General features: G+C 40.6%; 7 protein-coding genes across 15 annotated transcripts in view; 4 read left to right on the top strand and 3 right to left on the bottom strand.

Moving 5' to 3' along the window:
- sf3a3 (splicing factor 3a, subunit 3) overlaps positions 1-12419 on the bottom strand; it is a 13597-nt gene extending 1178 nt beyond the window's left edge. The window contains exons 1-13 of the mRNA XM_030740806.1: positions 12164-12419; positions 12017-12064; positions 11483-11535; positions 7856-7961; positions 7695-7767; positions 4020-4111; positions 3827-3909; positions 3521-3659; positions 3350-3418; positions 3191-3258; positions 1572-1679; positions 1415-1484; positions 1128-1292 (exon numbers count right to left, since the gene is read on the bottom strand). Of these exons, the coding sequence (XP_030596666.1) occupies positions 1128-1292; positions 1415-1484; positions 1572-1679; positions 3191-3258; positions 3350-3418; positions 3521-3659; positions 3827-3909; positions 4020-4111; positions 7695-7767; positions 7856-7961; positions 11483-11535; positions 12017-12064; positions 12164-12259 (1170 nt within the window). The 5' untranslated portion in view covers positions 12260-12419. The remainder of the gene's footprint in view (positions 1-1127; positions 1293-1414; positions 1485-1571; positions 1680-3190; positions 3259-3349; positions 3419-3520; positions 3660-3826; positions 3910-4019; positions 4112-7694; positions 7768-7855; positions 7962-11482; positions 11536-12016; positions 12065-12163) is intronic.
- An 878-nt stretch (positions 12420-13297) lies between these two features.
- On the top strand, positions 13298-79246 carry LOC115788371 (ubiquitin-conjugating enzyme E2 E2-like). Its single transcript, XM_030741359.1, has 6 exons — positions 13298-13456; positions 19872-20069; positions 32097-32147; positions 62421-62553; positions 74646-74793; positions 78506-79246. Exons 2-6 carry the CDS (start codon positions 19879-19881, stop codon positions 78601-78603), a joined length of 621 nt encoding a protein of 206 aa, XP_030597219.1. The 5' UTR covers positions 13298-13456; positions 19872-19878; the 3' UTR covers positions 78604-79246.
- A 6018-nt stretch (positions 79247-85264) lies between these two features.
- On the top strand, positions 85265-105006 carry ube2e1 (ubiquitin-conjugating enzyme E2E 1). 2 transcript variants are annotated; one of them, XM_030741362.1, is made up of 6 exons: positions 85265-85304; positions 86527-86685; positions 87041-87091; positions 100611-100743; positions 101805-101952; positions 104057-105006. In XM_030741362.1, exons 2-6 carry the CDS (start codon positions 86534-86536, stop codon positions 104152-104154), a joined length of 582 nt encoding a protein of 193 aa, XP_030597222.1. In that variant the 5' UTR covers positions 85265-85304; positions 86527-86533; the 3' UTR covers positions 104155-105006. The 2 variants fall into 2 exon arrangements, with proteins under 2 accessions (XP_030597222.1, XP_030597220.1); XM_030741360.1 differs by lacking the exon at positions 85265-85304 and adding an exon at positions 85311-85363.
- A 38-nt stretch (positions 105007-105044) lies between these two features.
- Positions 105045-113355, bottom strand: nkiras1 (NFKB inhibitor interacting Ras-like 1). The gene is made up of 4 exons (XM_030741363.1): positions 113187-113355; positions 112852-112952; positions 110945-111186; positions 105045-107885 (listed from the first exon to the last, which is right to left on the bottom strand). Exons 2-4 carry the CDS (start codon positions 112943-112945, stop codon positions 107643-107645), a joined length of 579 nt encoding a protein of 192 aa, XP_030597223.1. The 5' UTR covers positions 112946-112952; positions 113187-113355; the 3' UTR covers positions 105045-107642.
- A 643-nt stretch (positions 113356-113998) lies between these two features.
- On the top strand, positions 113999-119042 carry rpl15 (ribosomal protein L15). Its single transcript, XM_030741282.1, has 4 exons — positions 113999-114082; positions 114907-115088; positions 115183-115319; positions 118676-119042. Exons 2-4 carry the CDS (start codon positions 114917-114919, stop codon positions 118979-118981), a joined length of 615 nt encoding a protein of 204 aa, XP_030597142.1. The 5' UTR covers positions 113999-114082; positions 114907-114916; the 3' UTR covers positions 118982-119042.
- A 16598-nt stretch (positions 119043-135640) lies between these two features.
- On the top strand, positions 135641-145171 carry nr1d2b (nuclear receptor subfamily 1, group D, member 2b). 3 transcript variants are annotated; one of them, XM_030740626.1, is made up of 8 exons: positions 135641-136071; positions 137864-138094; positions 140982-141070; positions 141483-141627; positions 141955-142661; positions 142874-143059; positions 143157-143367; positions 144072-145171. In XM_030740626.1, the coding sequence occupies exons 1-8, from the start codon at positions 136053-136055 to the stop codon at positions 144266-144268; spliced, it is 1785 nt and encodes a 594-aa protein (XP_030596486.1). In that variant the 5' UTR covers positions 135641-136052; the 3' UTR covers positions 144269-145171. The 3 variants fall into 3 exon arrangements, with proteins under 3 accessions (XP_030596486.1, XP_030596487.1, XP_030596485.1); XM_030740627.1 differs by lacking the exon at positions 135641-136071 and having other exon boundaries at positions 137694-138094; positions 143157-143308; positions 144109-145171; XM_030740625.1 differs by lacking the exon at positions 135641-136071 and having other exon boundaries at positions 137694-138094.
- Positions 145172-151680: 6509 nt separating this feature from the next.
- thrb (thyroid hormone receptor beta) lies at positions 151681-275537 on the bottom strand. Of its 6 annotated transcripts, none has more exons than XM_030740630.1 (11): positions 275130-275537; positions 199382-199445; positions 178959-179032; positions 176340-176390; positions 159981-160081; positions 159735-159882; positions 158727-158932; positions 157576-157662; positions 157172-157318; positions 156281-156539; positions 151681-155435 (listed from the first exon to the last, which is right to left on the bottom strand). In XM_030740630.1, the coding sequence occupies exons 3-11, from the start codon at positions 178963-178965 to the stop codon at positions 155194-155196; spliced, it is 1248 nt and encodes a 415-aa protein (XP_030596490.1). In that variant the 5' UTR covers positions 178966-179032; positions 199382-199445; positions 275130-275537; the 3' UTR covers positions 151681-155193. The 6 variants fall into 6 exon arrangements, with proteins under 6 accessions (XP_030596490.1, XP_030596494.1, XP_030596491.1 ...); XM_030740634.1 differs by having other exon boundaries at positions 157576-157602; XM_030740631.1 differs by having other exon boundaries at positions 178959-179028.
- Positions 275538-288358: the final 12821 nt, after the last annotated feature.

Here is a 288358-nt window from a genome sequence, read left to right as displayed (position 1 = left end):
TGTGCATTTTGAGTGCTGGCTCAAGCTAGTCCTCAGAAGTTACTGCTAAGTGTACACGAGCTAGCACAACAGGAGCAGTGTAGGGATGTGACAGGTCTCTAGCACAGAAGGCGAACAGGTATGTTGACTATATTAATGTAATAAGCAGCAACAAAAATGTCCAAAGATTTTGAATGGTAAATGTAAATGGACTGGTTCTTATATAACACTTCTCTACACACAAAGCTTGATGACAAACGTATTGACCAAGTTTGGAGCTTCTTGTACGCATCACTGCTGCTGCTCAGGGACAAATAGGTTTGTCTCAATAGCTGACATGACTCAAAAGCAAATAAATACAAAATAACAGTCCACACAGAAACCTGCAAACATAAATGGAATCACATCCAAGACTGTTACATCATGTGTACTGGGAAATTCAGGAGTCACCAGATAAGCTTTGTCAGCTGATGGTCAGTAGAGAGTTTGCACCACTGCATTAGAACCCTGGATCCCGCTGGGCCTAAGCTGACCCCCCTGTGAGGCCTAAGCACTTGGGATTTCGATTAGCACCTCCGCAACTCAACTCAACTTTTAGGGTTTGACATTAGGTGCTAGTACGTGGTACTTTTTTAGTACCTACTCAGCTGTGGTTCTAAGCGACACGTCAACTGAATGCATGCCACCGATTGGCCAGGCAGTGATGTCACTAGATGAGTCATGAAAGTGACTCCATCACGAGAATCAAACCTGTTGTTTTTGAAAGCCAGCAGAGAGGGAAATGGCTACACGCTAACCAACACAGACGTTTTGGAAGCTGGACGGAGCGACCGTTTGTTTGTGTCTCACACAAATGATGTCACTGTACTTGCTGAGGCAGCAATCAATTGTAATAGAAAACAAACAAAACTGAGTTGAGTCGAGCTGAGAAGCTACCTGTGGAAAAGAGGGAATAGGCTTCACCTCTGCTAATTACTAATACTAAACTGCTGTTGGTACTTTCTGGATTTTTTAATGTGATAAATAACATGGCTTGTTGAGTGGTTAACTGTACAAAGAACTCATCCAAGAAGTCTGTGCTTCACTTTGGTGAGTAAAATTCTAGCATCTTAAGGGTCACTTGGTTGCTATTGTGTTTATAGCCTCACCTTGCCATCCCAACCCAACGGCAGGTTCTTGGGGTTGTAGATAATCTCGTTGTCTTCGTCTTCGCTCTCACTCTCGCTGACCTGCTCTTCCTCCTCCTCTTCACGCTCCTCTCCGGTCCTGGCCTGCTTCCTCTGTACGTTCTCATGAGTGAGCTGCCTCTGTTCCTGTAGTCATGCACAATATCCGCAGCGGTCATTAAGACTGTCAAACCCTAACCCCAGCCCTAACCACAACAGGCTAGGAAACACTCCTTAAAATACCGCCGCAAAGCTCCTGTGTGACTCACCCCAAGGATCTCCACATATTCATAGACTTGAGCTTCCAGGAAGGCAATTTCCTTGTTACGCTCTGTGTCTCTGTTGGAGTGATGGCAGGAAATTAAAAACTACATAACTTTCACAAGACACTGTCAACATTAAAGTGAAAATTTTACACCCACATACTTTTTAGGGCCCTTTGCTTTGGGATTCTTGGCAAACAGTGATGGATCCAGTGATTCCAGGGACTTGCCTTTAGTGCTGAAGAGCCTCTGTGCCCTCTCCTCCAGAGTCCTGGACGCACAGAGACATTAAAGCATGAACAGCTGGCCAGCTGCCATAATATTTCCTTCTTTTTACTCTATTTACAAGGCCCTAACTAGATTTTTGTACAATGTTTTCAAACATGCCTCAACAGAGAAACTTGGCAAACACTATAAACAGAGTTTAATCTGGCATCAACTGTTTGCCGCTGTCAATGTGGCGTTTTCCAGGTGTGCAGCTGCCCAAAGTTATGTGTGCCTGAATACAGCACAGAGGGATCAGCTGCTGTAAATGGTTAAAACAAATGCTGATATTTGAGGTAAATCAATGTCAGTGCTTAAAATTCCACAGCCATTACCATCCATCCAACATATCGGCTGAAATTTTCATTTTTCACACACTGTGTATACTAAAGTAAATGATCGGTGCCCTGACAACCCCTCTGCAATTTAAGTCAAAAAAAGTTAAAGGGAAAATCACCAGCATGTTTTAAAAACTATCCATCCGTCCGTCTCCATTTATCCAGGTTGCAGTTGAGGGGGCAACAGTCTAAGCAAAGCTATCCAAACCGTCCTCTCCCAGGCCACTTCCTCCAGCTCTGCTGGACGGACACGGAGGCAGAAGAGACCAAACCAGAAGAGAGACATTATCTCTCCCAGGATCTCCTAGTTTTGCCAATAGGCATTTCCTTTCCAAAATACACATTTTGAAATATCCAAAAATAATAAAAATGCATAATTCTGTTTGCTTCTGCATGCACACCGACTCAAATTATCCCCAAAGGCTCATTCTGAGCCAGGAAAAACAATGGTACATGGAGCATATTTTGTTTTGGGGTTTTTTTGTAATGTTCTGTAAACTTCTTTCATAAATATTTCCTACTGTGTGTACTGTAGTGCGTGCGTGTTGTGTCCCAACACTGGTTTTGCTGTAGTTCATGGCAGATCTGTCTGTTCAATGACAGCATGTTTAGCTGGTAGCCCTCTACAGCTTTTTTTTTTCTCTTTCAGCTGCTTCCTTATTCACTGCGCACATTTGATTTAGCAGATTTTTTTATGCCCCTCCTAGTCTCGAACTGGGGATCTTTTGCGTTATGTGAATGTGTAAACCACTACACTATAGAGCCACGGCGTGTAGATCTTATATTGATGATTTTATGTTGAATAGAGAGATATTGCTGTCCATATACTGCTGTTCTTCAGGTAGAATTTTGCTCAAAATATGAAAATGTTTGGGTCATCAAATATATGCAAATAAAAGTAACAAAAGGCCCAATTTCTTCCTGTCAGGGATTCCCCTAATTGCCAATTTTGTGACTTTAAGCAAAAACAAACTGAGCTAAGCCAGGCTCTCCTGCTGTCTTTTGTCCACAAGTCAACGAAGTCTAAAACAAAGTACCTCAAAGCACCTGGGGGAAAAAAAGCAGCTTGTAGTGTTGTAGAAAAGCTAAATGATAATAACTCAGTTGGCCAAATAGAGAAACAGAAGACCGCTTTCAAAGTTACAGATATTACTGTGTCCTTGTCATTCTGGATGCTCACCCTCCACACTTCAGTCCCAAAGCCATGAGTGCTGACTTCAATCTGTCCAGACCCAAAGAGGCCAACTCCTATGTCAAAGAACAAGAGGAAAACAGATGAGGAAAAGCATAAATACAAAACCAATATTTAGGAAAAATACTTTCATATCAGTTGTTTTACCTCCCAAGAAGAAAATGCAGAGAGGTCCAGATGAGCACCTGCATGTGTCAAAGCGCTGCTCGCCTCTTTCTACAGTCAGATTTGAAATAAACAAAACAAACAAAAAAGTCAGAAGAAAAGTTACCAAAACCCAAACCATCAGCACACGCTGGTCCCACCAGAAGAACTTACAGGCCAGCCTGGAAAGGTCCCGTTCTCCCATTTTTTCTCAAACTCTGACAGCACTTTACCGTAGAGCTCATTCTGGTCAAGCAGCGGTTTGACGCGGTCTGTATAGTCCTGCAGGTACTCCAGCAGCATCTCCAAATACCTGCAAAACAAACAGCACGCACAACTTATCCAAATCCTGGTTTCTGTATGTAACATTTACATATGATTAAAGCAGCCCTTCAGTTTCTAGGCTTTATAGTTAGATATGCTTTCAAGCTGACATTTTACACCATCACCTCTGACGCTGAATACGCAGGCTGGACTTACTTTTTGTATTCAGCATTTTTCCTGTCCTTGGGGATATCAAACAGCTGGTCAAATGAAGACAGGTAAGTGATATATTCCAGTTTCTATAAAAACAGATGGCAAAGAGAGCAGTTAGACAAAAATGGATCCAGTTAGAAGGTTCATTCTTTTTATAAAATCAGAACGAATTAGGCAGACTTTTAAGGATCATAACCTCAGCTCCCTTCAAGTTGATGTACTTCAGGTAGCAGTCATGAAGATCGAGGTATCGGCCGTACCCCTCCTCATCAGTGAAGTCCACCATATCTGCAACACATAAACATCAATAATGAATTTTAAGCCATGTGTTAAGAAGGTAATATGCGTTACTTGTAGTAAATGTTAAGGTGTATTGTATAAACATTTCAATCAGATGTGCAGCTGCAGAGCAAATGTAGTGGGTGGGGGCACAACACAATAAAATGTTTGGTAATCAAAAGGCAAGCAGTGCTTTGCCAGGTTTAATGTGTCCACATTTTGTCTGGTGTGCAAAACAACTGCCACCTACATCATATTTTTTGCTGTTTTAAATTAAGCAGCAGCTTTGACGCTTCCATGTGTTTAGTTAACACACCTATGAGAGCGTATCAGAGACCTAAAGCCTGTCTGACATCTTATTGCTGTTTGAGACATCCTCAAACAGCCTGTGTTAATTTGGCCGCATGGATTCATACGTGCCCTGTGTTAAAATTCAGAGTGGGTGATACAGCCTCAAAATGATATCAAAATATTTGAAGAAAAATGGCAACAGCAACTTTTCTATTATTAAAAATGTCCCTGAACATTTATTGATGCTTGCAGCAGCATTTAACCAAATGAAGGGCATTTTGCATCCTTCTTTTCCACCAAGCGGCTGTCACTGATCACACACTACCTAATCTGCAGTGTGAATCTACTGAGACAAGGTGCCAGCAGCAGAAGTAGCATTATAGTCCAATAGTAGTTACACAGCATAAGTCATATGCAAGTACAAAAGTAGGTTTTTTCTCTGGAAATATTATGTATAAAATGACAGCTCTATACTTTAGTTTATCAATAAGTAAATTAACCCTGTAACTCATCAGGAGCCTGAACAATATTGTTATATAATAAAACTTTAGTGACATCCCATTCCTAATCCATAGGGTTTAATATAATGTCAGCCCACCCTTTGCAGCTAGAACAACTTCTTGGGGAGGCTTTCCACAAGGTTTAAAAGTGTGTTTATAGGAATTTTCATGTTGGAAGAGGAAGAGGCCGCCCCCAAACTGTTCCCACGAAGCTGGGAGCATGAAATTATGCAAAATATAAGAGTTCCTTTCACTGGAACTAAGGGGCTGAGCCCAACTCCTGAAAAACAACCCCACACCATAATCCCCCCCTCCACCAAACTTTACACTTGGCACAATGCAGTCAGACAGGTACCATTCTCCTGGCAACTGCCAAACTCTGACTCATCCATCAGATTGCCAGATGGAGAAGTGTGATTCATCACTCCAGAGAACACGTCTCCACTGCTCTCGAGTCCAGTGGCAGCGTGCTTTACACCACTGCAGCTGAAGCTTTGCATTGCGCTTGGTGATCTAACGCATAGATGCAGCTGCTCAGCCATGGAAACCCATTCCATGAAGCTCTCTGTGCACTGTTCCTGAGCTAACCTGAAGGCCACATGAAGTTTGGAGGTCCGAAGCGAATGACTGTAGAAAGTTGCCGATCACCGCACACTGTTTGCCTCAGCATCCGCTGACCACAGCTCTGTGATTTTACGTGGCCTACCACTTCATGGCTGAGTTGCTGTCACTCCCAATCACTTCCACGTTGTTATAATCCCACTTACAATATAAGATACTACAATATTTAGTAGGGAGGAAATTTCATGACTGGACTTGTTGCACAGGTCCCATCCTATCACGGTACCACACTGGAATTCACTGAGCTCCTGAGGGCGACCCATTCTTTCACAAATGCTGGTAGAAGCAGTCTGCATGCCTAGGTGCTTGATTTATACACCTGAGGCCATGAAAGTGATTGGAACACCTGAATTCAACGATCTAGATGGGTGAGTGAATACATCTGGCAATATAGTGGATGTAATTTAGTAATTTAATGTAAATAAGCTCAGAACTTCTGAGACATCACCAGCAGCACCATCTCCTCCTTTGTAGCCCTGCTGTACTCGACAGTGTGTTTTTGCCTCAAGTGGTGAAACAAATTTATTGTTTCCATCTTTAGCAAGAACCGTTTTCTTACATATTTTGCAAAGTACTGCACTTTGTTGGAGGTTGGTAAAGCAGCTTCATTGTCACCGGAAGCTCTCAGACATGCCAAGGTTTGTCTCGTTGTGTACAAGGGAAGGTAAACGCCTAGCGTTGCTATAGCAATTATATCACAATATATCATGGATGATATACTACTTCAAAGTGATGCACAAATTTGGTGGAATGCATGTTTATAAGGGGGTCCTGATTTCTCAGTTTAGCTGTGTGGCAAGATCCAAGAAGACTACGGGTGGTTTCCATTTATGAACGTAGCCATGCTCTTCAGCACTTCCAGCGCTGCAGAAATATTCCATTATGCTTTTCCATGATACAATTCTATTGTGCAGGTTTATGGACATTTCTCTCAACCTGAATTCTTTTCATTCTGACACAGTTAATCAACTGTGGGACCTTAAATACACAAGTGGAGACTTTCCTTTTTATTTCAAGCGTTAAGGCACAGGTGGACGATAAAGTTGCCTATCAAGGGTTTTACTGATAAAGGAGGCACCACTGCTCCATCAACTAAGGTCTGAATATTTACCTACATTGGATATTTTACCTGATACCTCAGAAACATATTCTCACAAACAGATATTTGTACTTATAGTTACTTCAGTCAGCACAGTGTTCCCACCAAGTCAAGAAAGAGTGAATGACAAAAGCCAGCAGATGAAACTGATCCTCACATTAAAGCAGTGGCAGCATCTCAGTACCATTTCCTAATAGACAGAACATATTGTAACTTAACAACAAGGACACTTTGGCGTGCAGACTGGAGCAGTCAGGGATCAAACCACCAACCCTCTCATTAGCAGATGACCTGCTCTACCTCATAAACCACAGCCACCCAAAATCAAGCAGAAAGATGACAGTCTGTGTTCAAGACTCTAAATATTGGAGTACTAATCCTAATTTTGAACCATCTCCTGATTGTAGCTCAATTGTCATAATAATGAAATGGAACTTCATAACTTGTTGCTTACTGTGCGGGTCTTAATGAACTGTAAAATTAAAGCATTAATTTAAAAAAATTTAAATTTCATTTTGTGAGATTTCATTCACTCATTATACATCATTAGGCACAAAAAGGGAAATTTCAAAAATGGGATAGACATCAAACCGCACAAATGTTAGCCATTTACCACAATTATCAATGAAACAGAAAATGCACTGCTACTAATGAACTGCTCTGAATGTCTTAAGAGATATTTGGGCTGTGATTTTTTTCAGACTGCTCTGTTTTTATTCCAACTGCTGAAAACAAAACAAACAAATCCAATAACACTGATCTGCACATCTCCTTCAGTAACTGTCTTTGGTGTCTTAACACAGTGTAGCTTTGTGATTACTTTGTTTATTCAATACATCAAATCATTTTTGTTGCTAAAACAAATTAAATAGGTAGGAAGCAATTTCTGGTCCTTTAACCCCTGTTCTGTATAATCTTTACGTTGTGTTTGCATAGTTACATTGTGTGTTGTTAACACTCATTTCTTTACATTATCTTGATTCAGGACAAGCGAGGCTTCCTATACCAGTAACTGGGCCAGAATACTTTTTTGGAGACAGACCTGCGATGAATTAATGACCGATGTTTGAACGACACTTACTCTGAGCCTCCTCGCTGGGGTTATCTCTGGCTTTCATCAGCTCCTCAAACTCTGCAGACATGGGAATGGAAATCTACAGGGAATACAACAATATTAAAATTCAGTGTCACAGACCTTATATACAGTCTAAATTGGCCATCAAGAATCAAATGAATAAATACCTCATTTGGGTGCTTTCGGTGGAACTCCTTTATCTGTTTCAGTCTATTGTAGAACTCCGCAAACTCATTTGGTCCTGAGATGGCTGCGAGTTCATCCCTCCTCATTCTGTCAGAGAAACAGAGCAGGAATACACAAAATTAAGTTAACAGTACCGTTATTTTTTTAAGCAGTTTTCACTGCTGAGATTTTCAAGACATGAGCCAATGGCAGTGCATCTGAGAACACACTTGACATTTAATAATCTTTAACCTGGCAGCTCTCTATTACAAAGTCTATGAGATGTCCTATTGTGCCCACATGAGAACAGAGCAGGTAACTGTCCAGTGAGTTCACAGCGTGTGTGAGAGCCTCTTGTCCTGTAGCCCGCATGCCCAAAGTTCATATTCAAAAACGGCTAAAGTGCAAGGCATCCATGAGGGATCAAAATACTGGTTTATGAATAAGATCTGTTCTCCAGAATGAACCTCTGAACATAAAAGTAATATTTCCTGCAGATCAGATGCATTTTCCAGAGAAAGCCCTATTAGACATATAAGCTGCACGATTTGCTTATTTGTTAAGCAAAAACATCTGGACTCTTCAGTTTGCATGCAGACCAAATCTGGGCGTGAATGATGCAATCGTCCAAGTGCTGCAGAGATCATAGTTCCATCTAGATTTTAAGAGCCGCACGGTGAGGATCACCCATCATTTTTCAAGTGCATTTAACACAATTCAACCACTGCTACTAAGAAAAAAAAACTGTGGAAAATGTCATTAAAACACGTCCACCATCTGGAAGGATTACTGACTACCTGAAAAACAAGCTGCAGTATGTGAGACTGGGCACTGCCCTGTCTGATTTGGTGCTGCCTGTGCACCTTGTGCATCTCGGACATCCAGTACAACTCCAGGTCATGCCACTTAAGGAAAACAGATTGTGCAATGGTTTGAGCTGGTGACATCAGACTGATTAGGAATGCTGGCTCTGTGACTGGCTGCAAACTGGACAGTTGACACTGCTGAAGAAGAGGTGACTGAACAAACTTATCCATCGTGGACAGTCATAATCACCCTCTGCAAACCTGTGGCAGGAGCAGCAGGTCTAACAATGTATTTGTGTCAAATAACATTTTTGGGTTTATTCTGCTGTTAAAATCAACAGAGAAACAAGCAGCTCTTGCATCTTTCACCATGTTGTTAAAAGAGAAGTTCCTTTAAGTGAAGGAGGTGAACTTGGAGCTTTGTTTTCCATAAATGCTCCACTTTCCGACAGGTTAATTTTAAGCAGCGAATAATGTCGTTCATCCGGGGGGAGGAATTGTTAAAAGTACCCTCTATCATTTTTAAAGGAGCTACTCTGTCTAAAATAGACAAACACTGATGATCAAAAGACTATTAAAATATTCACATCATTTGAAGTCAAAACCTCCTTATGATTAGAAGCAGCAGTAAATTTATTTGCAGAGAGGTGATTAAAAATGAGCGAGCGACTCACACATGGAACAGACGATCCAAATTAAGAGACAAATTAAAAAGAACACAAACATGATCAGAAATAAAAAAATCCTCAGAATAAAGAGAATCAAATTTTAAACTGAGAGTAGAAACAAGACCTAAAACATGTCTTTTGTTATGTGTGTGTGTGGTGGGGGGAGTGGTGCAGACACATGTTGGGTCAGATTAAAAGATTCCATCAGTTTGATGAACTTTGCAGCATATTTATGTGACGTGTCATCTGTGTGAAAATTTAAATCTCTAATAAGGAGTCTTGACATCTTGGTACAATGAGCAGGTGGATGGCAAATTAAAACTCAGCAAAATGGATTATTTCTTCCAGCTCTTTTGCTCGACTTGACCACAAATCTGATGTGGTAGTGAAGCACGACACAACTATTCAATCATCCTTCTACAGTGTGTACAGCTGGGAAAGTGCCGTCTGAGAGTAATGTTTATGGCCCGGGAGCTGGTTACAAGGGTCAGTTACTTTAATCAGCCACATAAACCTGACATTTCTGACTGTTTACATGGCATCAGCATCATCATCATCATCATCATCATTGGGGCTGCAACGATTCATCGACGTAATCCATGACGTCGACTACAAAAATTTGTCGACGTAGAATTTCATCGTCGAAGCGTCGTACTTTTAAACCCATCCATCTATTTTGTTCCGCTTATCGTGTGATTTTGTAATTGCAATACACTACAGGAAGATATGAGGGCAGTATTGCCTCCATTGTCTGCCAGCAACAACAATACCAACGAAGAAGAAAGTAACAGAACGGTGCAACGCTAGTGGAACAGAGAGGAGGGTAGAGAAAATGAAAGAAAATGGAGACAGACTGTCAAAGGTGTGGGAGCATTTGACAGAAAACAAAAATAAAGCTGAATGCAGACTGTGCAGAGCAGAGCTTTCCATCCACGGCAGCATCACTGCAGTGCTGAGCGTTTAAAACGCCGGCACCCTGGAGCTGTGACGTCAGCCTTGGATGGGTACTTTAGTGCGTCGCTGATACCTGTTAATGTTTGTACAGTAATGTTTCTGTTAGTTTACCTGTCGGAAACAAGCTTTCATGGATAATGTTTGCTAAGCACCGCCGTTTCAGTGATGTTAGCTAACGAGTGAAGGACAATAAGAGCAGCTACACTGGCTCCTATTTTTTTTCCTTCATATTAATATCAGCGTTCATTCTGAATAGTAAACCTCTGTATGAACTGAATCATCTGTTAACTTTTCAGCTGTTTTGGACGGAAAAAACTTTTTGATTTAATTTGAAGCCTTATTTGAACTTTTGGACAGAGGCCATTTTTATTTATTTGCACATTATATTTTCATTTAAAAATAAAAATTGCATTTACTTTAATATGCATTTTTTTTTATGTTTATTGTGATGGTTACATTAATGTTAAAAATACATTTGATTAGTTTCAAACTTGTACTTTTATGGGTCATTATTTTAATTGTGAGAAGAGAACAAGGTGATGTTAACAGGTAAGTTAAGATTGAAATAATCATTGACTAATCGACTAATCGATAACAAAAATGACAGATTATTCGACTACCAAAATAATCTTTAGTTGCAGCCCTAATCATCATCATCACCAATATATCTACCTGCCAGAGAAGCATCTGTCAGATTTTTTCACCGTCATTTCAACTGCTGTGAGAAAATAATTTCCAAACTATGGGATAAATAAAGTATTTCTCCTCATCATTGGCATTATCATCTTCTAGCTGTCCTATTTCAGTGTGATTAGCTGCTAGAACGATGACTAAACCCATCCTATTGTGTCCTCTGAGTTAGAGAGCAACAAAGATGTAACAACGGAGCAGGTGATAGTCTTGTGGATTCAAAGCATTTCTATCAGTGGTGACAATGCAGCTGACATTAACTGTCTCCTACCACTTGCTACATGTAAGAAAGTACAAACTTAGACCTGATTTTCCCCCAAATCTTTCAGACTTCACATGTGAAGATGTCTTTAGCTGATTTAGAAAAATATATAAAAGCATGTGTTTGTTTAAAAGTCTGGTACTGTGCTTAACAGCTCACATCTGTAACTGCACAAAGGTCCACCCAGCATATCCACACATGACAGAAAATGGGTACAGGCACTTTACTGTCCACTAAGAAAACACTCACCCATCTTTGTCTTCATATAAGTCTCTGAGATTTGCGCTCACTTCCATATACCTCTGCAAGAAGACACACACAGCGTCAGAACATACTTTTCCACCAAAGTTAACCATCAACAATAAAAAGTTGACAATCCGAGAAAATAGTTTGCAAGAAGGTTCTGTGTTTGAAAATTCCTTGTCTCAAATGTGAATTTTTTTTCAGAAGCCTAGCTTCTATTCTCCTTTTTTTTTTTTTTACTTTACACCTAGTTTTAGTTCACTCTAATAAACTTGGTCTCCACACGACCTAAGGAACACATTTTGGAGGGCCGTTTAGTAGTGACACTGCCTCCTCCAGTACATCTGCTGTTCTTTATCTGAGCTCTTTCCCGTAGTTTATGCAACAAAATGCATAAAAGCCAACTTATAAACTATGCTTTACACCTTGACATAATGTTAACTGGGGCTTTCTGAAAGAATATTTATTCATTTAATTACCCAGCAGTAACATTAGCCACCTGGTGTGAGCACTTTGCAATTAATCCAAACTCTTACTTACATCCAACATCGCTCTTGTTCGATGGTCAGAATTTATTTGCTCCCGCAGCTGAAACGGGATGAAAAACACACATACGTTAATTTCAGTGTTTCTTGTACTCATAACCAAGCGTAGCAATGCTAATGCTATCCAAGTGGCACAGCTTACCGTCGACTTCTTGTGTAACATTTCTTTGGTCTTAGCATCCATGAGCCTCTCTTTCTCTTCGTGATAGCGGCGCTGTTGTTCTAAAATAGTCTCCATCGTCCACAAGAATGTCGAAACTTTACTAAAGACAAGTTAAGCGTTCTAACAGGGTAGCATCAAAATGAAAGAAAACGACAATCCCCGCCGTATCTGATACGTTTATTTTCAATGGCGCATGTCGAAGAGCTAACATCCTACGTTCTACTCGCCGTAAGAGAAACATCAACCGGTGGAAAGGTTCCGGGTGGTCATGTCTGTATACAATACTTAGATATCTTTATATCTACAGCACAAGTGGCCTATCGACATTTAATAATAACAGTGGGCTTAAGATGCTTTTTAAACAATTACCGTGAAACTTTTGCCATAGGCGACACAATTTGTTGACAATAATGGTTTCATTTAGATTTGTGACTTATTTAAGATGCGATGATGGGGATAACAGCAATTTCTTGCAACTGAATCTCTGGTCTTTTACGTTACTGAAACGTAGAAATTGCTTCTGAAATTTTAAAGTACACTTTTCAGATAAGATGGGCTGGCAGCGTACCATTACCAGCCTATGCAGCGTACTCAGTATTCTCCTCTTTGGCACTTCCTTTGTAGTCTGCGCTGCCATCTAAGCTGCCATAACGCTCCACGAGCCCTCGCGTGGGCGCGCGCACGGAGGCGGTCAGATTTGTCAAGTGTCGCGTGGGTTAAAGAGATACCGGAAGTGTGAACTCTATCTTAAAATAAAAGCCTCAGACGTCCGTCCATCCATCCATCTTTGACATGTCCAGTTCAGGGTCGCAGGAGGCTGGAGCACGCACAGAAGTTTCCACTGGCATCAAAACATACAAATCACGTGCCCATCCTTATGATGACATGGCAAGAATTTATGGATGAAAGGGGCGGAAATATCATGTTAAACCAGTGGTTTTAATTAAAGCAATTTATAAAAAGCAAGACTATAATAACTGATTCTGAATATGTAAAAGTGACTCGCAGTATATGGTGAAATCTTAGCTTTTCATGTGCAGTCTTTTGGAGAAAGTGAGCCAAAGGCTTTTATTTTGTCAGATATAATCGGAAGTTGTGCTGTTAACTGTCGCTAACGTGACGGTCGCGGTTTCAGCACATTCTCCAGCAGTCAGTCAAAGCTACGGACAGTAAAAAGAAGCGGACGAGCAGCGTTGCGGATTTACAGAATAAACAGTGGATCTTATAGCGCGTTTCTCTTCTGCCGCCGTACGTCCTGCCTGCTTTATAAAGGTGAGCTGCTCGTATTCGTCTCTAATGAAATCAACACTGCGAAGAGAACGAAGATTTATTAGGTTATTTTCTGAAGAAGGGGGCGGGGGTGGTGTTGGTGGTGGGGGGAGGAGGAGGAGGAGGAGGAGGAGGAGAGGGGGGGCATCCATTCTGTCTTTTGTGCTGGAGCAGATTTGGCAGCGGTCACTGAGGTCCAGCACTGAATAGGCTAGCTGTCGAACAAGTGTGGCGTTCAGCTTGATCTTCTTCAGTCTGTATAAAGATGTCTCATTGCGAGGCTGTCTAGCTGTTCACTCTTCATACAACAGCCGACAAACCAACCAGGGAACCGGGGCGGCGGGAGCTCGCTGGCTTCTCGTGCAGCTTTATGAGCTGTTTGATGTTGACTCAAGAAGGTCTCCCCGAACTTCGTGTAAAATATGAGCACATTTAAACTAACGTATCTTTAAACGTGTGTGTGTACTGTATAAATACACCACACGAGACCTTTACAGTCGTAGGCAGACGCACGTGAATTTGGCATACACTCGTGCCCCTAACTGAACTTAATAAAATGTAAACTTTGATAATTGTTCGTCTGGTCGTCACTCAACCTTGAACACCGAAATAGTCTTGCTAACGACGCGAACCAAACGTAAAAGTGGGAATCCCCTTTTTAAAGAGCTGGGTTGTTTACTACAAAACTCTTGAGTATAGAAAACGTTCGGCCGTGTTAGCCGAAGGGAAAAACAAAACTCTTTACTATTTTATTTGAATGTTAGCCTCACACAAAAGAATATAATGTATGTTTGGGGACTGTAGGTTCCCTGCTGGGTGTGATTTATCTGTAGGTTTGCTCAATAACCGGTTACCGGTTGAGGTGTTGTGACAGTTTCACACTCGAGGGGGATAAAAAAAAAAAAGAAAACATCTGCTGAATCTCTTGTGTAAAGCGCCTAAGGTGAACCACTGCTCTGTTTTGAACTTTTGGTTTCAGCGCGTTTGCTCTCACCTGACAACTGGAAGCACGCAATTCTCTGCAATATGAGCCGCTTACCCTGATGGGATTCCCTCGCGATGTACCTTTTGAAATTTTGTCCGTCTGTATCACCATAACCAACAGAAGCCCCCCCCCCCCCGCCCTACAGATTATCTGTGGTATCAGCTCACCACCACATGCAGTTAATTGCATAGTCTGTGTGCTGCAGCTGTTTATCAAATGTCAGATGTGGAGTCAGCTCGGCAAAGCCGCTGTCCTGTGTGCTGAACAATCTGTCCTTACTTGTGTCCAATTCCATATTCATTTAGAGCAGCAAAAATGCCCTCACAGCCATTCGTCTCAGTCATGCATTTTTCATAGCACACCGGGGAATGTAAATAGAGGCATTCACCTTGAGCCCCTCTCTCACACACACACACAGTAATGGGGGAAATTGATTTAGCAAACGCGACCTTGTAGGTGTCTTTTATTGAGGCTCGTAGGTTGTGACTGACAGACGTTCAACCAGGCTGATTCTGAGACTGTGAGGGAACTGTACCCGAGGTCATTCTTTAACCCATGAAGCTTTGCATCTGCAGGTGTATCTTTGGATGGGGACACAGAATAACCCCGCTAGTGGGGAAGTTGTTTGTATTATCGCTCAATTGACTGATCATTTCCGCAGCCCAACGGGCAGCTACCAGCTGTCAGCGGGGCTGTGGAAAGGCTTCTGCAGTCTGCTGGATGCAGCTAATCACCCCTCACCTCTGCGGAAAAGCCTTTTTTTTCCTGCTTTATCAGACATCCAAAAAAAAAAAAAAAAAAAGCTTATGACAGCTGCTTTTCAAAATTTTGGACTCATCTTTCATTCAGCCATACTTCACACAAATCCCAGGAGGTTTTGAGTAGAGCAGAATAAGATAGTTCATGGTTAGATAATATTTGAGTCATTTTTGTATCATTGCATTTATAACTATTAAATACATTTCCTCTGATTAATGTTGTTAGCTTCTGTTCCAGCATGACTGTGACCAGTGCACAAAGCTGGGGCATAGATGCATGAATTTGGTGTGGAAGAGCTTCACTGGGCCACACAGAGCCCTCACCTTAACCCCATCAAACACCTTTGGGATGAACTAGAGCATGAAGGGGGGGCAAAATCTTGTAGAAAGCTTTCCCAGAGCAGTGGGTACTGTTACAGCTGCCAAAGGGGAGCAGTTTAGAAAGGCTGTTTCATAAAAGCTCAGGTGAGTGTAATGCATAGGTGGGCCAGTATTTTTCTCCCTATAGTGCAGCAGAAAGAGCTCAGGAAATCGCGGCACCCTCTTGTTCACCGAAACGACAGATGCCAACAAGTAATGAGGAGGAGAGAATGCTAATGAATGCTGAAAAAAAACATCTAAATGACCCGCAAGAAGATCAGCAGCACCATACGGCACAGAGAGAAGCTGAAGGAGGCAAAAGAGTGTTATTAAGAGGGGTTGATCCATATAAACACACAAAATAACACAACGAATGGTCACTTTATTTTTAGAGGCTACCAATGCTTGGGTTTCCTGACATTTTCTCAAATCCTGACATTTTGTGGTGAGCGCCTACACATCAAACAAGTTAAGAATTATAAATGGCTTCACGCTCGTGTTCATGCGTGGGGGGGGGGGGGGGGGGGGTGCTCAGGCACTCTCAGTCACTGACCAGTACTATGCAGTACATGCAGCCAAGCATTTTTGCATCTCTCGCTCTGCAGATACTTTGTATATAGTTTATTTTACTTAATATTTAATGCTGGTCTTTAATATTTTCTGTCTTTTTCAATATTGTATTTTAGTTTATACTTTTACATCACATAGCACTGCATGCACACTTATAAAGCCTGCAGTTTTACTTGGTATTTATTATTGCACTCTAATAATACTCTTACTTGTTCTACTCTGTAGTTGCACCAAACTGTACCGTGAGTCTTAAAAATAAAAGTCATTCAGATGTGAAATACTTTTATGTAATTTGTAATGGTCCAATATTTCATGCAGGTGCAGGAGCTTGTAGTTTTTTTTTCACGGTCAGAGGTAGCCACGACTTCTGTGTGTCCGAGGTGTAACGATGGTACCCAGTCAGGATCACACTGTCACATTTCATAAGCTGGTTTGCCTAAAACAAAAGCATCAAGATTTTGTTAGTGTTAGCTGTGCTTCATCAGCCCTGCAGCCTGTAACCGTGTAACAGATGTGTAACAGATGTGTAACAGATGTGTAACTGAGGTGTAACTGAGGTGTAACAGTTGCATCCAGTCAGGATCACGCTGTCGCATTTCAAAAGCTGATTTTTAAAGAACTAAAGCATAAAGATTTTCTTTGATTCTAGCTATGCTGTCATGTAGCTATAGATAATATAACTGACACATCCAGTGCTTGTTTTATGCCTGAGCAGGGGTAGGGCAAAGTCAGTCTGATGGTTGATGGATACGTGATACATATGTGATACAGTCGCTCTGTGGGCTGCTCTTTCTTCTGCTGTTGTTGGTCCATCAGCCAGCCGGGGAGGAGAGCGGAGTTATAACATACGAAGAGCTGAAGTAAAACCGGGTGCTAAAAACAGTGAAGTGTCCACTACAGCCACTGTCTGCACGTTTCATGCTGTAGTTTTTTTGTTTGTTTGCTTTTTTGATGATTTTTAATTACGCGTCTCCCATTCTTGGTGAACTCTGCTGTCGCTCTCTTCCCTATTCTGACCCACTTGGCAACCAATCAGCATTCGTCTGACACAATGGTTATCCGCGGCCAGCGACGTGCAGTTGGGATTTTAGACAGGACTGCACGGGAGCATGTTTTCAGCGTATATCCATATATTCATGTTCAACAATACATTTAATCACATTCAACTTCTGACAGAAAATAAATTATATTTAAATCAAAATGCATCTTATCTTAAATAAGGACTGAAAAGGAACCTTTAAGCCTGACAGAAATAGTGTTTTGATTTATATTGTGATATATCAATATCAGCTGATTGGAAAAAACTTTTTTTTTTTTATATTGCCCAGCCCTTCTTTGCGGCACCTGTTGCACAGATTTAACACAAACTATAAATCTCCTTTAAATCAGGACGTAAGTAGAAGGCTTATCTGATCAGCATTCCCCTAACAGTAGAAGTATATTTACAGCTTAAAACTATCCAGCAATCAAGAAGTGTTACGTTTAGAAGGAAATTGGCATTAACTGAAGTGTTTTCATAGGTATTCTTGGGATTGGCTGGTAAGGGTGCTTATAAAAGAGGTAGCACGGATGTCTTTGGAAAGAATACCGTTAGCGGCTTGATGAATCTCCTTCACCTCAGCTGTTTCTAAATAAATTTACAATCTTGAGTTGTGAGGAAAGCTAATCGCACCACTTTAATGTGAAGACTGAGCTGAAGCCCTGTACTGGGGTGACAGGGTGAGGTTAGCTTTCAAAAAGAGCAGGAGAAAAAAGAAAAATCTTCACATTTAAGCAGCTCAAGCTAATGCTTTTTCCTGAAAGCAAATCAACACTATTGATTAGTTTTCAGTGGATCAGCTACTCAGTCAGTCAACATCCTTGGATGCACTCCTAATCCTTCCTATTCAATAAGAGTAGGATCGGGGTAATGTTGGCCTTTTGTTAAAATGAGAGCTACTTGATTTTTATTAGGTTAAGCATCATCATAGTTCAATGTCAGTATAACTCAAGATGTAGAAAATGATCCAATTAATTTGAAATACTGTGATAAAGGTAAACTACAGAAGAATAATAATCTTGGGGAAAAACACACAAACACACTTGGACCCAGATAAAAAAGTGATTTTTCATACTCTGATCAGTCTCAATATTAAAATCACCTGTGTGTGTGTCCCGTGCTGCCAGAACAGGTCAGGACCCATTGAGGTCATGAAGACAGGTCTTCTGGGGGGTCTCCTGAGATGCTGGCAGTGGCTCTTTTGGATTTTGTGTTGCTGGGTGGGGCTTCAGTGGAATGGGTTTATTCCTTCACAGCCTGGGATAGATCAGAATCTGTGGCAGCGTGTGGGATGCTGGTCGTGTGGGGGAATACAAGGAAGAAGTGAGTGTGGATGTGCCTGGGGTGTATCAAGAAGGCAGCATGGAATGGCTGTTGTTCTTGCCCTTCAGTTATCTTCTGCTGTATTACATTGTAGAAGTTGTATGAAATGAGGAGGTAGTGGAATTATGACAGGTTAGTCTTTTTGTTGACACATCAAGTTTCTGTTCACAGCCAAAAACAAAACAAAAACCCACATGTGATGAAACCATCAGTAGTGATGCTGGAAATCTGCCTTAGTGCCTCATATATTTCAGGATATTATTGTTAGATATTTTTCACTATTTCAGATCTTTTACAAACAATCAGTTAAGTAAGTTTTTTTTTTTTTTATCAGTTAATCTAGAAAAGAGGCTGAATTTCTGGTGAAATAATCAGTAATTGTGGCCTTAAATTTAATGAATGCATTTTCAATTTTTAATTCATTCATGGAAAAAGGTCCTAACTATCCAAAGAATGATCATTATGGGCATGATCTTAATGAGGATCTAACAAATGGAGCTGTTAGTAATCTATATTTAATTGTACATCATACAAAAATGAGTCCTAGAATTTGCCTGAACCAAATGTTCTCTGGTAATACCTTCTCCTGTGTCCCGGTGCTGTTGGCCAGCAGAGTGCTGGTGGAAACTGTGCTACTTTAGGCTGAAGACAGGAGGGTGGGAGCGTGTTTGGAGGCAGCGAGAGAGAGAGCGAAAACTAGGACAAAGGATGTTGTAGATGGAACTGCCAGACAGAAGGAAAAGCAGAAGAGAACAGAAAAGGTTTATGGATGTCATGAAGGAGGTGTGACGGGCTGCTGGGGATAGGGTGAGGTGGTGGCAGATGATCTGCTGTGGTAAACACTAAAAGGAACAGCCAAAAGAAGAAGAAGAAGAAAAAAGGGTAAAGCAAGACGTGACTATTTCATCTTGAATGAAGCACTAAAGTTCATTTGCGAGCCCAGAAACAGGCCCATTCAAGGTCCTCTAGCCTTTTGTTGATCGGTAAACCACCAAACACAGTCTTCATCATTGGATTAAGTTTGGGTAATTATAATGGATTTACACTAATTGTTATAACTTCATCCATGAACCTTTTAGGATTTCTTGTCTGTGTTGGACTAAAAGTCAGCCAGAGATTAATATTGGCCATATTAACTGATTCATATCATTCTTAATGCAGTGGATGTAAGTGATATAATGTTCTATTATAGCAACTCAAAATGGCAGTAATTATCCTCACAAACCCATATTGATGCATCCAGATGACAGACCTGCAGTGAAGGTTGTGTAAACCCCTTAAGGTGTGCATTTCTGTTTATATATTACTTACCTTTAATACCCGTGTGTGTGTGTGTGTGTGTGTGCGCGTGTGTGTGTGTGTGCGCGCGCAACCGTCCCACAGTGTCAGCATGTCCAGTGAGGTGCAGCCGAGGCCGGACGACAGCCCCAACACCAGTGGGGGAAGCTCAGATGCTGAGCAGAGGGAGGCGGCTCCTCCAGAGCAGCCGGGCCCCGAGCAGCGGGACCAGGCCCAGCCTAAAAAGAAGGAGGCCAAAATCTCCAGCAAGACCGCTGCCAAGCTCTCCACCAGCGCCAAGAGGTATAGCTCAGCGCACTCAGTCTGTTTTACTTGGGGTACTCTGCTGGGTGTGTGTGCGTTCTGCCTGGATGGCTCCCTTTAGCTGCTCAAGTAGTCATCTGTCACTTACTTGTTCTGTGGTTTTCTCTGTGGTGCTACTCTTTAAACTGGTGCTTCACTTTTACAGTAAAAAGGCAGCCTCTTCCAATCAACACTACTGCATGTACACTGTTAATGAGATGCAGTGCTCAAACAGCTGTTATAAAAGTCACTGTGAAATAAATGCTAAAAAAAAAGAGAAGCAATACGGTGGCGCGGTGGTTATCACTGTTGCCTCACAGCAAGAAAGCACTAGGTTCAAATCCACCATCTGGACCGGGGGCCTTCTGTGTGGAGTTTGCATGTTGTCACCGTGTCTCTGGGTACTTCGGCCTCCTCCCACAGTCCAAAGACATGCAGTTAGTGGGGTTAGCTTAACTGGGGCTTCTAAATTGCCCCATAAGCGTGAATGTGAGTGTGAATGCTTGTCTGTCTCTCTCTGTTGGCCTTATGACAGGCTGGCGACCTGTCCAGGGTGCAACTCACCACTGCAGCCATGAATTAGATAAGAGGAAGTGAATGGATGGAGATGCAAACACATTTGATAACTGATTAATTCAAAAGTATCCAAGCTATGAAATAATGAAAATACAAGTTATTGTGCCACTGACTTGTATTTAAGGGCTGTAGAGTGGTGCCATGTTAGCAATCCATTAGGGCTGCAGCTATTGATTATTTTAGTAATCGATTATTCCATCGATTATCGGTTATTACATCACCTGTCTTATTAATGAGTAATTTATTAGAGAGAGACAGGAAAGTGGGGAGAGCGAGATAGGGGAAGGCACGCAGCAAAGGGCCACGGGTCGGACGCCAACTCAGGCCGCCTGCATCACAGCCATGTGGGGTTCATGGTGGCCTGCTTACCCAGCCCCTCCCTAGTGTTTTTAATAGTTTAACCCCATAAATATGTTAACAGAACTAAACCATTTCAATGTATTTACATGCCATATTAAAATCATATATTTTTTAAAGAAATCATTTCCTTAAATTTAAAAAAAAAAAAAAGGAAAAAAATCAAAAGTAGACTAGTGTCACATACAATAACGTATACATTCAACCTAAACTAAGACATGAATTAGCCTTTACTCTGTCTACTTGGAAGGCTTTCTTACATTGGTAGGAAGCTCAGCAAGAGTTCTGTCAGTACTGCATCTCTTGGATGAGGTAAATTTGGTGTTTATTCGTGTGTGTTGTGTGTGTGTGTGTGTGTGTGTGTGTGTGTGTGTGTGTGTGTGTGTGTGTGTGTGCATGTTTTAAGTGTGCAAGTGAATGAGTCACTATGTGCGTCTGTAAGCCTTTAAAGGAGCATGAAGAAACATTCTCAGAGCTGAGGCTTGTCCTGTTTTTTAATGCAACGTTTCCTGCTGCAGAAAACAGATGTTCTGATGGTGTACGTGCTAAAAATTAATGTTAATAATTAATCCATCCATCTATCCACGTTCTTTCGCTCATCTGGGGGTGAGCTGGGGGCTGCAGCATAAGTAGACAAATAGACTCTCTTCCCAGCCACCTCTTCCAGCTCATGCAGAGGAAACACAGAGGCATTCCCAGGCCAGCCATGAGATATACTCTCTCCAGCATGTCCTGGGTCTGCCACGGGGCCTCCTCCTGGTAGGACATGCCCAGAACACCTCACCCAGGGTTAATATATATTAATAATAATTCACTGTCCAACCCAACAGACCCAGGTCAGTGGCTTATATTTTTACTGGCCTATGGGAAAAAATAGCTCTTATTGCCATATAGTATTTATATTTTATTTATATTTTATATGAATCTAAATCTGGAAAATAATGTTTCTAAAGCCGTGAAATACATATGGTTTTGTACACCCCTGCTTGTTGCAGGTATCACTGCCATATAAAGCAGGACGGCTGCCAGCAGTTAAAATGCAAGATTAAAACATGATTTTAAACATTGTGTTGTGTTAAGTTAACAGTTCGTCTGCGTATTTTATTTTGACTACAAATTTAGCTTTTCTTCACGCTGGCACTTGTTGATCATGTGTTTTGATTTTCCCTAGTAAAGGTTTTAATGGTGATTACAGGAACAAGCGCTGCTGTTTTGGTAGCTAGAAAAATGTATTCTTTCACTCCACCTGAGCTCACATCTCGTTAACACTCCGCCTCGTTGCGCTTCGCTGTGGGACAACATCATCTTCACTGCTGCTGTTGTGTTGTGCAATATAATATTGCAGATCTATATTTAGTTGCAAATGTGAGTGACATAGTTACATGGTGACAATTGAGCGCTGCAGATTTGTGGATTAAGCAATCAGGTTATTCGAGTTACTCGATGAATCCTTGCAGCCCTACAGTCCATTCAAGGTCTTCAAGATCAACGTACTGATTTATTGGTCAAAAATTGATAAAAGCTTTATAACTCAGAAACTATAATTAATACAAGTGTGTTGTGTATTGTCAACATACAAATTAGAAAGTACTGTATAAAAATTTTAAATGTTGTGTCACATTTGACCTCTGACCTCAAGGTCAATATATTAATCTGAAGGTCAAAGTGATAATATTGCCATATAGAGCTATTTTAAACTACTACATAACATCTGTGCAATCAAAGTAAACATCTTTCATGCTGCCCTTCTCTGAGTTTTACTGCATTACAACCTTCTTAAAGTACACTTAAAAAGAACCAAGAAAACAAAGTAAATATCTACAAAATAAAACACTGTTCCCTTAAAAGTAAATACTGACCACAGGGTGAGCTGCCTTGGTGGAGTTTGCACTCTCAGAGCTTCTTTTTATATATGAACCGTCACCAGTTCCCGAGTACAAGCTCTGTGCAACGTGCATCAATGTGCATTTGCACCCATGTGAGAATAGTACAGGTGATGGTGATGGTCCTGTGAACTCACAGGACCCGGGCAGCTGTGTCACCCCGAAACCAAATGAAGTATTTTCATTAGTGAGAACTTGCTATTGCTTGTTGTGTGCTACATGTGAGAAAGGGCCGCTCACAAACGTTCCAGCCTGCCTGTGAAAATAGCTGAAGTGCAGTGTAGTCACGCCGTGGGAGAATATCAGCTGTAGAAACAACAAAAGAGCCACTGAACATAAAAACATCACTTATTGTGCATTAGAGGAAGCAGAGAAAACTCTATTAGTAATTTTGCAATTGATAGTTGATTTTTATATGTGTGTGTGTATTTTTTTTAATGAATTTTTTTTACACTGCAGCTCAGTGAAGCGTCGGCTCATTAATACACCACACTGCTATTACTAGACTGCAGTTCTTTGAAAAGGCCTGCACTACAATGATGCTTTATTTAATATCTCATCGTCACAATCATTTGAAATGATTAGTTAATTGAATATTACTAATTGATTATTAATACAGATTATTACTGCAGTAATTTATTGTCTTTTAACACTTTCCGTATTAGTTTGTAGCATTAATATTATTAACATTGTGCTACTTTATGCATATTGCATTTGCATATTGTACATACTGATATTTATTTATTTTTGTTATCGGCATCTTGTTTTATTAGTAGTTTATTCTGTTGTTTTTAAGTTTATTTTGCTGTTCTAGCGGTCTGACTTTGCACACAGTGTTACTGTTTCTGCTCCTGTTTCTATTTTTATTGCCCTCAGCCTGTAAAAGGCGCAAGAATTTCCCTTGGGATTATTTTATCTTATCTTATCTTAGCTATCTTATCTTAATTGTTTGACATCAGCAGGCTGTTTAGAGGCCAGCAGAGGAACAAGCATTTAAAAGTTTGAAAAAAGTCTTTTTTTTTTTTGGTCACATGTGACAGAGCACTCATTCTGTTTCTAACCAGTTCCTGGCAGATTGAAACTGGATATATTGGTGTGATGACCCTGAGTAGCAGCAGTTGTTATCTGATTGGGCAAAAATCAGATAACGGCCAGCAGCATAGTGAGATCTGCTTCTGTGTTGATGTTGATACCAGAACTGCTGAGAAATCCGTTGTTATTCTCTACACTGTCACTTATTGGCAGCTGCAGTGCTTATGAACAATGTGCTGGAAGTGCAAGAAACAGTTTCACCCAAATAAAGGTACATTATTCCACCTAACTGGTCCCAGATTTATTCTGCAGCAACTCCAAAAATACAGCCAGAGTCATCTGCAGGCACAAGTGTTCCTGTTCCAACTAGCCAGTCAGAGGTGATGCCAATTTTAAGTTTCTTAGGTGATTATTTTATTTTTAAGGACTAAATTTAATAGCATAAACCATTATTTCTATAGCTTTACTTTTATGGGATTTTTTTTTTTTTAATATCTTCTTTTTTTTTCTTCAAAACTATAATAGGTTAGAGGCCTTTGTAGCACTCCCACCAAAAACAACTCTAAATAAATTGGTCCTGGTTACTGGACAGGGCTTTTTGTTTGTTTAACACACAGCTTAGCTGGGGAACCAGCAGGAATCCGGCTGAAAACAAATTGCTGTGTATCCCACTTAATGTAACTTGTTTCACATTTTTGTGCTGGTCTGTAATTACACCTCCAAAACTTTAGTCGCTGTGGGGTTTCTTTGTGTACAAAAAGACAAACTACTTACCCATTAGAGCTTCATCTTTTGGGCCTTGTGCTCATTAAAAGCACTGATGAGCTACTCTATGTAGATGCTTGATGAAAAACAATTTCTTGGATAGTTGACGTTCACAGGTTCGTACACATTTTCTATAACTGATGGAGCGCAAGGTCAAGAAGTGCTATCGTCACCCTCTTAAAATAATGGGCTGAGTCATTTTTTTTTTCAGGTTTTCAGAAAACCTTAAAAAATGATTTAGGCAAAAGTAAAACTTTTGTTAAAAAATGACTTCCCAACATGCCCCTCTGCCATCAAAACTTTTCAAAACTTTTTGGTGCAGAACCCTCTTTGCAGGACCTACAGCAACCACTCAGCAACTGGTCAAGGAATACGCCAGCTGGTCTCTAGGCCTGCGTGATTGAGGCCTTAGCTCTGCTACCTGAATTTGGTGATTTTGTTTGTAGCATTAGCAGATAAATCTTTTAAAAACTGCAAGCTAATTTACTAATAACACCAGCCCTGTGAGCTGACCTTATCAACTCAAGATACTGTGCTGTTATGTCACATAGCTTGCAATTGTTCTGTGTTGGAACAAAACAGCTCTGGTTCAGTTTTAATCCTTGGCACTAAATGGAGGTCCCTCCATGAGTTGCCTGCCCTGCTGATGTCGCTGAAGGCCTGGACTTCAGTCGCCATTGGCTTCTCTAAAACTCTTTCTTATGGCTAATGTTAGCTTGCCTGCTCACCCCGATGATTTCCTACCCGAAGCAGCAATACCAGGCTAACCTTAGGTTGCTTACTTGCCTAATGTTATGAATAGCAAAATATGATCTTACCCCTAGGATTGGATAATATGAAAACAAACAAAAAATATTTTCGCAATAATTTTTTTCATATCAGTCAATATCGATATACATCACCATATGAATCAAATCACTACTTGTCAGCAGATTAGACATTTGACCCTCCCGTCTCCGAACAGCTGATAATGAGCTGGCCAAACAACAACACCAACAACAACAACAGGTTATTATTTAACATTATACTAGCTAATTTTAGGCTCGAGTATCCTGAAATCACACTTTCCCTCCAATAAACAATCCAACAATATTAGATCCACTTCAAAGAAAGTTTCACTAACAGAAGCTAACAGTGTCAAAAACAGCAGTGCTTACCAACAGCATCGCTGCCATCAGACAGAAGTGAGCTTCACTGACTCATTGACGTGTATCAGACTCCTTTCACAACGTTTTAAAGCCTCTTCCAGAGTAAATAGACATAAAGACCAGGTATATCTACAGCTGAGGTAAACAGCTGCCTGTAAGCTGCACTCACTACAGATGAACAGCAGCCAGAGTTGTTTGTGCTACAGTGGCTACTGTAGATAGGATTATGGGAGGGGTAAGAAAACAGAATTCAGTAGACTGCAATCTGCAGTCTACTTACATCCAGCAGTGAGATTTTACACACTGTAACTTTGATTATGTCTTTCAAAGCTTTAAGTGTTACAGGAGAACACAAGCAAATACAAAAATTAAATTCTTTGGTCAGTTTCAATTAAATAAATTAGGCATTAATATAAAATAGAATCTGAAAAATAACCGCTATATTGTATAATTTCTTTTGTATAGATTTGAAAAGTTTTAAATTGTTGGGAAACAATCTCACAAATAGACAAAAAAACAAATAAGAAACATTCTGTATATCCTCAGTACAAATTCAAGAAGCCTTCAAATGAAAACAAAGGATAACGTAAGCAAAACTGACATATTCAGTTAAATGTAGTCAATTTATGCTCCAAGGGGGATTAAAGGGCACAAGAAGTGCTGTACTGTCTCAATGAAGTGGACAGTGAGGCTCACATATGGATCAGATGTGCAACTTGACCATAAATCCGAGGTGGTGGCAAAGTATGGCTGTCTGTTCAAGTGTCTCTCTACACTCTGTGTGCAGCTGGGAAAGTGCTGTCTGAGAGAAATGCTTGTAGCCAGGGAGTTCATAACAAGGGTCAGTTACTTTAATCAGCCTCTTAAATCCGCATGTTTGGCTGTGCTTACTGGCATCATGTCTTTTATATAAATTAAGCCGTTACATTTGCGATATCACTGAATCTCTTCATTTTGTTGTTGTGAGGAGTGGCACAGGACAGAGTTTCTGGGACTGTAAAGACTTGTGTGTGCTCTAAAGGCTGGCACTGCTTCAGAAAACAATGGTAAAAACAATTTGCGGTATTGCCGCCTTTATGCTTTAATCACAGTTTGCAGTGTATGCTTCTCTGCTTCTTTGCCAGACTTTAAATTAGACAAAATATCTCCACTACCAATTTCCTCCGACCCTTCTTTTCACCAGTGTCTTGGGTTGTGTCTATTGCTTGAGTATTGTTAACATTTTCTATCATTTTGTCTTTTATCTCACTGGGCTTTGGTAGCATTAGCTCATGTGCTGCTTCAGGCTGTTACTCCTACATTCTGTGCATCAATCTAACTTAAGGTGACTCTAACTCTATTCCAGCCATATGATTGGTTTAGCACGGTGCTATTCTCACTGTCATTGGTTTTTCATTCTTACAAAACACAGATGAAATGGGTTCTGTTGATTTTATATTGACCATTTGTCATATTTCTATCAAAAAAAAGTTGTTTTGTGGTAATGTAATGAGCTCTACTTGAGCCATGTTAGTTTGTGTTTTTGGCATCATGTATGTAGTGCATGTTTGTGTGAAATGTCACATCCTTTTGTCACAACTTTTTTTGGTGCACTATGACTTTCATTCATAGTGCACCTTTGAATGAGTCTCTGTCTCTGGATTTGCTCTGGATTTGATAGTGTGAAATAAATACAGAGACGAGTCACCAGTTTTGGCCATGTCATAAAAAAATAAGGACCTCAAGGGTAACCACTTTACAGGAAGGCTGACAAGCACAGCTTTATTTTTGTAGCTTTTTAGTGGTAACATCTGTAATGTAAGTGTTTTTCATCATTAAAACTACACCCAGATGAAACTGACTTATCTGCATTGGTCTGGGCATGCAGAATGTAAGTGTTTAGTTCATGCACTCAAGGGATTATTAGAATCAATGAGCCGTGGAACATTAGAAACAGCAAGTGTTTGGTTAAAGAGCTCATGCACAAGCATGAAGAACTTGGAATATAATAAGAAAGTCTTTTCCTTTCAGATTCCCCCGGCCTTGTTCATTGCATCACTCTCTCTACAGGTTCCCAGCATCCATAGTCAAAATTTGCCACCTCAGAAATGACTGAAGCTGAGCATGACTCCATAACTGTGGCGTACAGCCTCCTTTGCAAATATATAGCATGACTGCTCTCATGCTATATATTGTCAGTCTATGATGTACACACCACTCCAGAATTTATTTTGTTTTTATGTAAGAAGTTAAATCGACTTCTTGGCATATCTACAGTCCTTGAGCTGGTACTGTATTCTTTAGTTAGAGATTTCTTTTCCCACAGCCCAACAAAAGCGTAGGTTTGTTTTTGTTTTATGTGCACAAGACCATTAGACTAAGTGAACTTTTATGACATGACCATCCTCCCACTCATCAGGAGTGGCTTTTAACAGTCGTTTTTTTCAATTTCCCCTTTATTCGATAGAAAGTAGAGATAGAGGCTACAAATTCAGACAGAGCAAATTAGAATGACATGCACTGAAGCTGTAATGGTATCCATCACAGAACAATCAAGTGCTTTGCTGCTGTCAATCTAGACTGGATGTCTTTCTCAAACAACTTTTACTGGTGCATTTTTCCAAAAATGTTTAGACAGGATCAACCACTTGCTTTGCAAATTTGACATAAGTCCATCTAAAAACAAGGTTGTAAAGAAAACTGTAATGCAGTATAATCTGCAATACAATTGAGTACAAATCTTTGGGGATACTTGCCTGTGTAGATTTTGTTTTGAATTTTGCACAAAACATTTGGATGAAAGGATAATCAATGAAAAATGATGAATATTAGAATATCTTCTGCAGCTGCACGGACTGCATGATATTTTATTCAAACCTGATATCCATGTTATCCCAAAGAGCTGCTTGTGATGTCAGGGATGTTTGGCTTTCTCCCATGAGTGGGATTCAGGTCAGGTGACTATGAAGCAAGTCCATGATAATTAGCACTCCTCCGTAGTCTTCTTTGGTCTTCGGGTAGTTCTTCAAAGGTTTGAGGTGTGTTTAGGCTGCAGTATCAAACCTTCTCCAGAACGATGCGAACCAGTGGGCAGAGCAGGTTTCTGTAGAGTGGTGTGTGACTTGTCCTTGGTCAGGGTTGAGTGAGTTCATTACAGGATTGTGTTCAGTCCCAACTAGACACAGGGCTGCTTGTGACACAACCTACCAAAGAAAATCAAACACACTTTAAAGCCCGTTGCACACCATTGAACTCTCTGTCAAGGAAACGTGTTATTTGAACCTAAAACTGTTGCAAAATGTTGCACACCTGAGCGGTGTAACTCCAGAGCAGTAGATCTTTAGAATAATAATCTGAATTCTAACACTTTCCTTTAATTCTAATGGCATATTTCCTACTAGAATTTAAGGAAAATCATGCACTGTCAATATAGCGAAATCTGACCTTAGGTATAAAGGAGTTAATGGTCAGTGCAACTAATCTGTCAGTCTGATCATTTCTAGACCTACATGATACTAAATTTTCATGCTTATCATTACTAAACCAATATGTCATGATGGCATTAACTGCAGTGTGAACAGACTGCACAATCAGTGAGTGGTCAAGAATTTGTTTTGTATTGAATATTTTGAGCGTTATTGCAGGGGAGCTGGTGGACGCAGATGTAAGAGGAATGCATTTCCATAACAACAGTGCAAACCACATCTGATGGGGTAGTATTATAAGCTTCTGAATAACTATTGGAGGGATGTGGGGGTGAGATGAGTTTCTGAGCTGATTAATTTCTTTCCTGGGAAAAAAAAAAAAATCCAGAAAAAAAAGGAATGACACAAAATGTTACATTTTCATTGAGCTTCTCTCCACAATTCTTTCCTATAAAGACTGGATTACAAACACTGTGTGTTACTTTTTATGTTTTGACTGCATTGGTTTTCAACTATTCTTTATTTTTTGCCTGTATTGGAGAGTGAACATTGAAGAGAAAGAGGAAGGTGGGTGGAGAAGGAGATGGGGAAGACACGTAGGAAAGTGCCTCAGGTCAGATGCGAAGTTGAGCTCCCTGCACCACAGTCGTTTGGCATATACATGGTCACCTGCTTCATCCACTGAGCCACCCCGGCGCCCCTCACCAATGCTTTCAAAGAGATTACTTTTGCTAGAAAAAAGTCTGTGAGCCCTTTGGAATTTTCTATATTTCCATATAAAACCTTGTCCATTTTTTTAAAAATCATCCTAAAAATTGAAAAAGGTAACACAGTTGGGCAAATGAAATAAAAAGAATTAGTTCATTATTTATTCAGAAAATTATCCAGCATTTTCTGTGAGGGTAAAAGGTATTTGAACCTTTGCTTTGCTGCTCTTTATCAGTCAACACATTCTGTGGGCAGTTGGTGGGTTTCTTTGCATGAACAACTCATTTCAGGCATTTCATAATATTTCTGATCAAAACCTTCACTGAGCCAGTTCTAAATGGTATCTTTATTCTTCTTCAGACTACTAATAATGCATTAGTCCAATTAAACCATAACAATAAGTCACTGTGTGAAAAGCCTTTATTTAGCTTAGAAATTATTCTGGGCTATTACATGCTCTGATGTTGTTGCTCTTTATTGGTCTAAAGTGGTCTTTAATTGCCTTCATTTGTTCAGTATCTCCCAGATTGGTTCTCAAATTCTTTGTATATAGTTTTAAAATCTTAGAGATGGTTTTGCAGCATAACACAACTTAAATTAACCACAGAGTTTAAATTAAATTTTAGTTCAAACTGCAGATCCCTGGACATAGGGCACAGGAGAAACTCCACATTGCTTCACACAAAACTCAATGTCCTGGCAACACCTCACAACAAAATGGCCACAAACAGATCCAACGTAGTCCCGGACGAGCCCCCACTTTTCACGAACCGGGCCACACGGACATGACAAAAAAGGGAGCTGCACACAAATGCCAATTAAAAGGTTGTTTATTTTAAATTAAAGGAACAGAGGCAGAACTTAAACTAACCATGATATGTGTAGTCAGTCAGTCAGTGAGTGGATGAGTAAAGAAATAGTAGAGGAGCGCCTCACATCAACTGATCTGTGAGAATTTATATAGAGCATTGGCACACATTGGGCCCAGGTGTTGCCAGTGTCACTGATTAGCAAATAAGCCACACCAACCCTCTAATGCTTGCAGGAGTCCTGCTACACAAGCAGGCCAAAAGGAAGGCAGGGCAGAGTGGGTCCTCACATGAGCACCAGTGGCTGTGTTTTTTTGTTTTTTTTTTAAAGACCTCAGAAATCTAATTTGGTTATGTCGTGATTTATTCCCTCAAACATGCAGTGTGACGATCAGACTTCGATAGATTCCTGTTCTTTGAATAAAAACAGGGTGCCCACTCATGTTTGATTGTCACCCAGTTGGTTAATTTTTCTCACTAAATAAATGATCAAGTGTATTTTTTATTTTCATTAGTTTGATTGGATTGTCTTTTTCTGCTCCTAGCACTATTGTAAATATAAGGTTGTGTTTATACAGAAATATCCAAAATTCCACTGTAAAAAATGAAGCTACACCTTCGGCTGTCAGAGTGAGCTAATGCTGACTGAACAGAATCATCTGAGCTACTATTTCCAGTCCAGTTATAAAGCCATGCAGTTCAGCAAGTTTTCTTAAGGAAACCCTTATAATACATCTCAGTCTTTTTGTATGGATCACAAAATTTCATATGGATCATTATTTTTTTTTGAGCTGATATGAGGCCAAAGCAGCCCTCTGTGCACAGGAGAGAATAACAGCAGCCTTTACAGCTGACTGAGTGATTGCAAAGTAGCTCCGGGCTTCTGCATCCATGTAGGCAGATAACTGGCATGTAATGAATACTTAGCCGGGGAGAAATCTGACCCCTCTGCAGTCTGTTCATTAAAGCTTTTTTTATGTGCCCTGTGTGGAAATGCTCCCAACAGATTCCTGAAAGTGTAAGGTTTAAGACAGATCAGCATTTATCAGCAGCAAAATTAATTCACCTTGATATAGCAGATATTGTTTCTTTATTTATCAGGGCCTTTTAACAGTAACATCAGTTTAAACATGCATGCTTAATAATAATTTTAAAAAAGGCAAATAGTCCCTGTGTTGATCCTGCATGACAGGACTTATTCCTGTGCTCAATCACAGTGCTCAGGAGCTCATTAGAAAATCAATGAGGTGTTCAGCGTGTACACTTCCAGATTGATTTTACAGGCAGGATTTATATAACTGTCTGTGAGTGTGTGATTGTAACAGAGAACCTCCTTTCATTTCAGAATCCAGAAGGAGCTTGCAGAGATAACCTTGGACCCGCCGCCAAATTGCAGGTAGGAGCCTGTTGATTGTGCGCGCGTGTGTGTGTGTATGTGTAAGTGTGCGTTTGTTTTTAAAGAGCTGTTTGCTCTGAAACCGCAGGCACTTTTGTGTGTGTGTGTGTGTGTGTGTGTGTGTGTGTGTGTGTGTGTGTGTGCAGAGCGTGTGTGAGCCATCTGCATGGATTGTGCCGGCTCAGCAACCCACATGAATAGCACGAGTAGATTACAGTGCTGCATTTGCATGCACTGCTGTTTGCTGCGGCTGAAGCGTAATGAATGGACCTTGTAATGAGTCTGAGGCATGAACCAGACTCAGGAGAAGAAATGTAAAAATAAATATCAGTGCAAGTGACCTCACTGGCAGTTTACTATTAGGATCACTGTAGCAACAGTGTTGTGTTTGTTGTTGTCTAAGGGTGAGAAAGGCACTCTGCTGTGGTTCAGCTTGTTGGCGCGGCTTCTTTTCCTCCCAGGTCAGAGCCAATGAAAGGCCCGTGTGCTGCTTGCTTCGGACAATCACGTGCTTTCATTGTTTGTTTTGTTTGTTTGATTCAACAGTTTTTGTTTTTCACAAACTGATAACTTTCAGGAACAGTGTCAGAGGATTTGGTAGCGTGTCAGTGTTAGGTAGAGGTGTGACTTTAAAGCTTCTCGCTAGGAGCAGAGCAAGTCGGTGAAGTCCAGGCATCTCCTGGAGGCCTGAAAAAGCAGAGAAATTCAGTGATGCATGTTAACTCTCATGCTGGTAGACAGAGAAGCTGGGTTTATACACTCTGAGCACATTCATGTGCCCAGGATGCACTAATGTCATTCCTGATACCTCAGCTCGGTGCTTTTTCTCCCCTCATTTCAAGTCTCTGAGCTTGAAACTACAAATACTCTTGCGTATGGTAACAAGAGGTGGCAAGTTCACTCAGCATTTTAAATGTAAGTGGAGCTATTAATGCAGTGTTCTTTTTAAAAGGCTTTTTTCCACAACCCAAAATCTGCTAGTGTAGTTGCTCTGTAAGGTTTTAATTATATATTCATAGTTCCAAAATACTCCGTTTTTTCATTATGATTACACCTGGGGAGGGGGGAGTACACCCCTGGATGGAGCTCTTATGCACATTAACCTAAACCCATGCATGTTTTTAACCTACACATACATGGGAAAGGCCACACAGACAGGCCCCAGACTGGATTTGAACCTGGAGGTGACAGTGCTAACCACCACACCTCTGTGGTTAGGGAAGGTGAAGTGAACAGGAGTTAACTGGCTTTCTAAGACGAAAGCCACAAGGGGGAAAGAACAGAAAGTGGTATGAAATAAATAGAGCTAATTAATGGACATGTTATTCAAATTGATTAATAGTGATAAAAGCACACATACACCCGATTTCCACAGCTATAGTGATGTATTGTTGTTTTCCAGAGTGTTGTGGATCTACATCATCATCATGAGCAACATATTGTGGTAGTATCATATCATAAGTTACTTTGGGATTCCTAGGACAAACAAAAAGTTAATATCATATAACAATGTCACTATGACACAAAAAAGGATTTTTGCAATCAATGCCGTGCTGGTTTTAAAATGAGTCAGCATCAAAGACGGATGTGCCATAAACCGGCATTATTTTATGACCAGCAGGGGGCGACCCTCATGGTTGGAAAAAGTCTTCTGGTCCTACAGAAACCTGTGGGGAAAATGCCCTCAGCTCCCGGTGTCTGTGACCTCAGGAAACATTTCCCTGATCAGTTTATGAACTCAGTTACTAGTTTTGGCTCATATTTCGTAAAACATTAAGTCCAGGTTGTAAATTTTGGTCATTCTAAGAGTCAGATAGGAAGTTATCGGGGATATTGGCTAACAGCTTGTCATTCACAAGTTGTTAGTCAGCGAGTGTGTGGTTTCACAGTCAGATTCACCCCTCACTCGTTACATGCGGTTGAGTGAAGCCTTTTTTTCTTTTATACTGTAGTTTTTTTTTACATGCTGCACGTTCAGATTTTCCAGTGAACTCATTTTCAGTGGCATTGAAATAATAACTTGGAAGGAAAAACCTGAGCGGACATTTACATTTTTATTTTATTTTATTGTTTTTTTTTTTTGTTTTTTTGTGGTAGGAAGGCTTCCTTTAAGAATGTCTGTGCTGAGAGACACCCTCGTGTCGAATGGATTAAGCTCGACTGCAGTTGGGGGTCCTCAGTCATAAGTGAAAAATTAGGCTCAGACCGCTCGAGCATATTTTGTGGCAGTCAAAGATACAAGCTAGTGGAGGCGCTGCACTTCTTGAAATGTACATTAGATTTCTGTATTCATGTGCCCCTTGGGGTATTTGCCACACTCTTAACAGCTCCCGATTCCCTCAGAAGTGCTGTCACATCCCCAGCATTTGATTTAGCGTGTTTCAGTGCGACAAATTCAATTCGGCCCGTTCTTTTTGGATGATAAACGAAGCATATTGTAAACATTTAAAACCTTTTGCTGGGATAAATTCTCTTAAACCGTGCTGCACCTCCTCACACAGTCTCTGTGTGAACCAAAGGCACCGTGTCTCCCCAGCCCTTTCTTCACCTACTAATTGATCTGACAGTGTTAAATAGGCTGCGCTCGCTGAAAGACATCAAATGTGAGGGGTTATGAACGGACACTGTGATGCAGCTCATTACCCCACAGGCTTCAGTTCTTTCTTCCCTCCGCCTGAATAAAGCACAGCTCATGATCACAGCCACTCCTACGAGCATCATCTCTGGCTCATTTTCTGGATTCCCTCCCTCAGTTGAAGGAAAAAAAATACCATAATACCTCTTGGGAAATAAAAAAAAAAAAAGAAAGAAAGAAAAGCACCGGTAATTTTTACTGAGACACCTTGTTTTGAAGATCATTCGGCTTCATTTTAAAAGGACTTAGCGGATTTTATGGAGCCATATGAGGAAATATTTTTCATCATTCTTTTTAATCATCTCTGTCACCCTTCCAGAGAGTAATTAATTGAATGTGACAAGTGCTCTGGAAGGGTATGTAAATAGCCCCCACACCAGACACATTGTATTAGTGCAGTGCTCAGTTGGCCTTTCTTACTCTGTGTGTGTGTGTGTGTGTGTGTGTGTTTTCTGTAATTACCATATCCTTTCATGATAGTCCTGGAAGCGTTTTGATAAGAATCCCCAACGGCTGAGAGAAAACAACGTGTGTATTCTGAGGGTGAGTTTGCCACGTTTTCTCTCACGATCATTCACGCTCGTTGTCTCTGTCCCCGCCGTAATCCCACTAAGACTTTGAGTGTTCCAGAGGAATAATGTCCCACTGAATATCAGCTAAGATCTTAAGAACTGAAAGCAGTAAGGCAGATCAGAGTATCAGTGCAGAATGAGGTGAATGAGAGAAATGTAAATTCATCCATGACTATCAGGCTGTTGATATGATTGAGTCAGAATACAACTCAGCTTTCATTATTTTTATGCCAGAAAGCTCAGGTTCCCAGTTTCAGAGCAGGAGCTCAGCTGTACTGTGACAGCTATAGATTTTCACCTGGCTGTCAAAATGTGGCAAACACTAAAGGTGAGTTCGGACTAAATGCTAGTTTAATGTAAGCCAGCGTGCTTTTTAGTTGTGCTGAGCCAAAAATTTATTACCGGGCGGGCATGCTAAGTAAGCTAGCTGAAAATTACTATATTTTCACTGACACCACCATCACAATTAACCTGTAATCCCAGCTTGCTGGACTGGTGGTGGCGGCGGGTTAAAAAGTTTTCTGATTTTTCTCTCTTGAATAATCTGCTAACTTGTTTTTTGATTAACTGATTTAAGTACAGGCTGATGCCTTTGTATGTCCTGTGGCCTGACCAGCATATGTCTGCTTTGTGAGTTTTTCAGCAGCCCTCAGTTTTATCAAAACTATAATACATCAAAGTCATAAACATGATTCCTGCATTGGTAACACTGCATTGCCAAAAGTATTCACTCACCCATCCAAATCATTCAATCCAGATGTTCCAATCACTTCCACGGCCACAGAAGACCAAGAACCTAGGCATGCAGACGGTTTCTACAAAGATCTTGCCCAAGGACACTTTGGCATGCAGACTGGAGCAGCCAGGGATCAAATCACTAACCTTACGATTAGTAGGTGACCTGCTCTACCTGCTGAGCTACTCTCACCCACACCAGGGTTGTTTTTCAGGAGCTGGGCTCATCTCCTTAGTTCCAGTGAATGGAACTCTAAATGCTTCGGCATACCAAGATATCTTGGACAATTTGATGCTCCGAACTTTGTGGGAACAGTTTGAGGATGACCCCTTCCTGTTCCAACGTAACTGCGCACCAGGGCACAAAGCAGGTCCGTAAAGACATGGATGAGCGAGTTTGGTGATTCTTGATTTTCCTGTGTGTCCTGTACATATAAGCGAATGGACAATAAAATAAATCCTGAATATTGAATGAGCTTAACATTTCTCACATTATTGTACCCACATTCCCATAAAAAAAAACCAATAAAAACACAGGTTGGTGTGGAGCTAACACAGAGATCCTCTGCAGCCCTGAATCTTTCTAGACATTACCACATGGAGGTTCGTCTGACACTACAAATGTCTGACACAGTAAGATTACATTAAAATATCTTTAACTTGCCAGCTCCCCCAGACAAAGTCCAATAACAGAAGAAGAATATTTTTCAAGAGCTACTTTGTTGTGTACTTGACAGAGCACACAAGAAAGTATGTTCAGGTGGCTGTGTGAAGTGGGCTGGTGTAGCAGTGTAGCTCAGCTCAGCTCAGCTCAGTCCAGCCCTGCTGCCTTGCAGTAAGTTGCTGTAGTCATCGCCGTGGTCTTGTTAGATAAATGGAAGGAGGTCCAGTGTGTTATTAGGAAATGTCCCACAGTGAAACAGCTGGCTAGTGGGTGCCCCAGCTGTTCAGCCTGCAACTCACTTTTTAGGCTAAAAGCTAAAAAGAATTTGCTCATACAAGAGCAGACGCTGAGAGGAGGGATGACAGAGTCAACGGGAGCCTGACTACAAATAATGTGTATGTGTAGATGAAATCATTTCCAGGTAGCATGTGTCAGAGTCACTGCAGCATCCTGATTACTTGTCACTTGTCACCCATACCTGTTTATTATAAGCAGTAATGCTGTGGTTAGTGTTTACTCTGAAACCACACAGAGTATTTGTTTGTGCTGGAAAAACTATATTTGACTGAGTAGTTTCAAGGAAAATTTTCATTGATTTATTTAAGTGAAGGGCATAATCTAAGTTGCGCTCCATTGCCAAAAGTATGTGGCCCCTCCTTGTTTCTTTTGGCCTTTGAGAAATCATAATTTTGAGATCAGTCTGGAATTGTACAGTGATGCCTGTAAAATCTCAAAGGATTTTAGGCTAGAAAGACAGTTTGAGGACAAAAAAATCAGGGGATAAAATGAGAAATTAAGCTGCAAGTGACAGAAAGAGAAGGATGTACCCATCTGCTTCACAGAGGAATAAGAGGAAGAAGCTGAAAATGTCTGCATCCTCCCTGCAGGGAGCAGATGCCGTGGAAGTACTAATCATTCACCAGCTCTTTAACCAACCCTGCTTTAAATTTATTTTGGTTTCACACTTTTTGCATGTCTGCCTCAGCTCTCAAGGGGAAATACTTTATCTGTGCTGTGTTTTCTCGTTGTCTATTTAACCACATTGATTTTGATCTTTTTGAGCCTCGGAGGTCAAAGTGACGCAACGATGTCGAGTGTGATGTGATGTATTTGAACTCCGCAGGGAGCCCCTGCAGTGTTTTATGTGGATGCCGGCTTACAAATTCATCACTGCATGTGCATCATTTTCTCAAAAGAAAGTGCTGAATGCCTGAAACAAATCTAATTCTGCTATAGTTACTAGAAATTATACGCAGACATTTTAGGCATCACTTAGCAAGTTATACACAAGAAGTTAATATAACCCTGCAGCAAATGCCTGTTGGAAACAGCTTTCTGTACTGAATGCAGCACATTTTCATCCGGAATTACTTCATATTGAGTGGAATCCATGTTTTCGTCTGTCACTGCTATGTTTCCACTGTCTCCCACTCAGGCCCAAGCAGAATACCTCTGTTAGCATCTTCAGTGTTTTCAAAATCATTGCTACTTTACAAAATGTGTTTTAAGTCCACATTCTTTGGTACAGTCAGTGTACTTGGCATCAGATAGAGCAGTAGGAGATTGTGCAAAGGGCCCATCTGTGACCTCACCAGCTGGTGTGAAATATAACTGCAGTGTGTTTTGCAGTCTGTGATCAAACACAAAGGAGGGTGCCCCTGTGCTTTGTCTGTGAGCTCAGTTATAAGGATGGGGAGCATTGTGTAAGGTTATCAAAGTATGCAATAGAAGTTATTTTTGCAACCTGTCTTTAGAGCTTAATCTGTGACCTGAAAAAAAAAAAAAAAAAAAAAAAAGAAAACGTGATGTGCAAACAGTCATAGGAAATATGTGATAAGTGATTCTACACCTCTCTCTCTCTCTTTGCCTATTTTTGCTCCTCCATCCTCATTCATTTCCTCCTTTCTCTTGTCTGCAGTTTGCTACAGCTGACTAAGCCTGTCTCTGCAGTGGTGTGTGTGTGTGTGTGTGTGTGTGTGTGTGTGTGTGTGTGTGTGTGTGTGTGTGTGTGTGTGTGTGTGTGTGTGTGTGTGTGTGTGTGTGTGTGTGAGTGAGTGAGAGTGAGGGAGAATGAGGTCATTGGTGTGCATATATCAGCAATGCACATCGTGTCTCTGTGTTGGATGAATGATTAGCCTCTCATTAGATATGCTGTCCTATTCTGTAGAGGACAGTACTGCAGTATCCTCCTCCTGCTGACTCTCTTAGAGAAACAAATACAGGCAATTGCATATTATCTCTCTCTCTCTCTCTCTCTCTCTCACATGCACGCACACACACGCAAACACATCATGTTTCTATCACTTGAGATTAGAATGACTTAACTTCATACCCTAGATACGCAACCTAACCCTAACTTTACTATAACCTTTAACAATGATTCAATTTGTCTCACAACATTAGTAACACAAGTTCATGTGCATGTACACACACTACTCAAGCCTAACCACAGTTGTCTCACATTTACTGTATGTTTAGCACTTCCTCTGCTGCACTTAAAGAGGAAACCTCATTCACGTCGGATACACACACACACACACAAACGCAAAAAAAACCCCACTTTGACTTCCTTAGTATTACCTGTTATGACTAGACTGATAAACGCAGCCATAACTGGGCTTTTATTCAATAGTGTCTTGCAGGGATGTTGTCTGTTTCTGATTGGATGGTGTCTCTCTGCCTGCAGTTACATGTGTGTTGTCTGTAAGATGTGATTAAATGTCAATGTGACTGTACAGTACCCCTTTTTGGAATAAACTGTAGGGTTGAAAAGATGGTGTTAGTGCCAGTGAGGGTATCAGGCTGCTTCAGGATGATGTAAATGCTTCCCATTTTAAAAATGATGTTTCGTGGCGCAAACAAGACTCAGATGGAAAGCCACACTGGTTTGACCGTGGCACCATTGTGGGCTACCACACACTACAAACAGACATCATGCTGTACATGTTTGTGTGACTATAGTGCATGTTCATATCTCTTACAAGGACTTGGTCAGTAAGACTAGAAATACTGGTGAGTGCTTTTTCTTTTTCTTTTCTTTTTTACTTTTCTAAAGGAATTTAAAGGATAAATCTTAATTTTTTTTAGTGTCCAAAACTGTGTCTGGTTTCAAAAGGCTCGCCATGTGTTAGTCTGTCTCAGTTCTTCCTGACATCTGTTTCATTCAGCCTCAAGCCCATTATTCTCAGTGAAAATACAGAGAAGAATCCCAAATCATGAACTTTTCCTAGTTTTTTGTTCCCAACCCTCTCTCTTTCAGATTGTTGACAGTCCCGCTAGACCTAGTTTGGAATGTCCAGAACAATCATCTCTAATTGATCTAATTATCACAAATGCTCCACATAAATGCACAGCTGCTTCAGTGTTTGTAAATTACATTAGCGGCCGCTGTGATGTTGCAACAGTCCGAGACATCCAAATTCTCTAAACCAAGCCACGGATCCTTCACAAACAAGATATGACACTTGTGAATGGAAATGAATTATCTCATACCTGATATGGAATCTACCTGGAAATTATTTTATGATGCTTTTAATAGATTCATCAGCAAGTATGCACCCCTAAAAAGAAATGAATAGAATCAAAGGTTGAGATAATGCATGGTTTTCTTCTGATCTATCTAACCTACTCTGTGCCCGCAATGTGACATGGGCCAAAGCCTAAAACTAACCTCCATACTGATTGACTGCTTCTCAGGCAGCTGCACAACGTGTGCACAGTTGCCATTAGAAAAACCAAAGCTGATCATTTTCTTATGGAGACTTCAAACAATCTCAATAACTCAATAAGACGGTAAAATTCTTATCTGATTATAAAATTGGCATAGAGCTTCCTACATACACCGTCAAAGACTCGCATCACATTTATGACGAGGCTGACACACTTGGTTGCTTTAATGAGCATTTCATAATATTTGATACCAGGGCTGCAGCAGTAATTGAGTATTCTATCAATTATTTTATTGATTAATCGAGTAATTGGATAAGAAATACTTTTCTTATTAATGAACAGTAATAAATATTCTAAAGGGAAAAAAACACAGGTCTTTTAAAACAAGTTGCTCATTGGTTACCATTTTTGAAATTGCAGTATTTATAACATAACTGCATACATCTATCAAAAAAAACTAAACCCTTTCATTGTATTTACGTGCCATATTAAAATCACATTATTTAAAGAAAACATTTTCTTAAATGCAAAAATAAATCAATAATCACAAGTACAGTAATGTCAAATTCAGTATACATACAACTCGAATGAAGGCATAAAAAATTGCCTTTACGCTGTCCTCTTGGAAGGCTTTCTTACATCAGTTCTGACACTGTTGTATCTCATGGATGAGGTAGATTTGGTGTGTGTTGATGTGCATGTGTTTTTGTGTGTGTGTGTGTCCGCATGTTTAAGTGTTGCAAGCCTTCAAAGGAGCATGTGGTGGCTGCAATGAAGAAAAGTGAGCGTATCACTGTTCTCAGAGCTGAGGTTTGTCCTGTGCTTTGATGCAACGTTTCCTACTGCAGAAAACAGATGTTAATAGATGGATGTTAATAATTAATGTTAACAATAATTCAGTGTGCAACCCAACATCCCCAGGTCAGTGGCTCAGAATTTTACTGGCCTGTGTATATTTTGATCATAAAAACTTAAAGCAAAGACTTATCAGTGCAGGGTGGTCAGAAGAAACCTGTTGGATGGTTTCAGAATTGTTTATCTCAATGTGTACAGGCAGACAGGATCAGAAGGAATCACTTCTAGCTTGCTTAATGTAACAAAAGCAGTGCCCCAGTGGTCCGTTCTAGGGCCGCTGTTATTATCTTTATATAAAAACAATCTTGGCTCTAATATCACTACAGCAAGCTTTCATTTTTATGCTGATCATATGGTGATGCACTCTTCTGCACCCACTCCTAACCAGGCTCTCTGTCAATCAGCTATCAGTGCAGTACAGTATAATCTGTGTGATTTAAAACTTGTTTTAAATGCTGACAAAACTAAACTGATGTTGTTGTCAAATTTAGACTCTAAACCACTGAACCTTTCATGTAATACTACAGTTCAAGGCTCGAAGATAGAGTTAGTGTCGCAATATAAGTACTTAGGAATTACAATTATAGACTCATTTCCGCTTTTATGTCTGCTTGATTATGGTGATGTAATTTATATGCACGCGTCCTCACAGTCCTGGATTCTGTCTATCGTGGAGCACTGAGCTCCTACTCATCCCTGTATGTTGTATGCACAGGTTGGGTGGTCTCCTTTGTCGTGTTGTAGAGTCAATCACTGGTATATTCTTATTTATAAGGCTATACTTGGTTTGCTCCTATCTTACTTACTGACTTACATTCATCAAGAAGTGTGTGTGTGTGTGTGTGTGTGTGTGTGTGTGTGTGTGTGTGTGTGTGTTACTAGTTTGAGCAACTCCGTTGATTGTACTGCTGTCTTTCTCGGCCAGGACACACTTGTAAGAGAGTTTTAAACTCTAGACTCTTTTTTTTTTCTTGCAGATGAAAACCAAATTTAAATGGTCCCATGAGGATCAAAGGTCACGTGCCTCCAAATCCTGACTTAGTCACTCTGTTAATCTGGTAGGACCTGCTATATGTTGTTTCAGGAATGCATTGATGGGTTGTTTCAGACAGAAAACAAGAAATGATTCAGCAAATGACCAGCATCATCTGTAAGATGAAAAACTTGTTGAGTAAACCTCAAACTAGAGAATTTGCGCCTATCAGTAGCTGAAACCACAATAGCCCTTTTGATATGGGGTATGGCCTATGGGCTTTAATTGCTTTACATCAATTAAAGGTTTACATCGGTATTAGAGCCAGACCACTAATTCACTCAGCCAGTATATTGTTATTGTCCTGTATGTTTCCTGTATAGAGCTTTTAAATAAATAAGGTTTTTCTTGTATGACTGAAAGCTGAATGGTTTAATTTCCGATGATTCCACCTTTTATTTGTGCCAAAAACGTCCACAAAGCTCTACAAAACACTGGGGCGAACTCTTATTGAACATAAGAGCTCTAACTGCACGAAGTCCAAATAGGGACTTGAAAAGCCGAAATGTATTTTATTTTATTTTTACTTATTTTATTTTTTAAAACTTCAGTAACCTGTGCCCTAGGAAGTCACATCACTGTCCAGTAGCAAGCCATGTTGCTGCTGAACTTGGGGGGATATAGAGCTGGGCGGTTTGTGTTATTTTGGCTGCAAGAATGTTCATTTAGTGTCCTCTGTCTTGAGTAAAATCTGTTCCACCTAATAGTTCACAGGTCTTTTGGACACTGTGATTTTTATTTTCATGTTTTGGTGACACAGTGGAAAACCTGTTAAGTCATTTTACAAGCCAAACCTGCTGTTTTGGTTGCTGCTATTTTGTTATAAGTATTATTTCAAGTAAGCAACTGGATTTTGAACTTTGAGCCAGTAAAACAAATTAAAAGGTCACTCAGTGTTCACAAAAGTTTTGATGAACATATATTTTTTTGTTTTTGGATTTTGCACAGCAGCCTTTTTAATCCAAAAAAGTTGGTATAATAATGAAAATGAATGTTAGGCAGATATAAAACATTATACAACACAGAACAAAAAGCCAGGGGGAAGTAAACAGAACAGCAGAGTTAAACAGCTGTGGAAACTTTTCAGGTGTGACCAGGCTGTCAGATTTTAAGATCTACCTTTAAAGGACACCGAAAAACAAGCCTGTTTATGAAATAGATCACCCATTGCAGTGATTTGTTGGTTCATATGTGGCTGTGGACCTCAGCTGCTCAAAACTAGAGGAGGTGTGAATGTGTGCAGCTGTAAACATAAAGTGTGATGCTGCTGCCAAGCTGAGCCATCTCTTGGAAAGCACAAGGGAAACACATTTCTAATGGCCTCTAGACTTCTAGCCCCCACCCCCACTCTAAAACATGCAGCTGCAACAGTAATTCTGAATGCAAGTTCGTGTGAGTGCAACTGATGTGCAGAGGACATGTCATGTGTGGTTATGGTTGGGTAGTTGTCAGCGTTCTCCTGTCATCACAGAGAAAATAGACAGCTGTAAAGGATGAGTATGAGTATGTGAGAACTAGAATGCTATTAAAACTGAGGGGACAGTTGTAAACACCCAACTACTGGTCAGGAATGCTCACCAACACCTTCCCCCAAAACCCTCAATGTCTAAGGTGCAGATAAAATTGGGGGGGTAGACAGCAGTGAAGAGGTGAATGGGGCCACCTCAGCAGTCTCACCCACCTACCTCTGGGTGACACACCTGCCCCCCCAAGGCTTATGTGTGTAGTGATATATCATAAGCAATTATGTAATTAAAAAGGAGGGGTGGTTAGCCACCAGGCACAGCGAACAAAGCCATGCGGATGGCCAACAGCCCCTTTATCTGTGTTGTTACGGCTTAACTGTAGCAGTCAGTTTGAGGAGAGGGAAGATAAGGTAAAGCTGTGCTTCACTGACAACAGTCCTCATGCATACCTGAGGCTGTAGTGCCACAGAAATGCGTTGCCTGAGGAAAGCCTGGCAGATAAACATCACGGTCTATAGTGTGGTAGACTAGCCTGCTTTTCTTTCTGTTTAGGTCAAGGGTGAGTCATTGATGCCCGAAGGATATTCATACAATGAGAAATGACAGACATCTATCTGGGTAATTATTATTATTGTTATCATTGCTTTAATAGATGGTTTTATGTTTCTCTGTATTTTCTAGCTCTTACTTTCACAGACATTAGATTCAGTCACTGATATGTGACAGCTTTCGTCTATAATATTTTCCATTGTTTCATGTTTATATTCCTTTTGTAATGGACAAAAGATTTCTCCTTTTGCATTTTGGTACCTCTTAAAACTGGATGCTACATCTAAAGTCAGTTGCTAATGCCACATAACTATTAATCTGCTTGTTTAAAATGTGCTATAGTTATCAACAAGTACAGACAGATGTACACAAGTACACAATGTGTATTCATCATTTAGTTTTGTGCTGTACACTGTGGAGGGAGGCAGTTTACATTGTGGACAGCAGTGGATGGAATTTGGCTCTATCCCAGGCCCTTTGGGCTTTCTATTATTTATGACTGTCACCATGTCAGATTTGAATTATTCGCATTGATGATGTTATTGGATGCCTAACCTAGAACATAAAAAAACCATGATTGTGCTATCAGTAAATTGTGTTTTGTTTCTTTTTACTTCCTTCCATCCCTCCACTTTCGATTTTTCTGACTTTTGCAAGCGAATTAACAGATCTGACCAATCAGACCACTGCATTTGGCAACATGTGAGCTCATAGCTCAAAACGTGCACCGATATACCGAATATACAGTGATATTGAAATAGTAAATAATACTGATTTTCCTCAGACACACAGCTAGACGCTGCTCCGGGTCAATCGGCTCTATGAAGTTATTTCTCTGCCTCCTCAGATGTGATCCCAACTCTGCCAACAACAGCTCAAACTGCCCCGCTGACATCCTGAAATATGTATGGAAGCAGTTGTGATGCAGCTTCAACTCCTGGATCAAACCATGAAATTTCCCCCGCTGCTGCTTTTCTATGAGAATTGGATGAATCCAAAATGCCAGTTTCTTCCTTTTCGTGTTTAGAAATATCAGAACCGGGTGCCCGAGTGGTTCAGTGGTGGAGCAGGCGACTACATATATATATGCCGCGTGGTGGCGCTGGTTCGAGTCCCATCCTGTCGCCAGTTTGCCCGCGTGTCTTGCCCTGTATCCTTCCCCCCGTTTCCTGTCTCCCTCCACCATTGATGAAAGCCGCTGTGGCCAAAAATGCAAAAAAACAGATATCAGGACCTCATCACATCATGTCATAACTTGTTGTCGACTTCATTTTTTTCACAGTGCGTTTTTAAAGAACAAAATATTTGCAAAACTGCAGCACATTCAGTGTGTATACAGGTCACACGACAAGTTCATATATGAATACATTGGAATTTAGTGTCATTTTTTTGCAACACGCTCGGTGTGTAAAGGTCTTAAGGCTGAACCCAGCTGTCCTTTAGCGGAAGCTCATTTCCACTGCTTGTATCCACAATTTCATTCTTTTGGTCACTACCCAGAGCTTGTGGCCCTGGGTGAGGGTCAGAACATAGATCGACTGGATAATCAACAGCTTTGCTTTCAAACTCAGCTGTTTCTTAACCACAATAGATCAGTACAGCATCTTTATCACTGCTGACACTACACCAATCAGTCTTTCAGCCTCCTGTTTCGTGCTCCCCTCATTGATGAACAACACCCCGAGATACTTAAACGCATCCACTTGGGGCATAAGGCACAGACAAGATCCTGAGGTTACTGAAGGAGTTCACTTGGCTATGCTTAGAATGTCTGTCCAAAATTATGAGCAGAATCAGTCTCACTATTGGAGAAAATGAAGACCAAGCTTTTACTGTTGTTGTACAGGGTCCAAATAGCCCATAGCAGCGAGCCACATGCCCTATACTCAAATACCAACTCCTAGTTTACAAAACACATGAAGACTAATTTGGCAAACTCACACACATCCTCAAAAGAATGAAGAGTTAGTCCAGTGCTCTACAACCAGGAGGAAAACTGCGTTGTTCCCTCTGAATCTGAGGTTTGACTAACAGATGGGCACTTCTCTCCAGTACCCTGGCAGAGACCTTCCCAGGGAGGCTGAGGACTGTGTTCCTTGGGTAATTGAAGCTAGGGGTGGGCAGTGTAGCTTTAAAATTCTATCACAATATTTCAGGAAAATTTGTGATAATGATATTTCTGATGATATTAAAAAAATAGTGAACGTTTTATTGATTCTTGCAGCTTGCAGGCAGCAGCATTTGTAAGTGTAAGTAATTGAAGGGCATTTTCCATTCTTCTTTTCCAGTGAGCTACTGTCACATTTTCTAATTTAAAGTGTGAATATGTTGAAACAAGGTGCCAGCAGCAGCATTATAGTTCAATAGTAGTGGCACAGCATTATATCCAGTGACACAGAATAAATCAAGTGTAAGCACAAAAGGATACTAGGTGCTTATCACTTTAGTTTAACAAAAACTAAAGTAACTTATGTTACTTCCCCAAACCCCCAAACACTTAACCTTGTAACTTGCCAGGAGCTTGTGTAATATTGTCAAAGAATAAAACTAAAAAGTATTTCCTATCTGGATGTTGTAGCTTGTGCTTTTTTTTTTTACCTGGTAACTGTGAAAACTTGTTAAAGGAGGCAAAACAGACAATTAGGTGAATGTGATGGAGACCAACAGTAAAACTAGTGCATTCAGTCAAATGAGAGAGCTCTGTGACTTGAGAGTTCAAAAACAGTACCTAGCTTCTCACTAATGCAGCAGCTCAAAAACCTTTACCTTAACTTCAGAAGCAACACAGAGTTTTTAGCAATCATTAAAAATCAAGAAGGCAAGTTTCCATAACACAGGCACATAAAACTGAGCAAATGAAAAGCTTTATTTTGACACCCACCAAACACTGGACTTTTGTCTTGAACCCTCACAATGATTGTTAATTAAGGATCCTACAAAATAACTTTTAAAATCTATCAGTGACGGCAGAGAACAACACTGGTTCAGCTTGCATGTCAAGTGCCAAACGTTGTGCTAGCTCTCCATAATGGTCCTAGGGAACATTTGCATAACAGAAAGCTATTAGTATTACAGATGCATTCCTGAGAAGTACTGCTAATTTATTTTAGTGTTGGATATTTACCCCAAAACATGGTGTTTTTTTTTTTTTTTGCTTACACTGAATATATCTATGCAGGCTTGTGAGAGAGATCAGGAGGACAAAGGCACAGGGAATTCCAGATAGACTCAATGTTTCTGGCTGTAAGTCTGTGGGAGCCCATCTCAATAGATGAGTGACATAAAATCAATGTGGAGTGCAACCTAATAAAAGCTGCCATGATTACTGTGGGGAATGTGCTGAGAGATTGTTTTATTTGGGTAGTCTAGAGGGTCACCCTGTGTTTCTTTTGATATGCCAGCACCTTCCCTTTTCACAATAAGCCAGGCGCAGTGCATATTATAATACTAATATAACAGTGCTACAGTTTTGACAGTTCTTTATTTGTTCACCCACTCTGCTCAGCATGTTTCTCTTCCACTGTAACTTGGCAGTTATCCTCAGTCATTCAATTTTGCCACACAGAGAATGTGTTTGGTAGAGCGTGGCCTGCTATCAGCTCTGTATACGATAGTGAGAAAACCATTAACGAGGAGCTCAGGACATCCACTCACAATAGCAGGCCTCTGTGACTTTAGTGTGTGTGTGTGTGTGTGTGTGTGTGTGTGTGTGTGTGTGTGTGTGTGTGTGTGCCATGTTAAAGCCAGGTCAGATATTATTGAAACATCATCTTGTATAGACAGTTATAGCTACAGCTAATTTGATGCTGTGCTTACAAGGCATTGGAGGTTTATTACATTGTGAGCAGGTGGAAGCTTTATGGTGATGAACAACGTCTGAGCAGGTATAAAGCACAGATAAAAAGTGGAGTTGGGATGGATGATGTACTTTTTCAAAAGTCTCTGGGGTTACTCCAGCTACTTTAACTGTCATAGTTCAATAAATTCAGCTCTTCAGCTTTAAAGCCCCTTTATATTGCTTCACACTGTAGAGACAATTAATGCCTCAGAACCTGGTTGCACAGTTTTAAAAATGCAAAAACTGATCTTATTGAATTTAGACTTTCAAAGCAGTAAGAGGGCCAATCACCACTGCTATAAATTTGTCCTTTAAAATTGTAAGCGCTGTCATGGCTTAAACTTCAACAGACGTTCACACTGCCCTTTCTCAACTGACACCTGACATTTCAGCTGCTTAGAGTGCACACACGTTTTACTACATCCACCACATAATGTGCACTCAAACATTACATTTGCATGTATTGCAGGGTTTCCATCAGCATATTGCAGTGCTAAATGAAATGCTTTCTCAGACAATGATATTTCAGGTGGTCAAAGGTCAAGGGTCACAATAAAGATCATGTTATGCCCCGACCTAGAATTGAAACAATAATAAAGTATAGCAAAATTTCATATAAATATTTGATAGATAAAAATATTAAGTGAGTTATTTAGTACCATAACTCAGAACAAAATGAGGGATTTTGATCATACTTCACACTTGGATTTACTACACAACTCATATGAGTCTGGACTGACAAATATAAACTCAAACTTGTGGATAATTCTGGGTTTTTTTTTTTTTTCTTTTAAAAAATTAATTAATAAAACAAGCAAACCCCCCACAAAAATAACCCTCATGACAGAAAGATTAAGGGAACTCTGCGCGGCATAGGGTTACCAGGGCCCCATCCTGGAGCCAGGCCAGGGGAGGGTGCTCAAGGGAGAGCTCCTGGTGATCGGGCCTTAGCTTATGGGGTCAAGCCGGGCGCAGCCCTCTGGTTGTCCCACCACCCGCAGGAGGCATCGTAAGGTTCGGGTATCGAGGTTAGCTATTGGGACATGGAACGTCACTTCTCTGGTGCCAGTCTCGGTTGGCACACCTCTGCAACATCGTGTGCAGATCTGGAGCAGTGCCACTGGATTGGTAGACTGGGGTGGTGGTTCCCATCTTCAAGAAGGGGTATCGGGGTGGATACTCCAACTATCGGGGATCACACTTGTTGGCCTCCTTGGGCAGGTCAATGCCAGGGTGCTGGAAAGGAGAGTTTGTCTGTTAGTCGAACTCTGGAGTAGACCCAGGACATGCTGGAGAGATTATATCTCTCAGCTGGCCTGGGAATGCTGTGATAAGCTGGAGGAGGTGGCCGGGGAGAGGGAGGTCTATGTTTCTGTGCTTAGGCTGCTGCCCCAGTGACCTGGCCCTGAATAAGTTGAAGAAAATGGATGGAAACCTAAAAAAAAAAAAGTAAAAACATTAAGTAACAATAGGCCATCCTTCTCAAACTTGGCTCTGGCATAAAAATCAACGTTTATTTGAGCCACACCAACAGGTTGGATGCACTAGTTGTCAATCACTATGATGTGTTGTCGTAGGCAGATCATGTGACCACATGTCAGTTGTTTCAAACAGCAAATACAGTGTTCTTGTGAGACAGGAGCAACTAAAGTTCATATTAATATTTTTGCGGCTGATTACAGAACGATTTTACTTTGTTACAGCCAGTCACACCCATCTTAGCCAAGAAAAGTTTCCCCATCTATGTCATGTATGTCCTGTCTGTCTACAAGGGAATAAAAATAATGTTTTTGAAATTGACTTCACACCCAAGGTCAATTTAGTTGCCTCATCTATAGCTGTCAGCTGTATTACAGCAGATGATTTGGTGACTGAATTGTTCAAACATTTTGCCTTTAAGACATCTTTTCCATTATTAAAATAAATAAATAAATACTGATAAAGATGGTCAAAAGCTCCAGAACAAGCCTGTGAGCAAACATGACTGAAGATTGTTTTGTTAACAAAATCTGACTAAGATCTAAAATAAACTATTGGCTTGGTGGATTTCCCATCATTCCTCGACTTATCCAGAGCTACTAGAAATCTCAGAGCTTTCACCTCCGGCGCTGTCTCAACACTTTTGGAGGAAGTGTTTATTGCTTGTAGCTTGAAGCTTGAAAGGTGGAGGTAACGCTAGAGGCATTGCCGACTTAATTCTAAAAAGAAGCTCCACCTCTCAACAGAGCTCACCTTTGTGATAATTCTGCTGGATTTTGTTATCTATCAGCCAGATGAGGCACTGCTGACCGTACACACACACACACACACACACACACACACACACACACACACACACACACACACGGGCAGACCAGCTGTAAATCTCCAGCCAGTGTTGAATTTTATACCCTCGTATTTTGTCCCTTTTTTTTTGAAGAGGATGAAAGAATTCTGACTTAAGATACTTTACAAAAGATGAAAGAGGCCTTTTAGATAAAAGAGTTTTTCCTGGGAAAGGAAAATCACACTGACATCGGTTTGATCTTCTGAACATCACAACAGAGGCCACGAGGAATGACCAGAAATTCTCATAGAACCAGCTTCCTTTCACGGCCTGTTATGTTAGAAGATTTCAGTGTGAGTTTGCACAGGAGAAAGGGTTCTGTGACACTTCATATGGACTCAAAAGCCAGAGTATGGTGTGCTTGATTGAATGGACCCCTGAAAAATGTATCTAGTTCTCTGACACTATACAACATCAGCTGCCCTGAAGAGTTGCTAAGGCTTTTCAAGCTTAAAATGTGGTTTAAGTCCTTCCAGAGTTTCGTTTCTTGGTGGTAAACCACTTAATTTTATGCAGTACTTTGTTTACACAGGCTATGCTGATGTGGAGGAGAGATGTTAAAGAGTCAGCTGTTGAAGGTTTGGATCAGTGACATAATATTTGTAAGTTTGCCTCTGTGCACCACCGCATTGGATTTTAAATCAAACAATCAAGATGTGATTAAAGTGCAGACTATTCAACGAAGGGTCTCAAACTCAAATGAGCTGGGGTCCTCTGTTGGCACTGTCATCTCCCTGGAGGGCCACTTTAGCATTTGAGTAGTACAAAAATAACCACAAATATTTCTGAAAAGTGTACAACAACAAATAAATAAATAAACAGAACAAATAAACAAATCGGTACTGTTTTTCTTGCCAGAAACATGACAGCACTTCTGCTATTATCTTCATATTTAACAAAATAAAAATTAGTATACGCATTAGTTTTTGACTGCTAGTGTGAAGGTTCACCACTATTCTGAGTTAAGAAGTCTTTGTTTTGTAACCCTTTCCAGACGGATAGATGTCACTGATTTTCAGTTGTCGGTTGTTTCTCATCTGTTGTTGAGTTTCTTTAGATTGTGGCCCGATGTGTTGCTTTTTGAGATTGTTTAGCCTGCTTCACTTTGTCAGACAGGTTCTATTTAAGTGATTTCCTGATCCAACAGGTCTGGCAGTAATCAGGCCTGGGTGTGGCTAGGGAAATTGAACTCAGCTCACTAAAAAATGTGGTTAATCACAGTTAACTCATGATTTAACAGGGATGGGCAATTACTTTTTCACTCTGGGCCAGGTAGGTTTGGATAGTCTTTTTTAAGTATGACAAATATGCAAAATGAATAAGAAATCAGGAAGGGGGCAAATACTTTTTCCCCAGCACTGCATGCATCAGTCTGAAAATGTTTCTATGCTGAGGAAGCTTTGTGTCTGCAGAGAAAGCTCTCGTTGCATTGGTACAATTTATCACTCCAAGGCCAAACACACCTGTGAAAACCCCTAAAGGCTGTTCACATTTCCACCCCACTTTAATCTCTTACTGCAGTGACTCAGAACTCGTGAACACCGTCAGATAGATAAGTAGCCACTCAGAGAAAGAGTCTAATTGATCTGTTTGATCTCATTGTTTCACGGTTGTCACTGTAGACCTAGCTTTTTGATGCACTAGGATTAAATATATACTGAGGGTTATTACTAATCCCAACATCTACTCTTTGAAAAGAAAAGTTTTACTTTGTCTTCATACATTCATTGCATTTATTATTCCAACTTTATTATTCCACCTTGGGTAACAAAAAGCATCAGCAAACCTACTCTGCTCTCTTCTTATTTTGGTGGTCCCCGTTATCTCACTCTCTGTGGTATTTTATTAGATGTGGTTCCTCACAGCTAGTGGAGGAAAGTTAATGAATTACCCTTCCTGCACCATAATGGGAGACATTACAGGCGACAGCAACAGTACAGTAAAGATTATCATAAACACATCTGTTTCCATTTAGTGAGTCGATATGTGAGAAGAGGAGGGAGAAATGAGTCACAGCCAATCTTATCATTTTCCTAACTGATCACGGTGGACACGACAAAATAAGTTGTAGGAGGCACAAAGATTGACACAAGTATGCCAGCTAGTTACAGCCAATCCTTAAGGAAGTTATTCATGTTTGTGTAGCAGTGTCATTTTTTAGCAAGAGCAGTGTGAGACTATGTACCTCCAACAAACCTAAAAAGTCCCTCTGCGCCATATTGTTTTTCAATAAATGAGCAATATAGTTTTCTTAGATTTATAGTGTACATATTATTTATTAATGCAGTTGCAATACTCTCTTTCACAGTCTGTCTTACTTAACCTCATTTTTATTTATTTTTTTATTTTATTGATCACTGTTGTATCTCTCTCTCTCATATATCTAGCTATATAATCAGCTGCCTTTCAAGCGAGTGCCTAATCCACCAGATGAACTTCAACTTGAACTTTGTCTAAGTGTGTGTGTGTGTGTGTGTGTGTGTGTGTGTGTTAGTTAAGAAAGCTCCTAAAATGCATAGGCTTAAGTGCATTTGAATGGATGAACCTGGCTTGTAATGTAGAACTGCTTTGAGTGCAGTGTCTAAGTGTTTTTGTTAAAAATCAACCAAGCTGTACCAAGTAAGGTTTAACCAAACTGTGTCCCGTATGAAAGAGCCATCAGACTGTCAGTGCTTTATAAAGATACAATGTGAGGTAACTGAGTTGTGGGATGATTGCTGCTTTTCCCATGACTGGGTTGTCAGTGCTTACTAACAAAACAAATTGTGCATGAAGCCTGATTTCATTTAAATCTGCTCTATATTGATGCAAGCCTCACATCTTATTTGATTTATCATTAGAACAAGTGTGCAGGGAGTGGATTAGATTTGATTTGACTTACCATTAACATTTAGGACACGATCTGTGTCTCGATTTCTTTCATATGAACTTGTTGGCTAATTTAATAGCTTAATGTCTGTTGATTTGTTTCTGAAGGACCTATATAGACATTATGATCCATAAAGACAGACAGTGTGTGTGTGTGTGTGTGTGTGTGTGTGTGTGTGTGTGTGTGTGTGTGTGTGTGTGTGTGTGTGTGTGTCGGTTCATTCTCCTGCTATCCCTTATGCTTTATCTGTCGGACAAACAATTTTCAGGTGAGTCGAGCGGTGCTGTTGTGTCTGCCTGTACTGCTGTTGTTGTTTCCATGGAAATCCCTCTTGCAGCACAAAATCAACACACACACGCACATGCACGGAGTCACTGCAGGGATATAATGTTGCTAGGCAACGTGTTCAAGACAGTGGCGAAATCAAATTGGTTTGGTGTGATTCAAAGGTTAGATGGTGTTAGAGTTACACCAACTTTGTCCTTCCTCTGTTAGACTCGTCTGCTCTTGTTACCTTTGCTCCCAGTGAACTCGTGCATTGTTGAACCACGTGAAGAGGGACAAAGGCCTGTGCAAGCTAACGCTTTGCTCTTTCAGCTAAGGCAACAATGGAATCCAAAGAGCGTTTATCTGAGGGGTATTTACACATTGCACTTCTTTCTCAAGACAGTGGATCATTACCAGAGACCTTGAGACTACCCTTCCTAAAAAGAACTGCTGTCACAGTACAGTCAGTATTAAATAATGAGGCTTTAAAATCTTGGTGAACATAAAGAACAGCCTGCAGAAATTTGTGGTGATAACTAGTTGATAGTTGTTAATCAAGTACTAGCAACCTACTGAGTTCATTGTAATAAGATTTACTCTTAAGAGTTTCAAATGAATGTGTAAATGCAGCTGTAATAATCTGTTAAATGATCAAACAAGACCATTTAACAGATTTAACTGACGTTTACCAAGACCCTCTACACATGACCAGCAACCTGTGCATTGCAGGTTAGCATAACCAACAAATGCAGGCTAAACCAAGACCGATCTTAATTTGTGTATTTCGGTTTAGTGTAAGAGAAGAAGCTGCCGATAATAGTCATTTAGAGAAGAATAATACCAAGATTCTGCTGAGCTGGTTTTAGGTGATTGTGGTTCAGCGTTTGAACGGCAACCTGTTGTGTTTACGACACAAAATTTGTGTTCACAAAAAATTCACAGAATTTCTTTTAGTGTGACCAGCCAGTACCAGTTTCTGCAGATTCTTCTTTCTAAGAACTCTAATTGACAGCAATATATAAAAATAAAAATAAACTTTTCCCTCAATGCAAAATGTTATTTTCATAATAAAACAAATTATTAAACTTTACAATTTTCCCCAAACTGCATTAAGTTACTGGATCTCTCAAATTAAACAACTGTGAAAATAAAGTGCTCTGCTACTGGAACGAGGTAGAGATAATTTAGTGAAAATGAGTTGTACACTTTACCTTATCAAACCAAAGCAGGTGCAAGAGAGAATTACATCATATTATCTTCATAAATTCACCTTTTCTCTTTTTTGCTCGTCTCCATAATTTTCCTTGTGACCTCGTGGGTCATTTCACCGCCGCTTGTACCGAGGTGCTGCTGGCGCTGAGCTCTGGCTGGATTTAACTTTAGCTGCTTTTCATTTCTTAGCTTCTTCACACTGAGCGTGTTCAGCTAGGCGACGGCGAATTAAGTGTCTCATTAGGTCTGCTGTGTGAATGTTTTTGTGGTGGCTCCGGTATGGTTTACTTTGGTGAACTTTATCACACACGGTCAAGAACTCACTTACAGCCACGCTAACATGTCAGCGTGTGGCTGTGAGTGTGTGAGCAACCTGTGTCCCTGTGTGCGTGTTGCACATGCATGACACAGACCGGCTTGAACATATGTGAGAGTGCAGAGTTAGTGCACTTTAAGATAATATAGAGCAGTGCATTTTAATTCAGTTTGTAATCTCTAATAGAAAGGGGACCTGGTTATACAGGTAGGGATGTTGTTAGATGGTTTTGTCCTCTGCTGTCCTCTATTTGACTGCAGCAGCAGGAGGTAAGGCTGACAACCTCCTGCTTATCTTTTTGAATGACCGCATGCATGGATATCTGTCCATCTTTATGAATCACTTATGCCCTGCTTATCAAGGGTGTTATGTGAACACAATCTAATCACTCAGTTGTTGGAGACACAAAACTGTTTGTCCTGTAGGGGAGGCTAAGTTAAGGGGAAAAGATCTTGTTTAATTTACCAGAGTAAATGATTATTATTATTATTTATTTATTTATTTTAGTTTAACAGCTTATTAGCTACTGTTTTTTTTTTCTTTCAGTTAAAGTTTTTAAACTAACAAACACTTGGAATAGGACCAAAACTTTGCTGCATAGCTGAGTTCAAATGAAATTGTTTGCACATGCTGTCACCACACAGCTGAAACTCATTAACTTCAGCTGTGCAACCACATGATTGGCTCCTGTGTTTCCCAGTTTGGTTGCTGATTGATTCTTTGGCAACTAGGGTGGGACACGCACCATCTTAAGCATTTCACAGGCATTTATTTGAATGCCATGCCTCCTTATAAATGCCCTTTCTCAGCATTTGACCTTGTAGAAACATAGTTGATATCAAAATTTAGTTCATGATTTTTCTAGTCTGTTCACAAATTAAACAAGGAAAAGGCAAAAGACTGGGTGTTTAGTGGGGCACACGAGCTAGAGCTCTTTGGAGATTTACAGCAGTCTGAAGCATGCAGTGTGGTTGGGCACTTCTCTGTTAGGGTTGTCTGTGATCTCTAATTTTAAATGTAAATATAGTCAGTGTCACAAGAGGTAGGGATCAGAAATGAATGGCTTTATCTGCAGCACCAGAAAAACTATTTAAATTTGAAAAACTATGTGATTAATTCAGTTGTATTAGAACAAGTAAGATAGAAAGTAAACCTGAACTCTTCCTTAATCCTTAACCTACATGCCATCCACTCACTGACCCGGTCATCTATTCCCACGAGCCTGACAAGTCTTCGTGTTGAGCTTGGTGAGTAGAAAGCCAGTATAGAACAGATCAGTCATTCAAGCTTGACTGAATACATCTTTCCAGATGGGCATGATTTTTAAACCTTGCTATCATAAATTTTATGCAAATTAAACCTGATATTTAAACTTTGAGGTTGTAAGTAGCAAGCCATTTTCAGGTACAGTGATCAGTCACTATAAGCAGAGGGGGGTTAGGAGGGTGGGGGAGAAACACAGTGTCCATAGATGGTTGAGGATATTTTAAAGATCAGTGCCCAGTTCACTTGTGTTTCATACGTGTGACCTTTAGTCCAGGTTCAGAGTCTGGTCTACTGATCTCATCACCCAAATCAGAGAGAAGATGATGAGGAGCAACGATGAAGCCGAGCACACTTATCAGTTTGTCCTTCATCTCTGTGTGTTTGAGCACTCGGTTTAAACTCGAGACGTCTTGTTTGTGTTGTCTCCTCCGTGCTGTAAGCATCACTGAATGTGGGTGTGTGTCTGTCGAGCAGTGGAATGTGGCTCCGCTGGTTTCGTTTTATAACTGTTTTGGCGTTAGACAGAAGCATTAGATTAGCCAATCTGAATTCAGTCTTCCAAGATCATTGCACACATTTGTCAATCTACATTTGGAAACTCTGGAGTGAAGTGTTATGTTTGGATAACATGGTATTGTCTTTAAGATATGATGGAGCCTGATCATTCAAGACTTTGTATGAGAGGAGAAGGATGTTTTCTAGTCCTTGTTAGTACCATTAATGCACCAATCATAACAGGTTCTTCCTGCAAGAGCAGCACTGGGTTCACATAAAATTGTCAACAGTTTGATCTGGCCTTGGTGTAGCCCCTCAGTTCATCGACTGTCTGAAACAAGTCAGCTCTTGCCCCTTGAAGGACAGCGTAAAGTTAGCAATCTTCTGATTGGCTGTCCCAATTTTACTTCCACAAACAGGTGGTGCCCACCTCCTCCAGCTGCCAGTGCAAAAAAAAAAAAAACAAAAAGGCACACAATTTCTCATTCTTGAGTGGAAATGGAACAAAACAACAACAATTTACAGCAATGTGTTTCTGTTCCCTAAATATTTGTCCCATTACCAATTTATTGTTGGACATAATGATGCAAGTAGTAAAAGATACTGTATCCACTGGCTATGTCTTGTCTTTTCTTTTTAGGAAAAATGTAATTCCAGCAACTAATGTACAGGAAGGTTCTTTTAGCTTTTTGTCACGTTTCCACACCAGCCTCAAACTCCGTGAAGATTATGGAACCTCCAATGGTGATTAGATCACCAAGGCCTTGATTTGTTTGCGTTTCTGAGAAAATGTTTGGGAGGACTCCAGAGTTACTGTTCCTTTCTGCCAGCCCACATCTCAGATGTTCTTAATAGAGGAGCAGAGTTTCTCTAAAGGTTCCTTGTCCTTTTTGAAAGTGTCTGCTGCAGAAGGAGTAGACTGTTTCAGGGCTTAGCACTTAGCTCAAACAGTGTAACCTCTGGAATGATCCTAAGCCAGGAGGACACACTCACAGTCCATGAATATGCTTTTTGGGCATAAATGTGTGATGTGTGATGAGTGGTTTTAGAACTTTTTGACCTTCCCAGTCAGTCATCATAGAGAAACAGTTATTTTTGCTTAAGAAAAAAAGCAAAAGTAGAATATTTGTGAGTCATGTGCAACAGTAATAAAATTATATTCTAACATATTTAACTATTGGACTGGTTTTCTCAGACATTTAAATAATTCTTATCACAAGTTAAGTGCCAGAAATGGCCAGATAGTCATTTTGTATTATTAAGTAAAGGATCAGCAGTAGCCTTGGGGTTACAAAAGTGGAAAGTCAACATTTCAGATCACCAAAGAGTTCTTCAAATCCCCAAACAAGCTGGGAAAATGTGTGAGGAAAAGAGAGTGAGTTCTGCTCTAAGCAAGCTCTGTGCAGGTGCCCTTGAGTGCTACGCCGAGCTCCCAGCTGCTGTTGCAGCACTACAAGACTGTGGTTGTACTGAACTGCTGCTTGTCTGAATGTGTCTGCCTCTGTGTGTCTGAGTGTGTGTGACAGAGAGCTGCTGGAAAAGAGCACAGAGCCCTCCAGACTGCATCTATATAAATAAAGGTTTAAAAAGGTAATCTGACATATTCACAACCCCAGGTGAGTTAGTAATCTGCTATTTTCTGCATGATCTCTTAACAAGCTGTCACAAGAGTTTATGACTGCCATCTAACAAGCCACAGCTGATAAACACAGATTCAGTCTAAATATTAGTCACATTCATTTCTGTCCTGAAGACTGCAGAACTATTTGTTCTGTTAGCTGAGGTCTTCCCTGTGACGAGGAGCAAGGAAACACAGCAGTTCTAGTCTGTAACCCCTAACGAGAGCTCCTCATTGTATGGCTATCTCTGCTACCAGCTTTTGAGATGAGTGAATAAATAAAAACTGTGCGGACTTCCTAGAAGATTTCTAAAGTTCCTTTTTGTTTCTGGAGAAAGCTGTCCTTCTTCAGCTCCAGACCTTTTTAGATCAAAAGTATTTCAGTCTGGATTTAAAGCACTTCACACCACTGACCCTGCACTTTTAAAAGTTTTAAATGACATTTTAACTATTACCGACTTGGGAGATTCTGTCATTTTAATACTATTAAACCTCAACGCTGCCTTTGATACTGTAGATCAAGGTATCCTTATATCTCAGCTGGAGCACTTTGTGGGAATAAAACGGACTATGCTGGAATAGTTTAAACTATTTAACCAACAGAAGTTTTACAGTTAGGCTGAGGCACACATCTTCCTCAAAAACCCTGCTTTCACATGGGGTCCCCCAGGGGTCCATTCATGGCCCAGTCCTTTTTTGGGCTCAATTTAATAAAAAAAACAAAAACAAAATAACATCCAGCAAGAACCTGACACGGAGCTCCATCTTCAGTTAATCTGTCTACTGTTCACCGAAGCCTCATCAGAAATGGTCTCAGTGGAAGGGTTGCTGTAAAGAAGGAAGGAAAGGCTGAGGTAGGGCAGCACAATTGATCAAATATTAATCTAAATCAAAATTTTGGCTTCCTGCAATTAAATGAAAATAATCACCTGATATTGAAAATGTGTTCCTCCCATAGAGAGCAAAATCCCTAAATCAGCACCTGCCATTGTACCTATGTAATGTTATCCTGAGTAGACCTGTGATCATGTTGCTTATGCATAATAAAGTATGAGCTGAACTGTAGCCCAGAATGAGTCCCTGAATGAACAATAACTTAGATTCATGATTCAAATATATGATGAACTCCTGAATTTTGTCTCATTAACTGCTTGCAAAAGATGTCTCTTTTGTAGTTGTAAAGTCAGTGAAGCAAATCCATGCTAAAGTGGGTTGTGCATTAAAAATACCTAAATATCAGTTCTGAATGGATAGCCTAATATTTGGACTTTTTTCTAGTGGTGAGTTCAGCTATGAAGAGAGCAGCTGGGCATGAAAGCTAAAATATGCAGGAAGAATCTCTTCTTAATTATAGTATCCCTCTCATGGGGCAAGCTTAGTGCTCCAGACTCATTATTAATGGCTTACAGTGTGGACATTGACACACTGGGAAATAGCTGGCTCCATCACTGTCATTTAGCCTTCATTATAAACAGGACTTTTCTCCAGCTCAAGTAATTCTACATTTTAAAGCAGATCTGAGGTTTTTTTTTTGTTGGGTTTTTTTTTGTTTGTTTGTTTGTTTTTTTAAAAAGACACGACAGTAAAGTTGCCTTGCATAAATAAGAGCGCAAACCCTTAGGTGAATTTTCAAGATCCGTGCCTGCCATCATTCTGACAGGTATAGGAAGGTGATAAAGAATATAAACTCTTTTCTACTGGATCTGAAATCTGTCAGAGTAAGTTGTATCACGTTGCAGGAACAGGAAAAGAAGGCTGTGTTGTGACAGAGAACAGCCTTCTGAATTTTTCCAGATGCTGTAAACTGTAACTGCGGGAATTCATTGGAGAGAAAAATAAACAACTGGCCAACCTTAAGGGGAACAGAGGACAATATGAGGCATCTACCTTGTAATAGGATTTAATTAACAATGGATTTTTTGAATGCCAAGGTGCTCTTGTTTGTGTATTGAGCCAACTAATATTTGCTTGTATGTGCTGATGTTAATTAAATAATTGTTAATTAAGCAGTGAAATATACCAAAAATGATTAGGTGGGCTGTTACAGAGAGCATATAAATGAGAAAACTACAGCAGTAACCACTAATTTAAAAGCTATACGCTTCACTTGGAGTTCTGTACTATAGTATTAAGAAAGGTTTTTGTAAGAGATCTGAGCTCAACAGTTTTCATTCATATATCACTGTTCATGTAACATACAGGATTTTCACTCAGGAGACTTGGACATGCGTCTTTTGTAGTAATATATATTTTTATTTTCTTTTTTAGACTTTGAATATTTAGTTTCACATATGCTTGCTGTGAAGTACAATTGTGTTTTTTTCATATGTTACAATCCCATACTTTTATACTTGCATTGGTTTAAAAAACAAAAGTCTTGACTGTATTCAAATAGGATACATTAAGAGGAAAGAAAAACTAGTGTGTGAGAAAAAGGCTAAATTTCAAAACAGCAGACCCTTAATTAAGTGCTGATATTAATAGTTGTTTGGATGATTTTGCAGTGGGCCTTACTGTAAGCCAGCCATCCAGACATCCTTCTCCCCACCCACACTTTCCAGTTCCTTTTGGGGGGTCCTGAGGCATTCCTAGGCCAGACGAGATATTAAATCTCTCCAGCAGGTTCTGAGTCTACCTCGGGGTCTCTTCCCAGTTGGACATGCCTGGAATGCCTTGAAGGTGAGGCGCCCAGGAGGTATCCTAACCAGATGCCCAATCCTACCTCGACTGGCTCTTTCAGACACGCAGGAGTTGCGGCTCCACCACGAGATGACTCCCATGATCCCTTCAGAAGTCCTGCAAGGGTGAAGATCTGGTTCACTGTTTCACAGCCAGTATCTTCACCATATTATAGCTTAACCAAATCAAACAGTGCTTTTCTGCAACCACTGGCAGGAAAAAAAAAAATACTCTTTGACATACAAGCATAGCTAGTCACATCAGGCTAAAGCCTCATGCAGAGTGGAGAGCTGTATCGGCCCTCAGGTCCCCCGCCAGCCCCCGGGACACTGTCACAGGCCAGACTATTTTTATCCATCCAGAGGAACATGTCGGCATCCTTTCTCCAGCCTGTTTCCATAATTTCTCTCTGTGTCCAAACACACGCTGACAAGAACTAGGTCTGCAGTGGCCGGGTGCTGTTTCACACGAACAGCTCCACTCACTTTCTCATCTTACGTTTATGTGCTTTACACGTGCTCTTTCTCTCTGTCTTTCTTTCAGTGTGTAAATGATGAAAGTAAAAGTAATACATGAAACTGACAGGGGCATCTGGCCTAATTCCAATAGAAAATGGAATTGGATTAGTGCATCTCTTCTTGCAGCTCTGTGTGTGTGTGTGTGTGTGTGTGTGTGTGTGTGTGTGTGTGTGTGTGTGTGTGTGTGTGTGTGTGTGTGTGTGTGTGTGTGTGTGTGCGCGCGTGTGTGTGTGTGTGTGCGCACACACGTGGTGACAATCAAGGCAACAATGGAGCTCAGCAGCAGCCAGCTGCCCAGCAGTGAACCGCTGATGAACAGTAAGGAAGCATAGCGGCTGCTGCTGATTCTCAGCACTTTCCTGTTTATATCTGTGTGTAGGTTTGTTGCTGTGTGTTTCATGCTTGCATTCACATGCCAGAGACATCAGCCATCCACATGCTATTAATCATACTCTGTATTTCACCCAGGTTAGAAATCCAGTCTTGCCTGATCTTCTATTGGATAAGAGCTTTAAATGGATGTTTTATGCAGCTGATTTAACAGCTGATAATTATGCGCTTAAATCATTTCCTGGCTTGTTGTGTCACAGTGAACGAAATTACACAAATAGAGCATCTTTTTTGTCTCATAACACCTGCTGGTAGATTAAACTTCTCTTCTTTTCTTCCTCTTTTATTTTCATAACTGCAGCGCGGGTCCTAAAGGCGACAACATCTATGAGTGGAGGTCGACCATATTGGGCCCACCAGGCTCCGTGTACGAGGGGGGAGTGTTCTTCCTGGACATCGCCTTCACACCAGACTACCCCTTTAAACCACCCAAGGTGAGTGATGCCCTGCAGCTACTCTCCTCTCCTTAATCCAGAGCTTTGAACAATGCCACCAATTTCCTAGCTGGCTGTCAGCTTTTTCACCCTGTTGTCCAACAGCAGTGACTCATTTAAGGCTTGTTAACCTGCAGCATGTTCTCAAAACAACATGTGACAGCAGCCCAGAGAATTGAAGTAGGCCCCAAGACAAATTATGGTCCTACTGAACAAGCACAAAGCTGGTTTTTCTGTTTGTTTTTATTTGTTTGTTTGTTTCTTTCTTTGTTTTTCTTTATCAGTCTTCAATTCTCAAAAGACCAAAAGAAAGATGTCAGTATATTAATTCCCTGGCTTTCAGTAGTAGTCAGGCAGGATTTCACTGTTTAGTGTTTAGTGTTAGAATTACAGTAAGAAGGATTCTTTGACAGCCTTCTTTTCAGGAAAAAAAACTGTGGGAATCACCAAACAGTCAATTTTTGTGCTTTTTAGCACTTAGCAATATGCTGAGTATTGCTGTAACATATTTAATTATCTAGTGATTTATTACCTTTTCCCCCCTTACATTTAAACTTTGTCATATCTGCTTTATCCAATAAGATAAAGTTATCTCACTTGCTGCAAAATGAGATTGTCAAGCATACCAACACTGTTACTAAAAACTGCTATAAATGTCAGCATGAGACAGTCAGTCTGCTATCAGCCTGCAATTGAATGGGGTCAAGTATGCAATCTCTCTGATAATACAACAATTAACTGATAAATTGTTGAAAATCACATAACTGTTGCTGTCTACATAGACAGAAATTCACATTTAACTGTTACATTTGCGCTCAGCAACCTTCCCTTTCACAGGAATATAACCAGAATACAACCAGCTGGCAGCCAGCTGAGTTGAGTCCCGTCGAGTTGTGCTTATTGACAAAGACGCATTCTGACTGCTGGCAACATGTTGGCAATCGGTCGGCATTTATAAATTAGACAGCAATTATTTGCAGATCTTCAACAGTCTCTTTGACAGTGATATCGGTCAGTCCAAGCCAGTCAGAAACCTTTCTGTGTGCAGCAAGGTTGCCTGCTCTCAGGAGACCCGTGCAGTCGCCTTGCGATCAAAAGTAGCCGTGAGTGTGCAGCGCCCTCAAGTTCTGAGCAACCATTTGCTCACCACAAGTTGCAGTCAATTGTAGAATGTGTAAATCAATACAATCATCAGGCAGCAGCTGTTTTGATTTTTGAGTAGATGCAAGGAGGTTGCTGTCTGATTTTTGCTTGTGTGACTGAGCCATTAGCTTGCTTTGTGTTAGCAGGTATTTTTGTCAAGCTAAGCAGCTGAGCTGATTTGATGTAAGTTTGCTCAGCTACGTTACCTCAGGATGGTGGTGCATGAGATGAGCCTTCTCTTAAATAGTATCCCCAGCATATTTAAATTTATTTAATAAGATATCAATAATTGGTGTGTTTGGCGATACAATATCGCCACGCAAAATTTGCAGTACTATGCTGTATCGAGTCCCCCCCACCCCTGCTGAAAGCTAACCCAAACAAAAATCTAAAATTGATGTGAAAGGTTAATAAATATGCAAATTAGTTGTTTTATTATCTGCCTTAATGTAGTTTTATTCACCAAACTACATCCACCTGTGGGAGCTCACATTTTATGTTCTTGCTTTCTCGAACAGTGCAGTCCAAAATATCTATTCTTTAGCTGTTGATTTACCTGCTTACTAATAAGTAGAAATGCTTCATCTAGTATTCTAAGTTAATAATATTGTAAGTCCCATCTATACGAGTACGATTAGAGTGAAGAAGCCTTATTGTTTCCATAGGAATTAACAGGGTAAGTAGTAGCTGGGTGCTGCTAATCAAATGCACTAGATTAGCTGATCATCAGCAAGTGTGACCAGCTCTGTAAAAGCAGAGATTTTGGCAGTTTGCTGGTCTGCAGCATTCAGGTGTGTGTTAACACAATGCCACAGTCTCCTCAGGAGTGGATGTCCAAATGAATTCACCCTAAGTTCAGACCGTGCAGTCCTCAGACTGAACAAGCATGGCTGGTTTGGAAGGGTTGCCAGGAGAAAGCCTCTCTTTAAAAAGAAAATGGCGGTGCAGCTTAGGTTTGCAAGGTTGCATATAGCTTCTGGACCACAAGCCTTATGAAACCATGTCCTTTGGACCAACAAGACCAAAGAGAAGATGCCATAATGCACAGTGCCACATCTGGCAAAAACCAGACATAGTGAAAGGGTGGTGATTTGGGGTTGGTTTGCAGCCATGTTATCTTGACACCCTGCAGCCATTAAGTCAACCATATATTCCTCTGTGTATCAAAGTATTATGAAGTCAAAAGTGAGGACATCTATTTGACAACTAAAGCTTGACCTAAATTGGGTCACACAACACAACAATGATCCCAAGCACACCCGCAACTCGACAACAGAATGGCTGAAAAAGAAAATAATCAAGGTTTTGCAATGGCCCAGACAGTCCAGACTTCAACCCTGTTTGAAATTCTGTGGCAGGACCGTAAAGCGTGGATTATGCTTTCTGCATCTGGGAGTCCGCTTGGGTCCCGGTGACATAAAATTTGCCATCAGACTGTTAGTACGAGGGTCCATCCGGATGTCCATGTGCCTGCCTGGTTTTTGTGACTGTGCAAACTCATCCGCAGAGAATTTTACATTACAACGCACCAACTATGCATACTCCCCAGGCGGCGGACTTCAAGTGGACATCAAAGAAGTGTAACAGGAATGACTACTCAGCCGTCAGATCTCCTGCTGTCCGTGCCCATGTCTGCAACAGGAGTATAAGGCTCAAGAGAGCTGTGGATAAACGAATGTCTGCAACCCTCAATGAACTGAAGCAATGCTATAAAGAATAGTGGGCCAAAATTCCTCCACAACAGTGTGAGAAATTGATAAAGTCATACAGAAAGTGATTACTTCAAGTTATTGCTTCAACAAGCTGTTGAATCATGGGGTGTATTTAGTTTGTCACAGGACTGCATAGAGTCCTGTGACAAACTTTCTTTTTCACATGACTGTAGAATTCAGTGCCCTGAGTGAGTTTGCTTTGAAAATCATAAAATAATTATTTTGTCACATGAAGTGGAGGGGGGGGGGGGGGGGGGGGATCAACCCATCAGGGACCAATAATACATGAAGCTTTTCTCACTAGCCTAGTCGTTACTGTTATTGTCATCTGCTGCATCTGAAGCATTCCCAAACAGGACTCTAATGTAACTCACTCTCTCTAGAGCTAAACTGGGTCGTGAACTGGCTGCCATGATTATCACTGGGGTGTTGTTGAATTATTTCCGTCCTCAATTTGAACCCCTGCCAGGCCTAACACTTGAGTTCACACTACCAGTGTGGAAGCGACTGGCTAAAAGTTATTTTTTCACCGCGCTGCCGTGACATACGACAAAAGTTGAACTGGCTTCAAGATTTTTTTAAGAGCTCCAATGAACAAATGAAGCGTCAACGTGTTCTCAACAAGCACCAGAGCAACAGTTCAACGTAACCTTTTTAATAACCTTTAAGCGGGTTTCCACATGTTCAGTGTGATGACAAAATTTATTTAACTCGAACCCACTTCTCACGCTCACTCTTCCCTCACACCATCAGGAGAGAGTGCTGCACAGTCTTCCTTTAAACGCTGCAGCAGGGCTGGGCCTTTTCCACCACAAAGCAACTTTTTGTGGTGGAAACCCGGCTTGGCAATTTGTGCCGCCTGGGAGACAGCCACAAGCAGTGGTGCTTTTTCCACCATTGTGTGTTTATTTTTCACTCCTGAATGATTCAGATTTTTCAATTCAGTGGTTGAATTTCTAATATTCACTGACAGCCCTAAAACATCTTCATGAAGACCCTGTCTGAATCAAAATCAGGTTCCAAAATTACCTCTGCTCAAGTGAACACAACATGGCTCACAAATTTTTGGCACTGTAGGTTTTAAAACTGCAGGAGGGAATTGTGCATTTATTGGGTCTGAGGAGTTAGATAAGATAAATCTATATTTATGCACACAGCTGGTGAGTAGCTATTTGGGAAGATGATAGAACCCCCCCACCCCCACCACCACCTCACCGATACAACCTCAGAAAGCCTTCAAAAGCTTAGGCAGAACCTTCAAAACCTTAATGCCCACAGCTTTTTTGCAGTATTTCCCCATTCAAATCAAATATTGACATTTTCAAGGTATTGTATCAAAGCTAAAAGTTCTCGTATCAGTATACTGTGTGGGACAGTGACAAAAATTATCTGCAGTGTGTATCTGTTCTTAGTTTTCAGGCAGCAATGGAGCTCAATGCCACATAGACATATCGGAGTTCGGCTCACTCTTAGTTTGAGTCTTTTCATGAAATATTCTGACAGTGAAAGAAGGAATGTCACCAAACTTTTCCTTGAGGTGCTTTTTATTGTCTTTTCTTGTCCTGATATACACGCTAGTAACATTCAGCAGCATTTGGCCACCCTCCAGTAGAGCTTGCGTGTGATGCTATTTGATGTCAGTATTTACACAGCAGGTTGGCTGACAGCAGCTGCCACCTGGTTTGGTTGGTTTGGTTTCAGTCTTGCTTGTTTTTTGCTCCATTATGGTTATAAGCTTAGATATACTCACTAAGTAATCTCCATCAGCTATTTACAGGCAAAAATGTAAACAAGAAACTAGTTCAGAATATCTGTCATATGTGCCCAATGAATGATAATTAATAAGTTAACAAGGCCATTGACAGGAGCAACAACAACAATCAGAATGAGCTATCCTTTAGGGATGCTGTATATTCAAAGGAAGGTTCAATAATCGATTTAGTAATTGTGGAGACATTTTGCTCTGGAACGTACATTTTCACAAAAATTTGAAAGATGTGTGTGTTGTCATTTTGTCACTCACACTGGATGTTCTGTTGACTTTATATTGACTATGTCTCATATACTTTTGTGAAACTAAATATTTGTTGAAAAAGAATTATCAGTGTAAGGTGCACTGTAAGGGTAGTGAAGTTAAGGCCAGAATTTAAGCATTACATTGGCACTAGCATAGAAATCATTCAGCCGTAGCTAACAGAATGCAAAATGTGAAGAACTGTTTCACAGTCTTATAAAGAAATCAAGTGAATATGGCCTCACCTTTTGTGGTTTTGACATTCACAACGACTTGAAGTTATTGGGAATTATGTTGCGATAGGTAGGTATTTGGTCTCCTGTCCAGTGTCAGTCATGACTCCTGGCAGTCCACACAAAAGTGGGAAATGTTTAATCTAAACTCCTCCTGTCACCTTGTTTTTCCAGTTTGGTTGTGATCCTTTCCATCCAGCAGCTGACACACACACACAGCAACCAGTCTGACAGCTGCAGCTGCTCACTACACTGGATCACTCAGTAATGTTAGGATGGAAAGGCTGACACTGATACTTGGAGGGATTGAGCATAGCATTGATCCTGCCTCAGTATTTGCATTTTGGTCCAACTTCTGTTTAGCACAGCCACCCAGTGATGGGCTGAGAGATTAGACACTGTGTGCCTCCAGTAACTCAACTCACTTTGACCTAAATTTCTCTGCATGCTATGAAACCTTAACCAGTCACCATTAATCACCTTGCCTCCTGCCTATCCGCCTTTCCTTGTCATATCTCTGGAAATCCTTTTATGTAATTGAGTGAAAGCTTTTCAGTGTTGAGAGCAAATCTGTCCCTGCCCTGTAAAGCGAGAGGGCAATAATATGTTTATAGTCATGATTTTCTGCTGGATAACAGAAAGCACTGCAGGAACAGCCGACTATCTGAGGCAGTTTAGTCAACTCAGCCTGCTACTTCAACACTGCAAGGCAGCGACCCTAGACTGACCTGGAGTCACCGCAGTGAGGAGGCACCATTGCAGACGCTGCGACAGGACACATAAATGAAGGAAGCAAGGATGCATGAACGCCAGGTTAAGGGCTGACCCCAGCAGACTGGCTGTTCCCTCTGTCCTGTTGGCAAGTCTGTTTTACCTAATTTCCTCCAGCATGTTACATGCACAACAACAGGGAATAACACACTGAATCATGTATATTCAAACATCAAAAATGCATACACTGCAGCCCCCTTACCTTACATTGGCAGCTCTGATCATTTCACTATCCTGCTGAAGCCAGCTTACAGGCTCAGAGTTAGACAAGAGCCACCAATAGTCAAGGACATTAGAGTGTGGCTACAGAAGGCTATTCCCGCTCTACAGGGCTGCTGTGAGTGCACACAGTGGAGCATTTTCAAAGAGGCGTCAAAAACTGGGGACCATGTAGATCTAGAGGAATATACTGAGGCTGTGATGGGATTTATAAGCAAATACACTGATGTGGCTGTTACTAAATCTGTCAAGCTGCATTCTACCGTTAAGCCTTAGTGAACTAGAGAGGGCCGCTCATTGCTGAGGCTTTGTGATGCTGCATTCAGAGCTGATGACACTGAAGCATATAATAAAACAAGGAACAATCTAAAAATCTGAATCAGAGACGCTAAAAGGCCGTATGGGGGAAAAGTTGCCCAATCATTTCACCAACACCAAGGACATGACAGCAGAGATTACAGGCTGCCGTTTTTGCGTATAGAGCGAACCAGTCTGCAGAGGATGCCATCTCCACGCTGCTTTACTTTACTTTACTCCGACTCATGTAGAAAACAAGAACACTTATGCCACAATCCTGCTTATTGATTTCCACTTAGTATTCAATATGATACTGCCTCAACAGCGCAGTGAAAAGTCATTGCTGTCATGGTCCTGGGCCGTGTGCCCGGTATTTTGTGTTTAGTTCTTTTGGTTTCTGTTTTCATTGAGCTCCTGTTATGTTTTCCAGTTTGGCTCTCCTCCTGCGGTCATCAGACAATTATTCAGTCCGTCCGTCCGTCCATCAGTCAGTTTAAGTTTGCTCCCTTTGTGTTTCTGCCACCCTGTTTCCAGCAATAAAGCTGCGTTTTGAGTTTACCCCCATGTCTCTGGTGTTCTGCTTAGAGGTCCTCACTCCTGCCAGCCGCAGCAGTTCATGACACTTGGAGCCTGGCATGTGCAGTTGGATCTCAGACTTTTTTTAAAGAGAGGCGGCAGACAGTCAGAATAGGTATGAAAAATGTAAAACAATCACAATGAGCTCAGGTGTACCACCAGGGTGTGTACTCAGCCCCTTACTGACATGTGACGTTTCTGCTACTTTGAACACCAATCGCATCATAAACTTTGCTGATGATGCCACAGTTTTTGGCCTTATAGTCAACAACGATAAGTCAATTATAGTAAAGAGGTTGAGCAGCTGAAAGCCTGGTGCACAATACACAACCTGACTCTCAACACCAGCAAGACCAAGGAGATGATAATCGACTCCAGGAGGACTCGCTACCAGCAACATCTCCTATTAACCAGCTGCGGCTCTCAAGTGGAGAGGTTTCTCAGCACCAAGTTCTTCATCTGATAGACAAGCTAACCACAAGTGACAACACCATAGCCGTGATCAAGAAGGCCCAACAACACCTTCACTCCCTCCATAGGCTAAGAAGGTGGACCTCCACATCCCAGCCATGACCATATTTTATAGCAGCACCACTGAAAGCCTTCTCACTTCCTGTATCTCCTCCTGGCTTGGAAACAGCACAGCAGAGGAAAGACACAAACTGGACAAGATGGCGAGAACTGCTGAGAAAATCATTGGGGCCTCTGGCACATCTTCAGGACATCTGACTTGAGTGCTGCAGGCACAGAGCAGTCGGCATTATAAAGGACTCCACTCACCCCTCAAATAGCTCGTTCACACTCACGCAGATTGGGAGGAGATGGAGAAGAATCAAATCAAGGACCACTCGGATGCTAAATAGCTTTTTTCTCCACAGCAATTAGACTGCTTAATCAGAGTATGTGAACAGCTCATAAGAAACTTATTATATTTTAGCTTTCAATTATATCTATCATTTTTTACATTCCTACTATTTATTTCATCTTAATATCTATTTCAAGTCTATTAAGTGCTCTTATTTATTGCTTTACTGTTTACAACATTTTATCTGGCACTGCACTACTACTGACTGGTGGATGTGTGAAACACAATTTTGTTTTTATGTGAAACATAAAAATGACAAATAAAGGAATCTGGATCTATTTATTGCTCTGCCTGTCACAAGTCAGCTGGCATTCCATTCATAATAGCAGCGTGGGATGGGGGGAAGGGAGGGTTTGGATGACAGGTGAGGGTTGTTTGTTTCTCATAAACAGGAGATGTGAAGGGAGGAATGGAGAGCTAATGAGAGGATAAAGGATGGAGGAAATAAGGGCAGGCTACAGTCACAAAGCAAACAGGAAAGGCCTTACCTTGCCTGGACTGCATGTCCAGTTCAGCAGCCTTGTTTCTACTGAAGCAGAGAAGTCAAAGGTCACTCCTTAATGATGTAGTGCTCTTTGTGCTGACTTTCGGCTCTCTTCACTTCAGTGTTGATTAAGGCAGATCCACAGAGACTGGCAGCTTCACCTTCATAGAGAAGCAGCTGTAGCTCATCTGTGTCAGCTGTCTTTTACGGTGACCTTCCAACATTGGTGCTCTTCAACCCCTCAACCGCCACCTCAAAGGGCCACAGGCTGACATGCAAATATTAAATAATCAACTTCTTGTAGCTCTTTCTTTGTGTGTGTGTGTGTGTGTGTGTTTTTATGAGGTCAGCACAGTCAATAAATACTGTTTAACTTGTCTGAATAAAAAATAAGCTCGTTCTTGTTTCGTGCCATATTGTCGGCCTCTTACAGCCACTTGTTGCACAGAGCATCAGAAATCTACTTCCTGCTAAGTGTTAGGTAGAAACAATTGTGCTCAAGATTTAAAACATGGTGGTGAAACATTGTTTGTTTGTCTCCAAAAAGTGTAGTGAGAAGCAGGAGGAAGAGAATTCAGTATAATTTCAGCCTCTACCATTGTTAACCCAGAGTCTTACTCCTGTGTCACTGTCAAGTAGTAATAACGCATACACGGCTGCTAATTTTGTCCTTTCCCCATCAGCAACACCATGCAAATTAACACTTGACTGGCATACAAGGAGACCTTCCCGTGTGTGCCAGAAGGCAGGTACCTGCAGCCATGTGCTCAGAGAGGCGAATATAAATATTTCAAAAGGGCACGCTCATCTTTAGACAGACATGTATGGATTAATTAGAGTTGCTGCTGCTTGCTTAGCTTGGTCAGAGACCTTTGGTGACAAGGCATTAAAACAATTGATCCGTTCCTGTGGACGTGTTGTATGGAAGCTAAAGAGAGGTCTAGGTGGACATTCAGAGCCTTCATCGGTCATCCTGCCCATAACAAATGCACCACAAAAGACTTTCAACTCTCAGCTGGGATCATCAGAAGTAAGCTAACTCACCTCTGAGGATGTATTAGATTTTATGATTAAACTGTGGTGCATTTAGATGAGGATAGTTATAATGCCCTGTTGTGGTTAACATATGAGTTTCAGAACCTAGACAAGGTATTATCTGATTTTTTTCTCTGCCCACTCATCTTTTTACAGAAGTAGAGGCCTACATTTTGTCTTCAAACAGGCCCTCATATGCTTAAGGCTGCCACTGTCCTCCAGTGGACTGACCTGTTGTTTTTTTGCTGTATTAGTCAGTATATGTTCAGTCATCTGTTATGGCCCTGTTTGGACAGAATGAATGAATACTTCAATACTTAATGTGTTGGTGTAGGCAGCCTGGAGGGGATTCTTGTATACAGGCCAGTCATGCTGTTGTAAGGTTGCTTATAACCTTTAGCCATACTGGACTGTTCAAAACGTCAGCTTACAGAGGTAGAAAGAAAATGCTTTTTAAATATAATATCACATTCAAAATTTTATACTACATGTCCATAACCAAGGCTCTAGAAACTGCCAAACAAAGGCTCACAGCTCCGGCCATTAGGCTGAAAAGATACACCAGCAAAGCAGAGGCCAAGAGAATGAATAACCTGTTCTCCAAAGATCCATCCAGGGTGTACTCTCAGCTGCAAGGGAACAATAGCACAAGGGTAAGACCCACCCAGAGCTGAGACTGCAGAACATCTGGGAGAAGGAGACTTCACACAGTATCGCAGTCAAAGTCACCATCAGACCACAGCAACTTACCAGAACAAGAGCCACTCAACATCACAAAGGCAGACATCTAACATATCTCAGGATTTAAGAACTGAACAACAGGACCTACCATGGACATCTGGCAGCACAAATAAGGGGGCTGCTAATAGCTAGCACTCATTCATACTGGCTAACACAGGGCAGATCAATCCTGATCATGAAAGATTCCCACAACGGTGCTGTCAAGTTCTTTAACAAATTTCCCTTTTTCAGTGCCAGCCGTAACTCAAACCAGCTTGGATTCCACAGAGGACGCTGGCCAACTCAGCTCCATTAGATTTCTTTATTTGTGCATCTCAACATTTAAAGGAAGTTAATGGGGTAGGTTGCAAACCTAAAGAAGGGAAACACAAATTCACATTAAATTTATCTCCTGATAAACCACAAAGCAGTATCATCACCAGTATCCCTAAATTTATTAAACACATTTTTATACTTTTAAATAATACTTAAACAGTTTTTAGGCAAGAATACTTGATTTTATCCTTACAGTTTTTAAATATTTTAGAGCGCAGTCATAAATGTAGTTATTCTAAAGTTTTAAACTAATGGATTTCATATTAAAGCAAGTATGTATGTCATGTTATTTTAACTAGACCAGAACACAATCAATTCAAGTTGAGCAATTATTCATTCAAGGGAAATTGTATAAATTAAACTAAAACCTGCCACACTTGAAACCATATTTACCAGAGTTCAGCACTGAAAATCAAACAAATTCACACCTTCCAGTAACATCTGGCTGGCAGTGGCGCAGTGGGCAGGTGATCACCAGAAGGTTGCTGGTTTGAGTCCCCGTCTGAGCACATGCTGTCATTGTGTCCCTGGGCAAGACACTTAACCCACATTGGCCAAGTGTGAATGTGGTTGTGTTTTTGGTGGAGGTCAGAGGGGCCGTAGGTGCCCTGGGGCAGCCATGCCTCTGTCAGACTGCCCCAGGGCAGCTGTGGCTACATTAGTAGCTTACCACCACCAAGTGTGAATGAATAGTGCATGAAATTGTAAAGCGTCTTTGGGTGTCTAGAAAAGTGCTATATAAGACTAATGCATTATTATTATTATTATCATCTGGGTCTCCTAGAACACTGAAACACAGCTCTCTCCTCTCTGCTGCTGCATTCTGCCATGATGGCTAGACAAAGAAACTTACGCATTTCATTCAGGAGGGTTAAATCCCTTCCTTCCTCATCTGCCTAGGCCGGTGGTGGGCCTGGTATTCTATGGCAACTGCCCACAGGGCTCCAGGGTGCCGGGCAGTGAGCACAGGGCCAACTACAGGATGTCGGGCCTTCAGGCCATCCTTGTGAAGTCTGTTTCTGATTGTTTGGTCAGAGACATTCACACCACTTGCCTGCTGGAGGTTATTTTGTAGGACTCTGGTGGTGCTCGTCCTGTTCCTCCTTGCACAAAAGAGCAGATCGGCTAAGCACCGTCTACGGCCCTGTCCAGCTCTCCTAGAGGAACTGCCTGTGTCCTGGAATGTCCTCCACACTCTTGAGACTGTGCTGGGAGACACAGCTAATCTTCAGGGAATGTGCTATCCTGGAGGAGTTGGACTACCTGTGCACCTGTGTATCGCCTCATGCTACCAGTAGTTCCACTGACCCAAGTCAAATGCAAAAACTGTGAAAAAACAGTCAGCGAAGATGAGGAGGGGAAAATGTCAGCGGCCTCCACCCGTAAAACCATTCCTGTTTTGGGGTTGTCGCATTGTTGCCCCTCTAGTGCATCTGCTGAATGTACTGCAGTCCCAGAATGTAAAAAAAAGCAAACCATGTTTATAAACATAAAGATGTGATGCAGTTGTTCGAGTCTCCTGAAACATATTACCCTAAAGTCAGTGGAAAACTTGATCAAATTACATATTGCTGAAAACCTAGACATAAACCTTTCTTCAAATGTTAACTCAGTGGCTCAGAAGTCAGGATGAAATAACAGAATTATTCAACATAAAATTAAATTGTGTCTGACGTTGTTATCCCAGGTGACGTTCCGTACAAGGATCTACCACTGCAACATCAACAGTCAGGGGGTGATCTGTCTGGACATCCTCAAGGACAACTGGAGTCCTGCCCTCACCATCTCCAAGGTCCTACTGTCCATCTGCTCCCTGCTCACTGACTGCAACCCAGGTGAGAAACATACACACACAAATGCTGTCATATATCATATATCTCTCTCATTTTAGCTGTGACAGGTTGAGTGACATGCATTCTGCATAAATCATGTACATTGACGTGTATTACTATGAAGCTTGTGTCATGCTCTTTGCAGTACACCACCACCAGTACCCTGAGAGGACAGATAGGCAGCTGTAGTGATGGAAACAATGATGGGATGATTGTGTGTGTGTGTGTGTGTGTGTGTGTGTGTGTGTGTGTGTGTGTGTGTGTGTGTGTGTGTGTGTGTGTGTGTGTGTGTGTGTGTGTGTGTGTGTGTAAAACACTGGATACCTTGTGGCTTTTGGGCTTTCAGAAAAGGGTCTTTGTTTATATAAATGTTCTGGTCTGGCTGCATCACAGCGGGATTAGTACAGAGGTTCTCCCCACAACATTAAAAAAAAAAAAATGTTATTTTTTGCATTTCTCTGCATATTAATATGGCATGCTGCAGTAGCCTTTGTGAGGCTGCCTGCAATTCATCTGTCTGTCAGTTTGGCTGTGTTATAGGAATCCAGCTTAGGACAAGTTAGAAAAATCACACCCTTTATAGATTTTTATGGACGTTTTCTTTCACGGGTACTTGTGCAGCATGATCAAGTAAGATGATAACATTTATTAATGTTTATGCCTGGTTCAAATTTGGCATCATAAGTATTTATTGCCATTGCTTTAATCTGTTCAAAATTGACCATAACCTACCTTTTTCCTACCTTCTCCTTGAATATCACTTTAATCAGTACTGCTCATTTGACACTATTGTACCACTTCTGTTGCTGCTATTGTTAGTTGTTGATAATGGAATGTTAAATGCAATAAGAAGCTACTTTGAGCTGCTTCCTTAATAAACTGGGAGCCTGGAATGCAATTCAATCCACATTCAACCGAGACTGTCTGGCTGGAAACAGCTGACAGCGTAAAGATAATTAGCACCAATCTGACCGTGTTTACCAGCACTGTAAAGAGAATAGGGACTTTATTCTCCCTTTAATGGACCAGTTAAAACTAGTTCCACTGGTCTTCAACTATGCAGTCGGTGTCTGTTGGTATCAAATAGAGTAAAAAGTGATGATAAAAGCAGCTGTTTTTAAAATCTGTCCATTATGAGCACATTGAGGTTTCAAGTGAGGACACTCAGAAATGTGCTGGAGCATGAAAGACGGGTCAGGCCGAGGGAATTATCAGTGATTTGAGATGTGAACAGCGGGAAATGAAATGGTTACAGAAAAGAAAGAGTGGAAGGGGAGCTGGGAAGGGATAATGCTGATTGTCGAGACCTCCAGTGATAGCTTGGGTCGCCTCTGCAGGGATTGCTCTTTGATAAATACAGCAGCGGAGATTCGTCCTCCACAGCCGGAAACGAGAGCCTTTTCTCTCCTCCTCGACGTGCTGAGATGCTGGTGAGATGAAATGAAACGATTCCTTTAAAGTGTGATTTAAGAAAAGAGGTTTGATAGAGACAAAGTCCCCACCCTAAAAGGGGAAAAAAACTCCTCCCGATTACCCACTTTCTCGTCCTCTTTCTGCCTCTTGCCTCATTAGCACCGGCCTCGCTCACCACATTTCTCACCAACCAGCATCATGTTGGCCTTGGATCATAATTGTTTTAATAATATGTCTTCATTCCTCCTGTCTGAATATTTTCTTTACCATAGAGGTGAACATCATTGGCATGCAGCTCATTAATGGAGGAGAAGATTTTGGTAACTTGTTGGGGTTAAGCCACATGCCGTGTCAGAGTTAGTATTCACAAAGAATTTTGGGATCCACATTCAGAGGAGCCTTATTAGGACAGCCTTTATTGATGTAACGAAGGATGCAGCGCCTGAACTGGGACACAGCTCATGCGTACCAACAAATTATAAAGGTCTGGTCTTAGATATTTGAAATGTGTTTTTAAAATACTAAAAATACTACCGCTACTAGTAACAATAATATTTTTTTCCTCCTTTAAGTCAGTATTTACAGTTTTCCCTCACACAGTGAGGAGAAAATAAGCTCAAATTGCGATTAAATAAATATAAGAAATTAATATGAATGGATGAAAACAAAATACAAAATGTAAAGGTGCAGGCTTTAATTTTTTTTATTTCAATATATTCCAGTAGAAAAAACAAAGAAACAGCTGGTCCACTGCAGAACGTTCGTGCCTAGAAGGACAAAAATAGAAAGTGGTTAAAAAAAACATGTGCTTGCATTATTAGATGCAATTAATGTGATGAATGTTAACTCAGCCACAGCTTAAAGCATAACACATAACACAAGCCCAAATTTATCTGGCGTAGGACTACAAAGGAATCCTAAAAAAGGATGAATATCTGTTTCTTCATTAAGCCCTTTAGGAGCCAAGTGTCTCCTCCTCCTCCTCTTCCTCTTCAGCTCACACAGGATACATTGGGATTCATATGCATGAAGTGGTTAGCAACTGGACTTTTCTGCTCATGATTTTCTCACGGCACATCTGTGTTCAGAGATTCTCTTTTTCAGAGGTCTGGAAGTTTTGCCAGTGTATGCCAGCCCCACAGCAGTTTAAGCATATATATCACGTTGCTGATATATATGCTGATATTCCCCTTTAATGGGAAAAGCTTTGCCTGTGTGTGTGGATGATAGAAGATCTTTGTTTTATGAGTAAAATTACGCTGCTCACAGTTGTCACATTTGTAATTCCCGGATTCCACAGCATTCAGCCACATAGAAGAGGATGAGAGGGTTTTTTTTAACATAATCTGGGTTGCATGTATAGTTCTGGCAGTGATTTTAAAGAGCAAATAGTAGATTTAGAACGAAGGTTTTTAAAAAGAGGACACAAACATGAGCGGATAAAATTTTGAGAAGGAAACAATTAGAATGTTTAAGCAGCACTCAGAGGGGAAGAAATATGGATATTCAGATTACATGTGCATTCAGTATTCACCTCTGGCTATAGATATGGCCAGTATTATTCACAAATATTGGCACATTGTAACTCCTGACCCTACACTCAAGGAACATTTGATCAACCCACTACAATTGTGTACAAAAGACCCCCCCAATCTCAAAAACATGCTAGTAAAAGTGAGTGGGTTTTTCTGCTCCGTGGCTGAATGCTGTGAACTCTGGGATATTGTAGCGCTGTTCTGATTACGTGGTCGGGTTTTGGTCAAAATTGATACGGTCCAGAAACATTTTGATTTAACTGACCCCCAGAGACTTTTCACAATCGTTCACATACCTCATCTGGATGGACCCTATCACACGTAGCGCACTAACTGTGTCACAGAAAGAAGTGTTGCCTAAAAGGTTAGGGTTTAATTCCACTGAGAAGAGAGGAATTTTAGCTGGGACCTGGTCCCAGAGAGCTTCCCTCCCATCAAATAGAGGCGCAGATACAAAGGCAGCTCACTAACAGCTAACTTCCTGGATTGTCACACATACTTTTGCTCTTTGATAATGGTCTTAGCCTGCCTGGCTAAAGCTGTTATGAACAGTAATGTTAATGGTCAACCTCCTGTAACTTTAATGCCTTTTATATCGTGTCTGGAAAGAGCTTCAGAGAATTCCTTTAGATCGCAGTAAATATCAGACTGCATCATACCTGCCAAACCAGAGCTGCTGTCAACAACACGTGCTTAAACCTGACCGTCACTGCTCCTTCTTTGTGTCTGCTTTACAGCCTTATGAGTTCTGTGTTCTTGTATTTCAGCTGACCCTCTGGTTGGAAGCATTGCCACGCAGTACCTGACCAACAGAGCTGAGCACGACAGGATAGCCAAACAGTGGACCAAACGCTATGCTACATAGACCAGCTCCAGTTCTCCAGGACCCCACAACCCACCCCAACCAACACACACACACACACACACACACACACGCCTCCAACACCTCTTCTCTTCTGGAATCTATGGAAGCACACCCACCCCCGTCATCCACCCTCCCCCACCCCCTGAGATACGAACTGTTATTTGTTCCATGCTGACTTGAAAAGCTTCTTTTTTATACAAAGAGTCTATTGGGATTGTATTTTCCAATACACTGAATGTTGATATGGTCATGAAAAGCTTTAATACTGTTATTGTTCTTGTTGATGTTGTTGTTCTTATTGTTGTTGCATTGTTTATAACATTGTTGCCACCCGTGTCATCCTCTTTATCTACAAGCGTGCGTGAACTCCTCCCGTTTCATGTGATGTAAAAATGTTCATACTGAGTGAGTGCATTTAGTTTTCCTTTTTCCAGCTCATGGTCAATATTAGTGCATGGCATCAGGATATGTGTTCATTACAGTGGGCATGTAGTCCCGGTATTATTTCTGTCCAGGCAGAACTGTGGCATGGAGTGAGCCCATCATCGTGTATGACAATAGTGGTTAGTTTGCTGTACACTTAATGCCTTGTGAGAGCATACATACTCATTGAATACTCAATAAAACACTGGCTGTCATGTGACAGAGCCTCTCTCAGTGTGTTGTTTTAATCACATTGTGTGATTTCAGTGTGTGCTCATCACTCTGACCACTTCCTGTCAGAAATGAGCTGTCAGAGGCTCACCACAGAGAGCGGAATGATTAGAAGGTGAAAGGTTACTCCTTTTCGGGTCAAAATGGTTTCAGACGGGATTATTAATGTGGTATTTGATTCCATTTTTTTTTCTCCTTTTTAGTAACCTGTAGCAAAGTGAAATCATTCTACTTAGTCATGCGGTACAGACTCATCTTGTTCCTGAGCCACTGATAAGTGAACACAGTTGTGTAATTATGTAATAGTGAGTTCTGCTTCCTCTTTGTGCTGTTAGACAGAAAACAGGGTTCAACAACAGAAGGTGCTGTGTGATGTTCAGTGATCTCCTTCCTTGATAGAGGGGATATATGTTCAATTTACTGCAAAGAACTTCACTTCAGTACCTCCATCACTGCTGCTCATCATCGATTGGTGTTCTGTCTGTGAGGACGTTTACAGGAACCAAAGCACAGGTTTATTCATTTTATTTGAAAATCAGGTAAAGGAGGTGGAGGTTCTTCCTTAGCCTGAACAGTGACTGCAGGTGTTTACTTCAAGTAGTCTACCCTCAACCTACGTCAACAAGGTGGGTCAGCTTGTACCGCGTGTCACCCGAGAGGAAAAACGTGCAGTACTGCTTGCTTGCTGCTTTTTGATGAAATCTGAGTGGGATAAATATTTAGTCAAATATCTCATTTCCTCAAAGAGATAAAGATTACTTTTCAGAGACTTTAACAAGAAATTCAACCTGAGCGAATAAAAACGAGGAGTTAAAAACAGGCACGAGTTTAGCTTAAATGGTAAAACTTTGTCTTCTCGTGTTCCTTAGGCCAAACTCTGTGCCACCTCTGAGCACAGTGGCAAATGTACCTCAATTTATGCAGTAAAACATGTTTTCAGAAAGTCTCTCAAGGAAGGCTTTCTTACTCTTTTGAGGCTCCTTAATGAAAAGTGCAAAAGAAGGTAAACTCAGAATGAAAACACCAGGAGCTGTCGCTAAACTGAGAAACACTTGGGGACACACACAGCAATGTGGGTCAACTCGACAAAGGACAAGGGGAGACTGAGACGATACAAGAGATAATGAGGCAGGTGGGAAACAGCTGGAACTAATCACAAGATGATACGGGGAAGTAGAACTAAGTAGAAGGCACAGGTGACAAAAGACTACCAAAGTAAACATAACAGACTCACACAATACAACTTGACATAGCAGAAGACTAAGAAGACCTCAAGAAATTACACAAAATAACCGCAAAGGCAGAAAACACAGAAATAAGCAGAAACTGAAACAAAGACAAGATTAAACCATTCTGATTACACTGAGGGCCAACAGAACATGAAATAATGACAAGAACTCAAAGTCCATAAGAGAAAATCCAGGACTGAGACAGGACGCTGTGTGTTTAATGTTGAAATAGGCTGCAAGTCATCTGGTTACTGTAGCCCCAGTAATCAGATAGTTATACATATACTTTCTTCCCTTTCTTATTATTCGCAGTGAGCCGTTACCTTGACTTTTGAAAAATGCTCTGCATGTTGGGCCAATGAACACGCTTCTTTCACAGTCACTAGGGTCCACTCTTTAGTCCTTTTCCAACACTCAGCTGAACATTGGCTGAAGATGGAAACACTGGACTTCCTCGTGCAGTTGCTATAATTCTGTAATTATAACAATTAAGAACAACTTTAATGTTGTATAGGACTGTCACGCTTTTGCTGTTTAGTTACATTTACTATGCTGAACAGTTTATCAAAGAACTATTCTATAATATACCTCATTTTACTTCCTCATATCCTTGAAAGGTGTTAAAAAAAAAGAATTTTAAATCCCCTCAGAGAATTGCTATCCTGACGGTAGCTTATAACCTGTGAAGTTCTAAAATTATATTTCCTCAGTCTGCAGCCATGAGCTCAGATCCTTTAAGGTATTATGTTTTACACACCACTTAACCACCCTCCTGGAAAGCAGTCATGTCAAACTGTCCAGCTTTAATGGCCCGATCCCAGTGTCCAAACTCACAGACTCACACACTTGAAGGCTCATTCCTGCTGTCAGACCATCAAGTGATCTCTGTCAGACATTTGGAGCCCTTTATTCAAACTTTCCATGAGTGTATTGGAGAGTTTTCTGAACTACATTCATACTACTTGGAGCCCTCGTGCACTCATACACTCAAGACTCAACGACTTGTGCACACAGGTGATGTAATTTAAGCATTTGAGGTCTTAAGGTGGACATTAGGATTGGGCCAGGGGGTTGCAGGTTGTCATGAAAGTACTGTGGAAGTGAAAGCAGCACCCGGACTTGAAGCTGAATGGGGCTTACACAGCCAGAGTGAAGAGCTGTAAGTGTGACTATCCCCCTGCTATCAGTGGAATGGTGTTGTGTTTCCATGGAGTGCATAGACAGTCCAAAGCATGGCTCAAAGTGATGGAGTGCTCTCCTTTTATTTCACAGCTGCCGGGCAATAAAACCTTCAATCTAGTAAAAAAACCACCCTTTAACTATCAAATATCTCCAGTCCGTCCCCACAGTCATAAAATATGAGATGTTTTAAAATCTTTTTCACCAAAGGTAATAACTCTCAGAGAAAACAACAAGATATTCTCGTCCACAAATTCTATTTATGTGGAGATCAAAGAACTTCTCTTGAATATGCAAACATAAACATAGGTTTGCACAAAATGTGATTCCCAGTTAACATGTTGAGCAAACAGCATATGGCGTTCACAGTTTGCACATCGGATTATTCTGTGCACACATGCCAAGTACACAAGGGTTTGTGAAAGTCATTATGACGCATAAACAAGATTTTCAACAATAGCGTGTGTGCACAAGTGAATACAAACACACACACAGTGCACAACTGAAGATGTTGCACTGTGTGTGTGTGGGTGTGTATTTTTCTGCACAAGATAGTCATTTGTGAGCACAAATTGTCTTTGCGAAACCAGCAAAGTGGAGCAACAGAGGCAGAGTCCTCCTCCTCCTCCCATCCTTTACATGCTGCAGGGGTAAGGAGTGTGAAGGAGAAGTTGTGCATGCATGGATACTAATGAACATTTGCAGTAAAATGTAAGTGATCAATACGAGTGAAAAGGCCACAGTTGTTCTGTGAATAAATAAGAGCCCAGCCTGCAAATAAGGGATGCTATGGATGCATAAAATGCTGGAGCAGAGGACAGATTTGTTGTTATGACTGCTGCAAATAAACCAAACAGATTATTATGTCAATCAACACAAACATGCTCTCCTGCCTGAAGGTGCATTAAAACACAGTTTTGGGGCGCCGTCTTTTAGATGAGACCTGATTTTGAACCTACTCTTAGAGCTTGTAAAATGCATTCATACTGCATATTTACGAATACATCTGCAATTACTTAAGTTACCACAAACTAATTACAGTCTAAACATGTGCAATTCGATAGAACCCCTGAAAACCCTTAACAGGGTGAGAGTCCTCAGAGGCTCATCCACCACATCCCAAACATGATCTGCTGGATTGAAATCTGTTGTACTAAGTAGCCCAAATGTGTCAATAAAATATCACCCAATACATTACTACACCACCACCACCACCACCACCACCAGCAGCAGCAGCAGCTGCCACTGATACAAGGCAGGATGGATCCATGGTTTCATGTTTATGCCAAATTATGACCCTACCATCTGAATTTCACAGCAGAAATTGAAACTCAGGCAAGATGTTTCCACTCCTCTGTTGTCCATTTTTGGTGATCATGTGATTTGTAGCCAAGGTTTTCTGTTCTTAGCTGACAGGAGCTGAGATGCTTTCTTCTTCTCAGCGCGAGGCAGCCTGGCTGTGTTCCTCTGACTGCTAGCAACAAGAAGGCATTTTTGTCCAGGGAACTGCAGCTCACTGGATATTTTCTCTGTGTGAAACACTGTCTGGGAGCTCTAGAAATGGTTGTGTGGGAAAATCCCAGCAGATCCGCAGTTTCTGAAATACTTGGACCCGCCCGTCTGGCACCAACAGCCACACGATGTTCAAACTCACTTAAATCACCTTTCTGCTGGTACTCCAGCAGGTTGTCTTGACCGTGTCTACATCCCTAAATGGACTGGGTTGCTGTCATGTGATTGGCTTATTAGAGATTTGAGGACAGTCATACCTAATGAAATGGCCAGGTGAACTTAATCAGAGTTGCTGGTTTAAATCTGCTTTTGGAAGTTGACGTATTCAGAATGGTTACTATTCTCATACACAAAGAAATAAACATAAAATGAGAGTAGCTAAAGGTCTCGCATCCCTTCTCCAGAAAATCCCGGCTGGGAAAAGCTGCAGTGTGTCCCAGGAGAGCTGTGACTTCATAACTGTGCACCACCTTTCATGGCAACTACTTTACTTAATGTGTATTTAGCCTTCAGATTACCTGCATTTCACATGTAAGGCTACAGTATCAAGCACTGGTAATGGTCTCTTAAAGCTGCCACTCAGCTCTGGGTTGCTCTGTTTGTAGTGCTGGGTAGTAACTCAGGTGAGGGGCTAACAGTCGACTGGTTTTTATTACTTCCCAGAAGGCACAGTAGCAGATTGTGCTTTGGTTCTCACATCATTTCTGTTTAGTAGCTAACTTATAGCAAATCTTAAGCATCTGAGTGTGTTTTATGGCGCATCTAGCATCTAACACTGCTTCTATGGAGGGGCTCTTTCTAAGTATACTGTAAGCCAATGGAGACACAGCCAGGTTTCACCTGCTACAGCATGACAGCAGGGCCGAACAGGCAGCATTAAAAAGAAGGACATTAAGACAAAGGTTCATGGCTATAATGGCCTTCCTTCTAAATAAATGTTAAACAGCTTCTGTCATCAGGCACCTAACATACCTAACCATGCTGAAAGCCTCTTCTTCTTTCAGCCGCTCCCTTTAGGGGGCGCCACAGCGGATCATCTTCCTCCGTCTCACCCTATCCCAGCATCCTCCTCAGTCACACCAACCCCTCTGCATGTCCTCCTTCACTACATCTAGAAACCTCCTCTGAGGTCTTCCTCTTTCCCCTCCTACCTGGCAGCTCCATCTTCATCCTCCTCTGTGCAGTAAACCCACCATCCCTCCTCTGCACATGTCCAAACCATCTCAGTCTCGCCTTTCTAATAAGGATCGTTTTCTGCCTGAATATAATCACATAGTTTGGGTGCATAAAACAAACCAAATTGTGCCCGAGAACTTCAAATAACACAAAAGAAAAGAAACTCCATCTGGCAGAAAAGCCCAAAAGGAAAACTCCTCCGACTAGCGGCCGCTGCTGGTCCAACACTTCCTGCCGGAGCAGGCACGCTTCGATCCGGTCCGAGCGGCGAGCTCGTTTTGGTTGTTGTTCGCGATAACACCGGGAAGCGCACCGGCAAAGCCTACAAAATAAAAGCGCCAGAGCGCAACTGACAAATCCAGCTGTTGACACCTCATGTACACACGTTTCTCCCCCCGAGGGCGCTCTGCTGCATTTTTAAGACCCGCGCCATTCATTTCAGGCCAAACAAAAAGACTTGCAGTCCAAAACTACTACCACTACTAGTACTAGTAATAACAATGATAAATTTATGCTTGGATTGCACTAATACACTTCTGGTGCAGGAAAAACGTTAACAAAGTGTTTTAAATGTCATACTAGAATCGATTAATACAGTACTGTGTAGTACTATATGGATCTATGTAATAATAGATTACATAGATTGTGAAGATTACTGTGACTGTAATAGATTACTGGTTGTGAAGAATAAAGTAACAATGAACAATAATGCAACTTTTGTATCTTTATCACCTTACTTTAAAAATTTTGTATGATGCATTATGTAGCTGATTTTGTAAGGGCTATTTCAGGTTACTAAAACACAGTTTTGTTCTTGTGCTGATGCATGAGTGGTTCTGGCCTTTAGTTTGTATTATTAAAGCATCAATTTCCACTATTTGATCGTGCTTTTATTTGGTAGACTGACCGGACGTGTCCGTGTCCTCTCCGTAGCAGGAGAACTTGACAGTGGTGAGTCTAGGCAGGCGGCGGAGGCACACACACACACACACACACACACACAAAGAAAGGTATCTAATAGGAGATATTTATAAAACGGCTCATTACTTTGTAACACTGTACATCGTCTGTATATTTTGGAGGGCGTTAGCATCTCAAATGCGACCCTTTCATCGTCAGAGTTGGATTCAGGAGTCTGTCCATCCTGTGACTGGCTGAATGTCGACGGATATAGCTTTAAAAATGCGAGGAAAAGCTTTAAGCGAACGGCGGGTTCTGTCGTGGTTTTTTTTTTTTTTTTTTTTGTAATATCGTAAGATTGGGTAGAGGCGTAAAAACCAGTTTGACAGCGCCGAAGAAGCTCGCTGACTTCTTTAGCCGAAAGTTTCCTGCGGCTGGAAATTGTTGAGGTGTAGTGTCGGGGTTCCCTGCCGACTGCGACATCGCCCCGTCCGTGTATTTCTGCTTTTCCACTCAGACCTCAGTCGACAGCACGCGTCTGGTGTGTGGCAGTGTTTTGGTCCCCGGTGTCGGGCAGGACTAGGCCCTTAGCCGAACTATTTCATCAAATGATTTCCTTTGTCGCAGCCCAGCAAGCTAAAAATAACACCGACAGCCAGCATTAGCCGAGGTCACAATTCATCGTTATGAAACGGGGGGGGGGGGGGGGGGGGGGGGGGTTCGCTGAGTTCCTCAACATCCTTCACATGGTGAGGATTTAAACCAGTCTAACCAGTTAACTCGGTCAGTCTGTTCCAGGCCCGATAGTTAAAATGACGGAAGCGGTTATGGCTGCTGGGATCCATAGCTGCACCCTATAGCTTAACACTGTGTAGGTATGTAGAGAGCGCTTTGCAAAACTCCCGTTAAAAAAATGTTAAAATTGAAAGTTAACGCGTGGATCGGCGACAGTCTGCAGACTGTGACATCCCGAAGAACTGTGAAGGAATCTAACTGAATTCCGTAACTGCCAAATGTTTCTATATGTCAGTAAAATTAAAACAGGTCCACACATCTTACTGCCAGCCATGGGCATTTTATAGTAACAGGAGTTTTATAGCGCTGTTATTGTATTTGGATGCCTGTCAGATTTAGGAGAGATGGTTTTTTGTAAGATCCTAAGTCTTGCAGCATCTTAAACATTATAGATTTAACGATAAATGTCATACTTTTTTAAAATGATGTTTGGCGGCTTAATTGGGCTTCGAAATCTGTTTCCATTTTTTTCTCCCAGGCTCGGTATGTCGGATGAAGATTCTCGTGCCAGCACAAGCTCTTCCTCTTCTTCATCTTCGACCCATCAGCAGCAGCAGGAGACAAACCTCCCAAAGAAAAGGGAAAGTAAAGCCAGCATGAGCAAAACCTCCAAGCTTCTGTCCACCAGTGCTAAAAGGTGAGTCCAGCGATGGCTGGATGGACTTTAAAAATTGCTACAGTGTCACAGTTCACAGTTTACACTCCTCTCTTCAGAGGTGCATTATTACCATCCCTGACAAGCAAGGAGTTTGTCCTGCTTCAGAATGACAAATCTATATAGCTACAGTGCATGATTTAGAAAATATGGACGGCATAGCTCCTCAAGAACATCGATCCAAAGCTGCACTTGTCCTGTTTCCACGTTAAAAAGAGTTGTCGGGCGAGGCTGTGGCAGGCTGCAGTTTGACCCAGTGTGTGTTGGTTTTTGCAAAGCAGCTTTGTTTCTGGTTTTCATTCATATCATTTTACTGGCTCTCATTTGCTTTTTGCAGAATTCAGAAGGAACTGGCTGACATTACGTTGGATCCTCCACCAAACTGCAGGTACGTAAATGAGCTCCTTCAGTTGGAGTCATTTGTAGCACCTGGCTCATTGACGTGTGTTTCAGTGGCTGAGTGTGTGGTTTTTTTTTTTCTTTTCTTGAATGAGGACTTTTTGAGCTGCTGTTAGTATGAAAACATCCTTCACTCGTGTTCATGTAAACACCTGTTGTGGAACTGGATCGCTTCATAATGAGATTCTGATGTAATGCTCTTTATACCTGCCTTTCTCATTTGTGGTTGTTAAATGAGAAAGGTAAGCCCAACTTTTAACCTCATGATTATATCGCTGAAACACCTGAGTCTTTCAAAAATAAAAAACAATAACCAGGCTTCAGTGAAAGCAGACTGACTTTAGTTTGAAGAAGAAAAGAATCCTGTAATGTTCTAAGCACAAACCAGGTGGAGGTCTTTCTCTAAGTGTGCTCAGTGTAAATCTGTGGAACCCAGAGGTAGCAAACAGACTCCTGGTGGGCGCTCAGGTCTTCTGCCACTGAAACAGCTTGTTTGCCAAACGTGGTGTGTCTGGCAGGTTCAGATGCATGCTAGAAAAGTGACTGATCAGCATGAGCTGCATGTGGTGTAGCTACTGGAAAGCTCCTGCTATTATTTAACATCCTGTATGCTGCAGAGCAGTTTCTGTCAGCGCACGCCTGGCTATGTAGAGCTTTCTTAGGTCTGTTTTTGAGGCATGTCATGATGGGATTGATTGTTCTGTGCCACTGAAGTGAAGCTTTTTTGTTGACACAAAGTGTTCCAAGCAGAGCCAGGAGTTAGACGGTACGAGGGTCTGGGAGGCTTGATGACCCTTTTGGAAGCTTTTTTCCAGCAGTTTCAAGTGACGACAGGTCTGTTGTAGATTATTGGCAGTAAAGCAGGAGAGGTTCACGTCTGAACTCGGGGTCGTGGTGCGTGGACCTTAAAGGCAAGGTGATTAAATGGCCGCAAGCTCAAAAACCACAAGGTATGCAGTCGAGCTATTTAACGAGGCACTCCTCGGTGTGTGTGTGTGTGTGTGTTTTTTTGTCTTTCAGTTATCATTATTCTTTATAGTGGGGACATAACATTTGGTATAGGAGGGTCCACCCCCCCCCCCACCCCCCACCCCACCCCAGAATGCTGCTATTTGTGGCACTGAAATGTCCTTCATGCTTCATTCATATTTGTTCATTTGGAGCTGTTTTTATTTTGTTTTTGTTTTTTTTCTGGCTATAAACCAAGAAGAAATATCTGTGTGTCATTTCTTTTTCTCTTCCCAAAAGGTTTTAATTGTTCAGCTGCAGGGCAGCGTCCGAGCTTTCAGTTTAGCAGAGTCTGAGCTGTCCTGAGATTTTAGTTTCCACATCTGCAGCTCTGATGAAAAGGATACAAACAGATGATGAAATTGAATTCCTTTGTTATTGTACACAGTACAGCAAGATTCAAAGGCAGCTTCTTCTTCAATAAAAACACAATAAATATAAAAATAATTTCCCAAATAAAGGATGATACAAATGTACACTATAAAAGGAAACAGGATGCAATATGCATATAACAGTCCTTTGCCATAAGAACTCCAACCAGTATCTCTGAATCTAGAAACTAAATTATTTTTATTTGCTTTTAAAAAGAACTTCTCAGCTGTGGATAATAAACAAAAACCTTTGTTTTTTTAAAATCCTGAATATCTCGTGCCTCGGGGCCCCTTTGGACACCACGTGTCTGCATTAATCTGAAATGGATGGTATAGTTATTGTACTGTTTCAGATTTTGAGGTTGTATATAAGCTTGTGTTCATAATATTTTTATTGTTGTTGTTGTTGTTGTGTCTCCTTAGAACCTTTAATTGTTTCTAACTTGATGTGGGCATATGTTTATGCATTTTGAAGAAATCATCTGTTTCCCACATCCTCCAAAACACAGAAAAGTAATGAAATTTGTGTTTGGTCGATTATTTTGTTGTTGTAACAAAGCTTCTTATGCTGAATCCAAAACAGCCGGGTGTTTTAAGTTTGTGTAAACCTCTGCAGTTCGAAGATAAAAAGACATGACAAATGTAAAAATCCCGGATTACCTTTTAACACAACCCCACGTGAACAAACACACTGAACTTGTATGTAACAAACCCCCATTTTTCCCACTTAAATGATGTTTTCACAGCTCCTTCGATATCCAGAGCTTCTTGTATTTTGTATGCAGCCTTTCTAGTGCAGTTACTGGTATCTTATCCTGAAAGTCTGCAGCTCCTTCTGTTGCTTGGGAATTTCAGCCCAGGCAGTGTAGATTTGTTTGTCTCAGTGATTGAGACACACTATCATCAGTTCTCAGGGGTTTAGCGTCTCTCTTTAGTCCAAACCTGCGCGCCCTCTCCAGAACAGTTCCTTATCATCACAAACCTTTTGAGCTGTATTGCTAACTAAAAGATGAACACGGTTACTGTGACTTCACTCTTTGGGTTGTGGTTGATTGTGACAAGTTCAAGTGTGAAACTCAAACAAAGACAGTTGTGACTCAAGTACAGTTAACAAATCAAACTACGCTAAAACCAACTGTATCCCACTAACAGATGGTGAGTGTGTGTTTGTAAGATAAGGTTTATTTGTCACACACACAGTTATACACACGACAATGCACAGTGAAATGTATTTTGTACCTGCATCCAATAATAAGTAGAATATATATAAATAAGAAGAATAAAAATATACAGAGTAGAATAATTTACATTGTGCATAATAGTGCAGTTTAGGGCTCAGAGTTGAGCAGACGGATGGCTTGTGGATAAAAACTCTTCTTCAGCCTTTCAGTCCTCAGGCAGCGGTAACACCAGCCTGATGGGAGCAGGGAGAAAAGAGTGTCCGGGGTGTTTTAAGGTCTTCTTAGCCTTTAACCTGCTAATCACTCTGCACTGCTTGGTGTAAATGTCCTGCAGGTTGGGCAGGGTGGTTCTGATGGTCCGTTCAGCTGAACGAACCACCCTTTTTAGGGCCATGAAGTCCTGCTTGGTGCAGTTTCCCATCCAGGTGGTGATGCTCCCACGCATGATGCTCTCGATGGTGCAGGTGTAAAAGTTCCTGAGCACCTTGAGTGGGAGCTTGAAGTCTCTCAGCCGCCTGAGGAGGTGGAGACGCTGTCTGGCCTTCTTCAGTGGTGTTGCCATCGATGAAGCACTTTGGTTGTCATATAATTTCTCTCAAGGTCCTTTAAAGGTGGACGAGGTGAATCTCGGCGACCTTGACCTCAGGCTAAAGGTCAGAGGTCAAGTTTTCCGAAAAGTCTTATGAACACTGTAACTAAAGAACGATCTCACCTAGGATGTTCAAATTCACACCTTAGATGGATACTGTGGCCCCTCAGTGAAGTTAGTTTATAACCAGCTGTTGTTGTTCAGCCAGCTTGTTGTCAGCTGTCCTGAGACGGGAGGGTCACATGTCTAATCTGCGCATAATAAGAAATTGTGACAATATTGGGAATAAATAAGCATGTTTACACACACTTTTGTGTGTTAGACCCTTGACTTCAGTTCAGGGGCTTGAGTTGAGGAGTAAGAGGATGAAGTTTTATTAAAATACCGATGGCAGCGTCTCTTTTCACTGCGATTTCCCTGCTTTGGTGAAAAACGTAGGCATAATCTTTCATATCCTGAGTTTGAAGGTGCAGGCATGAATTAAAATTTGCCTCCATGGCAGGCAGATTCCTATGAGTTCCCTTCTCCTCTTGCTTTGGTGTACATCTGTGGCCGGTCTCTTGCCACATACATTAAACGCAGTTAGGTGAAACTGTGATGTCCATTACAGCCACTGTATTCAAGATGGGGGTCATTGGCGAGGCAACACGACTGCTTCCACAAACCGATGCCTTCTATGAATTTTTAATGGATTAATTCTAAATTTGAGAATGTATTGGTTTGTTGGACGCCGTAATTAGACACTGATGAATGTAAATTTATGAATGCAACATTTGTTTCTATTAAATAACCTCAAAAGACAACTGGCTGCACCTTTAAGACCCCCCTGCTCTTTAAATGGACATTGACAAAAAAGCTTCTTGAGGCTAGTTTCACAGCACGCCTCTGTTAAACACACTTTGCTTTATGAGAGCAATAAGGCAGACCTTTCATCTGTTTATTAAAATCCAATTATAGTCCATGCAGGGAGTGCAGGTTTTCTGCAGCCTTGTTGCCTGATGTCTGCAGGTCACTGAAGTGTCACCTGTAGACATCACAGGCCTACTCCCTTCTGTCCTGCATTGCTTTCATTCACCATGTTTTATTCCTATTTTCTCTCTGCCAGCTGTTTTATTCATTGCTTGCTTCCTGACACTCACTTTTTTCTCTCTATCTTCCACCCTGCCTTCTGCTCTTAACCACCATATCTCCTCTTTAGGTTTTCCCAGATTCCTGACATTCCATGGTCCGTGCACGGGTCAGCTGAGGAAACTTAGAGGCCGTGTACAGTGGGGTTAATTAGTGCCACTTAAGTTTGGGCATGTACCTGGAGTCATTTGGTAATTATATAGTTTTAACATCTTGTGCCTTTTTGGGCTCTCCTGATCACGTAGCCGTAGAAACAGGCGGTGCCTAATGTGAGGCCCTCTGTTTAACAGCTGAGTTAGTGACCGTCTCTGTCCACACACCTCTGCAGTGCGTCACCTGCATGCATGTTCTCAACAGCTTCTTTACAGCTATAAAAAGCCGTCTCCCAAAGAGAGGAAGTGGCTTGTCTGTACACTTGTTTTACCTCGGAAAGACCCGTAGGCAGTGCTGAGCTGCACAGACGTGAAGTCTGCAGGAGACTTTCATCTAAGCTGTCAAGCAGCTGGTACGGTTGGGTACTGACCTTCAGTACTTTATTTGGACCAAGTGAAATATGGATGTAGGGTTGATTAAATATTTGATCAGATTTGTCATCTTAAATTCATTTTTTTTATTTCTCTGATTCAATTAAAAGTCAGGTAAGTAGATTTGATCAGTTTAGATTGGAAAGTTCTTGAGGGGCTGCTTCTGTTCTGAGAGTTTCATTTTCCACATCATGGGGGGAAAAAAATGTGTCTCACAGGTCTGAGTGTGGCAGGAGTGACTAAAAAAATCATGTGTGCCTAATAAAGATATTATTTATTGAATAATACAATATAATGGACATCAGCTTTATTTTTCCCTAAGTAAATTACTGGCAGGAACTGAATTATGTAATAAAACAACAGCCACAGTGTAAGCGCTGCCTCTCCCATTGTTATCCTGTGGATCAATCAGACAGCTGTAGCACAATGTTTAATTGCCTTTATCCAGCTGACATGTGTATGGATGTATTCTGGTCACTGCCGTATGACAATTAAAGGACGTCGCCCATCCAATTATGAAAGCTACTATGAAAGACATCATAAAGCCAATGACAGAGTTATCATGTCACCAGATTAATGAAGCCAGCAGTGTAGCATATGACTCAGGTCTCTGAGCAAGACAAACATCAGTCTGTCTGCTGCTCCAAAGACAATGAAATATTTGATATGAATCTTTCTGGGTTCTTCAGTGAGGGAGGAGGAGGATTTATTTTTGTTTGTTTTTAACACAATTTGAACGATTTTGTTCAAACTCCTTTTCTTTCACCCAGTATTTATTTTTTTTCAGGCCTGCTGATTCAGATTTTTGTGACAGCATACAGAATCATTTTTGTAGTTTTAGAGATAAATATATCCAATTATCGACTGGAAGGTCGGTGGATTGATCCCTGGTTCCTCCGGTCCTCATGCAAGATACTGAACCCTGAGCTGCCCCAAGTGCATCTGTTGGAGTGCGAGTGAATGTTAGAAAGTGTCACCTCACAGCAAAAAGGGCCTGGGTTCAAATCCGGTCTGGGGCCTTTCTGTGTTCTGTTCTGTTAAGCAGAAGAAAGTGGATGGAAAGTTTGAGACTATGACTTTTCCTTTGGTTCCCTATGCATTGCTGTCATAGCTCCAGGTCCAAGAAGAGAAAAGTCACAAATTTGATGTTCAAATATAACCCCTTTTTTTACTGCATGAGGCCCAAATGTACACCTACTATAGTGCTCTGCTAATTACCACTAAAGTAAAGCAAAGAGCCAGGTGAGGTTCTGTATGATTTATGGGAGTTTGCCTAAAATCATATTTGATTAGATTTCAAATAGTCATTAAAAAACATTCAAATGTTTTTCAAGAAGAAAAAAGCTTTTAACCTGCTGGAGTCTATAAATGTTGGATCGAAGTTTGTAAATGTATTCTCTTTTTTTTTTTTTCTTTTCCTCTGGTTATTGATTTTCATTCTAGCCTAAAATGAAGCGAGTGCTTGTTTTAGGATGGGTGATGTATCAGTCTGTATCAGTGCTCTTACACGATATATTGTACATGATTGTATCATCTTCATAAAGCATTGAGAGGACAGTCACGGGTTGAATGCTGTTATATTAAGCTGGAGGTGTGGTAGGGGGCAGGAGTGTGGAGCTGTTGCACGGAGTCTCCTCTGCGCTCGAGTGAAGTGCGGTCATTGTTTTATCTCAGTCTTATTACAGTGTTTCTGTTAGAGAGAGAAACAATACAGAGTTCTGAGATGGAAAAAGAGGCTCATTCAAACGTGAGCAGTGCTAAATCGGGGCTCTGTGCAAAGGGAGGAATATTAGGAAAAAGGGAGCAGTTATCAACACGGGCTTTGAGATATATGTGACTGGAAGAGTCTGTGTACAGCTGAGAGAGAGCCACAGACTGGTACAAGTGTGTGTCTGCGTGATGCCCCTTTCAACGTTTGTTTCAGATTGTTTATGAACAGGAGAAAATCGGCCTGTTCGTTTCTCGAATGTAAACCGATGACAGGAGGACCATCATTCCTACAGTAGATAGCTGAACTGCGTTAGGGCGTCCTGGCAGATGAAGCAACATGCCTAAAGTTGGACCATGATAACCTTTTCAGTATTAGGTCATAAATGACTTCGCTATCAGTGAGAACAAGGATGAGTTTTTCCTCCGCAGTGCTGACAGTGTTGATATAAGTCCTGTTCCTTGATTTAGATTTTTTTTTTTTTTGGACATTCGCACATTTAGTTGCGCTCCAACAGTCAAACATGTTTTCAACTAAGAGCGCAGTTAGTGCAGAAAAAAAGGGAAGGGAAGAGGAGGGGGGGGGGGGGGGGGGGGGGGGGGACATTGTGTGCCCGGTTCATTCTCGTGCCAAGGATTGCTCTCAACTATGATGCTGTCAACATTCAGCTTCATACGATTTGTATACAATACGAGACACTTGCTATTGCAAAACATGCTGTCTGTGGACACGGGCTCTTCACCAGCCATTGTTGCTCTGTTACTGCTTTCCCACCAAAAAAAAGCTGCGGCGCTGCAGTCGGCTTTGCTCTGGAAGCTTTGAACCGGCCAACAAACCACCTGGCTGGTATTTCCTGTATCAAAACATCACTATAACAAAGGGCTGGTGTGTGAAGTCTTTATTTACTTTCTAAGACACACACACACACACACACACACACACACACACACACACACTGATGTTATCTCAGGTTGTGTGCTGTAGATCCTGTTACTTTGCAGTCAAGTAAAACTGTACTGGTTTAAAGCCCCATGTGACTTCATGGTGTATATATTACATATTATTTATCAATGCAGTTTGCAGTACTCTACAGTGTACTGTACAGTGTCAGCCTTACTATAACTCATCTTTCCCTCTTTTTTAAGCTATTTTTGTTCCTGTATGTATAGTTTTGCACCCATTGTTGACACTCTGACTTTGATGTTTTAGTTACTGTAGATTTTATTATTTTTCTTGCTGCTGAAATGCAATAATTTCCCTTGTGGGATCAATAAAGTATCCATCCATCCATGTCATTCATCTGATAAAATGTGTGCTGCTGCATCTTGGCTTGTTTCCATGATGTGAATAAATTGAATTGAATATTAGAATATAATTTAGATTTAAGCTGGATTTTTGGCATCCCCATCTTTGCTGGACACTGGACAGAGAGGAGGCAGACAAATAGAGGAGATAAATTCATGCAACAAAGGCCTGTGTTTGGAATCAGTGAAGTTGAAATGCAGCTTGCTCTGTTGGCATTCAGCTGCCAGGGATAATCTGAATGGCCTACTTCTGTCCATTTTATTCATTTGAATTCACACGGCATGGAAACAATTTTTTTAATGTATTATAGTAAAAAAAAAAAAAAAGTCACGCTGACACTCTAACACATAGATCATTGTGTCTGCTGCAGATGGATTCAGTATATTGTGCGCCGCAGGAGTCAGTTTTGGGTAAATGCTGCGTGCCTGTTTGAAAGCTTAAAGGCTTAGGAGAAGAAAAACAGTTCTTACAGTGCATGTGTGCACAGAGGTCACAGGAGAAGGGCCCCTGATATTGAAGTGAATGACAGCAGAGATAGCATGACATAACACAAATCATTGGGTGGTCTTTGTGTTCATGAGCGGCAGACAAGGAGGAAGCCGTGGCTGTCTTTGTGGCTCACCTGTAAATTTAAGACACCTCTGTAGTCGGCCAAAAGAAACCTCAGTCTGGCTGATTTAGTAGGAAGTGATACAGTCGCTGTTCTCGGCACAAGTCTGGGTCCTGACTGAGGCCTTTTTTTTTTTTTTTTTTTTTTTTTAAGTCAGTCACATGTATATATTAGCAGCTGCATCTTCAGAATATGGATTTTCCAAATGAATACTGCTAACTTGGGATGATCCTTAGATGTCTTCGCTCAAACATTAGTCTCCTGAAGAATGTGAGGGACATTCAGGCAGTGTTGGGGAAAACTACTCCAATCACAGGTTTACTTCACACTGGAGGAAGTCGAACTTCAGTAAAGGAATGCCAGCTTTGGTTTCTGCTTAAGCCAGAGGTCTGCCTTCCAGAAACTAGAATCCAGGTGGGAATATTTCACTAAGCAGGATTATTCAGTTGGGTTTTAAAATGGCATACAATAACTCCTCTCAACTTTTTTTTTTTTTTTTTTTTTAAATAAACAGCAATTATCAGTAGTTAGCCACCAGGTCATACTGCAGCTGACACCAATACCTTCAAGTTTTTAGCCTGATGAATGCTTTGCTTTATGCCTTCACAGCACTTGCGGTGAAAGGCAGTGGGCCTTGTAAAGAGAGGTGCAATAACTGCAGAGAAGAGAGTAGAGGCCTCTGTTATTGTATATGAGTCATATGATTGGAACGTGACAACAGTTAATACAGCCCCCCTCAGATATGCTCTTTAGGACTTACTAAGGCTACATTATGTAATACATTTAAGCTGCCTGAAAAGTCAGAGTGGGCATGGTGGTATTTGAAAAATGTTTTTCCTGATTTCTTGTTATATATTTTGGTGAGTCTTTAAAGAAGATTTCCTCTGTCCCTGGTACATCGGTCGTGGGCCAGATTTCCTCAGATAACAGCGACAGTGACAAACTTTGAAACCTGTTATTCTGAAAATGTTCCTTCAGCAGGTCAGAGTTTATTTATAACAAACGCAGGACAGCGAGACACACACGGAGCAAACAGTCGTGTCGTTTGATGTCGACCAGCGTTAGCCCTCTCCTGTGTCTCCACGCTCCTTTTTGAGAAATGCACAGATTGTGCCACATACTGTCACTGTGCAGATGGACTTTTTTTTAATTATTATTATTATTATTATTATTAATATTCACAGAGCATCTGGTTCTTCTCTTAATTATACCACCACTGGGAAAAACCACTGATAACCAAGCAGCCATCTAGCCATCCATTTTCTTCCATTTATCCAGTTCAGGCTTGCTGATAACCGCTGATGTTGAAGCAGATTTCTCATTTTAGCTGCACTTCCCATCTCACCTGTCTCTTGTATACCTTCTGCCTTCTAAGCAGCGTATTGGCTATGGCCGCAACACCAGAAGATGACATCTTCGAACATCTTTGGTTTCAAACTGCAGCGAAAGAAAGAAATAATGCTGCTCTGGTTTCCTGTAGGTAATCATAAAACTGTAAAAATCACCTTTACTGCCGGTCCACAAACACTTTCAAATAATGTTGTTTATTCCTTTTCAGTTTTCTGTACGTCATGATTCATCTGCAGTGGACTAATATTAATTTAGCACTATTATAATTGACTCAGTACTTTTTGAAACATTAGAAAATGTTTTAAAAAAAGCGAGAGAAGTGCCCGCTGTAAGCTCCAGCAGCTGAAGCCTCTTTAACAGCTTTGTTAAAGCATGCTGTAAGTGCTGTATGAATGGGTGAATGTGCTTGTAGAGTGAAGTGGTTTGAGTGGTCAGTCAGTCCCTTCATTGTACTGTAATGTCAGACCTCAGTGCTAACAAGGTGCCATAAAGAGTGTGTGTTGGCCAGTTGATCTTTCAATAGCAGTCTCATTAAAAATGTGTTAGTAGCAGCACTTGTGGAGACACGTGTGGTGTTTTACCTGTTCAGTATGGGAACAGTGGAGCTCTCCTGTGCAGGGGGTCAGGGTCCTGGTTGTGAAACGTTCCCTGTGTTGGCTTTTGTTCTCCTTCTCCTCCCGCCTCCCTCTTAAAGAGCAGCCAGAGCGCTGCATCTGCTGCAGAAAGTCAGATTATTCCCTGACATTTCTGTTTCCTGTTACCGCTGAGAACGCAGCTACAAATTACAAAGACCGGGTGCAGAATTTTATGTTTATGTGCGTGAAATCTGATTTGTGTGTTGTGTTATTTTTGGAATGGCTGTGCGTGAATAATGGTTCTCCTTGTGTTTGTTTTGAATATTCAGATGAGTTGTGTTTGTGTTTTACATGTAGTTTCCCACTGAATCAGATCTTTTTCTTTTTTCTTTTTTTTCCTCCATGTGTTTACTTTAAGAGGCTTACCAATCATTACACAGTGAAGTGGTAAACTGTAAAGTGTATTTTGTAGTACTCCTTCGGGCAGTCAGCTATGTGAAAACACCTCCAGCATTAAAGTGCCACAGAAGCTGCTGTTGAATCAAGAATATCATCTGGTCCTCAGCGTTACCTGCACAGGCAAATGAAGTTCTTCTATCATTTCCTGGTCTGTTGGCACACTGACTCACATGGGCGATTGCACTCTATTGGTTTTAATGAGCAGCACTGTGACGTGGGGTATATGTTTGAAAGGATCTCTGATTGCAGCACATTAGAAAGATAAATAAGATTTGAGCCTTACCAGGATTTCAGATAACAGTAGTGTTAAATATACACAGCAGTTAACAGTTAAGAAGGAATGATTTTATTTTAAAAAACACATGTTTAGCTTTTTAATCCTGCCACTTACATTGGTCCAGCCATGGATGGATAAAGACAGGGGACCCACGGGTAACAAAACACTTCCTGCATGTCACCACCAGGCAGAAAGCCTTGTGGTTATTTCCGTCTCTTTATGATCGCTTTGAGACGTGTTCATTATTTTGAGTGTTGTGGTTGAATGCACCTCTGTTTAGCTGTTTTGATCTGCTGTGGGGTTTCTGCGTCTCTTTGTGATCATTTTGAAACTCTGGGATTGGTTTTGGGTGTCTTTTATCATCTTGTACTTGCATGTAACTAAAGGCAAGTCTTAAAGACATAAAGGCCTGGATGACCTCTAATTTCCTGCTTCTAAATTCAGACAAAACTGAGGTTATTGTTCTCGACCCTAAAAATCTTAGAAACATGGTGTCTAACCAGATACTTACTCTGGATGGCATTACCTTGGCCTCCAGTAACACTGTGAGAAATCTTTGACCAGGATACGTCCTTCAATGCTCATATTAAACAAATATGTAGGGCCGCTTTTTTGCATTTGTGCACTATTTCTAAAATTAGAAACATCCTTTCTCAGACTGATGCTGAAAAGCTAATTCATGCATTTATTACTTCTAGGCTGGACTATTGTAATTCATTATTATCAGGCTGGTAAAAATTGAAGTACTAAGTAGCTATAGTATAATCAGGGGTTAAAGTGGGATTGGGCAGGTTGGGGAACCCTAAGATCAGTTGTCGTGGCTCCATGTGGGGAAAAGCATCACAAGTGAGTGTTTTATAAGGGGTCATCTGATTGTTGGGGTTTTCTTTGTATTATTGTCGAGTGCCTTGAGGCAACTGTTGCGATTTGGCGCAATATAAATAAAACTGAATTGAATTAGGGCAGTGTTTGGTCTAGCTTCTTGGTGAAGTGTGAGTTCAGGAAAGAAACTGAAGTGTGGTGATACAGTGGCACGTACTCCTGTATTACCTGCCAGATGGCAGCAGGTTTAGCTGGGGGTGGGTATTGTCTTTTTGTATCCTTTAGGGTCTGTGATGACCCCTCACCTCGTTCATGCTATTGATGTTTTGGGTGTTTCAATCACCTGTTGCAGAGATTTCTGATAATACACCATGCGTTTACGTTCCCTAGTGTGTGCAATGAGACAAGCCCAGGCATGGCAAAAAGTAGAACCAGGCTACAAAGGAGGAGCTATTAGCAGCTGGCGATGTGCAACCCAGATGAAAGCAAATGACTCCATGGGAGCAGTGGCTAACTGCACTCCATGTGTCAGGAAGCGCAAACGATGATGGAAATTACCGATGCAGTTACATGTTGGAAAAGTAGGGCTTCAACAGCCTCATAAAAAGATCAATATCCCAGGTAGAAAATATTTTTCAGTTTTGTTATGTGACACTTTTTTGCAGCTCCTGACGAGTTACAAACTAAAGAGTTAAGTAGTTATTTTATACCGAACATTTACTGGGAAAACACTATCCATGCTACATTTGACCTATACTGTGTCACCAGATATAATGCTGCTGCTGCTGCTGGGACGCTGTTTCAGTAGAGTCACACTTCAAATTTGGAGGTGTGTCATCAGTGAGAGTAGCTCATTGGAAAAGAAGGATGCAAAATGCCCTTCATGTACTCTTATAAATGCTGCTGCCAGCCGAGCTGTAAGCCTCCATACAATGTTCAGTAATTTTTTCTGTATCATCAAAAATATTATTACAAATTGACACACACACACACACACACACACACAGGTCTGTGTACATGAGGTTCTGATGCAGTCTAAGTTTTTCTTTATGAATGGGGAAGAAAACACGTAGTGTGGCCATGCTCTGATTCCACTTTTAAAGTTATTTACCGGTGATCAGTAAACCTGATCTGAATAACTCCTACCAAGTTAAATCATTTTCTAATGACTAAATATTGCAGACATGTACTAAATGGACAGATGCTGAATGAGCACTTTAACTGTTTTTTCGGTGCAGAAAGATTAAAACATTTTGGTTTGAGGTCAGAGTGACATGAGATAATTATTCTAAAAGAAAGTCCACTGTTCCAAAGTGCTGTCTTCTTGGTTTGTTTGCCAACAAAGACCTCTAATATCATCATTCTGGAGAAAAACTCATCCAGTGTGACATTTGGTCTATAAGACAATTGATGTCAAACCTTGTACTAGAAATCTGTAACATGTTTAATAATGGAAAAACAAAAACATTTGTAAAGCTTTGGGGGGCCTTTTTAAACTTTTGTAAAAGATTGGGATCAACAGAAAGCCAATGAGTAACTTACTGTCTGAGCTTGTGTTCTGTTAAAATGTGACTGAATGTTTCTTTACGGTGTTCCTCCAGTGCCGGCCCCAAAGGAGACAACATCTATGAGTGGAGATCGACTATCCTGGGCCCTCCAGGCTCCGTATACGAGGGCGGCGTGTTCTTCCTGGACATCGCTTTCACACCAGACTACCCCTTCAAACCGCCCAAGGTGAAACTTTGAGTGCTTGCTATTCAAAAAGATTGTTCTGTGAAATCATGAACTGATGGGTTTATTTCATATTGTTCAGTAGAGTGTCTTTGGTACGACGGAGTTTTTAGGCCACATTGAGAAAAAATGAATAAATCGTGCATTTTGAGAATAAAGTCAAAATTTCGAGAATAAAGTCGAAGTTGTCATTTCAAGTCAAATAACGGCCACAGCTGCTGTACGCTCTACAAAATGCCTTGGGTAGATGAAACAACCTGATCAGCTGTCTTAGGGGCTGGACAAACGGGGAGCGACGTCGCTCCCTCTGCATTCATGGAACTTGTGTGAAGCGATTGTAGCCTCATCGCACAAGTGCCACAGGGAATGAATGGAGAGCGAGCGACGTCGCTCCCCGTGTGTCGAGCCCCTTATTGTGTGTCGTGATTCTGCAAATCCCCTCTGTACTGCACGAAGGTGCTACCATCGAAATCCTTGCATCTGACCATTGCCAGTTTGTGTGGTTTTCCTTCTGAGCCGATGCAGCTTTCTGCACCATCTCATTAACATCCTCATAGTTATCACTACATCGTGTTTGTGTACTGAAAGAGAAATAAATTCCTTGTTACTAAAACCGATTCTAAAGTATAGTTTCGCGAACTCATAATGCAAGACATTCTTTGAAATTTTGACTTTATTCTCAAAAGAGAATTTCGGCTTTATTCTCGAAATTTTGCCTTTATTCTCAAAATGCACAATTTATTTATATTTTTTTTCAGTGTGGCCCTAATACTCCTTCGTACTTTAGCTCGTGGAAAGTGGCTAAATGAATTTCAGCAGCTCCACCTACTAAATTTCAGGCTTCATACGTGTAACTAAAACAGAGGTTTTTGAATGTCACAATTACTCAGTCAGACATAGTTGAACTAATATCGACTCTTCAGATAAGTTTTTGAGCGATGCTAGGTTGCCTGATGAGAGGCATTAAAGAGTTGCGTTCTTATGGAGTTTGGCTTATGTTCTAAAAGACAATATATTAAAGCCATGACTTTAATAGACTTGGGCTTTCCACTTTGTGTGACCAGGTGACGTTCCGTACAAGGATCTACCACTGCAACATCAACAGTCAGGGGGTGATCTGCCTGGATATCCTCAAGGACAACTGGAGTCCTGCCCTCACCATCTCCAAGGTCCTACTGTCCATCTGCTCCCTGCTCACTGACTGCAACCCAGGTGAGAAACACACACAAGCTTGGATAGACTTACAAAAATGACATATCTAAAGATGTATTTTTCCCTTGGATACTTCTGTCTGGAGATGTTTCTCATAGGGATGCACAATGAGAAACATGGCTTTCTAGTCCCTGTCACTGCACTTGCAGCTGACAGGGACTAGAAAGAGAGAGCATATTTCTCCTGTACTGGCTTCTCTTCATTGGCTCCTTGTTAGATCCAGAATTTAATTTATAATCCTTCTCCTCACATACAAGAATACTTAATCAGGCCACATCTTATCTTAAAGACCTCATAGTACTGTATCACCCCAATAGAGCACTTCAGTCTCAGACTGCTGGCTTACTTGTGGTTCCTAGTTTACTTAAGAGTAGACTGGTCGGCAGAGCCTTCATCTTTCAGTCCTCTCTTCTGTGCCTTGAAGTGACTGTTGTGATTTGTTGCTATATAAATAAAATTGAACTGATCAGATCCAAAAAGCTGGACCAGTCATTGGTGACAGCAGGCCAGTCTCTTAATTTCAGTTTTAGGTCCTGTGTTTACTGTGACAAGCATCAGCAGCAGGAGAGCTGATAGAAGTTGACAGCAAAGCGTCATCAGTTTAGATTTATTTCAGGCTACAGCTTTACTGAAGTCAAGTGAGCCGGCATATCTGAAAAGCTCGACCGCAGTGCTTTCCCCGTCCTTGTCACTCTCATTATGTTCGATCTAACTCTTGAGGAGCTTCTACTGTACTTAGTATAATGTGTTGTAATTGACTCAGTCAGTATAATCTTCATTTGACCTGTCAGCTTCACTCCACATCTGACATGTGTTGCCTGTGTTAGGAGGAGAAACTAGTAAAACTTAAGTATGCTGTGATCTCAGAGGATGTTTCAGCAGAGAACATTTAGTCATGATTCCCAGGTCTTTTAAGGGTCCTAGTAGGGTGTAATTCATTATCCCTAATCTGCAGTGACTGCAACATTTTACAGACCTTACACATTAAAATTCTAGCAGCTTAAATATTAGAACCTTTTAGAACTCACTCTTTATTGAAGAGTCAGCAGCATTTATGGGTGAAAATGCGCTCTGGCAGCATCTATTGGACATCAGCACGGTCAGCCCACCATCAGCAGGCAGACAGAGGTGAGAGCGGCCTGTGAAAGTCCCTAGTTTTAAATGAATTTCAGTGTTTGAGTCCTCTGTTCCTCCCACAGTGTGTTCAGCAGCTGCCATATAAAAAACTAGAGGCATATTTATGTGATGCTGTTTAGAAATCACAGCTCATATAAAGCCCTGCCAATAAATTTGATATTATGAAACACAGGAGTCGCATTACAGCACCACAAAAACAGTTGTTTTCATTTTTTTTTTTTTTTTTAATTGACAGCTGCTGCGGCAGATTGTCTCCATACATACAGGAACTTTACGGGAAGCTGTGGTTAAATATAGTTAATGTCAAATGTTTAACACGAGTACTGTCCACTTACAGATTTTGATTAAATTTACTGTGGCGTGCGTGGTGCTTAACACTGTTTTAAATCTCCTGATCAGTAAGTACCTCTGTGTGAAGTTTGTATGCTCTTCCTTTGCCTCCATGGCTTTCATCCCGCAGGCAGGTAAGACATGCATGTTAGGTTACCTCACACCCATGACCAATTTAGGATCCTGAGTGAGTTCAATAAAGCTCTCTCCAAAGAGCTCCGAGTGGCCAGCGAGGCTAGAAAAGCACGATTTAAATGCCAGCTCACTCCACAGTGAGTACTGTGGAGTGAGCTGGGGTAGAGCTACTGTGTAACATAACACACATGCAACATTCTGCAGGAGAGCGTGTCCATCATCATGTGAAGTGCTCATTCTTTCACACTGTTGAAAGAACAGATGACAGGCACCGGTGTGATTTTTGGTGTGCACTGCTGCTGTAATTATAAACCAATGAAGACTGTTGTGTTGTCAGTGGATCTTGAACTTTTTCTGTCATGGTCATTTCTTCCTTTGGAAGCAACAAAAAAAAGGTCAAACTATAACCCATAAATATGTCTGTGTAAAGTGCCATAAAGAGAAAATCTTACTGTACTGCCCAGGAGGAGCTCTGCAAATAAATGTGTTGATCTGTTGACAGCTGACCCTCTGGTTGGAAGCATTGCCACACAGTACACAACGAACAGACCTGAACACGACAGGATAGCCAAACAGTGGACCAAACGCTACGCCACATAATCACCCGAGCAGCTGCTGGCTGGATGGTTGGATGACCTGGGGAGGGGGATTTTTTTTTTTTTTAAATCTTGGAATTGAAGTCTTAAATCCTGACATTATGTTGTTTATTGTATTTTTCTTAAGTTATCTTTTGGCCTGACTATAATCAGAGCACATTTAGTGTTTTCTCTTTAAATAGTTAGCCTGTGCTTGAAGATGGACATTAATACTTAACTACTAGATGAAATATGTCACAGCATGATTCCCAGTCAATGATGTCAGTGTAAATTTCCACTTGTATTAAAGTTCCAGTTAGTGTTCGGGGCTCCTGCCAGAACATTTCTTAGAGCCGGCGGCCAGGGATTTAACATTGCACTTAACAGCACCACTCAGCAGCCATACAGTTTACAGTGGCACAGACTGTGCAGGTGCAGATCACTACTCCTGTGCAGAAATTGCTGCTGAAGACAATAAAGAGAAGCTAACAGGCTTTTACCAGCAGAAGGGCACTGATTTACAGTTAACTTCATTCACATACAGCCCTCCGTCACACAGACTTCAGTAAAGTGATTCAGAATTGAACGAGTGAGTCTTACCATTTGAAGGTTTTCATACTTATAGCGCTAATTCCTCTGCGTATGAAAGCAGTGACTTTAACAAAAAGTTATAAACTCTTTGTTAAAAAAAGATAAAGGGAATCCCTATGCTTGGGCCAAGGGGCCGCCGGGCTTGGAGGAAACTCCTGGTAATAGAGAAAGTTGTTTTTCCACATGTAGACATGTTTAGATTGATATTGGTTGTGATTTGTGTTCTGTACTGATGAACAGCAGTACCGTTTCTCCCTTTAAGAATTAAACATGACCATGAACTGAACCCAACCCATTTGTTTCCCATCATTTCAGAGGCGTTAATATGAAGGGGCTACATTTTATTCAGTGCATCTTAAAAGCGTTACAGCGCAGAGTACATTAAAGTGGTAGCATATTTCACCTCTGTTCTACTAGCAGCACATTAAATATTATTAATCTTTAAACATTTTAATGACAGCATCTTTCACCCATCATCATTTTCAGAAGTCAAGGAATGTGGATCATTAAAGTGACAAAAATAAATTAGTTAAAAAAATATTTCCTCTCAGCACCGACTACTGTTAGAAAGGCTCACACGAACACAGCTTTAACTAGCAGACTGGAGACGCGCTGGAGTGCAACTGATGCCAAACATTATGAAATCATACATCACAAGTGAAGGCAATACCATGAATATTATTGCTACCAGGGCATACTTAGAGACTGGACAAGAAGGAACACTGCATTCATACTGAATGGGAATTAACAGGGAATACTAGCTTCCTGTTTTAGAAAAGGTATAGATTGCTGAAATCTGACTGCAACTAGTAATTCATGCAAGTAATCTAGTGACGTAAGACCTATTGTTTAACTTGTAATGCACATTTGAAGTGGGGGGGGGACCAAACAGTAAAACTACCTGTAAACAAAAATGCGTTTCACAGATCTTTGGCACTACGTCGTTTGCCCACGCTACATTTCTAAGACGGTTTTTAACCATCCAAAATGATCAACCAAACACACACACACACACACACACACACACACACACACACACACACACACACACACACACACACACACACACACACACAGCATTTTACTGTCTGCTTGTTCTAAAGAAGCTCCTGACACCTATGCCTCTAATATTTGTCCATTTAACTATAACATGACTATCCACTTTATTAGGTAAAGCAGATGTTACCTAATGAACTGATCAGATGTATTGATCAGTCCAATCCAACATTTATGCCATCAAAAGCAGGAGCAGTTTTGAGCAATAGAGCAGTATATTCAAAGGTGTTTAAATCCACGTGTACCGTACTGTGCAAAAGTTGAGTCACCCTTCATTTCTTTAGATTTTGCTTCCAGGAGCCAGACGTGTATCCTTTTAAGTGGTCTTGAATCATAGTTCTGCAGTCAGTTCTATCAAAGTCTTTCTTTGGACTCTGGCTGCTTTTTTCACTCATTTTCAGAGGAATGGTTGATCATTGTTAAGTGGCTTAAACATTAAAAAAAAAAAACCCACCAAACTCAAGGAATGAACAAGCGTTGTTTCTACACGACAGACAACTTAGCAGAGATCCAATTTAAAATCGCATCCTTAGGCACTTTGTTACTAGCAGCCTGTCTCAAAATGTCAAAGTAACACAGATCGATGGGCATAAAAAGTATTTTACACCAACAAGGTGATTCCCAAAGAGCTATTATTTGAAAACTTGGCATATCTTGGAATGGTGTGCAGCGTGTCCTTAAAGAATGAGCAAAGTGGACAAGCTCAGGACAAAAAGAAGAGCCATGCCCTCAAGAAATAGGAAAATAAAATCCAGCAAAGACCTGACACAGGATTCATTTTTCAGGATGACAGTTATTCCTAACACACTGTAAAAGCATACCCGGATAGAAAAACACAGTAAACACACAATGCCTATAAAGATACAAGCTCTATGAAGGCGGTCATACCAAATACTGACTTTCAAGCTCATCAGAACTCTGTTTTTGCCTCCTTTTTAATGTATTTCCATTTATGTTTACACAATAAATCGCACAAGATTAAAAAAAAAAAGAGGGGGGGCTCGAGACTTTTGCACAGTAATCTGTAGATTATCTTTCTGACAATGTCACACCCACACAATGTGGTTCCACAATGTACAGGTTTAACTTGAAACATGTCAGCTGGCTACACTTCTGTGGAGTGTCCCCGGCTACAGCCTGCAGGCAGTGAGCTCAGGCTTTAGTCACAGACGGTATAAAAGATGGAAACCTGCATTATTTGTAATGACATTCAGGGGCTGATAACTGTGGTTGCAATAACTCTTCCATTTATATGAGTCTATAGGAGGAGACCTCTGTGACCAGTAAACACTTTCCAGATGATGGTCTGAGTCAAGAGTTTCAGTTCATAATGAATATTTAAATGTTGTAAATTTGTTCATTCTAAGAGTATAGAGAAAGGGAAAAGTGTGTTTTTCCAGATATGCTTATTGGCTATCGTGATTGTAAGGAGCTGGCCAATGAGCCTGTGAGGAACTGCAGTTGGAAGAAACAACTGTTTAAATAGAAATAGGTGAAATGTCTGAAACAGCCAGATGCAGCTCCCTGAGGTCTTGTGCTCTCAGCCAGAGCCTCGCTGTGCAGGTACAGGGCTACTACAAAGACCTTACTAAATATTTCCAACGTGTAGTTACCACTTAAAAGAAAAAAAAATTGATATTCCTGTATTGGATTATCATTCCTGTCTTCCTGTGTGTTTTTGAACTTCCTGTCTAACCACATCCTTTGTCCACGTCTGTACATGAAGCAGGCCATCAATTTAGCACTGAGAAAAATCAATCTGCTGCATTTCCAAAATTGTTAAACGAGTCCCATTGCTAAACTGAAAGCCTGTCCAGGTGAATGCAGCACATTATTATTAGAAGCAGGAAGGTAGGTGTAGGTGTGTCAGATGTCATTGGACGGGGTCCCTTTGCTTTTACGCCCAGGCAGAGGGAAGGCAGACTTGCTCTGAGGCTGCGTGAGGCGACTGGTGAGCTGGGTGAAGGGTTCGATGAGCGAGCTGCGTTCGGTGACGCTCACCTCCCACAGCTTCACCTTCTCGCCTCGTGCCCACTGCTGCGCTCCCTCGAGGTCTACCTGACGACGCTCCCGCAGGTCTGTTTTATTCCCCAGCACTATGACCATCACCTGCACCCAGAACACATCAGTCAGTTTTTAGTGATGTACATTATGCACAGTCTAATAAAGAGAAAACACAAATGAATAAGTTTATCACTTGAGCAAGATACTCAAACTACTAGTCTGTGCATCTGATAAACTGCTTAAAATGCTGTTTGAATGTGTGTGAATGATGGGATGCTCAACACTGACATTTCGATGGTGTGCCAACCTTACAAAGTGCAGGTGTTTCAAAGCGCTGCTCTGAAGTGTGACTCCAAACGCCCGCGTCACGGCTAACTGAGGTTTTCATGCATTTCACCCCCATTTCAACAGGTGGCTGTCCTGCTGTTTTTAGGTTTGATTGACAGCGTGTAGAACAAACCTGATAACACTGCAAACTCCCAGAAAGCTTAAAAGTCATCAGCAGCCACAGCAATGCACTCGTTTCAGTTTATAGGAACTTTTTGACAGCCGGGTTATTGAAACATAATACCCACAGTGCACCTGCTGATACTACTGTAGCGGTCAAAAGAGACCTCATGGATGCCCCAAAACACAAGGTCCATTAGTTTATGGGCAGAAATGGTGTGTTGTATAGCCAGATGTTGGCAAAAATACACCCACAACACACACATGCTGTGAACTGAGTTTTTCCCAAAGCTGGAGGAAAAAAAGAAGCTGAATCAAAACAGCTGAGAAACCTATGACCAATGTAGACTTATTCTTATTCATCTTCATTTTAGTTAATGCTTCATTTCATTGTAGATGAAACATCTTCCACATAGATTATTGGGGCCTACCCACAAAGTATTATTTCATTAATTGGTGTCTAGTGCACTGGAATTATTAAGCAGCTGAAGCAGCCGCACATATGTTAAACACACCGGGGGGGGGAATAGCATTTGCTGAACCTGTGACTGTACGTTTGCGGCCTTTAACAGTCACAAAGTCTCTTTCTGTGTTGCTGTTTCTCAGATTAGCATTATCAAGATGAGACAATAGCAGAAGTGGCCAGTAGGTGTCACTGTGGCGATGGGTGTCAGGTTGTTTCAAAACCTTGATACAAATTTGACACAACTGCTTCAAATGTTACAGTGTGTCACTTCGCCCATCACTAATGAATGTGAGCCTGTACAAGCAACATTGGCAGCGGTCAGTAAGACTGATAGCAGTCCATAAGAAGCTGATCAGAAAATAAAATTAATAAAATATTTCCATCATGGTTAACAGTCAATGTGATGACTAAAACTAACATTTTAAATATATATTAAATCTATATTTTTAATACAGGCTTCAGTTAGTCATTGGTCGTTTAATCTTGAAACACTGATCAAAAGCTGCTGAGCGAACTATTTAAATGTAAAACTGGCCCTTAGTTTAAGTTTTAAACTCAAGTGTAAGTGTTAGGATTCAGGATTCCAGCTTCATCAGCCAGCAAAGAAAATTCAAGAGGAGCAGATAAACAGTGAACTATGCAGAATAAAATGTCAGTGTTAAATACTGACATCAAACATGCAGAGCCACCCACTGTGGTGACCCCGTGACAAGAGAGCAGCCGAAAGGAGCTTCCCTCAACCCTCTATAGGGCAAGTTACCATATTTAGTAATTTCCACACACTTGATAAATGATGACAGTACTGCATCGCTGTCAGGTTAAGAAGCACGTGGTTTTCATCCAGCCAATCAGCAAAGATCACACTACATCACTGAACACCTCACTGTAGCATTCGACCAATCAGCAGAGACCTGGAACACATCAAAGTCTGTGTTTTCACCATCGGAAAAAAAAGACGCTTGTGGGGCTCGCTGTGCGTTTATGTTCAAAACATCAAAACTAACCAAGCTAAGTTGATAAAACTCACACAATTTACTGTTGAATACTTGTGCGAAGTAATGGCCTATGTGTTGTTTGTGAAGGACTTAGTGAAATGAGTGAAATTACAGCATGAAAAATGTGAGCACCATATTTGATCTTATGCCCACATTATTAAATAATTGACCATATTGGGACATATGCCCGATGCATCTAACAAATCATACTAAGTGTATTTCCTTTACAAATGAGGGAATAAAGCTTAGAACATTATTTTTTTATATTGCCAATGTTTTATAGCACCGAAAAATAATATAATTCTTCAGAGAGAAATTTAACCCATTTCTAGACCTTTTAAAGCTATAAATAGTGAAGATGAGTGATTTTTGTCAGTTTTTGACATTATACCAGTTGTTTCATTGTTTGTGTATTAATCTTTAGCAAAAATCTGTTTAGATGGTTTATGGCAAGAGCAGGGAGACTGTTGTTATGCTAGCCCACCTTGCCATCAGTGATAATGACGAGAAGGAAGATGATCATGTGGCAGACACTGACATTGTCCCTCCCACCTAAAACCAGGACATTCCAGGCCCAAGTGACATGGGAGCAGTGATGTTGTAATAAACCTGTTGTAATGGTCTAAAACACACGCTCTTTTCACCATATATTTGGTTTTCTTGTATGTTTTTATATATACATTTCTTGGAATTGTTTTTTATTCAGAAGGGCAGGGAACCAAATACGGTAACTTCGTCAACCTTGATTTTCTATATGAAAATGAAACATTTTGAAAAATGTCACAACAGTAATTAAGTTTTGTTATGTCCCCCAATAACACTCTATGGTTGAAATTCTGACTTTCAAAGTATTTCAATGAGTGCCCTATAAAGGGTAAAATACCAGCTCCTTTCACCACTTTGATTTTTTTAATTTGGATCCACTCTCTGCAGCAGTTTGGTATTTGTGCACTACGTGCTCCTCTTGGTGTTGCTGGTCACATTTTTTGCAATAGTAAGCCTTGAAAGCTACCATGAGGTTTTGAAAGTATCTGACTGTGCAGTCGGCTACTAATGATAAAGGTGATCAGAATAATTCTGCCAAATTTTTAAGTTATATTGATATGTTAGGAAAACATCCCCCAGCACTAACTAGAGGCTTCTTATGAGTCAAAAAAAGAAAACAGTAGATTTAGGGTGCAGACTTTCAACCCAGAATTTCATCGGGGCCAGCTGTCTGTACGTTTGTATTAGAGCAGACTTTAAACCAGCCTCACCTCTTTTTTATCTCTGGACTTATCGATTTCCTTCTTCAGAATGTCCACCCTCTTGAAAGACTCCAAGCTGTCAACACTGTAAACCAGCACAAAGCCATCTGCCACTGAGTAGTAATGCTTAGGGAGGTCTTGTCCATCATTAAGTCCCTTGGTGTCATAGAGCCTCAGCTGTTCCTTGACACCTCGGTCAGTTTCCACAGAGGCCACATACACGTCCTCCTGCGTCTCATTGGACTCTGACCCTGAAAGGCACAGATGGAAAGTCAAAGTGTCTTTATTGCCAATACCACAGACATGGGTGGGAGTTGAGTGCCCTGAAAGCCTGGTGTATATAGCTGTCCCTGGAAACACTAGTTACCCATACAGACTTTTAGCACATTAGATTCTTGGCAACGAAACTGTGATCTAGCATTACTATCATCTGGTTTTACCAGTGTGCAGTACCACTATACGCTCGTATAACCGGTTGCACACTACAGTAGGTATGTTACAAACCCCGCCCATGCGCTCTGTTGATTTTTCCACTCAACCTGCGCGCACAGCGTTCAGCTATGGCACAGGGGTCCATCCATCCATCCATTTTCTTCCGCTTATCCGGGGCCGGGTCGCGGGGGCAGAAGCCTAAGCAGAGAAGCCCAGGCTTCCCTCTCCCCAGCCACCTCCTCCAGCTCATCCGGAGGGACCCCAAGGCGTTCCCAGGCCAGCCGAGATACATAATCTCTCCAGCGTGTCCTGGGTCTACCACGGTGGCACAGGGGTCTCTCAGCAATTAGAGTTTTTGAATGGCTTACGAGGGATTATTTCCTTTGATTTTTTGGCATTATGTAGAGGAATTTCTCCTCTTCTTCTTCGTTTTAGTTTTATTTTGTTCGGTTCAAGATTTCAGTCCACTTGGTCACGTTGAAGATTTGGCTCCAATTCAATCGACATAAAGTCACACTTCGGACGTAAAGGACTGATTCAAAAGGTATGTAGGAATTTAATACGGCCTCTTTTCCTTCTCTTGATGAAGTTTCATTAAACTCTGTAGATGCGAAAGTGGTTTTTGGAGCGCTGGAATTTAGGAGGTCTGACTGGAAAATCAATGAAAAATGCACATGATTTCTGCCCCATTAAACCGACATGTATTCATGAAATCTCCTATATATTGCATCATCATGCCATAAAAACATCTTAAATTGACAATTATAATTTCATTTATAAATTTTAATGCATTATATGCTCAATCTGTGATTTTTGTAAGGATATTTTGTGATTAATCACTAAATATTTGGTTTAACAAAATGTACTGACATGTTCTTACTAAAAACTAATTACATTAAATATTTCATTGGATTCTGTTGGGAAATATGGAAGTTATGGCCATTTAGCTTTCTAGAGATCACAGACTTTCTTCAGTTAAGCAGTAAAACAGGAGGAGAAAATTGCCTATTCACTTTAAATGTCATAACCTCCTTAATTGTAAACCAATTTTAACACGGATGGTGTCGTTTTGTTTGTAATTTAAAGGCTCCATCCAGTGGTTCTAAGTTTTAAGCCATTTGGGATTTTTTTATAACATACCTAACTACAGTGTTCGTTTTTTTCACTCAAATGAACACTGTAAAACTATGTTCACTGGAGTGTGAATGTTAGATAAAAAGCACTTGGGTTCAGAAAAAAGTTCTTGTATGAATGTGTGAATAAGGCATGTTGTAGAGCGCCTGAAGTAGAAAAGCGCTGTTTAAAAGCGAGTGCGTTTACCGTCAGTGTCATGATGATGACGATTCCCGTCAGACTGCAATAATGTCTGGTAGTTTGTTTTTTCTTCCCCAAAGTAAAAGATGTTCAAACCTACGTCAGGGCTTCTTCAATGGCATAAATGATAAAGTGCTATCCTATCCCGTCGCTTTCCGTGCAGTCCTCACCTACGGTGTGATTTCCGTACAGGAGCTGCTCCAGAATCGCAGTTTTCCCAACAGCTGCCTGGCCACACACCACAACTTTGCAGCCTTTTCCCATTTCGAGCCTGAAATACATCAAGACAAGTGGTCACAATTCCTACAGTAACGGATTAGACCCACACTAACATTAAAATGCTCAAGAGCTCCTTTAGACCTCTCATATTCCACCCCTCAGCTCGCTGACAGTTTGGTTTAGCTTATACCTAGCTGGCTAACGCTAGCTACACGTTAGCCAGTAAGCCGAAGTGCGAACACACATTTGCTTTAAATACTTGTATGTTTAAAGAAAATCCTCTCACCTTGGTGGAGAAGATAACAAGGCTACTCTCAGGTCTGAAAATGCAGAACCAAGACCGGAGGATCCATTCTATTCTCTGTCGCAGGTCTTTTCAAAGCGCAGGCGCAGTTCACCATGCGTGTAACTATCCACGCAGTGTTCTCAGAGCACTCGAAGAAGAGCGCTGCCGCAGCCGCCGCTGCCGCTGCCGCCGCTGATGCTGCCGCCGCTGATGCTGCCGCAGCGGCCGCTGCCGCCGTTGATGCTGCCGCTGATGCTGCCGCTGATGCTGCCGCAGCGGCCGCTGCCGCCGTTGATGCTGCCGGTGATGCTGCCGCTGCTGGCCCTGATGCTGCCGCTGATGCTGCCGCTGATGCCGCTGATTCTTCTTCTTCCGGGACTTTTCACAGAAAGACATTTTTTTTTACTACCAGATTTTCAAAATTTGTAGGTACGGCCTTATTCTGTATGTTAAATAACGCCAGGTTTAACTTAATCTAAAAATAAACAAACAAACAATAGGAAAATAAAATAAACAAAAAAGTTTAACGCCTGTTACTAATTCCAGAACATGAGCTTCAGCTTGTAGGAGCAAATTCTGGTAGCGCCGATCTTTATTCAAACTTTATTTTGTTTTGTTATTTCTGTGGATTTTTTTTTTCCAAGTACTGATGGATACTTCTGTGGGGAGGAGAGTTTACTCAAGACAAGAGCTTTTTTCACTGAAACTGAGCACATCTGGAAGATACCACCCTATTCCATCTGAGATAAAGAGGTGTTTTCACCACAAGTGTCAAAGTGTCAAACTTGAGAGGACTTCATTTCCCGTGAGCACTGCACCGGAAATTGCGTCACTGTCGTTTTCATTAAGGCATGTTGGGTATTAGGCCTCTTTCTTTCCGGTTCGTACGCCATCATGTAAGCAAACGTTACCACGATCTTGATCCAAACAATCCGTTCATTATACTGTATTTATTCCTTCATCTGTACCTGTGAGTCGGGCTGTAGGTTAAAGGAGCAAATTTTAACCCGTACCCTGTGACTATTTTTTATTTATTATTTTTTTAAAGTCCTTAATTAGAACCCCGAATTTTGGTGTCGTTGGGATGCGGACTCTGGTAGCCATTGCCCGTGCTGGTAGCAGAGGAACTCTAATGTGCGGTTTCCAATTTATATTCATGTAAATACAGAGTTTTAGCGTTTGAGTCACTGTCACTGTTATTTAGTTCTGTGGATATTTGTACGGCAGTAAAATGGGCTACTTTACTAACGTTAGCATGCTAGCCTTGTATACAGTTTATGCTAAGCGTGGAATAATGGAGGGGGAAACCTCTTGTCTTCTCTGTACACTGTAATTTGTGTAGCCGTGTCATGCTCTACAGGTGTGTGAATGGCAAAGTAAATGTATTTTGGGGAAAGTGTTGCTGTTGGGAAACGTTTGCATAGCCCGCATATTCTGAAGGTATCCTAACTAGGTGGTCTCAAGTCATGTGCTGGTTTGAATGTAGCGATCCATTAATTTAGATTTAAAAGGTACGATATTCAGTTTTTAACCCAGCGACAGCTCAGAGTGGTTTGAAAGACTTGTCCGGTATGCGTGGTGTAAACAGTGTTGTTCAGCTTAACTGTTGAATGTAGAAGGAGGTGCTACCTGCATGGTGACAGGGTCGAGTTTTTAATTGCATTGATTGACATGGAACAGTTGAGAAAAAATGATTTTAACTAAAGTTTCATTCCTTCAGATAAGGCAACATGGGAGCATATAAGTATATGCAGGAGTTATGGCGGAAGAAGCAGTCCGACGTGATGCGCTTCTTGCTCCGGGTCCGCTGCTGGCAGTACCGTCAGCTGTCCAACCTCCACCGTGCTCCTAGACCCACCAGGCCTGACAAGGCTCGCAGGCTGGGCTACAAGGCCAAGCAAGGTGAGTCCTGTGCAGTGGTTGTTCACCTCAACATGTGATCTGTCATCATCTGTATCAGCTTAGGTAACTGCATATTCTTGTTTGATCCAAACAGGTTATGTGATCTACCGCGTCCGTGTGCGCCGTGGAGGCCGTAAACGCCCAGTGCCAAAGGGTGCTACTTATGGCAAGCCAGTGCACCATGGCGTCAACCAGATCAAGTTCGCCCGCAGTTTGCAATCCATTGCTGAGGTGCGTTCATATACACTAATCTGAAAATGGCTTCATAGCTTTAGAAGCTACAGTAAGCATCAGGTAGAAGTTGAGTGCACGGTATTCAACAGGAAATGGATTTATCCATTTTGCCCATTTTGATTGTGTTAATGTCAATAACAAATTAGGAATGTGGAAGGGTACATTACTTGGAAAAACTGCACACAGTAGCTTATTTGCTACAGTTAATAAAATCCTGAATTGTCTGGGAGCGCATGAGTTAATGTTGACTGTGATCAGTTCAGATGGTGCTTAACAATGTTAAGGGTCTACTTGTTACTCAAACACCCAACAATAGTGTTGCTGCAAATCAAGTCTTCATCAGTGGTCTTTTATATTATCCCAATTTTTAATGGAGCCTACTTCTTCCCCCTGTTGGAAGTTGGGATCAAGTCATCTGTTTGCTTGTTAAAGTAGCCTTGACAAAATACTCCACTGCATACAGAATCAGAATCAGAATCTTTATTGTCATTGTACACAGAAGTTGCACAACGAAATTTAAAATGCATTCCTTTATAGGTGCCTCAGACAATAAATAATAAAATAATAAAAATATGAGTGATAAAAATGATTACTAAAATACAGTGCACAATAGTAAATTAAATTAACAGACGAATCTAGCCCCAATACACACACCAACGCACGCACACAGTCAGCACTACCACCCCACATCACTGTCCAAACCACACAGAGTTCAGTTCAATGATAGCCCTGGCATAAAAGCTGTTCCTCAGTCTGTTTGTTCTGGCCTTCATTGTCCTGAAACGTCTGCCTGATGGCAGTAGCTGAAACAAGGAGTGTCCAGGGTGTGAGGGGTCCTGGAGGATGTTCTGTGCCCTCCTCTGGCAGCGGGCATTGAACAGTTCCTGGAGGGAGGGCAGGGGACAGCCTATGATCTTTTGAGCCGTGTTGATGATTCGCTGGAGTGTTTTCCTGTCTGCTGCTGTGCAGCTGTTGAACCACACGCACAGACAGTAGGTCAGGATGCTCTCTACAGAGCAACGGTAGAAGGACACCAGCAGATTCTGGGTCAGATGGTTGCTCCTAAGAACCCTCAGGAAATGCAGTCTCTGTTGGGCCTTCCTGACAATGCTGGTCGTATTGATACTCCAGGTCAAATCATCCTGCAGATGTACTCCCAGGAACCTAAAATCTGAAACCAGCTCCACTTCATCCCCCTCGATGAACAGAGGTTGAATGACATGTGTTGTCCTCCTAAAGTCTACTACCATCTCCTTTGTCTTAGTGGTGTTCAGGATCAAGTTATTCTCACTGCACCACCTTGACAGCCGCTGCACCTCGTCCCGGTATGCTGACTCATCCCCGCCTGATATGAGCCCCACCACAGTGGTGTCATCCGCAAACTTAATGATGCAGTTACTGGCATGTATGGAGGTGCAGTCATGTGTGTAGAGGGTGTATAAACTGTGTGTAGAGGGTGTATAAACTGTATAAATGTTCTCACATTTATACAGTTGTATAAATGTGAGAACTGGTGACTGGTTTGCAATGTAACCAGTCAAGAGGATGCAGGATGGACACAGTGTGGTCCGTCCTGCATCCTCAGTACCATCACCACATTGGGACATTCTGACCCAGTAGTATGCATTACTAGATTAATTTAATTCAGTTTTATTTATATAGCCCCCAAATCCCAACAGTTGTCTCAAGGCGCTTTACATTGTAAGGTAGAGACCCTACAATCAGATGACCCCCTAAGCAATCACTTGGTGACAGCGGGAAGGAAAAACTCTTTAACAGGAAGAAACCTCCAGCAGAACCAGGCTCAGGGAGGGTCAGCCATCTACTGCGACAGGGTGGAGGGTGAGGGGAGGGAGACAGGAAAAAAAGACACGAGAGCCACAGATTAATAGCTGATTAAATGTAGGGAGTTAATGGGGGTTTAATGCTAATTGTTTAATTACTGTCACCTTAAATGCCTGTGGTATGTAGCCCATGAATAGAGACAGACTGATCATATTTAAGAGGGAAGCATTAATTAATGGTTGGACTTCTTTGAGCAGTCTTGTAGAATTGGGGATTTAATAGGCAAGTTAATGATTTGGAGGAAGTAACTATTGAAGTTAACTCAGAAAGTAGCTGTACATATGTCCAGGTTATGAAAATTTTTTTCTCTAATAGTTAAAAAATTATTTTAAGAAATTCATGAAGTCATTACAAATTAAGATTAAAGGAATACTCAGCTGAGCTCTGACTCTCTGTCTGGCTACTGTGCTGAACAGAAACCTTATGGATCTGTGTTGGAAGTGCTCAGTATAGTTCTTAAAATCAAAATTCAGTTGACCAGTTTTTCACTTTTTATTCTAAATGGTCAAAAATCCAAAGAGAGAACAAAAATGCTCCATATGAATTCTGATAGTCGGCCACAGTGATTGAAATTTCAGTTTCAGAAGGGTGAGAGAAACCTTTTAGTAAACTAGTCAGAAGAAAAATGGCGCTGTGGCTGCGTTTTTGTATGTGCCCTCTGTCTGGATGTGCATGTGTGGCATGGCTGACAGTTTTCAGATTGAACAGGAGGCTTAATACAAACTCTTTAAAGATTAAAACCGGTACAATAACGGCATTAAACACACACAAGATCTGTTTAGTTTAGCACAAGTTTTTAACATTTTGGATTTCTGAAGGGGAACACGTCTAAACATTGTTTGAAATGAGTACCATGGAGTGTCTGAACAGTTTACTTCACATGAGCAGTGTGACAGAAATGGAGGTCTCCACTGATTAGGAAGTTATTTTCCCAAATGAAACTTGATGTGTTGGTGAGCTGTGATGCATCCATCAGCATACATGTGTCTCCTGCTCAGTAGTAAAGATGCTGACCTTTGTTAGGTTGTTTTACTGTCTTGTGAGCACAGAAGTGTTGGTGGTGAATCCAGGTGTGGTTTTGGGCAGTTTTCTGAAGTCACCGCTAACATGTTAAGTGTTGAAGTTGAAACTTGTCTCCACCAGGAGCTGCCAAAGCGTAACTTCACAGATCTTTGATGCTTTAGGTCAGGGCTCTTCAACTCCAGGCCTCGAGAGCCCCCGTCCTGCAGATTTTACATGTGTCCCTGATCCAACACACCTGAATCAAATGGCTGAATTACCTCCTCAGTATGCAGTCAAGTTCTCCAGAGTCCTGCTAATGACTTCTATATTTGACTCAGGTGTGTTGAAGCGGAGAGACATCTAAAACCTGCAGGACAGGGGCTCTCGAGGCCTGGAGTTGAAGAGCCCTGCTTTAGATTTTGATTTGCTTAGTCACACACAGGATCAAACCTGACCTGCTAAGATGGCCTTTGCATCATTAACCTCTCATGGCTTTTATTTCATAGGAGCGTGCTGGCCGTCACTGTGGAGGCCTGCGCGTGCTGAGCTCCTACTGGGTGGGCGAGGACTCCACCTACAAGTTCTTCGAGGTGATCCTGGTCGACCCCTTCCACAAGGCCATCAGACGCAACCCAGATACCCAGTGGCTCACAAAGGCTGTGCACAAGCACAGAGAGATGCGTGGCCTGACCTCTGCAGGAAAGAAGAGCCGCGGCCTGGGCAAGGGCCACAAGTTCCACCTGACCATCGGAGGCTCCCGCCGTGCAGCCTGGAAGAGGCGCAACACCCTGCAGCTGCACCGCTATCGTTAGAGCACGTCACACATGCCTGTACATTTAAACAAATAAACAGCTCTTTGTATGGTGACGTCTATCTGGTCTGCTTCCTTCAGTTGATAGAAAGTTTCTTTGAGCTGGTATTCAGTGATGAACCTCGCTTTAAATGATCATTGGCAGTTCTCATATTACAGTGTTTGAGTGTACTTTTTTGCTTTTTAAGCCAGAGACTTTGACACTTGGATGGATCAGAAGTAAGGTTACTGAAAAAACAAATGATTATAAAAATGTGAGCAAACTGATAATTTCTTGCATTAATTTAAATATGAACTTAATGGAGTTATTCAGATAAACTGCAGAACTTTTTCTGAAAATGTACATTTAAAATTAAAGAGACTAAAGTTATTTCAAAAGGAAACATTTAAAAAGTCTAAAGTCTAATGGTCTATTCTGAGTGATTAGTGTACAAACTAGAAAAGTGCAGAACAAAATGGCAGCAGGTACCACATTTCAGAGGTCAAATTTTGTTCTGGTCAATTAATAATATCCATGTCAAGATTAATGGGTCAATCATGCTAACTTAAATTAGAAAGCAGGCCTCAGAACCACATCCTCCATCAGCTTAGACCTTAAAAACCTCATAAAATTTCTCATGCAGCTATATCTGACTTCAGACTTGAGTAAAATGACCTGTGTGGGTGTCTGAGAACAATGAAGCTTCAAACAGATGTTTAGCAATATTCTGTGTGTACATCACCATAGGTTAGTAGGTACTAAAGGGCCCAATGCGTGCCAAGAAAATAGGCCTCACACCACAACCAGCCCGTCGATGGGAGGCAAGGTGGTTCCACACTTTGCTGTTTACACCATGTTCTGATCACACTGATGAATACTGGAGCAGGAATTGAGACTCATCAGACAAGGCAACATTTTTCAAATCTTCTATTGTCCTGTTCTGATGAGAGCATGTGATTTGTGGCTTCAGTTTCCTGTTCTCAGCTGACAGGAGTGGCACTCGGTGTGGTTTTCTGCTGAAACAGCTCATCTACTTAAAGGTTCGACACGCTATGCATTCAAAGATGCTTTTCTGCATACCTTGGTTGTAAGGGTGGTTATTTGAGTTACTGTCACTGGATATTTTATATTTTTAGGCCATTCTCTTTAAAACCTAGAGGTGGTTGTGTGGGGAAATCCCAGTAGGTCAGCAGTTTCTGAAATACTCAGACCAGTCGGTCTGGAAACTACCAACATGTCATGTTCAAAGTCACTTAGATCACCTGTGTTCCCCATTTATTTTAAATTCAGCAGGTCTACATGCCTAAATGTATTCAGTTTCTGTCACACACACGCGCACACATTCCACTGTTTGTAGAAAACCAAATTATTTCCCCCACACAATGTTTATTAGCATGGATTAAAACTGGATTATTCCATATAAAATCAATCAAATATATTTCAGATTTATTTGATTTTTATCCCAGAAAACGATCTGGTCCGACACCCTTAGACTCTGCTGATTTCTTTTGTGCAATAAATTTGTCATTGAATGCAAAACAAGACTTTTCTTGATATTGTGACATTTGGAGTGGGTGTAAAATTGATTTTGTTGCAGTTTTTAGCAGAGCTTGAATATATTTTTCAGTCATTAAAATTCCCTGTGGTTATCTACTGTACATATAAGGTTTTGAGGGTTCAGGTGGCATTGATTGATTTTTCATGGAATGGCCTGACAAGAAAATATCAGTTACATTTTTCTTTAAAAAGCCTTCAGTTGAACTCAATTCAGTTTTGTTTATATAGCTCCAATCACAAGCACCTCAAGGTGCTTTATAATTTACAATTCAGTTCATCTCAATTCTATTTATTTAGCACCATTTCATAACAGCAAACAACTCAAGGTGCTTTATATTATAAGGTAAAGATCCTACAATAATACAGAGAAAACCCCAACAATCAAACGACCCCCTAAGAGCAAGTACTTGACAGTGAAAAGGAAAAACTTCCTTTTAACAGGAAGTGTTACGACTTCTGTTGTATTCCTGTTAAATCTGTTAAAATCCAACTCCTCACATATAAGGTCTTGCATAATCAGGCCCCATCATATCTTAAAAACCCATTTGTCCCAGTAGAGCACTCAGACTGCTGGCTTACTTGTGGTTCCTAGGATACTTAAGAGTAGAATGGGAGGCAGAGCCTTCAGCTTTCAGGCCCCTCTTCTGTGGACACCCTCTCTATTTTTAAGATTAGGCTTAAAACTTTCCTTTATGATAAAGTTTATAGTTATGGCTGGATGAGGTGACCCTGAACCCTCGTTTAACCAAGCTGCAATAGTGTTTCTTTTTAATTCACCTCTTCACTCTCTCTGTGTTTATACACCACTCTGGATTTAATTATAGTTATTATTCATCTCTAGCTCTCTTCTTTTGTCTCCATGTGTTTTTACACCACTATTGCATTTCTCCTCCCTCCCCTCACCTCCAACTGGTTGTGGCAGATGGCTGAGGTTTCTTCCTGTTAAAAGGGAGTTTTTCCTTTTTCCTCCCACTGTCACCAAGTGCTTGCTCAGAGCGGGGTGTCTGAGTGTTGTTGTTTCTCTCTAATATTGTCGTTACCCTACAATATACAATATAAAGCGCCATGAGGTAGCAGTTTTGATTTGGTGCTGTCAAAGTGAATTGAAATTAATTTTCCTTATCCCAATCCACTCACATACTACCAATACAAACCTTCACAGTCAAACACATAATAACACACAAAAAAAGGAAGATCACAGCATACTGTGTCAACCTAGTAAAGAGGAGAAGGTGCACATGGCTTTTTTGGTTTGGGATAACTTCGGTGCTGCTAGAGGAATGCTGGGGAAAGCCGTCAAATAATATCTATGAGACATTAAAAGGTTTCAGTATTCAGTGTTTCCAAGACCACAGCTAAAAATTAATATAAACAATCATTTTCATTTCATTTTCAAATTTCAGCTAGGCAATATCATGACCGGAACACATGAAGTCAGACAAGGACAACTTTCAAAATTTGTCAAAGAACCCAAAGGTTCCACCTCCGGGTAAATCCTACTTTGGAAATATCATATGACGACATGACATGCACATGCACAAGAGGAGTGAATCTTGCAAGAGCCCCAAGGCCTAATCCCAAATGTAATTTGAAAAGTTAAAATCTAGGTCCTGTTCCCATTCCCTTCTTGTGTTTGACAAGGGCAAGCATTTGAAATATGCAATGATACTGATCCTTTCAGGATAGGATTTAAACATAGATGCTATCCATAACTGGGGCATTGCATGAAAAAAATGTGTTTATGTTAAATGTATCAGTTGAGAAAAAAAAATTGTTTTCAAAACCTTTCAAAAAGCCTCATTCGTGCAAATACCCATCCATCCATCCATCCATCCATCCATTGTCTTCTGCTGGAATCTGGAAATAAAAGTCTCATTAGTGCCACCAAGAGTGGACTGAACCAAAAAGTGATCTGGTTAAAATTAGATGAGAAAAATGAAAAATGGGCCAAATTAGCAGGGAATAACCTTTTTTGTCTTTGGTAAAGGTAAGCAGTGCACTAACAATGGCAGGCAATGAGTTTGGACTGCACCTCCATAAAGAGCTCTGGATAGAGAACGTTCTGGATGAAACTGTATCCAGTACAAACAAGAAGATGGGTACAGTGTAACAGAGGAGTTTTACCTAAACAGCTTTTTAAAATTCCATCTGCTGCTCTTCAAAAATATTTGAAGCCATCTTCAGTGAGTTTCAGTGGGCAGTCAGTAGTACTGAAAAGTTCTCCTGTGGCTTGCAGAGCTGAAACTGAACAGAGGAACGACTGAGTGTTGGCGAAAAGGTGAAATGAGGTGACATTTCATGTCATACATCAAAATGATGCATCAGGATATGCCACATTTTCCTGTGCTAAATTCTGAAGGTGAACAAACCGCAAAAGACAGCAGCCAGTGAGTTGTGTTCACATGTGCATACAGGATGTTCTACCTGAGAGCAAACAACAAGTGTTTGTCAAAGCAACAGGAGAAAGAATCTGCATCACCACCAACCCCATTACTCCAGAAATCACCATTGACAGATGTGTCCCTCTGTGTGATCATGAAGCACATCTGTATGCTCGTATTACGCCTGCATAACAAGCAACCAAACAACCAACCAACTAACCATCAAACTAACCAACCAACTAAACCACTAACAACCAAACAGCCAGTCAGCCCATCTTTGATTGCCACTTCACTGCAAAAATAACAATTCATTAGATTTCAAAACATCTTTCCTTCATTTCTCCCTGGCCTAGAGAAGTATGTTATGAAGTGTGTGGACAAGTTTTCACTCCTCTTTATGGTTATTAAGAACTCTGTTTCATAAATACAGTGGCTTGCAAAAGTATTCATACCCCTTGAACTTTTCCATATTTTGTCACATTACAACCACAAACATAATTAAAGCCGCAAGCGGCGTTTTACGGCCCTCGCTGCCTGCGCGACCGCCAAACCCAGCGCGAGCCGCAAGTGAGCCCCCGCGAACCCCCAGCGAGCCACCTACGAGCTCCGCAAATCTCCAGCCAGCCACCTGCGAGCCCCGCAAACCCCACTGCATGCCGCCTGAGAGCCGCTGCTCCTGCAACCTGCGACCTGCCTTCCCTGCGAACAACCTGCCCTGCAAACAGCCTGCAACCCACCTGCGAGCCACCTGAGATCCCCCTTCAAGCTGTCAGAGAGCCACCTGTTCTGCCAAATGTAATCCCCACTGGCAAAAGATGAAAATCTTGGCAAGGATGGACATGATAACACTGTTGAATCTATCTATTTAACTGTTGCGAAGTTTTCTACCTTTTTTCATGCATTTCAGAAAACCTAAATGTGATTCCCACCATCTAATGCTTTTGTTCCATCTGTAGGGGGCACTAGTGCACTTGTTGCTCTGAATCCACAAATCTAAATGAAGTCTTGTCCAGTACAGAAGGGAAAGGAAATAGCAAGGAAAGTGCAGAAAGAGTGCGTGAGTGATTGCGCAATACGTGTGACAAGGTTGTGGTTTCTCCATAGTGACGTCATCTTGCCATTGGGGTGGTGGTCACGGCTGCAGCGTGCAAAATAGGGCATAGGTCTGATTGAAATGCATTAAAATTTTTTTACATGTTCTTCAGATACTCCTGATCAGAAAAGTCAAAGAAAGTAATGCGGTGGACCTCCATACAAAATTGCAGTTTCTTCTGTAGGGGGCGCTATTGCAGCAATCGCCATTGTTTCTCCACTTATGGATTCAGTGTAGGTGTGTTCATAAATGATTCCATTTTGGGGCAGATCGGGCAAAGCACGTGCGATTGATGGCAGGAAAGAGGACGGGAATTTTTGGTCAAACGAACGCCAAATTCAGGGGCCTCATGTGACAAGCCCGTTGAATTGAATACGAAGCCTTCGATAACTTTGGATGCCCTATGTCTCTAGATGATGCAGAGCTATTTTGGTGTTAGCGCGTCAAATGCCCTAGGAGAAGTTCGCGCAAATATGAGGTGTCCAACAGTGCAAAATTGGCAAAAACAGAATTTCAAGCCAAGCTAGCGGATTTCCTGTGGGAATGTGGGCATGGGTCTCATTGACTTTTTTGATCGTGCTGGGGTACAGAATGTTTGTCTCGAATTGCATGCATTTCTGAGAAAGTAAATTGTTGGCTCCCCATATAAACGCAATGCACATTTGCGCTGTGATGGCGCGTGTGGCGTGCAAAATTGGGCATAGGTCTGATTGCCTTTTCTGACCAGGAGGATCTGAAGATAGTGTAAAAAAATTTTCATGCATACCAGAGAAACTAATTTTGTGGACCCCCATACAAATTTTCATTTTGTTCTGTAGGGGGCGCTATGGCATCAATCGACGTGGTTTCTGCACTTATGGATTCAGTGTAGGTGTGTTCATAAATGATTCCATTTTGGGGCAGATCGGGCAAAACATGTGCGATTGATGGCAGGAAAGAGGACCGGAATTTTTGGTCAAACGAAGGCCAACTTCAGGGGCCTAGTGTGACAAGACCATTGAATTGAATACGAAGCCTTCGATAACTTTAGATGCCCTATGTCTCTAAATGATGCTGAGCCATTTTGGTGTTTGTGGGTCAAATGCTCTAGGAGAAGTTCGCGCAAATACAAGGTGAGCGAAATTGCTGACTCGGCGAAAGCCAAATTTCAAGTCAACCTGGTGGATTTCCTGTGGGTCATGCAGGGGTGCGTCAAGAGGATTTTTTGTTTGTCCTGACATGATCTATGTGTGACGAGAATTTCATGAATCTAGGTCAAACTTGAATTTGGCCTCTCCCATAGGGGCCCGAAAAATGAAATTTCCAGGGGGCGCAGTGTAGCCGTGTTTTTGAGTTAGTTTGTGGCGACATTAAAATACGTAATTTTTCGCCAGACCTGACCACCATGCAAAAAATGGTGACTTTTCGCGCATGTTCAGGGGGTCAAAATTGGGTTCAAAGAGAGAGAAAGTATAATAATAATAAAGAAAAATAATAATAATTAAAGCCGCAAGCGGCGTTTTACGGCCCTCGCTGCCTGCGCGACCGCCAAACCCAGCGCGAGCCGCAAGTGAGCCCCCGCGAACCCCCAGCGAGCCACCTACGAGCTCCGCAAATCTCCAGCCAGCCACCTGCGAGCCCCGCAAACCCCACTGCATGCCGCCCGAGAGCCGCTGCTCCTGCAACCTGCGACCTGCCTTCCCTGCGAACAACCTGCCCTGCAAACAGCCTGCAACCCACCTGCGAGCCACCTGAGATCCCCCTTCAAGCTGTCAGAGAGCCACCTGTTCTGCCAAATGTAATCCCCACTGGCAAAAGATGAAAATCTTGGCAAGGATGGACATGATAACACTGGTGAATCTATCTATTTGACTGTCGCGAAGTTGTCTACCTTTTTTCATGCATTTCAGAAAACCTAAATGTGATTCCCACCATCTAATGCTTTTGTTCCATCTGTAGGGGGCACTAGTGCACTTGTTGCTCTGAATCCACAAATCTAAATTAAGTCTTGTCCAGTACATAAGGGAAAGGAAATTGCAAGCAAAGTGCAGAAAGAGTGCGTGAGTGATTGCGCAATACGTGTGACAAGGTTGTGGTTTCTACATAGTGACGTCATGTTGACATTGGGGTGGTGGTCACGGCTGCAGCGTGCAAAAAAGGGCATAGGTCTGATTGACTTTTCTGATCAGGAGTATCTGAAGAACATGTAAAAAAATTTTCATGCATTTCAAAGAAAGTAATGCGGTGGACCTCCATACAAAATTGCAGTTTCTTCTGTAGGGGGCGCTATTGCAGCAATCGCCATTGTTTCTCCACTTATGGATTCAGTGTAGGTGTGTTCAAAAATGATTCCATTTTGGGGCAGATCGGGCAAAGCACGTGCGATTGATGGCAGGAAAGAGGACAGAAATTTTTGGTCAAACGAACGCCAAATTCAGGGGCCTCGTGTGACAAGCCCGTTGAATTGAATACGAAGCCTTCGATAACTTTGGATGCCCCATGTCTCTAGATAATGCTGAGCCATTTTGGGTTTAGTGGGTCAAATGCCCTAGGAGAAGTTCGCGCAAATACGAGGTGTCCAACAGTGCAAAATTGGCAAAAACAGAATTTCAAGCCAAGCTAGCGGATTTCCTGTGGGAATGTGGACATGGGTGTCATTGACTTTTTTGATCGTGCTGGGGTAAAGAATGTTTGTCTCGAATTGCATGCATGTCAGAGAAAGTAAATTGTTGGCTCCCCATATAAACGCAACGCACATTTGCGGTGGGGTGGCGCGTGTGGCGTGCAAAATTGGGCATAGGTCTGATTGCCTTTTCTGACCAGGAGGATCTGAAGATGGTGTAAAAAAATTTTCATGCATACCAGAGAAACTAATTTTGTGGACCCCCATACAAATTTTCATTTTGTTCTGTAGGGGGCGCTATGGCATCAATCGACGTGGTTTCTGCACTTATGGATTCAGTGTAGGTGTGTTCATAAATGATTCCATTTTGGGGCAGATCGGGCAAAGCATGTGCGATTGATGGCAGGAAAGAGGACCGGAATTATTGGTCAAACGAAGGCCAACTTCAGGGGCCTAGTGTGACAAGACAATTGAAATGAATACGAAGCCTTCGATAACTTTAGATGCCCTATGTCTCTAAATGATGCTGAGCCATTTTGGTGTTTGTGGGTCAAATGCTGTAGGAGGAGTTCGCGCAAATACAAGGTGAGCGAAATTGCTGACTCGGCAAAAGCCAAATTTCAAGTGAACCTGGTGGATTTCCTGTGGGTCATGCAGGGGTGCCTCAAGAGGATTTTTTGTTTGTCCTGACATGATCTATGTGTGACGAGAATTTCATGAATCTAGGGCAAACTTGAATGTGGCCTCTCCCATAGGGGCCCGAAAAATGAAATTTCCAGGGGGCGCAGTGTAGCCGTGTTTTTGAGTTAGTTTGTGGCGACATTAAAATACGTAATTTTTTGCCAGACCTGACCACCATGCAAAAAATGGTGACTTTTCGCGCATGTTCAGGGGGTCAAAATTGGGTTCAAAGAGAGAGAAAGTATAATAATAATAAAGAAAAATAATAATAAAGAATAATGGAGAATTCGAGCAAAAACAATTAGGCGTTTTCCCAGTCACCCCGACGCATACCTTTTCGGAAACGTCTCGACCTGACCCACGTCCCTATGAGGTCGGGGGTCACTGGCGACCGCGTCCCATGCGACCGTGGGGATTTTAACGCATTTTGGGGTATGTGGCATAGTGAATCCAATAGGCTCCTCGCCGAGACTTCGTCGGCTCGGGCCTAATTAAAGCCGCAAGCGGCGTTTTACGGCCCTCGCTGCCTGCGCGACCGCCAAACCCAGCGCGAGCCACCAGTGAGCCCCCGCGAACCCCCAGCGAGCCACCTACGAGCTCCGCAAATCTCCAGCCAGCCACCTGCGAGCCCCGCAAACCCCACTGCATGCCGCCTGAGAGCCGCTGCTCCTGCCACCTGCGACCTGCCTTCCCTGCGAACAACCTGCCCTGCAAACAGCCTGCAACCCACCTGCGAGCCACCTGAGATCCCCCTTCAAGCTGTCAGAGAGCCACCTGTTCTGCCAAATGTAATCCCCACTGGCAAAAGATGAAAATCTTGGCAAGGATGGACATGATAACACCGTTGAATCTATCTATTTGACTGTGGCGAAGTTGTCTACCTGTTTTCATGCATTTCAGAAAACCTAAATGTGATTCCCACCATCTAATGCTTTTGTTCCATCTGTAGGGGGCACTAGTGCACTTGTTGCTCTGAATCCACAAATCTAAATTAAGTCTTGTCCAGTACATAAGGGAAAGGAAATGGCAAGCAAAGTGCAGAAAGAGTGCGTGAGTGATTGTGCAATAAGTGTGACCAGGTTGTGGTTTCTCCATAGTGAGGTCATGTTGACATTGGGGTGGTGGTCACGGCTGCAGCGTGCAAAAAAGGGCATAGGTCTGATTGACTTTTCTGATCAGGAGTATCTGAAGAACATGTAAAAAAATTGTCATGCATTTCAAAGAAAGTAATGCGGTGGACCTCCATACAAAATTGCAGTTTCTTCTGTAGGGGGCGCTATTGCAGCAATCGCCATTGTTTCTCCACTTATGGATTCAGTGTAGGTGTGTTCATAAATGATTCCATTTTGGGGCAGATCGGGCAAAGCACGTGCGATTGATGGCAGGAAAGAGGACAGAAATTTTTGGTCAAACGAACGCCAAATTCAGGGGCCTCGTGTGACAAGCCCGTTGAATTGAATACGAAGCCTTCGATAACTTTGGATGCCCCATGTCTCTAGATAATGCTGAGCCATTTTGGGTTTAGTGGGTCAAATGCCCTAGGAGAAGTTCGCGCAAATACGAGGTGTCCAACAGTGCAAAATTGGCAAAAACAGAATTTCAAGCCAAGCTAGCGGATTTCCTGTGGGAATGTGGACATGGGTGTCATTGACTTTTTTGATCGTGCTGGGGTAAAGAATGTTTGTCTCGAATTGCATGCATGTCTGAGAAAGTAAATTGTTGGCTCCCCATATAAACGCAACGCACATTTGCGGTGTGGTGGCGCGTGTGGCGTGCAAAATTGGGCATAGGTCTGATTGCCTTTTCTGACCAGGAGGATCTGAGGATTGTGTACAAAAATTTTCATGCATACCAGAGAAACTAATTTTGTGGACCCCCATACAAATTTTCATTTTGTTCTGTAGGGGGCGCTATGGCATCAATCGACGTGGTTTCTGCACTTATGGATTCAGTGTAGGTGTGTTCATAAATGATTCCATTTTGGGGCAGATCGGGCAAAGCATGTGCGATTGATGGCAGGAAAGAGGACCGGAATTATTGGTCAAACGAAGGCCAACTTCAGGGGCCTAGTGTGACAAGACAATTGAAATGAATACGAAGCCTTCGATAACTTTAGATGCCCTATGTCTCTAAATGATGCTGAGCCATTTTGGTGTTTGTGGGTCAAATGCTGTAGGAGAAGTTCGCGCAAATACAAGGTGAGCGAAATTGCTGACTCGGCAAAAGCCAAATTTCAAGTGAACCTGGTGGATTTCCTGTGGGTCATGCAGGGGTGCCTCAAGAGGATTTTTTGTTTGTCCTGACATGATCTATGTGTGACGAGAATTTCATGAATCTAGGGCAAACTTGAATTTGGCCTCTCCCATAGGGGCCCGAAAAATGAAATTTCCAGGGGGCGCAGTGTAGCCGTGTTTTTGAGTTAGTTTGTGGCGACATTAAAATACGTAATTTTTCGCCAGACCTGACCACCATGCAAAAAATGGTGACTTTTCGCGCATGTTCAGGGGGTCAAAATTGTGTTCAAAGAGAGAGAAAGTATAATAATAATAATAATAATAATAATAATAATAAAGAATAATGGAGAATTCGAGCAAAAACAATTAGGCGTTTTCCCAGTCACCCCGACGCATACCTTTTCGGAAACGTCTCGACCTGACCCACGTCCCTATGAGGTCGGGGGTCACTGGCGACCGCGTCCCATGCGACCGTGGGGATTTTAACGCATTTTGGGGTATGTGGCATAGTGAATCCAATAGGCTCCTCGCCGAGACTTCGTCGGCTCGGGCCTAATAATAATAATAATAATAAAGAATAATGGAGAATTCGAGCAAAAACAATTAGGCGTTTTCCCAGTCACCCCGACGCATACCTTTTCGGAAACGTCTCGACCTGACCCACGTCCCTATGAGGTCAGGGGTCACTGGCGACCGCGTCCCATGCGACCGTGGGGATTTTAACGCATTTTGGGGTATGTTGCATAGTGAATCCAATAGGCTCCTCGCCGAGACTTCGTCGGCTCGGGCCTAAATATATTTCACTGAAATTTAATGTGAAAGACCAACACAAAGTGGTTACAATTGTGAAGTGGAAAGAAAATGATACATGATCCAAAACATTTTTTACTAATAAAAAACTGAAAAGTGCGGTGTGCAAAATTATTGAGCCCCCTTTTCTCTGAGTGCAAACAGTTGCAACCAATTGCATTCAGAAGTTGCCTGATGATTGCCAATGACTAAAAAGAGTCCACCTGTGTGTAATCTAACCTCAGTACAAATACAGCTGCTCTGTGACGGCCTCAGAGGTTGGTTAAGAGAATATTGGGGAGTAAACAGCATCATGAAGTCCAAAGAACACAGCAGACAGGTCAGGAAGAAGGTTGTAGAGAAGTTTAAAGCAGGCTTAGGCTATAAAAAGATTTCCCAAGCTTAGAACATCTCACGGAGCTCTGTTCAATCCATTATCCAGAAATGGAAAGAGTACGGCACAACTGTAAACCTACCAAGACAAGGCCGTCCACCTAAACTTACAGGCCCAACAAGGAGAGCACTGATCAGAGATGCAGCCAAGAGGCCCATGGTGACTCTGGACGAAATGCAGAGATCCACAGCTCAGGTGGGGGAATCTGTCCACAGGACAACTATTAGTCGTCACTGCACAAATGTGGTCTTTATGGAAGAGTGGCAAGAAGAAAGCCATTTTGCAGTTTGCCAGAGGCCATGTTGGGGACACAGCAAACATGTGGAACAAGGTGCTTTGGTCAGATGAGACCAAAATTGAACTTTTTGGCCAAAATGCAAAACACTATGTGTGGCAGAGAATTAACACTGCACATCACTCTGAACACACCATCCCCACTGTCAAATATGGTGGTGGCAGCATCATGCTCTGGGGCTGCTTCTCTTCAGCAGGGACAGGGAAGTTGGTCAGAGTTGATGGGAAGATGGATGGAGCCAAATACAGAAGAAAACCTGTTGGAGTCTGCAAAAGACTTGAGACTGGGGCGGAGGTTCACCTTCCAGCAGGACAACGACCCTAAACATAAAGCCAGGGCTACAATGGAACGGTTTCAAACCAAACATATTCATGTGTTAGAACGGCCCAGTCAAAGTCCAGACCTAAACCCCACGACAATTTGTAGCAAGATCTGAAAACTGCTGTTCACAGACGCTCTTCATCTAATCTGACTGAGCTTGAGCTGTTCTGCAAAGAAGAATGGGCAAAAATTTCAGTCACTAGATGTGCAAAGCTGGTGGAGACTTGCAGCTGTAACTGCAGCAAAAGGTGGTTCCACAGAGTATTGACTCAGGGGGGGCTCAATACTTTTGCAAGCCACTGTATATGAGCAATGCCCGACACATCTTGTACCAGCAGGTTAAATTTGGAAAACAAAACACTTCTTTGGGGAAAATTTAGTTTAAACTTATGAAATGTGTCAAAAACAGCGAAAGAGTAAACAACCATAAATGTAACCAGTCAAACCTTTGAATACGCCTCTGATCAGCTTTATTTGTACAGTTTTGTACCTTAAAGAGATGACAAAACTGGTTGCGATACAACCACTTTGATCACAACAATGCTGTGTGACGTCAAAGCAAATGGTGGCTATTTCAAGGATTTAGAATCTTGGTTGATCCAAATGTGTGACGTCCACACTTTTTAGTGGCGCTCATCACAGATGCCTGATGCATCCATCTCCATCATTAACTGGTTGTCCGGTGCCTCGACTCCTGCAGGCTCCACTCAGGCAGCTTAAACCAAAGGGAGTATTTCCAGTAGCTAGAACAGATGTGGACTTTCTACTTTTCTGTGCTACAGGTGAGAAGGGATGATGCTGGACATGATTCTCTGAGGTTTCCATACTTAATTTGTGAACAAGATTTATGACCTAAGGAAAACGGCGCTTCGTCCCCATTAATGTCCTGGTATGTGAACTACTAAGGAACACATTTTCCAGGTCATGATGACAGAGCCTTCCAGTCCTTTGCTAAAACATTGTTTTCCTGACCTACATAGTGAAAGGGTCATCTGAGAACAACGGTCACCTCTCACTTCATTCCCTCTCTATTATCTGCTTGTAAATGAATCTGCATAGCAGTGGTAACCCCTGACCTGCCCTGCAAAAAAATAAAAAATAAATGCAAAACAAACACCATACTGCAAAACTGGAGAATGAGATGGTTTCTTACTCAAAACAGGTTTGATTATAATAAGCTGGGCTTATAATGTATGGATGTATGATCTGTGCTCCTGTATCTTTTATTAAATAATGCATAAGTTTGACCTAAAACATCGTCAGATTTTCATGTCCCCTAATGTAGAACCCAATTAAACAATGACACATTTAGTCATTTATTTGAACCCTGTGTTCCTTTGTGACCTCCCAGACTGCAGAGTGATCTCTGCTGGTTCACCACTCCTGGGGAAGGTAACAATGGTCATTAGTTTCCTTCATTTCTGTCTAAACACTTTAGTGATGGTTCTGTATCATTGTCAGGCTGATGAATATGAGCCACAGGGGCACCCACTCAAGCTGGATTGTTATTCAGTTGCAGAACATGAGTGGGAGTTCCTCAACTGTTAGATGGGCTGGTTTACCGTTGGAGCAATGAATGCTGAATCCCACCTGCTGCATTCTTATGTGTTCATTCTTAAACATGACTTCATTGTGGCCACTCAAGACAATTCTTATCATTCTCCAGGATGAGCTGCTGTGTCAGAATGGGGATTTTTTTTAAAACTGTGTATAGATTAAACTTTCCCATGTGTGTTTCAAATATCTGGTGCTTCAAATTTAGGTCACAGGAAAGAGAGAAAGAGGGAAAAGTATTCCTGAGGCTTTATGTATTCCTCTGGGACCAAACAAGTCTCGTTTAGAAAATCTAGTTACACTTAATGCACAGAGATATGCGTTTCTGTGGTTTTGTGAGTAAATGAAACTACACTCTTTGCATCACCACTCAACCAAACATGCATGCCTTTGGACCGTGGGAGAAAGCGGGGCACCTGGTTTCTCTCCAGGTGCTCCAACTTCCTTCCACAGTCTGCATGTCAGATTACTCTGTGATTTTAGCCTTAGCTTTTTGTGCAGGGTAGATCCAGCACTCAACCGCATGGAAGAAAGTGCTATGTGAATTATATGTGAAATGTGGCTTGTAGTATGAAGCACTTTGAGTGGTCAGTAAGGCCAGAAAAGTGTTTCTGATTGGGTTGTGTTGCAGTAGTGATGGAATGCAGCAAATAGCCCTATTCAGCCCCTGCAGCAATCATGACAAGAACCACTCGACTAAGTAAAGAGAAAAAACAATCGAGCCTTATTTTAAGACATACAGGTCAGTCTGTAAAAGGACCACTTCTACTGATTCCTGCTGAGGGAGGAAAGAGAACTGCTTAGATGAGGAAACATGAAGAATTAGACCAGAGGAAATGTGGACTTTGGTCTGATGAATTGAAATGTGTAACTTCTGAACAGAGCTGCTGTGTCTCTGTGAGAAGCAGACTGACAGTAATTACATGATTAGCACCACATTTCATCCCATCTGCTTTGAGCTCAGTGGACAATCTTTTCCCCCCACAACAGGATAATTAGCTGTTTTACCTGAGTTGACTGATGTCCTGTGGTGACCTCCATGATCATCTGACCTGAACCCAGCTGAGATGGGTTCTTTGACAAATTAGTCTGCACAGTGAAGGAAAAAGCAGCCAACAAGTGCTCAGTATATGTAGGAAGTTCCAATAATGACTTCATGAAGCTGGTTGAGAGAATAAAGAGTACAAAGCCATGAAGAAAAGGGTGGTTATACTAGAAGTTTTAGGATATTTTGAGCTTTAAGATTTTTTGGCTTAATATTTTCCATTTGTTCAATTTCCATAGATAGTATAAATGGATGATAGATGGATGCAGCCACTAGCAACTAGCAGCAGTCAACTACAATGTGATGTGCTAAAGCCACTTGCTTCCTGTGCCGATCACCTTAGGAATGACTAAAATTTACAAGATGGACTTCATGTTTTATTCAGTATCATCTGAAACTGGCGACTGAGCCCATGAACCAGTCAGGAAAGTGTTTACTGAGGTCACAAAGAAAGAGCACCATGGGACATTTTCCCAAAGACTTTTTTATAGCTGGAAGTCTTTTGCAACCACAAAGGTCATAAAGAGGCCATAAAGAAGGTTTAATGTACCTGTGTGTTTGTTTCAGACCCAGAGGATAAGTCCACCTTTTATACCAAGGGTGTCAAACTCTTCACAGCTCAAGTGAACCAGACCAGTAAAAGCAAACAAAGAATCCACTTACAGAACAGATAATGAAGAAAAATAAGCACTATTTAAACAAAGTCTATAAAGCCATATTCAGTCTGCTGTTATTACATGTAACTCTGGCCAGGCACCACGAGCTAATGCCCGGCCACCAGACGCTCTCCCACGAGCTCATTTCCCAGGCCTGGTTCCAATGGGTGGCACCCCGTTAACCCTATGCCAGGCAGAGTAAACAGTTCCCTCGTTGTATTTTCCATAAAGGATTGTTAGAATCACTCTTTGTCTGGACCCTCACCCAGGACCAATTTGCCATGGGAGACCCTACCAGGGGGCATAGCCCCACACAACATAGCTCCTGAGATCACTGAGACACACAAACCCCTCCACCTCGATAAGGTGGTGATTCAAGGAGGGGCTCAGAGTAGATCTGCTGCTCCTCCACATCGAAAGGAGCCAGCTGAGGTATCTGAAGAGGATGCCTCCTGGTTGCCTCTTGGGTTAGGTGTTCTGGGCATGTCCTACTGGGAGGAAGTCCCGGAGCAGACCCAGGACATACTGCAGAGATTATATCTCTCAGCTGGCATGGGAATGCCTTGCCCCCCCTCCCCGGTTGAGCTGGAGGAGAGGAGGGAGAGGGAGCCTCTGCTTAGGCTGCTGCTCCTGCGACCCGGCCCCGGAAGAAAATGTAAAGATGGATAAGTGCATACTTCCAAACTTCTTAATGGTACTTTATCACAACCGTCATTTATATGCGAGTGCATGGTCAAATAAATAAATAAAAACAGAAGTGTCTTTTGGAACTTTTGGACATGGCTGCCAAATACTTGACACGCTGACATTTTGCAGTTTTATCTTAATTTCACCTAACAACGTCCAAAGCACGCACGCACACACACATTGTGTATATAACTCTTATCATGTCGAGATGCTGTGTTGCAATGCGCTCGTGTTTTCTGACACTGGACGCGGGTGCCAATAATGTCTTTGTTCACTTTCTCTGGTGAAAGTATGTCAGTGGGTTACATTGACACCAGTGCAGAGCTGCAGGGAGGGGAGGGAGGAGTCGCTGAATTGGGTCACATGGTTTTCGCACCGATCGCTACTCGAAACAGTGCAGAAAGCAGTTGTTCACACGCCCGTGGAGCGGCCGCAGCTCACTCTTTACCCTGCCTGTCGCCGTGTTTTGGTGGTTGTGACAGAGACGAGTGAACACCGCGTTTGAAGACGAAGAAGTGTCATTTTGTCGTCGCTGAAGCCGCTCTCTGAAAACTTGTCGCCTAGGCTTGACATGAAATTTTCTTTACTTAATTTACGGTGAAATTACTTCTCCTCTGCTCTGCCTGTAAAAACCGACTTACGGTTTTTTTCTGGGTTCCGGTGTCTGTAATTCAAATTGAGCTGAACAGCTAGCTTCTCTTACCGGGATCAGTCAGCGACTTCTCAGTTGCTGAACACTAAAACAGAGAAAACGGCTTTCGCACTAAGGTAGCAGAGGAGGAAAATCCCCAGACCCAGAGGACATGGAGTCCACCAAAGCTGGTAAGTACTCGGTGACATGCCAGTATCTGCAGCTGTGGGCGCATCCTGCCTTTGGCTTCAGTAAAACCGTCAAAGTAGCACAACTAGCGTAATCGGGTCACCTTTTGTTATTCTCGGTTTTGAATGTTAACTTTCTGTTGAGGCACTGTTTCACTGTAAAGGCTGCAGCTGATGTGTTCTCATTAAAGTGGGTTAAGACCGCCGGTGGGCTGCTGCTGTTACCCAAGTATTTGGCTTCAGCGGCACTGCAGTCGTCTCGTCTCACATGGACCCGTCAGCCTAGCCATGTGCACCTGTGTTTACGCTCCCCGTGCGTCTCTGCTCATTGGCCGCGCGGTGCTGTGACGTAGGCATTGCATAATTCCTCCCCTGTAGATGGCGTGTGGTCTCGCCGCGGATACACGTGAGGTCCCTTACGGCCGCTCGAGTTGACCTAGTTTCCCCGGGAAAAAAAAGCAGGCATAGTCCAGGTGGGGGTGTGTTAAAAAAACATCAACATCCACAGCGGATACAGGGGGGCTTTTTTGTGTGTTGTTTAGAGTTAAACTACATTCAGTTTGTGTGCATGTGTTGTTGCTATGAGCTCCAGTTTTGTGTTTGTGTACTCACGTTTTTCGTTGATGAATTACAGTTTATGCTGCAGATTCTGTTAATATTAAAATAGTATCGAGACAGAGGTTTTCCTGTTTGACCACAGCTGGAATGCAGCTCGTCATGTAACACGATGCTGGATATGAAGTAACCTGATCATGTCATGTATGCCGCCCCGTATTTAAATAAGCATGCACATGTTGTGAGTCACTTGGTTTGTGAGAGGGTTGTAGTGGCTCAAGTATGTTATACTGGCTGTGTGGAAAAAAACACACACTGCCCCCCCCCCCCCCCCCCTTCCCTTATCTTTTTCTGTGTATTAATGAGGAATAGTTTTTTAATATACGAATGATATACATTTCTCTAAACTTCATGCCATTTAGAGAAAAAGAAGTGTGTGTGTGTGTGTGTGTGTGTATATATATATATATATATATATATATATATATATATATATAAAAATATGAAATATGAATGATACTAGATCAATGTTTATGCCTGTATATGTGAATGACTGAAGGTTCAGACTAAACTACACACACCCTTGCCAGGCTGACATTATGTAATGGCTGTTACCTAATCATAAAGAGTGGCAGAGGGAGAAATCAGGTCAGCCTATGCTGAGGGTGGAGCTCAGCAGTGCTGCAGCAGCCTGTCTCTGCTGCTCCTGCTGGCTCAGGAAATTGTCGTCGTATTCTGATCTGCCCTCTTTGTGTTAAGCTGGTTGGTTTTCACACAGGGAAGGTGTCTGGAGCTTTGGACAGTTACATTTCACGGGGGGGGGGCACCAACTACAGAAACCTTGGAGACATTACAGTGTTGGGAACGGGGCTTGATGCACAGCTTATAGCTGGGACTGTGGGTTATATACAGAAGTAATAAACTGTGCAGTTGCTGAGATGATGAACAACAAAAGGAGACAAGTTATGTGTTGTAGCTTCTTTGTGTCGTTGTGGAGTGTACAGATAATGAGTTTTATAGTTTCTTTTTTAGTCCTGATCCAGAAAATGTCAGTTTTAAGTTTGACAAACTATGATGTGCAGCCCTCAGAATTTATACTGTATATTTCTGTAGTAAACTACATTTTTACGTGTTTTCACAAACAACAGTGCAAGCTCACAAAATAGGCTTTGGATGCTTCGTTGTTGCGCTCCCTGTTCTCATGGCCCATTTCCTCCCCTCTCTGCTGATTGCACACCAGGAGGCGTAATAACCTATATCAGCTCGTCCAGCTCTTCCTCCAGCCCCGAGTCCTGCCTCAGCGACTCCTCAAATGGCAGCTACCAGTCATCCTCCCCACCTCGCAGGTCCTCACCCAGCCACCGGCAGCTGGTCCAGCCGACTGACCCCGTGATTGCCGCAGGCGGCCAAAACCTGCCACGGACTCAGAAAAGTGGACGCTCCTCATCCACAGCAAAAAGTGGGATCACAAGTAAGGCAGACACTCTTATATGTCCTCAGATGCTGCTTGTGTTAATTATAGTAATCTGTGCAGCATGTCGGACTCAGTCAAGGCCGATGCTGAGTAAGAAAAGGTCATACATCACAGAAAATTATAGCAGTGGAATAAAAAAAGGCTTTAACAGAGCTTTTCATCAGCTAAAAACGGGAGAAAAAAAATAGATTATTGGAGTTTGCCAAAGAAACAAGTCTTATGTTGATGTTTTAACTTCCAGGTGGGTGCTGTCAGTGCACGAAGATTTCAGTGTCATCATGTCATGACTAATTTTGTGTCTAAGCTGATTTAGTACAGTTTGTTCAGAAGTAAAGGAAGACTGAGAGATTTCCTGTGCATATTAACTTTCAAACTCATGTCTGTTAGCTGGATTGGCCACTTAAGTGTTCTTAATGCATCACTCTCACACATGTATGTAAGCAGGGAGACCAAATTATTCAGGAGATGTTTGGATTGCACCAGATTGCCTGTTAGCCTTTAAAAAAAAAAAACCTCAGGGATCATCTCAAATCTGCAAAACTTTTTTATTTGAATTTTAAATTTTCAGTCATTTTTCTTCATATGTACTATGTAGCCCATTAATAGAGCTCCTTTTTCTGCTGTTTTGCACCACGCTTTGGTGTCGTTTTGGCTGCTCTGTTTTTGTAATCTGCAGCTTGGCCAAAGACGTGCGTGTACAGCGGTGTCGGTCTTTACCACCAGTTTCACTGATACCTGAATGCACGAGCTCAGAGATTCACAGATTACAGAGAAGGAGGTGCTGCAGTAGTTTGAAAATGTCTACTCCTGTACATGCAGAGGTGTTTTTTTTTTTTTTTTTTTTGAGCGGCGACACCTACTGTTCAGGAGAAGTCTGCACAAATCTAGGGCTCCACGAGTACCAGTATAGTGGCTCAGTCACACTAGATTAAAAACAGGATGGAAGCCTCCTTGAACTAGGAAAGACTGGCGGCGGCCCAGTGATTGCATTGATTTTTATTTTATTTTTTATTTTTTTGCTGTCAGGTCGATTACAGGTCGTTGCAGTGACCACTTTTGATCGAAGGGCGATTTCGCAGGTCGTCTGGTGGGAGGCAATCTGTCTCCAAACAACTGCAGTTTGCAATGCTGTGATGTTGCCATCAGTCAGAGTTGGTCTGCGCCAGTGAACAAATTGTCTGCTACAAATCGTTCCAGTAGGAGACTCACATTCTCTGGTTGCCACCTGGTTGTATTGTGGTTGTATTCTTATGTAAAAACAAGGTTACCCAGTGTGTCATTTTGCAGTTAAATTGCTGTCCTGCAGCAACTATGTCAATATGTGTGGACAAACTTTTTAATTTCTCTTTCAAATCTATGAGCTTCTGGCTGGACTCTGAATGTAAGTAGTTAATATGACTTTCTGTGTACTGTGATTTTCAGTGTATGTATACAGCAATAGATTTGTGATTCTTGACAATTTATCAGTTAATTACCTGTTATCACAAACAGATTACATGTAATTGCCGACTACACCCAATTAATCGCAAACTGATAGCAGACCGACTCCGTCTCATTGCTGCTTTATTGCCGTCTTGATGCACCAAAGTCGCTTTAAAGATGGAAGCTGACTGTGAGCTCCCTGTTCTTCTCACATACAAGGTCTTGAATAATCAGGCCGCATCTTATCTTAAAGACCTCATAGTACCCGATCACCCCAACAGAGCACTTCGCTCTCAGACTGCTGGCTTACTTGTGGTTCCTAGGATACTTAAGAGTAGAATGGGAGGCAGAGCCTTCAGCTTTCAGGCCCCTCTTCTGTGGAACCAGCTCCCAGTTTGGATTCAGGAGACAGACACCCTCTCTATTTTTAAGATCAGGATTAAAACATTTCTTTATGATAAAGCTTATAGTTTTGGGCTGGATCAGGTGACCCTGAACCACCCCTTAGTTAGGCTGCAATAGGCCTAGTCTGCTGGGGGAGTTCCCATGATGCACTATTTCTTCTTCACTCACCTCTTTTCACTCTCTGTGTTTATGCACCACTTTGCATTTAATCAGTAGTTATTATTAATCTCTGGCTCTCTTCCACTGCAGGTCTTTTGTCCTGTCTCTCTCCCCTCACCCCCAACCGGTCGCGGCAGTTGGCTGCCCCTCCCTGAGCCTGGTTCTGCTGGAGGTTTCTTCCTGTTAAAAGGGAGTTTTTACTTCACACTGTCGCCCAGTTGGGTTTTCTTTGTATTATTGTAGGGTCTTTACCTTACAATATAAAGCACCTGCAGGCAAATGTTGTTGTGATTTGGCGCTACATAAATAAAATTGAAGTGGTCACAGACCTGGTCCCTGAAGCAACCATTTCAAAGACAAGGTTGCAGGTTCCTTGCAGATGGTCACAAGAAGTCTGATCATGCTGTGGTTTCCAACCACTGTTTTGTCTAGTGTGACTGTAACATAAATAGATTTGGGCTGTAGTAACGTCAACCCATGCAGTGAGGTATACTGGTACTAATGTAAAATATGGACAATCTTTAGTTAAAGGTGTGCATACAACTTTCAGAACAGTAGCATCTCACACTGAAACAAACACACGCTGACTGCAGCACCCTCCTGTCCTCATGTTTCATGCACATCCAGAGAGAGAGAGAGACTAACATTTTCAGAGTTTTGGGATCATATGCACTAACGTGTTATTTGTCAGAGCAGCTGGCTACCAAAACATAGAGCAGAGAAGGTAAGATTACAGCATAGAGGGAATCACGGCATTACTCCTGTTCTATCTTTAGATGGCAGTTAGTTGCTTCTGCTACATGAATGTTCAAATTCTTTTATACTGTTTAACATGTGTATTTTGCTGGTGTGTTCCTTTTTCAGATGAACTGTAAGAATTTGTTTTTGTATCAATCAGAAATCAACGGCTTGGTGCTGCTGTGCAAGGTGTGCGGCGACGTGGCCTCTGGTTTCCACTACGGCGTCCACGCCTGCGAGGGCTGCAAGGTGAGACGGCCCAGTACGCAGGCACACGTGCTAATGCATGCGACACGGAAGCAGAGAGCGATTCCTGGTGCAACATAGCGACAAGCGTTGCAGTCACATTGGGCTGCGATTGAAGTGGGTCACTTTAGCCATCTGCACAGCTCAGGCTGAGTGAAACTAGTTCACTCTGCCTTTATTTATATCTGTTGCCCCTCATGCTTCATGTTGCTGTGTGGCCTAGTTAACTGTGGGGAACAGTGCCCTACTCACCACAGCACTCCTTAGAGGGGAAGTTGCACATTTCAGACTGTTATAACGAAACTCAATTAAAAGTCAGACTAGAGGTGCACGTAATCATTGTTGCAGTAGACATGCACAAAAACCAAGTAAGCCATCTTAACGTTGTGCTGTTCGTGTCCATGAACACACACAGGGCTTCTTCAGGAGGAGCATCCAGCAGAACATCCAGTACAAGAAGTGCCTTAAGAATGAGAGCTGCCCCATCATGAGGATCAACAGGAACCGCTGCCAGCAGTGCCGCTTCAAGAAATGCCTGCTGGTGGGGATGTCCAGAGACTGTGAGTACCCTCGTCAGTCAGGCACACTTCTGTTCAGTGTGGATTAAGAGAGTCCTCAGGCTAGTTCCACTGAGTAATATGTTTTCACTGACATAGCATGGCCTGTATTTGAACATGAATAGAATAGATTTGAGGGACATTTGAAGTGTTGCCAGTAAACTGAAATGTTAATAAGAGCGAAGTATGGCTGGATTTATTTTGAAGGCAGCAACCAAAAGGCGTGACGCTAATGGATGGAAAAGAATAAAAATGCCCTCCTTTCAAATTCCTGTTTAACATGCAAATTCCACCTGGGAAATGATGAGAGATTCTCTCTCCACTCTCCAGCTGTACGATTTGGCCGAATCCCCAAGCGTGAGAAACAGCGCATGCTGCTGGAGATGCAGAGTGCCATGAACAACATGATGAACAACAGCCAGCTGCAAAGCCAGCTGCACAGCAGCCAGACTCTGCCCATCGCTAAACCGCTGCCAGCCAGTGCCGCCGACCCTCCCTCGGAAGATACCGGCCCCGGCACCTCCTGCTCTCCATCCTCGTCGCCCTGCTCCAGCCAGTCAGACTCCAGCTCAGACCCAGAACCTGCCGTGTCCATGGACACCAGCCCCAGCTCGGCCTCCCCCAGCGCGTCGGACAGCAGCGAGGAGGAGGTGATCGGCTCGGTGACCCGGGCCCACCAGGAAACCTTCATGTATAACCAGGAGCAGAGTAGCCTGCCACCTCAGGCCTCGCAGCCCACGAACACCCTCAGCAGCAGCCCTACCAAGAGCGCTACTGACAACCAGGCAGAGGAGCGCCAGAACACCTGGAACCACCGCAACAACATGGTCACCGTGGCAGCCCAGGACTCCGCCTCCATCCTGGACCCCCAGGATCAGAAGGAGATCAACCAGTGCCCCTTCAGACTGTCCAGGAGTGCTGCCACCAGCCACTTTCCAGCTTATACACATGGAGCTTTCAGAGCACCATCCACGGAAGGCTCCTCCAATAGATTCTGCAGCGCCCCCCTATGGAAAGGAGGCAACAGGATGCATCTGGTAAGTGGAACGGAGGGAAGTGGAGAATATTTGGACGGTAGAGAGATGGTCCTGCCTCTGAAATAAATGTGTGAACAAGTTAGGAAATGCTCAGCAGTACATATTTAATGTCCAGTTGTTTCTGAGTAAATTTTTTAAAATGAGGGGGCAGAGAGGAGTTTTAGAGGTGTAGATGCACTGATGCCCAAACTGAAGGCCAGCTCTGTCCTCAGGTTTGTCCAATGAACACTTCGCCTGACGTGGACCCTCAGAAGTCCGGCCACGAGGTGTGGGAGGAGTTCTCCCACAGCTTCACCCCAGCGGTCAGGGAGGTGGTGGAGTTTGCTAAGAAGATCCCGGGCTTCAGAGACCTGAGCCAGCACGACCAGGTCAGCCTGCTGAAGGCTGGCACTTTTGAGGTAGTTTATTTATTTTTGTTATTATGACAGTTTTTTTTTTTTTTTTTTAATCCATTTCTGGAGTAATCTCAGACTATAACATTCTTGTGGCCTGCAGGTGTTGGTGGTTCGATTTGCCTCACTGTTTGACGTGAAAGACCACACCGTCACCTTTCTTGGGGGGAAGAGGTACAGCGTGGACACTCTGAGGGCCATGGGGGCCGGGGACCTGCTCAGCTCCATGTTTGACTTTAGTGAGAAGCTCATGAACCTGGGCCTCAGTGAGGAGGAGATGAGCCTGTTTACTGCTGTGGTTCTGGTCTCTGCAGGTGGGTTGTCAGAGTAACGCGGCTCATCTATAGATTGTATATAAAGATGGATAACCCGTCACCAAACTGTGCTGGTGTATTGTAGTGTATATGAGTTGTAGTTAATTTGCTTTATTTTGTGCATAATCCACTTAGAGTGGTTATGAAAAAATCCCTGAAATATCACCATAAGTTTTATGCTTGGTAGAAAATTTGGCTTATTAATAAACCTAAATGTGACAGAGTTCAATAAAGATGTGATTTCCTGAGCCTGAGCTCATTATCAGGTTGGGTCCTCTTCTTTCTGCAGTGGCTTAATGGTACAGACTGGAGAGTTGGTGCCACCTGCTGTTTGTCTGATGAACCAACACTTTATATTCACACCAGGACTGCAGTAAAACTGCCAGTAAATAAGGACTGTATTTAGATTGGTACCCCAGCTATATGATATTCCAGTGTGCCAAGTATATGTAAATCAGGACTCACAATATTCCATTAGCACGGTTAACTCCACACTTTCATGTAGTTATTTTAGGTGTGACCTAAACACATGTAAGACAAACAATTTCAGGTTGTGCAAAATTGTATTTATTTTCACTTGAAAGTGTAACGTACTGCAGCCATGCTGAAATAAAATGCTAAGAAGTGACAGCTCAGCGTTAAAGACATTTTTCATGTTCGTTCATCAGCCTGTCACTAACCGAGCCCCCCCCCCCCCCCCCCAGATCGATCTGGCATCGAGAATGTGAACTCCGTGGAGGCCCTTCAGGAGACGCTGATCCGCGCCCTGCGAAGCCTCATCACCAAGAACCACCCCAACGAGTCGGCAATCTTCACCAAGCTGCTGCTCAAGCTGCCCGACCTGCGCTCGCTCAACAACATGCACTCTGAGCAGCTGCTCGCCTTCAAGGTCCATTCCTGAACCTTCCTCATAATACTTGACGCCCCCTCCACCTCCCCCCTCCCCCTTACAATGTTGCACCCAAACAAAAGCAACCCAAAGGCCAACCTGGAGCGCAAGCTCCACCCAACCACACCTGCACGCCACCCCACACCTCTCCCATGAACCTTTGGGTTGTTCTCTTGTCTAAAAAAAAAAAAAAAAAGATATTGTACTGTAGGGCGTGACGGCCTGTGTGATGCAAACACACAGACACACTGATGTACATGTTTCTCATGTTTGTGTGTAGCAGCTGTACAAAGATTAGAAGCACTTTCCTGTATAGTGTAGAGTGGTATTTTTGCATTCATAGTGCAATATGTGACTGCTTGTGGATTTAAACTGTATGATGAAGAGTTTTCCCTCCAGTGGTGTATGTTAAACTGAACTGATGTCGCTCTTCTGGGATAAACCTTAAAAAAAAAAAGAAAGTAGTCTTTAAACGCACCGTGAGGACAGAAGAAAGCGGACGGACCTGAGGAATATCTGCAGTCGGGCCAGCAGTGAAATCAGACTGTTTCTTTGAATGAACTTGGGAAGCAGATGCTTAATTTCATGCACTTGTGTACGTGCCATGATTTGTGTGTTTATGTTGTGGGTCATTTTTATTATGTTTTTTTGTTCTAAATTATTCGGGCATTGCGGCAAATCTGATGCGTCACAGTCTCGTTCTAAGATCAGTGGAAATGAAGACCGAAGCACTGAAATGAAATTGTGGATTTCCTCCTTTTATTTCTGAGAATATCGGACGGCACAGAAAACGTCACCTCGTGGTCGCCAGGACCTCCTGCCTGCTTGATTAAATGTCATTACCTTTTTACAGGAACTGTATGTTCTTCAGTTGAGTGTAGATAAATGTATGATGTAACTATTTCACATGAAAAAGAAAAAAAAAAATCTGATTGTAAAATCACTGAAGTGATTGTAATTTAAAGAAATAAGCAGAGTTTCTGGTGAAGCACCATCGGTCCTGAATGTTCAGCCTTTTAATATCCACAACTTCTGTCGTTGTGTTGACATGTTCCGTTTCTGCTGAGAAGATTACAGTATGCATAGATTTCTATATATATACTATCATATATACATAACTGTGTGTGTATATATACACACATATATATATATATAAAATGAGAATAAATTTTCTAAATGCAGTGTGGCAGCTGTGATGTGGTTATTTAATGTGCAGTTTAATCATATGACCACATTTTCCGATCACTCATCTTTTCGGCCCGGCCTGTGGTCCCCCCATTTCCAGAGGCTCAAAGGTAACCCGGACAAATGGATGTAATTTTAAATGTAAGGATTGTTTTTTTTAAGTCTTGGATGAAAATCCTTTGCAGTCAATGTCTGCCTGAAGTCTAGAACCCACGGACGTCACCAGTGCTGCATTTCTTCTCTGCACCCGCCTCCTGTGCTCGTTTGCGGGTCTTTGCATTCAGTTTTGTACTTAATACTGAAAAGCACGTTCTGCTGGGTTGAGATCAGGCGACAGACTTTGCCACTGAAGAATATCTCATTTCTTTATCTTGAGAAACTTTTGGGCTGCAGTTTGATCAGAGAGCACATCACAGTGCCAATGGCTAATGACCCAAAGCAGTTTTGCTGAATGTGAGTGGAGTACAGCCTGCTACTTCTACAGTCATCAGTAAACTGTAGTAGCACAGGCAGCCATACATGCCCATGCCATCAGTTTGCCATCATTTGTACTACGAGGCAAACCCTGCGTAGTTCCATTCATAAAGGCATCTTGTGATTGTGACAATGGTACACCTACCTCTGAATTTTCTTCACTGGGTTTGGAGGTTTTGAAGGGTTTTTCTTCTTTCAAAGAAAGGATTCTGTGCGGTTAGTTGTCTTCCAGCCTTTTGGTGTTGTTGAGCTGCTCAGTGCATTTCTTCTTTTTAAGAATGTCCTGCCTCAACACCAGATCTTTTATGTGCTTAATATGTAACCAAATACTGAGGGAACAAGACACAGCCCAACATTTCTTGTCAAACTGCTCATCAGTCAATTGTCCAATTACTCCTGTGCCTCTGAAAATATCCCGTGAATAAAAATGGCTGTGATTCCTAACCGGCTGAAATAGTTTTGTTAAACTTCTTGCAGTAAAGCTGAAACCTCATATCTTGATTATTAGAGTTCAAATGCATGGTGGCATACAGATTCAAAATTACAAAAAAAAAAAATGCATCACTGTCCAAAAGCTTATGGACCTGTTTAATAACAGGTTTTTAAATGAGTGAGCCTTTGTGACACCGAGCTGGAGGGTAAGTGCAGATTCACTAACAAGGGGATTTACAAAGAAGATGTCTGAAGCTGAGAGGAGTTACAGCTCTGTCATTATCCGTCAGCAGATGGCAACAGCGCGGCTTCAGCTCCGCCTGCTTCTCTGCCTGCTGGCAATGAACAAATGCCATCTGCAGCCTGATGTTCACTCTGGAAACCAAAAGACGCAGTTACAGCTCAGCAGTTATCACCGAGTGTCTGCACAGGATTCTGATTGTAAAGTTTAGAATTACAACATAACTGGACCTCTGTCTGCAATAACCAATGAGGTGATCATCTGGATCTGAAGCTGTACAGAGCAGTTAATGCCATCAATAACTAATCGATCTAAAGCTTGAATGCTGACCTGCAAACCGAGCACAATCTAAAATATTACTGTTCAAACTTCCTCTGTGCTTCATGTTCAGTTATGACTTGATGGCACTCCAAACTAAAAGCTAGACTATTAAGAACATCAAATATTATTCTACTACTAATACAGTACTGTGTCTTGAGCCACCTCTCATTTCTTTATATTTTGCAAGGAAAACAGGAGATTGGTTCAGCAATTTAGTGCAAATGAGCCTGAAAGCCAATATTTGGTTTGACCGCCTTTATTCTTCAGCACAACCTGAACTCTCCTGAATTTCTTTAAGTAGTCTTCAGGAATAGTTCTCCGGGTTTCTTGAAGGACATTCCAGAGTGCTTCTTTGGACTCTGGCTGCCTTTTGTTCTGCTCTCCCCACGCTGCTCGGAGTGCTCCGTTGTGTGTTCTTCTGTCCAGGGATGCTTTTACTGCATTGGTGGTGCGTTTGGGGTCATTACCAAGCTGAAAAATGAAGCTGCTCCCAATTTTATCCAGTTGGTACTGAATAAAAATCTGACTGTACTTTTCTGTGTTCATAATTCCATTAAATCTGACAAGATCCGCAAAACCACTGACTGAAATACAGTCAGGACAGCACCTCCAGCATGTCTCACAGATGGCTGTAGGCACTCACTGTTGCACCTCTCTCCTGACCTCCTCCATACATACTGATGACAGTTTGAACCAAAAATTTCAAATTTGAGACCCGCTGCTACTGATCTTCAGTCCAGTTCTTGTGTAATCTTTTCTCCCCTCCTTATGAATGGTTTCTTGACACCGAGACCATTTCTGAGGCTTTAGCAAACAGTAGATGCATCAACTACAGGACCAGGACTGTGCATCTATCAGGTCCTGTGTCAGGTCTTTGTTGGATTTTTCCTGTTTTTCTTACAGACAGCCTGTTCTTCTGCTGTGGATAGTTTTTAGGACATTCTTCTCTTGTCCTCAACTTGTCTGGTTTCCTCAAATATTTTAAGGACAGGCTGCATATCATACTGAGATATGCCAAGCGCTCTTTATAGAGAATCACTTTTGAAAGACCTTCAGAAAGCCTGGAGAACTACTGCTCATGACTGCTTTCATACATTAGACGGGCAGCTCAAGACTTTTGCACAGTACTTTATCCTTATGGATGACAGCGGATATCCCTAACTTTGGGTGTTCAGCAAACCATGGACAATTCAGGCACTACAAAACCATGCAGAAAACACTTTCAAAGTCTGCATCTGATTAAAAAAAAGGAAACAGAAAGTGAAATTAGTCAAAAGTAATAAATAAAAGTGCAAAACAAGTGAAAGCACAAAATCAAATTCTCTCAAAACCATCTTTATTCTCACGAGCCAAATCACAAACGCTGCAATCATCGCCCGTCATGAAAAATCAAACTCATAAGTCCTCCAAGTTTAAAATGTACATCAGGCATTTTTGGAACATAATATTCTATCTTTTTGCTCTTCCTCTCTTTTGCTGCCACAGATTCACTCTCACGCCTCTCAGTCGAATTCTCAGAACATGTCGAGTAGATGAGTCGAACAAGAAGACACTCAAACACACAAGGAGAGAAATCTGTGCTGACTGTGGATGACTGTCTCTCTGATGCTGGTTACACTTTGAACAAGAACGTGTCCCTAAATGTGTTCATGTGTAGTTTTGTGTTTGTGTGTGTGGAAGTGACGTCCAGGTACATTAATATTGTTTTTTTTTTTAATGCTGCACTAATTTAACTATTTTTATAATTCTTTATGGCTTGTTCAGATGTGGAAATAGATTTGAGAGCAAGACACTATTTTTTTTTTAACACTATGCAAAAACAATATGTTTATAAAAAAAATTCTGCAGTCTGAAAATATACATCCTTTTCCTTTGTACTGTAAAATAGCTTTTCTATGGTGCAACTCTTGTTATTGGTTTGTAACTGAGTAACCTTAGGAGCAACAACTCACGGGAGAGATCCCGGCAACCTGGCACCTCTTCAGGAACAGTAAACTTTTTCTCAACCAGCCGTCTGCAGTGACTACGTTTACATGCACCACAGCTGTGTGTGTGTGTGTGTGTGTGTGTGCTAATCTGGCCATTATTTTGGGTTAAAGCTGCTCCGATCTAGATGACCGCTCATGCAGTTTGCTACACAGGAGATTTTTGCAAGTTTTAACTCATTTTTTTGGTCTTATGTACAAATTTCACTGCTTTCATTGACTTTACCAGGCTCTGCTAAATCAGCGCTGCACTAGCTGACCAACATGGGAAACCAACAAAGTCAGTTCTATCTGAAGAACCAATGGGAACGTGAGTAGTAGCTGTTAAAGAGGCCGACTGGTTTTCAGGACTTGTTGGGAGATCGAGCCAACGTTTGAGGATTAATATTAGACTATCCAACAGGTCCCAAGAAAAAACAAACAGCAAAATAACTTTGAGTCCACTTGGTGTGTAAATATACCGTTTTGTTAATATATTATTATTACAACTTTATAAGACAGAGTTGGACTTTTACGCTCAAGATCGGCTCATGTTCTTTTGTTTTTGTGATAAGGAAATTCGATACATGACTGAACGCTCCGTTCTTACTTCATTTACTACTGACATGTTTCACATATCTGTGTCTTCTAATTAACACTGTGGTTCAGTGATCTTGTCACGTATTATTATTTAATCACTTCATTTTAATGTTATGAGACCGCACTTTGAGCTCAGGTTTGTGAAATGTGCTGTAAAAAGGTTTTAGACCACCACACTCCACCTGCGCTCTGTGTGTGTGTTTTCAAGTAAACCGCTGCTAAACATCTCGTTTCTGACTTCTGAAGTAAATTCTGTTTGATACTGAGCCATACAAATAAATAAACTGGACATTTTCCTCGTTAACGAGGTTTGCTGACCGTCAAATTCAGCAATGACTGCCACACACACACACAGGTCTTCGCTGGTGGTTTGCTTGACGTCCCATCGAAAAACCACCCGTGATAAAAAGATTAAAGCAGGCGATTTAGGCTGAAACAGCGGTTGGGGTGGGGTAACGCACTGTACAAACATTTTTAATTTGATTATTTTTACTTATTTACAGTAAAGAAATAATGCCCTTTTTATGATTTTTATCCAGATCAATGTCTGGAATATAAATGTTGATTATTTTACAAAAATGTAGTAAAACTTTGTTTCTGATTCCTGAATACTGATGTGTGTTCTTTAGCTGTGACCTGGATTACTTTTACACTGCACTCTCTGCCACGACTAATTTGTCCCATCATCAAAGTTTATACTTTGATGATGGGGCTGGCTGCAGACAGGATTTCTTCCTTCCTACATACATATATGATAAATCACCAGCTGATCACAGGGTTTAGATACAGTACTGTGCAAAAGTTTTGAGCCACCCCTCATGTCTCTTATATTTTGTTTCCAAGGAGCCAGCCTTTCCTGTAAAGTTTTAAAAGTGGTCTTTCTGAAGGGCCTTTAAAGTGTCACCTGCCCATTCTCAGAGGAATCTTTTGTTTTTTGTTAACCCACTTAACACTGACCTATGAACCATTTGGCAATCTTTAAACTTATGGAACACGTGAAGGTGAAGAAGTGAGAGAGATTGAGTGATTAACTTTGCTTAAAATCTACACATGAGTATCTTTAAAAGCAACAGACGTGTAATGCAAGAAACCAACAAAGAGACGACGGCACTATTTTGCTGCTTTGGAGAGTCTGGTTTTACATGAATAGCAGTTTTGTGTAGTTTCTAACACAAAAACAGCAACAGCCTGTTAAAACAATCTCCTTCCTCGCTGTTAAATATGCAAATATTGTACTCTAATGCTTTTTGCAAACATATCAGCTGCACACATGTTAGAAATATGTTAAGTCCACATGTTTGTGGGCTTCTGCCTTTTAGTGGTTAAAAGAAAAAAATAATGCAGCTCTTTGCAAATATCTGAACTCTCATAGTGTCCCTTTACCTGCACAGGAAGCCAGAATCATTTACAGAAATGTTTTTGAAAGCGGCAACAAAGTTCCAGTTTTGGTTCACAGGCTGCAGTTCGCAGGCTCCAGAAAGTCCCTGCCCCTGAGGTAGTGTGCAATTACAGCCCAACGACTGTCCAGGTGGAGTACTGAGGAACTGGCAGGCCAAATAAAGAGAACATTTCAGACCACAAAATAACAGTTGCTGCTAGCATACAGGGGATGGGAATTTATCTGAATGTTTGTTTGAATGTCTGAAAAGTTATGCTGCCAAATTCCTGAGACTAGACTGAAAGTCTTTAGTTAAAAAAAAAAGAAAAAAAGAGAGCCTAAAGAACACAGGATGCGCTCACTGCGTCCACTTTGCTAACGTTAAATCCACGCGGTTCTTCAGATGAAATGGAAACGCTAATACACAAACACACCAAAGGGACATTTAAGGTCCTGAGTTTAGTTCCTGGGACTGTTGGGTTGAAAAGGGCCATTAGAAAGTCATCTGAGTCATTCCACGCCCTGATATGTTTGTGCAGCCAGCCCCTGGTACTAAAAAAAATGAGAATATTCATTTCAGCTCTTTTTTTTTTTTTTTTTTAAAGCTAAGGTCAGTTCATCTATGAAGCCTTAATTAATATTGATGTTTACTGCATGTTCTGCTTTTGTCAAAGGCTCCTTCACACAACTTAACATGTTAAAAGACTGCAGACACAGGGGGTGCATGTAAATGTGGCCACTCTTACGTTTCCAAGTGGCTGTGGCTCAGCAGGGCCTGGCCGTCCCCCCCCACGCCCACCCCAGCCCACCCCAACCCCGTCCTTCCCCACCTATCTCCCTCTCACTCTGATTGTCTGTGCATTTATCTAAATCTGTACAGTTTGCGAGGTGTGTATGTGTGAGGTCCGGGTCATTCAAACACTGTAGCAATTCTATTGCTTTGATAAAAAAGGCATCACTTCACAGAAATGAGAAGAGAAAAATAAAATACAAGCTGCTTTGAGGAGCAGTGTGAAGCTTGAAAAAGCGAGATATATATAGAGCCGAGGTTTGTCACATTGCAAACGACAATACCATAGTGAGGCTTCTTCCAACAACAAAACAAACAGAACATACCTGCTAAAATAAAAGAAAGAAAAGAGCGCTGCATTTCACAATTTCACCAGACTTGTCAGTGTACCTTGCTGATGGCGAAGCATACAGTTTTTGGGCCTGTCAAAGTTCATTTGGCCTCCAAATGCCACTGGTTGGTCACAGTCATGGAGTCTGACCCATGCATCATCTAGAGAAATAATACACCAATCAGCCACATCATTAAAACCAATGACAGGTGAACAACGATCTTGTTACAAAGCGATGTTGTGTTGGGAAAGTTTGGGTCACTGTATTCTTGTGGATTTAACTGCATGGTATTGGCACTCCCTGACAGCAGTGGCCTCCCCCAATTAAGAGCCCAAACTATTTACCCAGCCTCCATCTGAGGCAGATGGAGCCACACCAGGTGTGCTGGAACAATCTAGAACATTGAAGGTCCACTCCAAACCCAACTGCCCCATGACAGAGGTCCCTTATCTGTACCCCGACAGTTCACGGATGTTTCCAGCACAGGTGTGACCCGCCACTTGTGCCAGTTTTATTGTTGTGGCTGATCAGTGTATATGTACATATGTGCACTGCCCAATATGTCTACAGATATACTGTATGTTCTGCACATGTGCATGTTTGCGTGTTAGTGTATTTGCCTGCCATCATATGAGGGTGCCGGGCTGTTATTCAGACATGTAAATAACAATACACTTCAACCAACCATTGCCCCAACTCACCAAAGCACCATGATGTCACTGTTTTAATATACAGTCCCACTCCAATTCATGGAGATGTTAAAAACAAACAAAAACAAACAGAAAAAAAAAAAAGGTTGAATAATTATATATGACTGTGAGGCAACGCGGCTGAGATGAAACACTTAAAACTGGTCGAATAGCAGACTAAAACACACCTAAGAGGAAAGCTTAAGTAAGCGGCATGACCAACACAGTTAGCCAAGTCTGACTAGAACTAAGAAAGCCCAGCAAGGATGTAATAAGGAGGGCATCGTTCACCTGGTTTTGGCACAACAAAAAACAAGCTCTATACGATTGTCTTTCCTGGGCTCAGAGCCATTATGTGCTTTTGTTACTCCTGACGAGTCTCTGGCAATAACGAGGAGGCTCATTTTAATGCTACTTCTGCATTCCTGTCACTGTCACTTAGCTCTCCATAAAGTTTTTCTTTTGTTTGTTTCATGATGGTCCTTCTGTCAAAATAAAGGCCAACAGGAACTCAAGGATAAATTTTTTTCTGCTCTAAAAGTCTGAACACAGCTGCAAAAGGAAGTTAGAGCTGCAGAATTTCTTCGTTTTTAATCAGTCTGTCAGAAATGTATCCAAAAACATTTTTTGCTTCGGGGTTTTGGAAATGGGTTAGCAACTAATAATATTTTATTTTCATGTACTGTAAGATGAATTGTTAAGTCTACAAAATGTCAAGAAATGTTTCTAAAAACATCAGTCACATTATTTTGTCTGACCAACAGTCCGAAACTCAAAGATATCCAATTTACAAAGATGGAAAACTGAGAAAACCAGGAAGAGACACACAGTCTCTATGAAAACACCACCTCTAATGTTTTTCCTCATTCTGTTCATGTCCACCTGCTGATTTAGTATTTCTGACATCATTTCCGTCACAGTTTCCCTTGTATATTTCTGATGTTGGCCTCTGATAAACATTCTTTGCATTCAGATATAAAGTTGCTTCCCGCTCATCAACCAAACCTCCACATCATCTAATTTTATTCAAAAACTGGGTATTTACTTTCCTCTGAGCTGGCCCAAATACGCTGTTGTAGACCCAAAGTTGTGCACAATATATTGCAATAACTGCAGTATGCATAGCATATCAGAAATCGTTCCGCATTAGCAAAAATGCCACCTATCATATTTACCACAAAGGAAAGTATTAGGCAGAATTATGCTCACTTAGCTGAAAGCTGAGTGCGTTTGAAGGGCCAGAAACAAGTTAAAGAATAATATGTAGTGTTTACAGTGTATACTGCCACGATGTGATGCAAAGTAAAGATGGCTGAAAGGGACCTATTACTCTATACGTGATATCCCAATGTAGTAGCTTTGCATGATTGATCTCATAAAGTAATCCTTATTTATCTTAGACAGCCTCTCAGTTTATCCTCTGATTAAAAACATGTTGTTTGGGTCTGTCTCTTGAAGGTTCACCTTGCCTAAAAACCCACCTTCTTCTGATAAGCCAGCATCAGGAACAACTGGGACAACCAATGCTTGCGAGCGCTACTGCCTGTGCTTTGTGGGTGTGCTGTACCTGTAGCAAATGTCGGAAAAGCAGAAAAACCTTTGGAAACCTCTAATTAATAGCAGTCTGGGGGCAGGGATTGCTTTTACATATTTTGCGTATTATTTGAAACTTTGGTCAGGTTTAATAGGAACAATCGACATTCTAACAGAAAATAAGAAAAGCCATACAAGTTCCCCTTAATGCTGCAAAATCCTGCACAGGTTTCTTGCTTGGAGCTCTGTCCTGAGCTGCTGTTCTGCTACAAAATTCAGACTTTTTTTCCCCAACAGCTCTGGAATGCAGCGTTACAAACTAACCTTGTAATGTGAGGCTACCAGGAGACTTCTAAATACCTGTGAGCTGCTGCCCATTAAAGTAAGTCTTGCTGTTAATGGGTCAGATCACAGTACGATGGCGAGCTGCTGAAGAGTTCAGACACTCACCGGATGGATGAAGATTCATAGATTAACTGACAAATAGGTGCAATAAAGGCGAGCAGGTTTGGGGGAAGGGCAAACAGTTTGCTGACAATGTCTTACGTTGCGGATAAGGTGAGCAGCGATTTTGAGTTTTTTTTAACATAAAGGAAGGAATATACAACATGTGGTTGGTTTGTAATGAACAAACAGGTGTTGATAAGATCACCATTATGCAACGGTACAATCATGAAAACAAAATACCTAAGAGTAAAATCTGAGGTGAGATGTTATGCCCACAACAATAACAGAACAAACCAAAAAAAAAAAAAAAAAAAAATCAAAAAGCTATTCACTTGTACCCGCACTGTAAGGAATGGTTTCATCCAAAACTAGACCAGAGAGCTACTCCTAAAGTATGGAATGAAGTGACACTCAGTAGTGCTATTAGAAGGTTCATTGTGACGGGCTTTCTGCTGGTTCCACCCCTGAGACCACCAGGGTGCCCAGGCGCTGACACGCGCACACACGCACTCACACAAACACGCACGCACACACGCACACAAATCCAATGGTCAGTCCTCGAAGACCTCCAGAAAGAGTGGAGGGAACAGCTCGGTGGGACACTCCACTTTCATGTGGAGGAATCGGCTGGCGTGGCAGGTGCCGATCATCCGCAGGTCCGTCACCTTCATTAGCAGCTTGGGCCAGAAATGTGCCACTTTGTGTTTGCGGTAGTTGATGTAATGTTCAAAGGCTAGCAGGAACTCCTCTTGGCAGCGCTCGATTCGCTCCACGCTAGTTAGGCCCGGACGATCTGAAGACAGACAAACCGAACGCTTTGTCATTTCATAACAACATCTTCGCACTGAATTACGAAAAAATGATATAAAATTAGGAGATGTGTGGAACTACTTTTCAAATGGGATCCAGTAGTTATCAAGTTAGCATTAAATATGAACCTGGATTATTCATCTAGTTTGATAGCTTGATAGGTACACATTATGGTGCTAGTTATTATTATTATGGTATTCATGATTCTGCTTTTTTTAATTACAAATGCCAAACACAAAACAAAAAAAATGTCAAATTAAGAGTTAATCAGTAATTACTAATTACAAATGATCAACTTTCTATCCCAAAATTATTCAAACATTTTTGCTTTAGAAACAGTGTTAACTAATCTCTTAGTGGCGACTGTAGCTGTGTCAGAGGACGAGGACAGATGGACAGGTTGTCTGCGTGTCCCCTGCAGCACAGCAGTATTGATCTTCAATGAGATGCAGCGTATTACAGAGAGAAATGCTGCTGGAGCCAAAAACCAAGCTAGCTGGGCAAAGCTCCTCACAACGATTACGGTGATTAATTGATTAAACTGTAGTTTGGCATAGATTTAATGTCAAAACTAAGTGTTCGCACAATCTGTACAGGCAGGAAGAATTCCACCTTTGAGACAGCAGGGCCTTCATGCTTTATGCACAGGCTCTGCTGCTGCTCCCCCCCCCCCATTAGAACAGAAACACAACACGGCTTCCTAAAAATCTACTTCCTTTAAGCCAATATCATCAAAAGCATAATAAGACCATAAGCTAGCAGTAATGTGAAAGGCACAAATAACTGAGCGCTCTTATTCGCACGCGTGAGTATGCACTCTAGGCTTACCGGATGAAAGCAGGATAACAGCTTGTAGAAGAGCCACCTCAGAGTCATCCAAGTTGAAGGAGGATAGCGACACGCCAAGGTCAAAGATGGCGTCTGAGACTACGCCCAGGCCTCCGTTCTTAAGCTGACCTCGTGTGACCGCCATCTCGCCGTTAAGTGTGAGGGTCTCGCTTTCTGGATCATAGCGAACGGCAGCTCGCAACGACATGATCTCCATGCAGCAGCCTTTCAACAGGATGATCTGGTCTTCACAAGGCAGCTGGGTAAAAAGAAGCTGATTGGTTACGATGGCTTATTCAGCAGCAGTGTTCAGGTGGACTTTTCTTTAGTTATGTCGATTTAAAACTGGAAAATTCAAATTCAAATGCAGTTACACGATAAAAACTGAGTTACATTTTGAAAGCTAGCAGAAAGAAGCAGCTGTTTACTGGTTCATTAGTCAGAAGGCTGGTTGGTACTTGTGAAAGACTGGCTAGAGATAATATGGTTAATAATTATATATATAGAAGTTTAATAAAAAGAAGTTTAACTTTAAGTGCAGCTATGTAATCCTGCCCCGAAGTGCCCTCAGATGACATATATGTTACAAAAATAAAAGAATAGCATCAATATTTAGTACCCATTTTCCCTAAAGCTAGTATTGCATGCTTATTTAAAAGAATGTTTAATTTCACTAACAATATATTTGTTTACCATCTGTGATGACAGTCAGATTTGTAGTATTAATTCACATTAGACTCACACCATCACTTAATGACACTTTCACTACATTTAATTAGGTCTCTAAACACTTTGAATTACTATTATTTATCCTGCTGATTAGTTTACCATCATTTTCCAGTATGACCTCACATATCACATCACTGTATGAAATTAAGCAGCTGTGCTTACCTCACAAAACATAGGCAGTTTTTTGGCAAAGTCCACCACTCGGGTTATGGCAGGGGTGATAATTTTTGTAAACTGACTGAAGGCTTCTATATCCACTTTACTTCCTTCAGGTGCATTGCCCATGGATGCTTGAGCAATATCCTCAGGCTGAAAGAACAAGGAGTCGAGGTCAGTCAGTGTTTCGCTCAGTGAAGCAAGAAGATGTAAATGGGGTGGTATCAATTATCTATCAATTATCTGCCCATTGCTTTTATTTAAATGCCTTTTGCATGTAAATGACTGCAAGTATGTTTAATAGAAGAGTCACACTGTATCCCTATCAGTGATATTATGAAGCTACACTGTATACAAGTTCAAATACAATGGATGACTTCAATAAATACTGTTTATCTGCCGTATCTTACCTTAGTTTCCTTCACCCCCGCTGCACTCTGGTCAGAAGTATAGAATAAATTACATGTTATTTCATTAAGAAGCATTGCTTCCTCGACCTGTTGGATAATCAACAGGAATCGTGAAGTTTCAATGAAGAACCCGTGTCAAGCCAACTAAAAGAAAACAAGTTAAAACTGAAGACAGATGAAAGAGTGTGCAGATAGAAAACAGGTGAAGACAGAAATACAACATGAGTTTCCACAGTAAGATTCCGGCTCAGGACCACGGCTTCAAACAGGTCCTCGGGAACACTCAAACAACAATCGACGATACCGAGTACAGAGCGCGACCTCGTGTGCGACGCCAATCGGAACTTTAATCAGATTTTCAATTTTTTTTTTGAACAAAAAAGAAACAATTTGTAAAAACAGACAAAAAAAAAACAACATATGCGACCACGAAAGCTCATAAATTGTCAAACACATTCGGCTGTGTTCGTGTCTCTTTTCAGGGAAGGAGACTTTCCCTAAAAATTTAATGAAAGTGTTTTCCCCAGCGCCTTTAAAAATCTGAAGTATTTCGCAAAAAATAAACCAAATTCACATCGTGATTTAAAAATAATTCTGTGCCTAATGAGTGTTCGTTTTGATCGTGCCATAGAAACTCAGTATAAAGTCAACAGCTGACAGACTTTCAGTCTGGACAGAGTGATCAGACTTAACAGAAAAAAGCAAAATTAGTCAAAAACAGGGTGAGGTGTGAAATCAAAAGCTACAAACAGAAAGAGAGAAAAATTAAACAGCACGAAAAAAAAAGCAAGTTATTAGTATTAGCAATTAGGAGTCGTTGCTTGGCAAGACATAAGAAAGACAAGAGTAAGATGTTCCATTATAAATTAGTGTTGCTGCGTTGAGGAAACACTTTTCTCCATCGTCCAGCTAATTCTCCCCACTCTACAAGGAGATACAAAAAAAACACATGGACATATTAACATAGGGAACAGTGGAACAATGGTGGTGGTGGAAGAGGAGGAGACAGGGACATGACGTGGAAGGGGGCTGGGACGGGAGGGAGGGAGAGGTGGATGGGGGTCAGGGGGATTGGTGCTTTGAATAAGGCAGAGTAATCAATACAATCAAGGCTTTGGTGAGGAGGGAGGAGGAGGAGGAGGATGTCTCACCAGGAATTTCCGCTTCTGCTTCCAGTGGTTGCCCTGGGCGTTCGTGGCCATATGGGCTTCAGTCACCATACGGATGAGATCCCACTCCTCCTGGGTGGGCTCCAGTCGGTCCCACACTGTCTTCTGCAGTTCCTCCTTCCGACGGCGCTCCCGGTTCTCCTCTATTAGCTTCCGCTTGGCCAACCTCTTGCTGTCGTCCAACACCACTGGGGTGGAAAAAAAAGGAGGTCAGCAGGGGGAAAAAGGGAGAACAAGAGAGTACAGAGGAAGGGAAAAAAGAGAGATGGGAGGAGGAGGATGAAAGGGGGTAGTGGAGCATGAAATGATGAATTGTTGATATGCAGAACTTAACTGTTCCAACACAAGAAAATTAGATCCCATTTAGATGACACGTTACAGAATAATGGTGTTTATGCACTTTAAGCGTATGGGGCCACATTTGTTCTTGCTTCATGACTTTCAAGTGTTTTACTTTTTGGACTTTCAGTGAATTTGTTTTTAACTCATGGCCAAAAATTATATGATTATAATGCCATCAGAGGAGGCCCGAGATTCAGGCAACCCATATATGGAAAAAAGAAATAGGAAAAATCTTCCCACTGAGTCGAACAGTAACTTTAGTGTTTGATGAGGCAAAGTAGCCACTATGGAACATATAAAGCTATGAGACAAACAGTGCTTATGTAAAGCACAATTTTTCTTTGCCATACCGGGAAACACCATCATTGCTTTTGTTTCGAATACAAGAGACGAGCATTTTTGGAACGTCTTAAAATTCTCTTTCGTTCTGAAAACCACTAAATGTAAACCTTGATGACAGAAAAAAAATTTATAATAGAAAAATTCCTGAAATTTAATCCTCTTCTCATTTTTCACTCCATTAATAAATGTAATTGATTTCTGTATTTAAAATGTCAGAATTATTTCTTGCTATTGGAGAACAGCAGAAAGGTCAAAAGTGACAAAAAAGTAGACAAAATATTGAGAAGCAATATTTTGGGCACTCACAGTCTGTTGCCATTCCCACCGCAATGCACTTCTTGAAGCGACATTCCTGGCACTGATTTCTGGTCACTTTGTCAATAACACATTTTCCCTCGTACTTACAGGCGTAGGTTGGATTGAGATTCTTCTGGATTGTTCGCCTGAAGAATCCCTAGAGAACAGAAAGTCACATGATCAGAAGTGGTTGCAAAAGCAAGACCATAAAGACTGACTAAAGTTGAGGCCATGTGGTCACATGGTTTGCATTACCTTGCAACCTTCACAGGTAATGCAGCGATAGTGGTAGCCTGTGGCTTTGTCCCCGCACACTACACACAGCTCATCCTTGTCCAGGTAACTCGGTATGTACCCTGTAGAGACAGAAAAAATGGTTAACTTTGGATTTTTTTCCCTCTTTAAAAAGCAAATTTATGTCAAATAAATTTGAGTCCTGGCCTTCACAATGCTTTTCAAAATATGACATTAAACTAACACATTAACATGGATATTTTTTTTAATGGTAGTATTTAATTTTCAGATTTTAATTTAAGTTTATGTCAAAGTACTATTTTTTTCATAACAGGAAAAAACAAATGGGAAAATGAAAAGCCAAGTGAGAAAATAGGAAAGAAAGTTTTAACATGACTCTGCAGTCCTGTGAAAAACTAAGTACACCCCAGGATTCAAGAGCTTGTAGAGCCATCTTTAGTAGCAGAAACTTAAAGAAATCTTTCTGCTTGACTGTTATGAGTCTCTCACATTGTTGTGGAGGAATTTTGGCTTATTCTTCTTTATAATACTTCTTCAATTTGTTGCGGTTTGCAGAGATTTTTATTTTTATTTTTATGCATAGCTCTTCAAGTACCTGCCAAGTCATTTCAATTAGGTTGAGGTCTTTGACTAGGCCATTGCAACACCTCAATTATTTTCTTTTTCAGCCATTCTGTTGTAGATTTGCTGCTGTGCTTGGGATTATTGTCCTGCTGCATGACCCAATTTCGGCCAAGCTTTAGCTTTAGCTTGACTCTAGAGTACTTTGGTATACAGAGAAGTTAATGGTCAGCTCAGTTACTACAAGATTCCCAGGTCCTGTGGCTGCCAAACAAACCCAAATCATCACCTCTCCACCATTGTGTTTCAGTTGGCATGAGGTGTTTGTGCTGATATTCTGTGTTTGGTTTTCTCCAAACGTGGGTGCTGTGCATTATGTCGAAATGTCCCAACTTTGGTCTCATCTGTCCAAAGGACGATGTTCTTGAGATCTAGTGGTTTGTTCACGTGCAATTCTGCAAACCTAAGCCATGCTAGCATGTTCTCCTTAGAGAGAAGAGGCTTTCCCCTTGCAACCCGTCCAAACAAGCCATACTTGACCAGACTTTTCTGACTATACTGTCATGACCTTTAACATGCTAACCCAGGCCTGTAGAGTCTGAGATGCAGCTCTTGGGTTTTTGACAGTTTCAGGGGTGAATTAATTGAGACATTGACTCTTGGGAACCTCGGGGCATTATGACATACCTGAATGCTCCAGACCAGTAAACTATCAAAACCTCTGCTTTTGCAGAAGTGGTGACACTTGTTGACAGCAAACTGTAGAGTAGCAGGCAAATTCTGCAAGTCAACACACTGACTCTAATAAACACCAAATATTAAGACTGTCTGTTATCCAATATTTGAGATTTGGTTGAATGAGTTCCATCACCAGGACTCTAGGTTAACAAACTGATCAATATAATTTTTTTTGGATGGGAGGAGGGGTTTAAGAAAGCAATAAATAATCTTTTGTCAGCCTTCTGTTGCCTCAACAGCAATCAATAAGGAACCCCTGCCTGCCTCAATCAATCACTCTGCAGCAAGTCCTGATCGCAGACTTGCCAACGCATGATGCCTTATGTCTTGGATTTACCCTTATCAGACTTAATTCGAAAATCCCAGACATCATTGATTCAATGATCAAGAAGGAGTTGCCACCAAATATCTATTTTTAAAAAAAGTATATATAGACACATAGACACACAAACACACCCATATATATGTATACATATATGAATTTGAACATGTACTAGCACCAGTTCTATGCCTCACATATACCTTCTTAACCACAAAGAGGTAAATAACGACAACCTGTATGCCATACCTTTCCTGTGTGCACCCTGCATCCACCGCAGGTGTGAAAATTCAGGTTTGATCTCAGGGAAGTACTCGGGTGGAAGTGGCTGATGGTGGAAGTGACTAAGAGGGACCTCCATGCTGCAAAACTCACTCTTCAAAACAGAAGACCCAGCAGCATATGAACATGAGTAGTGCTGGCTGGGGGACCAAGCCTGCTCCATGCAGGGTGGATGGTGCAGAGGCTGAGGTTCACAGTTGCCATACCCAGACCCATCACCTGGGTACATGCAATGTTCCCCGCCTCCCGGCACCGTGTAGCTTCCAACGCCAGGGTGAGGCATCTCGTACATATCCGAAATGCAGTAGTTCATGATGGAAAGCCTCACCAGGGCACCATAAAAACTTCTGGACCAACTCTGAGAACTATCTGCTCTCAAAAAAAACCCCTTAGCTGGCAATAAGCCACAAAAATGAAGAAAATAACCTGGTCCTGGTCTGAAAGGACTTGATGGAGTTGATCGTACTTAGGAGCACAAACGCTTTATCCAACAAATCCACAGACTACAAACAACACCTTGCAAGTGCCCCACCCGCCACCACCCGGCCGAATTGGGAAGCAGAGATTTATGACGACATAGGGCTCTAATCTTACACTTCACAAATCCGTGATGTACCACAGACAGTGGCGATGTCACAGATTAAGACATTGCATGGTGCACATACTGTAAGAACCATCTCAGACCAACCACAAAAGTGAAGACCAATTCTAAAGAAGAGAAGGTCCAAGAAAACAGAAATGGTTGAAAAACCTGACTGAAGAGGGCTTGCATATGATATAAGAATTATATTAACCCTGATCTTTCCTAACCCTCTAACCTCAGGCTTTTGAGCATTTTAAACCTTACTTATCCTGTGGTTATTTTAACAGAATCTACTAACAAGCTCCCTTAGGTCAGTTACACATAATTATCCTTGAAACCATTTGGTGAAAATTACAACACTAAGAAGGTTCTAAGAGGGGTTTTAACACATGGCCCTGATTTTTCACCAATAAGACTCTAATGTGTATTTAGTTCCTGCTGTGCAGCTTATGGAAAGATGGGGCACATATTAGTGCATTTATTTGGGATTCACTCAGAATAATAAACACCTGTACTAAAACTAAAATAAAATCTAAGAATCCTGTTCTGGATAAAATTTTGATTTAGATCAATAGGTAAGTCAAATTCAGAGAATAAGCTGTAATAATTGTGAATATACATATAAATGTACATAGTAATAATAACATTTTATTGACTTTTACTTGTAATCAAATACATTTTATATTACAGACTAATATGTAATGTGGTGGAAATTTGTAAATCAAAAGTTTTTGTAGTTGTACTTTGCATTTGTACAAAAACCTAACAACATTTACTGCAAAAGTAGTTGAGCCTAAAAAAAAATGACGATGTTAAAAAAATGTTTCCCACAATCACACTATGAGTGACGCACTGTGTGATCTATCAGAAAAATCACTTTTTTTCCGAGACATCAGCTTTGCTCACACTGATTGGCCTTCCTAGCCAATGATGATGAGATAAGGCTTGGGATTTGCAATCGCATTTTCAATAACATAACAGGATTCTTACATTCACACCCACACACACGCACAATAAATTGGATCACGGCAAACACACACACACAAATGCGTGTTATTCTGTGTGATCCAATTTAATTTGAATTAGTTTCATAGTTACTTTCACTTAATTTTGCACTTTATTTTTGAACACTGTCTCAAAAAGCTAGAGGGAAATGGTGCTGCAACAGAAACACTTATTTACAACTGTAAACACAAAACAAAACAATGGTGCAGTAAGGAAGCACGCACACACACACACACACACACACACACACACACACACACACACACACACACACACAAATCAAAGTTAAAAATCATTAATATGTTCCCAAAAATTGTTCGAGTGGGTCCTTAACTTTTATGAGCAGTAAAGCAAGAACAGAAGCACAAAAAAGTTCGTATTAGACAAAGGAGAAAAAAAAGGAGCAAAAGGACCACAAAAATGGTGCCAGATGTTAAAATCTGAGCAAAGATGAATGCTTTAAAATCCCTGCTGCTTATATTTAAGCATTTACATCACAGTGAGCAAAAAAAAAAAAAAAAAAGGATTATGCTAATGCCTACAAAAGTCAATATAATTTCAGAATTTATACTGAAATATTTTTTTTCTACACCAAATTTGTGAATTGTCACACCAACCCTATTGTTTTTATCTTTTATATAGCTATGGCCAATTCAATTCTTCAGAGGAGCTAAAGCACAAAAGAATTCAGAAGTATGTGGTTCAGGAATTACTTTGTCTTAACCCTTTTAATGGCTTTTTAGGTCATACACAACATAGAACCTAATGCAGGCTGACACACAGAGACTAAAAAAGCACGACAGTGATTCTTGTGCTTGGTTACAACATTTAAAGTGTCAAACATCTCATCCAAATGCTGATGGATGGAGAAGACTGAGTGTGAAGTACTGTATTTTGTAGTCTTATTTAGTAGCATGACAGTTCTCTTGTATGCAATGTATGACAATGTTGGGGGATGCTCCTAATGCCAGGACGGATGGTGTTCTGGGGGGTCTCCTCCCAGATCTGGACCAGGACATCACTGAGCTCCTGGCCAGACTATGGTGCAACCTGGCAGCATCAGATGAACCCGAAACATAATATTCTAGAGGTGTTTTACTGGATTTAGGTCAGGCGAGAGTGGAGGTCGGTCAATGATATCAATTACTTCATCCTCTAGGAACTGCCTGCGTACTCTTGCCACGTGAAGCCAGGCATTGTTGTACACCAGAAGGAACCCAGGACACAGTGCACCAGTGTAGGATCTGACAATCGGTGATTTCATCCTGATACCTAATGGCAGTCAGGGTGCCGTTGCCTAGCCTGTAGAGATCTGTGCATTCCTCCTTAGATATGGCTTTCTAGACCATGACTGACCCACCACCAAGCCAGTCATGATCAGTGATGTTACAGGCAGAATAATGTTCTCCACGGCTTCCCCAGACCTTTTCACGTCTATCACATGTGTTCAGGGGAACCTGCTACAAGTTTAATTGACTTGATGCTATAATCTGATTAAAAAGTGTTCTATTAATTTTTTTTGAGCAGTATAGTATATTTATAGAAAGGATCTTAAGGTGTAGCTGAGGCTAGGAGGGAACCTTAAAATGGCATTCTGGCTTTTTGCAGGTGTGATGGTTCTGCTGGCTTCACTGGAGTGTGACCTTCAGCTTTCACTTGCAGCCAAGTATGAAATGGCTGTGATGAGAATGAGCACCTCAAAGTCTGAGGCCACAATTCTGTGCCAGAGACCGATGAAATGCTCCCTCTGGGTCGGGGGAAAGCAGCTGCCTAAGGATGTTCAAGTGTGTTGGGATCTTATTCACAAGTGTGGAGGTGGACCAGCAAATCGGTGCAGTGTCAGCAGTAAAGCCTTGCACAAGCCTGTTGTAGTGGAGAGAGGGCTGAGCAAAAAGGCAAAGCTTTTGATTTACTAGTCCACCTTTATTCCAATTTTCAGCTATGATTATGTGATCTGGGCAATGACTTAAAGAGTAAAGTCGCAAATACAAGTGGCTAAAATGAGTTACATCTCTAGTGTAGGTAGGGCTGCCGTAGAGAGCTTAACATCTGGAGGGATCTCAGAGTAAAGTAGCTGTTCCTCTATGTCGAAAGGAGCCAGCTGATGTGATTCAGGCATCTGGTTAGGATGCCTGCATTTGGAGGTTTCCTGGGTGCACCCAATTGGGAGGAGACCTCAGGGTACACAGAACACACTGGAGAAATTATGTATCTCATAGCCTGGAAATGCCTTTGGATCTTAGCTAGAAGGACATCTGAATACCTTGCTCAGCTTGATGAAGCACTGTAGTCTACTTAACTACTGACTTGGTTATTGAAGATGATAAACTACTCAAAAAACACCTGGAGTGAAAATTTAATGAAGCGTGTGTAATTATTGTGAATTTGATAAAAACTTCTATTAAGGCTGAAGATCAGAATAACTCAAGAGAAGTGATTTCATATTTACCCAAAGTGACCAAATAAAAAGTGCTGCAAAGTTATGAGAACTTCAACTATCAGTGGAATTCTATCAATATAATTTTACAAATTATAATTTTAATATATAATTATAATTAAATAATTATTATAATTATCATCACTAGGTGGTGTACAAGAACACCTATCAATTATATGTTATGCTACTGTATATCGTGTAGAAACCACAATGAAAATGTCATATATATCCGATGATGTTTATGACCTACTGCTGATTTCCTGTGGCCAAAGGTAGCACTATGAGTGTGACCTAATATTGACACATAGATGTCTCAAGACTTGACCTTTTGGGACAGACTGGACAATATATATTTGAGATATGAAAAAATTTTGCATCCTCTGGAAAATCATCTATTTCACGATTTCACACATGCAGATGAAATGTAGAGCCGGGCTGCTTCACTGAAATTTTGTATGTGACACTACAGAGCCATTTTGCCACATCCACAGGACAACCCACAAAATATGAAAGCATTCATCATGTCCAAGGACTGTTCCAAACTTCATGAATTTTTAAGCTTTCCTAACCCCTCAACAACAACTTCCTGTTTCATGACGAATCCCCATGCCACCAAGACATGCCGTTAAATAAATAAAAAAAAAAAAAAAACAAGAGTTCCCTTTTGTCACTAAATGGTACTATGACTGCCATTAAAAACATTGACATACACATGGATTCAGGGGTGACCCTTTAGCAAACAGATTGAACAATGTATGTGTGAATTACAGCAAATAATGTCATGGCGAATGACCAAAATTTGGCAAGTTGCCACAGACACACCTTTAAATGAAAACTCAAAAACTTTGCAATTTAGCAACCAGCATCTGTAGTTGAGACTTACCGAGTATGAAGTTGATCCCATTGGAGGAGTTTTAAAAGGTACAACACCTGGAAATCACAAAAACTGCCCAAATGACCTAATAAATTCAAATGGTGGACTTCCTGTTGGGTTTAGGGCATGGCTCCAAAAGGATTTTATTTTTTTTTTTTGCGCACTGTGATATGTTACATATCCAGCTATCCATCCATCCATTCATCTTCTGCTGCCTATCCAGATCCAGGTCACAGGGGAAGCAGTCTAAGCAGAGAAGTCTCCCCCTGGCCAGCTCCTCCAGCCTTTCTGGGGGGACACCAAGGTGTTCCCAAGCTAGCCAAGAAATGTAACCTTTCCAGCATGTCCTTGGTCTGTCCAGGGGCCGCTTTCTGGTGGGACATGTCGGGAACATCTCACCTTGGGGGCGCCTGTGAGGAAACCTAGTCAGATCCCCGCATCAACTGAGTAGAACTTACAAATCTTTTGATGCAGAGGAGCACCAAGAACGAGCCCAACTTATTACTGGCTATGTGGACCAAGCTTTGGAAAAGCTTGCACAGATAGTGGTAAATGGACTAGTTTTTATATAGTGCTTTTCTACTTTACACTGAGCACTCAAAGTGCTTTTACACAACAGGTTTACATTTACCCATTCACACACGCATCCATACAAGCACTGTTTTTTTCTATTTCAAAATGCTTTCTATCAAACACTCGCACACACTGATTGTCTGACGGTTGCATCAGAGAGCAACTTGGAGTCCAGTACCGAGGATACTTTAGTATGTAGACTGGGGCAGCCAGGAGTCGAACCACCAACCTTCCAATTAGTAGGTGACCTGTTCTACCTCCCGAGCCACAACAACATGTCAGATACCCCGCGCTCCCAAAGCAGCCCCACAGGATTCCCCATGAGTTGTGATCAAATGCCTTCTCCAAGTCCACAAAACAAATGTAGACTGGTTGGGCAAAGTTCCTCACACCCTCAAATATCCACAAGAGGATGAAGACCTGGTCCAGCGTTCCACAACCAGGATGAGAACCACAGTCTCAACTCTCCTCCCTGGCATAGACATTCCCAGTGAGGCTGAGAAGTGTGATCCCCATAAAAGTGCGACACACTTTCCGGTCCCCTTTTTTGAAGACAGGAACCACCACACCGTGTACTAAATGTCATACATTTACTTATTTAAGAAATAACAATATACATCTCATACTGTGAACAAACATAAATAAGTGTAATAACATGTAATAGATGTCTAAAATTTAACTCTGAAATAAAGAAGGACTAAGCTTTTGCAATTCTACCCACGTCCAAGATTCACAAAATGCTTTTCACCAAAGCTTACGTGCGTGAACTTGAATGAGTGTGAACATCTTTAGGGGCTCAAAAAGGTAATTCATTTTATAAAATAATAAATGGTCAATGGACCAGATCCTACAAGGCCTTCACACTCTCAGTGCTAATACCATAATAATATTAATATCAATAATAGTTTTAAATGGAGCTGCAGATCTGTGTGTTTGTAGACAGAAGTTTTAAAGTATAACAATCAAGACCAGCATAAGCAAATAGCTAATGGAGAAATACTAAGAACCTTTTCTGTCTTTATTTTTGTTTACTATAATTATTGTTCTAAAAGTAAATGATGAATGAACTTTGCATAAGCTTATTACTATTTTGTTTCCTTTCTCTGTAAAAGTCTTCTTGATATCTGCCTCTCTGTGAGTAGTAAGACTGAAAAATTTTAACACAAGACCTTGAGCCTGACCCACGGCAAGCTCTCTAATTGTTAATAGGTTCTTAATTACAGACAGGAACAACAGATAGAACAGTTAAGCCTTTGCCCGTTAAATACAGGTCACCTGTCAAAGTTAGACATGTTAAAACATGTTTTGCTGTACATTCATTGTAAGACTTAAAAGTTTTCATTTTATATATGCCCATATGCAACATATGCATTAAAATGCCAGTGGAAAAAAACTCCAAAGCTTAGTTGAAAATCAATAATTACTATAAGGGTTTAAAGACAATCAAACAGCTAAGAAATAAAAATAAAGATCAAACAAACATAAACATATGTAATTTAAAAATACTAAAATCTAAACCTCTTGTGGAAGTGGGCTATGAAGCTGATCAAGCACGACCTCTAGTGCTTTATTAAAAATGACCCTGAATTGCTCCACATGGGACATCTTTTCAATCAAACAGTAGTGACCGCATAATAAGATTTAACATTTTGACTACGACTTGTTCTGTTAAACATAAAGCATGAACAGGAGAGCTGGCTAAAATGAATGTTCAGCGTTTGATTGATCTGCCTGGATGGACAGTTAAAAAGGCTTATCAAGGGATTAGCAACTCCATAAATGCAATAAGTGTGAGTGTGTGACTTATTGCATGTGATCAACATGCAACAGCTGGTAAGAGGCTGGTCCTATGAGGTAAATCTTCTTGCAAAGAGGGCTTGATACCAGTTTAACTTTTTGATGAGGTGATGCCCTATTCTTGAACTAATCTTGTTTGTAGTTTCTTAACAACTGTTAAGCATTTGTCAGACAGAGTTTAACGCCTGTCAATAATGAAACAATCTGTTGTCTGAGTGGATGGTGTGGCTGTCTATGCCTTTTTCCACGCAAGGTTTTATACACCTCACTGCAAGCTGCGATAAATTAATTTTATTTTTCATCACATTTTTTAATGAAACTGCAGAATTTTGAATTACATCGTTACTGCATGAGTGAAACCCTGTTTTTGTTTTTTAGAGAAGCATATGGTTTATAAGATGCTGAAAGCCTGCAGTAGAACTTACATTAAATGCATGACTTTATTTTTAAAAATGAATACATTCATAATTATATATTAAATAAATATATTTATATGCATTTATTTATTTGTATCAATGCTGTTTCCTGGTTAAAGCTATTTAACACTTAACATTAAGCATACCGTTTGACAGCGATAAAGACAATAGCAAGTGTCTTCAGATCTGAAGCCCAGATCTGAAGACACTTTATGTCTGTTAATACAATATTATAGCAAAAAATTATAGAACAAAATTATAATTTAATATTTCAGATACCCAGTGTATTGCTTTTATTAACTGCAAAACAGCACAAGCACTATGGCTGAACTGAAAAAGAACAATCTACAATAAATCAAAGACCATTTATGAATTTTTCTACTTACCTGGGGTAGTGACTGAATGCCAGCTGTCTCTTTTTTCTCGCCTACTTTACAAATGCAAATGTACAAATACTCTACGGAGCACAAACGTCTCTTGTAGTTGACTCCAAGTATTCCTGCCAAACAGGTGAAGTACCCAGCGAGGCCTTCCTATTTTTGACAAAAAACCTCCCTCACTTCTGTTTTACAGTCATCTTTCCTCGCCGTGCACATGGGAAAGTAGCTTCACTGCCAGTGGCACCTCACCACAGTGGCCCTGCAGCCGGCTTTTGTACAGATGTATTCCCTCCTTTGATCAGTTAATGACTCAGGGGGTTCAAAGCTGGTCATGAACAAATTTTGGGTGTGAGGAGTGTCTTTTATCCAGAGGTCCTCAGTTAACATGATCTCCTGTGCCAGTTGTCCCTGGCTACTCTTTGTTACCTGAGGAGGCCACATTAGTTGTGAACCTTTACCCTTAAAGTTCAGGGTAAACAGAGAGGAACAACAGAAGGCTACCCTCAGCAGAGGTTAAAGTTGGAGAGGATTATCCAGGACTTTAGGATAAGGTGGGTGAACTTGTTTTGAATACTGCGCTTCCTTTTTTCCCCCATTATAAATACCGTCATTACGTCTTCTACAAAACTCCGAAAGGACTGGGTTCCCATCACGTTGGCAGACCTGTGCATATGTGCTGAACGAATGACCAGATTGCTAATAAACATCGCTGCATTTATGAACATGAATCATTTCATTTAAGGTAAAACTGATTAGGGTTTTGTTGATATTACATAACCTGATCTTGTTATGCCGGATCACCTGTGAAGCGCAGATCACCAGCAAAAGTCCCAAAAAGTTTTTGCAGGCGAGACTGAGGATTTGTCATTAACAAAACTAGAGACACTTGGTTTGACCTGATAATATTGAACACATAAAAAAAGGCAATTTTTTCCTCCTCTGAACAATCTGAAGGTCAAACTGTTACAAAGTTTTCATCAGAGCTGGGTTTCCTTTCAGCGCTGACTTCATTAAGAAGTCCAGAAAAGAGCCACTGCTGAGAAAGAGATTCAGTGCGTAAAGCATGATGTTAAGAGGTTTTTAGAGGCCAAATATTACCGAATGTGATTTTGCATAATACACAGAATTTAAAAAGTGAAACAAAGCTGACAAATACATTTCAGTTTGAACACAGATAAGAAAACTTATAAAGCTCCACATTCAGGGCATGATAGAAAAAAAAGGCTTGCACTAAGCGAGGGGGTCAATAGGTTTTTGTTTGAAAAAAGTGGAAACATGAAGGAAACACGATTATCCATTCAGATAGAACAGAATGAAAGTTGAATGTGTAAAAAGGATTTTTCTAAATAAATGAATAAGGACAGTTTCTAGGCATGTATTTTCCTTCTTATATTGAGCAGTTTTCCCACATGCACTTCAGCCTTGAACTGTAAACATTAAATGAGAGAACATAAATGCATTAAAGGACAACTCTTTAATTTAGTGTTGAACTCTGTTTAATTGTGTGCTCCCCTGTGCCTCGAGTCCTCAGGCTTACTGCATGTTTGCCTTGATTTCCCCAATCTGCCACAACACAACTCCACAGCTCATCACTTCTGCCTTTTTGTCCAAATGAATTATGTACACTTAACATTCGATCTAAAGATTGATTTTCAATAAGTGGTAATCAAGAATAGGTACGTTAGAGGAATTATAATCAGCCAGACTGGTTATAGCCCAAATTCCAGTTTAAACTATTGAAAAGGGATACTACTACCTACAATGGTGCTTGAATGACAGTAAACATTTTAGAAGTGTCCATATTTCTGCTTAAATATGACGTGAAACATCCTCAGGTTTCCACAAAACTGTCAGACATTGTCACAAGTCACAAGAGACGACAGACAGCCAAGTTAATCAAATAATGGAAAAACATTAGACTTGCTTATTTACCGCTGGGGAAAACAATAAAATGTATAAATGTTTACAAAGTATAACAAACTATAGGAACCTCTAGGATTAGACTTTCAGTTAAAGGTAAAGTCGGGCGTGCCCAATCAGTGCACAGATGGTCAAGTGTGAGTGGGTGCCCTGTTTTTATTTATTTTATAAGAATATCTAGAAATCCACTAAATTCTGAACTTCGAAACATGTTTTTAGGGAAGCAAATCATGGCACAAACAAAGGAATGAAGGATGCTTCTCTGTAACAGTCTGTTACCTCTGTCATTACAACTAAGGGACTGGCATTCAAAAACTACTAAAGCATGCATGTATTATTGGCATAGTTTCAAAAAAGTAAACTTTATTTGTACTTATGGCATTTGCTCTGGAAGCAGTTAAAATACTAATTTAGTTGCAAAATCACTTAAACCCGTACATGAACAGCTCAGTTCACTGAGTGGTTCTTGCATATGGCCTGCTGTCTGTTAAGTTATGGAAAACTGCATCACACCTTAAAGATAATCTGCATGAGACTGTATCTGAGCAGATCATGCTGAGCTCTGCACATCCTTTTTGGAGTCACAGTAGCAGGAGCAGGACGGAGATCAAACTGCAGCTGGAATACCTGCGTGACAGATGTGGTGGGTCTGCAAAACTTCTTTTCCGCCAAGAAAGACCTTGAAGAGATTTGGAACAGACAATTAAAGATTAGACTAACAGGCTCATATTTTTACTTCATATTCAGTTCTACTCGTTGTTGTAACGCTAAAGGATGCTCCAATCCAATTCTACATTTTGTTTTTGTGTGTTTTAATGGAATTTACAATAATAAAATCCTTTATTTCTGATGACATTGACGTTTGCATAGTGGTAGCTGCTTGGGTTGAAGATGGCATTTACTCCAGAAATGAAGTACTAATAAAGTTTACTTTTTGAAACTTTGTTGATAATACATGCATACTTCAATGATTTTGAATGCCAGACTCTCACTTGCAATTTTACATAAGTAAATACATTCTCCAGTCAGTACTGACAGAGGTCACAGACTGCTGCAGAGAAGCATCCCTCCTTATTTACTGTGACTGGGCTTTGGAGACAGAGGCATTCGTACACAGTTATTCTGCTTATTCACATTTCATAATTCCTTTAGTGTGATAAAGCGAGTACTTTGACCATCCTTACATCAATCCTATCCTAGTCTGTCTCTACACTCTGAATATGTACGGTAACTAGATAGTTAGATCCTCCACTGACTCCTATACAGTCAGTTTTTAGCTAACTGCTTCAGCTAGCTCCTCTCTGCCAGCTGACATCAGTCTGCTGGTGAACCCTAAGCTCAGTAATCAGCTGTTCCGGTTAAAAATCTCATTTTATTTTTTACACAGCTCCAACAGGAGCTGCTGATGAAAGCTACTGAACAAACTGAAACAGGTACTTACAGTTAGCATGTGGTGAATCCAGTGATCAGTCCAGCTGAGCAGACTTATGCAAAGTTGGAAGACTGAGTAATACGCCACCTGGTGGTGCGTACTGAGCAGGTGAGAAATCCTGAGCCCGTGAGCCTGAGCTCAGGGTGAACGAACCTTCGATTACAGACAAATCGCTGCACGGCTCTGCGGTGGTAGAAGTGTTGCAAAAGTCATGTGTGTAACAAAACTTTAAGATTTTTTAACCATTAATATCTATGCACGCCTGCAGATTAATTTACACATTTACAAATCTGATTACACATACGGATCTGAATACGCAAACACAGATCTCAGTACACACACACACACAAATTGCAATACACACAAAAATAGTTTTGCTACAGTAATAGCCCAATACTCGATCTCCTGAACCACAGCCACCCCTAATGACAACATTTGTCATCAAAGAACCCCAGGGATGAACATGGTCAGCAGTTCTAACTCTGCCCGAATGTCAGCAAAAATCAAGGTTCATTAGACCACCCAACGTGAGCCCATGTGAACTGTAGCCTCAGTTTCCTGTTCTTAGCTGACAGGAGAGGATAAAATTGAATTGAATTGAGTCTCTCTAAGGGAGAGGCCAGACGCCCTTTGGAGGAAGCTCATTTCTGCTGCTTGTATCCATGATCTCATTCTTTCTGTCACTACCCAAAGCTCGCGACCATAGGTGAGGGTAGCGACGTAGATTAACTGGTTGATCGACAGCTTTGCTTTCACAATCAGCTCCCTCTTTACCGTAATAGACCAGTGCAGCATCCGCATCACTGCAGATGCAGGCCCAATCTGTCTGTCAGTCTCCTGCTCCCTTCTCCCGTCACTCGTGAACAAGACCCCAGGATACTTAAACTCCTCCACCTGGGGCAGCAACTCGTCCCTGAGTTGGAGATGGGCACTCCACCCTTTTCTGTCTGAGGACCATGGCCTCAGACTTAGAGGTGCTAATTCTTATACAAGCCGCTGCACACTCGGCTGCGAGGGAGAGCGTATGGTGGCTGGGCATTAGCCCGTGGTGCCTGGCCAAGCACAGCCTGAAGAGGAGACATGGGCTCACCCTCCCTGTAGGCCCACCACCCGCAGGAGGTGTTGTAGGAGTCGGAAGCAATGTGTCTCGGGCAGTGGCCAAGGGTGGAGACCCTGGCGGACCAATCTCCGGCTATTGAGACTGGCTATGGGTTTTACCAGACATTACAGAAATTTGCTGCAGATTCTCTGCATATGAGATCAAGTTTTCAGTGTAGCTACATGTATACTTGGACAGAAAAATGTTTTGTATAGCTTAACCTGATCACTGGGTAGAAATGCTGCATATTTCAAGAATTAAGTAATTTTTTTTCATGCACAAGTTTGAAATTATCTTGGATTTTCTCTAATCAATACAGTTTCAAAAGTATACATACACCCCCACTAATATATGTTTACATGTCCATTTGCAAGATGGACACACCATTCAGGTGTATGCTAACATAGTGTAAGAATGGACAGACAGCATGATTTTAGAGAAACAATTGTTGCTGCCCATCAGTCTGGGATAGGTTACAAGGTCATTTACAACAATTTGAAGAAAGAAGCAATTAGAAAATATTCAGGACGGTCACCAATAGGAGCATCCCAGCAAATTCACCCTGAGATCAGCCTGTGCAATCCTCAAACTGCCAAAAACCCAGGAGCTACGTCTTAGACTCTACAGGCCTCAGATAGCATGTTAAATATTAAAGTTCATGATAGCACAATTAGAAAAAAATATGGCCTTTTCTCTCTAAAGACAACATGGCAGCATGGCTTAGGTTTGCAAAGTTGCATCTGAACAAGCCACTTCTGGAACAACGTCCTTTGGACAGATAAGACTAGAGCGGAGATGTTTGGCCATAATACACAGTGAGACTGTTGGTGAAAATCAAACAGTATATCAGCACAAACACGACAAACGCCTCATATCAAGCACAGTGGTGGACGGGCAATGATTTAAGTTTGTTTTGCAGGGACCTGAGCATCTTGCAGTCGTTGAGTTGACCAAGAACTCCTCTGTATACCAAAGTATTCTTGAGTCAAAGAGGCCGCCTGTCTAAAATTGGGTCGTGCAACAGGACAATAATTTCAAACACACCATCAAATCTATAATAAAATAGATGAAAAATGAAGGTGTTGCAATAGCCCAGTCAAAGTCTCACTTGAACCTGACTGAAATGCTGTGGGAAGACCTATCATACCAAAATAATGACTTTAAGCTACTGCTGCTAAAAGCTTTTGAATACTGAATTTCCCCATCGTGGGACTATCTTCAATGAGGGGGATACTTTGTTACCAAATTATTTTTAGTATGTCCTGATATGTAAAATATTGGAATCAAAAGGGGATAAAACTTTCTTTTCACTATGGCTGTGTGTAAAACTTCAAAATTTAAACACAATACTTTATCATTATGCTGAATCACCTCTTTCACCAAAGTTCTGTAAGCATCTGAAAACTGCTGAGACACTTTTAAAAGTCAAATGTTTTCCTATTTGTGCTTGTTTTCACAGATGCCCAAATTATTCATACCATGTGGACTAACGCACTCCTGCCCCATACATACTGGCTCCCGAACCTCAGAATAAGCATAAGTTTTCCAAAAAGGAATAAAATGTTTCAACATTTGATACTATCTTTGTAAAATTTTCAATCATATATCCCATTTAGATGATTTGAAAAATCATTGCCTCCTGTTTTTTTAAATCATTTATGCAGTTTCCCACCTTTGGTGAAATCAATACAATTAGGACATGATTTGTTTTGAACTGAATCTACACAAAACATTTTGAAATCAAATTACTCCAATTTTGAAAAATGTACACACATTTTTTCCCCTCACATCTTCTAATAAAGATTAATACCCAAACTAAAAGATCAAAAATAGACCCCCCCCCCCCCCCCCCCCACACACACACACACACACAAGTGATCCAAAGCTCACCCAGACTGACAGAAGAAGAAAAAAGCAGCGTTGAAAGGGAGGATAAATATTACCATTTTGAATGGCTTCATCTTTCCAGCGGGGGGAGCATTTTTCTGCTGGCTCTAAAATAAATGGGAGAGGCACTTTAAAAAAAAAAAAAGCTATGTGGTCATTAAAACAGGTGAGACAGACAGAGAGAGACTGGTGCTGCTCTGCTTTTCACATGAAATTAACAATATTCAGAAGTCAGCCTAATAAAACAGCGAGTTAATGTGCATGATAAAACAACACCTCAAATGTCACAGTGTGTGGTTGTTATCTCATGGTGCTGTGTGGTGAATGAGAAGTTCCGGTTCATTTTTCTTAGTGTCATATAAGTGAGGGTAAGTCTGTTACCTATGTAAGGATTGTCAGGTCAGTGAGGTTAGCAAGGCTGGTTAAATCCAATTTCAGCCCTGCTGACCTCACTGATGCCCAATTTGCTAGTTAAGTAAATAAATGAACAGGTCCCCATCCTGTCCTGGCTGTTTAATATGGGACAGAATGTCTGAATGCAGCAACACTAATACCTGAAGAGGGTCATCAAGTCCTGACATTTTTTTTATTTTATGTGTGAACAGAAAAATGGTGATATGTGTGAAAAAGCAGGTAATTTGATGCTTAATGGATTTTTCCATTAAGTTCAAACTGACATAATTTTTGGTCTCAAAACATAATGCAATGTAAGAATAGAGTAGTTCAGTTAGAAGATTTTTGGTTTCACAGTGAGACAAAGTTGGAGTGAAAGGGAGTGATTTGATCCATTTCTGTTGAAATGATTAAAACATTATCATGATTGACTTTAACCTTTCCTCACAGGAAATGTTTGTTTTTGTTTTTTTGGGATACTGTTCACAACATGGAAACCTGGTCCTCTGGTAGTAAGGACAGTACATCACTATCTGACCAAATTCAAATAGTCCCTCTGCACATGAGCAGAGGTAAGACTTCCATGCCATGCAGGAATTCTGCCTCTGATGTTGCATACTTGTCAGTGATCTTTGCCACTGAACACACTGAAAGAAAAAACAAACCTGTACATAAAGACTGGTGCTCGAAGTGGGTTTCCTGACTGCCTGGCTACACTTAGGGTTTGGTTATGATCTTTAAGAACTATTTCTTAAGAAACCCCATCTAACCATGGTACAAATTTAGTGTTTATAAGTGATAAAAACTAAACCTCCATATTGGGAGGAGGGGGCAGCATCAGAAAATCTCCTTAGGGATGGAAAAAAATCACTGCAGTGACAAAAGGAAACACTTTTGGATGCAGCCGGACCGATTACAGGTCAATACTAATATCTGGTGATTTACAAATCTGATATTTTGGTTGTTTTTTTTCTCTTTCACACATGATGTATAAACAAATTTCCCTAACATTTGTTATGTGCTCATTTATGATTCCTTGCTAATATAATATGACAATGTAGTTTAAAAATAAACTTGTTTTTACTGTTACAAGTTGTGGATTACTCATTTATGCTCTGCCAAACTTTGCTCAGACTGGCTGTTATAAATGCCCATACTGATATGGGCTAATACTAGCTGATATACTGGCTGATATGTCAGTGGGGCACCTCATCTTTTAATGGCAACTTATATTCTCATAATTTCAGGAAAACTATTAAATAATTACATAACAATATACTATTTATGCAGAGATTAGAACACAGAGTAATCCAGCAACAGTTTTAAGTCCGGCTATAACACAAAGCAAAATTGTTCCAAATTGATTTGGTGTACTTGACTTGCCAAAATTGTCCTTTTATAAGCATAACCATAATTAACACATTTTAAAGATTTTGACCTCTAATTTCTTTTTCTTCTCTGATGGTAATTTGCTACCACAGTTTATAATGCTATCTCAGACGCAGTTCAAACAGTCCACAAATCCGGCTTAACTCATTTGTCCTGGAACTTTCAACTACACTTCAACATCATCATTAGCAGACTGATTTTACTGTGTCATAATAGTGTAGATGTTAAAGCTTCCATTACTGGCTCCATACAGAGCGGCAGTTAAGACTCTTCCACATCCTGCAAAATCTATTGAAAAGTTAACGGTCTGAAGCAAAGCCCTAGGATGAACTTTAAACAGCTCCCTTCGTGTTTGTTTATCACCAACTCTTCCTCAGGCTGAATAACTGGCAACTGCAGCTGACAAATGAACTCTCAACTAAAGGTCCTAATATCAAAACTGAAACTAGCTTAGTGAGAAATAAGGGACTGAAGTGTCACACACTGACAAGACAACATTTTTGCTTTGTTAACAGAAAGACAATGAGTCATGGCAAAGTCATTCTACCACTGGTTATGTGTAGAGAGTCAAATTAAAGTTTTTCACCTTTCTTCCAGAATATAGTGTTTTGAAAGGTCTTTAAAGTTCATGTGATCAGCATTATCAGCCTTAAAGAAATGCTAACCTGTATGCTTGTACTTCCCCAAAGTTCTTAATGTTGCCTCTGAGTGTTTTTTTTTCCCCTGACGGGATTATAATTAAGGACAAACACAGAGTGCTTGTTGTTAGTTGTTTGAACTCTGTACTGTCGGGACTATTGGTTCCACACTCTTAGTGCGATCGTATTTGGAATAAAGCTGGTAGTGTGAGACCGAGCGCGTGCCGTGTAGAGCGATCAGCCCAGTGGTCTTACCTGACATACTGGTGGGGGCTCAAGGCCAAGACGTCATCCTCAGAGCCTCATCAGACATCTGGGTTCCTACCTAGCTAAACACAGAGCAAAGAAGCCGTCAGTTATTCAGTCATTGTGTGTCTTCTTTATCTGTAACAGTACACAAAGGTCACACTTCTGCACACATCTTTTAAACAGGTGTTTTTGCTTACAGCCTGTCCTTCTCTGCTGTATCATTTTAAAAACACATAAAAATGTGGAGGGTATAATCAGTCTGATAAAGAAAAGTTTCGTCTGTATCTGTCATCAGCATCTTCAAACTCTAGCACACACTGCCAGGTCTTTTTTTCCCCTCTGTGCAGGGTGACATCTAGTGGTGAAATGCTAACAATCAGCAACCCTAAAGCAAACATCTCAAGTGAAGTCTACAGACTTATTCTCAAGGTTCACTTATTATTTTCTTTTCCTTTGTGATACTGTTTTGCAATGTAAATTTGCTGCATAGACGGCATCTCATGCAACCAACACAATACATTTTACACACCAGGCGCTCCCTCGAGGGTGACCTTTTTTGGAACTTTCTTGTTTCACTTTTTGTCACACGATACTTCATGGTTACTCTTATGTAGCTCTTCTTCTATGAAGGTTCCATGCTCATTTATGCAAAGTGAATGTTTATAATGCATACTTCATTTTAGTTTTATAAAGTTACACACCCAGACCTTCTAGCTGTGAGGCAACAGTGCTAACCACCTGCTAACCTCCTGTTTATGTATTCTTGAAAATCAGTTTTATATGTCAGTTATGTTATACATCATATTATGTATCACGATCAGCTGAGATCAATCCATATTAGTCTAAAAATACCCATATATTTGACTGTGTCTGTATAAACAGTGCTAGTTAATGAGCACAAAAGGCACATCGCACATTATTTTTGTTGAATTTTACCTTTTGTTTCATTGTGCAATTAATGCTTTCAGGAATTCCTTAAAATGCTAAAGAAGAAGACATTAAATCATCTTTATTCATGTAGCAACTTCATATGTCGTGATATAATCGGAATCTCCAGATCACACACTAAATGAATTTTCAAGTGCTTTTCCACTAACTTTGATAGTCAAATCATATAACATTAAATAAATAAATATACAGTTGGATCAATCAATAGATCGATTGATCCAACTGTGTGACCAGATGGATAGATATAGATACACAGACACAGACAGACAGACAGACACACACACACACACACACACACACACACACACACACACACACACACACACACACACACACACACACACAGAAATGGCACTTATTGCAAACTAAAACAACAGCTGTATGCTGCCTACCAGCAAACATTTCCAAAATATCTGCTATAATCACAAAAAACAAATACTTCAGTATCTGGCTTTCGACTGCGTCCCTTGGGGTATCCTGTTGGGGGTGCTGCAGGAGTATGGGGTGTCTGGTCCGTTGTTGCGGGCCACTCAACCGAAACAAGAGATTATCCATATTAGTAAGTTGGACTCATTTTCTGTGGTGGCCTCAGAATCTCATCTTTGGTTTTTGTGGATGATGCGGTCCTGTTGGCTTCATCAGGTGGTGGCCTCCAGCTCGCAGTGGAACAGTTGAAGTGGCTGGCATGAGAATTAACATCTCTAAGTCTGAGGCCATCGTCCTCAGCCAGAAAAGGGTGGAGTGCCCACTCCGGTTCAAGGGCGAATTGCTGCCCCAGGTGGAGGAGTCTAAGTATCTCGGGGTCTTGTTCACAAGTGACGGGAGAAGGGAGCAGGAGATCGACAGACGCATCACTGCGTCTGCAGTGATGCGGATGCTGCACCGGTCTGTTGTTGTAAAGAGGGAGCTGACTGTGAAAGCAAAGCTGTCGATTTACCAGTCGATCCACATCCCCACCCCCACCCCCACCTGTGGTCATGAGCTTTGGGTAGTAATGTAATGTAATTGCAAATACAAGCGGCAGAACTGAGCTTCCTCCGAAGGGTGGCTGGCCTCTCACTTAGAGAGAGGGTGAGGAGTGCAGCCATTCGGGAGGGGCTCAAAGTAGAGCCGCTGCTCCTCTGCATTGAAAGGAGCCAGTTGAGGTGCTTTGCGCGTCTTACTATGATGCCTCCTGAATGCCTCTTGGGTGAGGTGTTCCAAGCATGTCCTACAGGAACGAGGCCCCAGGGCAGTCCCCCTGGATGAACTGGCTGGAGAGAGGGAGGTCTGGGCTTCCCTGCTTAGGGTGCTGCGCCCGCAATCCAGCCCCAGATAAATGGAAGAAAATGGATGGATGGTATTTGGCTTTCAAAATTAAGATAATGTCTCTTTTCCTTTCTTTGCTTTTCCAGATAAGGCAATACATCTAACACTGAGTGTACTGCCTGATAAATATTATTTTCCTGGACGAACATGGCTCTCAGTACAGCAGTCGAGTGAATAACTAATAATAAATAATAAATCAACAGCAGTAGGGAAACCAAGGCCACAGCAGCACATACACAGTCCATTTAGCAGTTTCTATCACAGGAAGGAGTCCACAGAGCCCCACTGCAGCATCTCCCCTCAGTCTATTTGACTGTTACTGTATATGACACATCAGCAGTGTTCTCCACCACAGAGAGTCACAGTGTGCATCTGTAACTATAACTCGCCACAGTAAGATGAGAAACCAGGAAGCTAAACGTCCTTGACTGGCTGCCCTCGGGAGGCCACCTCCACACATACACACTACACTTTCCTGTAGCTGAAGCCACAACAAGAGGACAAGAGGACTTCATCATCAGCATGGAATATTTTTAAGATTTAAGAGATGAAATTTAAGACAGTGTGCACTGTTCACTTGTTAGAGTGGAGACAATATATAATTACAAACACAGGACGTCATCCAAAAATATCCAATCCAAAAATAAAATCCAAATATAAAAATAAAACAAACAAGTAAAACAGAGGTCAGGTCAAGTATGCCATGGCTAACACTCACTGAAAAACATGCATCTGGATATAAATCCGGACTTGTGAATGAAGTTATGGATAACCAAAAGTCTGGATGCAAACAGGGTTCCAGAACCTTTCTGAAAAAGAAGCAAACACCTGAAACATCTTTAAGTAAGCTCACAGGCCGACATCTGGAGCTGTACACAGAAATCAAACTGGGTGAGTTTCACTACTTAACTTTAAATAAAACATGCCATATTCCTCACAGACTGACTCTTATTGTATCTATGAATCCTTTTATTATCTATTACAGCAAAGCTCCACTTACAACATTACCTTGTTTAGGCAAACAGTGATAGCTTGCATCATGTGCTGGGTGCTAGTCATAAAAGTCAGAAGGCCACCATGATGTTCCCACACAACTTAACTGCATACTAAGTTACACTATGAGACAAAAGGTATTACTCCTTTCTGTGAGTGTGACTAAGTTCAAAGACCACGTCTGCATTTAGAGCAAGAGAAAGTGATGTTGGCTTAACTTTTATTTTAGAATTTTTGCTTTCAGTCTCTAATTGGATAGGAGCAGGCACCAAAACTACTTACAGGCAGGTTAAGCTAATGGAAATACTGTGTGTGTGGTGCAATGAGGTGTCAGCCAAATGTTGGTACTGGCCATTGGCACTGTTCACTACTACTGGCCAATTGATAAATAAGATTGATGGTGGTGCCTGATGTCAATTTGAGCTGGCTACACATACAAAGACAGCATGCTTAAGAGAGAAAAGCCTTTAAAACAGTTCATTTATAGTTTATTATAATGATTTAATTACTTCCTGGCACAAAATGGGAATCATAACAAAAATACACTAAACAAGGAAAAAAAAAATACCACTTTCACAATTGGTGTATCCCCAATATCATGTTTTGGGTAAAAATAAACCATTTAAAGTTAACAAGTTAACATCACGTTAGAAGCTTCTCCACTTCTTGAATCCAATATAAAGCAATAAAAAGGCAAAGACACATTAATTTTAAACATACTTAAAATATTTAACAAACAACCACAATCCAGGAGAAAATATTTTTCCTAAGAATGCAATTTGGTTACAAGGGAACACAGAGAACTGCTGCTATGTTCTATGCAATTTCCAGTCTAGAGATCAGTCTGCAACTTGGGTAACAAGATAGAGGAACTCTTTATTAAAACACAATTTCTACTCCTAAATATAAAATACACAAGAGAAAAATATGACACATTTAGAGATCTGGAATATCAAAAGACAAGAGGTGCCATTTAACTCAGGAAAACATACATTTATCTGAAGCAGTCTGACTGTAACATAAACATTACAAATATTACAAATTACCTTGTGCAGTTTGCAATTTTGTGCTTTTCTTATTTCAGTTTTGATAAGCTGTATTTTTTCTGGTGCATGTTAAATGAAGCTAAAGATCTCTTCACTTTGCACTGTGTAAAACATTTTTTTTTTTTTAATTTGTTTTTTTTACACTGTTATCAAGCTGCAAGTCATTTTCTAGTGAAGACCAAAGCAGAACAAAGAGGTGCAATTTACTGAAATGCTTGGAGCAGATAAGTGTGAGATCACCAAATTCCTTTAAAGCACATCCTATTGATGGATAAGAGAAAGTGAAAAATATGAATAAATTACAGTTGTAGCCTAATCCACAGAATCAGAGAAACACACAAATAAGACTGTTGTCAGTGTTATCAAACACTGACAACAGTTATGTTGGACTGTTCCTTTGAAGGTTTCCTGTGCAACAACAGTTGAGGGATTACAACCATCCATAAATTCAATTTTCAATTCAACTGAATCTTATTCACATAGCACTACCACCCCCATGTTTGACTGTTGGTATGGTGTTCTTTTTACGAAATGCTGCGTTAGTTTTATACCAGATGTAACAGGATGCAAACCTTCCTATAAAGTTCAGTTTTTGTCTCGTCAGTCCATATTTTTCCAAAATTCACGGAGATCATCAAGATGTTTTTTGGCAAACGTGAGACGAGTCTTTGTGTTATTTTTGGTCAGCAGTGGGTCTCACCTTGAAACTATTGGAAAATTGGATGCCATTTTTGCCCAGCCTCTTCCTTATTGTTGAATCATGAACTCTGACCTTAACTGAGGAGAGTGAGGCAGTTCTTTAGATGTTATTCTGGGTTCTTTCGTGACCTCCTGGATGAGTCATCAGTGTGCTCTTGGGAGTAATTTTGGTAGGCTGACCACTGTTGGAAAGGTTAACCACTGTTTTTGGATAATGGCTCTCACCACAGCTTTCCAAAAAAATGTGGTTGATCACAGTTACACATCCAACCAGTCATGGCAGATGGCTGCCTCTCCCTGAGCCTGGATCTGCCAGAGCTTTTTCCTGTTAAAAGGGAGTTTTTCCTCCCCACTGTTGCCAAGTGCTTGCTCATAAGGGGCCATCTGATTATTGGGGTTTTCTCTGTATTATTGCAGTATCTTTACCTTACAATATAAAGCACATTGAGGAGGCTGATCTTGTGATTTGGCGCTATACAATTAAAACTGAACTGAATTGAAATCAGGAAGGGGGCAAATACTTTTTCAGAGCACAGTATTCCTGCTTGGCAGTAATACTGGAATTTTATTGAAACAGAGTGTCGGCGGGAGGGAGGAGAATTCAGAGAATTCTGATTTTCCTTTTTAAAGTGAGCAGAATGGGTTCCAGTATTACAGAGTTTCAGTCACATTTCTACGCAGAGATAAGTATATAATGGAACCATCGCTGCATATCTTTCCTCCTGTTCCTGTGCAACATTCATTTCTTTCTTTTATTTCGCATCAATAGGCACTATTGCATAACAAATGTCTGTCAAAATGCAGCTACTAATTGGATTGTGTTAGTGTGCTGGAATAACAGCTGAACGTTGTAATATGTTAGGATTAGTTAAATTAATATGCACAGTATTCCCAGTCTCACACTTTCCTCTTCAGACACTCGCAATCAAATGCAACAAAACAACTGGTTTAACAAGCCAGAATTAAATCCCGTCTACTTAACACTATTTTTGTGAAATAATGTCAAAAGGCAACAGCAGAAACTGCCTCAGTTTAAAGAAAGAATTAATATGCACTCAGCAGAAAACAGTCTGCTTTGATGAGGGATTTTTTTTTTTTATTTCTGCTTTCCTGCTGTGACTCTGCTTTCCTGCCCCATGGACATTACAGATGTAAATTTCCATACAGGGAAAGAGGCATCTTGTCCCATTTTGGAGATTGAGAGTTAATAAATATGTGAAAATGATTTGGCTCTGTAAGATGCTTTCCAGCATCATGGACTGCAAGTTCTAACTGTGGATGATGCAGTGAATGGCTGCTCCTCTCCATCAGCCCATCACAGCAGCTGCACCATCAGTACCGAAACCAACAAACCATTTATTCAGGGACGTCCTCATATCAAGGCTTTTTAACTGCGAGGTGTGAGACAGCAGCTCAACTCCAATTCGGCTTCACACACTGCAGGAAAACCTAAAGCGATGTGTGCGTTTAGGCATGCGGCACAGTAACACGATCTTCACTACACAGATGGCTCAGAATCTGACAGTAAATAATGTTTTCTGTTCTTCTACATGTTGTACATGTCAGCTGTTGCACACAGATCTCAGGTTTATATGGAGGGATTGTTTGTAATAAAGCAGCACCCCACCTGAGTCTCAGTTTTCAGGACCACACAATCCCCAGCAAATTCTGTCAGAAGAGTTCGCTCTTATATCACAGACATTCATTTTTCATCAGCCTCCTCTCATTGTTTCTAGAGAGAAAAACGAGTAAAATCTGTGTTAATTTTAATACATAACTCGCATCCTTAATTTTGAGCTGCAAATTGATGCTGCTCTTGGTAGAATGCTGAAAGAAACGAGCTGTCTGATTGTTGATAAATCATTCATAAATTAGCTGAGAGAGTCGGGCCTGATGTTCGATCCTGTTCACTGTTATCGAGTCCGCCGCTGGCTCCATACAGCACTACAGTTCTGATGCACATGGCAACAGATTTCAGATTGATCACAGTTAACTGCGGTATTATCACAAACAGGTTGCATATAAGTTGATTGCATTTAATCAAAACCTGATAGAAGACTGACTCTTATTGCCATTTTATTTCTGTTTTATGGCAGTATTGATGCACCAAAACTGCTTTAAAGATGGTGACCGACTGCAAGTGGCCTCAGATCTGGTCCCCGTCTTTGAAGCCACCATTTCAAAAAATCGCAGGTTGATTGCATATGGTCACAACAATTTTGGTCATGACTGTTCTCCGTATTGTGACTGTAACCTTGGCTATGTGAGCAGCGCTCACAGTATGCAGCAGTCAAAGTTTAAACTTGTTGAATTTTGGCTGTGGGCCCTCACAGCTTATCCATCAGAGAGAGAGAATATTAGGAGTGGCCAAATGAACAGTTTAGACACATAATGTGCACAGAAAACAAAGTGGTTGATGATCCAGCCAAATAATGGACACAAGATAAAATACAGACAGGGCCATAGCCAGGGTTTAGAAACTAGTGAGGTGAAGAATTCTCTCTCTTAATGTATCATAATTAAGGTGTAGCACCTGTGACAAATAGAAAAACCTATCCCAGGTCCGACAGTTGCAGTACAATCAAAACAACACTTCAAAACTGTAAAGTAGAGCTTCAATCTTTTGCAGGAATAACTGCATATTTAGAAATATGGAAGATGAATACTGTGTTTATAAAACAATGAAATAAAACAAAACAAAAAAAATACAGAATTCCTGAAATGAAAATAGTGCAAGGGAAAAGAAATACTTAGTGAGTGACTCTGATCCTGCTGTGCCTCTGATTCACTTCTCATGCTTAATCAAGTAAAACCCATCTCAGAGCCACATGTCGATGTGTACCAAGTTTAACTGTCTTTGTTTTGAAGAATAAAATAAAATAAAATAAAATTACTGAGGTCCAGACCTCAGTGACCTCATAGCTAGTTATGGCCATTAAAATAGAGGTGCAAACCATCAGCCTCAAGAACAGAAAGGTTATATTAAGCTAAGGATGAGAACAGAATTATTAGCACCCCTATGAAAATGTCACTTTTAAGAAAATTGGTGCTTTTAAATAGAGGATGGAATTTTTAACACAACTTTTCCAACCATTGAGTTTTATTTTGGATGCTACATTATTTTACGTTGCACACAGAAAAAAAAAATATTTCACAAAAACCAAAAACTACCAGGGCCAAGCTTATTAGCTCCCTGATTCTAACAGTCCATTGTGTCTCCTTGATGCTGGATAACAGCCTGCACTCTGCAGCACGCAGAATTTCTGTTAGACTTCACCAGACACGTTATTCAACGAACGCTTTTCAGGCAGAAATGCAGCACTGAGCTGCACTGAGGTACAAGTACTGATGATGCGTACCTTGGTGGTTATTTTCATCACGCTGCTATGCTTTTGCTTTTAAAGAGTAAGAATAAGTCTCTGGTAGACGAACTATTAAAAGAACCAGTTATTACCATTTCCATTTTGTAGCTCAGTCTATGTTCTGCTTCAAAAGCTCACCACCAAAAACCTCAGGAAAAACAAAACAAAACAAGCTTTCATAATTCTGCTACAGTTGGCTTATAGGAGTACCCTAAAGAACTTTTAATATGAATGCCTCAAAACGCCTTCATTCCTACAACAGGTTTCTGGCTGAAATTATTAGGAAGAATGATGGAAGAAAAAAAAGCTGCAAACCTGGTGATAAACTGGCTTTTATGCACACATGTAAAGTGAAAAATAAACAACTAAGCCTGTGCAAACTCCTCGTGGGGCACATTTCTTTAACAAATAACTGCCTGTCGATTTCTTTATCATGGAGAGAGAGAGAGAATGGAGAAAAAGAGTTGGCTCAAAAAACACTGTGCATCCCTAATTACTGTATGCTTAAAACTAGGCCTGTTAATTGTTAATTATCAAATATGCCAGTTATCCAGTTTGCTCATTATAGTCACCAGTCTCCTTTCGGCTTCCAAAGTGGTTTTAGTAATATAAATTCTGACTATATTCATATATCGAATATTATACAATAAGCAAATATTGTGGTATGAGGTATGAAAGACTTCCTGCATCAGTCTTTGTGGCAGTCTGTTAGAGAAAGTGCTGCCAGTCCAGTCAGTGGTGCACAGGGTGCTCCAGATTATCCATTTTCTGCTTTTTAAGTGGGCCGCAGCACTCTTGACTTTGGGAACTGGTCTATACGAGGAATTTTATGTTGCTGACGGTGATGTTTGAGAAACCTGTCGCAGCACTGTTTCAGGGTCAGTTTCCTGGTCCTGAAGGAGGTCCTACAGTTTTCCTTATTCTTTACTTTCATTTTCTTTAGACACAAAAATGTAAGTACCTTGTATTGGAACTACTGGTGTGAATTATTGCACCTTGAGGATGTTCAGATTGTTTTTTTATGTTTTACATTACCTGATATTTTATAACACATTTTTAAATCGCTTGTACTGATTATTACATTGGGAGAATTTTACAGAAATGCTTCAGCTCTGGTTTTTATTCGCTTAACATTAAGTATATGAAAGAACCAGGGGCACCCAAAAGACCTCTCACTACATCTCTCTATGTATGCCCATACATGAGGGGACAACCTCAGGCTGCAGTTAGATATGCAGAAGAATTTGGCAGGAAAGCTGGCTGCTGGTGTCAGGGTCTGGCCTCTGTTTAGCAGCTGCTGCCTGGCTCAGTGGTACGTCTGCTCTGCCTCTGATAGAATATATTAGTCCTTACTACTCTCTGAAAGATCTAAGTGCTTGATATTTATATACAGATACTAAGTCTAACCTCTTGAATAAGTGAGAGTTAATTTCAGACTTCAGTTAGTTCAAAGTTTTTTGTGAAATAAAGTTTTTTTTTGTATATCAGTTTGGTACAGCATCACCCTTTCCCCCCCATGTCCTCAGAAAAAAAACATCTGGACAAGAAGCTGCTGCTGGCCTTCTACTGCTCCTCTGTCGAAAGTGTACTGACGTACTGTCTGGGCGTTTGGTACGTAAGCTCCACAGCTGAGAACAGGAAGGCAGTGCACAGAGTAATCAACACCGCCCAAAAGATCGTCGGCTGCCCTCTGCCCTCCCTGGAGGACCTATCCAGAACCTGCTGCCGCAGGAGAATCAGCACAATCACAGGAGACCCCTCACATCCTGCCCATCACTTGTTTGACCCGTTCCCCTCCGGACAGCGTTTCAGGTCAATTAAATCACACACTACGAGACTCATCAACAGTTTCTTCCCCTGGGCCAAATGGACAGCCAATAAACAATGAACAGCTGCCGTCTGATTCACTGTTGTTACAGTTGTGTATTTTACTTGTGTAGTAGTTAGTTGTATTTCACTGTATTTATTTTTACATTTCCTATATAACTGAGTGGACAAAGACTTGACTTGACTATGTCTTGAATGGAGCACCCAAAATTTTGCTGTACTACGTACAGTGACAGCATTCTATTTTATTCTATTCTATGTTTTGTGGCTCTGTAGCACCTATGTAGGTAACTTATAACGAAACCACTAATTCAGGGGTGTGAACGATGTGCCAGGGTAAGGTTCTCTGTATTATAATGCACAAAGCTTGTATCAGTGATGTTCCAGGAACATCCAAGTGAGTGATATACATCTGATTTGTTAAATTACATGTAAGCTGATGCTAAATGTGGTAAATCCATCATTTTCAACAACAGCCACATTTACTGCACTGTGGATTCTTAAGAGGAAGCATCTCAGGACAACCTGATGCCATCAGATAGGAGGTCCACAGATGGTACTTTAGTTTGGAAGGGAGGAGGTGTTCCTACAGCTCAGTGCTCTTTATGACTTTTTAATTGCAATTTCTGCACATTAGTTCCCCAAAAAACAAAAGTGACAATAATGGACTTCCACCGCAGGCAGAATTAGCTGCAGTGGCTGAGAGCAGGATGGCCCCGGCCACTTTTTCCTTGTGCTTTGGCCTTCTTTTTTTTAATCTGAATTTTATACTTAGAAAACAGAGAAACTAAGCTGAACACAGAAGCTTCGGGCTCTGGATGGACAACTAGATTACATCACTGTTTGGCAATCCTGTCTGCTTTGCAGGCTAAAATTCTACTGATCTAAACACTATAATTGTAACAATATTTAACATAATGTTAGATTGTACTGATGACAGCAGAAGTCTAAATCAAGATTACTGTAGAGCAAACATCATATTTATTCGTGTCAGACTTACACAAACCTTGCATGTTTTTTCCCCGTTTTTAAAAAGATGGGAACACTGCTCCAGGAATGGAGCTATGGCATTTCTCATATTTCTCTGCTTGAAGTGCAGGTATTGATTTCTACTCTTGAGTTTCCTGGAACAGCTAGGAGCCCCAGTGGAGTCCTGAAAGAATTGACTTTTTTTTTTTCCTTGATGAAAAAGCGCTGAGTTGTGATGCTCATTAATTTAAACTGTAGCCTGGTGTTTTTCTGTGAGTGTCAAGTTGTGCATCAGGGTGTGTAGAGAGTGCTGGGATAGGACAAGTTAAAATGTAATGCTGCTATTATTGCCACAACACCACAATTTGCTTTTTTTTTTTTTTTCCCCCCACATCTGCTGATTTAAAGAACAGTTGCGATCACATTTGTTGTGCTTCAGTTTGACTTGGCTGATGGACAGAGTGCATGAATGAACACTAGGTTTGAGAAAATCCAGGCCAAGACAGAGTCTCTCAGTGGCTAAGTTTGGATAATATAACAGAACACTAAGATGAAGGAAAGTCAAGTGGTCAAAGTCATAAAGTTTCAGATCCCACTGAAAAGCAGCTTTCATCTTTTGCTCAGATTTGAGCCACAACTACAGTCAAATCACAATCATTTCATCTCCATGCACAAAGCTAAACCATAGTCACTGCCCACTTTCCTTTACAGCTTTCACATCTTACAACTACAAGCACTCTACAGAGTCTGTGCTTGAAAGTTTGCGGCTGCGTTTCTGCTCCTCTGGATAAAGACAGAGCCGTGGGTAAAAACTTCCTCCCATACATTGGGACACATAATCTCTCCACAACAACAGCTACCACATCCTGCATACTGAGGGGAGAAAAAAACAAACAATAGCACACAAAACAAACATGACAGGATGCTAAAGATATACAAGCTTGCCAGAGCACCCTGATTAGAAGTGTTAGCTTGCTTAGCCCTTAGAAAATTATTATGCAACTTATAAAGCAAAGTATAATCCTTCTGTTTTGACTATTACACATATTAACAGAAATAGTCACTTGTTAAAACTGTAAGATTCTAGAAAAGTTTGTGATTTTAAATTGGCCACAGGTGTGTTTGTGAATGGTTGTCTCTTTCTTTCTGTGACAGACTGGCAACCTGTCCAAGCTCTCTCGGGATGGGACGGGCTCCAGGCCCCCCTGCAACGCCCAATTGGATAACTTTGATATTTTTCTCTTGAAGTTAAAAAGCTATAAATAAATTCTACTCCAAAATCTCCAGATAGACACATTAACCTACCAATACTACATTCTCATATTTCTAATGAAAGTAGAGCCCCCATTTCCCGGAACTGTACAGAAACATCTGATGCATTAGAGGCAAACAAGAGTCTCTAATAGGGTACATGCTGTACACTTCCCCATTGCTATCACCCAAGTACATTAACTGACAGCTGCTGATCAGCAAACCTACAGGAAAACAAGACTGTATCCATTTCACTACCCGTTTTTTTTTAAATATCTTATCATTTTGCCCACATAAAATTACAGCTGATCCATGCCTGACTCTCTAATCTCATTCTCTCTGCATTCAATTTGAGAACTGCAGATTGTTTAGCTGAGCATTTAAAAAAAAAAAAAAAATGCATGTTATTAGTTTTATATGTTTTCTTGCAGTGACGAGAACAAAAGAGAACAAAAGCTTAATGTATGAAAGAAGTCAACATTCTTTTAGTCTGACACAAAATTAATGAAAAGCATGCTTGTTCATCACCATGCTCCACTTTCAAACAATTTTTATAACTGTGATGTACTGCTGCCACATAGCATCCTTTAAACCAGACCCGACTGGCAGAAACCGAAGTTGCACTAATGACTGGCTCAAAGGTTTGAACACAGTGCCAGACACTTTCTCAGCCAAGCAGTTCTAATGATGTTGAGGTGACAGAGAAATGCATTTCCAGGGTTTCCTATTTTTAAAAGATCCTAGATGCCATTTCTGGTGCTTTATACTAACATTCATGCCAACTTTTACAGATGCTAAAATGCAAACCTACCATTACTGTAAATTAAAACTCCTAAAGAGCATGCCAAAAATATGTCATGTACAGTTATGTTCATAAGTATTTGGACAATGTCCAAGTCATTGTCCAAATACTTATGCACACAGTCCCAGTGCCTGCACTGTGAACCCAAATTAGTAATCATTACTAAAGCATGGTAAGTGATTGCACTGGGATGTTTTTACAAAATCAAAAACCAAACAAATCAAGTTGTGTTTACATAAAGTCTTGTGTCCAAGATAATCCGTCACTAAAGAACTCAAGGTTTTTTTTTTTAAGGTCCCCACAGGTGGAGGGTCCACAGGACAGTGTGCTGTTGTTATATTTAATCGTTAAAATAGAATTTGTCAGTCTACTTTCCTGCTTTTCTACTTTTTTTGTTTGTTTGTCTGATTTTTTTCTACATGAATTGACTCATTGGTATGGTGAGGATAGTGGAAAATTGTATGGAATATATTTATGAATTTTTTAATAACTCACCTTTTGATTTTACTGGAACCTTTCTGTTAATTGTTCTATTATAAGGCACTACACTTTTACAGTAACAATTTTTCATATAGTTCATTAATATAAATATTTTAAGGGCTCCTGCATAAAATATTTGAAACATTTAGTTTAGTTTTGTTCAAATTTAGTTTGAAACATAAACATGGAAGTAAAGGATGAAAAAATACAATACACAATCTCTTTTGTGTGCCCTGGGGTCTCTTCCCAGTTGGACATGCCTAAAACACCTCATCCAGGAGGAATCTTTGTCTGATGCCTAAACTGGCTCCTTTTGCTGTGGAAGAGTAGCGGCTCTATTCTGAGCCCTCCCAAATGACCAGACTCCTCACCATAACTCTAAGGGACAGCCTAGTAACTCTTTCTGGTATTTGTGTCCGTAAATTCATTCTTTTAGTCATTACCCATAGCTCGTGGCCATAGGTGATGGTAGGAACCGACTAGTAAATTTACATCCTCGATTGCATGGTTAGCTCGCTCTCCACTGTTGCTCAACTCACTCATGAAAATACGCATAAAATGACCAGTAAACTGTGTAAATGTAGACACAACGTCTGCAAAATTATCTTTTTATGCACATACGTTAAAACTCATCTATCTCCATTCTGCTATTCTGCACTCTGCCATATTGCACTTGTATTGTTGTACACCTGTACTATTACCACTGCACTCGAGTAACATACCTCAACCTGACTACATTCTGGTACACTGTGTTAGACTAGAAACTGTATCCCCACTGCCTGTCTTACGTTGTGTGATTTGTTGATATTATTTATTTATTTACATTTTATGCTTTGTAGTGTTTTATATTTAGTCTATGCTTCGGTTTTTACGCTTAGTTGTGTGTCATTTTTGTTCTTAATACTGCACATTTTGGGGTTTGGAGAAACAGAATTTCAGTCATCTGTGTAATGTATTATTACATGGTTTGATTGACAATAAAGTGCACTTTGACTACATCAGACTGGTACAGTGTCCACGTCACTGCACCAATCTGTCAATCTCCCACTCCAGTCCTTCTTAACTTGTGAGAAAAACCTCAAGATACTTGAACCCCTCCACTTGGGGCACCAACTCATTCCCAAACAGGAGGCGGCCCACAAACTTTTTCTGACTGAGAACCATGGCCTCAGAGGTGCTCATTCTCACTCCAGCAACGTCACACTTGGTGGCAAATCGGCAAAGCTGGAGGTCACTGCTTGATGAAGGTAACACATCCACAACATCTGCACGATGCAGAGACGAGATCACGAGGCCACTAAACGCAACACCTTCCACCCTTTGGCGGTGCCTAGAAATACACCCATAAATATTATGAATGGAATAGCGACAAAGGGCCATGAATCGGTGACAAACTAACACACATTTATTTTAGAATATCTGTCATAAATAAAGGAAACTATTTAGTTATGATAAACACAAATAGAGCTATCAAAACTGTATTCCTTTATAAAATATAATGGGTGATCCATGTCAGTTATTTTAGTTGATATATAAAGCCTGGTCACTTGAGGGTTAAGTTTGTTGCCAATACTCCTTTACTGAGGAAGGATTTTCAGTTCAGAATTAATACTTATACCTCTACATTGAAGTTATGTGACTTGAGAATTTTAATTAATGGACAAAACAGTCAACACAAAGCTTTTCAGTATTAGCACAATATGCAAAATAGAAATAGTAAATGCAGGCTAAATTTACCTATAATAAAGAAGATTGTCCTTATCTAAATCCAAATGTCAGCCCTCTCCACTCTTCAGTGTGCCTGCATAACGAATCTGCATTGACAAGCAGCAGTCAACAATAGTCCTTGCATTGACCAATATGCATCTTATTTAAGTTGGCATTTAGATAAGAGTCAATCTTCATCAGCCAGCCATTACGCCCCGAGCGCTAATGCTTAATTTACGACGCCGCGTTGCACAATGCAATGTGATACATGCTCATCATCATGGCAACCTGTATCATGCAAAGGACAGCAGATGGTGTTTTCATTAAAGAATTCAAGCTGATAGAAGAATCTGCTCAATGACGAAGTCATTCACCTGATTACAAGTCCATCTCCAGTACACTTTTCATATTACATTAAGTTCTCTATCAGATGGAAAAGAAAAACGAAAAAACATGCAGGTCAGCGTCAAAAAGGACAGCTGATACACCGAAGTTATCCACTATGTTTTGTTACACTGTGAGCTGAGTGGGTCCAAATAATATACTGGGAGTGTTATGACCAATAATTCATGCTCAGCAATGAGAACACACCCATCAAGTATGACAAACAGCTGACAGCTGAAGCTACCAATCACCTGCAGACCCCTGAATGCTATTTGGTGTCTAAAATCATCATCAATAAATCTTCCCATTTTATGTGTGTCCATGGAATCTTATTCTCACTTGCACATATCCTCGGAGCAACACAACCCATCTGTTAGTCTTAATTTTTAAAAAGCTGTCATATATATTTCCCTCCTTGAAATACAGTGTACATAATGCTAGCATGGTCACAGCTTAAATTGTATGGTTGCACAAGTCTGTGATTGTAGCTGGTGGCTTTATATAACTGTCTAAACAACAGCAGTTCAAATTTTATGTTTCTTTTTAATTATAGGATGTTAAATCAGTCACAGCTAGACAGCTAGTGCAGCAAGAATTTCCCTGCCCCTAGTATTTGCATTCTGGCCTTTTTATAGCTGACATTCTGCTCTAGTGCTCCATGTGACAGTCAAACTGGAATTCGGAGAACAAAACAGCCATTGTCCGATAACATTTTGGAAGGTCTGTCTTTCATTAAATCTGTTCTGGTCATTTTTGGGATGATTAGTGTGTGTGAGGAAGAGTTGAGAGAAATATTCAAGTCAAGACTTTTCACGTTGTCTTTCTGGTGAGTTCTAAGAGTAATCATTACTATTATCACAAGAGAGAAGAGAAACCCCATTTCCCCGTGAAATCAGATTTCTTTATGATAGAATTATATTCTTTCTCTTTAACATAAACAGATGACAAACAGGAAGGGGGAGATGAGACAGCTGAGAAATTGTACAAATGTTTGATGCTAAGACCAATGTAGAAGTACCTCAAAGTGCAATGTGTCCTAAACGGGACATTATAGTGTCTATTACTGAATACACAGATGTATATTACTGCCAGCAAATCTGCAGCAACTGTGTGATGCTATAATGTCAATATGAACCAAAACCTCTTAGGAATATTTCCAGTACCCTGTTGAACCTATGCCAGTTAAGGCAGGTGTGAAGGCAAAAGGGGGACAGAGCACGTGTACCTAATGCAGTGTAGCAAATGTGTGAATTCTGCAATTCAAACTGGTTCTGATATAATCAAAGGTATGACTGTACACCCAGGAGATAAACTCCATTTATTCAAAGTGTGATTTCAAATCCTGAAATGGCCACTTTGTAGTCTCTAGAAGTCTAAATAAGAAGTAAACGCAGTCACTTAACTGTTTGCAGTGTACTGTATATAAAAGATGGCTGTAGTGAATTCAATTCAGGCCTTCACCTGCATTTTCTACAATGGCCAGCAGAGGGTGATTACTATGGTTGTAAAAGGATGTCCATTTGTATAGAAGGCTTTGAGAAAATTACTTTACAGCTTACTGGATTTTTGGATTTAAACACTTCCCAAATCAGTTTATGATCTCAGTCTCTAGTAGGGTTGTGCAATATTGACAAAAAATATCTCAATATTTTCTGTAATGCTTTTAATAATCAATATTTTGCATTATTTAAAAATATGTTTGTAAAAGCAGTGCAAGCTAGTAAAATATGAGACTTAAAGGATATTAATATCCATTTATCCATTATCTTCCACTTTATCCTGCTAGTCGGGGTCAGGGGGACTGAAGTTTGCTGAGTGTGTTTTTTGCCAGACACCTTAGCTGATTTAGGTTTGTCTTGGACAGCGGGCTCCTGAAACTTTTCATATTCCTCATACTCTGTGCGGTGGCTTGTTTGGAGTTGATGGATCAGGTTAGCTCTTGTGCTATCTTTAATGCCAACCGTTTTCTTACAAAGTCTGCAAACTGCTGTCTTTTGAGCAATGAGAGTCTTTTCAAATCCAAACCACCTCCACGCGAATGAAGATGATCCTCGCCTAGGAATTAAATCTAAGGCTGTAGACTGTGAGGCTGGCAATGTCTGAATTTCTTCCCCTGGCGCAGTGTGTTCACTCATTTCCAGCTTTAGGTGTGTTGTTTAGGCAGCTATGCTAGCACACAGTATGGGCACTCCCAATGTGCATGCGCAGCAGCCTATACTAGTGAACTTGTGGAGTCGAGGCGTTCTGATTGTTGTTGTTTTACCCAGTCAGTAGCATACTCGTCAGCTCGCAGTGTTACTACGGCAATTAAGATATTATCATAGATGATATATATCGCACACCCCTAGTCTTTAGTTTCATGTCTTTTTCAATACAGATATTACAAACTATGGTCCCACTTACAGTACAAGAGAAAATAAAGTAGGGTACATGTATGCTCTAGGATGTGGCTACTCTGTGACTGACAAGTCGTTACTACTGTATATGAGTGTACATTGTATCTCCCTCAGCATTCAGTTGTACTAAAAAAGACCAAGTAGACAGCTTCTCTTTTTTCTTTTCTTTTATTGTGATTTAAGCCCAATGTCTTATTATTAGGGAAAATTAGCATTGCATTTAATATTGCAGCGAATTACTGATCTACCTTTCTAACAAGGCTTTATTTCCCTTTTGTCCAAACCCTTATGGTCAGGTTTAGTTAAAAACAAAATAAATACGCCCAAGACCAAAATGACTTGTAGTCCACAAACCAGCAAATGACACAGCAGCATATATATCTACACATATCCATCTTAGGAGTGCATGTCTAACAGGCTTATCAATAATTCTGACAGCATCTGCATGTGTCAATTTCATGCATGAAACTGACACATGTGGGAAGATGACCAACATGCACGGTCACCTTCCCATAAAAAGTCACAGGAGCAGTTATTCTAGTTTGGACCTGGTATAACTTCCAGTGGCTTCTAGAAGTCATTGTTCTTGCATTAATACCTGCGCATGTAGCACAACAGCAGTTACTTTGTTAATTAATTATAATGAATTATCCAGCACATGCAGACAGCTGCTGCGCAGCATGTGACAGCAAATTACACTGGCTTTATTTCAAAGGTAAGCTGTGGTTAATGAGTTACAGTTCAATAATTTCCTGAACTGTTAACAGGATTTAACTGAATGCATATGGATGCATAGGAAGTGAAACTATCAGCTACAGATGCAGCCACTTAAAATACCCGGCTGGTCTGTGGCTGATCCCTGGCCTGTCCTCAGCCATAGTGAGATCTCCTGTCAGTGATGTTTTCAATACATCAACAATGTGATGACACCAATAGAAGCTTAAAAATTTACATCCTGCTACAGTCACATATTTTTTGCGCAGGGCCACTGTTATCATAGAATCATATTAGCAAACCTTTCTGTAAAACATTGATATAGATATAGATAAACTCAAGTTTGCTCACACTGAGCAAGCGAGCCAGAAGGTAGAATGTGATGCACACAGCCTACGGTAATCACTGGTCACTGCACCTGAACACAAAAGTGTAAAAATGTTATTTAAAAGCCCTGCTTGTGTTTTGATACAAAAACTAAAATCTACATTTAAATGTGAATGAACTTTTACAGCCCCTGTCAGAGAATGGTGGATTCTAAATGTGATTCAAAAGGGCAAATGAGATAGAGAGCCCTTGGATTACGCAGAGTTAATGTTACCATTAGTTTTTTGTTTTTTTGGTTGTTTGTTTTTCCCACAGGCAGCTGAATGTGAATCAATATGATACAAAGCTGAACTCTTTTGTTAAAAATGACTGTGTGGGATATTTAGCTCTTGATTTCTGCATACCCAAATCACAGCTATTGATGTGACTAAATCACATTAGCAGCTGTGTTTTGACACTGCAAACCACTTACCATTTATACCAGCACTGAGGCATGAGTACTCATTGCAGTATTCTCCTGAACGACAGGTGTCGCCCCCACACAAAATCTCCACATCAGTGCTGGTATAGGAGAAGAGGTCAAAACTGGAAGTAAAGAAATCACTGAGTTTTTTCTAGAAACCCACAGCGTATGCCTTTGTATAATCTGTATAATGTATGAATGTATAACTGTAATGGTGGCTATAATATGTCCATTAGAAGGCAACCTATTGCCAATAATAAGATTCTCGTTCATTTTCTTGGATGAAGAGCTTAACCGCAGTGCTGATACGAGAATACTCGTCTATATTTTCATGTCTTCTAATTAAGTCATTGGGACTAGTCTGCATTTTGCCAGTGAAACAGTGTCAGGCATAAGTACCTGAAGTTTTTGCATTTGTTTTTTTTTTTTATACAACTATAGTTAGTTTAGTTAGCTAATTTATCTTTTCAGCTAGTGTTTACCATTTTTACATAATAGTAATAGTACAGCTAGAACAATAAAGAGAAAACAAAAAGTAAAATAAAAGAACCAGGCAACAGAAATGATTAGTATTTAATAAAGGCAACAAAGAGAATAAACAGACCCTGGTGTGGAACATGCCTCAAATATAAACAAAGATTTGAGTTTCATTACATGGGAAGTGTGTGTGTTTAAGAGAGAGATGCTGTGTATTGGTATTCTCCAAGCTGCAGGACTCTGGCCGTGTAGAATTAAGCAACATTAAGGTCTTACCAGAAGATGTGAAGTTTGACTTCGCGCAGTGCTGAGGAGCTGCTGAGCTCCCCAGGAGAAAGACCTACAAAAGAAACATGGACACACACACACAGATTAGTCAGACTAACAGTCCAGCTATGAAAACCAGCAGGTTCCCAGGAAGCCTTGGAACATTCACGTACATGTTGCCATGTAATTAAACATTTAACAACAACTCTAGGTTGGTTTGAAGTTCAAAAGCTCGTGTTGAGGGTGAAGATACCGAAAACAGCTGCAATCAAGGTCTTAGGCTATGTCTGCAACATTGTTTTCAAATCAGCAGCCAGAGGTGGAAATTAATATGGGGATAAATATAGTATAGTGGAATAACTCTAGTAGGAATAAATATACAGTAACATGCAACATGAGTTTTTAAACACTTTCTGTGTTGTGACTGTGTAGCAGACTGTAGCCACACACTACATCTGGCTAAAATGACCTATACACTGTGCCTCAACAAAGACACTCTCACAGCAGCTTCAAAATGCACTCTTGTGATTGTCACATGTGGTTTTTGAGAAATCCCAGTATGTGTCATTTCCCTTTTGGACTTTCTGCCTTGAAATGAGTCCATATGTCTTTTTTTGCAGCCCTAAAGCCAGTGATGGCATTTTGAGAAGACAATGGACATAAATAAAACGGTGATAACAAAACAACATGTGCAGGGAAGCAGAAATGAAAGCTAGGATTTGTTAAACTCATGGCAAGATCACAGAGAAAGAGGATTTAAAAAAAAAATCTGAAACAATTAGGAGATAGTTTGATGATTGAAAGGAACACATTCAGTGCCAGGACAGGAGTGGTCACCACTCTCCAACATTAACCAACAATGGACCTGCTTTTCCTGCATGTTTTGTCTGTACAGAGAAGTGCGTATGTGTACATACAGAAATTTGCATCACAACTGGGGAAATGTAATGGGGCACTTCCATCTGATAGACAGCATTATTAAAACAATTATTGCCTATTTAAAACAATACAACATAATCCTTATTAATATGTAATGCTGTGGTTGCCTGGTTCACATTCTCTACAGATTCCTTTACATGCATTTATTCATGTGCAGTGGACTCAGTTCAGTTTCAGCTGCTTACAGCTCTGTTCTGTTGGCTCACATTCTGTTGCAATAAAAGGTAACACAACAATTTATTACCACAATTTATTACAAGCAAAACCTTTTTACTTGTAAGATGACACTTCATGCTGTTTTAGACAACCTAGGGGTGTGTTTTCTTTTTATTGTACTGTGTATAATTTTTTTTGACAAATTAAAAACTATGAATGGGATTATTGTTGATAGCCATAAGACAATGATTATGAAGGTTATATAGTATCTGTGCATGCACGTGCGGCATTAGGTCATAGTGATTTTTGTTGTGATTTGGACCTTTGCATTGATTTGCATTGATAAATAGTCAGAGTAAGGAAAGAGCAAATACAAAAATAGAATTCAAACAGGGATGTATACACAGCCTACTAACAAATTTGATATACATTCAGCACGTAAAAGGCTCAGGTGGCCTGTTTTAGGATCCTACAGCAGCAGAATTAATTGGTGGTTCAGGGTCACCTGATCCCAGCAGCAGAGAAGCAGTCTAATTATTAAAGTTGTTGAACTTCATGATATGTCCTGTGGGAAGGATGTGAATAACTTTTTTTCTTTAATGGTTAAAATTTTATTTGTGAATAATTTCATGAAGTCATTAGTAGTTAGAGCTCACGAAAGAGACTCAGAGCTCTGACTCTGTCAGCCTGGATACAGAAACCTGGGGGTTTTTCCTGTTTTCCTCTATCAGTAACAAATAATAGTAAGTATTTTCTAGGCCAAACAAAGGTCTTCTAAATGAACGCAATGCCGTTTCCTCTCCAGTTTGCACGTTACCTGCTTTGTGAGTGTATTTGTGAGTCACACCGGAGAGTCAAGCTTGTCTGATTTGTGCTTATTTACATTTTCTTATTTACTTATTTACTCAGTCTAATAATAAATTAAATGCAGTGTTGAGGTTGTTGTTTTTTTCCTGATATTTGGTTTGGTAGAGACAGTCTCTATGAGGATGGGGTTTGAGGGAATGACAGCAATTCTGGGAAAGGTTTTCCAGTTATCTATAAAGTCCACGCAGTTTTCTGGACACCACCCCACAGCCAGCAGTTGAAGGATGACCTGTGGTTATACATGTCACTTACTAAATTTACACTGATCCTTCACCAGCAGTTCATATTTGATTCAATGTTGACCGCTCTGGCCACTGGATATTTAACACATTTAACCATGGTCACTGGAATCTCTAAGGATAAGGACAGAGTCACCAAAACCCAGAATTTTTTCCTTGGCAGGTGTGTCACCGAGTGAGGAAAACTGATTTGAAACGGGTCTTGGTGGTGTACTGAGGGCTTGTTTTTCAGACTGCACATCTTCCTCCTACTCACCCAACTGGTTGTTCGAGAGGACCTACAAACAGCAACATTAGACTGCCTCTAAAACCTGCAGCCTACACTTTGCATGTGCTTTTCCAAGAATCAAAACACTATTTTCCATTAAACTAATTGGTCAGTAAGCGGTCGTTTTGCTTAATAGTACAGGCTTCTGCTCCCTGCCAGATTTGTTTTGTTGTATTATGAACTTCCCGTGTATGACCTCAACCTGGTACACGTTTTTGGCCCTCATGTGGCCTGTATTTGAGTCCTTTTTCCTGTGAAAGCTTTGCACGTACTGGTTAATATTAACAGTCTGTGGAGGGCAGTAAAATTGAAATATAATATATATTTAGCTAATATGCAAAACACATCAGTCATTTGAAGTACATGGTTTTATATCGTTTGTATACAAGTGTAGTATAGAACTCTTATGGAATAATAGTAATCCAAATATTAAATATGGAAAACACGAGACCACGGGTGAGAACGTTGCTTCCAAAATATGTTCTACCAACAAGTGTTTCTGGACTGTGATGCTATCTGTTCCAGTCAGAACTGTGTATGTGTGTATTTTGGAGGAGAAAAACACAAAGGAAAGACACGACAAGAAGGTGTGTGGCTGTGACTGGGGTGGGGGGAACCTAGATGATACACTCAGTTTCCATGGTGATTTGAGTTATATTTGACAATGTGACACGCATTTTCAGCATCCAATTTTGCTTTTTGCTGTTAGTCATCTTCATCTTTGCCAGTGCACTGAGTTAAATGCATGAAGAGTTTATATAGGGAAGAAAAGTGGGATAAAAATGGCATTGTCTCTGGGCCTGGAGAAAGTCTTGAAAAGACGGCCATATGGGTGTTGACAGGCTGAGCTGTAACGTTATAAATGGTTAAGTAGAGGCTGGTTAGGGTAGAGCTGTTCCTAACAATTTTCCTCCAGGGGTGTGTCAAGTGGTCTGTGGGAAGGCTGTTTTGAGCCTGTGATCCCAACTTGTAAGTCCCCTCTTCATGTTTCCAGTCTGATTACTATTAACTCCCAGAATCTAGTACTGTGCACATTGTAACTCTGACTATGGTGCTTTATGTAAACTCTTTAAAATCTGACCTATGTACTTATTCTGCAGTATTCAGTTTCGTACAGTAATGTTATCCAACATTACCAGATTGTGGAAGAAACCAATACACAAACTAAATCTATTAACAATGAGACAGAAAGCAGCACTAACACATTAAAATGTACACAGCAAACGACATGGATGAAAAGGTATGCCAGTGTAACATTACTCAGTGCTATGGCCAGAGTCCCCTTGGAAATCCACAGCCCTATCCACAAACTGTAGAGACAACTTCAATAATAATAATTCAATGATCACAAATACAGGTGTTCACGCCACTGGCCTTTAAAGTTCACAGCCACATGCTCAGACTGGAAGTGTAATGACCACCCCAATTTTATATTCAACAAGCAGCACCTCTGTCCAGTTGTTTGCAGCAGTACTGATGCTGTTGTTGTGTTGACATGCAGGGTTTTGGGATAAATGGCCTAAAAAGTGCAGCACTGTACAAAATATACAATTGTCCTACATCACATTTTGTTCCCTGCTCTCCAATCAGGTAATAGCAAATACAAAAATACTTCAGATTAGTCAATGATAACCAAGGAAAACAGAGGAATAGTAGACATCATGAAAAAAGAATGCCAGGCTTGGGTTTTGATTAAAATAGAATCTAGGTCTAAAAAAAAATAAAAAAGAACTAAAATAGAAGCTAGGTCTCCGTTAGTGCATGCTGTAATTCACTATAGAAAATATCAGGCAACCCATTTCAGTCCATTTTTTGGGATTTACCAAAATAGAAACATTAATCTTCATACCATGGTGCAGGACACTTTCCAACCCAAAGGTCCCACATCCTTGTCATATAATTCCTTAAGTGGGGTTACATGTGTAGTAGTATTCCCACAGTTCCCTGTGGGAATACTGTGATCTCATCCCTTGTCCACAAATGCTGTAGCCTTGATTCAATAGCTATTAGTCTTCAGTTTGTCCCAGTTCCTCAACACCTGACGCAGACATATATTTATATAGTCTGTATAATAATAATTTAATTCAATTCAATTCAATTTTATTTATATAGCGCCAAATCACAACAAACTGTCGCCTCAAGGTGCTTTTATGTGGATATTATAAAAATCCACACAAATCCACAACTGACCAATTCTTTTAAAAATGTTAATTTAATTTGACTTCATTATATCGATGCATCCCTAGTTTTATTACTCTTTTCGTGTAAAATATAAGAAGTTTTATGTATTAGGTGTATATAGGCTGCCGCACAACTGTAGCAACAACAGTACAGAAGGAAGGAGGAAAAGAAAAAATCTGCTGTTTGGATTACTGAAAATCTTGATAAAGTTTAAAGGCCTAGAAAATGCAAGTAAGAAAGCCTTTGGCCAAAATGGTAAGAGACATAACTACAAATCCATAACTCACCCTAATTTTCCACCTTCTTGTAGTTCTTGTCTTTTTTAAAAAGTTAAGAGAAAACTTTGTAAACCTCATTTTCTTAAAACTGTGATATTGTGAGCGGCTCAGGGCGTGAGCAGGCGACCCATGTATGTCGCTTGGCTGTGCGGTCGGTGCAGGCTCGAGTCCCGGCCCGTCGCCTTTTGCCGCGTATCTCCCCCCTGTTTCACTTTCCCCGCTTTCCTGTCTATCTCCACTGTCAATCTATCGAATGAAGCCGAAAAAGGACAAACCAAAAACTGTGATATTGTTCCTGATGCTCTGTCTAGGGAATTTAAGCTGCATTGGAAACGTACTTAAGTCCGATTCTTTCTCCATTTCTATAGTTGTAGAGAGAGGTCAGTGAAGCTGCTAAATCAGTACAATCACTATGACCAGTGCTAAAGATGAAAACCTACACATAAGCATGTGAATTTTCAAAAGCACTGGATGAACTCTAGTGTTTCCTACACATAGACTTTACTGCCCAAGTATATCTGACGACTAATTTTGGCATAATTTTTATATCTGAGAAAAATACGGGCTAACCAGTTAGCCTGTTCTTTTGAAAAAACAAGCAAACAATGCGCTGATGAATGGGAGATACTGCCCAAATATGATGCCTACACAAACTTTGTGAACCAAATAAATGATCCTTGAGATATCTTATTATCCTTGAAAAGAAATACTGAAACTAAACAAAGATCCATCACAAAACGATACAAGGCTCAAGGCTATCCTGCATTCAGTGCAAATCAAAGAAGGAAAAAAAAAACAAACTGCTTTTATGTTAAACTCCATCTCTTACCCACACAAAGTGTACTACTGCATGCTAATTAAAGTCTTCAACCATTATCAATAGCTAAATAAATGAATCCCAAACAATAAAAAGAGTTTTAAGGTGATGAGACAAGTTTTAAAATATGACTGGAGCATGGGATGAAGAAAGGGAACTGTTGATGTGGGTATTCTGACTGAGAATAAAGACACATAAATCTTAAAAGCAACTTGTGATTTCTAAAAGCACAAGTCAATGGACTGCAAACAGCTCTGTAAACGAAACCTTCAAGTCAGCAAAACAGGAGTAAGTGAGCACAAAGGTTAAGATAACTGAAATGACCGTGACAGCGTCATGGGCCGACTGGAGCTGCCAGCACCAGGTCAAACAGCTGCACCACAATGAGTTAAAGCTGGACACACTCCCAGAGCTAATGCTATAAAATGCTGAATAAACCCCATCAAACCTGAAACTGAACATACACCACTGGCCACAACATTAAAAACAGGTGCCTAATATTGTGGCAGCTCATTACAACGCAGTGTTCAGCCAAGAGTCCTGACATTCCAGAAACAGCCAGAGGAACACAACAAAGACACCAGTGGATCGACTTAGCCTTCAAACTTCCTAAATCCCAGTTCGATCAAGTATTTGCGTGGGAACAGAGCCCACTAAGAGCCCACTCAGGAACCGACAACCTGCAGGACTCAAATGATCTGCTGCCTGCCTCCAGAAGCTTTGTGTCTAGTTCCCTTCCATAAAGACAGCATTTGGTCTTACACCACTGTCTGCTGAGCTGTGATGTGTACTGTGCTACACGTGCTGCACAAAGAGCAGAGAGTGGACCTGGAGCCACTGTGCTAGAAAAACTATGTGCTGACACTTCATGATCAGTTTCTGCATAACATTCTCTAAACACTGGTTTCATATTTGCACATATTGGATAGACCTCTCAAGAAGCAGCCAGTATCAGTCAGTACTGTTAGTTAACCTTTATATTTGTGTTTCCTGATCATGTAGTAAACAGCTGCAGAGGAAACTGTGTGTGTGTGTTTGTGTGTGTGTGTGTGTGTGTGTGTGTGTGTGTGTGTGTGTGTGTGTGTGTGTGTGTGTGTGTGTGTGTGTGTGTAAATATAGGGTTGCTGTGGCAGACATCCAGGCCAATATTGTGAATATGCTAAGTGTGAAAAACACAAGCTAGACAAACATGTCATACATCTCTTTGCCTGCTAACATCACCACCTTGCACACACGCACACACACACCTCCCTTTGAGCTTGACAAGTTGCAGCTTTTGGCTGTGTGAGCGAGTGTGGGTCACATCAGGACAATGCCCCAGCTCGCAGACTGCGGCAATACCATGCCCCCCCCTCCATTTTTTTCAGCCTCATGGACACTATTTGAGGGGCCAGAAGGGGGGGGGGGGTTCCTTTTCAAATTGAAGACAGTAGTGGGTGATAAGGGAAACCATTTAAAGGAATATATAAAGCAGCATCGTAGTGTCTACCACCCACCCATCCAATCCTCTCTTCCAGCATCAAAAGTATGCACCCATCCTGAGCTGACAGAGCGCCACATCACTGCAGTGCATGCTGGGTACCAGAGGACAGCTAAGGACATATGCAAGGGACTTTAAGGATACTGCAGTAAGCTGTTCACAATGCAGGGAGAGAAAAGCAAAACAAAACAAAAAACAAAAAAAAGAGGGAAAGCTGCAGAGGAAGGATGGGAGACAAGGCGAGAGGAGAGAAAAGAGACAAAAATACGGGATCAGTGAAGGATGCAGGAATTCAACAAGCATTTCGTATATTTCACAGTATAAAATTATTTGCCATATGTGTTGCAGCTGCCTTAAAATGGTTCATTCATTTGTATTTTGTCAAATTAAAGGCCTGTATAAAATTAAACTAAGCACAAATACATAATGGGAAATGAGTATTAGCTTCTGTTATTCCTTGTAATTATTAACAATCACCTACACTATTTAGTCAGTTTTACCATAATACTTAATAGTATTAATAGTATATACTATTTTATACTTCAGTCTGTAAAGCAGTGAAAATCATTACAAATTACATCACTGGTCGTGCCTCTTTTTTCCTCCTTTGGGGTCTAACTAACATTCAAAAATCAAAGACTTTCAGTTTGCAATGATGTGAAACTAAAACCGCAAATCTTCAATCTTTATGCACCCATCTAGGAATTAACCCACACAGTGGTGAGTGACCTCTGATCTTCAGTGAACACATTCAAAATGTCTAATATACAATAACTCCAATAAACAGAACTAGTTAATTTTTAGTTTTTTGTTTTACAACACTGTTGATTTTAATTTGGGTATTTTTTTCTATCTAATCACAAGAGACTAATATATGCCCCTCATTCTAAAATAATTTCTGGGCGACACTCTGGGTGACATGTAGCCCTTTAAGCATATGGTTTAGAAAAGTAAAACCAGTTTAACATGTTCCTCCACTGGCATTTTCAGGCCACGATGCCAGAAGAATCACTCAACTTTTTAAAGGAGTACAAAGATTCAAAGATCTGGTCAGAGGCAACATCTGTTTAGATTACATGAAGAACTTAAGTATTGTGAGAATTTACAACAGGAACTTAAAAGCGTATACATATGAAATGAAACAAGTGACTGAGCCTGTAAAGTCATCAATAAAATGTCACAGAGCAACAGAGCAGAGGGCTGACTGATGCACACTTTAAACAGGATAGTTAAAGTAACATAAAGAGAAAAAGGTTTGCACCATCTGGCTCCAATTCAGTTATTTCTTTCCTAAAAGTAAAGGCCACATTTTGATCCATAGGATATTCTTCAGCCACGTGTGCAGACCTTTTTCCCATTTTGCATCTTTTTTTGTCTGGTACCTAAAAACTCTGAAGGATATTTAAAGTATCCAGTGTCATTTACCCCCAACTGCATAAAAGGTCTCTATAGACTGGACATGACTTTACCACTGAACAGAATGCTTACAGCAATTATGGGTTTTCCAAAACTTGTGTGCCAAAACCTAAACTAGATTTGGAGCACACGAGATTGGCTCAGTTCAGTTCTATGTAAGCTGGGGGATTTGTTTGGGTACAGGTAGTGAGGAGGTCAGCAGGAGGGATGACAGGATACAAATAAAGTGATAAACAAAATCAGATGCACACAATGACAGTAATACAAATATTCCCAAAATAACAACTGGAAACAAAGATGAACAGAGCCTACTAGAGTCATGTGGAATTAAAAATATACAGCTCAAAAAGATTAAAGGAACACTTTGAAAACATGGGGGAAAAAAATCATGCTGGATATCTATACTGATATGGACTGGGTAATGTGTTATGAACCAAAGGATGCGACGTTGTTTGATGGAAATGAAAATTATCAACCTTCAGAGAGCTGAATTCAAAGACATCCTGAAAATCAAAGCGTGGCAGGTTAGTCCATTTTGCCATAATTTTATTGCAGCACCTCAAAATAGTACTCAGTAGTTTGTATGCCCCGTGCGTGCCTGTATGCATGTCTGCAGCGTCGGGTGATGCTCCTGATCTCCTCCAAGATCTCGCCCAGGGCATCATTGAGCTCCTGGACAATCTGAGGAGCAACCTGGTGACATTGGATGGACCAAAACATAATGTCCCAGAGGTGTTCTATTGGATTTAGGTCAGGTGAGTGTGGGGGCCAGTCAGTGATATAAATTCTGTCATTCTCCACATGAGGCTGGAACCCAAGACCCACTCCACCAGTCTACTGTCTGACAGTTGGTGATTTCATCCTGATAGCTAATTGCAAGCAGGGTGCTGTTGCCTGGCCTGTAGAGGTCTGTGTGTCCCTCCATAAATATGCCTCCCCAGACCATCACTGACCCACCACCAAACCAGTCGTGCTGAACGATGTTACAGGCAGCATAACGTTCTCCACGGCTTCTCCAGACCCTTTCACATCTGTCATATGTGCTCAGAGTGAACCTGCACTCATCATGTGAAAAGCACAGAGCATCAGTGGTGGACCTGCCAATTCTAATATCTAAGATCTAATCTAATATTCTATGGCAAAAGTCAATTGGGCTCCACAGTGCTGGGCGGTGAAACCACGGGAAGATTAGGCCAAAATAATTAAATGAATTATCAATATATACCTTACATTACTGATAGATTAGGCCCTCATACTTTGCACTGAAATTTCCCCTGGTTTGTTAATATGTTTACATACATTTTTGCATACAATTTATATTTATTAAAAGATCCCCAGGAGCCTCTGGATGCCAAAGACAAGGAAATAGAGTGGTTTAAAAAAAACTGATGGAGCCTTAGGAACTACATACGGCTGTAGATTATATATGTTTTTAAAAATATTTACCCTCTTTTACACAGCCCGAGTGTATCCACCTAAGCTTGTTTACACAGTTTTACCCTGGCAGTTTTGTTAACATTCACCTTGCGTGTTGTGCCAACTCACCCTCCCCTGGTCTCCCCGCTGGCCTTTAACAGTCCAGCACCATAGTGACCGCCACAGCTCTGACAGGGCAGCGTATGCTGGATGGTGCTACCTGAGATCTCTCTTGTTCTACTTGGGGCTGTGTGTATGCACTGGTATAGGAAGTGTGTTAGTGTGTGAATCGTTTTTCTGCTGGTGTTAGGACTGTATGCCTGCAGCTGAAAATACAAGCACACATAGTCAGATGTGAGGTCAACACAATGCCTGCTCAGCACAGTAACGGTGCTTCATGTTGCCTCTGAAACCTTTGTATTATTACCGTAAACAGCTTAGGATGAGGTTAAGTAGGACTGTGCCATATATAATTTCCAAATTGATACATCACAGGTGTCTAGGCCTGTGTGACTCGGGTCTTAGTTAATCTGCATTATTTTGTGACTTTGCTATTGCGTTACTCTGGATTCAGACTAACACATTAAAAAGCAAAAATCACACAAAATGATTTTTCTTAATTATAAAAAAATGATGAGCAAAACAAAACAACAGTCTAACATGTCTGCTACATCTGTTTTGAAATTGTATTTGTAATAAATAAATTCTGTATCCATCATCTAGTTGCACAACAATTGACTGTACACTAATGATATATCTGAAGCAGATTTGCTTTTTGAATACAGCTCTGTGTCCACAAGCAAAGGTTTCTGTGCTTGAAGCAGCCTTGACCTCATTTTCAAAGTGCTTCTCTCAAGTGCTTCTTGTTGCTAGGTAAAAAAAAAAAAAAAAAAAGATTCTTCAGTTCTACAAGGTAAGCTAGGTTATCAGTGACAGCCAGGATCAGTTTCAATTTTGTCACTGCTGACAGTGTTTGTATCATAAATCCCTACCTTGCACTGAGTGCCACTGGGGGACTACACGCTGAATACTGTCGACACCAAAACGTCACTGGATTTGCACAGAACTGCAAGCTTTTTTTTTTTTTTTTTTTTTTTTTTTTTAAAATGGGAAGCCAATCTTCAGAGCTATGTGGCAACCACCAGGCAATATCTTTTTTGACATTGTAACTTCAATGACATCACCACTTGGCCTTCCTTTTAAACTGCTCTACTCACAAGAGAAAAATGAGAGTGGGAAGACAGAGAAGCTATGGCTGCACATGGCGTGAAGCACTGCTGCACAGTGTGTCAAGGATGTGTCTCCTGGGCTGTGTGTGGGACATAACAGGGTTTTTTTATTTGTTTTTCTCTTCTCACTGTTTGGTTTAACCTCACAAACAAATTTACAGTCAGTACAAATACAAAGTCTTCTTTTAGCATAAAAAGAAGCATCAGAATTTACTCTTTTTTAATAGCACGCCTTAATAACAAAGATTTACGCACGTTTTCCTTTTCCTTTTCAAAATGCTAAATTTTTAAAACACACAGTTACAAAGTGCTTCACAGTTAGGATAAAACACATTAAAAGTGCATATTTATACATGCAAACACAGAGTAAAGCACACGGTCTTTCACTCATTCCTGCATCCACACTGCTATATACATATATTAGGAGAACAAAGTAACAAGCAAAAATTAAGGAAAAGCTATAGAAATGAGTTTTCAGTAGTTGTTTCAAACAAACCCCAGATTCAGTCGACCAGACAGGCTGAGAAACAGTTTTCCAAAGTTTAGGTGCTACGCACTAAAAAGCAGTGATAACCTCTGGTTTTAAAATAAGAGTGTTAGGAGACCCTGATCAGAAGATCAAAGAGGCTGGCTGCAGTTATAAAGTCTCAGGAGCTCTGTTATATATGTAGGAGCCTGTCCATGTAGGGATTTATATGTTAATAAAATTTCTAAATGAATTCTGAATGTTACTGGAAGCCAATGAAAGGAAGCAAGAAGAGGAGTGAGGTGTGTGCATTGGCTAGTTCTTGTTAGCAGTCTAGCTGCTGCATTCTGGACCAATTGAAGATGAGCTAAGGAGGACTGAGAAATGCACACGAAAAGAGAGTTAACAGTAACAGACAGGAGAAAATTAAAGTGTGTACTAGATGTTCCACATTATTGGGTGTCAGTCAAGGTCTGATATTTACGATGTTTCTTAAATGAAAGAAACAAGCCTGGATGAGCTTTGAGATGTGAGATTCAAAGTTCAAATTTTGGTCCAGTATAACACCAAGGTTCTTAGCAGATGATTTGATATTGTTGGTGAGGGGGCAGCTGTAATGACAAACTTCCTTAGCAAAACTCTGACGGCCGAACACATGAACCATTGAGGTAGGAGAGCCTGATTGGGTTTAACAGAACAGTACAGCTGTGCATAGCATAACAATGACAGGAAATGCCTTTGAAATGGTTTAATAAATGATTCAGGGGTAACGTATACAAATAAGAGTCCACATATGAGGGGCATCGATGAGGACACGTACTTACTAATATGAATTCTGAAATATCTATCTGAAAAGTATAATTAAAACCTTTTTAAAGCAGTGCCAGAGATAACAACCCAATTCCGTAATCTGTCAATGGGAATGGTATGATCAATGTGTCAAAGGCTGCAGGTAAGTCAAGTAGCACTAAAATCGAATACTCACCTTCATCTAAGCACATAAAAATATAATTGGTAATTTTCAGTAATGCTGTTTCAGTGATATCATTTTATCAAAACCAGACTGGATTTTATCAAATATATTATTACCCTCAATCAGTCCAAGTAACTGATGGGTCACAGCTTTCTCCAGGATTTTAGAAATGAATGGAAGTTTGGAAATGGGCCTGTAATTGTCTAAAACAGTGGGACACAGGGAGGAGTTTTTTTTAAGCACAGGGATGACAGTGGCTGTTCAAGTTATCTGCCATGCACCCAGATGATAGCGACTGACTGATAATGGAGAGGAGCCAATGGGAGATGACAGGTAGAATCTCATTAAGAAATTTGGGGGGAATTCTTCCACTGGTCAAGAAGTAGTGCACATATGAGAAACTATCTCCAGGAGATCTGTCATGGAAATTGGATAAAACTCAGACACCAGAGTAGGCTGAGACATTTGGACAGGTTCCAGGCTTCAGGCTTGAACTGTGATCTTACCAGCAAAAAACATTAAGACATTTTTCACAATCATTAGATGACATGGCAGGAAAGCCAGACTGAACAGGAGTAAGAAGTCTGTTGTTGGTGTTAAACAGGAAGCTAGGATTGTGCTTATTGTTGTTTATCAAGCCAGAGAAGTAGCATGTTCTCGCATCTTTTATGAGTCGGTTAAGCGTGGTTAATAACTCCTTCATATGCTGGTAGTGCACACGGAGGTTTCCACCTTTTTCAGTTTTTCAGCACTCTCTTCTATGATGACGAATATAATAGCTGATCCAATAAGATAACTGCTGCCGCAGCCAGTCATAGTAATAAGAGAGATCTCGTTGTATATGGGGTTACTGTTTCTGGGAGCCTATACCAGACAAAACCCTGAGTGAAGGATTATTTATTACATTATATGAACACAATCCCTGGAAGCACTATGTACATTGAACATGTCTTCTGACAATAACATGACATGGTCCTAAACAAAATGAAGCTGGAAAGCAATCTTTTACATCACTATCATTATGTGTCTTCTTGTGTGGCTCAAGGAACAAACAGCTTAGTCTTAGGCCCTACAAACCTTAGAAACATGGTGTCTAACCAGAAACTTACTCTGGATGGCAAAACCCTGGCCTGTGGTTCATCACCAGCACTGCACAGGACAGAGAATTCCACCGGTTCACTATCTGAACTGATTTCTATCACCACAATTAGGAAGAGGGAGCAGTTATTAGCACTAGCAAGCGGTTGTTAATTAGTCTCTGGCTCTCTTCCACAGCATGTTTTATCCTGTCTCCCCCCACTTACCTACAACTGGTCACAGCATGTGACTGCCCCTCCCTAAGCCTGGTTCTGCTGGAGGTTTCTTCCTTTTAAAAGGGAGTTTTTCTTCCCACTGTTGCCAAATGCTTGTTCATAGAGGGTCATTATGATTGCTGGGTTTTCTCTGTATAGTCTTTACCTTACAATATAAAGTACCTTGAAGTGACTGTTGTGACTTGGTGTTATATAAATAAAATTTAATTGAACTGAACTACGAACTCACAGCCTACCTCAAAGAAAAGTCCGTTCACAGAACATTCTGCACTGTAAGAGATTTTCCCTGTACAACACATGAGTAAAAAATATGGTCCAAGGGCCAGAACTGGCATGTAGAACATCATGATGCCCTAAAAGGAAAACTAAACATCCATCCATCCATCCATTTATTTTCTTCCGCATATCCAAGTCAGGGTGGTGGGAGAGCTGGAGCCTATCCTAAGCTGTCACAGAGAGAAAGGCACAAAGAGACAGACAACCATTCACACTCACATTCACAACTATGGCCTGACTGTGGAAAGAAGCCAAAGTACCTGGAGAGAACACACACAAGCGTGTGAAGAACATGGAAACAGCACACAGAAAACTAAACAATAAAAGCTGTAGCATAGGCAGGGGCGGGTTTATGCAAAAGTCTTAAAAATGTTAATAAATCATACCATCAACTGCTTGTGATAACAAATAATACACCAAATATCAGCTGTCTGTTCTTTGCGTTTAACACTCCACCATCATGCAGTCTCTGATGGCAGCCCTCATTCTGCTACGCAGCTTCAATTTTTTTGTTTTTTTTTGTTGCTGTTGTTTCAAATGTGTGGTTTTTCACTTAATGTATCAAATTAATCTAGCTCCCTAAGAAAAACAATGTTGCCCACCCCTTCCCATACATTTAGAACAAACATTATGCTCATTCAGCTTTGTAGTTTTTTTTCAGGTTCCATTATAAATCAATTTCAAGCTCCATCACATTTTTCCAGTACCAAAGAATTGGATAAACAAGCTGTTTCTTGGCATACATAGTGGTAGATGTTTGCTGCAGCATTCCAGGCAGTGAAAGTCAGACACTCAGAAAAACAGAGGAGAGTAAAACAAGTCAGTTTAAAATCAAAAGCTCATGAGGAGAAGGTTGAGTTAAAACTAATTCACAAACCAAATCTCAAGTGTTGGTTTGACTTGCTCCAACTCCATATGTCTTCCTAATAAGTCTGCTCTGATAGCCATGGGTTTGCAAATAGTGTCAAAGCCTGCTTAACTGCAAATAGGTCAGTAATGGGCACCCTAGGATTTTCTCCAAAGCTCCTCCTCTGATTGGGTGGTTTCCATGTCTCTGGGGCAGAAACCTGGATATAACACAAACACAACCCTTGCTTTTTCTAGGAGCCCTGCCAGATTTTAGGAAACACATATGTGCATGCACGCACACACGCACACACACACACACATACACACAGAGCTATAACTTTTCACAACTTTACAGGCATTTGGGACACAAGACACCCCATATACATCCAGACAGTAAAACATCCAGCATCCAGTGAATCACACTATATACAAGTGTTTATACGTGATGATGTCATCCCAATGATAACCATGCACTGAAGTCCTTCGATTCTGGATCGATAAACATTTGGCAGGTTGTCAGTTTATTCTGTGTACACTGGGCTCCGCTCCCCACCAGCAGCTGAATGTGTGTGTTCTGTTCAGGGTTAGAGAATCAAACAGCTGGACAGTTAACGCTGTTCTTTTACTACTACATCAAACCTCTGCGCTCTTGGGAATATTTATGGAGAACATCATTACATTTGAACTTACTTTTTTATATTTTTGGACTTCGTTTCAGTAATAATATGAATATATTCGTAATAATATGAATGCAAAGACCAAGGATAAATTATTAAGACTAAGCTGCCACTCACCAGTCTTTCCCTTAAGGCCAAAAACAGGAGACAAAACAGTTTGCTGTACAGATCTTTATACAAATGACCACTTTATTTAACCTTGCCCTACTGTTCTAATGCTGCACAAATACTGTATATAGGTCAAGTTTAACTTTAATCCAAGTTAATATGAAATCTGTACTTTTGACCAACAGCAAACTGTCCTCACATTGATGACCTCAAAGATGCTGGATCGTAATGAGTGTGCTACTAGAGGAGCTTTACAAACAGTAATGAGACCTGAGCCAAAAATCAAATGCATTTCCCCAACCATTACCACAGGAAACTACAACAGCATCCTGAAGAGCTTTTGTAACAGTTCAAACAAAACTAACCAAGGTTCTTGACAGTTTATTGCAAATGCCCAGTGCTAGACCCACCAGGCCTTAGCATTAAGGAATTTAATTGACTGCCACTCTGTCGTGATTTGGGGCTACATTTTAACTACTGGTGTTGAGCATCTTATCAAAATTGATGGAATTATGAATGCAGAAAAGTACCATCAGTACTGGCAACAGCTTCACTTTTCAGCATGACAATGATCCCAAACAGTGCAGTAAAAGCATACCTGGATAGAAAAACACAGTTGGAAGACTATCAGCCATGGACTGGCCTCCCCAGAGCTCAGACCTCAGCATTATTGACGTGGCATGGGACCATCTTGACAGAGAATGGAACAAAAGGCCAGCACCCTCTGCTCCCGGCCAGCAGACAATCTACTGATTCCTCCATTATAGTTTTGTGTTTGGGAATGTGAGTTGCTCGGAATAAATATTGTTTCATATTCAGTTGAGTGTGCGTTTTTGGAGAATAGCCTTCTAGCTAGGGATTTACTCGCTGAGGAAGCAATTTTTATTTGCTTTTTGTGTATAAATCAGTTTGTTTGTGCAGTCACTGGAAATTGCCAGGGTGCCAGTCAGAATCAGAGCCTGACAATTTAGTTTTTTATTTAGCCCCCTGCAACTTACACCACTTAGCTTCTGGTATCTGTGTGTGTCTAAACTCTTGACTGGCTGAATATTATACACTAAGCTGGAGTCATCACAGTACACAGTGCTTCCAAAGCTAGAAAAGCCACAGGTTCAAAGGAAACAGAGCTGTTTCACTCACATCTTCAACTTCACAGCACAGAAGATCTCTATAGTCAGAGTTCTGATGGAAGCACCCAAGACTGATGTTGATGATTCAGGATCTGGACAATTATATTAAAAAATATTGCCACAAACTCTTCTTGTGTTCCAGATTTCATTTGGATTTATCCACTTGCACAACCATAGTTTCAAAAGAACCCACACTGCCACAGTGAAGTTGGTTTTTGACCTTCTAGGTACCAAATATCACCATGCCATCCCATGAGAAATTTTGTCATAAATAGCAGAGGAATTCTTATGTTGTATGCAAAAACAAAATTTGTGCAGATGGTCCTGAGAATGTTAAAAAAGACAAATGTAACATGGCTGGCTGTGGCGCAGCAGAAACAAAAAGGTGGGGTTGTTATTGTGGCTCAGGAATGGCAGATAAATACTGTTTGCTTAATGTAGTTTGAAGAGAATGAACTGATCAGAAAATGGATGGACATTTTTAGTTACAAAATAAATGTAAAAGCGGCTGAAGAAAGCCCAGAGAAAACACTGTGCCCAGTAACACTGCATGGCTCCTTGGAATCTTTAATTGAAATTACAGAAACACATAATTTCTTGCCAACACTGTAAAACCCAAACTGAAATAAGAGCCAGCAAAAACAGGGCAGGAGAGGGAACCTCTGACAAATATAGGCTTGAAAGAGTTTCTCCCTCGGGTGCAGAATGATATGTAACTCGTGCTACCTGTATACCCCGAAAAAAAAGATGAATTGGGGGGAAAATAAAAGCATTATGGCCTCACACATTCTTTAGAAGAACACTGCACAAGCGCATTATGTGAACAACTAAGAATATTCTTCAAAATTCTCTTTGTTCTCAGCAGGTGCTGCATTTATTCACTAAAATGGATGTACACAGCCTCAAAACAAAGCAAAATTTGAATATTATTCATTAATCCCAGCAAAAAACAAAACAAAACAAACCAAGCAAGTAAAAAGACAGTATTACAAAACCAGTATTAAAGGCACCAAGTAGAGATTCCTTCACATTAATTTTTATTTAAGACTTCTTCTTTCAGCCACACCCTTTAAGGGTCACCATTGCAGATCATCTGCTACCATTTTACCCTATCCCTAGCATCTTCTTCTATCACATCCACCCTCTGCATCCACAGCGGCTTTTTGTGACAGTGGAGAGAGACAGGAAATGGAGGAAAGATACAGGAGAAGACACGCGGGCAAATTGGCGACGGGCCGGGACCGGAACCCGCGCCTAAATGTAGGGTCTATAACTGGTAAAGGGAGAAAGTTGGCTGATACGATAGGAAGGCAGGCAGATATATTGTGCGTGCAGGTGACCAGGTGGAAATGAAACTGGAAATCAAAGGAGTGATGCTGAATATCGTCAGTGCGTATGCCCCACAGGTTGGTTGCCAGAAGAGAAAAAGGAAGTCTGGATTAAGATGGATGAATTAGTAGAGAGTGTCCCCAGGGAGGAAAGATTGGTGATTGGTGGAGACTTTAATGGACATGTAGGTGAAGCGAACAGAGATGATGAGGAGGTGTTGGGAATCTATGGTTTTAAAAAAAAGAAATGCAGAAAAGCAGGGTAATGGATTTTGTGGAAAGGATGGAAATGGCTGTGGTGAACATGCACTTCAAGAAGAGGGAGGAACACAGGGTGATGTATAAGAGTGGGGGAAGGTGCACAAATGTTGACTACATCTTGTGCAGAACGTGCAATCTGAAAGATATAAGAGACTGCAAGATGTTGGGAGAATGCAGCTGGGCAGTATTGAATGGTAGTCTGTAGGATGTCTTTGGAAATTAAGAAGTGGAAGTGAGTGAAGGCAGAGGCAAGGATTAATGTTTGGATTGGAGGTTGAAGAAAGAAGAATGTTGCTCAGAGTTCAGGAGGAGTTGAGGCAGGCTCTGGGTGGCAGGGAAGAGTTACCAGATTACTGGGAAAGTACAACTGGTGCTTAGGGAAACTGCCAAGAAGGTGGTTGGTGTCCTCTAGACAGAGGAAAGTTAGCAAAGAAAAAGTGGGATTGTCAACAGACGCACTCTCTTGACTTGCTAACAAGTCAAGAGAGTGCGTTGGGAAGATGGAAGAAGTACTTTGAGGAGCTGGTGGATGGGGCTTTGTGGGGCGAGGTGGAGTCAGACTTGAGCAAGGGCGGCTGCATTTCAACTGTAAGGCATACGGTCGCCTGCTCAAACAGTGAGCTAAACTGGCGCCCAGCTTACAGTTATTTTTAACGACACTTGTAAAAGAAATTCTAAAATTAAGGGGAACAAGAAAATAGTACAGAGTATGTCTCGCCCTTAGACGGCCGCAATGAGCTCCACTCCCTCCCCCTGAAATGAAGATGTTAAAAAACCAGAAAAGAAAATCAGGGGAAATTAACTTATCCAGAAGAATATTAAAAGCCTATGATAATCTTTGCACCTGAAACACAGAAATGCATCATGCGTGATGAGTGCATTTTTCCATCTTGTACACAGAATTGAGATTCTGTCAAGATTTCTGAAATTCATGTTGAAATTGCAACATTTTATCCACATATTCATTCTGAGTACTTTCAAAGCTTTTAGTAAACCAATTTGTTTCCTGTTCATCTTGTGAAAATGACTAAACTATGTTGAAACTGAGAGCTGAGAAGATAAACACACAGTTCTGAGTAGCAGGAAAACATCTAAAAAAAAAATGCCAGTACAGTATCTAAGCTTTGTCATACATCCGTTATGTTCCCCTCCTTCACAGACTGAAAACAGTCTGAATTCAGTTTTTTTCTACCACTGTGGCACACCGTCATGGGAACATAAAGGAACTGAACCACAGTTACTTAAATGAGTTTCAGCTGGGCTGGTTTACAAAGCAAAATGTCTACTATGAAAGAGATAATAGCACCACGAGCTGTTGCTCCACAGACCCCGACCCTCCTCACCTGCAGCTTAGTCTTCATTCATGCAGTTTATAGTTACGTAGAGTATTTGAGACAAAAAGAGGAAACACTTCAAACTTATCGCAACACTAAAATGTGAAAGCTGTCAAACAAAAAGGCACACTGGGATTTGGCACTATTGCTGCACAACGCTGGAAACCTGTATCGGTGTTTTTATTATGTCTGAGCAACTTCTTCAAAAGTGAAGCACTGTATGGAGGCGTCACTTTATCCCACGTCAGCAAAGACTCCTGCATAGCTCCTGAGCAGTCAACCCCAGGTAAAGCACGGAAATAGACTGCAATACAGTCTGCTCATATTTGTGTCAGTGCAACTAACTTATTCATTCTTACCTCTTCCTTTAGCCTTTAACCATCATTAACCGAGGTTAAAAAGCAAAACAACGTAAAATGATACAAGTAAAGAAATTTAGATAAGAACTCAAGGGGCAGCAACAGGCTTTGCCTCGCTGCAACAGACAGCTACAGTAAATGATATGGATACATGTGCAATGTATTTTCAAAGTAGATCCAGTTCTTGAAGACATTTTCAGAGAAAGAAAGAAACCAAAGCTGTCATCAGCATCACCTTCATCTTTGGTTCCTGTTTTGTATCATATACATATATGAGAACACAACAGGATGTTGTCATATAAAATAACTGGAAGAGCCCAGCATTTACTGGAAATGGATAAAGAAGAAAGGGTTCAGAGGATGTGGCTTTTTGGAAGCAAAGACAGTACAGATGGTTTACTTGACAGAAGTGGCCACTTCTCTGATGTTAAATGACGTCTCAAGGGATCTGTCTGATCAAAGCGTGAAGAAATAAGGTTATGACATTTAGTACCATATTCATATTGTGTTACTTATACCTTCTGGTATTTTAGACATTTTCATGCTCACCATAACAAGCACAAGTCATGTGGTTCATTACCAAACCCAAGAAATCAATGGACAACAGGCCCTTGGGTGACAAATTCAATTTATGTAGTGAAGTATAACTGTTACATTTTTTTAAAAAAAAAAAAAGAAAAGAAAAAAATTTAAACAGTATTTTACAATGTATTATAATGCACAGTATGAGACTGTAATAGGAGAATATGACATTACAGTAATTGCAAAGGATTGTAAGAAGAAGCAAATAGAAATTAGAAAACAGATCACATAGATTGTTGGAAAAAGATCAGTATTGTTAGTCTCTAAATTGAGTGGTATTAGAGTGGTATTAAGTAGTATTGGCCCCCCTTCCTGATTTCTTTCTTCTTTTTTTTCATATTTGTCACATTTTCATGTTTCAGATCATCAAACAAATTTTAATATTAGATAAAGATAAACAGAATAAATACAAAATGCAGTATTTAAAGGGCAATTTTATTTATTAAAGGGGAAAAGCCTACTTGACCCGGTGTGGAAAAGTAATTACCCCTAAACCTGATAACTGACTGTGCCACCCTTTGCAGCAAGAACTGCAGTCAAGTCTTTGAGATAACTGGTAATGAGTCTTTCACATCACTGTGGAGGAAATTTGCCTCACTCTTCTTTGCAGAATTGTTTTAATTCAGTCAAACTGAAGGGTTTTTAAGTATGAACAACCTGTTTAAGGTTGTGCCGAAGCATCTCAATCAGATTGAAGTCCAGACTTTGATTAGGCCACTCCAAAGTCTTCATTACATTTTTTTTTAAAAAGCCATTCGGAGGATTCTGGATTTTCTGTTAGACAACAGAATTCATGATTCTGCCAAGGCATCCAGGTCCTGAAGCAGCAAAGCTGAACCAGACCATCACACTATGACCACCATGTTTGACTGTTGGTATGATTTTCTTTTTATGAAATGCTGTGAGTTTTACACCAGATGTAGCGGGACCCAAACCTTCCAAAAAAGTTGAACTTTTGTCTCACCACTTTTGTCAAGAATATTTTCCCAAAAGTCTTGGGGATTATCAGCATGGTTTTTGTCAAAATGCAAGATGAGCCTTTGTGTTATTTTTGGTCAGCAGTGGTTTTCTCCTTCAAACTCTGCTGTGAATGCCATTTTTGCCCAGACTCTTTCTTATCGTTGAATCATGAACTCTGACCTTAACTGAGGAAAGTGAGGCCTGCAGGTCTTTAAATGTTGTTCTGGGTTCTTTTGTGACCTCCTCCTCACATGATTTTGGTAGGTCGACAACTTCTGGAAAAGTTCACCACTGTTCCAAGTTTTCTCCATTTGTGGATAATGGATCTCACTGTGGTTCACTGGAGTCTCAAAGCCTTAGAAATTGCTTTGTAACTCCTTCCAAAATGATAGATGTCAATGACTTTGTTTCTCATCTTTTCTTTAGTTTCTTTAGATCATAGCTTTATGTGTTTTTTTCTTCAGCTCTTTAAGCCCACTTCACTTTGTGAGACAGGTTCTACTTAAGAGATTTTTTGATTCAACAAGTCTGGCAGTAATCAGGCCTGGGTGTGGCTTGTGAAATCAGCTTTCCAAAAAATTTAGTTAATCACAGTTTATCCATGATTGAGGGGGAAAACTACTTTTATACATAGGGCCAGGTAGGCTTGGATAGCTTTTTGCCCTTAATAAATGAAACCATCATTTAAAATTGGCATTTTGTGTGTATTCTGATTATGTTTGTCTAGTATTAGATTAATGTTTAATTGATGATCTGCATCTTGTAACTGTCAAAAATATGTGAAAAATTAGAAATCAGGAAGGGTTAAATACTTTTCACAACACTGTATATAGCATCATTCTAGTCAGTTGAGCACTCAAAGTGCTTTCTACCACATGTCTCATTCACCCAGTCAAATGCATATTCAGACAGCACTTTCCTCTAAGCCCAAGTGCTTTGTCTAACTTCCACACACACATTCACGGGGGTTCGACAAGCGAGTATATTCCTAGTGCTAATCCCAAGCCTGGGGGAGGGTTGCATCAGGAACGGCACCTGGGATAAAATTTTGGCCAAATCAAACATGTGGATCATAAAGAATGAGATTTCCAAACCAGATCAGTCAGGCCCGGGCTAATAACGACTGCCTCCAGTGCTGTTGGCCAACAGGGCGCTGGTGGAAACTGTGCACAAAGGAAGAGGAGAGGGGAAAGGCATGCTATGAAGCAGTGAGAGAGAAGAAAGGCAGGAATCTGTAGGTGAGAGCAGGGACTATAAACGTAGGGACTAAGACTTGCAAAGGGAGAAGGCTGGCTGATATGATGGCAAGAAGGAAGGTAGACATATAGTTTGTGCAGGAGACCAGGGGGAAGGGAAGCAAGGTTAAGTGGCTATGAGGTGGATTCAAACTGTTCTACTATGATATGAAGAGAAAATTGAGTCATCTTGAAGGAAGGGTATGTGAATCGTCAAACATGATCATGAGTTTGAAAGTGAAAATCAATGGGGTGATCCTGAATATTGCCAGTGCATATATACCCCACAGGCTGGATGCCAGAAGAAAAAAAAGGAAGTCTGGAGTAAGATGGATGAGTCTCCCCAGGGGAGAAAGGTTGGTGATTGGAGTAGACTTTAATGGACATGCAGGTGAAGGGAACAAAGATGATGAGGAGGTGTTGAGAAGAAGGGCGGATGGTAGTGGATTTTGCAAAAAGGATGGAAATGGCTGTGGTGAACACATCGAGTTCCGGCCTGTCGCCAATGTGCCCGTGTGTCTTCCCCCATATCGTTTCCTAATTTCCTGTCTCTCCTCTACTGCAAATAAAGCCGCTGTGGCAAAAAAAAAAAAAAACTTTAGACACACTTACCCACAGGTGAGTGTGTCCAAACTTTTGACTAGTACTTTACTTCAAAAAGAGGGACAAACATAGGATGATGTATAAGAGGAAGGTGCACACAGGTGGACTACATCTTATACAGAAGGTGCAATCTGAAAGACACAGGAGAATGAAAGGTGGTGGCAGTGGAGAATGCAGTTAGGCAGAATCAAATGGTAGGATGACTTTAGATATTAAGAAGAGGAAATGCATGAAGGCAGAGGGAAGGATTAAACGGTGGAAGTTGAAGAAGGAAGAATGTTATACACTGTTCAGGGAGGAACTGAGGCAGGATCTGGTTTGTAGGGAAGAGTTACCAGATGACTGGGAAATGTACAGCTGTAGTGCTTAGGGAAACTGCTTTGGTGTATCCTCTGGACAGAGAGAAGAAGACAAGCAGACTATAGCGGTGGAATGAGGAAGTACATGAAAGCATTTAAAGGAAAAGACTGGGAAAGAAAAGTGGGATAGTCAGGGAGATGAAGAAAGTAGGCAGGAGTAGTGTGAGGCTAGGCATACATATAGAGGCGGCAAAGGAAGAGGAAAAAGAGTATAGTGAATTGTATGTGAGGCTGGACACTGAATACTTTGAGGAGTTGATTAATGAAGAAAATGACAAAGAGAGGAGGACAGTTAGTGAATCAAGAAATGCAGAGGATTAGTCAAGGGGGTGAATAAGCTATGAATAAGATGAAGAGTTGAAAGGTGGTTGGTCCAGATGACATACCTGTGGAGATATGGTCTAGAAGAGAGAACAGTGGATTCATTTTTTTTTTTGCAATTTTGGCCACAGTGGCTTTTATGGGCAGTGGAGCAAGACAGAAAATGGGGGAAAGCTACAGGGGAAGACACGTGGGCAAATTGGCAACGGGCCGGGACTCGAACCCACGCCGCCCGCGCTGCAACGTGGCATATGTATGTGGTCGCTGGCTTCACCACTAAGCCACCCAGGTGCCCCAGGACAATGGATTTTTTTAACCACTGAGGGATAAAGTTGATGAGCCATGTCATGAAGCTAAGGGGAAAGAGTTGTTAAAGCAAGGTTAAGATAAGGTGATGATCAGTAAGCAACAGTATGGCCTTATGCCAAGAGCACTACAGATGCAATGCTTGCTTTGAATGCTGATGGAGAAGCACAGAGAAGGTCAGAAGAAGTTGCACTGTGTCTTTATAGACAGAGAGAAAGAATAATGATGGGGTGCAAAGGAGGAACTGTGGGACTGCATGATGAAGTCAGGAGTGGCAGAGAAGTATGTGAGGGTGGTGCATGACATGTATGAGGACAGCAAGGCAGTGATGAGGTGTGCAGTAGGAGTTGCAGATGAATTCTGCTCTGAGCTCCTTCTTGTTTTCAGTGGTGATGACAGGTTCACAGATGACGTCAGGCAGGAGTCTCTGTGGACTACGATGTTTAGGACATTGTGAGCTGTAGTGAGAGCACGGAGCAAGTGCAAGAGAGCCTGCAGAGGTGGAGGTATGCTCTGGAGAGAAGGAATAAAATCATTAGAAGGAAGAAAGAATACTTGTGTGTGAATGAAATGGACATAGGTGGAAAGTTAAGATAGTGATGGTAGATGAGTTTAAATACCCGGGGGATCAACAATTCAAAGCAACTATATGTGATGTGATGAAGAAATTGCAGACAGGGTGGAGTAGGACAAGACAAGTGCCAGGATTAGTATATCAGAGGGACAGCTCAGGTTGAGCAGTTTGTAGACAAAACTAGAGAGACAAAGTTTGGTTTGGATGTACAGAGGAGGGATAGTGGATGTATTTGACAAAGGATGTTGAATATAAAGTTGTGAGGCAGGAGGAAAAGAGGAAGACCACAGAGAAGATTCAAGGATGCTAGGGATAGGGTGAGAAGGAGGCAGACGTTCCGCTGTGGCAACCTCTAAAGGGAATAGCCGAAAGAAGAAGATGAACTATTAAAACAGTTTATGCTCCTGACATGCTTTTTTCTCCAACTGTTTACAGTTATATGACCATAGTTCAAAGACAAAAGAAAAAAACTGATGCCTCTTAATTTGTTTTGCCTGAGATAACTTATATAAAGCTACTGATTTAATTAAATTTGATTTATATAGTGCCAATTCACAACAGCCGTGGAAGAGAGCCATAGATTAAAGATAACTAATGATCAGATGCAGAGTGGTTTATTAAGTGAAAAGAGGTGAGCGAAGAAAAACAATGCTCAGTGCATCATGGGAACCCCCAGCAGCCTAGGCCTAGGTTTATCATAAAGTAAAGCTTTAATGCCATGCTGAATAAGTATCTGGTTAGACACCATATTTATAAGATTTGTAGGACCGCCTACAATAACCTCAGTTTTATCCAAATTTAGAATCAGGAAATTAGGGGTCATCCAGGTTTTTGTGGCTTTAAAACCTTCCTGCAGTTTAACTAATTGTCATCTAGCTTCGGATATATAAAGGTGGGTATCATCTGCACAGCAATGAAAAGCATCGACTGTTTGTCACCTTAGCTACAGTGCTGAAAAGAAACCTGGGGTTGTTCTTATTTTCTTTAACCAGTGATGAACAGTAAGATGCTTTCCAGAGGGCTTTTTTTTTTTTTTAAATAGAGTAACAAACTCTTTTTCCAAACTAAATGAAGATCTCCTAAATTAGTGAGACAGCATTTCCTCTCCAACTTAAGTGTTGCCTTAAAGTTGAGTTAAAACTGGGAGTCAAGCACTTTTAATGTGAGGTTTTCTTTTTCAAAGGACTCGTATGCAGTGAGGCTGTAAAACTATTAACAAGATAATCGATCTCTGTGGGAGTAGAGTTTAGGTAGCTGCTCTGCACTGTGTTGGCACATGACATTGAAGTAGAGGAATTATATCCTTAAACTTAGTTGCAGCACTTTCAGAAAGACTTCTACTGTAATTAAATTTTTCCCCCTACTACACTCTTGGTTTTGGCAAAGTTACACACCAATTCAATATTAGCTTTAGTGACGTCCGATTAATGTAACTGGATGTCATATTTTTTGTAAAATTATTATTTGACGTTTACCCTTAGCTAGTAGTTTCAGGATTCCTTCATTTTTGCCTGCTCTGGCCTCTAGAAGACAATCAATGAGTATTGATCGAGAAAATATTAAATAAAAAAATACTGACTCAAAAGTTTAAAAAAAAAAAAATCTAATATCCAGCAGTAGAACAACAAAAGAGATACCCATAATTTGAAATTAATAAAAGAAATAAAATGAAATGTTAATTAAAAACAAAAATAGAATAGTTATAAATGTAACTACTGTATACTTTAAAAACCACAAAAAGAAGTGGAAATCAAATAAAATAATAATATTAACCAACATTCAAGTCCAAAAAACAGACTAATAAATGTATTATTATTATTATTATTATTATTATTATTATTATTATTATAATGCTGTGGGTGTGTTTTGTGCTCTCCTCCAGTCTTAGGTACCACCCTTCATTGCAGCTGACTCCACTTACCAATTAGGCCTGGGAGTACTTCAGCTGAAGGGGTAGGGAGTGCCTTTCTCTTTATAGTATGTGGCAATTTTATGCCTTCTCTGTGATGAATACTGTCAGATTATTTGAACAATTCATCCTGCTTATTTTTTGGCCAGTTTTTCTTTAGTTGTTTTTGTTTTGTTTAAGTATTTCTCTTTGCTTTTGATGGTAAAGCCTGGAGGTCTGTTTAAATTTCCTAAAACAAAGGGTTTTTATTTGTTCCGATGCAGCCTCACGGTCTCCTTTTTCTCCTGAACACTTTTATTGTTACTTCCACACATCCTCTGGATATTCTGGGGAATGTAACAAAGACATATTGACTCATATTGCTGGTTCTGTGGCTAATAATGGCACCGTTTGTACTGCTGAGACTTAGCAGAAATCATTTCATATTTATGACCTGAGACACCACACAGAAAATGGAGGAGAAAGCGAGGGTGGCGATGATAACCGGACACACTCAGCCCCAAATTAAGACCAAAATAGAAAAATACACACACTGAAACCAATAGGCTCTGATGTGTTATTAAAAGGCTAAAAATTCTTCTTTTCCCCTACTCTCTTTGATTGGAATGGCGGAGCCTCTGGGATCCCAGCATTTGGAAAATAGTTTTACAATATGTCTCTTTCCCTTTTTATCCAGTACTTCCTTCATTCCCTCAGCTTCTCGATCTCCTCCTTTTCCCACTTTCACATATTTTGGCAGGCACTTAGCTTTTTTTTCTTCTCCTGCTCCAAGCACTGTATCCACATTCTGCTTTTGCTTTAGAGTAAAGTCTTGACATTAACCAGCCTAAACTCCCCCCCACCTGCCGCCCTAAATAAATAAATAAAAACAGTGTAGAGACAAACCTACACATCTGAGATTAACAGAAAATAGGATTACACATCTCACATGTGACACAGCTCGATCTCAAATTTGAGAGTTCAACAAAAAGGCAAAATACATCTGGTCCACATACTGGAGGTATGTAATTTAAAATAAATCAAGCTCAAGTGACTTTTGCTTGCACTACCATGGCAATTAATAAATGATCTATATTCTGTATTACTAATCACTGGGAAGTTTGGCTGAGCTGGCCAGTGCCACAAATAATTGCATGAATGCCAAATAGATACGGCTAAATACTAAATACTTTAATTCAACCAATATGTTTTTTGTTCCAACAATAAATTAGCCACAGCTGAAGAGTCACACATTACACACCTCTGGCAATGAAGGGTCTTTTTCCCCCCTGATTGTTTTCAATGTGTTTAAAGTGCTTTGCACTCTGCTTATGCAACTTAGGCAGCCAGAGTTGAATATTTTTCAAATCTGAGTACAAGAATATTCTGTATCATCACACTCTTGTCTCTGCTGTCCAGTGAGGGGGGAAAAAAAACGTAAGGCCCATCTTACATTAGCTCAACTGTAAACACCAAATGTCTTGGAAAAAGGCAGATGTTGGGCACATCCTGTTCCACCATCAGACAACATCATGCTGTCTGTGAAGCTGCCAGTATACTGATGATTTCTTTGTTTTGGTAGGTATATTCACCAAAGCAAAAATGACAGCAGTTCTGTCTGGTGCAAACTCCAGATTAAAAAACAAGTTAAGAGAATGAGAATGAAGTCTGGAAAAGGGCCGTGCCGGTTAGTTATGTGGCTGTGTATGGTTCTTCCACATGCTCCTGAGGCCGCCCCGCTTTTTAAAGCAATAAATTGTTAAACTGCCAATATGTCTTGTTTCTTCAATTCAATCATCCAGCCCAATAAATGACACCAAACAACAGCTGTTTGGCATTGGCAGAGAAGATCTGGCAAGTTTTTCATGGGTGAAACCCACATACTCAACTGTGCTGCTCAATCCACAAATGCATTTTTTTTTTCAAACAAATGTGGCACCATTTAAGGGGAAATGAACAGCCTTTCAAACAGTATACAATTTATTGCCAAGAAGCATTGATACAGCAAAGAACATAAACTTCCTTACTTTTTAATACCAGTCTTCACTTGGTAGTATATAATGCATCGCTTTCTCCAGAAGGTGGCAGTAAGGCACCTTGAATGTATTTGCAGACCCCCCCCCCCCAAAAAAAGTAAAAAAAATTAAACCGGTTTACTGCCAGGACAACTGGACTGATGAAACATGTGTGATGCTGTAATATTAGCTATTGCTGCACAAACAGCAGAAACCTTAAAGACAACTAGAGCCCTCAGAAGGTTCTGAAAAATAAAATGAAATTTAGTGCAAACTCCAGTAGGCAAAGCTAGCATATCACAAGATATGCAGAGTTACTTAAAAGGCGCTCTACAAAGAATAGTAAAATTATAATTCCCAGTGAATACTGAATCATATTTTGGCTTGAAATACCCATCCCTACACTGAACATCATTCCGTATGCTCAGAATTCTTATTGTAGATTACTGAGCTGCAGGGGACAGAGGGTTGAGCTAGAATTAGAGTTTGAATTAGAGTTTAAATGGTGACCACTCATTTCTCCCAAGCTGAATCTGTTTGGGAGCAGCAGGCTAAGCAGCAATGTCAGACCTCCCCTCCCCAGCTATCGTCCTCCTGGGTCTGCCCCAGATTCTCTTCCCAAAACACCTCACCTAGGAGGCATCCAGGAGGCATCCTAATCACACACACAAATTGCCTCAACTGGCTTCTTTTGATGTAGAGGAAGAACAGCAGCTCTTCCCTGAGCCCCTCCCAAATGACCAAGCTCCTCACCCTATTTCCACCTCTGCTGCTTGCATAAGCCATTGTATTCGATTGGTTGCTACACAGGATTCGAGATTTCAGGTGAGGGTAGATCAACCAATAAATCTACAGCCTCGCTTGCTCCAGTCTCCCGCTCCCTTTTCCCCCTCACTCACGAAAAACTTGTCCTCCACTTAGAGTACCGAGTAATTCCCAACGCAGATTACGAATTACTTGGGCTACGAAGCTGAATGGGCAAGTAGCTCAATGTCTCTTCAAAAACCATGTGTACTTATATCAAGTATTCCACGTCTCATGTCAAATTTGAGCCCTGTTTTCAAAGCATATATCCTAGCCAAATTAGGATGATTAACTTAAAAACAGTGGAAACCACCAGAGGTTTGCATGAATTTCCTTTGGGTTTTGGAACAAGTTATGACTAGCCAAACACAAGTGATATTATACTTAAAAACAACCCCTTTTTCCCTGCCCACATCCTCTTGGAAGTGACTGCAGATGTCTGAAGTCAATACACTCACTCAGGCAAGATATAACTGATTCAATGCATCTTGGAGCCCTGACAAAAATGCTACTTTTAACCACAACACCCAGTTTTGGCAATCTGGGGCACATCATCACAAGTAATAACACAAAGTGCAACAAGTGGGGCAGATGGGCTCTTGTTTAGTCAGTGTGGATGCTCAGTGGGTTCGTATTACTTGTTTAGCCTTCCATACCCTGAGAGCTCTGTCTCACTCTTTAAGCTCTCTAACTGTATTTGAGTCTCTGTCTTTCTCTCTGTGTGTGTGTGTGTGTGTGTGTGTGTGTGTGTGTGTGTGTGTGTGTGTGTGTGTGTGTGTGTGTGTCAACATGCAGCTAAACTAGGGCAGTGAGTCCAGCTGAAGCCTTATGCACAGCTGCAAGTCTAGAAAAGGCCTTTGTGTTAGGCCTGATTCATGTCCCCTGAAGGAACAGTAAAATTGTAAGTCAGTGCATAAGAATGAGACTAGTATAGTTAGAAATAATGGACATATTCTGGATATCTATAGCTAAGTCCAAAGGTCTTCACTGCTGTTCTCGCTGATAAATATCCCTGTCACTGTTAGCCTCTTGATTATCTCACTCCACCTCCATTAATGGGCAGCATGCCTCACAGTTACAATAACATCTAGAAGGTCTGGGTTCGATTCCACCTCGGCCCGGGCCTCTGGATCCCCCAGACCTGCCCGACGCATGAACATGGTCACTCACTGGACCTCATCCTTTCTCACGGCTTGTCTGTGATGGATCTAGTAATAGGTGGAAATATCAATTTTTGATCATTTACCTGTTGTATTTAATGTTTCTTTACCTGGTGGCAAAGTCAAACCTCCTCTTCCTGCTTGCCGCCGGCAAGATTTTAACCCTTCTATTATTAATTATTTTTCTAAGGCTTTCGAGCAGCTTACTGCACTGTCAAATTCTACCATGGAACAGTTAAACTCTTGGTTGGAAGCGTCCTGCAAGAGTATCTTGGACACTGTGGCCCCCATGAAAATTATGAGGCCAAAAAGGAAAACTGAGCCATGGCTTAACGACGAAGTTCATGCCATCAAGCGTGAATGTCGCAGAGCAAAAACGAAAAGGAAGAAGGACAAACTACAAGTCTCACTTCAGGCTCTTAAGAACTGCTGGTGTCGTTACCAGCATGCTATTAAGACTGCAAAAAGACATTATCTGTCCAATATTATTATGCTCTGGTGAGAGTTTTTAATTATATTTTTAGGGCAAACGATATGGGGGGAATATGTTGTTCTCGTTCTCCTGGACTTAACTGCTGCCTTCAATATGGTGGATCATAATATTTTATTATCCCACTTACAGAGCCAGATTGGCTTTTGTGGCTCTGTGTTAAAATGGTTTACATCATATCTAACAGACAGAACTATGTCTGTAAACATAGCTGAGTATGAATCCGTATCTGCTCCTGTATCTTTTGGGGTCCCGCAGGGATCAATTCTTGGTCCTCTTCTTTTTTCTCTTTATTTACTACCCCTGGGTTCAACACTTTGGAAGCGTGGGATCTCTTTCCATTTTTACGCTGACGACAGCCAAATTTATATGCCCCTTAAAAAAGATGACTGTCAATCACGCCCTTGCTGCGATGCCTTGAGGATATTAAAGCATGGATGGCCTTAAACTTTTTAAATTTTAATGATAAGAAAAAGGCAACAAGGCCCATTCTCCTTGAGCAACAATTTGAAACTAATTCATGCTTTTATTATTTCCCGTTTAGATTATTGTAATGCTCTCTATATTGGAATTAGCCAGTTGTCCATAAAGCGTCTCCAGCTGGTTCAGAACGCCGCTGCTTGGTTACTAACCAGACTAAAAAAAAGAGACAACATATTACCCCCTGTACTGGCTTCCCTGCACTGGCTGCCAGTACATTTTAGAATTCAATATAAGATCCTTTTACTTGTTTTTAAATGTTTACATGGCTCTGCTCCATTTTATCTCCCTGAGCTACTTGACCCATATACTCCAACTCGTTCACTCAGGTCAGCTGACCAACTACTCCTGAGAGTACCTAGTTCAAACTTAAACTCGGAGGAGATAGAGCCTTCAGTATTGCTGCTCCTAAACTGTGGAATGACCTTCCATCATATATTAGGAGTGCTCCTTTATTATCTACTTTTAAGACTCTTCTTAAGACCCATTTTTACCGTTTAGCTTTTACCCCGAGTTAAGACGGTTGCTTTTAGCTTGTTCTTATTGCTATGTGTTTTGTGTTTTATGTGAATGTGCAAGTGTATTGACTGTACAGCACTTTGTTACAGTTCCTGTGTTTAAAGTGCTCTAAAAATGTAATAAAGTAAAGTAGTTTGGTGGTTGAGGAAAGTTGGCCATGACCAATCTTATCTTGCCAACTTGCTGTCGATAGTAGCACAAATTTGCATTCTGCCCTGGTGTGCCAATATGATAAGTGATTCCAGCTTTTTTTCATGAAAAACACAAGTGTTTCATCACTTTAAGGAAGACTGAGTTGCAAAAAAGAAGTACTTTTCAGCAGACAGTTATCAAAAAACAAACAAAACAAAAACTGAGAGGGTACACCCACAAAAGGAAGACAAGTTGGAATGAGGCTCTCACAGCTGATAAGTGGATCATAACTGATAAACTTTCTTTAAAAAACTGGAATAGAAAATAATTAAAAAATAAAGTTAAATCCTGGCTTTAGAACCTGTTTCAGCTGAAGTTGTATTGGTCATCCTGATGAACAATACAGCACAAATGAATGTTTCAAATCAGTCATTAGGCTCTTCTTTAAAAAGATGTGCTGCTTGCCTAGTGTTGACATCAAGCCACAGAAGTAGTTGCACATCTCCTTACAGCTACCTGGAGTTTTGACATTGGACAGTGCAGACAAGTCCTTGCTGACTTACAACCCTGGTCCCAAAAATGCTGTGTAAAATGTAAATTAAAACAGAATGCAATCATTTGCAAAAATCATAAACCCATATTTTACTTACACAGAAAATACAGAGAATATATCATATTTAACCCTACACATTTTACCATTTCATGAACAATATTAGCTCATTTTAATTTTGATGTCAAAAATTCAGACAGGGCAACAAAAGCCTGGAAAATGAAATAGCTGGAGGAACATTTCCAGCTAATTAGGTAAATTGGCAACAGAGTGTGTATAAAAACAACATCTTAAGTCTACAAACTGGAACAATTTCAGAATAATGTGCCTCAGTGTAAAATTTTGCACAACAAGACTTGCACATCTGGAATGGTACATCAATGGTGAAAGGTATGTACTGGTTTAAAGCAACATATGCTCACACCCAGAGGAAGGTCTTGCATATTTCAGTAAGACAACACTAAACTGCATACTACATCTATTAAAACAGCAGGGCTTCAGCCTGCCTGCAGTCCGGAGCTTTCACCAACTGAAAACATTTGAAGAATCATAAAATGAATGAGATGACCAAGAAGGCCAAGCACAGCTGAGCAGCTTCTTTCAGAAAGAATGGGACAACATTCCTTTCCCAAAAATCCAGTAACTGGTCTCCTCAGTTCCCAGCTGTTAACAGACTGTTAATAGAAGAGGGAATGCTACACACTGGTAAACATGGCCCTGACACAAGTTTTTGAGACATGTTGTCATCAAATTCAAAAATAGTTTTTTTGTTTGTTTTAAATGGTAAATTTTCTCAGGTTAAATATTTGATATGTTTTCAAATCATTGCACTGTTTTTATTTACATCCCAAATTTTCTGGAACTGGAGTTAAATAAGAATGGGGATTAAACACTGTTTTCACTCTTACTTTCAATATTGAAAAGTAAAAAATACTGAATACACTGAATAACAATGTACCAACTCTTTCCCAATACATCATCTTCACATTATAAATACTACTGTACTGCAAATACAAACTTAGGCCTAGCAACAGATCACATTCAGAGTTTATAAAATATTAATTGTAGGTCTCCATTTATTAAGCAATGGAAGTAAAAGCACCACTTCCATCGCTGAATGAAAGTGCAAGGCTTTCAAACCCATCCAGTGTTATTTTATATTAAAGGGTTACTGGGCTTCACGGTTATATAGGTCGCACCAGTCCATCTGTCAACCTCGCGTTCCACACTCCCCTCACTCATCAACAAGACCCCAACATACCTAAAACTCTTCCACTTGGGGCAGCTCCTCATCCCTGACCTGCAGTGGTTAATCCACCTTATTCCAGCTGAGAACCATGGCTTCAGACTTGGAGGTGCTAATACTGCAAACCGCCCAGTGTAAGCTGGAGGTCATCTCTCGACGAAGCCAACAGAATCACATCTTCTGCAAAAAGCAGAGATAAGATCCTGAGATTACTAAATCCTCCACCCTCTTTGTTCTGTCCAGAAATACTGGGAAAAGAATTGGTGAATTAGGGCAGCCCTGTCTGTCTGCTAACCGAGCTCTCACTATGGTTGTACAGGGACCAGAAACAACAAAAAACAACTAAAGCTAATCAAACACAAAGGCAGTTTTATCACCCAATTTGCCTCAGGCTATGCTCCTGTGACAGGAGCAAAGGTAACACTTTTGTTTAGTAGATTGTCCAGCTGAGGATTGGACAGTCAGCAGGTGGAGTTTTTCTGAATCCCAGGAGGGCTATTGCGGCTCAGATTAGGGCCTGTAATGTTGTATTATCAGCTCTCCTTTTCAGTTGTGGCATGACAAGGGCACGCCCCACCTCTCAGGTACAGGAGATCCAGCAATGTCTGCAACATTTTGATAACTTCCGGTCTGGAAAGTTGTCCATTCAGATGATGGAGGCAACAATGGCACCTGAGTCTTTCTTCTTTAAAATAACTGTTACTTTAATTCAGGACCCATGGCAAATATCAGGTGGGCGAATGGTTACATTTCTAAACTGTGCTGGAATTGGGTGCTTTTGACTGGGGTCCTCCTCGGACTCCTAAATGGTAAATGGACTGGTTCTTATACAGCGTTTTTCTACTCTACTTTGTGCATTCAAAGCAACACAATGGTGTTGCAGCATTAGGAACAAATTGACAATGTTGTGAAATATTGGAATGACAGAAATGATAGAAAAAAAAAAAAAGCACCTGATACATGACAAAAACGGTGCACCCTGGATAGTTTGCCAGCCTGACAAAGGGCTAACAGAGAGAGACAGGCAACCATTTGCACTCACATTCACACCTATAGGCAAGTTAGAATCACCAATTAACCTTTGCCACTAACTACATGTCTTTGGAATGTGGGATGAAGGTAGAGTGCCTGGGGAGAACCCATGCAGACACGAGAAGAACATGCAAACTCCACACAGATGGTGGATTCAAACCCAGGACAATAGTGCTAACCACTGTGCAACCATGCTGCCACACTGGTTGGATATTTGAATATTTAATGGAAACATAGAGCACCTAAAATTTGAATAAGTCCATGCATTGTAACAGGATCAACTGTTATGAAAACACACAAAGACAAGAGCAAATTTTCCTTGCAAACAAAAACTGTAAACTGGGAAGACCAATCTTGACCAGTGCCACCTTCAGCTGAGTCCAAAGCTTCACAACCACAATGTGAAATCATTTTAAAGAGGCCTAAATGGTTTCTCCCTTTCCACCACCCACATATAGATTTACTGTACACACATGGTTTCATGTTCCCTTTCACCCACCTACTTAGTATTACTCTACAGATTTTAAAAAATATGTCTTGAACACAGGATGTAGCTTTGCCAGAGAAAGCTACATTTTTCCAATTATTTTCACTATATTTAAAATGTTTTTTTGTACTTCCTCTGTCCCTAGTGTGCATCTCACTTTTTTAAGCTATGCACTGAGCCCACCAAGCACTGAATAATGAGTACACAGTACTTGATAGAAAACCTTTACAAATACATCTCTGTTGTCCAACTGACTCTACTGTAAACTTAGATGTCCATCTTTTTATAAATTCTATTAACAGCTGGGAGAGGGTGGCTTGTATTGTTTTCACATTCATGAGTCTGTGCATGCGTGTATGAGTGTATCATCATGGAAAAATGTGGTTCTGGTTCACAGACTGTACAACACAAGGACTTAGGCTCCATGTATGAAAAGTGACACCAATGTGAGCTGATTCAAATGCTTTGGGTACTGTGGCAGCTGTTTATATGTCAATCTGTCTTCAAACATGGGTACAGTACAACCCATTAGTAATCATGCAGTAAAGACTATTCATTGACTGAACTTTATCATTCTAATGGACATAACAGTAGTTATGACAAATCAAGATTGTCTGTAGTTAACTTGATAGTTGTTTCCTTCAACTATTATTCAGGAAAAATATGTTCATTAACGGATTTTTTTCCATTTTCACATTATCCGGTGTCATTAACTGACAGCACCAGCCATTTAACTAGTGCTTTCAGTCACTTAGCTAATCACTGACAGTAGCTATCAGTCCTGATCAGGAGGTTTGTGGTGCTCGTTCAGCAAAAAGCTTATTTGTGCAGAACGTTTTCAAACCCACAAAGCCTACATATTGCTCTTCCATCTGCTGCAAAAAGCACAGACTAAAATCAGTGCTACTTGATGGCTCAGTCACACTTGAATAAAGAGTTTAAAAAAAAAAAAGGATGGCAACTAAGGAGAAAAGCGGAAGAGAATGGATGGATGGAAGTAGTTGTGGTCACCCAGAGGCTGAGGGAGCAACACTCTCAACCTCTTGATGTACCAAATTCCTTTTTCCCCTAGTACCTACTCAGCTTGGCTCATCTCAAATTGATTTCATTAGTTTTCCATTACAATTGAGTACTGCTTCAGCAAGACGACCCAAAAGTCTAGTGACATCATTTGTATGCGACACAAACGGTTGCTCCGTCTAGCTTCCTCTGGATTCTGTCATAAGTGACCAACCATGTTGCTGGGTTTCAAAAATGGTGGGTTTGATTCTTGTGAAGGAGTCATACTCATGACTCATCTAGTGACATCACTCCCTGGCCAATCAGTGGCGTGCATTCTGCTGACGTCACCATTTTGACTTGACTCAGATTGCTTGGAACCACAGCTGAGTCCCTGTCTTCAAGGCAACCATTTCAAAGGCAACAAGACTGCTTCCTCAAACATGGTCACAATAATTTTGGTCATGCTGCATGAATGGAAGCAGAGAAACACGTGACTCACAATATTTACCTAAGCACACAAAAACTGTGGATTTAAAAGTCTGGAAAAAAAAAATGTTTCAACCAATCTTAATGTTGTCAATGAAAACTATAAACTACATCATTTTGATGATAATTTAAAAAAAAAACAACAACAAAAAGAAAATAAAAAGTAATATCTCAAAACAGGGACTCTGCATCTGTCACACACACTGTTTTCTGCTCCTCCCAAATGCTTTGCTTCTTAGCTGGTGGGCTCACGCTGCTGAACAGCTGTACTTGTTAACAAAAGGTATCTTGTAGTAATGTTATGTGCCATTAATGTTTTCTTGGAATAAACAGCTTTATGATCTAAATTTAGCAAAAATTACAAGAATTAGATAAGAAACAGCATAAAATGGACAATTTCCTGGTAGGGTCTCCCAAGGCAAAGCAGTTATAGAGGAATCGTACTACTCAGCCTTCCTAGGAAGGTCCATGCCAGGGTACTGCAGAGGAGAGACTTTCAATTAGTTGAACCTCGGATTCAGGAGGAATAATGTGATGTTCATCTTGATCATGGAATGCTGGACCAACTCTTTATCCTCTCAATATCCGATATTCAAAGGTGCATTTGCCCAACAGTCTACTTGCACTTTGTGGATTTACTGAGGCATTCGACTATGTCCCTTGGGGATCCTGTGGAAGGTGCTTTGAGAGTATGGTGTATATTGCCCATTTCTACGAGCCATTCAGTCCTTGAAAAACCACAGTGAGAGCTTGATGCATTGCTGGCAATAAGTTGGACTCATTCCCAGTGGGTGTCAGACTTTGCCAGAGCTGCCCTTTGTCACAGATTCTATTCCTAACTTTTATTGACAGGATTTCTAGGTGCAGCCAAGTAGTAGAAGGCTTCCACTTTGGTGGTGTCAGGATTTTGTCTCTGCTTTTAGCAAATGAGGCTTTGCTGGCTTCATCAGGTGATGCCCTCTAGCTCACACTGAAGCGATTTGCAGCTGAGTATGAAGTAGAAGGACTGTGAATTAGAAGTTTGAGACCATAATTCTCAGCTGGAAAAGGGTGGCGTGCACAATCCTGGTCATGGACAAGTTGATGCCCCAAGTGGAAGACTTCAAGTGGTCTGCAGTGATGCTGATGCTGTAACTGGTCTGCTGTAGTGAAGAGAGCTGAACATGCAGGTTTCAGTTTACAAGCCTACTTTCTCCTATGGTCATGTACGATACAAGCAGCAGAAATGACCTTCCTCAGAAGAGTAGCCAATCCTTTAGTGATAGGGTGAGGAATTCAGTCACTGGTAAGGGACCACTACTCCCAAAACACTAAACTAGAGCAACTATTCCTCCACATCAAAAAGGGGGCAGGTGGCTGTGAGCCAGACCTGGATAAGCATCACAAGATGGATGGATGGATGGATGGATCTTTCAGTTGGACATGATATGTCCAATGACAGTGTATTAGATCACTATAGAGCAGAGGGACATGGACACTGAGCCTTTTCCTCACCACAGACAAGAATAACTCCTGTAACCATGGTAACTCTACAGAAAGATGGCCACAGCTGTTGCCTCAAAATGATTAGAAAATACGTAAGAAATTTTTTAAAAACTTGACTAAAACGCTCTCAGTGTTTATTGACTAAAAGTAACGGCCATCAAAGGGTAAAAACTAACATGCTGGGGAGGTACTCCAAAGTTGGGCCATATTCAAAAACAAATAGCTGAGATCATTTGTTCCCTCAGCATTTTCAACAACCTACAATTACACATAAACATCAACGCTGGTGATTTAACAACTTATTCTAACTATTAGTGTGATGACTTCTATATGCACTGACATTTTTAGTAACGAGTTTATGATGAGCATTGGTTGTGCCTAGAAACCAAATTACTCCTCACTGTCAATATGCAGTATCTAATCCAAAGAGAGATTACTGTTCTATATGTTAAATTAGACCTGTTGTGCCCTTTTCCCTCCTACAGGCTCTAACTCATGGGACTCTATTAGAGTAACTATACATGAATCACATTTCATTCACCATCTTAAACAAACCATTTTAGGTCAAAGGACTTTAAGGCCAAGCGCAATTAAGCCAACTTTCTTATGATTACCTGCCTCACATCAGGCTTCTACAAAACCCAGAGCTTGTAGGCACTGCTTCATCCTCTTGCTGTTGTGCAGGCTCAGATAAAGAATAGTAAACCTATGAAGTGACCTACATTCTCCTTTTTGACTGGATGTTCCAGCTTCCCAAACCCAGTTTAACATGTTTGAGCTGAATCAAAAGTGGAATATCAGAGTGGATGCCAATAACACCTGCTACAACAAAGATGACAGCAAGATGTCTCTGTTCAGTAAATATAATACTCATTACCTGTTTATTGTGGTATTTAATTTTTCAAGCTCTACTAAACAATGAAATAGTGGCGGTAATACAGAATATTTTCTTCCTTCATTTTCCCTTGTAATCACTTTTACACTTATAAATCCAGCTTGTAAGAGGCAGTAGAATCATTTTAATATGGCCATTGTCTTTACTGAACCTGTAGTCACAAGAAAATATATCTATTATTGATGCCGATCATCAATACAAGACAAACACTTCAGTGATAAAAAGACACGTAGAGCTTGTGGTTCTGACTCCTATAGGCTTGCCTTTTAACATTAGCCTACCCGTTGACCTCTGCAGAGTTGTGCGTTGGCATGAACAAACACTGGTTGGCTTTTGGCTGCTGTTGGTCCAAAGAACAAAACTGTACCCTTGCTGTCTTGTGCTTTTTTCTTCAGGAGGCCCAAAAAAATTTGAATTTTCCCCTCACAAGAGAAAGCATTTTTGTGCTGTAGCTCTGCCTGAGATGACCGTCCAAAAAGAACACTTCCTTTTGGCATCAACTAGACCGTTAAGAACAGTCTGAAGCTTCAGCTTTTGACTCACAACGGCTGCTGACACCAATGTCAGTATTTGAAACTCTGACCATGTCGATATGTGTGACAAAAAAGGAAAGGAAAAGCATAATAATATGACATTTTGTTAAAAGGCAGACCTTGACTGTGAGGCATAGATGTCTCACAAATTAGGATTTTCAAATAGGAAGAAACTTTTTACCTTTCATTTATCTACTGGAAGCTATACCTCTGAACTTCCTCACCTTTACATTTGACAAAACAATTTGTTTATTCTGTTGAAGAAATCTCTTTTACATTTTGATAACTTTTTAATTTTGCATTCAGTTAATAGGATTATTTGTTGGTCTCTCTAGCCTGAGGCAATGGGCAATGCACACAGGGCAATGCAAAAAACCATTTGCATGTTTTATCCATTACAACTCTATTAATTAGAATTCAATCTCTCAGCTATTAAAACATTTCTAGAGAGAGTTGTGATTTAGAAGAGAACATTAAAAAAAAACAATCACAAGAATCGATATATGGAACAGATCTTGCATTTATGAAGGCACTGAGATAAAAGATGAGCAAATATGAGCAAATGTATCAACCCTGTAGTCACTTATCAATGTTTTCCCAATACAGAGCGACAGTGGAGGCACTGAAACAGCACCACTAGTGTGCAAATACAAACTAAATGGATTTAAACTGGTCTGACCGACAACTTTTTATGTCTGATATAATTTTATTCTGAATGCTGAACCCATGCTCTCCTGTCATGCTAGGGACTGGAATTACTGGGAGCTTTTCAGCCACAGCTTTAAAGTCTGGGAACATCTGTCCCAGGGAAGTGATAAGAACTCAGCAAAAACTCTCTGAACATGGGACTTCCCTGTCCTCCAAACACGCTTCAGTGTTAGAAAACCCTGTTGTATGCACCCATTCTGCATCACAGAGCTGCAGAAGCTGTCTGCAGAAAGTTATGCTCAGTCAAAAAGATGGACAACCTTCATGCCTCCCTTCACTGGCTTTTTGTGTTTTTAAACAGTGGCAGAAAAATGATGAATAGGTGTGTGATCATTGGCTAGCCAGTAAAAACAAAAAAATCTCTTAATGTGCCATCTGTAGTGGAACTATAGTGGAGATAAGCTTGTTTAGAGCTTGGACCAGAGGTTTTAAGTCATCATGGCAAAGACAATCAGTTGGCATCCACCTTCATAACCAAAGCTGAGAGCCATATCCACATTCACAGGCTCTTGTTAGACAGCCTCACAGAGGAGAAGCAGATATAAAAACAAAATGGTGCAATAACACCATGAGGGAGAGAGAGAGAGAGAGAGCTATTTCAGTGCATTATAATTTCAGAGAGTGCAGTGAGTCAGCAGAAGAGGAGAGCAGATGAGGGAATAGAGAGACGGTTTAAAAGAGAGAGACTACCAGGGAGAATGACAGATGGTTGGTGTAAAGCAGAGAAAAAAGGAGAAAATGAAATAGGCAAACTACAGAGCAGAGCTGAATAATATCCAGAGTCCAGAGGCCCCTTTGAAACAGCAGGGTGATGAAACCTCCTGCGCTTGTTGGCAGTGGAACAGCCCAGGGACCACGCAGCTCTGAGCACCACAGCCAAGGTCTTACATAACAGGCCACAGTGCTGAATGCTCCCATTCCAGCACCTCTTAAAGGTGAAGGCACACTAGCCATAAGCCACAAAGCCTTGTTAGGTATATATGGCAAATGTTACATATTCATTACACTGAGAATGAAAAGTATAAAAGGTTATTTATAAAAAGTTTATTTATATAGCACCTTTCAAACGTTACAGCCAGTCAAGGTGCTTTACAAGATAAAATTAAAACCAAGAGAAATAATGCCAGTAGTAGTAGTAATAATAATACTAAACAATAGCTTGATTAAAGTTTCTTTTTTTTTTTTCCTCATAGCTGATAGTGCAGATAGACAAGAAAAAAAAAAAAAAGAGGGCATAAACACTGCAGCAGGATGAATCGAACCAGCACCGTTGGGGTTTTATGGCATCCATGGCCACTGTGAAGCATCCATCTAGCAATACATTGATCAGATCTGCAAATGCATTTATGGTGAGCAGACACAAAATTACCCAAACTCAAAGTCTTATTTCTTAAAAACACGGAGCAAATCAGTTTTTGCATTCTGTACAACTAAAACAAAACTAAACGGTCCAGCTGCTTCGTTTTGGTTTGTCGTCTTTTCTCGGTTTACACTGCACACAATTCTGCACACACCTCTGCTCAAAGAACAGAAAGCATCTCTGGCCACAGTTTTCCAACTGAAAATACTACTCCCCATATAGAGTTTAAGATAACTATGGCTTTGAGTAGTATTCTAGAGTTGCAAATTAAATGTGGACATGGAGATGGAAATTAGTGAAACATATGCTATATTACCATCCTTCACAACACAGGGAAAGTGCCAGTTTCACTCACTGAGTTGAACATATATATAGGTCAAAGACACACACACACACACACACACACACACACACACACACACACACACACACACACACACACACACACACACACACACACAAAGCATTTGTTCTTTCTAGGCTATGAATATCCACAATTGAATTTAATAGAAACAAAACATCAAATATCAAATGGAATCAAAACAAATACAGAACATTTTTTTGTCTGTTAATACTTGTTCATCCATATAATAAAGTACTAGAGGTCACTCTCAAAAGTACTGCTTGTAGAATTACAACTTATTTTCCCACCCTACTGACAGCTGCAATTCTATGAGAATGTTGACATGACTACCAGCATCGTCGGTGAACTAAAATGCAAAACACATGTTTAGATATGGATCAACAACATACCAGAAATTTGTGGTCTGGAAAATCTACAAGGCAGTTGGTCTAACTCATTAGCCTAGCTTCTCTTACTGCTCTTATCCTAATAGTCCATGTGGTACTGATACTCTACGAGGATAATCATATACCTTCTTACCCTTATTCACTCAATCACTCCAAAGAGCAGCACAGCCAGGGGCAGAGCAGTCAAGACCAACGTTTTTACTGCTCCTCTCACTCTATCGCCATGAATAATTCAGCTCCAGCTAAGCCTCAGACTATTTTTTTTTTCTTCAAACTTTCCCTGAAGCATGAAAAGACGGCGCAGACTCCACAGTGGCTGCCAGGGGGTTCATAAGCTCCTCATACCTAACATAAATCCACTCCCGATTATAACAAGATCACATTAGGCCACACAACTAGAGATTTTGCTGTAGGCACAGACGCATGCAGTGTTTAGAGGCCCCGTGTTATCTGTTTTGTAGACATCCATGCACTAAATCAAGACACACCTACAGAAACTGCACATAACAAGAGGTTTCTATGAATTTGCTGACAAAATACTGTAAGTGATTCTAATAAAACAACCCTATTTAATATCAGCAACAAGTAATGTGATCAGAGCTGCATTCATGATAGCAGTTAAATTATTTCAGTGCACCTCTTCCAGGACTGTATGGTACATACTGTACACACAATCAGCATTAGTTAGATTTTTATACTGTGTGTGTGTAGATTTTTATACTGTGTGTGTGTGTGTATATATATATATATATATATATATATATATATATATATAAGTGTGGTTTCATACTTGAAATACTTGGTAAAGTATTAAAGTATTAAAGTATTACTTGCTAAAGTCCAGAGTCAAGTCCTCAGACAGGCTACTCATGCTAACATCTTTTGTTAATTGTGCAGCTGTCCTCCTTTTAGCTTTATTTTGTGTTCTAACAACTCCTGTGAAACATGCGATTCTGTAGCTACTAAATACTCCGCTTGCTCTAACTTGCTGACTGAAGCAAAAAAGTAAAAGGTGCAAGCTGAAAAACCAAAACAGTTAACCGGAAGAAGCTGTAAAGATCTTGTGATAATTCTATGAATTTATCAAAAATAAGCAACTCCTTCAACTATAATCTGCAGCAACAGAAATGAAACAACAATGCTGCGTCTATTTCAGCTATTGCAGAGTGCTGAACGTGCAGCACTCTGCAACCTTAGTGTTGCCATGACATCAGAGCCTCTGGGCGAGAAGGGTTAAGGCTTGGCCTCAATTTACTGTTCCAAAATCAAATTAAGTTTTGCTGGGAACAGATTATTATTAATGCTTGGATTAGATAATGGCTAATATTAACTGTTATGTGCTTGTCTTCTAACAGCTTCTTCCTGGAATGTGAATTTCTGCTGTGTTGCTCATTAAAGGTACAGCCATATTCTGAATTAAAACAGAAAAAAAGAGATCTGAACCTTTTGTAACACTCTTTATACACTGAGCATCAAGGTATTCCAAGGAAAAAGACTTAATTCCAAGTCAATATGAATCTGAAAAGATGCTAAATGTCAGCTTTCAAATTCACCGTAGAAGTTTGTTTTTGTACAACAGACACAATTCATTTGGAACCTAAACAATCACTGTGGTTCAATATGGGGGCCTACTCAAATTAATAGCAATATAAAAAAATAAAATGGGAATGTAATATTTCGTGCAGCACAGCAAATACAACACTGTTACACCTGATATCTGATGAACAGTTTATCTTCAATATGGAATAAAAATTGTATGAAACTCACCTGTAGTGGTGTAAGTGGTTGATTACCATGATCCAATCACATAGAAGAGGGAAGAGAGAGCAGAGACATAATGTCAGTTTATTGCACCATGGAGTTAATTCAGTCAGCCCATATGTTTCAGATGGATAACCTCATTCGCCACATGGCAAATTATTAATTCCCAAGGATGATCAACTGTGGTAAACAAATGATCTGAGTATTAAATACATTTCCATGCACATAAACGTTTATCTCCGGGCCGATGTTTGCCAGTATCTTTGTTAAAGCCAAACCAGTAAACCAGCTGACAGGTGCCGGGACATAAACAACAAAAAACTGAATAATTTCACATTCAGTTTTAATGTGACAAGTTTATTTTCCATCTGCACAATATCACACCAGTGCACTCTGTTGTACATTTGTTTGTTTTTAAGTCAACTGAACCTCATGAAAAACACGAGTTGTGCAAAGAAAAATATAATCAGAAAACAGATCATTGCCAGATTTTCTAACCTCTGAAATATCAGTGCTGGCCTTGGATGTCTGGTGCAAGTCGAGCTAGGATTGTTGTGCAGTGTTGTGCTCTGAAACATTTGTTAAAAGACAACCACATACTGAACAGATGATACATTGGTGTTCAAATGCTGCTGGCAACGTGTTGAATGAATGATAGTGAAGGAAGTGTGTTTGAACCAAGATGGCACACAAGATTAGCTGCCATGGAGATCTAAATACAAATCAAACTCATCTCTTTGTAGCCAATGACAAGTATGCTTTTTTCTTAAGTCATATTAGGGCGGGGTTTCTACACAGAACAAGGTATCCATTTACTGCTTATCTCTGCAAAGATATTTGATAAGGTAATAAAAAGACTGTCAAATGCAACAAATCAGTTCATTAAACCTATTACAGCACTATAGGAAAGTGAGTCTGTCATACGACAGGTACATCAGGTACATATTCAAAGCAGCCGAGATTAATGACGCAATCAGATGTACTTGTGATTTTCAAACAAATGTAGCTCCATTAAAAGAGAGTTATCTTAGGGCTACAACAGATGAGCCAAAGGACACGAACTGCCAAAAGCGACACTGAGGTTTGAAGAATGACTTGAACTTAGTTGATCTTACTAATCCTCAGAGATTGACTCCAAAGATTGTGATTTTAATCATGAGGAAAATCCAGATGTGCATATGACTGTTATTAGCTGGGTTTCTTCTTTGATTCATAACGACTGCAAAGGCCATTAATTTATCTCTGCCCCCCAAACCTGTAATATCACACACATTATACACAGAAGCCCTCAAAATTACAGTCATGACAGGTGAGTTGAGTTTGTTGCACAAATTCTGAGTGTTCTACAAAATTATAAAAGCTGCCAGAGATTCAGCAGGTTCATCTCAGAACTCGGCTCGATGAAAAGCCATCAGACGTTGGCATAAAGTGTTGCATAAAAAAAAGAAACTGAAACACCAAATTGAACATTTTAGGATGTGTGCTTATTGTTTTCTTTTTGAGCATAAGACCACAACAATATCAATCATGGGTCTGTAAGTTAAATAGTGACGTCACAAGTTAGGCTGAAGACTTGAGTCAGGAGAGGAAGCTAGGCTAGCTCTCAAAAGAATAAAGATATACCCATCGAGAAGACATCTTCAAAACTTACTGATTCACTGCCTCTATTCAGCTTTATATAAACATGTGCACATTGACATAATAAAACCGCATTTTGTGACTTAAACAGAAATTCATGCGCTGTAGCTTTCAGGCAACTAGTACTACATCTACACACAATGCAAAGAAGTATTTGGCAGGTGAGTAAATAGGGATGCACCAGTTATCCCCCGAGTGAACCCTGTACAGGTCACCAGCCTCCGAATGTGACTGGATAATTTAATGTCACCAATTAACATGTATGTCTTTGGAATAAAGGGAAAAGATGCAGAGAAAGGCCCGGGCTGGTGGATTTAAACCTTATTGCTGTGAGGCAACAGTGCTAATCATTGCACCCCTGTGCTGCAAGTGACATGAGAAATGGATTAAATAAAGAAAGCAGCTATCACCAGCAAACTGGAAAAGCTCAAGAGCTTATTGGGCCACTGAGTGGAATAGAGCCACACTCAATCTTAGTAATTATTTCTGTGATTTCCCTTCAATTAAGTTAAAATGTTTACTCGCTCCATTCGTTATAAAGCAGAGTTCTTCACAAAGGAAAGGCAGCTGTGACACATGCTACATTATCTAATGCACATCTTTTCTGCTGTCAAGTCAAAGTTTTATTGGTTAAATTCTTGAGCACATTTAGAGAGAATTATATACAAGAACAGAATAGATCTTGACAGTGAAGAAAAAGAGCATTTACAGTGAAAATCAAGACAGAACTGAGCATGATCATCCAACATCTATATTCTCTCAATATGATAGGAAACCGTAGCACTGCTCCTGCCACAACTGCACTCCATAAAAATAAAGATTCATTTAAATTTTTTTAAAACAACAGCAACATTTCCAAAAACAATGTTCCTTCACCACCTTTTTTATGAATTATGAAACTCCAGAGGCTACCGATTTATTTTAGCTTTTAGAAAACAGATGTGGGTATCAAATTCCAAAATCATTATTCCCCTGACTATTGCTGTCCTATGTAAATGAATCTGTAATTTGAAAGCACTAAATTCCCATGAATGTTTCTTCCCACACAGAAAGCAGTCCCCAGATGAAAGTGAAAAGATAATATAATGACAATAAAGTTGACTCCTACATTTTTGTGGTGACCCATTCCATTAGAATAATTATCACCACAGCAAGACAAAGCATTATGAGATGGATTTTTAAGATGCCCCATGACCTTAATTACTGATCAAGGTGCACCAAATGCCCTATGTTCTCTGGATTTTAGTTAAGAACAATGAATTAATTTTGGTCTTGCAGGCTTTATAAAGCTCACAACTGTAATTAAAAGCAATCCCAAAACAAGCTTAATAGACACAGATTTAAGCGTTATCAGCATAGTACTTACTAAGGATGTCTCAAAATTAACAACAGGGTTGATTAAGACAGTCACTCACTGCCACTGAAACCCCATTTCATTTCTAAAACTATTTATTGAAGACCAGTAGGTTCAACAGCTGTCGCTAGCTAACTGGAAAAGCTTAAGGGATTACTGAGTCTGAGTGGAACAGAGCCATAGACAATGTTAGTAATTATTTCTGCTATTTTCCTCCAATTAACTTAAATGTCTGCACACTCCATTTGTTATATCGTACAATAGGGTTCTTCATAAACGAAGGGAAGCTGTGACACAGGCGACATTGTTCTAATACAGATCTTTTCTGCAGTCGTGGCTATCAAAATTCAATTTGATGTTAAATTCTAATATAGATCCACTTTGGCTTGCATTACATACAAAAACACCTTTAGATTAAATCATTACCACAGTGGAACAGATCGTGGCTACAAAGAAAGAAAGCGTATACAGTGAAAATCAAGACAGAGCCAAGAATGATCACTTCACATCCAACACACATTTTCCCAATATGACAATAAAAAGTGACACTGCTCCTGCCACCATGGATACAAAAGGATTAGGTCACAATGAAAGATTAAAGATAGTGGTAGGCTACTTAATACTAACAAGTTAAACTTATTTCTACCCAGTCAGGAAACAGTGGAATACTTTATACCAACATAATACTGTGAATAGATCCCATAGCCTGTAGAAAACACATTTTATGGCTATAGATTTCAATTGGGTTACAGGAAGTGTTCATAAAAATGGGCAATAACAGACTGGGAAAGATAAAAGGTCAGCTAGTAATAGGATTTGGCTATAGCTTGTACTTAAAAATGTAGCCAGTGGCACCCTACCTATCTTTTAGACTGGAAAAATGCAAAATTTGGCTGAATATTATTTGTGTGCATGTGTTTCTGTCTGCTTTTCTGGGAACTGCTGCAGAATTTGCTCTCGTCAGTAATCTAAAATAAATTTGTATGCTGCACAGTAACCTTTGTGATCAACAGCAGTGTTTTTCAAATCCACAGGGGTTCCTCTTAAAGAAATGTCAGCGAACTTTTTCTTTTCAACAAAATACAAGACACATTAGTTCCAAGCCATTTTGCTGAAATGCCAATTAAAAGCAGTCAATCCTGCAGGCGAGGTAAGCTGAGAGTACACAACGACTTTAAGAAAAAGAGACAAGCCACAGACTTGTATCATGACCTTAGTAAGCAGTACATTCATTAAAATTACTGGTTTGCAGTACAGCAACACTGATCCAATTTGATCAATACTGTGATAAATTAAAAAAAAAAAAAGACATGCAGTTAGGTTAGGTTAATTGGTTAAATTGCCCATAAGTGTGAATGTGAGTGTGAATGGTTGTCTGTCTCTCTGTGCTGGCCCTGTGACAGGTTGGTGACCTGTACAGGGTGCACCCTGCCACTCACACTATGACAGCTGAGATAGCTGAGTGGAAGAACCCCCACTAACTGCATGCTTTTGAACTGTGGGAGGAAACCTGGAGAGAACCTATGAGAAAAATAAATTTTTCTTCACTGACCCAGCAGTATCAACAGATAAGTTTGACTACAGCAAAAAAAAAAAAAAGGTTGTGTTAACCTGTGACGGATATCCCGGGCTCTGGGTTTATACGGCTGCACAGCTCACTGTCTCACAGAGTAGTGGTGATTGCTGTCTCATGTTTGAAATAGGACAGCAGTCCACATGCATTCTGTTAAACTGTTACTAGACTGTAAGATAAAGACTCAAGTCAGGTGCATGCAACATTTATGACAGGTTTTAATGACAATGTTGGCAATCCCATTTTGCAGCAATAAAAATGCTATTAAGTAAGATGAACCGAGCGAGAACTTAATCTTATTAGATATGACAGATGTTGTGAAAGTTAACCTTTGGAGACATAATTTGCAGTTCAAAAAGGGGACAAATTGCAATATATATCTTATTGCAATACTTGGCATATTGAAAATAATGTCATAAGCATTGTGATAATATCATATACTGGGTTCTCTGGTGAGGCCCACTTTTACTAGCTGCTACACACCTGTGCTTAACCGACTGCTTTAATCCTCTGGTGATGTGTCAATTTACTCTAAAAAAGCTGCCATGCAACCACTCATTTCTACATCAAAGTACTGTTCTGTGTACTTTCCACCTGGCTTGTGTACATCTTACTGTCACAGAGAGAGGGGGGTGCAGATGTCTGTGTGGGCTAGTGACAGGCTGCATTGTGACATCTTTGAACCAATAGGTGACCACAGCTGGACATTAGAACATAGGAAATATGTTTAGCCAATAACTGGCCGACCAGCAAGGACAGAGGTGTTTAAACATCTAGTCGAGCAAATCATTATTACATATCCACACTGCTGAATGATTCAAAGTGACTGCGATTTTCCAAGTTTAATTAAGTTATTGTAGAATTAGTTAAAATGTATTATGTACAAAAAATGCATTTAGTTTACTTTTATTATTTATCTGTTAGAATTTTATGGTTGAATAATGCTGAAAGTGAGTCTGTGCTTTTCTTTTAATTGCTGAGCAGCAATTCGATGCACTGCTATTGTCTAATGTTATATTCTCTGCAACCAAATACCACATTTATTCCATTTGCTCCCAGTTCCATTCAAGCATCTACAGCACACACACACGCACACACACACACACACACACACACACACACACACACACACACACACACACACACACACACACAAGCTTTGATACGTAGACTTTCAAGACCATTTTTAGACTGCTTGCATAGGTTCCAAACTTTTCTAGCACAGCCCGAGGAAAACCAGTCAATCTTTGCTAAACGTGTCTGTTACAGTAATTTAAAAAAATGTTTCCGCATCCATATTCATTTTCTGTATCAAAGCAGATATCAATGCAGGGTTTAGCTGAGCTAAATACACTTAGGACTAATTGCAGTAAAAAGGTTTAGGTGCGAGACAAAATCTGATTTACTCTCAATCCAACGTTAAGAGCAGTTAGGGAGCTGCGGCAGAAGCACCAAAGCCTTTTGTTGACTTCTCAGCCGTTTCCTCCAAATCCGGCTGAGTCACCTGATTACTTAGATGTCTGTAAATCTAATTAGCCTTATGTCTCTCAAAATCCCACTGACTGATGACTGAGACACTGAGATTTTTCTCTTCCAACATTGTGAGCAGGACCATGTTTCATCTTGTCACAACAGATGCGACATCTTTTGAATTTGTCTTCAAAATGTTGAGGAATTGCAAGTGGAATTTTAAATGCCCTCTTTGAATTCCTGATCAAACCAATGGGCTCTTATTCCTTCATCATTTTTATCATTATGCTAATCTTTTTTTCTTAATCAGAGAAATGCATTATTATGCCATTATGCTGTTTGACAAATAGATGATACTTCTTTCTTTGCTCTTCAGCCAATTTTAATATGAACAAACACCTATAGAAACTCTCTCTCACACTCTCACACACACACTCACACACACACACACACACTATAGGGAGAAAGAAAAGAAACAGGTCACACAGAAGAGAAAGCAGAATGGAGGAGAGTTGAGTACAGAATACAAGAAGAACGAGTCAATCTGTGTTCCTCTGTACACTCAAGACAATACACATCCACTTAAAGGCAAACAACAAAGAAACAAGACAGCAAGTCAGACAGTGTGTAGCACCCAGGACACAGTCTGACAGCTTCTTCTCTGCCTAGCTGCTGTGTTTTACTTCCTTCTGTCTGGCTGGCTCTGTGCTATGCTGAAACAGGGGGTGAGGAAATGCAATAAAAACGTGATTGCATGAAAACCGTAACAAAATGCAATCCTTGTATTTAGTCTGCTCAATTTACACTCAACTATCCCTAACTGCGAGCAAAAGCTGCAGAAATCTCATCTCACAACAGGAAACTCGAGGTTTTTGGGGGCAATTACGGGTTTTCTACAGCTGAGTCCTCATCCCTTTAAGCACGTGTGTTTTTCTACTTGTTAATATTTACAAGGTTGTCGCACAGTCACAGTGCTAAAAAGTGTGAAGTGATTCAGCAGAGACATTCCAAGAATGACTTTAAAACTGAAATCTCTTCTAATATGGGAAGCAAAGGAAAAAGTACACTAAAGGTCAGCTTAAGCACATTTGAAAGTGACTGAAAGTGATCTCGTGGCTAATGCAACGTGCAAACATTTCTTTGAAAACTGAGCTGCTAAGTTTTTGTTTTTTTCTCTTTAACGATGAAGTTTAAGCGGACTGATCCTGGACTGCGTTTCTCTTACATCATGTTGCTCAAGGCTGACCACCAGAAGTTAAAGGCACCTATAGACACCATTTGTTTTAGAATACACTGTGAAGCACCTCACAACGTGATGCTTCATTTTACGGACTATCCAGTACTTTTTCGATGTAGCGATGCTGAGGTAATATGTTGATACAATCTAGAGCCTGACTGACACCGATACAGATATATCACAGATCAATGTCTCAGTCTCAATGGTTTGCGGCTATTTCACCTGATAGCAAAAGATCAGATATGTGACCAACTGTTGGCCGCTGGCACTGATATGAACATAGCAAAGGACTGCATTAAAAGCAGTGAATAAGAAGCCACATTACATTTACATGAGTGCTTATGCTTTCAATTCAATTCAATTTTATTTGTATAGTGCTAAATCACAACAAACAGTCGCCTCAAGGCGCTGAGTCTTCATGCACAGCAACATTTGATCTTGTTCAATAAAAGCACCTTGAAAACAACCTCACTTATTTACTTAGTCTCTTAAAGTATAGGGTCTTCAGTGCACTCACATTATGCTCATATGGACAGGCGGTCATGCCGTTTTAACTCATCAGGCAAGGAGAGCCAAATGTTATGAGCCACAAAACTAAAACAATGAGGGAAAGAAGAATAAAAAGTTCCACAGGAAAAGCAAAGACTTAGTGGTTAGTGCACATTTCACTGCTGCGTGTTATTCCAATGCGCTCTTTCCCACATGTCCTTCCTTTCTCTTCTGAAAATCTAGCTAATAAAGGCAAATAGATGATGTACACCTCACAACAACAACAACAACAACAACAAAACACAGAAATGTTTTGTTTTGTTTGGGTTAGTGTTGCCCTGTTTTAGAAGGTAACACTGGCAGTTTTTTAATCTCTTTGGTTCCTCCTTTTCTGTTAACCGCCTGACACCTGAGCGCCTGTTTGCGATGGATTTTTAATTTCTACTCGATATTTGTGATTTCTTGACATTTTGTATTTATTAAGTTATTATATTTTTTTTGGATCTTCGTTTGTTTGTTGTTTTTCTTTTATGTATGGCCTTTTATTATTTGGTTGCCTGTGAAGCACTTTGGTCCACTCTGGTTGTTTAAATGTGCTATATAAATAAATTTGACATTGACATTAAATGGACCTAATATGTATGTAAACTAAGCTTCCTCTTCAAACAGGAAGTTGTATTTTGTTACACGGTTGTTTCATAATTTTGTTTAAAAATTCCTCAGATGGGGACTGTGTTTTTTTTTTTTTAAACAGCATAATACAACAAAGTCAATATGTCTAAGCAAAAGTATAAAATGAAGTATACACATGTCCCCATATTTGGACACAGGGTTTTAGGAGGTTAAAGCAAGTTACACCATTTCTGTTCCACAACATCTACTGATGTTTCAGAAATGTTTTGTCTCACAAACTCTGCCACTACAACAGATGATACAATTTCTATCTTCAGACTAGAACTGCCAGAATTTCAAAACACCCCTATAACATCCACGGGAGGTCATTTTTACCCTGTCCTGCAACAGCAGCAGTAATAGCACGGAAGTCATTTCTTTAAGTTGTTCATTTCCATCTCCCTTTTCTAATTATTAGTAAGGTTCGGCAAAACAAGTATTAAAGCTGGGCAGCGTGGTGGTGTGTTGTTAGCACTGTTGCCTCACAGCAAGATGGTCCTGGGTTCAAATCCAGCATGTTCTCTCATGTGTTTTCTCCAGCTTTCTCCCACAGTCCAAAGACATGCAGTTAGGTTAACTGGTGATTCTAAATTGGCCATAGGTGTGAATGCGAGTGGTTGTCTGTCTCTCTGTGTTAGCCCTGCGACAGGCTGGTGACATTTCTAGGGTGTACCCTTCCTCAGTCTGCAGCCATTCACCTCCTCAACTCTGCTACACAAGCCATCCGATTTGGATGCTCTGCTCCGGCTTTCACTCTTTGTTTACTAGAATTTGTACGCCACGCTCTGGATTCTCTGCTCCGTTCAGCTATGATTCAGCCGTGCCTCTATGCGTTCCATCACACACACACCCCTGCTCTGACCCGTCCTGCCATAGATCAACATCCCATCCGTGACCCATTCACCCTGCAGTAATTATTTGTCTTTCATCCAAGTACAGTCCCCTAACCTATCAGTCATATCTAGCTAGCTCTGGCTTATGTTATAGTAGTATTCACATCACAATGTGTGTAAACAATACATGTTGTTGGCAACCCAGCATGCCATGATTGTTGTTTTACATTAATTGGGGTCAAAATGACTTCCTTACAGGTTCAAGGTATAAGGGGTAGTTATTTTTTTGTTTTTCTTTTCATCACATCCAGCCACACATACACACACACACACACACACACACACACACACGCGCATGTGTGCATGCATACACACATAAACACATAAACACACAATATATGAGGTTTAAAGGTATCAACAAGAAATGGCATTGCTATTTATAAGTACTGGTACTGGTATCAATAAAATCCTAGCTAGAACATCAAATTGAATAGGGATTAACTTGAGGAAATACCAAAACAGACAAACCTAATCACGTGGGCAAGCATAAAAGTTCACTTTGCCTCTGGAAATAGTAGTTTTGTGTTTCAGCAGCATCATTATCTTGGTCTTCATCTCCATTTCCAGCAAGCAGTTAATTTAGTTAATTCAAATTTGCAACAACTCAGCAAGTGCACTCACATAATAGGTTCTTACTACACAATACCCTGTGGCAGGAATACCAACTACTACCCCTTGGAAATACCAGGTAACATCCCTGCACCTGGATCACTTTCTTGCTCTGTGCCATTTGGTTATAAATGGCAGGAAGTCTGGTCAGGACTGAGGGCACTAGTATACATGCAGCCACAGAGATCCCAAAAGTAAACCCTGCTGCTGACAGCATACAGCCTCTGAAAGTAAAAGAATGAGCGGCTGAGGCACTGAGCCAAAGCAAAGCTCGAGAAGCTTTAAGTTTGAGTGTCCTTATATGACCCAGCCAGAGGTTGAACTCAGCTAACTGTACTGAGACTCAAAGATCACAGCAAACCAAGAATTATCTGCGAGTGAAAAAAACTCTACAGACAAAAAAATGAGACCAACTATGCAAAAAGCCTGTAGCTTCAATTTAGTAGATTTCTTACAAGCCTAAACTTTCTAAACCTACTTTTGGATTTTACAGCATCACACACTGACTGGCGGCACTGAAACGCTTCCTTAATACAATTTAAGTCCACTGAAATACTAAGTGGAAAAGAGAAATGTTACAAAACACCTACAGGAAGCTCAGTCACTTTTGGCATTCAGTAACTGGCTCAAGGACACAGCAGCAGTCTGCCCTGTCTATTGCTGGGGTCCAGCCTGTTCAGCTCTTTGCAAGTCTGCAAAAGGGGACTCCTGGTAAACTATTGCATGCTCTAAAAAACTTAAGGTACTATTTAGCAGAAAGTAATGTTTTTATACATAAAAACAGCTCACATTTTATATTATGTCCTTGACGCAAATAATTTTATTATTTATATTTATATATATATATATATATATATATATATATATATATATATATATATATATATATATAGTTCTAATCTGGCAAAATGACAGCCAACCTCTAGATTTTTCCATCGTTAAAAAAAACAAAACAAAAAATGAAAAACAGTTAATGATGAAACATAGAGACCTATGGTCTTCATTCTGTCTCTTCAGTCTAATTCAGTAGTGAAAGATTGTTGTTTCCAGTTCCATATTAAAAAAAGAAGTAGAAACTGCACACGAGCTAACTGCCAATTAATCTGAACCAGACATTAATACCCCATTATTACAAGATTTTTCATTAGTTTAATAGTCTTGGATCGCCAACACATACACCATTAAATGCAACAAGACAATGTTAAACACACTGACTGGAATTTTGACCGATTCCGATTTCTTTCTAAGTGTGACCTACAGTACTGATACATTTTTGTAGATTCTGATTTTCTAAGAACAATAACTGACAGAATATGCAAAAAACAAAACAAAACATTGTTTCTAATGCAATTTTTTCTTTTTATTTCTATTGGTTTATTTCCAAAAGTAATCATTAAACTGTGCAGGATCCCCTCTGACTGAAACAGCTGCTACAGGAAAGAAGCATAGTTAAATGAAAATGAGTTGCTGTATACCCACCGTTACCTGCTGTTTTACCTTACCACGCAAAAGCAGGTGCAAGAGATTTATATAACAAATCAGATTTCAGGTAATTGCATCATTTTTCAGTACATTTATAAATTCACCAGGACATCGACCCTTTTCTTTTTGGATTCATTGTTTTTCACTGCTTTGATCCTTTGCTCATAATGATGCTCTTACCGAGGCTGCTGGCTTGTGGCTGATTAGGTTTGTTACAAACATTTTTGTGCTGGTCCCCCCATGGATTACTTTGGCAAAGTTTCTGTCCCCGTCACAGTGAAGAGCTTTTACTCAGTTACATGATAACATGTAGTTAGAGTGTGCACCAATGACTGCATAAAAGATAAAAAGACAAAGTGGATCCACTTCCTCCTATTGTACAAAAATGAAGCCAATATTTCCCGCTTACGGGGGCTACCATCTTGCATTTGTGGAACCAGAGTCTAGTGTGTACAAGAATATTACTACATAATGCACCCATACTACATAATCAGCTGATAAACACATTATCCATAACATCACTATAATCATAAGGCAACCATGAACAAAACATAACGCAACCATGTTGTTTGTATTTGAGCAATATTGCTGAGCAGTAGCTATGGCTTTAATATTGCTCAGTGATGAGTCACAGCCTGTACTATTTATGGCCATGCGTCATCACTGACCAACATGTTAGACAATGCTTAATCAATCAGAAGTGGGCATCACAGCTGACATGAATAAGGTTGCAGCCTAGAACTGATGTTGCCATAAACAGATTGAATCTCACGAACAGACGCCCGGACAGTCAAATTGATGGGATAATGAGAATATCCTCCTGCTTTATACCGGGCAAGAGGATAAAAAGGCACACATCTAACAGTTCCATCCTTCTGTAGCTCCTACTGATGATGTGTTAGCTAGATTAGCAGTTAACATTGTGTTAAAGGCTTACTGTTAGCTAGTTAGCAATTCTATAAAACTGTGTTGCTCTCATAGGCACTCTTTAGTTTTTGTTGTCCTAATTTTAGACAAAGCGATGGCATCAACTGGTCGCATTCCACAGTGGCTCAGAGTTACTGTAAATATCAGAACTATGTGGAAATTAAATGCTGTACTTAGAGATTTTAGCATAAGAGTGAGGACGATCTAAACAAACTGAAGATTTAAACAGTTTTACATCCATTATACACTCAGAACACTCAGCCTGGTAACATGGAAATAAAATGTTAGATTTAAAAACGCACCAGCAGAAGTCCAATTTGTTTTTTTCATTTAACAACAGGGCCCAGAGTCATTATCTTTATTATCAACAGCTACATTCACCCAGGGGAAAAACGAGTAAGGGAGATCATCAAGACCAAGCTGGGTCTGGATTTCTTGGGTCCAGTGGTTTGCAGACACTTCCTTTCTTTCATCAAAGCTGTCCTGTGCCAGATGTCCTGTTGGCCCACTGAGGCAGACGTCATGTCAGAAACATCAGGACTGAAGGTCATCACAGAGATAAAGCAGGACTCAATCTTCATCAGCAGCTCCCTCAGAGGGAAATCTCCACCGTAGGCCCACCCCAGAAGCTGGAGAAAACCCAGCGCTTTATGAACATGTGTGATAGTGACCTTGGCTTTGTGTAATGTTAGAAGTATTGCACAGAGGCTCTGGACTTTTACACAATAACTCTATTGTCAAAACAGAGTGTGAAAAGAATTAAAAGTTTTTAGCTCTACATATAAATGAAGGCCTCTGACCTTCCATCAGACTTTATTTAATGCCATCAGAGAGAATATCATGTACTCTTCATGTAGCTGACTACAGTCAGTGTTAAAAACAGAAGCCGTGCAGATCTGAGATCAGCAGCTTTCCTAATAATCAAACTGAGTTACTGTTTATGCTCCTTCGTGTAAATAGCAGGATGGAAGTAGTCGAGGATAGATAATGATATCAATTATACAGCCATATATTCCCTTTTACTTTTTGCCTTTACAGTAACTTTCTCAGTAAACAGCTGCTGCTCTCACTAAAAGTACATAATATGGTAGCTTAGCGTTTGAACTTTTTCTATCAGTTACATTTGGAGTTACTTCAGATTTAGTCCAGTATTAAATATGTGTGTTCAGCATTAAGAGTGAACATATAGGATGATTTGCCTGCAGTCATTGGGTGGTGCTGAGTCTGAATCTGAGGGAAGCTCCTGTAATCACAAAGAGAAAAAAATCATCACAAACTGTCAAATGTGAAGTTCATCCCTCAAAGCTGAAATAAAGCTGATCCTTCCCTGTCCTGACAGACTTCAGTATTTTTTCAGTCTACAGCTCTCCTGACAGATGACAGCTGTTTGTTAAAGAAGACAAAGCTTTATATACTAACAGACTGCCTCATACAATATTTTACTTTTGAGTTGTTGGTGCTTTTTAAATGCTGAGCTGCAAAGATGAGCTCATGGAGCAGCTTTCCAGTCCTGGTTCAATGATGCTGCTGCTTTGTGGCCACTGGAGAAAAACTGAGTAAAACATATGGAGGCATCGGCTGCCTTAGCATTGGACAGCATATATTAATGCTTCATATTATTTCTCTCAAAGGTCATAAGCTGTACAGAGTACTGCACATGTAAATTTGTGAACCTCATTAAGAATAATTCAGCCTGCTTTGTAACCTGAATATTTGAAACAAATAAAATAAAAGTAAAAATTATACATAAAGAGTTGGCACTGAAAAATTTCTCATTGGAGAAAATTAAGCATAACATGCCAAATGTCATCATTTGGTTTCAGCACATAAATATTAAGCTTTTTTTTAATAAACCTGTTTATTTTATGGACATCAGCTGTGATATCAACAAACTGACATATCAGCTACAAACTGAAACTGATATTACAGTGTCAAAATACTCAGTCGTCTCAGTAATTCAACTTCACTTAATACTGCATTAAATCAGCTGTTAATGGTGGCAGCTGAAGTGCATGCTTTTTTAATTTGACTGTCCATACATGTGTAGAGAGACAGAAACACGCTGCTGTTTGCAGATATTTAATACAGTAATCATCTCAGCTCTGCACAGGAGCTGAAGAAGAGTCCAGCCTGTTGCTCTCAAAGCACAATACTCACAGGAAAACTACAGCCACAGTGATGCTAATTAGTGACTGGGCAGGCCCGAAAACTTTTCTGTTTCTCATATAAACTGTTTCAGTGCTTCATCTTCAGCTGCCTGCTGCAGGTCTGAACATCCATCAGTTTAGTACAGTCACAACAGCAGAGCTAACGTCTGATCTACAGCACTGACTTTTACTTAACATTCAAGCACAGAATGGTGATTTCTTTAGTCAGAGTAAATTCACTCACATGCACAAACTAGCTACCAAACATCAGCCTTCCCCTGATAGCTGACTGCTCATCTTGGCTAGCTAGCTAAAATCATGTTTAACTTACCAAAAGTGATGATGATGCCTCAGGTCCTTGATGTCGGTTAGTCCAGTTTACTGCAGAACACCTCAGTTTGAAAGACAGTCATGGTTATGGAAAGTGATTGGTAGAGCTCCGGCCAATCTGCTGAACTGTCCCATCACCATCCCACTGATTGTTACATCTTTACTTTCTTGGGTTGGTTAATGAACAATTCACCACTGTATAGCATAAGAAGATGCCTTTGGGGTAATTTTAAGAATTTATAGTATTAAACTGAAATATATGTGCTAAAAATGTAAACCAATATAGCATTACAGATTTAAAATGTAATGCAATTAAGGATGTTCATAGTGACCGATTTGCTAGATGACGACTATCAAGGGCAGCAACACCTAAAGTCTAGTCGATTAGTTGCACACATCCCTAAATGCAATGTAGCTGTATCCCCAGTTTCTGGTATTTAATGTAACTTAGCTGGGGCAAGTGATGAAGAGCTCAATCTTCATTCCATGCAAAGCAATAGGACGCTGCCAAAGGCTTTGTGGCTGTCCTTTCTGGCTACTATTCTATTAACTTCCCCATGTGGCATTTTGTTCAGGAAACAAGCTAATGTCAAAGTTAACAAGATTAGTGCCTGTAGTCAGGTTTACAAGGATTACCAAATGTGAAGTTATGTGGCAAAGAGCAGTCTGGGTATATAAAGACAGCATTGGTTTTGTTATTAACAATTCATTTCAGCCTAACAGAGCCGTGGTTGTGTAAAACATAGCACCAGTGGATGGGAGCAAGAGAACAGATAAAGCTTCTACATGTTTAATCCTTGATGGTATTATAAAGGGGAAAAGTAGGCAGTGCAAAAAACAAAAATGACAATATAATTTTGGTTGTCTGAGGTAGTGCTGTGCTGGTGTTGACTCGGCACTACATTTTCATTGCTGCCATCATTTCTATCTAATTGGTAGACTTTTCTTAGCATCAATCTGGGACTTTAAGAAAAACACAACATAATAGCCTAGGTAAAGACAGTGTTGGCATAGATACTGCTGCAAATGAGTAACTTATCCATCCTTATTGGTATCCCTCGTTATTCACAGACCTGTAAACTAATCCCAAGGGGAAGTTCATTTAGAAGTTCTCATAAATATCGAGAGGGACATGGAACCAGGTACTCTTGTAAATATCTGCAACCCACTGCAGTTTTTACTTCAACCAAGAAATTTAATTAATTAAGTAATTAAAGGATATGGTTTTAGACTCCCTAGCTCTCAAGGAGAGAGTGAATAACTAAAGAATTCATAATGTCTTAAAAACAAAACAAAAAAAAATGGTTTCTACGGGGTACTTGTATAAAAATCTTTGAGCCACTGCCAATTTTAACACCGCTCTTTTCACAGCTTAGGACATGCAATTTCAAGCTGCTTCCTTCAACCACAATCTCACATGTAGACGGAGTACTAGTCATCTTAAAATGGTGATTTTTTTGTTTTGTTAATGAGCTTACTCAGCCAAACACACATTATTTCTAAGCACAGAGCACATGTGGGCAGAAATGAAACTGCCCAACCTTTCAGCTTGGCTGTCTCATCTGATCTTCTCACTCACAACAGTGAACATTTGACAAGTATGACATCATGTAAAACATATATTACGGCCTTTGCAGTAACTAGTTTTATTTTGTTTTGTAAGACTGTTTCATTCTGCAGACATGGAGAATCATTGGCAAAGTCAAACTCTGGCAGCACACCATTACCTTACTAAGACACTTTGTTTTGTTTTTTCAGTTCAATTAAATTCAATTCAAAATACTTTATTTTTTTCTTCGTCAACAGCAACAGTAAAGTACAGGTGATCAGAACCTTGAGAAATGAGAAGACACAAGGGCACTTGTTTTCATGACTCAAGGTCTTCCACCACAATTGTGTCTCTATGTCATGTGAGCAGTTGTTTCTGACAGCTGCAGAGTACAGTATGTACAGCCAGCCAAAGATCACACCACCCGCCAGTTTGTCAAGACTTCTGCTTCCTCACTACAACAGCTTTACAGATTTTAGTAATGCCAGTTGAGATACTCTGTAAGGAAAGCAAGACCATGAACGGGGCATGATTTTGAGTGTGGGATTGCAGGCATAATTTAATCAAATCCTGCAAATACAGGTAAATCCTGCACAAAATTACACCAATTTAATAACATTCAGCTGGCATGCTCTCTCTCCCTAACTCTGCATGTCTACAAGCTCCCTCTGGTGTTTCTGAGTCCTGCTACCATACACAAATAGGTTTCAATGATATCAATTTGGATAAATGTTGCTAGCTAAAAATGTATATCTACGTCAACAGATGAGGAATCCACTTCGGAAAAAAAAACCCAAATGCAAACCAGACTAACACAAACAGCATCCACGGCCAAGATCAACTGAAGTAAAAGATGAGACATTTACTAAGGACATTACATTGCTTTAGTGTAAATTAACTTTAAACACTGATTTTTTTTCTCATCTTCTTTTTATCACAACTACTGGGAGGATATTAATTGTAGCTGTATTCATAAGTTTTTTGACACTGCCCCGTGTGTGTTACAGTTCTAAATATTAGTTTAGCCAGTTTGTTTTTCATTGTTCTTTCCCCCCAAGAATAGTGTAAAAAAACAGTTATTTCAAAGAGGAAAAAAAAAAATAGATGCCAGTAGGGCTGGAAAATTAATCAAAAATGAATCAAACCCAACATGTAGAACCTCTAACCAACTAATATTTGCGTGAATGTATGTCAGTCTGTCTATAAACACATAGCTCAAAAACTTTTGAAATAATTCTGATTAAACCTTGTGGCGGTGTAGAGTGGGGCCATTTTAATGAAAGCACAGGGGCACCAGTGGTAGACCTGCCAATTCTGGTATTCTATGGCAGATGCCAATCAGGCTCCACAGTGCCGGGCAGTGAGCACAGGGCCCACTAGAGGACATTGGGCCCAGGAGCAGATACTGGTCCTGCTGATAGGTTAAGGACCTTCTACGGCCCCTGTCCAGCTCTCCTAGAGTAACTGCCTGTCTCCTGGAATCTCCTCTCTACTCGAGACTGTGCTGAGAGACACAGCAAACCTCCTAGCAATGGTACACATTGATGTGGCATCCCGGAGGACATTTTACCTGTGCAACCTCTGCAAAGTTCAGGTATCGTGCCACCAGTAGTGACACTGAGCCTAGCCAAACGCAAAACTAGTGAAAAAAGTCAGACATGTCAGTGGCCTCCACCTGTAAAACCATTCCTGTTTTGGGTGTGTCTCAGTTTTGTACCTGTTGTTAATTTCATTAACACCAAAGTAGCTCAAACTGATTAACAACCCCCTCTGCTACTTAAGTGACTGGATCAGTATCCCAGATGTTTAACTGACCTGATGCTATACTCTAAGCAAAAAGTGTTCCTTTAATTTTTTTGAGCTATATACACACTATATTGCCAAACGTATTCCCTCACTCATCCAAATCATTGAATTCAGGTGTTCCAATCACTTCCGTGTCCACAGGTGTATAAAACCAAGCACCTAGGCACGCAGACTGCTTCTACAAAAATTTGTGAAAGAATGGGTCGCTCTCAGGAGCTCAGTGAATTCCAACATAGTACCGTGATAGGATGCCAACCTGTGCAAGAAGTCCAGTTGTAAAATTTCCTCAATACTAAATATTCCACAGTCAAGTGTTAGTGGTAGTATAACAAAGTTGAAGCGATTGGGAACGACAGCAACTCGGCCATTAAGTGGAACACCACATAAAATCACAGTGGGGTCAGTGGATGCTGAATAGTGCGCAGAGGTCTCCAACTTTCTGCAGAGTTGGTCACTACGAACCTCCAAACTTCATATAACCTCCAGATTACCTCAAGAACACTGTGTAGAGAGCTACATGGAATGGGTTTCCATGGCCGAGCAGCTGCATAAATATTGTGCTTGGTGATGTACACCAAGCACAATACAAAGTGCTGGATGCAGCGGTGTAAAGCACACCACCACTGGAGTCTAAAGCAGTGGATATATACAGGACGACTCAAAACTTTGGACACCCTCATCTATTAATATGAACGCTTAAGGGTGTCCAAACGCTTTACTGGAACTGTAGATGGATGGAAGTAATTATTCTGAGTGTAACCAAAGCTAAATCTGCTATTTTCTTCCCTTTACCCTGAGAAGTCATTATTTGATCTGATGGCAGCTTTGCACACTAATGGCAATATCACAGCCAGTTTCAAAAGGTCATCACCCCGAATGTTTTTAGCTAACAGGACAGCTTTCTCAAAAAAAACAACTGATGGAATTTGTAGCCTTCTTAATGTGTTGTTGTGCTCAGGTAATAAAAAGAATGTGAGCCAGTTTAACACTTCTTCCAGTGAACAAAAAAAGCTGCAGTAGTAGGCAGCATTTTTATTCATCAAAACGACAGACATAACAGAAAAATGCATAACAAATAAGGCAATGATTATTAACAAATAACAAATGATTAGTAACAAATAACAAATGATTATTAACAAATAATAATCATTGCCTTGTTTAGTTACCAACCACGAGACCTTTTTAACCCAGGAAAAATCTAAACCATTACTATCAAGTATGCATCATTACCACAATAATCCAACAAAAATCCAAGAGAGAATGGTGTGGGATAAGCTGGAGCACCTTGTGAAAAAAAGCAGCCAAATATTATTCAGGATGTGTGCTAGCTCCTCCAACTGCTGGAAAACCTCTTGCTAGTGCTAAAAACCACGTCTGCTTGCTAGCGAATAGCGAACAGTTACGATAGCGAACCGGAGAAATTCTCAGCCCAGCGCAGCATCGGGCAATCGACCGCTGGCTAGAACCCTGCAAAGAGAGACATTAGCTGTGACTGAAATCACTCTCTCTCTAAAAGGGAATACACTTAATGTTTGCCATTTCATTTGAGAATCCATATTACAATAGGGGGCAAATATATCTACTTGTGCCCTCAAATAATTCTGCAATGAAACAATGTAATAATGTCCAGTGCAACACAGAGGCTGTACACAGGTTTGTGTTTAAGCTTTATAACAAGTGCATCTCCGCATAGCAAAAACTGACATAAGCAGCACAGATTTGATCTTCTAAACAGCTGCTGCAACATGCTCCAGCTGTGTCCAAGCATTCCTGGGCAGAGTGGCAACACCAACATTTCATTCCATAAAAGAACGCATAATCGTAGCATTTTGGACACAAATCTTTGCATTAGTCAGACTTCTAGTAATTGCCAAAGATGTTGCAGCAGACAAAGAAGGTTAGCATCCAGAATTCCCAATCATAATGAAATGCAAAATGTAACAGTTCTGCCATCGAATTATTAAAATCCATAACAAGTTAACAGTTGAATGTGGGGCCACAGTAATGAGGTTTCTGCTGTCTTTTGAGGATAAGCTGTGTAAATAACACATCTTTAAATGCAGACAAGAACAGCAGAGGTTTGCATTTGCAAGAAAGAGCCTACTTTGTAATTTCAAATGAAAAGTAATGTATCTGAGTCAACATCTAGGTCAGGGGTAGGGAACTCCAGGCCTCGAGAGCCGGTGTCCTGCAGGTTTTAGATGTGTCCCTGATCCAGCACACCTGAATCACATATAGAAGTCATTAGCAGGACTCTGGAGAACTTGACTGCAGACTGAGGAGGTAATTCAGTCATTTGATTCAGGTGTGCTGGATCAGGGACACATCTAAAACCTGCAGGACACCAGGCCTCGAGGCCTGGAGTTCCCTACCCCTGATCTAGGTGAATCCTTTGATTAAAACACATGGACAGATGCAAGTGTGGTCTATGGGATATATAAAGTACAAGTTACTATAAAAACAGCATAATGTTCAAACTTGTATACAGATTAAGTATTTTAATAACCATTCAACTAACTTGTTTATCAAGGCCCTTTGGTTTGGCAGGGTCTTTATATGTTTAGCATGGCATATTACCTCTACCAGCATGCATCATAAATGCAGCTGCTTAATAAGTCAGTCACTCTGTCATCCAGTGCGACGAGCCTGATAATTCTAGCTTAGCACAGACGCAGAAGAACCAGTTAAAATCAGATTTAGTTTCACTGACAGAGATGGTCATTTGTATCCTGAATAAATTTCTGACTGATATTCAATTTTGAATATCAGATCTTGCCTTCAGTCTCAATAAGGCCCCACATCTACTTAGGGCAACAAGGAAGGGCAGCCAGTGAGAGCAAAAGAAGAATTAAGACTTCACAGCAGCTCAAGTTCATTGCTCAAAGTGGCAATAACTGAGGCAAATTAGCTTATTAATATTTTTACCCGTTACTCTCGGCACGTGTTTATATACAGAAGAACATTTTAAAGGTATATACTCATTGACTACTAAATGACTGCAGCAATGAGGGGATTTTGCTGCATTCATGTGAAAAGGATGGTAAATGAGAATCCGAGGGCCTTAAAAGTTAGAGTCATTTCTTTCTTCAATACAAGAGTGCACGGAGTGTGTCTATAATAAGGTAGGACCACAGAGAGGTCAGTTGGGACTGATTTTCCACCAACTAGGCCAGCAGTGGTCACTGGGAGAAAGGCAGGATCTTTCCTTCACTTTACAAGATGGAGTTTTCCGCTTGCCAAGCTTAGCTATTCATTAAGTGTGCCAAGTAATTCATATGCATAAAAACTACTGGCTATCTAACTAAATTTGCTAAAATCACAAGCATCCTCAGTTAAGTCTCCAGCTTAACCAGGCTTATGATGCATATTAAGCAATGTTTAAAAGCTACACTTACGGTGTACTCACACTAGGTGATCTGAACTATGCTCAAGCACATCTGACTCCCCAAGTCCAGTTAGTTTGACTAGTGTGTTCCTATGGCTGGGCAATAAAAAGATCATTACTGCAAAAATACATTTTCCTCAAAGGAAATATGAAACATGGTCAATTTAAAGTTAACAGAATTCCTTCCATCCATGTTTTGACAGACAGCATGCAAGGCCAATGACAATGAGAATAGAACCGCACTGAACCAATCACGTGGTTGGAATAGAGTTGGAGCCACATCAAGTTAGGCTGACGCACACAGCGGAAGAGAAGCAGCCGGCAGCAGAACATGTGCTACTATTTGGGCTACTGCAACCGCACACATGGTACATTAGGAGTGTGAGCAAGACAAGAAAAAAAATGACAACAGAAAATGTTACAGAACATGACATTCCAACGGACACAGCCCAAGGCTCAAAACACGAAAACACCACTGAAAGGATCCGAGGAATTTGGTACGGTGAACAAAGAAGCAGAGTATCATACACTGCAACCATACTGAAAGCATGTAGCATGAAGGCAGGTAACACCACAAATCATGCCATCAGTGCACAGCTGATCACAGACTTTACAGTTCCAGACTCTCTCTCCTGTACCACGCCTTATAAAAAACAAAACACAAAACACATATACACACTGATATCACAATGCCACAGCCTACATTACTGTAAAAGACATGATGCCAGTAAGCACAGTCAAAAATGATGGCTTTAAGAGGCCGATTACACTAATTGATCCACGTTAACATATTCCTGGCACAACCCACAACATTTCTCTAAGAGTGGGTCATACTTCGCTTCTATTTGTGGTCAAGTCGCACATCTGATCCATGCATGTGCCTCACTGCCCATGTATTGATTGAAGCATAAGCAGACCAGAGGTGAGTGAATATGACAGTGCTGTTTATGCTCCCCTTTGTTTACACTTGAAAGTTTCTTCATTTTGTATTGAGGATATATACACTATGATTTTTTTGCCTATTTATTTGTGAGGTTGTTTCTCCAACAATTCAAAGCATTTTGAATCAATACAAAAATGATGCAGCACAGTTTAACGTTTTTTTTTATCCTTATTAATATCTATGATATTTATTTAGAAATGACCAAAAAATAAAAAAGAAAAGAATATATATATATATATATATATATATATATATATATATATATATATAGCTTTCCATTTTGTTTGTGTTCTTCTGTAACACTTGAAGCATTTGACAGACAGAATTAAGATTTAAATGTATTATATGTACCTGTGTTATTCATTTAAAATATGGTTGGATAATATTCTACAGTATATTTATCATGTTCAACTTCAATGAATCATATCTTCACTTAGGAGTGAAAAAAACCTTTAAGCCTGACAGAAATAGTGATTTGATTTATATTGTGATATGTATCAAAGGACTAATATGAAAAAAATTACTGTGATAAGATTTTTTTCCATATCGCCCAGCCCTCTGTATTCCCAGCATATCATGTCCCAGTCCGTCTGAAGTAGTGAGCCCAGGCAAGGTTCAGTTACCTGTGGTAGTGTGATCACTAACCAGACCCAAACAATGAACTCCACACCTCCATAACAGCAGCTACTCCTATGAACATCACTGTGTTCAGTAATTAACAAATTTTTAAGCAATGCAAGAGGGCAGTGTGCTGTGTACTATGCCACATCAACTCAGAAAATAAAAAAATTAAGAAAAAAAACCCCAGAAAGGTGTAATCATAATAACCTGACTAACTAAATTAATTAAACTTGAGACAGAGAGACAGAAAGAGAGAGAGCAAGAGACAAAGAGGGAGCGCAACACTGGACAGGTAGTTCCTTTTAAAAATGGCTATCACTAACAATAGCCTAATAAGATATCTGAGCTTAATGGTTCTAACTCATGTCTAAAATACATGTTCAAAAAATATTGCTAGAATGTTAGGCCCAGCAGGCCGCAGGCAGTATTGCGTTTGTAATACATTGGTGGAAATCCTGCCATAACCAAAGGCCACTGGATTAAATAAAAACAGTCAAAACTAATGTAGCAGAGACTGAAATATCCTCACCATCAGGCCATATTGCACATAAAGCACCAAAAACAACACCTCCACTTCCCATAATGCAACTTCATATCAACTTTAAGACCAAATCTCCAAATCCAACCTGGATAACAGCAGCATCAGACCATCAGTTGTAATCCTCCCACACTGACCAAGTGAACTGCCATCAAACTCAACCTGCCGCAGCCTGAGCGAAAGCGTTTGGATCCCTTTACCTGAGCTCCTGCAGCTGATGTGTCACCAATCTAACACCTGCAAAATGCATGAGAAGTTGATTACAGCCAGACAAAGCTTTTATCTACTGGATCAAATACCCAACCGATCTCTCCTTACACGAGCCACTACTGAAAGGGAGGGTCAGCATTAACTTGTGACCAGTACTGAATACTGCAAATTGCAAGACAAATTAATGTAATTGCAGTAATTTTCTTTTAGGAGGGAAGAGGGTAAATTATGCATGATTGCAATTATGCAATCATGAATTTCATTGTACTATAGGAGTCCAAATCGCGACTAACTACTTACACATGTGGCTGGAAGTGGCTACGGTGCAAGCCACAATTATTTGATTAAATATGCTGAATATATACAGGGGGAAAAAATACTGCATGTATTATGGCAAGCCTTTGGTCTCCAATTAAACATAATAAATAAGAGCTAGTTAAATAAGTCAAATAGGAAATAAAACACTATATAGTTTCAGTCACTTCCAATTACTAGCTATAATAAGTCCTACTCCAATAGTTAAGACACTCAAATGCTGCCTCCTACTGTCAGTAAGAAAGGCCTCGTAATCTAAGTTTAGATACTATAAGAATATGACCTTACCACCAGTTTGTCAGCAGCAGCGCAGGCTAGTGTTTAGTTACCTACAGCCGTACACACCGGCACATTAGCTCTGTGAGCGAGATGAAAGACAAAATGACAACAGACAATAATAATAACAGAAATTCAGTTTGAAATTACTCACAAGTATGCATTTCAACAAAACGGAAAAGACTGTTTTCAGGGTTCTAGCCAGCGGATGATCGCCCGGCACTGTGCCAGGCTGAGGCACTGTCGCACCGGGCTCAGAATTTCACCGGTTTGCTATCGGCACGGTTCGCTATTATACACAGACAACAAGACAAAACAAACTGAAGGAGGCTGGGTGAACAGAATCGTCAATGCAACCTTCACGAACAGTTAGATTAAACATAGAATGGTGATCCACCGTGTGTTTACGTAGTATTTTGGCAGCATTTGCAGTAACAAGTGCATTTGAACATTCAGATGCCAAAGACAATGCTGCTCCTGCATCTTCTAGTCAGGTCAGAATGATGTCTCTTCCTTTCTAGCTCTGGTATTTCTGCCAAATACCTTTCCTTTAGCCTGGTGCTGTTGATGTCTGGCGTTTCTACTTCTAACCGCTCAAGACCCTGTTTGTACAAACTGAGCATATCAACCACTCTGAAGCTCCTACTTCCCTCTATGTTATAGCTGGTTTCCACTATGTAGTTTACAAGTTCAGAAAAGGCAGCAGGTATGCCTGTTATGAGTTGTCTGGTCATTCTGATTCTTGATACTCTTCATGTAGGCCCTCTCAGAGCTGGCATAGTACCCTCTGTACCAGTGCTGCGTCTTTTTCTCGCTTGCTAAACCTAACAGGGCAGCTCATGAGATATTGTGCATTTTCTCTTTTCAGTGTTTTTTCTATGCCTCCACCCTTATGTAATTGTGATGGATCCAACACCATTGGCATTTCATTGATAGCATGAAACTGTGGCACACTGGCAGCCAAAATGCTGTAGCCATCTTGTTGAGCATTATATTTTAGGGAGCGTGATATGAGAACTTCTTTTTTCTTATCTTTTTGACATGGGCAGCATTTGCTCCAGTCAGTCTGCCACCTACAAGCAGATGTCCCTGGTAACAAGGCTGTCATTTTGTGATTCACTTAAACAATGGACATGCACTTAAACTGTGAAACATATCAACTGTGAGACTGCAAAATATTTATGTTATGATGCACATGTATGGGATACAACTAGGCTCAGCTGATAAAAAAAAAAAAAAAGAAAGAAAAAAATCACCTACACCTCGCCCAATCATTCATCCAAAGTCATTTAATTCCTGTGTGATGTGTACACCATCCAAGTAATTATACATGTACGAACAACATGCAGCTCCCCATTACCCTTGGCTCAGCTCTCCCATGCTGGCACATCTTGTCAATTCAGGTGCAGCTATTGAACATAGTCTTCTAATTCTAGCTAATGAGATGGTGCTTTGGGACACTGAACTAAACACTATTTCTAGTTATTAATGCACTGCAGTTTCAGTAAAGTTTGATTAGCTGACATTGAACCCCATGCTGAGTTCCACAGCAGTGAATGGTACCAGTGTGCCCTGGTTGTAAATATCATTCACTCTTAAAGTGTTAATATTAAAAAAACATGTGAATAAAGTACTGAGATTCTGAACAGAATTGAAGCTCAGGATACGCAGTTGCAACAGGGAACCACTGGATGATGACTGCTGCAATACTCCATGCTACAACTCTACAGAATATCTGTAATTTACCCCACAACACAGTACCTACTGCAAAGTGCCACATGTTTATTTGTATTCATGCAATTTATATAATATCTACATTATTTATTTGTAAATGACAGAAGAATTTAGTTTTTCATTTTGTTTGTGTTCTTCTGAAACACTTGAAGCTTTAGTCAGAATGAAGATTTTAGTTTATTATATATACAGTACCTATGTATTTTATTTAAAATACAGCTGTAGAATGTTCTACAGTACATTTATCATGCTCAACTTCTGACAGAAAATAAATGATATTTATATCAAAATTAATCTCATCTTCACGCAGGAGTGAAAAAGAACCTTTAAGCATGACAGAAAGTGATTTGATTTTGATTGGAATATATATATATATATATATATATATATATATATATATATATATATATATATATATATATATATATATATATATATATTCGTAAATAAGGACCACAATGAGACTTGTGCTGCTATGACTAAGTCTGCATGTACTTGGCATGTAAACACACACTTGCCAGCTTACAAAGCTAACTGCATACAGAACAAAAGGGGAGCAGGTGTAGAGCACTGACATCACAGCACAGTCAGAACTTCTCTTAAACTGATTTGTAAATCAAATGCGTTTTTTGATTTACAAATTTGGTTGTGGTGGATGTGGTTCAGGAGGTGGAGCAGGTCACCTACTAACTGAGAGGTTAGTGGTTTGATCCTTAAAGCACTCAAACATAGAAAAAAAATGCTTGTGTGAATGAGACATGCTGCATCAAGTGCTTTGAGTGCTTGAGTAGAAAAGCACTATATAAGAACCAGTCCATTTACCATTTAACATGGTGAATGCAACTCATTTTCACAGCGAACTGTATCTTAGAATGAGGATGTTAAAGCCTCCATTACATTATCTGAATAAGAACATACAATCTGGTGAATGTTGCCCTAACCATTTAATGCACGGGCAGACTCTAGAAACGCCCCTCATACAACAAATTACGAGCTGGTCTGCATGTACAACACAAGCAGAGTGGCACAGGCAAATAGTCATGCACACGCTACAGCTCAAAGTTTGCAAAGTAGCACAAAGTAACCCACAGGGGTTAAATGTTTGTAATAGCAAACCTAATCAGACACCTAAATCACATTGACCCAGTATAACATGGATGCTTTAAAGAAGCATACAAAGAAAAAGTGGCTAATGCTAAAGCTATGCAGCGCTCAGAGCCAGCTACAAGCCAGCAGTCTCGATATGAGCAAATGATCGAAGAAGGTACCAAGAAAATTATGAGTCCAGTGGAAAAGACAAAAGAGTTGAGGTCCTGTTACCTGGTGAATTTATAAACATAAAATGGAAAATGATGTAAGCAACTGACGTGTTTTGTTATATAAATCTGCTACACTTGCTTTTGTATGGTTAGGTAAAATGATGGGTAAAGACACAGCAACACATTTTATTTATGCCTCTTTACAGAAGCAGAAGTGACAGAAGATCCTGTAAATTAGTGCAATCTGGGGGAAATGTAAACATTTATTTTATTATGAAAATTAGATCTGCATTGACAAAAAGTTGATTTGTTTGTATATGCTGTCAGTTATAGTTCCAAAAAAAGAAAATTGGAATTTACAAAACATTTATGGGCAGCACGATGGTGTGGTGGTTAGCACTGTTGCCTCACAGCTAGAAGGTCTGGGTTCAAATCCACCTTGGCCTGGGCTTTTCTGTGTGGAGTTTGCATGTTCTCCCTGTGTTTGTGTGGGATTTCTCCGGGTACTCTGGTTTCATCCCGCAGTCCAAAGACATGCAGTTACTGGGGTTAGGTTAATTGGTGATTCTGAATTGCCCATAGGTGTGAATGGTTGTCTGTCTCTCTATGTTAACCCTGCGACGGGCTGGCGACCTGTACAGGCTGTACCCTGCCTCTTGCCCTATGACAGCGGGAATACAGCAAGTTTGGATGGTACAAATATGAGTAATGTGTAAAGCCAAAGGTGACTACAGCCATCAATAAGTCCTTTAAATAACTTCTTTAAATAATTAATTAATAAATGAGGTCCAGTGCAAACTGTGCCGGGTAAAGCTAACTAGTCACAGGTCTGCCACAACTATGTGCAGTCTTCAAAAGTCAAAAGCCAAACGGTTCCCAGTGAAAATTAAATAGTATTTGTGGCTGAAACGTCCTTTGTTTGCATCTCCGTGCCAATAAACTGCATGTACTATGATGAGTATACGCAGTTTATGTGTATCTGGCTGGTCTGTAAAGTCATTCCATGTTGCCATATCATCACTGGTCAAAATGGCCTTCATGCCTCTGGTTTATTTTTATGTCTTATTACAAGTAAACATTTAAAGAAAAGTGTGTAAAGAAAACACTGTACAACTGCAAAGCATGTGCACATGCATATTTACAAAAGACAGATCGATAGATAGATTTCATTGCAGCCTGTTTTAAAGAGATTTTTTCACAAAAAAGAAAAAAAACAAGGATGAGTCTTACCCAGGCTGATAAACATGAGTATGACCCAGAAAGATGTAGAGCATACAAATAGGAATATACATGGCTGGAGCACAATGGCAACATAGTGAAGTGGTTTACGCAGATGTCTAACACGCAAAAGGTCCCTAGGGTTGCATCAGGAAGGGCATCTGCTGCAATAATATGCTATTTGCTGCCACGACCCCTTGTGAATAAGAGAGCAGCTGAAAGTAGCTTCTTATAAATTAAATCTGCACACTACTTTTGATCCATCAAAGTTCTCTTGCTCGACTTGCTGAAATCCTACTTCCCTACCCACCATATTATGCCTCTGCTTTTCTGTATTAGGGGACCAAACTTGCTATGTAAAACTGGCAAGGGTGGGACATCCACTCTGCATGCATTCACACATCAAACACTTAAAAAATGACAAATATGTAACGCTATCTACCCTGGTGCCACAAACCGGTTCTACTGGTTCTACTATATGTAAAGTAATATAGTATATGTATTGTGCAGACTGCACATACTGATATCATAAGCCTCACTCTATGAGCAGATACTGTCCTCACATGCTCCTGCTAACAGCAGCAAAGACAGAATGACCTTAAATACCCTTAATTCAAAACCACTGCCTCCTTCATTTCCTCCCCTTTTTAATGACGTAACATGCATACTATAGCTTTAATATGGTTGGTAATACTTAATTATATATGTGATATGAATTTTGGATGGTTTGGGCACAGAGGAGGCCAAGGTTTTCAATGAATGATACAAACGTTTTCTTGTAACAGCAGCTGCAGTCATGTACTCCGTATACTACGCCCCCTAAAACCTCACATCCCAACATCAAGGCAAAAAACAAACAAACAAACAAACTCCCACAATCAGCTCGCTGGATCATTCTTGCAACCAAGTGCATTCTTGTTTTTGTTTTTTCCCTAGCTGGCCATGAAGGTATCACTACCTCTTGTTAAATGCATATCGCACTACGGCAAGGCATAAAGGACAGGTGACATTTGTTTGTAAACAGCTTAACACTTAAGAAAGAGTCTTTCCACGAGAACCAATCATACAGCAACGCTGACTCTGTGTAATGCTGAGTACCAGTCTTTAAGGTCACTAATGCACTGTGAAAGGGGCTTGCTTGTTTTACATGCCAGATGTTAATTGCGCGCTTCAGTGAAAGTTCCTGCTGTCAAAGCGAAAGCAAAGGTTAAAGCGGAACTATATGTAACATATGTCTTTAAGGCACGAGACGTTAAAGCGACAAATAAACCAAGCCGTGCGGTATACACTGGTAGGATACTGTGAGCTATGAGGGAAACGATAACTTGGGCCCATAAAGCAACTCCAACTCAAGTCTTTATTAAAACCACCCGGGGGTACGTGCTGTTCAGAACCTCAAGCCACATAAATGACATCTATATGAGCTCTCGCTTTTTGTTAACATTACCCAACAATAAAAATATCATAGATGTAAGTGTCTGGATAATAACATGCCAGTGTACATTTCGGCGACAGCAAAACACACCAGAAATGGAATAAAACTTAAAACTTTTTGCTAAATTCTCCTTTTATCCCTGCTGTCTCACTGCGACAACATATACCACCTTAAGCATACGAGAGCACAGTCAAAGCGTTATTATGTTTCAACATTTGCTATGAAATGTTGCTTGTTAATAAATAAAACTGCACACCGGACCGCTACAAAGAACCCAATAATTCTGGTGAGGTCCAAGTCATGTTCGTCCACGAGTGAACAATCCACCGATTAGCAAGGCAGTTGAATTGCACACATTTTTCATGAAGTTCGGCGTACACCGTCCCTTCATAGGACATAAACACATTGGCGGCTATGTTAAAAATTAATATGAACATTAGCATAGGAAGCGCGATGCACGGCCATCTAGCTACTACACTGGCAAACAGCTAGTTTATGGAGAGACTGGTAATAGCTAGACTGTTGTCAAAAATACCCCAACCCCACCCTCTAAAACAAACATACCGCATATGCAAGACGAAGCTCGTGTCCAGATATCACTTGGAGTCCCAGAGCGTGTGCATTCCGCCTCAACTGGAACCAGTGTTGATCTCCGTCGGCTAAAGTGAACGGGACACAGCGCCAGGGTTTAACCTGAAATGACCCGCGCCAGTGCAAATCAGGCGAGGTCCATACGCGCGCGCGCGCGTGTGTGTGCGCTGAATATGTGGAGTGGACTGAGTGCAGCGTGAGCTAACGGTGTGTGCGGCAATGGCAGTCCACGCTCTGGACGCTAAAAAACTTCCAACATGGAACCGAAAACAAACGTTCAAAAGAAACAGGGCAGGCACACTAACGAGACGAGACAACTGTAGCGCTCCGACTGAACGCTACGGGAAATTAGAGAGCCGAGCAGGAACTGAGCGAAATAAGCCTCGCCCTTATTACAAACTCCCAAGTTTTTTTCTCTTTTTCGATGGCGGTTGGCTGCTGTTACAGTAGGCCCGCCTGGTACGTGCCGGCAGGGCAGGAAACACACCGCTCCAGCTTTACTCTGCACGCGTATGTGGTAGGCTATTTAATAGGGGCCCAATACTAATATTTAGACTAGTAATCTAAATGTATTAGGATATTACCATAAGTATATTTGATATATTTAACTTTATTCCCCCTGTAATCAAAGGATAAGCGGAAGAAAATGGATGGATATGCTTTTAAACATGCCAGGTGCACGCGCACGCGCATTTAACAAGCGTTTCGTGCAGTTAACCAAGCTACAGAACACTGAATACTCTCACCGGAGTTCTGTTTGTTTCTTTGCTTTATAGAGATTACCGTTTAATGTAGTTGTTTAATTATTAGGTGTGTGTGTGTGTGTGTGTGTGTGTGTGTGTGTGTGTGTGTGTGTGTGTGTGTGTGTGTGTGTGTGTGTGTGTGTGTGTTTTGAACCTTAAATTGTATTAAAGTTGAACCTCCACAGAAATGCTGTTTTTTTTTCTTCCTGCTGGAAGAACAGTGAAATCTATCAAAGTACTTTCATTGTGAGAATGTTAAATACTAGGTTGCATCCCAAAAAAAAAAAAGAAGTTTCACAAATGTTACTCTAAAAGTTACTCTACCTGCCTCAGATTGAGCTTTCACTCTCCTTTCTTTTTTTGTTTTTGTCTAACTACAATGTTCTTAAATCTTTTAAGTATATCTTTTGCTGGACTGAATGTTTGTACCTTTAGTCTGATTACAACATGGCGGGAAAGGTGCGTACAACTCTAAATTATCTGTTAACTATTTTGAGACATGTAAACCCTAACAACCACTGACATCTTGTTTTGGTTAGTGATTAGTGTAACTGTGGCATATATAAAAGACGTGCTATGGCAGATATCACAGCTTTCAAAAGCCTTTTGTTTCTGGCTGAGTATTTTTGTTCTTAATTCCTACAGATCACTTCAGGGTCTGACATATTAGAATGTCCTGCAGCACAGCATGTTCATGGTTTCCCCCCTAATTCTCACTGATGAGGAGAGTCGGGGTCACGCCAAAAGCTTCAGTTGGCAGTTCTTGTAATTTGAGGTCTGTTTTAGATAATTGCTCTGAAGAAGCATTCTTCTTTTTTTACTTTTACTTTCAGACTCACTCCAAAACATTTGCATTTTGTTTTTGTTTTGTTTTCCATTTAATATAATCCATTCATCTCTCAATTCTGTCACACACCTTGAAAGCACATTTCTCATGATGATTTCTTAATAGTTTGTTTTTCTCAGATGCATTTTTTTTACACCCACCTAACATGTTATGAATGTCAATCTGCAAAAATATGCATTATCAACAGCACTGGTTAACAAAGCAACTCATTAAATTCCTCAAATTCCCACATCATTTGCTTCTGATTTTTGCCATCACTTGTTGCAGAAGCATTTGCATTTACAGTTATATTGTTTTAAATTTGTGGATCTGTAATCTGTGAAGAGCTTACATTTTATGAATCGCCTGCTAGATACAGCTCCATAAAACCTGTGACCTGTGACCTGTGACAGCTAAACCAACAACTTTGGTTTAGCTGTCGCTCCCAGGGAGATAAACAGGCTGGTCTTTGGTTATAAGGCGGACAGGGATCCTACCAACATAACCTCAGCATGAGGTCAAGTTAAAACATTCAGAGGTAAATACTCATTTGGATGCATACCATCTGGACTCTAAATGTTGTGTTATATTTTTCCAACTTCTCTACTGGAGCTGTAACAGGTTACAGTGAAGACAGATTTAAATGTCCAGTGTCCTTGATGTCACAGCCTACAGTGCACTCACGCAGAGGCAGTGCGGGCTTCAGCAGCATGGCTCGTCATTAATAAATAAGACTTTGGTTGCAGCAGCAGAAAGAAGACAAAGAGGTAATTCCATTATGCGAATCAGTGGTTCAGATTTAAACACACTTTACCTGAAAGGTTAGCAAGCAAAAGTGCAAACTGGGGTATGCGGGGACATTGCTCTGACTTAAAAGTGACTCCATTGTTTGTTTACAGTATATTTATGGAGAGTGAATGGAAGTACAGAAAGAAACCCTGACTTAGTGGAATTTTTTTTATTCCATAGATGGATTAAAAAAAACAGATCCAGGTGAGAGCAAGTCGAAAGGAGGTTACCTCTTATGTCACTGGCTATTAGAGTGTTGTTATAAATTGATGTGGACAAATTTGTGCCTTTTATCAGGTTGTAAATTCTGCATCATTGTTACATTTACTATGTGAATGATAGCAGAAAGATTAAGAGAGGAGGATATCTAGATGCAGTCTAAAAATATATTCTAAGCTGTTGGACTTGGATATCCTGTGTTGAGTCTGCACAATAATGTGAGGTTTTGTACAAATTCAGAACTTTATTATTAAAGCAGCTCTCTTACCAGTTTGCTTCTTGTCCAGGTGTATGGACCTGAATTTGGCCTCTGTGTGGTTAAGAGGCTGAAACAATGCTGTGCACATTTCTCCTTATTTCATTTGCTACAAATGGTCCTTTAATTTTTGAATTAAAATTAAAATTCTAGTCAACATGACTGAGCCTTTGCCTCAGGCTTAAAGACTAAAGGCTCCACTCTCAAACAGGTGCATTAAATTGACTCCTTCTTAGACGCTATCATTGGTCCAACCAATTAGGTTGCTTTTGATACTAAAGACTGCAATTTGCATCTAATCGAACTCAGATTTATGAATGGTTGTCTATATTTGCAAACAGCATATTCAGTTAATATTAACTACAAGACACTGGATTCATGACATTATGAACAGTAACATGTTGCAACATATTTTTTAGTGATGCTTCACTACATGAATCAAGAAATGTAATCCTCGTGCGAAACATTGTGTTTACCATTGCAGTTTAGTTGTGAACTATTTCAAATTTTCCGTATGTCTATAAATATGATCCACAATAGTGTACAGTTTTCTCAAAGGTTCCAAAAGACTTCATCATTTATTTATTGAGGAAAATAATCCAATATGACTTTTCTGTAGGACGGCATTTTCTCTTAGTCTGTTGGTCGATCCAGTCAAGTTTGTTAAGACTGATTTATTTATCCACTGTCATCATCCTGATTCCAGACACAGGAGACTCCCAGAGGTGCCACGTTGATATCCACATCATCCTCTCTTGTCTGAAATATGGCAAACTCTCAGTCGTCATATGCTTTCAAACCATCTTATTTCTGATGCCCTTATTATAAATTATCCTTAATTAACCAGGAAAGTGCAGAAGCTTTACATATTTTGCAATAAGTGTGTAAGTAACATTAATTTATAAAGCACCTTTCTAGATAAAAATCATAAACTGCTTCACAACAATCAAAGCGAAAACAGTGATACACAAACACAAACCACTAGTTAAGAGCAAGCCTGTACAAATAAGCCTTGAGCTGCTCTTTAAGGGATTCAGTGGAGTCCGCAGATCTCAGGTGTAATTGTGCATTCCAGAGTTTAGGAGTTGCAACCTCAAAGTCAATGACTCAAATCAAAACTGTGCTGGAACAACATATTAAAACATAAATCACATCTATAGATTTTTCAAAATGATTTGCTCAGTTTCTTCCAGTGGGAAGAAATTTGAGCCTGTTTGAGCCCCTTTTTCAGCTGAAGCACTTTCTTCATCCAATATAATCATTCATCTAAGCCACCTGCTCACAACTTATTCCCACTCAAAAGTTCTTATAGCCTGCTGAGAGACATTCAGTCAGCTCTTAAAATGTGTTCAAACCATCCCATCATGCTGAGTGAATCTCAGGGAAGTTTAGGTTGAGAAAACATGTATCCTGTAATTTAGATTCATATGAGGATCAGAATTATGCAGTAGTTATCCAAACATCTTTCAGCTCAGATGCTTATCTATAATTAGCCTACATAGCCTATTCAACTTTAGACTGGCTTTTTTTGCAGTATAGCATATATAAAAGTCTTTTTCACAACTCTAGAAGTGAACTCAGTTTCAGAGCATCACTGCAGGGAATGCCACCGGATGCTCCTGATTCCAGGTTTAATCAATAATAGCAATTAGGAGAAGCAAAAGAGTCTCAGAAGACTCATCGAAGTGGACCAAAATGAACCCGCTTGATATTACCAAAATTAAGGAGACTGAGCATGTGCAGATGCGCACTGTTAAAGTGCTTAACAAAAAGATCCCCAGCACTAAATAGAGACTTTGGCAGCCTTGCACTTGACCAAGACACTGAGACTCGTGCACTACACTAAATATTGGCTGCTGCACTCGACAAAGACTTCAAAGCCCATGAAACTCAAAGATCATTTTACATGCTTGCATTAGCCCAAGACTTTGAGCCGCTGCGCTCGATCAAGATTTTAAAGCCAATATACAAACAGAGAGTCTGACATACTCATAGGGCTGGGTGGCATGGCTCAGAAACTCATACCTTCGTATGCTTAAAGGAAATGTGATAAACAATTGAATGACGAAAACCAACTACTTTATAATGGAAACCATCAGTATTAATTTGTAATATTGTAGGGACTTTTTCTTGCAATATAAAATATCTTGAGTGTCTAATCTAAATAAAAATGAACTTAATGGTACCAACACCACCATTAAAATAAGTCATTTTTGTAAAGAAAAAATAAATAAATAAATAAAGTGTCTAAACAGATCCAAGTTTAAATACAAAATTTATCTAACAGTTGGGGTGTTTGTTGATCCAGAAAAAAAAACAATGTCATGCAACATCATGACGGTCTCTCTTCCATGTAGATGATAAACTGTGTAGACAAAATTAAGCGTAGTTGACATTATGAATATGCTAGTTATTTATACTTTCTATAAAACAGTATTACATATATTGATATTTCCATTGTTCTGCTAAAGTCTGAATGATTTTACAAGACTCAGAGTTTCAGACCCTGCAACACAAACAGACTTTGAAACCCCTGCAGTGCATGAGAGGTTTGGGAATAATGCATTAGACCAACATTCGACTCCAACACACCAAGACTTAAGAAAACTGTCTCAGTCTCTCGATCAAGATTTCAGGACCGTTGCATCATATCAAGCCATTTTGACCTTAAACTAGACAAAGACTTTGATACCCCTGCATTAGACCAAAAAATTTAAATAAAATTAGGTAGAAATGGAAGCAATATTACAAGCTTTAATGTTCATTGCGGCTTGTGTTACCTGCTGAAATCTAAGCTTTGGTGTCTTTGCTGGAGCTCAGCTTTAACATCACTCTGGGTGTGGGGTTCTCTGTTAGTGCTTTTGTGCTAGCATGCAGCAGTGAAGAGCTGTTTTACATTTTTCTCAACTTTTCGATTGTGACACAAGTTTGCAGTTTGATGCTGTTTTTTTCCCTATCCACCATCATACAGATAATCAAAGAGCTCATGTAACAACATAACTGTTTGAAACTATGACATGTTTTCTGAATTTAATGCAGTAATTCATTACATTACTGCACTAGAGAAAAATGTAATACAATTATACTAACATATCTAACACTGTTTTCTACACATTTGTGTTCCTACAGAAAGATCAGTGTACACTGCCAGCTTTAGTTTTGCAAAATGCAGAAGTCTGCTAACAAGTACTGTAAACTCTGTTATTGTGAACCAATAAAGGCCCTGTTGAAGTTTAAAGACATCTTTTATTAATTTAATGACAATCATTTTCATTACATCATCTTCTCTCATTTTTCTGTTCTTTTCTGCATTTGTACCTGCTGCACTGACCCAGTTTCATCTGATCCACTGTAATGCAGTCTGATCTAATATTACTTCATATTTAGCTCCGATGTTTGTATGGCCTGTATGGGCTGTAAGTGATGATGAGATGAGAGTATTGTTGTATTTTAATCATCTTCTGTATTTTGAAGTGTGGGTGTGTCTCAACCTGGCGACACACACACACACACACACACACAAAAAATAATAATAAAGGGGGTAAAAATCACGCCCCCACAAATTTTATTCTTGTAAGGAGTAGGAGGAGGAGGTGTATAGAAACTGTGGTGTGATTTTTAAGGTAGGTTGCAGGTCTATCACCACATAACAGAATAGAATAGAATAGAATTTTATTATATATACAACAAAATTAATCATTATACAACAAATTATTTAACGTCATTCTGTCATAATATAACAAAATTGTGTTCAGAGCAACCATCCAGAGATTAACAGACGAGACTAACATAGGGAGATGGGTGTCCGCAGCCGCTGCCATACTATATATATGTATATATATAGGTCTGAAGAGGTCTGATAAGTTTTTTCTTGTAAGTCCTAGAAATGCTAGGATTCATGTGTCAGTGTGTGAGCAAACCAGTGTTTGTGGGATTTTTAATGGTAGACTAGAGTGCTCACACACTAAATCAATGGCCCATTAAAGTGCCTTGATGTTGAAATGTTTGATTTGGCTATAACAACACTCCATCACTTATTTGATGTCTACTTCATGGCTTAAATAAGTAGTTGTCCCCATAATGACAGATTTGTCATATTTCAAATACGTGTCATTTATTTTTCAAGAGTTTGTTGTTGCTCAGTTGGAGTGTTAACACACCAAATCTGCTAGTGGTAAAACCTACACTGAGGGGATGACGATCATCAACACACAAAGTTCTAGTTCAGGAGCACAGAAGTTTGTGGGAAATGAGCATTCATAGTAGTAGCTTACTCGCGCTCTGTAGAAATGTATGATTTGGCTATAATGGTGCTCCATCACTTGTTTCATATGGCAGTATTTTTCATACCATAACATACTCAACCTCAGTGTTCATCGTTTTGCACTTCTCAGGTGACACCCTGTAGATCGCTGCCTAATTGGTTTAACATTTCCATCAAGATCACATTCTAGCAGGTGAATGTGGGTTGGAGTATCCCCAAACAATGATGGATATTTGTGAATAAATTCAATCTTCATGCTTGGATGCAGATAAATGCCCCACAACCCATCCAGCTTCAGTCAACCACTTACAACGGGGTCATCCAAACCCTTGATATCTTTTGACTCAGACTCTGCCACAGCATGAGCCAAGGTATCCAATCTAGCCTTCGCCAATGGAGCAGGACTAATAAATCTCCTACACACAGCTCAGTAGATCCTGACACATCATGCGGATAATATGGCTTCAACAAATTTACGTGACATAATTTCTGCCTTTCTGCAATCAGGAGTTGCAGTGATATAGTTGAGCTCATATAACCTACTTACAACGGCGTAAGGACCCAAAATCCTTGGCTGGAATGGGGATCCTACTATAGGAAGGTAAGCCAAAACCTGATCACCAGGGCTAAAGTCTCAGTACTCTGCTCAACAGTCATGGAGCATCTAAATTTTTGTCTGTGCAGTTGACAATGTACTGGTTAACAAAAAAACTTTTTGTCTCCTACCTGAGGAAAAATAACTGATTTTTTACTAATTTGGGTATGCCGATTCCAAATATGCAAACAGAATTTCTCTAGCACATCAGGCTCTTGAGTTACGTAACTATGCCAATAAATGCCAATCACCAAACTCATCGTCAATGAGTTTTTAGAAAAGTACACCATGAACACACAACTGGTAAAAAAAAAACACAGCTGGGGCGCCAGGATAGCTCAGGGCGTGAGCAGGTGACCATACATGTGCTTGGCTGTGCAGCCGGCGCAGGTTCGAATCCTGGCATGTCGCCATTTGCCACTTCTTCCCCCGTTTCTCCTCCCCACTTTTCTGTCTATCTCCATTGGAAAGCTGTCAAATAAGGCCAAAAAATTATCTTAAAAAAAAAAAAAAAGATACAGATACCAAAATCAATCATATGAGGAATCTCAAACTAATACAGTCCACAATTATTCTGCCTAAAAGTGTGACAAACACTTCATGGAAGTTTAACGCTGTAGAAACCAGCAGTACTCACCCATCATGTCTGCAGTGCCCCTGGTATCTGGTCTCCATGTCAGAGATATCTTGATGGAACCTTTTGCCATGCTTGTTGCTCACATCGCCCAAATTGGGTGGAAAGAAGTCAAGATGAGAGTGAAGGAAATGGACCTTAAGTGACATCCTGCAATCCATGCGTTTGAATGATATGAGCGTGTCGTCAACTAGTTCTTCATAGTTTGTGGTTGCCCAAAAAAATTCTGAACCACCTGAACAAATGATTCCCGTGCTCTTATTTCAAGGGCTCTGAGCTCAGATGGAAAGTCTTTGTCTCTAATAAGCTCACAGACTTGGGATCCATCAAAGATCCCAGCTTTGAGCTGAAACACTATTCATCACTTGATGTAGCACTAAAACTTTGTTTTTACCTACTGACAGATCAAAGCAGCCACTATAAGAAATTGCAAATTTCTGGCATCATTGATCCTCAATATTGGCAGTTAAACTTCAGTTGATTGAATTTTAATGACCATATTTGGATTCAACACCGCAAAATCACCCAAATTATTGCTAAATTCTATTCAGTTTCAAAATGAGAAAATCTTAGCACACTTCACATTTGTGTACAGTACAGCAATACATTAGCTAAATATTGACACATGCATAACTCAAGAACCTGATGTGCTAGAGAAATTCTGATTATAGATTTGAAATCAGCATACCTAAAACGCCTTATATCAGGTATTTTTCTCCAGGTAGCAAAATCATTGTTGACCAGTGTTATTCACATGCAAGCTCGCCTGGAACATTAAGGTGCTGCCTGAACCTGTTTTTATAAGCCAAGAGATTCATAGGTGGATCAGCGTCTTTCAAAGCTGGTATTTCGATCCTGTGAATGGGCCACACATTGTTTGCCCAAAGGCAAGATCATTCTTCTGAACCACCTCCCTAGTGGACAACATGAGCCACAGCAGCACATCCTCCCAATCCCGACGTAATTCTGTACAGTGAACATGTAACAAAGACTTGAGCACCTAATGAAACCATTTGAATGCCCCCTGACTTTGTGCATGGAATGCAGAAGCTTGGTGATGTTTAATGCTCAACTGCTTCAGAATTTGCAAAAATGTGTAAGATGTGATGTTGGAGCTCTGATCACTGCACTGCAGATGGGATGCAAAAAATGGAAATAACCTGGGTCAGTGCCTTTACTACACATCATGTTATTGAACATAAAGGATAAGCAGGAGGATACCATGTCCTCTGACGCATCATAGTGACACATCACAGTGCTTCCAGCCTGTGATCGAGAAATCTATGATCAGATGGCTTGCCAACAAATGTTATTGGCATGAGGGAGGCTGGCCTAATGTTCTGACTTGTCTTGCCTGTCAGACACGTTTTAATATAAGCAGCAACATCATGCTTTAACCTGGGCCAAAAGACATATTGCGAAATTTGGTTTTCCACATGCTAAAATGGCCAACTTTCAAAACCAGATCATGACACTTAACAGGAACCGTGACCAGACCTACTGAGTCAGCTATAGCGCTGTAATTATAAGGCACCCTTTTTCTTATCAGCAGCTTCCCCTGACCAAAATATCCCAGATCAATGCCTTCCCATTCATTCATGAGTCGAGCCAGGTCAAATAACTCAGCCAAAGCTGAGTCAGCATGTTGCTCTTCAATCAACTCTGTACAGGGAACAGACAGAAGCCATCACCTCTAAAACCACACTCTGCCTTAGCTCTAGCAAAATGTGAGGTGAGGCTCCCTCTGCATGGCTGCAAACACGTAACACCGCACACGCTGGAACTCCAAGTGCTCTTCTGTGGCTGAGGGACAAAGTACCTCCAGTAGCTGTTTGCTCATCAGGCCAAACTCAGCTGGCAGCTAAATCACTGCAAGCAGCGCAGGTCGTATCGCCATGCTTACAATCCCTTGTGCCAGTTTTGAACCAAGACATAGTTTATGGACAGGAACAGGCGATACTCGCATATCCGTGCCATTTATCCAAAAAGTGCATTCTGTGTCAGACTCATGCAAATGGCAACACAAATTGCAATATAAAAGAGTGCTTCTAACCTGTATTCCATGAGATCTTAACATGGCTGTCACACACCAACAGCCAGCCCTCAGAGATGAAAGGCCTAAAATCACCATAACTGCCCATTCCCCTGAGTCATAATCAGACCCCTCACAGTGGGAGACACTAGAGCAGAATAACACCAGAGCAGCAGCATCTTTACCTTGAGATGTGCCATTGCCTGAATTGCCTTAGATTTGAAAATAGGGCACTCATCCTTCCATTGACCTATCCTGTGGCAACAATGGCACGACTGTGCAGGATCAGATGTAGCCTGCAAACATCTAGTTACACTGGAAGCTGGCTTCCTAGACTGATGTCCCCCTGAGTTTCCCCTGCTGAAACAGGGGTGCACACCATCTCTCACATTCTTCTGTCAATACGTAGTTATCAAATAAAGGGGCTGCTTCCAGAATTTTAGCATTTTTTTATGCTCTCTCAGGTAAGTTGCAATGAATTCTAGTATTGAGTTTTTAAATTGCTCAAAAACAATTGGATCCCAATAGCTATCAAAAGTAGTCACACCTGCTGCACTACTGATTAAATTGGGTCGACAAATCACAAGAAATTCTACATTAGCATCTTTGTCAGCGTGTATCCATGACCGAAATCCCTGATGGTAGGCCTCTGCAACCAGCTCATAGGCTTTCAGAACATTTTTTTAACCTTTTCATAGCTCAAGCTACCCTTTGCACTCAGCGCACAGTAGGCCACCCAGGCTCTCCAAGTTAACACACTTTGAAGAAACAGAGTTTGCTCGGAATCCATCCAACCTCTCAAGCCAGCCCCCCGCTAAAACGAAGAGGAAAAAAAAGGCATCTTTCTCATTAAACACAGGGATGAGCCAAAAGCTACTGCTCAGACGAATCTCATCCGTATTGTCTTTGGCTTTCAGGTAAAACATTTTTTACAATTATCCCATCTTTTGCCAAATCCAACGTTTGCTGCTAAAACTCTAACTTTATTTTTCATGTTCTTTTTTCAGCCTTTCCAAAGCTATTTGTTTAGCTCTCTCACCACAACAACAGCAACTCACTGGGCTGCCCCAAAGTCAGCCCAGTGGCCACCAAAAGAGTAACCACAGAAACAAGCTCTAAACCCAAACTAGGTTCCTCAGCCAACACTTCCTTAATAACGATCCCTGCTGAAAAGACAGCAATGTCAGCTTTATGGCTATGGTCACAACACCAATCCTGCAGTGTTCAACTATTTTCAACACCTGCTCTTTAGTACTCTTCTCTAACAGGCTCCAAAACGGACAATCAGCAAAAGCTGTGACTAAAGCCAAAGCACAGGATCCTACAAAACACACAAGAGTATAAGGACTAGAGCACTCAAATGATCTAAAATAAAGCCAACAACTGATCCTCAGAATGTACAGCATTAACCACCTGCACACGAGGCCAAATTAGACGTGCAGAATTTTTTTTTTTTTTTTTTTTTTTTTAATCTCTGTACGAGCTAAATGCAACGAAATTTCGTTCTGCATACATTTGGGTGTATAATGAATGACAATAAAGGTTGTCTATGTCTATGTCTATGTCTATGTCTATGTCTACTAACTGCCTAACCACAACCAGCACTTCACCTCTAGTCTTCATGTGGCTTGTGGTGGGTTTTTAAGGACCATAAAATAGGTTTGGAAGGCAACCTGCAAGCAGGCAACCCTCAAATTCCTACGAACATGCACCGGAGACAATTGTCACAAAAAAACTGACACTAGCCACAACACTATCAGAATGTGAAAGAAAAGCAAAGAAAACAACTGATGCAACCCCAAGGAGAAACACCACCAAGGCCTAACTGGGAAAACTCCGTGTCTCAAGGTGGCCACACTTACCCTCTCTCAGGCCCCCAATAAACCCCCTCTGAATATTCCCTTAACTTTAACTAGTAATAACTTCGTGAATTTATTCATCCATCCATTCGCTTCCGCACATCCTGTTAAGGGTCGCGGGGGGGCTGGAGCCTATCCCAGCTGTCATAGGGCGAGAGGCAGGGTACACCCTGAACAGGTCGCCAGCCTGTTGCAGGGCCAACACAGAGGGACAAACGACCTTTCACACTCACATTCATGCTCTCATTCACATCTATGGGCAATTTAGATTAGCCAATTAACCTAACCCCAGTAAGTGCATGTCTTTGGAATGTGGGAGGAAACCGGAGTACCCGGAGGAAACCCACGCAAGCACGGGGAGAACATGCAAACTCCACACAGAGAGAGGGAGAGGCCTGGGCCAAGGTGGAATCGAACCCAGGCCTTCCAGATGGTATTCTAACTGTGAGGCAGCAGTGCTAACCACTACTCCACCGTGCTGCCCCTTCGTGAATTTATTCACAAGTAAAATTTTAACCATTAGAAAAAAAACACTATCTCACAAATATGTTATGTACAGCTACTTTCAATGCTACTGATATTTATTTAGACTCTCTAATGTTTCTGAGTTAACTTAAGTAGCTACTTCCTCCAAGACATCAACATGTCTATTAGACCCCATTCCTACAATACTGCTCAAAGAAGTTCTTTCATTAATTAATGCTTGAATCTTAAATATGATCAATCTATATCTATTAATGGGCTACATACCACAGGCCTTCAAGGTGGCAGTAAATAAACCATTACTTAAAAAGCCATCACTTGACCCAGCTGTCTTAGCTATTTATAGGCCAATCTCCAACCTTCCTTTTTTCTCAAAAATTCCTGAAAGAGCAGTTGTAAAACAGCTAACTGATCATCTGCAGAGGAACGGTTTATTTGAAGAGTTTCAAGCAGCACATGGTGCATAAAGGTATTACTGATGGAAATGGTGTTGACTTACAAT

Source organism: Archocentrus centrarchus, chromosome 11 (assembly GCF_007364275.1).
Source record: "Archocentrus centrarchus isolate MPI-CPG fArcCen1 chromosome 11, fArcCen1, whole genome shotgun sequence".
NCBI classification, from domain to species: Eukaryota; Metazoa; Chordata; class Actinopteri; order Cichliformes; family Cichlidae; genus Archocentrus; species Archocentrus centrarchus.
This window is presented reverse-complemented; position numbering and strand designations above follow the sequence as displayed.

What these genes read in the sequence shown, in the direction of transcription:
- LOC115788371 (XM_030741359.1), top strand. Translation starts at nt 19,879, where the DNA reads ATGTCCAGTGAGGTGCAGCCGAGGCCGGACGACAGCCCCAACACCAGT. An exon ending in CTCTCCACCAGCGCCAAGAG is followed by an intron (nt 20,070 to 32,096) that starts GTATAGCTCAGC and finishes CTTTCATTTCAG; the next exon opens with AATCCAGAAGGAGCTTGCAG. An exon ending in GACCCGCCGCCAAATTGCAG is followed by an intron (nt 32,148 to 62,420) that starts GTAGGAGCCTGT and finishes TCATAACTGCAG; the next exon opens with CGCGGGTCCTAAAGGCGACA.
- ube2e1 (XM_030741362.1), top strand. Translation starts at nt 86,534, where the DNA reads ATGTCGGATGAAGATTCTCGTGCCAGCACAAGCTCTTCCTCTTCTTCA. An exon ending in GATCCTCCACCAAACTGCAG is followed by an intron (nt 87,092 to 100,610) that starts GTACGTAAATGA and finishes GTGTTCCTCCAG; the next exon opens with TGCCGGCCCCAAAGGAGACA. An exon ending in ACCCCTTCAAACCGCCCAAG is followed by an intron (nt 100,744 to 101,804) that starts GTGAAACTTTGA and finishes TTGTGTGACCAG; the next exon opens with GTGACGTTCCGTACAAGGAT.
- nkiras1 (XM_030741363.1), bottom strand. Translation starts at nt 112,945, where the DNA reads ATGGGAAAAGGCTGCAAAGTTGTGGTGTGTGGCCAGGCAGCTGTTGGG. An exon ending in GTACGGAAATCACACCGTAG is followed by an intron (nt 111,187 to 112,851) that starts GTGAGGACTGCA and finishes TGTGCCTTTCAG; the next exon opens with GGTCAGAGTCCAATGAGACG. An exon ending in AGTCCAGAGATAAAAAAGAG is followed by an intron (nt 107,886 to 110,944) that starts GTGAGGCTGGTT and finishes TTCTGGGTGCAG; the next exon opens with GTGATGGTCATAGTGCTGGG.
- rpl15 (XM_030741282.1), top strand. Translation starts at nt 114,917, where the DNA reads ATGGGAGCATATAAGTATATGCAGGAGTTATGGCGGAAGAAGCAGTCC. An exon ending in GGGCTACAAGGCCAAGCAAG is followed by an intron (nt 115,089 to 115,182) that starts GTGAGTCCTGTG and finishes TGATCCAAACAG; the next exon opens with GTTATGTGATCTACCGCGTC. An exon ending in GTTTGCAATCCATTGCTGAG is followed by an intron (nt 115,320 to 118,675) that starts GTGCGTTCATAT and finishes TTTATTTCATAG; the next exon opens with GAGCGTGCTGGCCGTCACTG.
- nr1d2b (XM_030740625.1), top strand. Translation starts at nt 137,797, where the DNA reads ATGCTTCGTTGTTGCGCTCCCTGTTCTCATGGCCCATTTCCTCCCCTC. An exon ending in ACGCCTGCGAGGGCTGCAAG is followed by an intron (nt 141,071 to 141,482) that starts GTGAGACGGCCC and finishes GAACACACACAG; the next exon opens with GGCTTCTTCAGGAGGAGCAT. An exon ending in TGTGGTTCTGGTCTCTGCAG is followed by an intron (nt 143,368 to 144,071) that starts GTGGGTTGTCAG and finishes CCCCCCCCCCAG; the next exon opens with ATCGATCTGGCATCGAGAAT.
- thrb (XM_030740628.1), bottom strand. Translation starts at nt 162,193, where the DNA reads ATGAACTACTGCATTTCGGATATGTACGAGATGCCTCACCCTGGCGTT. An exon ending in GGTGGGAATGGCAACAGACT is followed by an intron (nt 158,933 to 159,734) that starts GTGAGTGCCCAA and finishes TTTCCACCCCAG; the next exon opens with TGGTGTTGGACGACAGCAAG. An exon ending in TGTTATCCTGCTTTCATCCG is followed by an intron (nt 155,436 to 156,280) that starts GTAAGCCTAGAG and finishes GTCTGTCTTCAG; the next exon opens with ATCGTCCGGGCCTAACTAGC.